Source organism: Thunnus thynnus, chromosome 13, assembly GCF_963924715.1.
Source record: "Thunnus thynnus chromosome 13, fThuThy2.1, whole genome shotgun sequence".
In the NCBI taxonomy this organism is placed as follows: Eukaryota; Metazoa; Chordata; class Actinopteri; order Scombriformes; family Scombridae; genus Thunnus; species Thunnus thynnus.
In genome coordinates, this window is record NC_089529.1 from 9,117,044 (window position 1) to 9,405,401 (window position 288,358).

General features: G+C 39.2%; 8 protein-coding genes across 27 annotated transcripts in view; 5 read left to right on the top strand and 3 right to left on the bottom strand.

Annotated features, from left to right (window-relative positions):
- Positions 1-23,156: 23,156 nt before the first annotated feature.
- LOC137195367 (seizure protein 6 homolog) lies at positions 23,157-114,331 on the bottom strand. Its single transcript, XM_067607655.1, has 17 exons — positions 113,923-114,331; positions 67,338-68,090; positions 66,765-66,886; positions 48,212-48,404; positions 40,212-40,397; positions 39,162-39,330; positions 38,524-38,690; positions 38,232-38,426; positions 37,240-37,378; positions 29,163-29,359; positions 28,141-28,335; positions 27,164-27,355; positions 26,518-26,712; positions 26,333-26,371; positions 26,123-26,231; positions 25,628-26,033; positions 23,157-25,352 (listed from the first exon to the last, which is right to left on the bottom strand). Exons 1-16 carry the CDS (start codon positions 114,005-114,007, stop codon positions 25,874-25,876), a joined length of 3,096 nt encoding a protein of 1,031 aa, XP_067463756.1. The 5' UTR covers positions 114,008-114,331; the 3' UTR covers positions 23,157-25,352; positions 25,628-25,873.
- Positions 114,332-138,888: 24,557 nt separating this feature from the next.
- On the bottom strand, positions 138,889-204,944 carry myo18aa (myosin XVIIIAa). Of its 4 annotated transcripts, none has more exons than XM_067607659.1 (46): positions 193,200-193,314; positions 190,133-190,156; positions 188,738-189,538; positions 186,711-186,824; positions 186,482-186,553; positions 184,599-184,652; positions 183,668-183,755; positions 183,170-183,276; positions 182,914-183,090; positions 182,541-182,751; positions 182,290-182,432; positions 181,954-182,054; positions 181,703-181,766; positions 181,160-181,304; positions 178,173-178,343; positions 177,246-177,336; positions 176,672-176,864; positions 174,122-174,208; positions 172,136-172,274; positions 171,481-171,640; positions 171,202-171,388; positions 169,987-170,212; positions 169,713-169,822; positions 168,455-168,520; positions 166,882-167,010; positions 162,597-162,740; positions 162,301-162,390; positions 162,006-162,125; positions 161,781-161,898; positions 160,467-160,594; positions 160,131-160,285; positions 159,156-159,279; positions 158,844-159,044; positions 158,504-158,614; positions 157,921-158,025; positions 157,586-157,732; positions 157,250-157,363; positions 156,153-156,269; positions 155,503-155,586; positions 152,755-152,892; positions 150,431-150,616; positions 150,191-150,330; positions 149,475-149,519; positions 143,753-143,875; positions 141,747-143,175; positions 138,889-139,117 (listed from the first exon to the last, which is right to left on the bottom strand). In XM_067607659.1, exons 3-45 carry the CDS (start codon positions 189,425-189,427, stop codon positions 141,762-141,764), a joined length of 7,329 nt encoding a protein of 2,442 aa, XP_067463760.1. In that variant the 5' UTR covers positions 189,428-189,538; positions 190,133-190,156; positions 193,200-193,314; the 3' UTR covers positions 138,889-139,117; positions 141,747-141,761. The 4 variants fall into 4 exon arrangements, with proteins under 4 accessions (XP_067463760.1, XP_067463758.1, XP_067463757.1 ...); XM_067607657.1 differs by lacking the exon at positions 193,200-193,314 and adding an exon at positions 190,309-190,557 and having other exon boundaries at positions 186,735-186,824; positions 190,133-190,155; XM_067607656.1 differs by lacking the exon at positions 193,200-193,314 and adding an exon at positions 190,309-190,557 and having other exon boundaries at positions 190,133-190,155.
- Positions 204,945-205,849: 905 nt separating this feature from the next.
- On the bottom strand, positions 205,850-207,572 carry LOC137195000 (gap junction delta-2 protein-like). The gene has a single exon (XM_067607081.1). It carries the CDS (start codon positions 207,515-207,517, stop codon positions 206,279-206,281), a length of 1,239 nt encoding a protein of 412 aa, XP_067463182.1. The 5' UTR covers positions 207,518-207,572; the 3' UTR covers positions 205,850-206,278.
- Positions 207,573-210,436: 2,864 nt separating this feature from the next.
- On the top strand, positions 210,437-225,483 carry vezf1a (vascular endothelial zinc finger 1a). Of its 2 annotated transcripts, none has more exons than XM_067607660.1 (5): positions 210,437-210,547; positions 217,488-218,233; positions 222,317-222,386; positions 222,508-222,670; positions 222,976-225,483. In XM_067607660.1, exons 1-5 carry the CDS (start codon positions 210,515-210,517, stop codon positions 223,335-223,337), a joined length of 1,374 nt encoding a protein of 457 aa, XP_067463761.1. In that variant the 5' UTR covers positions 210,437-210,514; the 3' UTR covers positions 223,338-225,483. The 2 variants fall into 2 exon arrangements, with proteins under 2 accessions (XP_067463761.1, XP_067463762.1); XM_067607661.1 differs by having other exon boundaries at positions 222,979-225,483.
- A 13,552-nt stretch (positions 225,484-239,035) lies between these two features.
- ksr1a (kinase suppressor of ras 1a) lies at positions 239,036-266,294 on the top strand. 4 transcript variants are annotated; one of them, XM_067607662.1, is made up of 21 exons: positions 239,036-239,576; positions 250,737-250,877; positions 254,776-254,923; positions 255,018-255,507; positions 256,810-256,991; positions 257,393-257,462; positions 257,623-257,706; positions 257,914-257,975; positions 258,061-258,170; positions 258,665-258,833; positions 259,203-259,244; positions 259,583-259,631; positions 259,758-259,821; positions 260,785-261,078; positions 261,158-261,354; positions 261,464-261,560; positions 261,950-262,083; positions 262,468-262,599; positions 262,732-262,867; positions 263,085-263,218; positions 264,552-266,294. In XM_067607662.1, the coding sequence occupies exons 1-21, from the start codon at positions 239,367-239,369 to the stop codon at positions 264,556-264,558; spliced, it is 2,952 nt and encodes a 983-aa protein (XP_067463763.1). In that variant the 5' UTR covers positions 239,036-239,366; the 3' UTR covers positions 264,559-266,294. The 4 variants fall into 4 exon arrangements, with proteins under 4 accessions (XP_067463763.1, XP_067463764.1, XP_067463765.1 ...); XM_067607663.1 differs by having other exon boundaries at positions 259,761-259,821; XM_067607664.1 differs by lacking the exon at positions 259,203-259,244.
- A 4,442-nt stretch (positions 266,295-270,736) lies between these two features.
- LOC137195372 (uncharacterized) lies at positions 270,737-273,312 on the top strand. Its single transcript, XM_067607666.1, has 2 exons — positions 270,737-270,895; positions 272,183-273,312. The coding sequence occupies exon 2, from the start codon at positions 272,190-272,192 to the stop codon at positions 273,018-273,020; it is 831 nt and encodes a 276-aa protein (XP_067463767.1). The 5' UTR covers positions 270,737-270,895; positions 272,183-272,189; the 3' UTR covers positions 273,021-273,312.
- Positions 273,313-275,071: 1,759 nt separating this feature from the next.
- Positions 275,072-278,468, top strand: LOC137196275 (oligodendrocyte-myelin glycoprotein-like). Its single transcript, XM_067609145.1, has 2 exons — positions 275,072-275,079; positions 275,871-278,468. The coding sequence occupies exons 1-2, from the start codon at positions 275,072-275,074 to the stop codon at positions 277,339-277,341; spliced, it is 1,479 nt and encodes a 492-aa protein (XP_067465246.1). The 3' UTR covers positions 277,342-278,468.
- An 8,523-nt stretch (positions 278,469-286,991) lies between these two features.
- Positions 286,992-288,358, top strand: part of LOC137195373 (RNA-binding protein Musashi homolog 2) — a 260,294-nt gene continuing 258,927 nt past the window's right edge. For 4 of the 13 annotated variants that reach the window (XM_067607668.1, XM_067607671.1, XM_067607678.1 and 1 more), the window contains exons 1-3: positions 286,994-287,214; positions 287,540-287,580; positions 287,873-287,954. In XM_067607668.1, coding sequence (XP_067463769.1) covers positions 287,153-287,214; positions 287,540-287,580; positions 287,873-287,954 — 185 coding nt within the window. In that variant the 5' untranslated portion in view covers positions 286,994-287,152. Of the gene's footprint in view, positions 287,215-287,539; positions 287,581-287,872; positions 287,955-288,358 lie in introns of all 13 variants that reach the window. The other 9 variants (XM_067607670.1, XM_067607669.1, XM_067607676.1 and 6 more) reach the window with 5 other exon arrangements.

Sequence of the window (288,358 nt, forward strand, 5' to 3'; positions counted from 1 at the left end):
ACTTTATGTCTCTTCGTAGTCTTAGGAGACCTGACAACTGCTGTATTCTCCTTCTTTTGAAAAAAATTCTCTGCCCAGAGCTTAAGAATGTTCCAAAACAAGTATACACTCATTTTCCATGGGTTTCCCCATTTTGAAGAGCTGAGGAATCTGAAAGGACTTTAAATTCAATACTCCTCATCAGTTCAGGAAAATAGTATCCACTTAATTTTGATTAATGTCACATCATCAGTTGAATCAGTACAAATTTGAAAACCCCAAATTTTCATCTTATGTCTAATTATTAAAAAACAAAACAAAATAAATATATAAATATATGAGTTTCCACCTCAAAACGACACAATATTTCATGATTAGTTGGTATGTCGTGAATGGTGTAGTACAGTAATGGAGTATAATTACAGAATCTATCATAGATGATGACTTTTTTAGAATGAATATGCTTTTATTTCTTCTAATTTAGATTATTGGAAAGCCCTTTTTACCTTTTTAAATCAAACTTCTCTGAATCATCTCTAAACTGTCCAAAATGCAGCTGCTCGGCTTTTAACTAGAAATAACAAGAGATCACATATCAAGAGATCACACCAATTTTATCCTCTCTGCACTAGCTCCTAATTAAGTTTTGCAATATTTAAAATATTGGTACTAACCTATAGAGCCTTGTCAAACACCACAGTATATTTTTGATCTGCTCCTCCCTTATACGCCCAATCGGGCTCTTAGATTTTCTCAACAAAAATGACTAGTTGTCCCTCAAACCTGCTATAAAACCCGAGGTGACCATGCTTTTCAAGCTGTTGCACCCAATCTATGGAATGCTCTCCCCTTATCGCTGCGATCCCTAGACTCCTGTGACATCTTCATGAAAGAGCTGAAAATGTTTTTATTCAGACAGGCTTTTGATTAGCCTGTGTGAATAGTTACTCCACTTTATTTATTGCTTTGTTTTTGGAACTTTTGTACTTGCTTATGTGTCTCTGTCTCTTATGTGTCATTTGTTTGTTGTTGCTGTGATTTCAACTTGTCAGCCCTGCGCTGTTTGTTGTCAATGTAACTTTTTAATATTGCCTTTAATAGTGTATTTTTCATTAATGTAAAACACTTTGTGATTTAGTATCTGTGAAAAGTACTATACAAATAAACTTCACTTACTTGCTTACTGCAGCAGATGTATAGCACACAAACACATGAAAATATCATCCAGACAGGACCAATCAGTACTTACAGTTTGCTTTTGCATTAAGAAAATGCTAATAAATAAATTAGGTAAAGATTAATAAAAACAATATAATATAATATAATATAGTATAATATAATATAATATAAACACATGACCGTCATGATTATCACAAACTATAAACCAATGCAGAATATTCACCTGGCAGAGTTTGTCTGATATAAGATTTCCATTTTTATTTTCTATTAATCCCCTAAAATAATTCTTAATTCTATTTCTCATTCAGAGGATTAGGTTGCCTTTTTCCCACTGCATCTGTTGTTTACCTCTGCCTGCCTACTAGTTTTTACCAACATTCAAAGTCTTTTGGAACCTCAGATAATCCATGATTGGCATGGTATGATCCTCTGAAGCGTTAACATCATGTGAACAGAGCTTCAAAATGATTGTCTTTGAATAGATTAGTCTTATTCTTCATGTAAATCGCATCTTTGTTGCAATGCATTCAATAATACAATTGGTGTGACTCCTTTGATGTCACCACCACGCTACAGTTAAATTTGGTGAGGTGATGCAAATGCATTGACAGGTGATATCACACAGAGCTTTGCAGTAGACAGGTTGCTGTCTGATTACCACCACCTCCACATTAGAAACCACTGGCTACTCTGAGATATGGACAGTATGTGAATACTGGACCAGGATCAGATACGGCTAATGTGTGCACCACAGCTGAAAAGTATTTTGAAGGGAAAATCAATTGTCTACCTGTGGCAGACGATCATTTCAAGATCTCTTAAATAGTGGCCATGTATGGACAGAAATCAGCAACGTATCATTTTCATTAATCTAAATTTAAAACATTTTATATGATGATGATTACAAGTCAACACAATTTAATTTGGTCAAACCAGCAGACATCAGAAGTGAAGCAACTAGCTCAGCCTGACCTTCAGTAGTCATCACTGTGCATTTTATTTGGCCAGTATCTTAGTTTTTAACTCCAGGATGGGAAATGAAGCACAGTCCAATCATTGTTATAAAGAAACTCAACCCTTGCATGTTATTTAACAAGAGGTCTCAATATTAAGTGCAGTAAAAAGGGCTTATGTACTTGTTTGCACATTCATTGTTTACGTCATATCATGTTCCTGCTCTAATCACTCATTTTATGATTGGTGCAATACTTTCAAATGCACAGGTTGTTTTTTTTCGAGCAGTGGTGAGCACCAACTTGAAGTGGAAAATAAATCAACCTGTAGAGGATATAAAGCATTAATGAGCTGAGGGACATAGTATAGAGAGAAGGAAAATGAGAACTGGGACCATCTGTCAGTTCTTGTGATTAATGGAAATGGACCTCTCTTCTCCAACCATAGCACTCCAGTATTCTCCACCACCTTAGATGACATTTCTTTGATCAGTCATGTTTTGTACATTTGTGGCAAATGACTCCATCAGACATTGCTAGCACCTGTCTGTCAAGCAAAAGGAAAACCTGATGTCTCACAGACAGGTGAGTGACAAGGACAAACTTGGGGAGAAAACCGACCAGAAGCAGTGGTGCAAAGGAAAAGAGCAGAGAAAAAAGAGTGAAGGACTATAAAAAAAAACAGTGACTTCACTGAACATGAATTCCCTGGGGTGAGGCAGTATCAGTCACTCTGGGGCTAATTCATGTCAGATGGTGTATGCTATCACTTCGAGAGGCCAGCAGAAGGTTGATAAAATTCAAGTGGAAATGAAGTTGGTTGCACAAGTGGACAGATATAACACCTGTGAAGAGAATAGGAAAGAGATGCTGCTACACTTTTCATTGACATTTCTCTGTTCTTAGACCAGACCTGGCCTCTTTCTAACTTCCTATATATTTGTAAGAGCCCCCTTACTGTAAAAAGATAAAATGGATGGACATTTTTTAATGGTGATTCTAATTATAAACTCAGTTCCTTTTTTAAAATGCAAAAGCATTCTGTTCCATATCTATTCAATTCTGCTCATAAAAAGAATATTGAACAAGTTCACAATAAGTTTGCATATTTGCAGTGTATGAAAGTTAAGGGATTTAAAAAAGGAAATACTATAAATGTAGCTACACAGTGAGGAGGAGTTGAAAATGTTAACTGAATTGCATCATATGCCCAAGAAGGGAACGAAACCTGAGTCATAAATCCATCAGCAGCTGAAAGAAATGAGCGACTGCTCAGAGATAAACCTGTTCCACATTGAGAATAAGAATGATTTTGTCCTTGTGAAGGTGATTAATACAGCTGACACATGCAGGAAAGTATTTGCTGTCATTGATGTCATTCTTAAATAACAAGATAAATCTATGAGATAATAAAAGTAGTCATCTGCATAAAAACACACATATGTTGTATTTTATTTGTTGGGGCTTTAAAATACTGGAAAACATCTAATACTGGTCCAATGATGTATGGTCTCTTCATTAATGAATGCAATGCAACTGTCTGGGATGTAGAATTAAGTTCTATATAACACAGATTATATATTTTTCTAATCTGGTTTTAAACCATTGAAATCCTTCCCTACTGCCTCTGACAAAATCATCCACATGTCTTTTAATAGATATTACCAACATAAATAAATAAATACACAATTTGCTATCTTGTTATATTAAATTATTGCAGCAACTAGTAAAATGTAGACATTCATGTGAAGAATCAATGATTAATATGGTTTTCTTAACCATATATAGGAAATGTCTCTATTTTCTCTATTTTCCATCTTTCCATGAGAAATATTAAAAACAACAAACAAAGAGAAAGCAAATTAGAAATAGTGATAAAAAAAAAGAGTTTAGTGGAGTTGCATTGGGGTGTCAGTCAGAGGCAGGTGAGAAAGTAGAGCAGATGGTGACATTTGTGGCTCTGTGTTGAGTGCATAATGTGCCCTCGAGCCTGAGGAAGCAATGTCTAAATTAATATGATTTGTCCACCTTTGATATATAAGAGGATTATACCTTATGTTCAAACACAGTGTTGTGAATAGCCACGGATGAAAAGTGACACAGAGTGGAATAGCATTAGCGGCTTCTGAAGGACTTCTTCATTCATTGTTAACTTCTTGCCTAATCCTTATTAGGATGTACAGGTCTGAGGGAGCTGGTCGTGGCTATGGGGACATGTGCCCCTATTGTGTGGCTGATGGTTAATCATGCTGTCATGGCAGGAGGAGGGGAAAGCAAATGGGAAGAGAATGAGGGATCAAGAAAACTCATAAAGGCCCCCTGCTCTTTATGGGTGTTACCCAGGCTGTGCTCTGATCCTCCTCCATGGCGTTAAGTATGAAGTGCAGAGCACAGTCACTGGCACACATAAGGTGTCTGTGCACATACGTGTTCAGACACACAAACATATGATTGAAAAAAGTTAATTATATGTAGGCCTATTAAGGAAAAAAAGAAAGTTCTATTGGAACATATGCAAAATTGGCATCATGAAACACTGATTTCATTCATCAAAACCTTTTCGACCATTAATTTCAGGCACTATCTATCTAAATCTATCAGGCTTTTTATTTGATTTAGTTGCAAAACTTTAAAGAGAAGTGAACAGACTTCTGTTCCACATACTTGCTTTATGTTGGATGAATGTTTTCTCAGTGTCTCTGTCAGTATAATTTTATAATTTTTTCTGTCTCACAGTTACAAATTTCCAAATCTTTTGTAATTGCTGTGAGAGTTTTTCTTCTTTGTTGTCCTCGGAAAAGCCTCTCCCTCCCCTGCTGTTTTCTGTGACCTCTTCTTTGGCCTCTCAGCAGGATTCAACGCCATGGAAACACAGTGTGGCAGTCAACTCCATTCAAATGTTCAGACTACAAGAGACTTATATCAGCTGATAAAGCTAATTTAGTCTTTGTTGGTTTGTTTCTTTGCTGTCACAGTTCCATACCAGACAATTATCACAGCTAATATGCATCAGTATGTTGTGGATGCTTGGAGTGTTTTGACAGACATGCTTTTGTGAATAACCTATTATTTAAGATTCTGTCTGTCCACCCTCTGCCCAGCCTGGAGCCTCTGGCAGGCCATCAGATTCTCTGTTGAAAGTCAGCTTTATTCCACTTAAACAGACCTTTATCACATTAATCATGATGAAAAACATAGATGAGAGAATTCTTTCAGGAGCAGATTTTGCTCCAGACAGTTAACCCTCAGTGGGAAGTGGGAGAGAACTTTGACTCACTGCAGTGTTGGCTTTTGTATAATTTATATTGGAATCTTTAATTTTTTCCATCATCACAATTGTGATGGTAGGTGAAAGGGATTAATGTTTCCCCAAGAATACCAACTGCCCTCAAGTAAATGACCTAATGCATGACTTTAAAGGCGGGAATAGATTGAGCATCAAAAGGAGTATTTTTGCAGTTGTGTCAGTGGGGTATAAATACAAATTATGTTTTTTGTCCATTGATAGTGTTGGAGAAAGTGCAAGTTTCTGCTACCTTATCTGTGACTATGTCTTGAATGGAGTCATCACAAGGCTAGACATAATGCATTGTTTCCTTTCCCAAGATCCAGTGACACTGATTAACTTGGAATTTAGCAATATTCATTTAGTTGGTTTATGTGAATCTTTCCATACACACTGTCAAAAATTTTCAGAAACCTACCAGCAAAAGACAGACATTTCATTAACTCTTTTTTCATTACACCTGCAAAGTTGGCTTTTATGAGTCCCAATATTAGGAACTAATCAAAAAAATATCTAATCATGAGTGAAATTTTGAGGAGATAAAAGATTGGAGTTGAATGTCTTGTGACAAAGCTTATTTCCAAATTTGCAGATGCTAAAAAGGTACACTTTAATGCAGAGCTTCTGTCCATGGTCCTGAGACACTGACTGTTTCATCATCAGATGGGTAAATAGGCAAATATACAGTCATATTTCCTGTTACAGTGTCAAAAGTATCTGTGTAAACAGTGTATAAATATCTCACATTTCTCTATGTTATCATTCGTGCAGAGTAAGTAAAATAGCTAAATGTACAGTTCCATCTACAGAAATATGTCAGAACAATTTGTTGCATTCTTTGAGAATCAGAAATTAATCTAGGATTTGATCTAACCAGCAGTAACCAACGGTATTTTAGTGTGCCTATGCAACAGTTATTAGACATATTCATATATATATATATACACACACACATTTGTGTGTCAGTGTCATAATACAGCATTGTCCAAAGACTACCTTGTCATTGTACAGCACTGTACACGTGTTCTCTCCTCAGATAAGGAAGGAATAGCAATGTTAAATATTATTTGTATTCTTCAGGGTGTGCACCTTCTCCTGACCCCCACTCCCCCAAACACCACCGCCACAACAACGTGCTTCCATCTAATGCCACAGCACACTGGTGTGACCCCAGCATGCTCACAGAGACATTGTGGCAATACTATCATGCAAATGAAGTCAGGCTCATTTGAAGTGCCTTTGGGAGATCACTGGTTTATCAGAAACATGCCTGCCAGAGCAGCTCAGTATTGTCCATTCACACCAGTGCAAAGAGAGCATTGTGGGAGTCATATTCACAGCCCAAAGGTCAACATCAATACTAATGCAAATGCCGGAGCTGCATACATAAAAAGCAATTCAGACTGTCGCTACAAATTGTTGCCATCATATTTAGAGGGTCTACTTTCTAATTCTTAATAATGACAAGAGGCTGTAAATTACATATCAAATCCTGTATATGTTTATTCTGTTTCAAAAAACAATCAAGAACTCCCTTCTCACATCCTCTCGCTCACATTTGGCATTTTTCAACAACAAAACTAAAAATGTCTCTAGTGTTGGAGGATAATGTACAGGGACTATAGGTAGAATTACAATTGAAACAAATTTTAAATCATCCAAAATAGATTAGATTGTTGGTGAAATCAAACCCAGTTCAGTCTGCACTGTCCTAATGTACATATCAGTGCATGACATTGACAGCAACATACCCTCTTGTCTTGGTTATTCTTACGCCTGCAGAGCTTACCATCAAAATGTAATTAAATTACAAACTGATACATATCGGGCTCGTCACGCTTGTTTGTTTATCCATAATTAGAAGCAGAGAGCTTCCATCTTGTGAATAAGAGGCAATGCTGACTCAAGTGCCTCCCCCGCCACACTTCTGCACAGTAAATAAGGGTAGACAATAGATTTTAACCACTGTTTTAAGAACTGGTCTGGATGAAAATACCAAAAAATTCAATGGGTAAACAAATAAGTAAAATCCATTGTTTGCAGAGAGCAGTTTGTGTATCAGTGTATTTTTAGCCAGCCAGCAGTGTCAAATTGTTAACATCCAAGTTATTTGTAAAGGAATTTTACAACATTATAAACCAATTTCCATTCAAACATTGTAGCGGCTGTGATGTTTGACTTCAGTTTATGACATTTCCTCAAGTTAAAATACATGAAAATAACAGACTCTGACCCTTTTCAAACAAGCAAGTGGTTGCTTCAAAAATGCCCCTTTTCAAATTTGTTGACATCACTCCAGCAACAATCCATTTTCCCGTTGCTGGCTTTTGTTCACCTGGTTGTATACCCTTTTTGTTAGGAGAAGCGAAACAGCACTTGCCCTGCTTTTTGTTTACACACATAAAATTGGCGACACATTGCACTTTAAGGGTGAAATTCAGAGCCAAGTCAAGCAACAATTCAGCCACATCCTTTCTTCAGCAGTAATAATGAGATATATTATTGTCCCCATTAAATATGCTGTACTGTGTGTCTAAAAAAAGGCATAATTGTAGTTGTTAGTGCAAATTATGACACTTGTGGGTAAACGTTCTGTAAACTGCCATTAGAGGTAAGGAGGCTTTCTGCGCACTGTAACACAGCACAGAGAGCAGGTGGAGAGGCAGCAGGCTTTAGCTGCCACAATCTGACATAATAACCCTTCCATTTAGTAATACCTCCCAACCCCCATTCTTCTGCGTGATTGAAGTACTTTGACAATTTCTGAAGTTAGATGGTCCACTTATCTTCTTATCTATACCAGGTAAATTATTTGTGTTTAAACTGTACTGTACAGTATTAGAAATGCTTTTTTAAATTACTTTTATTCTGAAATAATAACAAGTCATCATGTTTTGCTGCATCTTTCTTGCACCCCATAAGGTGAGTATTTAATATAACATTTTGCTCAGCGCTTTGTATTTTTGTTAGGTTTTCTTAAATTGCCAACTGCTAAAGTAGTTAGTTAGTTATAGTTCATATCTTTTGAATTTCAGTAAACTAAGTGGATATGTTACATGCACATTTACTGGACAAAATCATAGGGTATATCTCATGCCATTGCATTTTTCCTTAATTAACAGTAAGAGCTCTTGATTTAAAGAGTCTCCCATTTCTGTGGTCACTCCTCTCGGATATGGTACAATTAGAACAATTACACAAGCAAAGTGGCACTCTGTCCTCAACAAGAAAAAGAGTGTAATATGACCCTCTGTCTGATTACTGTCTCCTCTTCACACTATAGCCATAATGATAGTGGAGTACATAGCTCGCTCAGATTATGAACTTTAGCTGGACTTCTGATGCACTGGTATTCATTATTGGGTTGATTCTCTCAGGTGTGATAATGATCCACTCTAACATGCACAGCCTTGTTATGCCTGCCATTGAAAACCCTCTTATTAATTGTCGCATAAAATGAACGCACATGTAAATATTGGAGATTTGTTGCACCTTCTGTTTTCACTGCTAGAATGATAATATCATAAGGATAACTATCAGATATGTTACATGCAGGAAAACATTAATATAATGAAGCCTCATAGCTTATCTGCTGGTTTTATTTGTGTTCACAAGCACTTTTAATTATGTGTGACCACAAACTTGACAGATGTGGTGTCTAATTTTTGCAAAGTGGCATTTAATGCATCAAACAATTCTCTAGTCAATTTGTAGCTTGCCAGTTTCAGCATCCCATCATCATTCATCTCTGGCCTTGACCTCAAATCTTCAGTGGCCTCTGTCTCAGACACAGACTTGGTGATTCACAAGCAGTGCATGCCTGGTTTGTAACATCTCTTTTTCCAGTATTTTGTGATGGAGGCACTCTGTGTGTGTGGGTGTGTTTGTATGTGTATTTTCCCCACACAAAACATTTCTCAGAAAAAAATAATAAATTAGTTATGTGAGTCAAACATAAATAATTATGAGTAGTTCTGAGTGCTATATTTCTGTCCTTATGCTGGCCAATCTTAATTTCATCTTAATGTATCTTATCTTTTTCATTACACGTCTTACAAGAATTCCCTCACTGGTAATCAAAATGTGTACCCTGACTTTTCATTAACCAGTTAATCTTTTCTAAACATGTTACAGTATCTCTGTCAACCTCATGCATCGTGCATTTCAGGCAATGAGATGAAAGCATTTATTTTTATTTAATTTCTTCTCCATTCAGTGACTTCCATTCATAATCACTCAAATATGAGACAAAAGGCTGCTGACAAATGTGTGCCCAAGCACTTAAGCAGCATCCTTCTGAGCTGTTTAGCAGCTTAGCTGGAATGTGTGCCAGCTGGCAGTGAAACATTATCCTGCTCTGATTATAACAGAAGTATTGTAACACTTTTTATCAAGCCAATATCAATCCATTACTATATACGTACCTAGCACATTATAAAGCATGCATTATGAGAGTTTTTATTGGCCTTCATAATGCTCTATACTATCTCAATAACCTTAACAGGGCTGCTTTACTTGATAAAGACGATTCAGCTTGTAATAAATATGCAAACCTTCAGGGATTACCATAGCATGTAAAAGACTAAACATATATTTTAGTTTTTTGTTATCCCTTCACTGATTGAAATACACTTAAAGAGCCATAACTCTTGAATGCATCATCCAATTGCAATCCAAATTTGGGGTTGCTGTACAGAAGGGAAAGCTGAAGAAGTCTGTACAATCGGATGCAGTTTCACCCATAGGTGGCACTACAGTAAAAATAAATCAGTTTGCAGCAATTACAGGCATTTACTTCAGGAAATGTACATTCTAATTTGTTGTTTGTTTAAGGAAAATATATCATGCTAGTCTCCTTTTTCCTTTTCATGTTTTTGCTATCAGCAACATCGAAATAGTCTCATAACAGGGATCCAATTGCCCAGAGGACATCCACTTTCAACCCCTCTCCCCGTATGATAATATTCATAGCAAAATAGCTAATAACTCTGCTAATGATTGAGCGGGGAGAGCTCTTTTCTCCTCATGTTATCTTGGAAAGACATATGACAGCTAGAGGAATGTGGAGATCTGGGCCGTTAAACCAAAAGGCCAAGGAGGCACTTTGAGTGAAGGATCTTAGGAGATGCTCATGTTTTATCATTAGTGCAATACAGTCCATTACCAAAATCCTAGAACACTGCAATTACCCCTCAAATCATTTATCTAGGCTCTATATGTATGGCCCTCATATTTAATCTCAACCCTTAATCTCCACATATGTAGTTAAGCCTGGGCATCATTAACTAGGCCTGTCAGAAATCTAGTCTGGCTCATCTGCTAGACCTCCACTTCTTTACAGTCCTTTCTCCCGGCCAGCTATGGTTTATCACAAGTTAAATTATGTTTGATTCGAATAGTAATACCAGTGTGATCATGAACCAACAATCCATTCATCTTCATCACGGGGGCTCACATTAAGCTGGAGCCATTCACCCAATAATTGGAGCAATTGTAGAAGATTTAGTTCAAGTTAAAAAGGAGATATTACTGAAAACAATATTTGTTAAGTGTTGTTAAATGTAGCCACACTGCCTTTTAGTGTGATATCATGTGGTTGCTTCACATTGCCATACCCATTCAATTAAATGGACAAAAACTAGCTGCCATGCAGAACAGTAAGTGCCCACCATACTACTTGTCATTAGACATAAACATTATTAATTGGCATTATGTTAGTATCAGTAATAATACAATTTTTGAAAAGTGTACTGTAAAGGGGCCGACAATAGCAGTTAGGCAGAAAAAAAGAACTTGGAAAGGATATTACTTTACCAGCTAACATAAAAATAACAGACATCATTAAGGAAGTAAAGGACAATCAATAACCAAAGTTAATTAATATCTAGACATTTCTTTCAAAATGGATGACGCAAGCTTTTTGCCTAATAGGCTGACACACTTACATTACATTGCTGTTGTACAAATGACTTTAGAATTGCATATACACAGTGTGAAAGCTGGCATAAGGGATAAATGAGTACTCACAAATCAGTCCACTATTAAAGGTACAATAAGCAAGATTTTCCTAAAAAAAACAAAACAAAAAAACAATGTATACACTGTTACAAAAGTATTCCTCTCAGTCATCATTTATGACCCACTAGAAATGTGGTGGTGTATTTATCTACAGAGACCCTGCCCTCTGCCTGTATTTTCTTATTTTCTTATTATTTTGCTGTATTGCTGCTTTGGGCAGTGGGTGTGTAGCCCCCAACCAATAACAGCACACAGGGTGTGAGGTCAGGACTTGTAATGTAGCAACTAGGGGTGTGCCTGACTACAAATTATTCGGCAAAGCACAAATAGTGGGTTTTTTATGAAAATTTATTTTGTACAAATATTTTAAAAATGATTTGTTTTTCGAGAAGAAAAAAGAAAACATGTTAAATACTAGTGTACAGGTCAGTTACATTGCTATCTCAGTCTGTCTCCTCTGCTCCATTGTTACATCTACCAGCAGGTCTCAACCAGGTGAATCACATCCACCTGCTACATGTTACACATTTCCTTATTTGGACATCACTCCAAAGAGATAAAGCTGAGCTACTGACACAAGCAAAATGCTCCCAAGGGGCTCTCCATAACCTATTGTTCCCCTTCTCCTCTACACAAAGTTAGGTTGTAAAAAAATAGGCAATAAATGAAAAGTGCACAGCAAGAATCGCCTTTAAAGTTCTTCTCTACACATTACATGCTGTGTTGTCTCTATGTTAAGGGTGTATAAAGTAGAGGTCTGTCTGCACATTTGTGATGCACTTAGTTTTAGCTCAGTAGTCAGCACATGTCTATGATCTGGGAGACTCGAGTTCAAGACCCAGTATGGGGACCTCCTTCATAAGATATTATGAAGTGTTATATTTTAACACTTTAATATCCTAAAATTAAAAGCGTAATAAAAATAAAAACTGTATTTTTACACCTATTTCCTTTTTTTTTTCAAATATAAATACAAATATAAATAATTTTGCTACCTCAACAAATACAGATACAAATACAAACACTGGGCTCTCCACACATCCCTAGTAGCGACCAGGTTACATCGCTGTCCATGTCTCTCTCCTCTGCTCCACTCTGCTCTCTGTGTCTGTGTCATGGATGTATAAAAAGCTGCAGGTCTGTGTGTCTTCTAAACTGAGGACAGGATGAAGCTCTGTATTCACACAAAATCCAGTAATGCAGCACCTTCCTACAGGGTTCCACGGAGGTGTGGGCATGTTTATTTGTGCTTTAGAATGTAACCACCATGAAACAATCAGAAAATAACATTTTGTTTTTTTTAATATTTGTCTGATATTTGTCTGATTTTATTTGTTCTCGCCAGCGCGGCTTGCTCTCTTCATCCACTCTCTCTCTCTCTCTCTCTTGCTAGTTGAGCCGGGGAGGAGGGACCAACTTTGAATGCTGTGTGTTTACAAATACCAACCAAGAAATCCTGCATAGTATACCTTTAAGCTCCTCATCAGGCATTATGAATGTTCCATTAACATAGAATATAATACTTTGAAGCATCATTCCAAAATGAGATATTGTGTTGCTTCTGTAAAATAGAGACAAAATAGTTCAGTCATCCTAATTTAAAACAGTAAAGGAAATATCAAATAATACTGTATTTTGCAGTGCACTGTAGATTAGTGAAAAATTAATCTATTTTTAATGAAACCTTTTTATTGTTAAAAAAAAAAAGAATCAAATTCTTTCTGTGGACAGTTCATTCAGCTTTTCACATATATCTTCAGCCACAACTGAAACACAAAATGACTAATTATACTATAAATTGCATAAAATGCATTTGCTGCTAAGTGATTAATCAAGACACTTGTAAAATATAGTCCTGTAGTGCCTCCTGGTTAACATATTAAAGAATCTATTAAATTTTAATGTTTAATTATAAAAAAGACCTCAAATGAAATATTTATTACTTTTAATGATTCAGAAGCAGATTATGATTCTTATTTGTAGTGTGTACGCTGCTCACACCGCTGCCTTTGAAAAACAAAGATTTCAGATGACAAATACAGCTTTATAATATTTGTGAGAAGAAAAGAAGACTTTCTTGGTCCTGAATGGGACAGCTAAATAAACTTGAAATAAATGAAATGGGTTAATATAAGGTAAACATTAAGCTTACTAATTTTTTTACAATTCAAATACATTTATTCCTGGTTACTTGTAGATGATCCTCTCCTCCAAAAACGTGCTAATGGTTTAAATGTGGAGCACTTGACAAATTAATTTGAACTTCAAACCAACAATGAAGTTATTAATGTGTAAATACCTGCTCAACTCAGTCAAAGTTAAAGTAAGTTCTCCTCTTTGTCTACTGTAAGGCATCTCCTCTCCTCTGGCCCACTAGATCCCTACTCTGAGGTTTATGAGATGTTTTTCTTTATATTTTTAATCTATATGAAGAATTTACCTCCCTTATAAAATAAGTCGTGTTTACATACCCTTGTTTTTTTTAAATAAACAACAAAAAAGAGTGAAAACATCAGCATTGCATCAGCATTTTGTGTCTGGGTGTTTGCACCTGAGGCAAACATTTCTTTGGTTTCGGAGGCTGTGAGCCAAAAACTGTTAAAGTGCTTGCTCAGGTTAATCATTGTTTTCTCTTTATTTTCTGATGGCTATGATTCTCTCCATTTCCTCCAACAGTAATGATCAGGAAAACGAGCTCTGCGAACAATAGTTTACTCCTCTCTGCCCGTCATGCATCCAAATTTAGCCATGTACAAACAAACTTTACCTCTCATCCCACAAATTCCAAATCAGCAATGTTTGATAATGATTATGCATCACTGTGCTGAACTGAAATGTGGGAGGGTGGAGTGATGAGAGACTGAAATCGATATGAACAGTGCATTCTTCCCCTCCGTGGCAGAGAGGGGGACCTATTATGGAGAAATCATGATTTATGTCAATGGTAGGAGGGATGTCAGGTTGAGCAAGGGATGGAGGTGCGAGCCAATAATGATAAATGCTCCCCATTCACATGCCCACCCAGCCCCCAGTACACTCCTCTGTGACCAGAGGAGAAGCCCTACAGCACTTCTCTGTGTTCGTCTTCTCTTCATCCCACAACTCTGTGATTCTCTTCAACATTCTCACCACCACACCCTCATCCAGTCTTTTGTGTCCCATACTCTTTTTTTATTTATGTCTTTTTTCTTTCTTATCAGATATAGTCCCCTCTTCTTCTCTGTTGTGCTGCCCATCTGTTGTTGTCTTTTCCATGTGATCTGTCTATGTGGAGACCGGCGCTACTGCCCATGATGGATTCCAATGATCCAGCGCTTTAGGGAAGAAGGAGCGAGGCAGTCACCTTTAAGCTGTGGCTGTGCAATCTGTCTCTGTCAGACATCCCCCATACATGCAACATGGGCCAGACAGTGAACAAGAGCAAGAGGAGGGGATGAAGAAGAAAAATGGCCAAGATAGTGCGTGGGAGAAGATGAAATATCTACAAAACCTTTCATCTGGTACGACCACAAATAACATAATCTCTTGGTTTATTAGCCTAAAATAGACAGTATATACAGTAGTAATGTTCTATATGACCTGATTGTATTAAAACAAAAAAAAATCATACATTTTAGTGTTATAGCTAGTTGATTATCAGTGTACAATCTAAACATTTTGTGCAGTAGCAATTCAAGGGTGTGGATATCAGATTTTGATTGTATAAAGCTGTGGGCTTTACATGTTTGCAGTTGGTAATGATTTCATTTTAGTTTAATTAGTATTGAGTTTTGCATCAATACAATCTACTACAAATGACAGCTTCATTCAATACAGAAGTATTTGATTGGTCATCAATTAGAATTAGTATTAAACTGAGCATGATATCATTTATTAATCTTAAAATTATGGAATGATTTTCTTTTATCAGAGCTATTGAATATGTATTAAAAATGATGCTCAGTGATCACTGTGGCCACGCTGACCTGTGTTTGTATGTTCTTTCAATTTGTGTTTCCTCCCACAGTCCAAAGCAAGTCAGGTGAGCCGATAACTGACTGTAAGTGTGAGTGAGTGATTGTCTATATGTGTTAGGCCTGTGATCAACTGGCCCGTTTCTACTGAGATAGACCCCCCCCTACACCGGCCCCAACAATACCACTCAAGAAGTGGTATTGTAAGTCAATTAATTAACGAATATAAGCATTGTTGTATTTAAAATCCAACACTGTGCTTCAACAAAATAACTTCTCTGCACATGTTCAGCAGGTGTCTGTTGTGAATGTGTGGTAGGATCTTTTTCACTATGCTGTGGCAGGGGGGCATGAGGCACATAGTGTGTAATTGATGGAGACAGATAGCAGTCAGATGTGATTAGTTCCAGCTTGGTAAGCAGTCCGTTGGTGGCATAGCTGACAGAAGAGTATGGAGAAGTGCAAGGGCAGCACTGGAAAAAAAACAAAACAACAGAGGACAAACAGTCTAAATATCACATAGTCTACCTACCCCAAATTTACTCTCTCAGTATTCAACTGTATTCATTCATTGAGCAGTAGTCACTCAGTTAATTTTCTTTATACTCCGCCTTTCATTGTCCTTAATTCTGTAATTCGGACATAATGTAATATTGCTATAGTGGCGACAGCCAAAACCTTTACAATTTTATCTTGCACCTGCCACATATTATATATAAGTAAGTACCAGCTATATGCTTTGTTATTATTATTGACTTTGGCTGTTTGACCCACTGTACATCACTCTTGAATATGCAAATAGTCTAATTTCTATATTTAGATAACCATGATTTTATTTCTCACAACCATGAATTTACATTTAAAAATGCCCCAGTTGAATAACTGAAATAAAATCTACTTAATATGCTGAGGTGCATGAGTAAATAAGTTCATATTTGCTATGTGGCACACAGATACCTCCCAGCTCTTAAGCTTCTAGCAAACAGGATTGTGTGCTGCAAATTTACATATAGGATAGAAAAGGTATAATACCCTAGCGCACCTGCGCACTGTGCTGGAAAATCTCAGTCTATAGGTGAATTAGCAGAGACTACTTTCATAATAGAAAAAACAATCGCTAGGAAAAAATTACTCATTTAATTTTGGATTACTTATACACTACAAGAAATTTTATAAAATGTTCTGACTCACATTTTATCATATTTTACTGCTTTTCAAAAACATTTTTAATTCACTCAGTAGCAGAAGTCTGTAATTAACAACTCAAGAGATATCTCAAATTATAAATCTCGAATCAGAATGAACAGAATGAATTGCAAATGCAACAAAAGCTTTCTTTTAATTATTATATTCCATTGAAAACACAATCTCTCTAAAAAGGCATTTAAGTGGTGCCTTGCAGAAACATCCAAGGTCTTGTCAAGTGTATTGCCAAGTTCTGATATTCATGAATGCATACTGTAAGATGTTTTCTACAGTTTCAGAACAAAGCTGAATATTTAATCTTTATTGATTAAAGTTAGTAATTACACTTAATACACTGTAAAGATTAGAGTTGTGAGTTTCACTGGGGTAGACTGAACAATAGCAGAAGTACTGATGCACAAACAGCTGACAAAATGTCTCTGCTGAGCCGGAACATGATCTAAATACTAATCAAACATCATTTACAGCTGGCTTTATTTGAGGCTCCTAAGAGACTGTCCCACCCTGCTTCTTCTCCATGGTAACCAGGGATTCATTTCAGAGGTGTCATGCTGCATTATCATCTCACCAGCTCATCCACTCCCCTCCGCCCTCTGGCTCACTCGCTTTCGTCCCCCCTCTGTTCAGACCCCTCTGTCTCAAACCTGCCCAGCATCCTGGAAGGAAAACATCTCCTATCTTGCTCTGGCTCAGATAATATACCGGAGTGATCTCTTTGCCTCACATACATACACATACATACACACTTGTAGGCACACACATGCTGCATACAGAGCAGGCACACTTTTAGGCTATTTTCACATTCATAAACATGCTTTCTACACATGCATAACCATCATGGTGCCTTTTCAAACATGTAACAGCACATTTAAGTAACAAGGTGCTTATCTAGATTGTTCTGGCCTTCTCAACAGCATTCTAGTCCTGTCTGTAGAAGAGCATGTATGTATTATTGTATGTATTATTATTTTTACAACAAGTCTGACTTATGGTGAATTTAATTTTAAGTACACTGTATTTACTTTGAACTGCATTAGTTAAGCATTTGCGTTGAATGTGAATGTTTTTCTCTCAGGCTCCCACTCATCTGTCCAACATGGTGACCCCAGTGCAATGACTTCCTGCCTTATTCATCTTCACAGTCATTTATCCTCCTTCTGCTTCCATTCATCCTCAACACCTAAATCTTAATCATCAAGTGGCCAGTAAACAAATCATCTTTATTTCATATGTAAAAGTGCAAAAATGACCTTCTCTTTACTCCATTTTCAGCAAAAGTAGAGGTATATATAGATGTGTCACATGCTCAATTATCAATGGGTAGAAACAGCCAGAGTGGTCTTCAATACTTTTTCACCATGGCTGACAGTGAATAGTATTTTCAAAGGAAATAAGGGGTGAAATATATTAATGCACAAATAACGTGTGCACACAGTTGTTGTTCAAGACCATGATAATTATCTGATGACAAGAAGCAAGAAAATACACTGTACTGTCCTTTTATTCTTCCATTTAGACAAAACACAGTACTCTTTTTTTTTTATCATGATCAGAAAAATTCTCAGAACCCACTGTGCATTCTAAATTGAAGTACTTTGAAAGTGACAAGAGATTAAAATGTATTTCCCTCTTTGTTTGAAATCAGCTATGCCAGTGGTGGGTCTGAAGATTGAAGGTGGAAGCTAATTCAAGCAGTTCTTTGTTTACATGAGTCTCAGTGATCTGAGGGCATTAGGGAAGCCCTGACCCCCTACATCTGCTGGAGAGTGAGATTTGGCAACTTGCCACATCAAGCAGCACCAGAGGCGTGAGGGTTTACCCTTTGTTTTGTGCAGAATGGCTTCCTGAGGCTTCAGTTTGTAATAACAAAGACAGTGAGCCCTGTCTGCGCTCGATGACATGGCTTCCTGCCTCATCAGCCATTGCTCCCCAAGGACCGTTACACAGTACAGCAGCAAATTGGAGAATTTTCTTACATGAGAACAAAGGGATAAAGAAGAAGAACTATATTATTTCATACTGAAAGACTGAAGATCTTGTCTTGTCATTTTACAAAATATTATGCTTAATTTCAATGTTGAAGCAGTAATAATTCCCCACTGAATTGCCACAAACTCAACAAAGACTTCCTAAAAAATTAAAGAAACTATCAGTACTACCTGATTTCAAATAGTTTTGGTATTCAAATTATGTTATGTTGTATTTCTCTACCCCCTCATCAGTCCACAGGCAGTGTGAGAACAAGATATAAGTGATTGTCATGCCTCTTGATTGAAATTTCAAATGTCCTTGACACCTAAATCTGATGTGGTTGATGTGGTTACAAATATGTATTCAGTGAAAAAATTTAAATGAAAAACTAATTCACGATAGCTGGTGATTAATTCTTGCAAATTGTTCCATTATCTGTCATGAAAAAGCTAAACATAATTTGTAAGTGTAAAAACAAGACAATAGCACAGTAAAATATATTGCACACATACTTTATTTCTTCTGGGAGTTATGATGCACAGACAAGCCTATAAAAAAAAAAAACGTGGTGGACCATACACTGCAGGTCAATGTTAACAAAGGTCAGGCTTGCGAGGGTCACAACCTCGACAGAGCAACTCTGGTACCAACCTCTGAAGTGGTGTCACTGACAAGACTGCATGTTCATTTCTCCTGCAGCTGGTGCTGCTGTCTGAAAGGTGAGGCAGCTTTTAGTTGCTCTCTCCTGCTATACTGTCTTAATGGCATATTAATCAGATTAATAGAACTGTGCTTCAGGGAAGGGAGAGCTGTCTGTCAATCTCTGCTAAAAACACAGAAGTACAAAATTAAAGAAGCCTCAGGGTGAACCATCAAAGCCCTAATAAACCTGATTAAACTTCAAATGTATGACAGAAACAGACAGAATGGAAATATTTTCATTTTTTCCCCCAAACTGAAAGCATCCATCTGTCAGTGATTGTGCTATTGCATCTAGATCCTCACAAAACATTTTTTCTAACTTTTAAAATACAAACCAATGTGTCCTGTCTCTATAAATATAATCACCAAGGTTTGCAATGAATTTAGGCAACAGTGATTATATTATCTGTACACACATGCTGTACAATGCTGCAAAATTTTCCTAACTGCTACAAATCCATGCATACACTAAAGCTCATTGAATGGGTCATTACATTAAACTATCTTTCATAATATGTATCCAACAGCCCCATGGTAAGCGCACTGTATGCCCTGGGGCTGCCGACACAGAGAGGGAGGTCTAATGGTCTGCTGTATTAGTGGGTTAATTGCCATGTCCTGGTCTCCACATGTCCTGGTCTCCATACTGGTCTCCACAATGCAAGCAGGAGGTTTTAGGATGTTAATTGTGAACCATTCTGTCCTGAGACCCCCACATCAAGCAGCCAGCCACTAGTGCATGGTGGGAGTATGAAGTGTTGGTGATGGTAGTAGACTGCCACCTGCTGGCAACCTAATATAACAGATCCCTCTTTCAAGACAACAGAGACAACACAAAGGACAGTCATTCTGTTCAGTGACACACAGATGAACTTGTACAAAATGACTTGCCCAGTATCTTCATTTGAACTCTTCTTGGTCTTATTCCATCTGTACTTAGGGCAGTGTTGCATACGTTTGACTAAATTTGGCTGCATTGATGAGCTTCAAGATGCATGAGGCATGTGAAATGTAAATTTAACTAAACAATTTAAACAAAAATCCAAGCAACATAACACAGTAAAAGTTATTTCATATACTTGTCAGTTGTTTATTTTTGCAAACAGAAATCACATTTTCCACTATGGTCTGTGACCCCACAATTATCAATAAATCATATGCCAACTAACATCCTGGTAAATAAAGAAATACAGAACTCAGAATATAGCAAATCATATGATGTTAATCCAAAAACCTTGAAACTATCCACAGTGATGGTGTTTACTTTTTCTTATCAGAAGTTTGTTGACCATTGTTATTTATGCTATCATATGATTTTAATAATTATCAGCCGGTCCTCGTTGTACCTTACTGAAAGTAAAGTGATGAGATATCTGTATTTTGATTGGATATTGCATGAATGTAAACATTTCAAACTGTTTTCACCTAATGCAATTAAATTACATGCAGCCTTTCAGTTCATTACAGAGGATGGCATTGATCCCTACTTGAATCACACACAGTGTAGTTTATTATATATATTTTTTAATACCCTCCACATTTTTCAAAACAGCAGATATCGGGTCAGTCTGTCTGTGATTAACTATGAACTAAAGAGAACAAGCTGACACACGAGTAGATCCTTTGTTGTTGTCATCTTCTTCCTCAACCTCAAGACTGACTGCACAGCAAATTTACATTTTAATGGCTCAAGCTGCTTGGTGGCCCCTGCATCGGCATCAGAGTGAAAGCTCAGCTGAAATAGTGGGTGACTGCCCCCAAACGACACACTAAGACAAACCAGCTCCCAAATAGACAAAAACTCAAGCCTTGACCTGTTTATAAAACCATGAGGTTGTACTTTATATATAATTATTCATTGGATATAACCCAGTATAATATAAACCAAACTAGTATACCAGATGACAAGAGTCTCTAGGAAAGAATAATCTGGCAGGATGGATTAAAGTCCTCCAGGTTATTTTAGTGATTGAGACTTTTACCTACTGCAACTGTTTATGTGAACAGAAATAAGGTGATATTAGATTGTAACTTTTGTAACTTCTGAATACTAAATATTTTTATTAGTGACAAAATATACACGATAAATGCACAGACATGTCAATTGATTCCCTTTTCATTTATCTGACACTTTACTATCTCAAAAAATCTTATTCCCTTTGATCACACTCCCAGAGATCTAACAAAAAACATGTGAGATCTGGAAATTTGAAACTAATGTTCAGATTTAACCTCCTGCTGCTACCTCCTCTCTCACCAAATTATTGAACATGTATGAATGCTAATGAGCGGGAGCACTTGATCTAAACTGATGGGCCTCATTGAGTGGCTCAGGGAAAATCAGTGACTTTTGATCCTCAACATGAGTGATTGTACTTAAAGTACATATACACAAAACAATATAGACTCTGTAACATAACCCAATGAAACACTGGGAAGCTTGGCAGCCTCTGGTGGCAGACAAAATAGACCTATTGTATACAGACACACCTGTTCACTGATTTCAGGGATAGTTGAAGTCTTTATTTGTTAAAGGCCAAGAGAAACTTTTCATACAGTTTATGTGTTTTTATAATACAGAGATGTCTGACAGTTTACTCTGATGTCTAAGCTGCTATGGTCATTGGCTATAGATCTCACTCTGCCAATTACAGTTATCATGCTGCCATCTCTCGGTAAACTTCTGTATGACAAACTGTATCCCAATATTGGTCACACCATTTTCACTATGGGTTTCATCTAAATACTAACATGTATGCTCCAGTTAAGCAGCTGTAACTGATTTTAGCAACTTATAGAAGATATTGATTATATTCAGTGATATTGCTGTTTTCTCGGTTCTGGTGGTCCGTCAAAACAAAGGTTCTCCTGAGTGTTTTAAATCTCATCAGCTGCTGCAACTAAACCAGGGATGTAAATCTGTGTTGTGAAGAGTAACACTTTACTTTAAATTTCCCCCATAAAGCATTTATTAACAATATACAAACATTTAATAAATGGTTATTATAACATGCTATAATGTATTATAAGCAGATATAAGGACATCTTTAAATGCATTGTATTTATCAACAATTATGACTTATATTAAGAAAAATATTATTACATCTGTGTTTTACTATGTTGTTATTCATTATCTGTTTATACACCATATACTAACTATTTATATACTGTTATAAATGCTAAATATGGGGACTTAAAGTAAATCTTTCTTCATTTGATTTTTGTAACCAATAAAGAACACTATGTCATTGATTAATTTACTCATTAATGAGTCAATGGTTACTAATCAGAAGACTATATTTATTAGAAGGTGATTTGGCTTCCTGGGTGTTAGTTGCATTAGCTGTGATGCTGAAAGAAAGCTTTGTTAGAGTATAAAGGATACACACAAAGGATATGAGGTCTATCTACAAGTCTAACACAAACAGATGCACCGCAACAATGTCACCCTAAGTAATAACCCTTGTGTCAAGAAAAGATCTGTTTTATTTAAACCACTGCACAATTTTAGCATGTGGTTTTTGTATGTGATCACTGGGTTTCACTGGGCTTTATCTCAGGGTCTACTAATGTTGAGGTGCAATCACATTTTGGAACATACACAAATTACCTAGTTGCTTCTTATTCTTTGAGGCAGACTTTACAGTGTGACATAAGAACAAAGTTATGCATAGCCGATGGATCCAAATCTGCATGAAAACATTTATGTGAGAAATCCTCTGAGGCTGTATGCAGAGCCACACATCAGCTAGTAGCCGAAACTTTATAGTGGAGCAGACTGAACACTGAAAGAGTGGAGGGCCAAGAATGTCAGACGCACAGCCATAAAATAACAGTTAAATCAAGATTCAGTTTTACAAACATTTTCATAAGTGATCTCTCAGGTTATAGTCAGTCATGAGGCACTCATATTGGACAGGCATTTTATTTACAAATAGCAGACCCATACACACAAAGAAAAGGAAGAAATGAAAATTTCAAAGAATGTTGGGTGATGGTGAATTTGTATCTAACAGATCTCAACAATAAAAGCACCATTTCCCTCAATCTTTAATTGCTACTGGCTTACCGCAATCAAAAAGTACTCAAAAATCGATGCAGTCACCAACGGTCATCAGCAATTTCCTTTATAAAAATATCACCATGGTGATCCACAGGTTCACAGGTTTGACCATGGAAATGAAGACATATTTACAGTAATTCACAAAGAGGGAAATGGAACAAAATCATTTGGGAACAACAACAACACCAAAAAAAAGGTTGGAGGAAAAGATGAGCAGTGCAGAAGAGGGTCCAAAAGGCAAAGCTTGAGCAAATCTTGCTTTAAGGTCTCTAAATGGACACCTCTTAATCTTTTTCATTTGTCCTGTAAAGACCAGACACACAAATCAGTTAAAAAGGGAATCATAATGGTAAAGGAGGGTAACATTTGTGAAGTACAAATAAACTTTAAAATGTGGACCTTACAAACTCCTCCTTTACAATACAATAAAAAGAACTCTTCAATATCAAACCAAATATATATTATCTATCTTCAGTTGTGTCTTTATGATTTAACATACAAGCAAAATGAACTTCGTGAGTTTAGATGGAAAAAATACTCTAGTGTTGGTGTATCTGCAGTTGTTAGATGATTATGGTGATTTTTTTTTTATTAGTCTTGGGCATTTTAATAAACCCTAAATGAGAAAATACAACACCCACAATTTAGTGTGAACGTGACAAAACAGAAACAATCATTAGAGGTAATGTTGGATATGTTGTTCTTTACGTTAGGAGGGCCAACTATTAATTCCAATTACCATGTTTTTATCAAAAGCCCCATCTCTAAAATGTTTACAATTAACTCCATTTGAATGAATGACTAGTTTGGAACAAAAGCTCAGTGAATATTAGCATTATCTGTACCTTTGGTTGGGTAATTTGGTACATTAACTGCAGTTTCAGTTTTATATCAGAATACATTTTTTTATTCCAATTATTCCTTAACTTTTCTAAATTAATTCATCTGCCATCAGTATTTTTGGATGAAACATGCAAATAAACAAATGACAAAATTATATATTAGTTATATACCCTAAAGTAAGGTGCTGCTAGTGTGTAATGTAATGTTAGTGCTGTGACTCAGGAGGTAGAGCGGGTCGTCCATCAATCAGAAGGTCGATGGTTCGATCCCGACTCCTCCTGTCCGCATGTCGAAGTGTCCTTGGGCAAGATACTTAACCCCAAATTGCTCCAAATGGTTGCGCCAGCACCCTTTGTGGTAGCTTGCCACCATCGGTGTGTGAGTGTATGTGTGTGTGTGAATGGGTGAGTGAGTAGCAGAAACATTTTAAAGCGCTTTGGATAAAAGTGCTATATAAGCAGCCATTTACTCTTTTAGCAGCCATTTAAAACACCATAAACAAAATATGAGCAGTATATATATGTATGTGACTTACAGTAGATATTACAAAGCCACTGTTCCCACACATATACAGTCGTTACTGTAGCATGATAGCACATTATCAAGTTTACTGATGTTTTTAGGATGACAGAGATACAGGGAGAGATAGTAGGTTTAAAAAGAAAAAACAATTAAACAGTTTTTGTCTTTAGACTTTCAGAACACTGTACATTGGTTTTTACACATGATTATACATGATACGTGAGGATTATTTAACTCTGAAATGTGTTTTGAAGCACTTTTTCAAAGCTAATATCCATTATATTGGGTGTAAAACAAACATGATTTGTATTTCTGTGGGTCACATGTCTCACCACCAACACTGTGTTTCAAATGCTCACCAACCCATGATTCTGTATAATGTAAATAACAGAAATGTGGTTTCCGACATCAAGTGGAAGAAGAAGACAGAGCAGAATGATTGGGTAATTTGCAGAAAAATATGTCTACAAAGCGCCGACTGAAGTTCTGCAGTGAAACCAGATCAGAATGTGTGGCAGGTTGGGAGAGGTAGTCAAAAATATACGTCCGAAGGCTCAGGTGACATGTGAGTGACATGCTCTCGGCATCAGAAGGAGATCTCACCTCATAGTTGTTCTGCAGTACAGCCAATGTGGACAGACTGACAGGGTTTAGTATCTAGAATGAGTCTGCCAGTGCTGAAGGAGCAGGGGGGGAAAAAGGGAAGAGGATGCTCCGGTCACAATTGAGACAAGTCCATGAAAAGAATACTTAAAGAAAATACTCACATTCATATACAGTACACACCATTCACACAGCAGCCTATGGCGATATGGTAAATATTTCTGTAATTTACCCACAAATTTAATTTATCCAGAGCAGTGTAGACTAGTAAATGTGCATTTACACACCCGTTGTGATTGCAGCATGCAACATGATACAATTAATATAACATATGTAAGTGATGACATACCACAATGTGAATGATGTACTAGTCTAACACGTCACTCTCTCTCCTCCAGGTGGATGAAGTATGGAAATCCGGAATGAAAAATGAGCTCTGACATCAGAGGACCTCAGATGTTGCTTATGAGCAACATCATTAGCTAAGACCACTTTGCTTACTGATGGGTGATATGGTGATGAAAGATGAGGTGGAGGGTGCCCTCTGCTGGTGAAACATGAGATGACGACAGGATGACGGCCAGATGGGAAAGGATCAGGACAGCACACTGGTGTTCTGTGAATCCACATCTTGCATGCTCATGACATCTGTACTTACTCCGCTCTCGTATACAGGGTTGTCGAAAGCTGACTCTTCTGTCATGTTGTCATATGGTGGTGAGGATGTTGGCATTCTGATAGACTTCCCTTGGAGTCTGGTCAAAGAGTAGAGAAACAGGGAACATCATGTACAGGCTCATTTGATTGTTAAAGTAATTTGTAAAGTTTTAATTTAACAGCTTACTTTGCAAAGTAGACATAAATCCCAATGACAACCACCAAGATGATTGCAGTTGGAATAAAAACAGCAAGGGCGATATTGGTTCCCTCCATGCTGTAATCCATATTAACAACTAGAAGGAGAGCACACACAAAAAAATATGAGAAAATATGAAATATGCACACAAAATAAATATTGATTTATTGATACTGCAGTCTTTTTAATACAACTCACCATCCAGCCTGCGTTCATTCACATATTGAGTTGAGGATGCTACAAAGAGACAAAGTACAAAGTGCAGTTCAGTCAGTGTTTGGCTCTGCATTCATTACACTTAAGTAAAAAATAAAAATAGTATTTCCAAATGTTGTGACAATTGTAAAATGTAAAGTTTACTTCAGTGTGTAGAGATGATTTACCTCGACAGGCAGGGGGAGTACTGTTCCACTGTGACGGGTGTCCAGGGATGCAGTAGATGGTGGCCTCACCCTGCAGCTCGTAGCCTGAGTGGCAGGAGAAGGTCAGCATCTCTCCTGCTTGGTAAAAGGCCTTTTCAGAGCTCTGTACACTGGTGGAGGCAGCACCAGGGTTCCTGCATGGCTCGTACTTTTCAGCTGAGGGGACGCACAGTCAGGACAATATCTCATGTTACAAAAATAATCATATGTGTCTTTTTTTAACAGTAGAAAAACACTGACAACACATAAAGACATACGCATAAAACACTCCATGTCAGTGAGAATTAGGGGCCAATTCATTTGTATGTTGAAATTATGGGGGCATGAAGTGGCAAAAATCAACCAAAATTATAACTGACACCTTAAAAATGGTTTTACATTTACTATATATAATAAAATCTAAATAATTCAATTGTGTGTATTAATTAAAGTTTGTCACCAAATAAATAAAATAGCAGAAAATGAACAGATGTTTAAATCATACAATAATAATAACCTTTATTTATATTGCACTTTTAAAAAACAAGTTTATGAGTTTATATAGGTACATGCATACAATATGTGTGTGTTTCTGACTTGTGTGACTTGTGTGACTTGTGTGACTTACGGACACACTTGGGCAGCCTCTCGCTCCACTTAGGTGTGGCTGAATCTCGGTTGTAGCAGGTGAGGAGGCTGTTGCCCGATAAGATGTAGCCTTTATTACAGATAAACTGCACCGTCGATCCAACAGCGAAGCGGCTGCCCATGATCACCTTACGACTGTGCTCCACATTGCCAGGGTCCTGACATGTCATAACTAGTGCAGCACAAAAACAAATGATGATAATCATATATGTCTTATTTATATATCTTTTGCAGTAAAAGTGGTAGAGTAATAAATAATATATATATATATTAACAGACAAAAATATTACTAGAGGAAGTAAACAAAACAACAAAAAAGGTTGTAATGGTTGTTGTAAGCACACTTACTGAGAAAGATTTTAAGTTAACAAAATTACAAGCACTACTACTAAGTCATAAGTCAGTGCTATGTCAAACGCTACCAAGTGCATTTGACAGCTAGAATGAGGTCACAAGATGATGGACACTACAGTTTTTAAGGGCCTGATGCCTGATGCTTTACAATTGAAAAGTATTTTTTCCTCTCCCTGTATATCATCAACCTCCATCCCATACCAGTGAGTTTTAATACATTATTATTATTTGAGTAACTGATCAGACATTTCAATCTCTCCTCTATGTAAAAATCTCTCATCATTAATTATTATCGTATGTGTTTCCTTGTAATATACTGTATATAGAAACTGCAAAGTGGGCTGTCATTCTAAGAGTTCACAAGGTTACCAGGTGATTTTGCTTACATCGTACACAGCTTATCTGAAAACTGGTGACTCACATAACATGTGCAGATTATATTCACTTATCCAATCAGATTTTCATTATATGATCTAGTCTGTTCACTGTGACATGTGTTGCACTTACCTGTGAGACAAATGATTTTGAAAACACAGTATATATGAGGTCTCATTCGCTATCCCTGTGTGATCAAACAGAGAAAATACTAATGCTTCCTCTCACCTTCCTCGCATCTCGGCACATCACCGCTCCAAGAGAGATCCCACTGGCACATGAGGATCTCGGAGCCTACCAGCTCATATCCAGGGTAGCACTGATAGGTGATGACGGTGCCGTGGATGAGATCAGGGTGGGATGTGCTCTTCCAGCCGTTGGTGATCTCCGGCAGCTCAGAGCAGGTGTCGTTCCTCGGCACCTCTGTTAGTGTTGGAGCATTTGGTGTTGTGTTGGTAGGAGAGAGGAGGGAGGAGAGACAGAGTGGGAAATGGAAAATGAATAATTACAGATATGAAGAAATGGATACGGCGAGTACAGATATACTTAAATGTTAAATTCCCTTGTATGATGCATATTTGATTTTCATTTTTTGTACAGGACCTAGATTGTAAAGGGAGATATGATGAGAAAACCCCATGTAACAGCTTCCTCTGTAGAGAATACAACTGTAAAACGTTCTGTTCTGTGTACTAAACAGCAGTGGTTTGGGAAGATAAATGTAAATAGAGGCTTGTGATGTTTGCTGGGAGGAACACAGCATGTGGTTTGGCACCAGTCAATCTGTGCCTCACTAACTGCAGCATACATGGCCAAGAACACAAAGCAGTGGGAAAAACCAGCTGATGTTGAAGTGTACCCTATTATTGTGTTTCTGTGTTTGTTGTTATCGAATCCGGTGCACCTGGGATAAGCCAGAAGACAGATAGACAGAGGCACAGCAAGAGAAAGAGAGAAAGAGGCAAAGAGACAGATAGACTTTTTTTTCTAATTGGTTACCTGCTGGCATCTAGGTATGAGTAACATTTTATATTCCATGGTTGTTACCATTTCTGATGTTCCTAACTTCTAGCTTGGTTTCTTGCCAGTCTTGCACAGGGAATTTCACACTAAAACCGCAGCATACATAGATTTCTAGAAAACTATGGATTGCAATTTACCAGAGATGAAAATTAGGTCGTTTTATTATTATTGTTATTTTTTAAATCATTTTATCAATTAAAAAAAAAAACAATAAACCACAGTCTTACCAAAGAAGTGGACCACAAAGCCATTATTATAGCCATAGATGTTAGTGGCGGGATCTGACTGAAACTGAATGGTGACATCAGCCATGGATGTATAGAGCTTGAAGTGTGGCCGTGTGCCGCTGTATTGACCCAGGATGTTGGCTGTCAGGTCATCACCATCATAGAAGGTCAGGAGGTCGTTTTTACCCACATGGAGCCTGGGAGGAACATAAAAACTGGCTTAATTTCTACAATACTAATGATATGAATGAAGATTACTGCTATACAGATTACCATGTAGCTGTGGTTATGCGATGTGTTAGCTGTGTGTTATGCTCAGAGCCTAAACAGTTAAGTGACCGGCATCTTCTGATGAAAGCAAAAGCTGATGACATAAGGGAATGTCAGCAGTACGTGGAAAATTTAAATTCTGTTTATATCAGATGGATCGAATGTGAAGTAAACACTAAATAATTCAGGATTTATGTCTCTTCGCCCCACACATTGATCTCATGAATATGTAGTAAAGTGTATCTGCAAATATGAGCAAAATATATGGAGGAATAATGTAAAGGAACCCTCAGTTTTTACAAATAATGCTTTAAGGTACTTAGACCTGCATAAAAAAAGAAGCAATACAGTACATGTCACCCAGGATTATAGAAAAATAATATAATAATAATAATAATAATAATAAGGATGAAAGGCCTCAGAAAGGGAGTAAATATCCAATAAAATAATCTAAATGTTGCCTAGTACATTGTAATTTAGTTTATTTGGTTTGACAGAACCTCTGCTGTCATTGATTAACGTAAGAATACATTGACCTTTTCCATTTGGAAATTCATATGTCCTTGCTCTTTTTACAGAGCATCAGTAAAGCTTGACATTTATTCAAAGACAGGGGATGGAGAATTATGGAAAAAAATAATAAGCCACTGAAGTTGTAGTTCCTGCTGATTTAATAAGCAGGCGAAACTAGTTCTTATGGGGCTTAAGGCAGGTGTCAAAATAGTTGTGCAGACTGGCTGTATGATTGTTTTGAATTAATACTAACAAGCTGTGTACAGTAATAGTAATAGTAACAATAATAATAGCACCACACCATTCTTCAAACACATCATAGGAGCAATGCTTTTGTAGCTATGAATTACCCGTCCACCAGTGCATAAGCTCCTCATCACCATTTACTGTGCATGATCAAGCAACCTATCAAGGTCAAAAACTATTTTAGGGAAACCAGTGTTTTTCCAAAGTGTAACAGATAACGATCCTCGTAGCTTTCCTCCCATTGTTTTGCACAATTTGCATTAATGCAAATTGCAAGTTGCAATGCCTGAAAATCATATTTCCGGCTTATCTCAGCTGTAGTTGTGATCAAACCCCCCTGGTCTCAAATAATCTGCCATTTTTTCTATATTTGTCTTTCTTTGTCATTGATTTACTTTAGCAAAAACATCCATGTTGTCATCACTCTAGTATTGAGCTAGGATCTTTTTAATGATAAATGTTTAAATTGCTGATAGTTTAGGTCAAACTTAAGAACAAGTCAAAATATTTAACAAACACATTTTTGATCAGAGACAATTTGTCATTTCCAGATGAAAGAACAGCATGCAAATGCACTCCCAGCAGGGTCACAGGTAGACATCAGAAAGATGCGGTCTTTGTATTAATCATAAAAGTCAAAATATGAGCACATATTGTCTTGTTCAGGACAGGAAAAAAACACATATCACCTGAGAGATATATATATAGAATGAAGGGCAGGTGATTCAAATAAATGAGGTCACAAGGCAATCAACATGAACACAGAAACAGACTTTGTAGAGAGGTCATATTTTCAAGAAAGCTCAAACATCCATAATACTGTATGTCCTAATTCTAGGAACCAACTAACACAAAATAGAAAATCAGAGTAAAAATGACCAAGTAGAAAGTTTGCATACATTTAAATTAAGCTAAAAATCTGCACCCAATGCAATATTTAAAGTTAAATAACATTTGTGAAAAGATTTGTTTAAAATATCCTTTGACATATTTGGATGTCAGTATAGTATAAATAGAAATGTACACAGCAAGTTGAAAAAAGACAAGAATGTTTGTTATTGTCTTCAGAGTTAATGTACAGAGAGACAGCAACCCATCAGTTGGCTGTGAACTCATAAAGACATTATGGAGTCTGATGTCAAATTCTACTTTCTATACAAATACATTTCCAGCATTCTCAGATTACCCATCAGAGCCCATTAGATTAGACCACTAAACCTTAGATTTGAATATGCAGAGAACAAATAAACGTATTTAATTCAATTGTAACTTTGTTGGAACAAACATAGGAATCTGTGATGGGGCCACATTATCAGGGATTGACAGAGTTTTATGATGATAGAAAGAAACAAATGACCTGTGTCTGTTTCCCGCTCCTCAATCTCTTATCAACAACTTCCCCCCCAGAATTTCTCACCTCCTTCCACATGACCTCTGAGTAGAAACAAGAAGAAGTTAAACTCATCAGGATGCACCCACTGTTTGTCCTCTATCATTAAATAAAAACATAGTATGCCTGCTGACCATTTAGCAAAAACATGCGCAAGCATAACTTAAAATGCTTAAAATATATTTGCAGTGCTGTTTTGTGGTGAACTCCAATGATTAAAATAATGTAAAAAACTGATTATTAGTTTTTTTTTTTAATAATAATCCTATATTATGTTAACAATCAGCATTAACCAATAACTTATGGATCCACAAGATGTATATTCATGGAGCACTATTCAAGAAGTAACAATTGTCAAACAAAACATGACTAAAATGAATGGATTCTACTCTCTGCTTGTGCAGTGTGCCAGTGGTGGAACAAAACTAAATTCCAGCCTCTCCTGAAAAACACAAATAATAGATGCCAGCTGCATGAATGAGAGTGAAATGAGGTGCTGAGTGACAAGGTACTCCCTCCCTGTTAGTTGGACAGCTATAGGGACAATTTATATGTCCATATTCTCTAACAATCAGGCACTGTGAATAGAAGTGACAGGAATAACAACGCCAGTTTTCCATTTCCAAACCGCCATGAGAACACTCTTGCATATATAGAAGTAACAACTCTTAAAATCACATTTGTTAAAAAATGTTTAAAAAATAGTTTCCACATAGCGCTTACATTCTATAGGCTACTATATATGTATTTGTGTAACCCCTTATTTGACACATACTCCATGGATAAGATTCACTCTGATACACACTTTGTGGTTGTATGGAATGACGGACAAAGGACTTGGTGTTATTAGTAGTAGGACTTGTAATATCTGGACTGCAGGTTCACATCCTCCTGCAGAGCTAGACAGACAGAGACTCATCTTATTCAGTCTTGTCACAATAAAACAGTGTCCATCAGTGGAGTCTACAGAGGGGCACTGCAGCCAAATTGTTTGCATCTTTTTCTATCTCCACATCTCACGCCTCACCTCTATTCAAGCTCCATCCTCCACCTGCTGCCCATGTCAACAAGACTTTCCACCTTATCATTGCACTGTATTTCATTTTATCAGCTCCCAAAGGTGTTGCTGCATTCAGACTACCCTAGAAGGAGTGATATGGATCTGTCAGCCAGCAATCTCGCCGTGTGATTACCTCCAGTCTCTGCATTTCATCAAATTCAACACAAAAATGCAGCACTGCTCCATTTTGTTACATACTTTACAGGATTTCTCTAAAGGGCCACGTTGGGGCCAAGTACCTGCTCATAATTGCTTGCTTATCTCTTCTACCCCAACATCTTTTTGTTCTTTCACATGGATCTAGTTCTTAATTTCACTACTTTTATTGTAATCTGTACATTGCTGTATGTTAACACCAAAACCTGTATTCTTTTAGCTCGTTTCACTCACCTGGTATGGTGATAGAGCTCAATAGCATTGGTGTGGGTCTTCATTCTCCCCTGATAACCATATACCACAGATTTTTTTGCACTCAATAGCAAAATCTGCTCTCAGTTTTTTTATTATCTTTTCATAAATCAAAGCAGCTCTCAACACTCTGTCTGATGTCCACCTTAAAATTGATATTACAAGGCAGATTCTCTTGGCAAAAACGTACATCTGCAATAGCTATTTCACAAGTGACAACACCACATTGGCTCCTGGTCAAGAATTTTAGTCTGATGTTAGACGAGATGCAAGGCCAACACTGCAGCCACATCCGAAAACATCAGATTTATAGTTGACAGTGTTAGCAAATCATACGCTTCCCCACTTGACACACTGTAACCTTTCCTTCTGTCTGGGTTCCTGAATAGTCTCCCAAGTCACTCTAACTCATCAAAAATGCTGCAGTCAACCTTGATTTTAAATTTTCCCACTGAGCCCCATCTATTCGCTCTACTGCCTACTTGAAGTGTATTCAAAACCTTAGTGACAACACAGAAGAATGCCAAATGAACAGTGCCTTCAGTCCAGACTTGCATAGGACTCTGTAGTGAGTCACAACAGGCCATTCAGCTGCCCTCTCTGCAGCAAACTGGCAATCACTCCACCCAAATGTCATCCCACCTGGCTCCTTTTTTAATGGTTTCCCCTCCAGTCATTTCCTTTCGTGTGTTGCAAACTGATAACTAACGTTCTAAAGAATACGTTGACTGCTGCAATACTTGTTTTATTCTTGAAAACAAATGCATTTAAATTAAACTTGCTGTGACAGCCACTCCATGTTGCTAAGTGTCTAAAATAAGTATGTTTTGGCAGGCAGTCAGACAATCAAACAAGCAGCTCAACAGTTATGGTTAATGGTTCAAATCAGTCTTGAACATGGTTTACTGGAAAGGATGCAAATGCACAAAACCTTTCAGTCAGTGTTTAAATGAAAGGCTATACTTGTTTAGAGATGTCTTATTTGATTAAATATCTCATTCAACCGACATGGCTTGGGTGGGTGTGCTAAGTTCCAAGGGATTGTTTGAAAAAGGAAAACTCTTCTGCATATTAATGGCACCAGCTCAATTCTGTAGATGAGGGAATGACAGCAGTGCTTTGTACTAGCCTCTAGGCACTTTGTCACCTTACGGTTGTGCCATGCTGACCTGTCAAGTCTAAAAAACATAGCAAATCTCCAGTAACTCAACAGAATGGAAATTGCTTTCAACGGAATGTCAAACTTTCAAACGCCAACCTTCTACATCTTCTCATACACATATTGTCATATGAATTTTTCCGTTCAGTGAAAAAAATGTTATCTGTTCAAATAAAAATAACCATTTAGTGTCCAGGCAGCTACGTACTCCAGCATAACTGAGCTTGCTGATAGTATGTAATGCCCAGAGTCTCCACAAGAGGACTCTATAAACCCAGTGTGTCTACTCAAAAAAGTCTCAACAGTTTACAGTGTTCAACAGATTTTCTCACCATGTTATATTGTGAAACGTATTTCTAGATACAGTATACTCTGAATGCTAAGGTACACATGTATGCTGTGTACAACAGGTGGGGATATCAGCTGTAACCTTGTGTCTCCATCTCTTGCTCGAGCCATGCTCCACGCTAATTAGCAAAGAGCCAGCCCTCCTGTTTGGCCTAAATTAATTAATCAGTCCTCATTATGCACACTGCTCCTCTGTAATTGCCAGCACAGGCACAGTGATGAATGATAATACAGAAAACATTCTCATTAATGTGGAAAAGTGTGTGCCCACCCTTATAATGAGACAGCACTCATCCACAAGAGCTGTTGTCGCTTCAACATGCAGAACAGGTACACACAAATAAACACACTTTCACACAAATTACATGTTGACCGAGCCTTTAGGAATGCTACTCTCAAGATGAGCAGACCAGACATGAGGGTAATGGGGGCCTCTGCAGGGATCAGACGAGGTGTGTGTTTCTACTGCCATGAAGGCCATGCATGATCAACCTTGAGATAAACTAGAGCCAGCCAAAGCACCATTCATTTACAGTGAGCGGCCTCATGTGGCTCAGATTAAAACAAATTTAAGGCTGGCACAATTTAAAAAGAGGTCTCTGAATGAAAATCAATTTACCTCAAATCAAACTTGTTTACTTCTGCATGTAGAAAAAAAATCCCCTCTGATCTCTTTTACCCTAGGTGCACTGGTTGACTTTCAACATCAGACATTTATCAGTGAGTCTTAATCTTCAACTAAAGAACAGGGAGGCAAGCAGGGTCACACAAACCCCCATGTGTGGCTCTCAGACATTGCGTATTATTGGTATCGTCTGATGCCATTATTCCCTTTGATCTGTGACTCATATTTGAGTGATGGCTCATATCTCAGTGCCTGTAAGCCGCAGAGATAAAAGTTTGGAGCATTATGTGCATCATGGCCATGCAGCAGCATACAAAACTGAGCCAGAACAGAAACTATCCGCCCATCCACCAAACCCTCTGTTGACTCTATGCCACAGCCAAGCCTACTGAGTTGGGAGAGAGTCCTTGGTTCTATTTTATTCTTGATCAGTATACTTTGGATTTAATTCAGCAACATTTAAAGATCTCCTCCAGACATGTTTTTGAGATATATAAAATTACCGTACTCTGCTTTTAAAAATAAAACAAAAAACAAATTATCCTTAAAATCCCTAAAATTTCATATCCACCTTCTCCCTCACTGAAAAATCCAGAATCTATGAATATGCAAATCTTTTTTTCATTTGAAAGTTTAACTGCTGGACACAAAATGTATCCTACTTTACCGAAAAGTCCATTCTCAGTGCAGGAGGCTTCAAGTTTCCACATCATACTTGTGTAAATTGCATACTGGACCACGATTAGCTTCCAAACTAGCTGTGATCACACAAATCCTACACATTGGTACACTCAGATTTAAGGTGAGCTCAGACAAACTTTCAGCAGATGAATGTGAGAACAGTCTTCTAGTGTCAAACTCTGCACATACATCGTTCTGCACAGTGAAGCTCAAACGTCCAACTGAGGTACACACATTTTTGAGCAGAGGGGGTGACTTAAAATAACAAAAACAAAAGAGAATCTCACCATATGCCAAAACATTCTGTGCTCATTGGTGGTGTTAAGAAGAATATGTTTTCTCACTCTGTTGTTTGGTCACACCAACATGTGAAGTTGAGAAGACGGTGCAGCTGAGATATGCATGGTTAAACCTTGTAATTTCACCAAACTTCTCTGAAATATATGAATGAATAATGTATTTAGAAAATCAAACCTAGCATTGAAGGGTGAAAATACATGCATGCATAAATGACCACTATGACCAATAGCTTACAATAGCCTCTCTTTGAGATTGTCAGTGACTATTTTTCTACCACCTCTGGCTGTATTCCCACTGGTTTAATTTTAACCTCCCTGCTCCCTATTGTGTGCAAGTGCTTCAGGCGGTAACACCAATCACTTATGCTGTATTTTTTTGTGCTCTCTATAGGATGAATGTTCATGAAAATAAATCTGTATAAGAAAAGCAGAAAAATATGCGGATTCTAATGCATACACTTTAAAAAAAATGCAGTGTAACATGAAGGAAACAAGGATGATGTGATTCACACTTAAGAGCAATAACTCAGATGAGAGAGCAGGTGTGTGTGGTGGAGATGACGTTCATATAGTATGGTGAGTGGTGAGTATCGGTGAAGGAGAAACAGAATGTGCCTGTATTTGTGTGTGCATGTGTCTCTTCTGACATCCGTGTGCATGTGTGTTGAATGTGTGTTGAATTACAGTTGGGAAGGCTGGATAAGTGGCTCAGAGTAGTTCACTGCCAGAGCATATTCATTTCAAAGCCAACTCTGAGACACACACCAGGGAAGTGGGAGCAGGGAGGCTTACTGGCTAATCTGGTCAGAGAGCGAGCTGGAAGCAACACAGAATTCTTAATGTAGAGGATGAAAAAAAATCTAATTAGTGACTGAAACCAGAGAAACACTTCCCCGTGTCCATGTCGTAGTGTGTCTATGTGAGTAAGAGGAAAAAATAAGAAAGGGAGAGAAAGAAACCAAGAGTGCATGTGCTGTGTGTCTGGAGATGCAGTGTTTTACATCTCGAAGTCAATCTGACCTCCTCTCTGACCTCCCTGTGTGATTTTCTAGTCTTACACCTGGGTGCAGTCACTTACACTTGGATATCAAGCATGATCCTCTTGTCCTCTTCCACATGGATGCCCCAGATGCAGTCCTGCCCCTTGTCATAGGCCTCAGGCCAATTAGGAGACAACACCACACCGGCGGAATCTGTGATCTCCCCACTGCACACAGCTGCAATATACACAGACACCCCAGGTTGAGAAACATGTATTGTAACTGATCTCAAAACAGACAAATTTAAATCAAAATCAATGTAACATGTAAATTTAAAAAAAAGATGTTCAAATATTAATCGTGCAATTTACACAATGTGTATGTATATGTTGATATATGAGCTACTATGTGACTTGATAGGATGGAGCCGTGGTAAAGCTTAGTGCTTAAAAAAACTGAAATTGAGTGAGCAGGCTCCTTGACATGAACCTTGTAAAACTGCCTACTACCACTGAACCAAATGGTGACCATGACCCAGAGGAGCAGAAGTTAAATTTTCTCATATCTAGCTTTACTAGAGAGCTTTTCAATTTCACTGTGTGGCAAAATGACCATGCAGCCAACAAAGTCAGAAAGAGCAAGGTCAGCGTGTCATGTGTGGGAAGACTGTTAGAGAATGAGAGGAAAGGTTCAGGGGTAAACTGTTACTTAGTATGGTGTGTCGTCTATGTAATGTGGCAGTGTTCAGCTAAGGCTAGCTATTGTATGCCTCTAATCCTAGGCACTTCTAAAAATCTTCCCTTCAAGTGGGTTATATTAACACATATTAAAATAAGCAATTGTTATAATTTTAAGAGAAAATTTATCAAGGATCAGAGTAAGGCAGCTTAAGAGGATATAGTTAACTGCTAGTGGTCCTTGATGTTTGAATAAAAATACTTCACAAGCTCCTGCAATGAATAAGCATACAATGAAAGTCTTGGGTCCTCAGGTCAGTCATATTTGCTCTTTTTTCTCCAGTGGAGTATACATTTTTAAAAAAGATTTAATGTCTCAGAATTACTCGAGCAAATGAAATAAGTTGACTCACCCCTACAGGCTGGCTCGGTCTCATTCCACTGTGGGTTTTGCACGTCCACGCACTCAATCACTACGGAGCCTTGCTCCAGCGTGTAGCCTGGGTCACATGAGAATTCAACTACTGCACCCACACTGTAGGTGGAGTCACTGCTGCTGAAGTTGCCATACTTCACAAATGGCTCGTAGCACATCCCTTTTGCAAAAGCTGAGGACACAAAAAGAAATGGCATCATGCATAAGTGATGAGATATAGTATATTCCTTTATATTAGCACACTCTTGCAATCTGCATAATAAACCTGCCTTCGTATCTAATGGCTGCACCAGTGGAGGTCATTGTCCCGTCTGTGGTGAATTCTACAAACAGGTAACGTCCAGTGCTGACCACACCCTCATTGGGCAAATACTCCACCTCATAGGAGTCGTACACAGGGGGAGAGTCTATGTTGTTGCCGTTCTTAATCAGCAGCCTAAAAACACATACACAGAAAGAAGAAAGATAGATTAAAAAGAGATGTGAGTGAGAAGTAAGAGAAGCATAAAAGCTGCTCACTGTTCCAGTGGTGGCTGTAATAACATGTGATAACATTCTCCGCCACTCCGTAATGAGGTGAATGGCCATGTGTGACGATAGCCATGTGGATCAGTAGTTACTGAAGAAGAATGTAATGCAATTGCTGTTTCCTACCACTCACCTCCATAGTCAATTCATTCGCATGATAGAGCACTGTTAAAGTATTAAAATGATAAAAAGGTCCTTTCAAATTCATCTGTCACTCCCTAAAGATTTGGATTATTTATAGCTCTATCTACAGTCATAATGTAATTCAGAAGATGAGTTTAAAGCTTGGTGCCGTCTATTAGCTGAATACGCACAAAAATTCACACACTGTCTCTTACTTTACATTCTAAATGTGTTTGATTTTGTGTGAGATTGCCACCTGTCATCATCCTCTGCCAGAGCCACCTTCTCAAAGTGAATATGAAGCCGGTGGCCTTCAGGCGCCTCCAGGACCCAGTGGCACGTCAGATTGTTGCTGTAGTTGCCAGGAAATCCAGGAGAGACGATCCGGCCATAGGTGGCATTTTTTATCATTCCTCCACAGGATGCTATATGAATGTGAGAGAAAGGCGAGAAAGGAGACAGAGTTAGAAGGTAGGACTAAATGAGAAAAGTAACGGCACCAAAAGTCCCTGTCTGAGCATAGATTGCATCAGGATCCAGTGGACTGTGGCTGGGCAACACTGGGCAGCTCACCTAGGTCTAAAAGTGTGTGACTGTGTGTGATGGACTTGTAAAAGGAACAGCAAAACAGCAGCAGTAACACTATCAGTTCAGAGCAGCTGCAGGCAGGAATGGAGAAAGGCTGGGACTGGCAGATGAGCGTTTACCAGCAGGAGAAGGATAGTCATGCGGCCCAATTCTAATTAAGGCAGCCAGGTCCAATGGCCTTGTTTTGCCCTGTCTCCAAAGAATAGCTCCCTGTGCTGCTAATCACATGCAAACACACTCATTTGGCCTCGGCGTGTAACTAATCAACTCAATGGGAGACAACCCATTGAAAGCTTTCGTTAATCAAAATCACCTGTATTGTAATGGAAAATAGGCAAAAGGGGCTTACAATATACCTCTAATATACTTCTAATTTGTCAGATTCTAAATAATTTGAAAACTATTTAAAACATGTATTTGTAAAACACTTGAACAAATTTAATTAAAAAAACAAGTTTGCTTTAGTAGTTTGTCCCCAGTCACAGTTACAACAAGGTAATTGAGTACAAAAACAGAAATTAAATCATAAACAAACAGGTAGCCAACATCCAAATTAACCTGAAGATATAAGGAGACCTACAGTATAAGTGCGATTTGGTTTGTGTAATTTTTTTTACACAAACGTTTGAGCTGTTTTGTTGTTGCAGTTCAAGAAGGGGCTACCTCATTGCCCTGAACTGCCCTTAGTGTTAATGGCAAAGAACCAGATTCATCTTACCCACACATCGGGGCTCCTTTCCACTCCAGTAAGGTGTAGTTGCATTGCGACAGGTGAGCATTTTGGGACCCTGCAACCTGTAGCCGGTGAAACAGTGGAAGTAGGCTTCTCCGCCAGCATGGAGGTGCGTCACAGAAACCTCTCCACCAGCAGGCTCTTTGGGGAATGTACAGCTTAGCACAAAGGCTAGAAAGAAGGCAAAGGCGTTAGTTTAATTTATTACAGTATAATGTGGTATTTTTGGCATCTCTGTGGCTGGTAACTAGCCAACATATCTACTGAAATGCATTATAATAATGTTCAGTGACTTGCCTTGAGGAAGACTAATGTGCTAATTAGGCTGTGTAAATGTAATGTCAGAAAATTATATTTAAATGTATTATAGCTGCTGTGGTATGTCCAATGAATAATCTTTGATGCCCAAGATGTTACATAGTACTGATCATTTAAAAAGTGACGGCATGTTAATGCTATAATGCAAATGCAATTACATCCAAATGCAGTTAATTAATTTGCTAATGATCAGCTCTGTAATGAAAGTGCAAATACTTCTATACATATTTGAATACATATATGACCTTATGATGAAACACTTAAACAGAACAGAACAACACAATTTTAAATATTCGTTAACCAGTCTGAGGCCTGAGGGAGATTTTCAGTGTAAAAACAAACTTAAGTTTCTAGATGAATAATATCCCTGGACTTGACGTTTCATTTGAATATGCATAATCAAATCCTGGGAAAAAAAAGTCAATTTCTGGCCAAAACAAAGAGTCAACAATGTTAACTGGCTCCACAACATAAGCCTCTGTGTCCTGCATTGTGTATAACCCCTGCTGCTTTGTTGCATTGTTGACCATATTGTCTCCCCTCCAAACCAGTGCTGAGCAAGTGGTAGACATTTAGATATAAATGGGGAAACAAAAATACACATTTCACCAATATTTGTGCAAAGAAATCGGGTACAACGTTTTAACTCTGTCTCTGCCGTCTTGTTTTTCACATACACACATTCATTTCCTGGAGACTTATCCTAACCACTACTTGCCTAACCCTTACTCTATCCTTAACATAACCCTTAACTGACCTTAATTTTAAACCAAGTCTTCACCCTAAAATCAATGATTTACATTGAGGGGACTTGCTTTTTGTCCCCATAAGGAAGACGAATCCCTGCAACATTACTGTGTAAACAGATTTACATCCCCACAACATATCTGGTCCACACATTCAGGGATGCTTTTTAATCCACCTTCAACTTTGTTTCTAAACACTTCAGCTCTTAATTAATTGCAGTTTACCAGTTACATACAGTATGCAAATGTACAGAGATATGCAGCAGAACAGTAATTAACATCACTACGTGGTCCAGTGCAAATACTTTGACAAATGGAAATGTTGCTGATCAGTTGAATATCGTAGTGGGCCCATAGTGTGATAGCTTGAAGAGGAATTGCCAATGTAGTGGTTGCTAAAGAGTCGTGATTCCAGCAGGGTAAGATCAATGTCCCTGGACTTGCTTTGCATTGTTGTCCTGTCCCTGTTTTTAAATAAATGCTGTAGGACGGGATGAAGTTCACATGGATAATGGAGGGAGCAAACCAAGTCTGTAATGGAAGCTATTAAACAACCTTCTCTTCCCGTCTAATAACCACACTGTTCTACCTCATTAGTGTAGGCACTTTAATGACCAGACTAAAACTTTTTTTAAACTTCTGGCAATGTGTGAACAACAGAACAAGCAACATAATTGGACCCACTATGGGTTGTGATACAATGACGGCATGTTGTGCAGCCACAAAATACAAAAACCTTTTAAAAGCTACAGACTTACTCAAACTTTGCAAGTTGCACATCATGTTTCAGCTTAATGGACTGTACGCAAAGCTTAAATAAGAGCTAATAGAAGGAGAAAACAACAAAGCGAAGGGCATATTGGAGGACCTGTAAGCGTAAAAATTATATTTGCAGTCTTAAAAGCAATTATGATAATAATCAGGCATGGTCCATGTAGTGTAAACACCTTAATCTACTTATGTTAATATGATTAAGGTTATTTGGTGTTTACAGAATTACAACATGGACTACTGCATTTTCAGCTACATAGCTGAAGGGCTGTTTGGCTTGAGCCTTGCTTAGTTGTTACTGCTTTCTATTTTTGCTTACACCCAGATTTTGTTGCTTGATTCCCATCATATTGAACATTACAGAACTGTATCATAAATCACTGCCATGTGCATTTCTATATGCATGAATAAAGGAGGGAAAATGGCAACATCTGATCCACATATACTGTTAATATTTGCTAAGGATATTGACAGTAACTTCACTATATTGTTATTTTTCAGGTGTTGATTACATGCCTGACCCAATCTAAATTGTCCTGATAAAGTAAACATCAACTAAAACATTTGTTAATATATTTTGGAACAGGTTCCATAGTAAAAGGGTTAAGAGCCCGGCCTCTTAACATCATATATTTAGAGCTGGTGCATTTGCCACATGTAGAAAGGGAAAGCTAACAGGTTAGTAGATAGGCAGACTTGTTGGTTCACACACGGATACTTCAGTAAATTTGGGTTTAGAAGTCTTTGCCTGCACAGATGCTGAGTAAGTGGAGGTTAAACAGCACAAAAAAAGATGAGACATTCTATAGCAAGCTGGATTTGAAGTGCTTTCATTACAGCCAGACATTTGTAGATGTACAACAAAACTTTAGTGATGTGTCTAGCATTACCTTGAAGCTAAATTGGATATTCAATCTTTGAACTTGAACTCGAGGGAAAAATCCTAAACACATGATGGCCATAAAAGCTTGTGAAACTGCCCCCTATCTACAATGTTTTAATCTACTGACTTGGGTTTTTCTTTTATACAAGCCACTGGTTACCACCATAATGAAACAGGCCTTTCTCCTGCAGTAAATCAGTGAGCCACAGGGACGAGGTACACTGCCCCTGGGTCATCCATTCAATTCATAGTTTATCACTAGCTCCAATGAACCTAGTTATTGCCATTATCATAGCGGCATTTACATCCCCATTGAGCATGCAGTGGGAGAGCCAGAGGCAAAAATTGTGGAGCCAATTCCTGAAGTATTAAATTACGTGCTGCCTCCATTCCGGTAGATGTGGTGCTGGGCCATAAAGTCTGATTGTTTTGCTATTATAAATAATAGATCCACTGCACAGGCACCCAGGAAGATTAGCTGATGGTACTGTGGAGCCACAGGAAACAGCTGTGGCGCTTATGTCTTTAGTTATCGTTTCCTTGTAGAGGAGAAGAAAACTGTCACACTGGCGATACTCAGGTAAAATCTTCAGTTCTACAACAAGACTAGTATGATCCAGCATTGCATGTCTAATTTCAGCTTTATTAGAGACACTGAAATTGGAAAAGATCATCCACGACATATGTGTATTACCAAAAACATTTTTTGTACATCTAAGGAAGTTACAGTTACAGTACTTGTGAAACTACTATGCGAAATTTCTCTGAAATCTGAATTATAGTTTATAATAGTATTATAATGAATCCCTATGTAAAAGGGGCAAAATATTTTGTATAAAACACTATGAGACACTGCATTTCAGTTATCACCCCACTGTGATCACAGGTCAAATCAAGGAAACATTACTGCCATATGTGCTACAGTATCTCACACTGATTACCTGTGAGTGACACATATTGTTTGTATTAAAATCAGTGTCCTTAAAAAGATAAGAAAGAGGAAAAGAAAGCAGAAAGCCTTTGCGATTTAAATAGCATAGTTTCAAGTTAGACAGTTGTTTTATATGTAGCTTGTCATAGCCAGTATATAATCACAAGGCATCTGAACATGGGTCATTTTTTTTTAACTTTATTTTGTCATTTTACACTTGTTCTCAGGGGTTCAAAAGGCGCATGTCTTGTCTTATTTTCTTTATTTCTCTCTGTTGCTCACCTGTGCAACAGCTATTGATTTGTAGCCTAATAGCTCTTTTGAAATATAAAATATTTCTGTTTATCCTGCTTCCTCAGCTATCTGACATTCAAGTGGTTTGTGTCCTTGTTTAAGGTAATGAACCACGAATCTGTATTTTGGATCCATAATGAGTTATGATTTCTTCAGCCTTCTGTTTAAAGATGCTTAAGATCAACTTCTGGAAATCATTTAAAGAGAGAAAACATTTCCTTTTATTCTGTATGCACATTTTTCATTCATCTGAGTACTTCAAATTGAGAATTCTGGTCTCCAACCAATATTGGACAAATATTGTTGACTAGGGCACAATAGATGAACTGAGGAAGCCAGAAAGTTAACTATCAAATAAAATGTTTTTCCATTCAAGCCTAATAAACTTGTATTTAAAGTGGTGTATCACTTCAGGTAGACAGCTGGAATGTGATCAAACTTGGCAAGGTGAGGGCAGGAGATAATGAAATATTGTGACAGAACATAGCACAAACAATGATTGCAGTGTCAATTGTTGTTACTATATTTAATGACAGTGCTATTGGCAGAATATTATCCACCATGAGTTACATCTACATTTAGACGGTAAAATGTGTTTCCAGGGAGAACAATTCCTGTGCTGATGACTAGTCATCTCTCATCAGTTGTTATTGTTTTGATATAAAAGCAGTTGTAAAGCGGTTAGCAGGTGACTTGTGATAGTGTGACTGTCACTGTATCCAAGCCTCATGTCCTGGCTGTGCACCAAAGGATTACCTTTCACAGAAAGATCAATAGTGTTGTCTCTGGGAAAGTGATTCAGTTGTAAAAAGCCAGACCATAGTTCTGCCATGATGTGCCCTATTGATATTTATGTGGTTGGGTTAAAAACTCGATTTTAATGGTCATTTACTCAATAAAGCCTATTAAAGAGAAATAACTTTGGACTAGAGACAGCATCTCATTAATGCTACTGAGAGTTGTGGCACACGGTGGATTATACTGCCAGTGGCAGAGGTCCTCTGGCCACCTCACTTGTCAACACAGCTTATTAGTAACAGCCGATCAATAATCTCTGTAGAACATCAGTGCCATTGGCAATGCCACTGATTTATGCTCTATGTACTTCATAAAATCTTGAAATGACAATTTTTAGCTCACCTCTTTGTTAAGAGGTCAGATATGATGGCAACAATATATCCATCAACTGAATAACGAGAGGTAGTTATTCAATTCATCACAACTTAAGTTCAATAAAGCAACTTTTTAATTGTAGGGATCTAGGCCTAGGGTTGTCCACATTTGCATGTGCAGTGTTAAATTCAATTATCAGCACTTACAATGCTCATGCATACAAATGATATTCCTTTTTAAATAAATGACAATATTCCTTGACCTCCCTGTTAAAGGTCAGAATATCACTTCAGTAATATTTTCTGCCAACTAACTTAACTCTTTTGCATGCAAGCTCTCTAATTAACCCAATACTATGCTTCAGAATGGCAGAAATCTCACTTCTGTGTTTAGTTTGCTAGTCTGGCTGCCGCTAGCAGGATAAAGTATCCTCGCAAAATGCTGTCAGGCACTGTCGCACATGAATTAGGCTTTGGGAGTTAAAATTGCAGCATATCCTTTTATTACAGAAAAGCAAGTTGATCCATTTTTATATTGCATTCTGTATAAAACCAAGAATATCTGTGCCATGTCACATGAAAGTGCTGTCATTATAATATACTAGATAAAATAGTCAGGCCTGGATTTGTCCCAGAATTTCAAAAAAGTCAAATTTTTATTACCTCTTTATGGCTCTCCAGGGTGATGGCTTGGACTTGGACAACAGCTCATGCATAACTGTCTATGTCACTAATAAACCTGCCACTTAAGTATTTTGTAATTGTCTATATCATTGCAATAACAATAAGTATTAATAAGTATTAGTATTTTGGATTTATAGAGCCTAATAAGTCATAACTTCTAAATTGCGATTTTAATTATTTTCATAGCAAAATGAGTTAATTTTGTGGAAACCTGAATACTAAAAAGATAAATGTTATTTCACCAGCAAATAACACTGATTATGTGCATATAGAGTTATTTATTCTTAGGATTATTTAATTCATGTTATATGTTGTGCATTGTTAGTTGCATGTATGGATGTCATTTTTTTCTGTATACTGTACTGCAGCTGCAGTAGTTGTCTCTGCATATTATTGTTGAATGGACAATGAAGACATTAATACCCTCTGTTCTATGTAGATGCAGATATGTGCATGTGTGTTTATTGGGGAACATCTTAGGAGAAGGATATACAAGGGAAGTGGTGCATCACCCCCCCCCCCCCCCCCCCCCCCCCCCGTGCCCCACACTCCAGCTCCCTGTTGTCTACATATAAACAGTAAAACACACTGCTAATGTTATAGAGACATCCATCAGTCTGCCATCGCAGGCAGAGCCAACACTGTAGCAGATATTAATTACCCTGAGCTTGGATCCATCTCTCCACAGTTCTGTCTCCTTCTCCACGCTTGTCCAATCACATTTCTCTCAGCCCATTATAAAAGGACAAGGTGATACTCTGGCTTACCGAGGAGAGGAACACAAATTGAAATATTTTCTGTCTCCAATACGTGTAGTCTTCTAGAAGTCTGCTCAATGCATTTTTTTTCTCATTAGTGTAAATGTTTTGAAATTTGATATCAGTTGTTGTTGTAAGGGCACAGGAATACCTACTGTAGCACTGTCAGACACAACAGGATCTAGCAGTAAATTTAGCCGTGATCTGTATTTGGGTTGAGGCCAAACTGAGCAAACCCGCAATAGGTACAATACTTAGATGGATAGATTGATATAGTGTTTATTTTAACAGCACAAAATAGTCAAAGAAATGGTACAGGGTGTCTATCTACACTCATCAATAAACCTGGAAAAACATACATTTTCCACAAAATTATGCTGGGTAGGATTTATTATTTTCTCCTCTACTGAAATGCAAAGAAGAGAAGTGAAGGAGAAAAGTACACATACTGACAGTATAATACATTTAAACTATTTGTCACCATCTGCTCCATCTATGCATCACCCTGTATGATCTGCACTGACCCCACGCTGTCATCATTCAGCCTGACCACACAGCGATATTCACACATCCAACAGCGATGGGCTGATTTATCTCACGTCAGCGGCACTGTTTTGATGGTTGCTTTCATTTTAGAGCTGATGAAAGTGCCACAGTAATGTGGTGGAATGAATGTTTTGTCCACCAGCTTCCACCATCAACTCAAATCGATGGGGCATGTAATTGGTGGCCACTTTGTGAGATTGCTAAGATAAACAGACAGTGTTGTGGACATGGAAGATCGATGTCACGCATATAACAAGCAAGAGAGGAATTTATGGGCCATCATATTCACCAACAGCATACGGTAACTATTTCTCCTGATTTTTCTGCTGCCACACTCTCTTGTTGTTACTATTTGAACACATTTACTGTAATTATTAATTCTGCTTATGTTTAATCTATGCAGAGGACAACTGCATTCAGTGCTCACAAAAATAGCTTGAATATGTAAATTCCCCTAGCAAGCTATCCTCCTGCACTTCTGACCTACTCACTAATTGCTTGAGTGCTTGACTGCTTGATTGCTTGATTCATTGATTGATTGATTGATTGACTGACAACTTCACAATGGATGCCACACACAGTGCATGACAGTGAGGTCTCCTTTGAGAACATCAGCAGTTTTAGAAATGCTCCTTCACACAATTTCCTTTTGGGGAAGAGTGGAAACATACATACCCAAAAAAAGAGAGAAAAATGTTATGAACAGTGTGGGGAAATAGTTAGTAGGGGGGGAAAGCCTGTACACTTCACGGGGCTTATGAATGTGTTATTTTGTATCTGTAAATTATGGTAAGCTCGACAGTCAATATTTAAGAATAGAGCATTGTGTAAGAATGAGACCTTGTTACTACTTTTTTGTTGTAACATGGTCAAACCCTAAGCTGAGCAATTGTTGGATTAATTTATGGTGAACATACTATAGTTAGCATAGTAATGGCTCACCTTGGTAATGCAGCAGGAGGAATCCGGAGTTGTGCTGTTGGTCACTACGAAAACGGATGGAGATCTGGTTGCTCCAGCTGCGTAGTACAAGGCCCCGCATCAAGACTGACTCATTGGCAAGGATGAAGGATTCTCGGCCACCCGTATCCTCTACTGTCACCTGTTCTCCCTCCAACACACTCACATTTAGCACCTAAAAAAAAGAGAAGAGGCAATATGATTACACATACAGTAGGTTTTATTGCCCTACCTTAGTGCATCATGTACAGTATGAAGTCATGCTAGCAAATGGTTCACTGACTGACTTACCCTTTGCAAAGAATCTCTATAGACCAACACATTGCACATAGAATAACAGTCAGTGAATTGTGCTTTTAGCACTGTGAGGATGGACACTTTTCTTTCTATTTACCCTCATCATTTCATTTTAACATAAAATAAAAAATCACATTGCACACAGGCCTGTTGACTTCTGACGTCTCAGTTCACACCAGATGAGGTCTTAATTCAGCCCCATCACTGCTGCATTTCCATTTAAAGCCAAGTTTACTCGAATTACGTTGCTCTGAAAAAAATGGGTCACTTCAGTGGCGGACTCAGGCTGTCTGAGGAGCAGGGGCAAAAAAATATAAAGGGCACCTGAAACATTCAACAGCCATCAACAGAAAACAACAATGCATGTTTGGTAAAAAGGCTACATCGCCTATTGAGATTAACATGTTATATGTTGACTCTGAATGTAAGGAAAACAACACCTCTGTTTTAAAAAGGATTTACTTTTTAAACATTTACTTTGCAAACTTCTCTGTAATAAAATACAGGGAATGGGTAATGTTTTAAATGTTTATTTCTCAAACACAAGTAGAAACATGGAACCGGTCTTGTCAGGGAAGCGAGAGGCAAGATTGGTGAGATAAAAGGAGGCCATGAGTTTGTGAATATTAATGACCTTGTTATGGTCAGTTGGGATGTCCCTCTGAATGAACAGCAGAAGATCTGAGATCCTTCCTCTCCACATCTGTTTCTAAGCTGATCAGCTTCAATTTGGAGAATGATCGCTCAACTGATGCAGTTGTCACTGGCAATGTCAATGTGGCATTTATTCTGAGGAGTTTTGTCAGCTTTGGAAAAACTGTGTCCACATAATTTTCTTTAAGACACTTAAGCATAGCTTGGATGTTGCTGGTATGGAGAGCATAGGAAGAGTGGAACACCCTCAGTTCAGTGACAGTACTGTCTCCCTACATGTCATAGAAGTGGAAAATATCCTTGAAAGATTAGGCAGCTTCATCATGCCTTTCCAGTTACTTGGGGCATTAAAGGACTGACATACAGCACTAGAACTGCACTAGCCCTCTTGCCTCTCATGTCATGTATGATTTTACCCCTGCCAAGGCAGATGTTTTCACTCCGCTCTGTTTGTTTGCCTGTTAGCAGTTACTCATAAGGTTCCCTTGCAGATTTCATTAGTTTCATGACAGGATACATTTTTTAAAACTTTTTAACATGCCAAGACAGAGGTTTAAATTCTAATGGGCATCCCATCTAATTGCTAATGGCTAATGCAAATCTACCTCTATATCTGTCATCTCCTCCCTTGCTGCCTCTAGCTGCATTTTGCAGATTCCTTTATATTGTGTTCAATTTTCTGTCTTTTCATGACATTCTGTAATCATAGGGTAACCCATTGCTAATCTCACTCTCTACAAGTACAAGTTAATCCAAGCTAAAGGGCTGTAAACGCATTTTGAATAAATAATACTCTAATGATTTCCTATGTGATTTTATTACACCACAAGGCTGATTTCCAGTTCGTACCAAATATTTAGTATAGAAATGGTCAAGTACATATCTAGCTAGTTAGCTACTATCAGTCTAACATATTGTTTGGCATGTTTTACAGCTTTGAACAGGCCTACATATAAAACCAACTTGGAAAATACAGTCTACACACATTAGTAATGCATAGTTAATACAATTTAATGTATACCCTTATTTCAACTACAAAAAGCCTTGCTATGTTACCTACCTCACAAATTGCCGTAGGATCAAGGTTACAGCTTAGACTGCACTCCTAATGCACTTTCCTTATGGTCAGCCTACATAAAGCATACATTATTTCTAACATAATGGGCAGTCTACTCCATCATAAGGGCATCTTATAGGGCATAGTATCTCATAATCTTCACTGGAGGGGCACTTCACCATTTTTTCCTCCCATACAGTGCACCATTAAGGGCACTTTTTTTCATTGAAAGGGCACCCAATTCTGCTCTTCAGTATGTTAGACTTAAGGGAACCCTAAATTGCACTTTTTCCCCTTTTCCCCCCCTTTTTATTCACTAGAAGGACTCCTATATAGAACCTCCAGCTCACCCCATCACTATGGCAACTCATAGAGCACTGCATTGCATCCTCTTCATTTAAAGTGCACATCATGTTTTCTTGCTTTTGGGGTACCATATTTTATACTGTGGGGGCACCTGTGAGGGGACTTCAGGGGGCACCTGTGAGGGGACTTTATCATATTGTGGGGGCACCTTAGAAGGCATTTTATCAGCTTGTGGGGACACCTTAGAGGGCACTTTATCCTACTGTGGGTGTGATTTTTGGACATGTTCTTACAGAACTCTGTGTGGAATGTTCTATGATGGTTTTGTCCCATTTGCTAAATTTATTATTTAATTTTGGTCCCCAAATTTCACTGCCATAGAGAATTATCAGTTCTAATAAGAATTGGAATTTTTTTAGCCAGATTTTAATTGAAATTTAATATTTCTTCTAATTGCATAGAAAGCTCTCCTTGCTTTGTCTCTCAGATCTTTCAAAGCCAAGTTGAAGCTTCCTGTGGAGCTTATGTTGAGGCCAAGGTATGTGTAGTTCTTTGTATAGTGTAATTTAGTGATATCCAAATAGAAATTGTGTGTGTTTTCCTTACATATGGACTGCTTCTGAAAGATCATATATTTTGTTTTTGTTTGTTTTTTTTTTTGGTTCACTGTCAGGGCCCAGGTCTGATAGAATTCATGCAGGAGGTTAAGGTGCTGCTGTAGACCTTCTTTTGTTGGTGTCAGCAACACCAAGAAATCTGCATTTGGGAGATGCTTAATTTCTGTGTCATTCAGGGTGAGACCAAATGCAGTGGATTGATCTAATTGATATACAAATTCATTAATGTATAAATTGAAGAGGGTTGGACTTAGATTGTACCCCTGCCTCACCCCACAACCCTGGGAAAACAGGGCTGTTTGTTTGTCTCCTATTTTAACTGCACATTTACTATTTGTGTACATAGATTGTTTACATCATATGTTTTCCCTCAGTGCTACTGTTAAGTAGTCAATAGAAAAAGCCTCATGCCAGATGGAATTGAAGGCTTTCTTGAAATCAATAAAACATGCATGGGCCTTTTTCTTTCTTTTTGTCTAATTCTTGTTAAATTAGGGTGTGGAGGGTATAGATGTGGTCTGTTGTACGAAACCTTGGTAAGAATCCAATTTGGCATTTATTCAATACATTTTGGTTATTGATAAAACTGTCTTTTATTCATAATATTGCAAAAGGTTTTTCCCAGGTTACTATTCACACAGATTCCACAGTAATTGTTTGGGTCATATTTATTTCCATTTTTATAAAATTGATGTTACTAGATCTTTATTCCATATGTCAGGAAAGGTGCCAACTGCTAGAATTCTATTAAAAAGTTTGAGTATAGCAAATTTATGGTCAGAGTATTCAATCATTTCATTTAAAATGCTGTTGACTCCACAGGCTTTTTAGCTTTCAGGGATTGGATGCTGTCCATCTTGCTCTGTTATTGAAGCATCTAGAGGGTTTTGGTTGTCTTTAATTACTAATTCTAAAGTTTTCCACTTAGTGTGTATTTTGTTTTGGTCAATGTTCTCAATAATATTGCTGTATAATTCAGTAAAATAATTAATCCAAATGCTGACATTTTGTATTGCCAGTTGATTTTGTTTTGTTTTGTTTTGTTTTGTTCATATTTTTGCAATCATTGTAAAACCATTTGTTATTGTTTATTTGTTTTTGTTTTTGATTAGAGATTTTCAAATTTCAAAACAATGCAAATTTATCAGAAATTGCATTAATTTTGCCCATAGCACAGTTTACACCCTCATTATTATGGGGAAACATTTTAGAAAGAAAGAAATCAATTGAATATTGGATTTTGGGATTTTCAAATGCCTTTTGGTAGCTCTCCATGCTGTCTGATTTCTATCTATATAAATGTGTGGTGTTGTACAGTTTACTGGGTTTAGAGGCCTCATGGTTGGTGTGTGCTCTCTTCAAAATAACAGTGATCTTACTGTGATCTGATAGTGGTGTGAATGCGTTGACTGTGAAAGCTCTGAGAGACATTGGGTCCAAATCTGTTATGTCATAGTCTACCGTGCTACTGCCAAGAGCTGAACTAAATGTGTAACAGCCCAGAGAGTCTCCTTGTAACCTACCATTGACTATCTACAGACCCAGCATGTGGCAGAGCTGTAGAAGCTGGATACCACTTGTGTTTGTAATTTTATCAAAATTCTGTCTAGGGGGTAATTCAGGGAGAGAAAAGAGGGTTCCACCAGGTGTTTCTCTCCCTGGATGGGATGTTTCAGCCAGCAATGAAATTCATATCATGTTCTGAAAGCTAATGCTGTCATAGGTAGTGGGCTCAGGTCTCAGGTATGCCATGAGGCAGAAAAAGTGTTGCCCTCCATAGGCTGATGTCCCTGAAGTAATACGTGTGCAGGAGTGTTAGTGCAACCGCTTGGAAAAGCCAAGACAGTGGGCAGGATGAGCACATAGCACAACAGCAGCAGCAAAATGAATGTGGTCACGTTGACTAACTGTCACTCAGTCGAAGGGGAGCTGACAATGAGCACGGAGAGGTTAATGGACACTCTGAGACTGAGCTTAGAGGTGACTTCTTCTGGAATGATCCATGAGGTCAGCCACTTTGATTAATTTGATTTTTATCACAACCAGAATTAAACAACACTCGAGAGGTTTTCAGACAAGCAACTGAGAACACAGCAGACAGTCAAACAGTACATCAAAAATGTCAAACAGCAGATATTCCTTTGCTTTTTGTGTTACAAAATCACAAAATCTTTATGTTGTTAACAAATATAAAAACTGTGCATATTGCCATTGTAGCTTAGGTGGTTACAAACAACAGCCAAACGGCAGCCTCAAACCAGTGTCACAGTGAGTAATAAAGAAATGTCACATTATTTTAGATCCCATGTTTTCTCAGTTTCTCAAGGGCAACAGCAATGACAAAGCCTTAGGCACAGTTCTTTTTTTGATTTTTTCCTTTTTTGTCTCAGTTAATATGGAGGGCTTGAATGCTTTGGAAATTGGGTTACTTCGGGTGAGCATACTTGCTCTTATTACAACCTCATATTTTACCCCACAGTGCAGCACAATAACTCCTCCAATTTGATATTCATATTCAAATATTCAAGAAATAAGACTGACAATGTGGAATTGCAATTTCAGTGACCATGGGTTTAATTTGATAGTCTGATAAATTTAGAAAATGCAAACCTTGGAGAATCTACTCTAAATTACATCTATAATTGACTGTATTGTGATTTATTGTTTGTATTGTAGTCTTGTATTTTCAAGGAACAGGGAATTTAGAAAATGTGTAATTTGCTATTTCATCCTGGCATTTCTAACCATACAGTGACATAGGCACGTTAAATATTTAATTTAAAACTATAAGTTCCTTTATCTCTCAGTTTCCATCAGGAATTATTTCCCTGTTATGTGTTTCTGTTATTAAGCTGATGGATGAGAGATGGCTGATATTTTAGTCAACCATTGCTTCAAAAAACACCTGATGAAAAGTATCTGTAGTATCCTTGCTCAGTTCACCAATTCCTGTAGCCAGTTGCTGCAAGGTTGGCAGTCTTTCATAATTCAAAAATATGTGCTCTGCAATGGTTGCAATGTAGTACTGAAGAACTTCAACAAAAGCTATTGAACATCACACTTTAAAAGAACAGTCTACTGTCCTGACACCCATCTGACAAGACATCTTTCTTTTGTAACAAAGCAGTAACAAATGACTAAACACATTGCAAGTGTAAACTGGTTGAGAATTTCTTCTGTTTTCATTCATCCAAAATGAAATCATGGCAAGTTAAAAATTATTTGTACACATATCCACATCTGCACATGTTTCTGTCACTATCAAAGTAAGGGTCATCTACTTTCAACATAAATATTAATCAATGACAATATTTTTCTACCCTCATTTAATCCATCAATACTAAATAATATCCACAAAGCCATGATGTCTTCTTCATATATAGGTGACACACGGTTAAATGTTCCATAGCAATCCAATACCTTTCAGTCCAATAACAGTCTTTTTTTTAATTCAAGAAAATCTTTAAATGTAGGTAATTTTTATGTCCTAATTTACATTTAGTTGTACATGCTTTTGTTTTTCTCACCTGGACTACTATAATGCACTTTGATTCAGTTCACCAGTTCCAATTGGTACAGAATGCTGCTGCTTGAATTATAACTGGCATCAAGAGATAAGAACATATTGTGCAAGCTAACTGCCTTGCTTCAAAATATATTACTGATTTGCTGACTCCTTACATGCCTGTGAGCTCCCTTAGATCAATGGATGGAGCTCTGCTTGTTATTCCTAGGACTCAGCTCGTAACCAAGGGTGACCAGGTCTGTGCAGTAGACCTTTTTCACCTCAGACATTTTGACATACTAAAGCAGGAAACGAACAGGTGCAATTAATACCATTAATGATGGCTGAATCCAATTTAGTATTTCCAAATCCATGGCCCTGGTATAGTGTATGATGGTTCACCAGTACAGTGTGGCTTCCTCAGACACTGAGCCATCATTGATGTTATCAGTTCCACCTGTGCTTGGGTGCTTTTCCTGCTATGACAAGTCAAAAACTCTGCTCTTAAAATGGTCTGTTAAAACCCACAGACTTTTGAACACTGCCTATTGACATGAGACAGACTACATCTATCACTACTTCTAAATCACTTATGAAAACCTTCTTTCATAAGAAAGCCTTTGTGAATATTTAATGTTTAATCTGGTTGCGTTTGAGTCCTTTTGATTATTAATATGACTATATGATGACGATGATGATAATATGACTATATTTAATTTTGTCTTTTTTTTGTCTGTTACATGTTTTTATTCTTTGTAACTTTGTTACTACTTATTATTTATTTGTCAAATCAGACTGTTTTCTTGACTGTTTTACTGCAACATCTTGGGAGAAAGTTGCACTATTACTGTAGGTGATGGAAAAACACATTTTTGATAATTTTCCATCAATCATATTCTTACAGTCATATTCAGTGAGGTTTTGATTATTATATTCATAATCAATGCAGATTGCAGACAAAACTAGTGTAATTACACCAACGTTGAACAGTAGTAGTGTTTATAGTTTATTTATTATAGGCATAACACCTGACTGCACAGATGTTATGTCTCATGTATGGTACACACTGTGATACTGCAACAATTTCATTAACTTCAATCATTTTCAGTGAGGTAAAACAGGTTGTGAGTCTGTGACCACTTGGTTTACATATACCTGGGAGGCTTATGAAGGACAGGGTAAGCAGATAGTGGACAGTGAACATTTGGACTGATAGATAGTTTGGCCCCAGAGGGCCCTATCATCTGTCATCCACCCTGGGACCTGTCACTGCAGCCAGCAACAGCTGTCCTGCCTCAATTATGAATCATTGGCCATGTCAGGAGACATCATTACCTTATCTTCACTAGTACTGCAGCCAAATGCCTAGAGGGACTGCTTTCACGCTGTCTCTCTCACTCACTCACTCACACACACATGTACGTGCATATGTGTGTGTGTGTGTGTGTGTGTGTGTGTGTGTGTGTGTGTGTGTGTGTGTGTGTGTGTGTGCGTGTGTGCGTGTGTGTGTGTGTGTGTGTGTGTGTGTGTGTGGTCCAGGTATTCCTCATGTTGCGGGGACGTAAATCTGTTTACACAGCAATGTTGTGGGGACTCGCCGCTCTTATGGGGACAAAAAGTAAGACCCCTTAACATAAATCATTAATTTTATGGTGAAGACTTGGTTTAAAGTGATGGAAACACAACTATGTGTGTATGTGTATGTGTTTTTGTCTGTGTGTGCATGTGTGTGCACATGTATACACATGTATGTTCAAGAAATGTAAGACTTTCCTGTGAGTAGGTGCTCTTTCACTTCAAGTGTGTTCCAATAAAATATTTCCTATGCCCAGTCAAAATGAGAAGAGAGGACAGAGGGTCATCTCTCTCCTCTAGCCACTGTCTTTTCAATCAAACCACTACAACAAACAGACCATCCTGCAAGGCCAAAGTACAATTGACAGGCCTGGCACTGCACTCGGAATATAAAACATGGAGGAAAATCTCTAAAATAAACGTTTCAAAGCAAGACAATATTTGCAGGATTGAATGCCTTGATCTTGCTGTGTTTGCCATGACCTTTGTAGAACCGGGAGCTAGCAGTGTGCTGCAGTGTTAAACTGTGAGAGTGAACAGTAAGCAGAGGTGAAGATCCATATTATCACATCCAAACAGAAAGCAGCCTGCCATTGCTTTTAATCTGTGACTAGTCACATTTCAGAGGGAAACATGGTACTTTTTACGCCACTGTATTTACCTGACAGCTACTAACTAGTGACTTTGCAGATTAAGATTTTATACACAAAACATATATAAAATACGATGTTTTATTATAGATTTAAACTACCCAATATTTTAGTAAATTGTTAAAACTATAGCTCCACCTTCATCAGCTATGACAGTAAATGCTGTTTACACATTAATGCATCAGTAATGATATCCCACAATATATAAAATATAACACTGACAGTGGCCTTTCTGTAGTAGAGTACTTGTAATTTTAATACTTTTTAGTACATTTTGCTGATATACTTTTGTAGTTTTAGTTAAGAGAGCTTTTCAAGGTAGGACTAGTAATTTGACATTGTAGTAGTGTTACTTTTACTTCCAGTAAGTAAAGGATCTGAGTTGTTCTTCCACCACTGCACATAATAGATCAACTAAATAGGCTCATCTGTATCATGCAATTAGGGGATTGCTGTCTGCTTTAAAAACTAAAGAAATACTATATATCTGAAAATGCTACTTGGACAAGAAAAACTATTTCTCCTGGTGCTTTAAAATAAACAATTTGTCAAACAAATTAGACTTTTACGCATGGCGTGTAATCTTTACTTACTCATTTATTAATTTATCTGTGAGCATGCAGTATGAGTTAACTGTCCAGAGAGGCTGGCTCTCACTGATAACTCACTGTTGAAAACATCTGGTGGTGCTCTGCAATGAACATTTACACTGACTCACAGGAGCCATTGCTGATGCTGAAATGAGTAGTTTGTAATCAAAATGATCCCACTATACATGGAAATCAAATGACCCTGCTGCTGGGGGCAATAAATCAACAGCCATTGGACTTGCCAGCTGCAGTGCCATTACTATGATAAAAGCCACTGGCCTATATGGTGGAGCACACTGTTAGTGCACCTACCTCATCTCCCCCTATCTAAGGCTCATGTTTCTAAATCATAGTGTGAATAAGCTTGGTTCACCCAGTTGGTGTTTTTGTGTATCTCCTGATAAATTCATACAAAAACAGACTTATTCCAGTGCTCATTATATGAAAAACGTTATCTTAATTGAACATTCACCTCTATATAAAAACAGCCAAGGCCATTTCCTGTTTGCCCTGCTGTCTAAAACAATGGATCCTTACCAATCAGCAAAAGCTGAATCTTAATGAGAATGTGCTGGAGCCAGTGGCTGAATACAATACTAACTTGCTCATTGTCACTAATTTCACATTTAAGCTTGCCCATTTTATGCTCCTGGGATCACCAAATGCAACCACCATATAGTGACCATTGTCTCAAATATTATATTTTTTTTTAGCTTTCAGAAGCTTCTCTGTGGACAAGGAAGCAGCCATTAAGACCGCCTGCATTTGAAACACTTTCATGAGATGAGATTCTTGCTTCCTGATAAATCTGCTTCACTTTTCGATGTGCCTCTCGGCCCTTGACATCTCAGTTTATTTGCAGCAGTGTGCAGTTTTGCATAGATTTAAATTCATGCATTGCTGATTATTCTTCGGATTTTCTTGCATGCATCTTAACTCTCCTGTCTTCATCATGACACTGAAAGAGTTGGAGAGAACATAGCCCACTGCCAGACAGAGTCTTCTCCCCTTATGACAGCTAGCTGGGTGGAGGAGCAATTAGTGTCACCTGAAAGCATTCCTCTTGGGATGGCTGGGCCCCATGAAAACTCATCTCAGCAAAGCCCTGACACCCTTTAAAAAGCTCATCAAGATCAAACTGGCCTTCTTTATGTCCTGCCTTGCTCCCCCAAGGCACAACATGATGAAGGCTTCCTTCTGCCTCATCTCAAGTTGATTAAAGGCAGCAATCCTGTCTTGGCCTCCATTACTCAGTCAGGCTCATTTTCTCTGCAACATATCTGCCACGTGTTTTCGCGCTGCTGGGGACCAGAGTTACAGAATGGACAAAACATGTGCATTGCCTTGTTAAAGCACCAATTTTATTATGTCAGCGGTGAGGAGGAAGGCGTGACTGTATTCTAAAGAGACACTCTTAGTGTTACAAAAATGTCAGAAGTGGAAACTTTGTAGCAGTTCTTTGTGGCCCTTTCATCAGATGAGAGCACTAGTGTTCACTGAACACCAACAAAACAAATCTAATTCCCTCCCTCATCAGCCACACTCAGCCAGGGTCAATGCCGTGTGCATTTTGCTTCTTTTGTAAGAAATACTGGAATTAAAATGATAGTACAAAGATCAATACAGCAATTCACCCGGCACTGAGAGGACACTGTGTGTCAAGTATTCGTGCTGCTTATTAACATGACTATTGATTGGAGTTAGAAGAGCATGGTCGCTGAGGCAGCATCAAGTACCAATTGCTAACCCTCGAGCCGAGGTTAGATATAAACACTTGGCATGCTCTGTAACATCTCAATCCTTTAACAGGCATTTCACTGATGATACACCTCAGCAGTACTTTGTGCTCATTTTAGGAGTAATTAACTACAACATACAGGCTTGAGCTCATTAGATGTTTTGGATGTTCTTAAGATTTATTTTTGCTTTGTTTGGAATTGTCCAAAACAATATTCACTCATTTGAGCATGAAAAACTTGGAAACTATAATTTTCCCCACTGAGACTTGAGGCCTTTGTTGGATATTTATAAGCTAATTAACTAAAACAACAAAAAGCTTTGTGTATTCTTTCACTTTTACATTTTATAACTCACCATAAAGCAAAGCTAAAAGACTACTTCAGATGCAGTATTCTACCGTCTCTGTTACTATATTATGTTTCCTTATTATTGAAATCCTGCTTGAACATTTAACTGTCACCCACTGTTTTAACCAGCACTATCAGAAGAATAAAATACAATATTGATTAGAAAAAGAAATCACATAACAAGTGTTAATTTGTTCCTGTGTTTTGTTAATTAAAGGTTCACCACAGGAACTGAAGCTGATTGAGACAGGGTAGAGGAGCTAGACAAATAGAAAAACTGATAAATGACATAAGGATGAAAATAGAAAAAAAGGAAAAAAGAGAGGGTGAAAGAGTTGGGAAAGGGATGGAGAAGAGAAAAAAAATGAGATATACAGTGTTGACCTCAAAATCCTTCTCCACCATCTTTTTGAATGATGCTGCTTTAAACCTGTCAGAAAATGGAAACACTCTCCCAATCAGCCTTTGTGGCAGAGGGAGAAATTGGCCACGTCTGGGCTCCTAACCCCTGAAATGTATCAAACGCTCTCAGTCCTTCCCACACAATGCATTCTCTTTTTGCAAGAGTGCAGGATGTGGCCCCCATGAAACAGAGCTGGGACAACCTGTGCAGATCCTCAGATGGTAACTCCTTCAGACCCAGGCAGGTAGATCAGTGAGCGGAGGAGACAGAGAAATCAGAGTGGGACAGATGGCCTGGAAAGAGCTGATAGCTAGCTAACCCACCGGATTTATTTGATCAAATAAAAAAAGCTCCAAAACCTCCATCTGTCCTCTAAAACAGTATTACAAAAGTGACTGTGCAGAGAGGGAGAGACAGATATGGAGAACATAAATAAGATGTGCTTAAGATATCAAAAATTAACTGGTGAAAATTTCATTTCCACATGTATTTATACAGCAGAAAGTGGAGCTAACTTAGTAGACCCACATGTGAAAATAAGATCCACATCCCATCAAGGCTAATTCATAGATAGATATGAGTCTCTGAAATTATGGATGAGAAATTGAGCGACATAGCTGTTTTGACATGCTCATGAAATAAAAAAATTAGTTCTGGATATGAGTAATAATTAATCACATCCATCTTAAGTATATAGTGATATTGATTTGTTATATAAACCTACCTACAGTATGTCAAGGACAAGAAAACTGAAGATACTGAACCCTGAAATAAAGCCCTCCTCCATATAACACTGACATGCTCAATCTTTAAAGCTATACATCATTGCAGATCTTAATGTAATAGCAAGCAATGTCATACAAAAATCAATATTTTGTATCTTAACTGATAACTCATAGTTTGCACTTTGCCTGTTAAATAGTTGAGTTACTATTACATGAAATTCCTCTATTTTTTAAATTGTATTCAAAAGCACAGAACATTTTTGAAAAAATTATAGTATTATAGTATTAACTACAAACCATATACTATAATGTTTATTACACTATTGTTTTTTCTTGGCCCTGAACGTTGGTGTTACATCAGCCTCCTAATATTTGTGCAGTTATTCTGCAAATAAATCGTAATGTGGCCAGAATCACCAGATGGGGCAATGCATTATATGCTGTTAGCTTTGGCCGAGGGGTTGAACAGTCAGGCTGAGGGCAATAAATTCTCCTGATACGTTTTTCATCCTCCCTCTCCTGCAAGCTGCCAGACTGCTGAAAGGAGTATCGACTAAGCACAGAAAAGGTCTGATCTTCCTTATTTATTCCCCACCAATCTCAGTGATATTTGTGAATGCTTGCGGTGGAGATCAGAGGGCTCTTGGGGAATCACAGACACTGCCTTCCTATATATATTATTTTTTACAGAACCACAGGTAGAGTACACCAATGTTAATATTTATTATAAAGTCACCGCATCTGTCCTTCAGATTTTTACTTACCTAATTTCCCTCTTTCACTGTTGCAAACTGCTGTTCTGTCTGCTATAACGATCACTCCCTTCCATACGATTAGACAGCTGCCAAAACAAGTACATGCACTTCAACCATGATGTCCCTCCTATGACTCCTCTGCTCTGAAGTGTGGAGCATAATTCCACCATTCCACCGCAGGCTGACATGCAGGAGGCACGGTGTATGCTTGCTGACCAGATACTGTGTGTGGAGCGGACAAACCTGGACTCTTTCGTTATTGTCCTTGGCGACTTTATCAAAAGGAATCTCAGCCATGAACTCCCTCAATACCGTGGACTGATTAAATTCCCGACCAGAGAGGAGAACACTTTAGATCACTGTTTTACTACAATCAACAGTGCATATCATGCCTTCACCCGTGCTGCACTGGGACACTGACCACATCATAGTGTACCTGATTCCTGCAGAAATTAAACTTCTCTAAACCTGTTATGAGGACATCTAAGAAGTGGACCTGTGAAATTATGGAGGATCTTCACAAGTGCTTGGACTGTACTGACTGGGATATTTGCAGGACTGCCACCACCAGTCTGGGTGAGTACTCAGAGGTTGAAGTCATACATCAGCTTCTGTGAGGACAGCTGTGTATCATCACGCTGTGTATCACACCAGGGTTAGTTGCAACAATGACAAACCCTGGTTTACAGCTAAACTTAGACAGCCAAGGTGGGAAAAGGAGGAAGTGCTTAGGAGAGGGGAGTCAACCAGAGTCAACTTTTGGAGAAACGCAACCCAACATCACTGCAGCTGAAGGCTGCGGTGGCCAATCACAGCTGGAGATCACCAACCTCAGATCATAGATCATCAACTTCAAACTGAAAGTCCCCCACTCTCCTAACAACTCACACCTGTCCAACAACCTGAATCAGTTCTACTCTCAATTTGAAAGACAAAAGGACAGTCCTAACACATCCCTCCTGACTCCAGCAATCATCTCCAGTTCCCCCTCCTCACCACCTCAGATCCATCACAGACCCACTCCTGGACCCCCTGCAACAGGCCCCTGCCAACAGGTCAGTGGACAATACACTAAATATGGCCCTCCACTTCATTCTCCAGCACCTGGACTCTGCAGAAACCTACGCCAGGATCCTGTTTGTGTATTTCAGCTCTGCCTTTAACACAATCATCCCAGCTCTGCTGTAGGACAAGCTATCCCAGCTGCACATTCCTGACTCCACCTGCAGGTGGATCACCAACTTCCTGTCTGACAGGAAGCAGCACGTGATGTTAGGAAAACATGTCTTCAACTCCCGGACCATCAGCACTGGTTCCCCTCAAGGCTGCATCCTTTCCCCTCTACTCTTCTCCCTGTATACAAACAGCTGCACCTCCAGTCACCAGTTAGTCAAGCTCCTTAAATTTGCAGACGACACCACTCTCATTGGGTTTATTTCTGGTGGTGAGTCCACCTACAGGTGGGAGGTTGACCATCTGGTGTCCTGGTGTGGCCAAAACAATTTGGAGCTCAATGCTCTAAAGACAGTGGAGATGATTGTGGACTTCAGAAAGAACCCAGCCCCTCCTGCCCCCATCATCCCGTGTGACTCCCCAGTCGACACAAGTGGGAGCTGAACATTAGCTCCCTCACCAAGAAGGCAGAGCAGAGGATGTACTTCATGTTTTATTATTATTATTATTATTATTATTTATTTCAGTTCAAGCTGCCAAAGCCAATGGTGGTGCACTTCTACACTGCCATCAATGAATCCGTCCTCACTTCCTCCATCACCATCTGGTACGCTGCTGCCACTGCCAAGGACAAGGGCAGACTGCAGTGTGTCATTTGCTCTGCTGAGAGGGTGATAGGGCTGCAACCAATGTCTGCACATCATATCACATCTAACACGGCATGCCACATTAATGCAATTATTTGTATTCTTTGTATTATTAGACTTGCACATTACACATACTGTTTATACTGTGAACATTTGCACATTCCCAGTCAATATCTTGTACATTATATTTTTTAAAGTCTACAGCTTTCTTCACATAGAACATATTTTGTATTCATCCTTTATCATAAAATTGTATTCATATATTAATACACCTGTCTTTTGTGGCAATTGTATTTTTCTCACTTTGTATAGATACTTGTTTTTTCTCGTACCTTCTATTTTTTTATTGTTATGCACCACAACACCAAGACAAATTCCTTGTATGTGAAAACTTATTTGGCAATAAATCTGATTCTGATAAGCATTTTCCCACATGATAATGTTTGGCACAGTTAAGGGTATCAAAACCCAGCTGATCAAAGTGAATATTTGAAATATTTGCGTATACATCAAGATATATATTTTTGTTTTTATAACAAATAACAGAAAAAAACAATCTGCAAAACTGTGCATAATCTGTCCAGAGAAATGAGTGGGGGAAGGTCTGTGATCCCACCAGAGATCATTGAGTGAAGATGGCAAATAAGCTAATCAGAAAATGGAAGCAATTAATTTACTCACTACAACAACCATTCATGTCATCTCTCTTTTATTATTGGATATTGTGATTAAAAGGAGATTAGTATTGTCAAGACAACATACGTGAAACATCTCAATATGGAAGGACAGAGCATTGATCTGAGCTGTTTAATAGATCTATTTGGATTGTTTTCTGCTGTTTATGCGTCTAAATCCACTGCAATTCAAAGAAATTAGTTGGTCATTAAAGGATCTCTTGCTATTGTTAACTAAGGGCTGTTTTATAATATACCCATTTAGCAAGTACAATGTTCATAATGTGAATTCTGATCATATTATCTTTAAAATACCCCGCAAACAAGTCTCTGTATGTACACAGGGTGGCCTGCAGAAAATTTTTAAAAAGACAAGGAAGAAAAAAGTCGTTATAAAATGTATGTTAGAATGTGCCTTGTAGATTAGTTCATTACCAGCTGTCCAATGGCACGTTGAGTCCCTGGACTGGAGTACCATATGTGCAGAAAAATTACAATTTGACATATCAGAGTTGTCATCTGTTCTTGTGTTCCATCTCCAATACAGTACGGTACTTGTTTCCATGCTGGTGAAAGAATCAATCTAACAATTCAAAAAAATTAAAAAATAGAATAAAAAACACTACAAAGGGTAGAGGCTTCCAGGGTCAGTGCCTGGTGGTGTCAATATAACCACAATGTGCCTGCAGTTCAAATCCTGCTGGGGATCTTTGTTGCATTTTCTTATCTTCTATTCATGTTTCCTGTCACTCTCTGCTGTGAACTGAGGAAAAATGCCAAAAAAAAGGATTATAAAGTGTGGCTGTCCAACACACCACATAGTGTGTGTAGATACAGGACAGAGAATGTTAACCAGGTTGGAGGAAAGACAAGGTGCAGCAGCTCATTGTCTAGACCATTAGTACTGAATCTTAGAGAAGTGTTTGAATTTTATTGCTGCTGCATTGCTTCATCTTTCAGACTTCAATTCCTGGTTTGGCTTCGTATTCCTGCATGCTTGTGTGTGAGTGTGTGTGTCCCAACACACATTTACATGAGTTAGATAAGTCTTGTCAAATGGGCAAATTCTATTTAGCAGCAGCTAAATGTCTGCCCTTCTTGTCCTTTGTGCTTCAAGAATTAAACACGGGTGAGTGAAGAGGTTTAAATTGTAAATAGTTGAGAACTAAAAATCATCTAGGTGTAAAAACGAAATGTAAGGTAAAAATTGTCCAACTTGCATAACAATTTCTGAGCACACTGCTACTCCCTCCACAAGTCTACTTTGTGATCTCTTCCATTCCTTTAAAACCTTGAGACCTGGATAGCCTCCAGGCAGAAGAGCTTCACACATTGCCGATCAGAAGGTGTGACACATGCTTGACTTCATTTTCTATCTTTCCATCTTCAGTTTACGTCTTTGCCAGAAACAGAGACCACAGCTTCATTCTCTTCAGCCGTGCCAAGCACTTGTCTGTATAGTTTGCCATCAGATCACTATCAGTTTAGCAGTAGGAGGTTGGGAGACAGTGGCCCCATTTGTTCACATGGAGGTGCTGAAGCGCATGGCTTGCCTCAGTATTTTTTTTTATCAGACATGGTAGATGTAAGAGGATAAAATGTCAGTATGTTCTGGCTTTCTACCCTTGCAGTCTTTAAAGTATGCTATGAAATGTTCTGCCAAATGCACTGGAGAACCTGTAAAAGTAGAGATCTAATACTTCAAATGTGCTCAAATGCATGCACTTTTGTGTGTGTGTGTGTGTGTGTGTGTGTGTGTGTGTGTGTGTGTGTGTGTGTGTGTGTGTGTGTGCATGTGCACATGTGCAGGTAAGTGTGCCTGTGTTTGTAAGTGGTTGAAGATTTACTTAAGTTACCCGGAGGAAGCTTTCAGAGAAAAACACACTCTCAAACATATACTCTGTCAAGACTTATCTTAGCCCTCCAGAGGCAACAAGACAAAGCTCACACATTTTAAAGTCTCCAGTGGTAAATGAGGCGTTTGAGGAATTGCAAATGCCAAGGAACGCACACACACTGACAGTTAATTTTTATAACCTTTTGTGAAAAGACTTACCGAGCAAACATTCAACCTGAGACAGACCCCGTCCCTTGTGCCCCCATCCACCCACTCACCCCAGCAATTTCCTGCCTGTCTATCTCCATCAACCCACACAAGAGCAGTGAATACTCTTAGCAGCTATGACTAAGACCAAAATATGTCAGTGCTCTTCATTGTTTGAATGAAACCTTTTTTTTGCATTATTTAACTTTAATTTTAAAAAATCAAACATCACAGTTCATAGTACAACATAATTTGTATATATTATAATGGCTATAGTCAATATTTTATAATAACAATGCTTGACATTACTTGTAAAGTAAGCTGTTGGTAGCTTCGTAGCGTCTTTCAGCTTATTGTTTTGGTTTTATGGCCCATTACTTCAATGTTTTGGTTGACTCTCACTACTATCATCAGCATAGTTTCCCACTGAACACTACCTGCACAGCACCAACCTACAGACAGAAAAAGTCAACAATCCACTGGTGAACATAGTGGAGCATTTAGCAGCTAAAGAGCCTGATTATCCCTCATGGGCTGGTGGAGACCAACACAGAGCTACGAGGAGAGTGAACATATGTATTGTATGTGTATTATGTACATCGGAAAGCCAGAAACATCCATATTAAGGCTAAATGTTGCTCTATATTTGCTGGATGTGTAAATATGTAAGCAACTTTTTTGTTGTGGGGGCATTTGACAGTGCAATTTTGAACTTTATCACACATTGCATTCTGTAGTTTCAAATGACTTATAACAACATCATTGTGAGCACTGACCTGAACCTCAATGCCATATCCCAGGTAGACAGTAATCAAGTAGTTACACTCCGCCCCAGAGTCAGGTTGCTGCAGGATTTCGACGTTACCCTCAGGGTCAGTGAAATTCAGACTGCATGGCTCTGTAGGAGACAGTAAAAAGACAAGTGATTCCCTTTTTCCCGGACCACTGATCTATCTGACAGCCCACCTGTGTCTCCATGGCCTTGTAACCCTCTAACTATCTCTGCAGATTTCCTCTCCATACTGCTCATCTGGGCCTTTAGCCCTCCGTGGCCAGTGGAAAGGACGGGCAGGACACATCAGGGAAAATCAGATTGTTTTTGACACATGAGCAACTCTGTTATCCCTGGTGGAGAGATGAATAGCTGTGTGCAGCATGCAAAATGAACAGCAGTGATGCTGATGACCTGATGCTTAATTTTCTTGCCCTCTGGGATCCACATATTAAAACTTAGGGGGGAGATATTCTCAATTTTGAATTCCCAGTGGGGGGAAAAAGTTATTATGTTGCTGCTTTTTATTTCACAAAATCATTTGAACATTCATCTTTGAAAGTCAGAGAAAACATACCTGATGTTTGCATGGTGGTGATGGTGGTAGTTGTGATAACGGTTGATGTTGTAGTGGTACCTTTTACTTGGGAAACTGAGGTTTGATTGGGGAGAAGATGATCAGGGCTGGTTTTGTTTTTCAGTGTTGTTTCCCTTGCTTCCCCTTTCTCCATCCTCATCGCGGAGGGTGCAAGGGTGGCCTCTACGGGAAAAGCACTCCAACTCCGAGACTGACTTCTCTGCAAGGATGAGGAGGCCACTGGGATATTTTCAGTGAATGAACCTCTATTATTTGGTGTCACTTGAGTTGTGAGGGAGTCTGTGGTTGCCTCTACCTTGTCTAACGCCACGGTCTTTCGGGGGAAAGATGTGGACGGCCTTGGTGTTGTGGGAGAGAATGTGGTCAGTGGGGAGGTTGCAGCTGCAGTGGCAGTAGTGGCAATGTCTGAGAAGGCTGGGGCATCCTCATGGGGCACTAGCTGAGTGACTGGGTCCCCTGCATCTGAAGCAGACACAGAGCCTGGCATGGTGGGATATGCAGCCACAGAGCCATCCCTTCTGAAAAAGTGCTGGTCCCCCTGGAAGTCCCTTGTAAGAAGGTGCTCATGAAACGGCAGGCCCTTGAGGACAGGCCGGTGGTTGGGGCTGTTCATAGGTGAGGCAGTGGTGACCGAGTGGACTTCGCTCTCTGTGTCCTGTGTTGAAGAGTGTGTGAAGAGATCCCTGTCTGGGTCCAGTGTCCTCTTATTGATGCCGTTACTTTCCTGTGGACCTGAGAGTGAAGGAATAAAGATAATATGGTTATGTTAAGCAAAATATTACGGGCCAGTAAGCTACAAAAGCAAAGTACAATACACAAGAGCAGTATGTCTTTTTGACAGATTCATTATTGAATCATCAAGGCTGCCAGACGATAATCTACCAAAATTACGCCTAATGAGGTGAGGCGCTGTCCTCTTGTATAATTCTTCCCCACATATTTTGTTGCTATTTTAATCAGTTCATTATGTGTGTGTGTGTGTGTGTGTGTGTGTGTGTGTGTGTGTGTGTGTATGTGGCTTTAGGGGTAGGGATAGTGGCATAGTAAGTATAATCCTTTATACTTTCCCTTATAGAAGCTTTAGTGATAGCACAAAAATCTAATGGGTTGGCATATGTAGGTCACCACAAATAAAGCACAGTATGATATGATAGTAGTAAGAACACATATATGTATATCATATCTTCTAGTGCATCTTCGGTGGTTAAAATCAGAATATGAGGTTTTCTTTCTGTACTTGACAAGCTATATTCTACATTTAAGTTAAATTAGATTAGTACATGGTGAGTAGCAGCTTGCAGAAAGCCAGTTTATTATCAAAGACGAATTCCACAATCACACCCCGCAGGCAGTGGAATCTCAGAGCGGAGAAACACTGAGCAGAAATAGTCTAGTTACTTGTAGGATAAAAAGGTTTAAAGGCACATATTTTTCTAAGGCCTCCTTCTGTGGGCTACTATTCTTATTCCCTGGATTTTGCAACCTCACCAAGACACACAGACACCACTCAAACACAGTGCAGGCATTGTTAAAAGTTGCACAGGAAAAGCACTCAACCAGTGAATAGTCAGTAAACCACAATAAGACTGAAATGAGTAAAACGCTAATATATACAGATTTAGAATGTTTAATAACTCAAGCAAACAAATGGATATATCCTGATGCTCTGGAAAGATGCTTAATGACACAAGTTTGAACATGAAGCTTTTACATGATATCCATTAGAGAGTAAAAGCAAAGTGAAAGATATTCTCTGCAGGTACTTTGCCATTTTAACATGGCCCCAACAATGACACTCCTAATCCATTTAAATGACATACTGAGCACCAATTTTGAAACAGTCATCTAAAGACAGAGTCTAATAACAAAATAACCAATAACCAACTTCAGACAGATGCACATACTTAATCTTTAATTGAACAACTTTCAAAAATAAAAAAAGGTAATACCACAAGTAGGAAGTAAACAATACAGACCTGATTATTAAATTAAAGACTGAAAAGATTAAAGCTGCACATGTTAGCTAAGCTTGTCTTTGTGACACCTGTCAGCCTAAATCACTGCACAATAAAATCAGTTAAAGGAGCCACGCACTTCCCTTTAAGTGAGACAGTAAAGATTTGCTTTTAGTTTTAGCTACAGAAGGTTCTTCACCTATAAGTGACTAAAAGTACAGCGCAATATAAAACTCTGTCATTATCTATCACCTCTATATCAGTTTAAACACCAGTGTATCTTTTAACAGCTTGAGAAGGACAGTGTAAATGTTTTTAGTAGCCAAATGATTTCACTGTGAGTCCAAAAGTGCCATATTTACCCCATTATCTGCTACATTTTCCCCACATCAGTTGCTTTGGGTGATGAATGGATGGCTCCAACCACTGCAAATCCTTAAATGCTCTGTAGTCAGTGTAAACATCAGCAAAGATTAACTTCTTTGCATGTCCTTACTGGCTTTGATGGGACAGTTATCCTGAAATGATCAAATATCTTCCAGCTGGCTGCTAGTTATGCATACTCAGACGTCAACAAAGAGTTTTGCCTCATTTATGAACCTTAACGTGGAATGGGTTTTCATCAGGTTTTGAAATTCCAGTGCTGACTTGCCGTTTTACAGCATGTGTTAGCAGGCTTTAATTCTACCTTGTTAGGATAGAGAGGTGAAAATACAGTGCACTTCTTTGGGTGCATAAAAATAAAACATCTATGGAAATCAGCATTCTTCTAAAATACTGTGGTGAGATGAGCTGACTAAAAATACAGCTGACTGAAATGAGAGTTCTTGCTTTCATGTTGGCATCAATGCAATCTCCATCTTTCTCTTTTTCCATCTAATTTTCTGAACTTACCTCCCACCTTTGAATCTGTATAAACTGTAGCTAATTTGCAAATATAGAAAAACACAGAACATAAATGTTTACATAAATCTAGCAATATGAACATGAAACAATTATATGTGTTTTGAGGTATGACATGAATAAGTGGCTAAGATAAATTGTAAACACAGAGAACTTGTATAATCCTCTTATGCGCCTATGTGCATGTGTCTACATGAAACAATACCGTCTGTTTTGACACCTTAATTAGCTTGCATTCTGGGTGACAGTTTGTCCTAATGAGGTAGAAAAGCTGCCAGCACACGTTTCATGGTTATAGATGAAAGGATGCTGTTGACATAGAAAGCAAATGAGTGAGATATCCTCATGTTTCCTCAAGAGCTTAAAGGAACCTTAACTAAAAGGCAAAACAGATATAAGGTTTGTTAAATAATGTTCCTTAGAGGTCAGTTTAATGGCAGTACAATGTTTGTGTACATGTGAAATGACTAATCATGTACAGTAACATGTCACATCTGAAACAGTAAGTCAGGTTTGTGGAGAATATAATCTCGACTTTGTTTGTAATTTAAATGTTAAAAATAGTAGATTTCTAGATAACTGTGTCTGATTAACATCATACATCTATTTTCAACTTCTATTTGATTGTTTATGCCTGTTAATTCCAATGTGATCAGTTCTTGAAATGCTCAAGCTTGCACACTGTATTCTACAATTGACTGGATCATTTTGGGTGTATTGATTGAAAGCACAGTTGCTTTTATTGCATATAAAATAGATGCTTAAATCTGCTTGCCAGGAGGCAAATGTTCATCCTGGAAAACTGACTTTGTCTTTATCGATTCTATAAGAAATCCCATAGCAGGAAATATATATTCAGGTTTTAATGGGAAATGTTCTCTGAATAAATGTGAAAATAAACCGTGGCACAGGAGAAGCTCTGCTTTGCTCATAAAACTTCGAAAGTAGTTGCAAGCCATTGTAACATTTGCTGATGCAGAGTAGTTTTACCACCAGCCAGCACACTAATAAAAGTTTGATCAGGCTATTCAAGAGGAAGAGTAAACAGTTTTGTTACAAAGCCCCTGCACGACTGACAGAATTGACACATGGTTTTACGTTTTACTGGCAGATGCGACAACACCCCATTTATCTTTCTTGGCGACAGAAGCAATTCAAAGACCTTTTGATGTTCTAAGATGGAGGAGGAACATTTCCTTGTAGCCTTATTCTGTCACAACAAGAGCAGCCAAAGCTGCACTTTAAAGGCAAACTAAGCATAGTTGACACGTCTCACTACCAGAGAAAATAAAGAGTGTAAAGGGAGGTCTTCATGAATGATTGAAGTGTATAAGGCTGCCCCCTCCACATAATTGCAAAAAGTATAGAGGATTCTCAAACACACACATACTGTATAGTAAAGCTAGGGAACAGTCATTTTGCCAAGATTACTGTTATTCCTGCATCAAATTGGTTTCTAGTGGAAGTGATAGTGAAGTCCTGTCTCTTATTTTCTTATCTTTGTCTCCCTCTCTGTCTCTATCTGTGTTGGTCATGTTTTGACCATCCAGTTGCTGCCCTTTAGTCAGAATATTGAGTGAAAGTAGAGAGTGAGAATGTAGAACTGGGTTAAACCAGAGTTTCTCATACACAGATCAATACAGGATCAATGTGTACAGGTTGGAGACCTCACTGTGGTGATTACAGAGAAAGAGTACTGCTACAACACTGTTCTCATCTCTGAGCCTTAATTGGATATTTACACTGGACGTTTCAGGGAATGGAGCTGAAAACTGAATTTTGAATGAAATTTCTTGCATATTAGTGTAATGTAAATCAATAAATACAAAGCAGGAGATTACCAATTTACACAATCTTTTTTTCATCAGTCTCATCAGGTTGCAACTGTTAGTTGCAAATATGTCAGCCAAATATGACAATTGTAAATTTCCAGTCACTGATTACTAATCGTCTCTGTAAATTATGTAAATTGCCTTACATTTCAGTGGCTGAAACTCCTGACAGATGAAATTTCCAGAAGTCATGAGACAATGGCAGAGCTTGCCAAGCAAATTAGATGATGTATGAATGTAAATGTGCAGAATGTGTGAAGGCTAATACCAAAATTTTGAAAATAATTTATAGCTTCTTTCCAGGGGCTGCACCAAGGGTGGCAACAATCACCAGGGGAATCTGATTGGCCAACCTTGGTGCCTCCTTCTACTGGATTCTGAGCATGGCAGGCAATTACCTTGTCATTGTTCATGTGTGAAGAACATGTAGCTTTAACAATTGACAATAGCAAACCAAACAAGTAAAATAACAGACTGTTCATTGACGGATGGCACAAATGTATTCACCAAGAATGCTCTGCTTTGCCAACAACCAGCAATACTGGCTCAAAAGCAACTGCCAGTATGTCTGGTCTGGTTTGTAGATTGTTTTACAGTAAAGTAAATGTGTACTTTGACACACAATCTCAGCTACCCATTTATTTCCTTTTGCTTTGGTTCAAAAAACAATTCCTTCTATCAAACATAAGCTGCTGTATACTGTTTTTGTACGGTGCCAATTCTAACAAGTTTAGCTGAAAGATCAGATCCAGCCTCTGTTAAAAGTGTTTGACAGCCAACAATTCTCATACATTTCACTTGGGAGCCAACTAGCCCACATACAGCAGCAAGAGAAACAAAAATGGGCTTTTTGTAGAACAGCTATTTTTATGTTGTTCTCAAAAATGAAATCAAATATTTGTGCAGTGACAGGCTGTAAATGAAATGCAAATGCTGTAATTATTGTTCATTTGTTCATTTGATGTGTTTATCCAACCTATTAATGTCAAGCTGACAAAAATTACAACCTTTGTCAAACCCCGATTCTCTGTACAGAAACACAGACAGGCCCTGTTCTCACCTGTTTCCATCCACTGTTAGAAGATCACACCCTATTGCCAGCCAATTTAAATTGATTGTGCTTGAAGGACTTCAATCAGGTATATATATATACAGTAATATGCTGGCTTAACCGATGTACTGTCAGAACAATCTTGTTGTGCTCTGTCAGGTTCACATGATGGGTGTCATGCTTTGATATCTAACCCCTACACACAATAAAATCACAAAGAGATGCTGTGCTGAGTATTGTACTAGTGGTCAGAAAGGTTTTGCTATAAGCTTGATGCAAGTGCAGCAGACATAGGAGATGATGGGAAATTTTATATAGTTCTCTTACCTCAATTGAACATTTAATTTAATGCAGTAAAGCCAGCAGCTAAAAGTAGATACCATGCTTCACACTCAAGAGGTTATGTGTGTAACTGCATTACATCACGCAACATTGAAGCTGGCTAATTAGAGCTAATTCATAAATTAAAGGTAGTAATTACCATGACAGAATGAGATTGCTGTTATCTTATTCTGAGCAGTGGCACAAATACAATAAAATACCATTTATTGTCCTTGGGGAAATTTAGTTAGTGAAATGTTTCTTCTGTGAGCACACTCAGTAGAACACATTTAGGATATGTTAATGTCTCAGAGGAAGCCTAGGGTCTTGTGAGTGTGGAAAATATTCACGTTCTTAAAGACACCAAAGACCTCTTGGTGATGTTAAATGCTGTCTTAAAACTGAGGCTAAATATTCATCCATCATTACTAGATATCTAGTTACTGATGCAGACAAATCTAACTTGGCAGTATAAAAATTATCAAAGCAAACCTAATAAAACTACTAAAATTTGTCTGGCTGTCATGAAGTCAAGCATGTTTGTAATGGTGATTAAAAATACACAATACTTTCTGTTTTCTTATGGCAGGACATATTCTTATCCCTTAAATTTGTATAGACCACCCTGCCACATTAACAAATGCTAAAAAAGGTATAGTTCTACTCTAAATCTTAAAAAGATATCTTGCAGGATAAGGTATGACAATGAACAGGATGTCATGCCACATCTCAACTGTGCTACTCCTTTGTTTTTCTCCACATAATGAAAGCAGTAAGAAAGGTAAACAGGATTTGCTGTAGACTTCTAAAATTATAAAGCATGTTTGCAGACCTATAGCTCATCTCTACTGACCTGATTATAATTAAAGGCTGCCCAGCCATTCTGATTATGTGCGACACTTAGAATAGAGGCACAAGCTCTGACTTTGCCTTAAAATTCCATGACAATCTGTCATTCTACACCGACTAAGATGACAGAGTGAGCAATCATAGGGGAACCCTCCTCAAGATGGCAACAGACAGCCTCCTCTCTTCAGTTGCATATCAATGGAGTCATCAGTGAACACTCACTGCATGGAGAGAACGCTAATAAGATGGGACAAGCCACACTCGAGGCAGGCTGCTGATTGACATCAATCTCCTTATATCCAGGGCTTTATTTCCTTATTATTACAGAGAGTCACTAGACAAGCAAATCAATAGACAGTTTCCGCTGGGCTCAGATACGAGGGCTTCAGATCTCTCTACGTGACTCCTTCTAGGGCCCTTAGTGGAGGTTTAGCTCATGAATTCTTTGTAAGGTGAAAAATTTCTAGTAGTGACATTTGCTACAGTTCCTGCAGTATTTGTAGATTCTTCACTTGTTTGCATAAAGCGATGAGGAAAGACTATAGGAAATAATGGGCTAAAAGTGATAAATGATTCCATTAGTCAACTTAATGAATTGATAATTTAATTTGGTTTGTGGGGTGTGACAGGTGCATGGGAGGGGAAATGAATAAACAAAAAGGTAGCAGGAAAGAAATGTAGAAAATTAAATTAAGCGAGCACTGGCTGGAAGAACAAGCCTCTCAAGAAAGGAAACAAACAAAAAACAAACAAACAAAAAGGTCACAGTTTCATCCCTCACACAGTAATTTACAGTCTGAAATCAGGATGCATGGGATAGTGCATCCATGACTGTGCAGAGATTCCAATTTCAAAGCATCAAATTTTCCTTTTACTGTCTGTCTGGTTTTCGAGTCGTGAGGATAACAGCATATTGAAATGAGGCAGACTCTTATCCTCCATCTGCCCTTTGACTTCATTGAGCGGAACCATAACTTTTCCCTTTCATTTATTACGGCCTGTCTGTGTTCTGGTTCATTGAGCATCGTCCTTCACACAGACTTTAAACAAACTGTGTCTTAATAGTGCTAGGAAGCTCATAAGACCTGACCTTTAGCTGGAGCAGAACAAAAACAGATCTACCCAGCATCACTATTTGCATGAGCTACTGTATAGCTGCAGGGGGTAAATGGGCAAACCTTAAACAAATCTGAACTCCATGGCAAAAGGTTGAATGTAGTTTAATGAATGTAGTTTCATTGACAATAAATTGCTATATACTGTATGTTCACATAAACCATTTTCATTTCCTTATTTAGATTTCTTCTGTGCATCTTTTGCTTTTATGCTGTTTTTTGTCTGCCAAAAAAAGGAATGAATGAATGCATGTCTTGTTGTACAAATGCCTGGTATTAAAATTACATCATTTTCTGTAATCACGGCTAAATCTGTCTCACATAGAAGCCAGATTCTTGTTGTATTTCAATTTACCAATGCTCTGCATCCTAGAAAATACTGGGAGGAATGTCTCTTTTCACACTTCATTTCCTTCCATTAGAGTAATTTATCTTTTCATTTTCTTCTCATTTACTCCATGGTGAAGTCAATTAAGAATGGAGCTGTGGGTGAAACAAGAGCTACAACTTTAAATATGTAGTGGATTACTGTAATGTGGGAGATCTGCTAAATCTGTAACAACAACAGTTATGAAGTCATAGAAGTTCTGGATTAATAAAAGAAACATTTAATAATGGTTTTTTTATTTTATGTAGTGTATTATTTATTATTATCAAATCCTATATGCATAGCTTTAGTATTGTAATGTAATACAGTTGTTGAGACAAAAATATATAATATACACCCAAGTACAGTCATGTTATACTTTAAAGAGCATTCTCTGAGAGTGCAGGTTGAACATCTGACTCTCTTCCTGACAGCAGAGACATTAGTGGTGAATTTAAAAGCTGCTTGATTGATGTCACACTTTATGCCCTTCTCCCAATGATTTTCCAGCCCCATAACAGTTCATGGGGCTCATGGAAAACACTGCTAAAGGACCATGCTGGCGATTTTGTACCTTATCTATGTACATATCAAAGATTGACATGCTTATGTATGCCATTACAATTGTCAATACTCTGCATCTCGTAAGGAGGCTCTAGCTATAACGCTGAATCTGTCAGTGGCAATGAGGAGGCAACAAAGAGTCATTTCAGCCTCTAGAACTCCCTCATTTTCTTTATCAGACAGCTGCGACCATTTGAAACTAAGAAAATTGAAGTGCCAGCAGGATACATCAAGGACCGTTGTCTTTGTTTTTTCCATGTTTTGAATTTGGCAACAAATACACTGCTCTGTTTGAAATAAAATGAGTGTTTGTATGGTGTGTACAAGCATGGCAATAATTGGCAAGGCTATTTAGATAAGGTTTGGCATAAGTCTGGTGTCTTGTGGGCATGCTTGGTAACCTTCTATTTTCACTGCTGTTTTAGTTGGCTTTTATTGCAGCAGGATGGAAAAAGAGAGAAAGTAAGAATTACTTCAGGTTAATATCTACAATGGTATATTTTTTTAGGCCTGAGGCTAATTTCATGCTGGCTGTGTCGACTTCACAATTATCCAAATTGTTTTAAATTCACTCGCCCCAACACACTCAGGAAGACTAGAAACCTGTTACTCAGTCTTACACTCTGTGGGAGTCTTCTCCTGCAGAGTCACCTTCCTTTGAAATAAGCTTCCTGGCATTCTCAAAGAAACAGACGCTGTCTGTTTGTCTATTTGCGTCCAGGCTTAAGACCCAGTACAGTTTACCTTCTACCTTACTTCTCACCTGACCAGCTGTTCCATTTGTCTACTCCTTTATAGTCTGACACACTGTACAATGCTACTGCTGTGATCTGTGCTGCCTGATGCATTCATACACACACATACAGAGACAAACACTCCAATCCCCATTTTAGCATGACGCACATTAGACAATATAATGTATTATATCAGTTATTCTACACCATAAGTGGACAAAGCAAGCTATTAAAATAGTAAATCTGAATAATGTGTCATGATGATATAAAGGACAGTGCCTTGTGCTACTTTTCTTAGACTGAACATTCGGTCTGAAATGTCACATTTAAGTTTTCTGATTTCTTACTTCAGGCTAGCTCATTTTTCACATGCTGCCGTGAGGATCTTGTATGATAATCATGGCACAAATATTACATTTCATCTATGATTTCTATGATTTCTGATATGACTAGGCTATCAGACACTGGGTAAATCTGTGGTTTGCAGGGACTCACCTGTGAACTTCACCAGCAAAGTAATATTTTTCTCTATGTGTTGCAACACTTTTCCTTCGATGTTCAAATATGTGGATGTCAATTTCTATGGGTAAGAGGGAAAAGGTGAGTTTGGAGAGTCTAAAGGACTGCAGAAGTAATCGTATTCAAGTGTGAACCTTGAACTTCATGTATTTACAGGATTCGCTGAAAGAGTTGGGAGGACTGGGAGGTGGAGGAGCAGACTTTCAGACAAAAATCACTTCAGCTCTTACATCTGCCAGAATCAGGACAACATGAACAGCACAATTGTTTCCTGTGTGCACTCTGCTGAAGCAAGCAAGCATAATGAAGTATAATTGGTCGAAGGGACAAGAGAAGAACGGAAAAGTCTGAAGGATCTGAGAGACAATGCGTTTGAAATTGTATGTTTTTGACACTTGATGGCTGAATCTCTTAAGGAAAGACAGCTGCGCAGCCAGATAGAAAGACTCGACATTATCATTCTCCAAGGAAGATGTTATTTTCTTCCCTCTAAACATAGCAGACACACAGTGGAAAATTGCATCTAAGTGGAGTGACGACATTCACTTAAACATAGAGAAGAGGCTAGAGTCTGTCGTTCTTGCTTTGATCAGAACTACAGGCTTATTTCTTACACTAGAGCTTTCTATTTTAGTGTGTTCAACTCTGTTGTTGATAGTCACTAATCTTTTTGCAGTGAGTGCCAGCGGGATATCTGTAGAGAACTTTCTCACTGTATACTTTTTTTTTTTTTTACTGTTCCACCAAGCATTGTGGTGGGGTGTTATATTGAGACAGTAGTGATAACTGTAGTAGCTTACCATAACTTATCAATCCTTTTCAAACAATGAAAAATATTTTCAAGCCTTTGAAATTGTAATCGATTACAGCACAACACATCTTGACTGAATCAAAGCTCAGCAATTTTATAAGAATATTTTCCAAAGCAATCTTGAAACATAAAGCAAAATATAAAACACTAACAATACAACCCTGAATCTTGGAGGGAGTGATGAGAGAGAGAGTGCGAGAGAGAGACAGAATGTCTTCGAGCAGAAGCATTTTAATATGCTGGCTGCATGTTATGTTGAAATTAGTTTTATGCGTTTTGGCAGGGGGTTGCCAGAGAGCAAAGCCAGGTAAGGGCCTGTGAGTACACAAGTCTGAAAACATAAATGCTGTAAACCAAAACACGAGCTGCCTATTGGGAGGTGAGGGGAAACAATATTAACACTGACAGTGATGGATGATGCTGCTTCTTGTAGAGGTCTGATAGATACAGGGCCTTTTAGAGCCGAGAAGCACCATGTTGCAGACTAAAAGATGCATTCCATGTGTTTCATATACAAAAGCAAAACCTGCATTCATCAGGAAAAAATGTCCTAGTGTTCTTTTTTGCATAAAGATAGATGGGTTTTTCTTTGCTTTCTTCATTTTCCAGCTCGACTGATAAAGTAAATGTTAGATGCGCAGCACATTCATACTGTGGCATACAGGACCACTTGCATTGCCTCTGAACAGTTTGCCAGTGACTGAAATGTACTGGCCACTGCCACTATATTGTAAATGGTGCCTACTTTAACACAATAGAATGGACTTTGACTGGAGCTATGGGAACTCAAAAGTACATTTGGAGCTTCAGTCCAGTAGGCCTATTGGCACTTTTTTTTTAGTTTTGTGTTTTTCCTCCAGTTGTGATGCATTCTTTGGTTCAGTGTTGGTTTTGAGACTGTATGCATTAGCTATATATCAGAATTTATTGTAGCACTTACAACATTACGTGGACCACATTGATTCTTCTTCAGATTTTGTGACAACATCTGGTAAATGTTGAGATATTTCACTTGATACGTGAAAACTTTGACCTGCTGGTGATGCTACAAAAGTCCGGGGTCACCAAAGACATAAGATTCATCCACTAGGAATAATGAATGTCTGTCCCAAATTTCATGGCTGTTCCTCAACCCAATCCATTCAATAGTTGTTGAAATATTATATCTGGACCAAAGTGGTGGATTGGCTGACTGACATCCCCCGAGCAATGCCTCTAATGTGGCTAAGAACTGAAGCTGTGCATACGGTACCAGTCAAAAGTTTGGACACACTTTCTCATTCAAGGGAATAGAAAGGTGTGTCCAAACTTTTGACTGGTATTGTATGTTGAAGGCTATCTATTGTGATGTTGAGTCTCACAAACATATGGATAACCACTGTTTAGACCTGCAATATCATCAGCCTAAATTCCACAAAGCAATTGGCTTGCACATCTGTATTAACTGCTGCCAGCTCTTCTACCTTCTCCTGATGTTGGTTTCAAAGTAAAACCAAAAGCTTGAAACAGCAAATGCCTCTCTACTCTCATTTCACCTCTGAATGTTAGTGGGGAAAATGGTGATTTACAACATAATTTATCAATATTTTGCTAGAAACAGTGAAACAGTGAAACAGTATCACTATACTGGTACCCATGTCAAAAATCTATCAAAAGACTACAAAACATATCAAAATATATGACTTGATGATTAGGTGATTAGTGCCAACCCCTGTGTGTTTAGTTGTGTGTGTCTCTCCAGTGCTCACCACCGCCGTCAATCATGCCACAGCAAACATCTAAAGTTCAAATCCCACAGTCCAGATCATTGTACTGAGGAAATATGTTGGCCGAAGGAAAACAGTTACAAGGGAGATAAAATGTTATATTATCTTCTTTTTTCAGCTGCAGCTCAAATTGATGTTAATCTACCCTCCACAACAGCTCTATTCAACATACAATATCAACCAGCCACATGTGATATCTAAGTTTTGAGTAAGTCCCTTCAAATTCTCCCCACATATGGTGAAACTGTTTTTTTTTGTTTGTTTTTTATAGCATGGGAAAAGGTTAAGGGGAGATAAGGTGAAATAAAACATGGAATTGTCATTGATAATAAGAAGAGATAAGATGACTCCGCTAAGCTGTGAGGCAGATGTGAAGATTGAAAAAAAACCTCATATAACAAGGGTCATACTGTGATACTTAAGTTAGTTGGAGCACTTTTGTCATGTTTTTCAAAATGTATATCTGAAGTGACTGTAGCATTCTTTTACGTCATTTGTAAGATGTGCAATCCATGTTTCAATGCCATAGCTTAGTAGTTCTACATCCTATGCTCCATGGTAAGTACAGACATAATTATTTATATCAAGAAGGACAAGTGGACTGAAAAATGTATACTATACTTGGAAAGGAAATTGCTTCATATTTGAAGCCATTTTAAGAGTTAAAATATCCAGTAAACAAGCCTGCACACATAACGAACATGTCACTGTGGTACAACTAGGGAAAAAAATAAATAGAAAAAGATTTATTGTTCATATTCATATTCATTCATAATACTGTGTTTAGTTATTCCTGTTTTATTAAAGCAATAATCCACTTTACAGTAGGAGGGTTTTGACACTTTGTGTTTTACCTCAGAGTAACTTTTGCAGAAGATGCTTTAAATAACTGCAAACAACCTCTTGTAGCTTATTGCTTTAATAGTCTGCTACTGATGGAGCGATGTACTCGCTGCTCTGATCTCATTTAAACTTCTCACAGAAAAGGACGGCCCTGCCTCATGGTGAAAGAGCATGTTATTATGAAGTGCTGTAAATTACCACACCAGGTAATTGGAGAACATCAGTAGAACTAATAAAGTTGAAGCACTGGCAGATGGTGAAAACAAAACCCAGATGATAAAAAAATCTCTTGGCAAGCAGCTGTTATTCTTTAAAAACAAACTTTACATAAGCAGTGCCAATTCCATCAAAAAAAACCCACCTTTCACCGCACTAAAATTGCGAAGTTGTTTTCCATTGACTTCTGTGTAATGAAAAGAATCATGACAGTTTATAAACTTTTTTTATTTATATCTTTATTTTTCTTTTTCTGTGCTTTAAAGCTTCACCAAAATTGGATTTCAAGCCTGGCTACCCTAAGAGGATCTACAAACACATGTGGTGCAAGAGCAAATCTGTGTGGAGAAGCACCGAGTGAAAAAAAATAAAAGAGTGAAAATTTAAGTGGTTTAGCCTGAATGGATTTAAGGGGCTGGAAAATAAATTTTAGTACCCAGTCATTCAACCTTCTCATTTCACTGTTAATTTATATTTTCAGTGGTTTGTCTATTTCTGCTCAGTAGAAATCTTGACACATTCATCAGGAGATGTTTCACTCTCACTCTGTTTCATGCAGCTAGCTGTTGTATGGGTGGCATTAAACTGTTGCATCATTAATCCAGTTCTATTAATTATAGATCCATGCAAGCGACAGTACTGTTTAGCTAATGAATGACTTACCACTCAAAAACAATACTGTACTAAGACACTAACATTGGCCAGATAATTCAGTTCCGTCAAACATTAGAGAAGACAGTTAAAAGTGTTGTCTGATACAGTAAAATTGAACTCAAAGTGAGATCAAATGTTATGTTCCTAATTGTGTAAAATACATGTCTTGTACATCACATCCAGTGCATGGATGCATTCCTGTGATATTATGTGTTATGCAATTTGAATCTCATGCAGGAGAGGCAGACTTTGTCAGCAGAAATGAAAAGTCCTAATAGAAAGTAAAGACAGAAAATTCTATTGCTGAAAAATGCTCAGAAATAAGGGTTGATAGAATAAAAATATTAGGGATAATGACTTTAAATGACTTTAAATGTCTTTTTTTCACAGTTTTTAAAATACAAAACAGTAAGTGGGAGTCATGGGCAGCATAAATCACTGACATAATCATCACTTCATAGAGAAAATAAGTGCTTCCCAAACCAAATATAGCATTGTGTTAGTGTCCTTTGTGTGAACAACTGACTTCATCAGCTGCAGCTCTGGAGAACTACATACTGTATGTACAATTTCATCACAATTAAAAGAACAGCTAGCAAATGTTATTTTATATGCACTAAAGAATCAGAAATCATTAAAGCCTGTTATACAGAATAAGTTTTGTCAATCTATGTAAATTTAACATTTTCCATTTTCTACAGGACTGGCTGCAGAATCTTGAAAGTATCATACGCAAAAGTAAATGACTTCCATGTGATGCACTATGCTAGATCAGATGCCATCTGGACAAACTTAAGGAACTCCAGGAGAAGCTATAATTGGTAGGTGAGCAACGGCAGGTTTGTGGCTGAAATTGTTCTAACAATGAAAGAAATCTTCTCTTTCATGCCTATTTCATTTGTCTGCTCCTCTTGAGAATTTAGCAAAGCTCCTTAAGGTCTTTAAAGACAGCAGGTGGTCACATCACCCACGCCAGTACTAACACATGTGCCATCCCACATGCTGGATACATACATCAAAGCTGATACTCACATCTGCAACTGTTTGTTTATTCCGCAGTGAGATATGAGATCAACAGCTCTTTATTTCAACATGCAGGAGACATTAACTCTCTTCAGCATAAACACACGTACACAAGTCCTACTAAACCCTGCACCGTGATCATCATCAATGTTGTGTTATTGTTATGTTGCAAAATCAAGCTTGTCAACTACAAACTGCACTAAAACAAAAAGGGCTGATTTGCCAAAAAAAGACACTGCTCTTCTGTATAGTAAGTTGCCCAAGTTCAAGGCCATATGACAAGAATATGCAATGCTTTTTAAAGCTTACTTTTCACCAAAGATCTGTTCACTTTTGAAGTTTAACAGCCAGCCGTATGCGCTGAAAGTCTTGATATGACTTAATGTCCATATTTAACAATAAAAAAACTTATCAGTGCTGATCACTATCCTCTGGCAGGTTTCATAAACATGACCCAAAAACTTCTCTCTTATCTGTTTTCAAAGTGATGTGGACTGACAGTAGCAGTATCATGCATGAAGCAGGGTGAATAATTCAGAGTATTTTTTAAACGGACAAAAGACTAGGGGAGAGTGACAACTTGTCAGCGGGAGATAAACTGGGCGAATGAATAAGAGATGAAGAAAATAAAAGTAGTCTAGTAGATGTAGGTAACCCAGTGCCATCCACTTTTCTGCAGCTTCCTTTTATATGTGTGCAATGATTTACCCTTCCTCTTCTTCTTTTTTGTTGACGTGCATCTTAAAAAGAAACAGATTTCTGTAAATTCTTCATTTGCTATGTGTCGGAGCACGTAGAAGCCGAGGCCAAGGCAGGGATTTCTAATTCAAAAGGGGTCATGGGGAGAGACGTGAGGTGAGGAGATGTTTAATGGTGACTAACATTGGCTGCTAATGCCGTTGGCCACTATGTGACTCATTTTAGCTCCCGTCAAAGTGAACTCTGACCAAGTGTGTCCAACACGGCAGCCATGCTGAAGGGGAGTTACACGGACAAGACAGGAGTGAAAGGGTGCAGAGCGTAACTAAGGGAGAGGCCAGGAGGCAGGTTCTGCTATGATTTGACAGTTTATGGTCAGTGCATTTATCACAAATGTCATCCTTCATCACCGCTGAGCTCTACCACATAGCCTGTATATATGGAATATGCAGTAAGGGTCTGGATAAAGGCATCCGTCAAATGGAAAGTACCAGGGATGGAGTGAGTACTTGATGATATTTAGTTGTAGACAACATACAGGTACAGTCCAAAAGCAAGCATTAAAATCCCTTATATATGACAGTTATGGAACTATTATAACATGAACTGTATTCCTTACTGTATATTTCTTTGCAATCCATGTAGAAGAAAACCTCATTCAAAAACCCACTTTTGAAATTAAAAAAAAAAAAATCGCCCTTGTTGTTCAAGTGTTCAGTGGTGCGTCATTTGGCAATGCGTCATGGTGTGACAAGAGGGAAATACACAATAAGTATGTATGAGTGTTTTGGAAGTAATTTCTGCAACTATCATCAAACATAAACTGCTTTTTCTTTGCTTCAAAAACCTGTAAAGCAACTTTTCTACCTCTTTTATCATAAACTCATCAAAAAACCCTTTTTTTCAAACAAGGACATATAAGAAACGCAAACAAAGCCAGTACTAGTGCAGTGTGATATACCATATGTGATTTTCTATTAGTTAAAGCCCCAAGACAACACACCAAATCTTTTCAAACATCACAATACTGATTGTTTTCTTCTAGTCATTCAGGGCTAATGGTGTTTTTCAGTGCATATTCACTGACTCCTCAACTCCAGCCATATATCTGAGCTCAGGATTTAAAAGTGAAAAATAAATCATAATTTTTCCATATTGGGCTTAGATACTTTTTATTAATGCATAAACAGATTATGTTGGATATTTGTGTAATCAGAAATTCTGTGTCACAAATCCTCTGCTTGCCTATAGATTGTGTTGTGAATGGGTTTGAAGTGTAGCCACCGCTACTCATCAGTACCCTCCACAATCACAGTACACTAGAGTCTAGCAGGCAACAATACACTACTTTTATTAACTTTAAAATGCCCAAGTTAGAAATTAAAATTTTAATTTAAAATTAAGACATCAACAGTCTGCATGGAACACTCTCTGTTATGAAATGATCTCTGGCATGAAATGAAGCACATTAGTACATGAGGTACTAATTAAGTAAGGAGTCGTCTCAAGAGCTTGCATTATGAAACAGCTATTATCTTGAGGATCAAATCATTTCTGTCTTTGAATTTCTGATTGAATTCCACGGTGGCAGCACTTTTCATAATAGATATGTAACATTTTGTAACTACACCCTTCAATTAGCAATGATACCACTTTGTACTTTGTTGTATCCATTTGAAGTTCAAGACAATTAGTCTGAAGTTTGTTGCTGCACTTGGCTTTTCATGCTGTTTTTAAACTTGATCATACAGTATGTGTTTAAGGTCTCCCCTGTACAAGCAATTTTTTCAGCACACCTTATTTCTGTGGAATATAATGTATGTTAACTTCAGAGGCTGTATCTCTGAGTGCAAGTTTGTGATATGGACATTTGTTCAGAAAATTCCTGTAGATATGATTCACATTTATCAGTACTGTGAGCACATACAGTATATTAACCAAGGAGTGGGGCAGTAACCGTCTACTCTGTTCCAGAGTAAATCTGGTAAATGTGTACATTTTCTGGTTAATCTGAGTGGAAAATGTTTGTCACAGTAGGGCAGGGTTAAGCGGTCTGTAGCACCGTGGAAAATACAACCCAAGTCTAATCCCTTAAATCTTGGCATATACCGGCACAGGAAAAAAAAAACATTCAAGCCAGCATTACCGGAAACAGATACTATGTGATACACATTGTCTCACTGTGAAATTTTTCATTAGCACAGCCTCCTGTGAAAAGAGCTTTTCAATTTGGTCACTTGATATTAGTTTGGCAGGAAAAAATATAATAGACAGATAATTGCAACCACTGTTTAAATCATCCTGTTGCCATTACTTATTAAACTGATATGAGGCAACATTTTGAGAGTATTAAAGATTTTCTTTTCAATTATTTTTGATTCGATTGCAAAATTGAGTGCTCAGTGTTGATAATTTTGGACAACCGACTTTGCAGTCAAGTACCAATCCAGTCTTAAAAAAGGCCTGAGGTCTTAGTGGCACCAGCAGTCTGTGACTTAAATACTTAAATAGGAGAGTGTGACTGAGAGCTTGTTACAGCATCTGTCCTCATCACTACAAACTCAGCCAACAACCTCACACAGTTCCAGCTACCTGTCTGCTCCATCCCACAGGGAGATGAAGAAGTGAGCGGTCCGACACATCAGTGTGTCAGTGCTGCGAGCCGTGCCAACCACAAGGTTAGAAGGATAGCAACCTTTACGCATGGCTGAGGTCATGCATATTCTGATTTTAACTGAGCTTGAAAGAGTTGTTGTTCATTTTGTAGCAACGTATCATCATAGTCTCACAGCTTCTCCTGGAAAAAAAAAAAACATAAAATCAAAACTAAAGTAGAGATTGGCTGATTTGGAGCCTGAGAGCATCAGACCTATCACCCTTTTTAATATTCTGAACTCAAAACACACACACACACACACATTTTTCTGCCCCTAAGGCGATGTTTGAGGTAGATGTTTTCAACAACAAAAAAAAAAATCATTTAAAAATGAGAATGCAAATGTGCCAAATTGACTGGAAGGTTGATGGATCTGAATGAAATATTAATAAGCAAAGGTCTGTAAGACAAAAAAAGAAGGCTAGAGTCTGCCAGGTTCCCATAACTATTATAAAGTCTAAAATATAATTTGCTGTATCTGCACCTAAATTTGATATATATTTTCTCTTATAAAACTCTTACTTATTAAAGGTTGTTTTTTCCTACTCGAATTGATTAGCCTAAGGTGGAATACCTGAAATAATTTCTTTAGGATTTTAAGAATTTTCCTGGTTCTTTCCTGAGCCAGACAACCAACCATTCTCTCCACTACTCTGTAGTTTCTTCAGTCAATGCTCTTTGCTATCCCATATCCATCAGGCTTAGCATCAGTAGTGCTGATGGTTGACTTCATGGATCGAAGTATGTGGATTGGAGACATGTCGCACAGTGTCAGGATCAACTACTTGTGAGAAGGTTCATCCGAGGAGCAGGAGCTGTGATTGGAATATTTAAACATATAATACAATACATATAATATCCTTCTGTTGCTCAATATTATTTTTTATTTGTGGTTATTTTTTACAGCAACAGGTATTATTGTTGTGCTGCAGCACATTGTTCTACACCATGAATGACTGTTCACATATATAACTGCAATGAAATGGAATTTTAATAAATGAGCTGTTGTTCAGTGAGCTCACAGCGGTTAATAAATATTTTAGTAATTATTAATATTTGCTGGGAAGCAAAGCAGTCTCATGTCTGCTCTTTTATATGCTGCACAAGGGGCTACAGCAGCAGCCATGACCTGCCGACTGTCCTGTAAAGTGCTCCTCTTATCAGCCGGGAATTTATGTCAGCATGTGTAGTGCAATAGCCACATTTACAGATAAAACTATCCATCTTTGTCTGTCTGATGGCTGAGGACAGAGAGCTGAGGTCATGTTGCTGTTATAGTGGAGCGATAACTGATGAAGCGATGACCCTACAACGTTGCAAAGATTGGCAAAGACAGAGTTTTATGGCCCAGAAAAGGTCACTGGAGCCATAAACAAAATCGGATACTGACTGAACAGGCAAGGTTGTTGATTAAAACTCCAGAATTTTGCTCATAACTCCATGGCGAACTTAAAAATGAGACACACACTCATCGACCAGTCTGTGCCGTCCATATAACTCAAAGACAGAGGGTAGTTCAATAAGGTGATAAAGCAGATGAACAGCTGACATTTGAGGCAACAAATGGCAAAAATAGAGAAAGAATAAATAAAACTGACAGGAACAACGAGGCTATCTTATACAGTCTGAAAAACAGTCCGTTACACAGCTTGCAAAACAAGACTGATTATTGTCATCAAAGATATTTCAAAATGCAAAGCGCTGAGCTTCACAGAGTTGGCAGCATTGCCTTCTGACAGATTTAGATAAAAACTGATTGCTTTACAGTATTTTATGCCTGTCATTTCTTCAACTGTTGTCATTCAAGGCATGTAGAATACCAGTCGGGATCAGATCTGTAATGAAACATCTTGAGTGTGTAACTAAGGAATGAAACAAGAGTGTCTGTCCATAGAGGTTGTGTTTGCCATGAAGAAGTGTACAGCGGGGCAGCAAATGGATTTTTTTTTTTAATGTAGCAAACTTAGAGATGAGAAACAGCAGAGGATAAACTTCTATCTAACAAAGCCTCCCCATGCTGCTGATCCATAGTCTGTTTGTATGTGTATGTTGCAATATAATACTAAAGACACAGTACATAGTAGTAAATGAATACAATCCTGTGAACCTAAGCATTGTCATAAATATTATTTTGTTCACAGATAGTGTTGCACTGTACAGTTTCAATGAAATTCAAGATCTCACTACAATTCTTTGCTAAATATCCATCATTAGTCTAGTTAAGTGCCTTTATCAGATGAAGGTACACTTTTTCCCTGAGATGTACATAATGATGATGAATTGAGGGAGACCATCCATAGCTCATACAAGTGCCTCTAACACTCGAGCGCTCTGAAGAGGCAGGAAGGAATCACAAGTTTGGTTGCAAAAAATTGTAAATTATCAAGCTGTTTGTCAGACGTTTGCACAGACTCTGCATACTGCTGATGCTGCAACAAGATGCACAATAGTATTTCATTCTGTTTGTGATTGAGTGCAATTGTCAAGCCATGAGCTGTAGTGTCATAAAATACATGTTTATTGAGCGAGACAGCCAGTCTCAGACGGGCGCGACAAATCAATTCTAGACAGCATCGGCAGACTCAATCAAATAAAAAAGAACAACTTTTAACAAATCTGGATTTGATTAAGAAAGTAATAACTAGATAAACAGATCATACTCTTCCAGACATCTCACTCGCAACACTCGTCGACATCGTAACTTGTAAAGCTTGCAGAAGCAGATTCAGGCTGCTATGACAGAGCTGGTAATGAACTGAATTTCATACACAATCACTATGAGTCAGTGGACTGTCAGGTTGTGAATTTAAATATATCTTACATGACCCTTATTACACATAAGTCACTCTCTTTCACCTTTTGTGCTTTGAATAGCCACAAAAAACAATAGAAATCTGATGAGCACGTCTTTTTTTCCTTTTCAGATAATACCGTACACCGGCGTAAACATGATCCACGAGATAAGATTTAAAGCCTGAGAAGTAGATGACTGTCATTGGAAATCTGTGGTTATATTTCTTGAAAAAATACGCTTTGTTCTTCCATCCTATCATCCGCTTAAGTGTGAAAGAATACTGTTATCAGGCCTGAAATGTACTGTAATTGATTAAAACTATTAAGAGGGACAAAAGGACAAAGGGAGTGAGTAAGACAGACAGGGAGTGATGTTTGGAGGAGATGATGGCAGGAGAAACCCTGGCCATCCAGCAGAATTTTAATTACTGCAGGCAGCAGCACTTCTTGCAGACTAATCTCCTCCACAGTAGGATTTATAGGCATTACTGATGCTGACAAAGTGATCGCTCAGGGAGAGATAAAACATTATAAAATAAAGCATGAAAACGGATATGAATAACACTTCCTCTTCAAGGCAAGGTTGTTTTAATGTTTGTTTCGCTAAACTGAATTTCTTATTAACAGATTGCTATGGATTATTACAATTTGTAAGAACAAGTGTGTTTTTGTGTGTTTGTGTGTGGCATATGAAAAAGATTGGACAGTATTCTACTGATCACTAATTATCAAGCAGCTTTGTTCCAAACAAACTTGTGTAAAAGTCTTTCCCCAGAATGTCTGCATCACAAGTGTGTATTTCCTCAACAGCAAAGGTTAATGTCATATTAAAGCCGATGTGAGTGGGAAGCAGAAATGATGAATTCTACACTAGTTGTGATTTCTAAGGCTGTTGCAGTAAGGACATCCCCCTCACCCCTCCTTCGCTTCCTGACATTTCTATTATTGAAAAACAGCAACTCTCGGATAGCATGCTACTGCAGCCGCACTATATCCGCTCCAACTTAATCCTCCTGGCATTTCACTAGCCTGCTCTTCTTCCTCACACACGCCAAACTATTTAATATTTAATCCACTTTGGATGGGATTACCACGCTACGGGTTTGTTGAAAATTTTGGCAGGGGACAGCCTTATCAATGGTTATGATGCATGGCGATTTTTCACTTATTTCCCTTTGGCTATGAAATGGAAAGTCAGTTGATTGTGCTTGTTGAGTGTGAACGGGGATTGATGAGAGGTTGGAGTCTGCAGTGAGAGTTCCTAATGAACAAATAAATCAAGCATCTCTCTGAGAGTGAGCCGATGTCTCACCGCCTGGATCGCAAAGTCACACCGCATCAGACTTGCTAAAGAAGATGATCAAGGGCGCTAATTGAATTGCAGTGTACACACGTACTGTGCACTGCGCCCCACCCCCGTACAACCAGAGCTTTCACCTCAGTGGATATTGCCTTTACTTTCTCAGCCTGGAGTCAATTTCACAGCCTGCAATCTCCATATGTTTAGCTAAAGAAATTTAATTTCTGTTATTAGTGACAGTCCTTCGGCCACATGCTCAAATGCTCACACACACGTGCCATGAACGAGACAGACGCAGACACATTCCCAGATGCAGACATACCTTGAGTGAAAACACATACACCCACAGCATTTAAGTGTGAGAGTAAACATCTTGCATGAATTCAGTGCAAATTATATAGCTAATTCATTATAGTCGATCTCAGAAATGACTGGCTGATATTACAAAGAATAGTCTGAAAGAAGATGGTTATTTCAAAAAGAGAACACTAATGACTTTGGATTGACTTTCAGTTTCAAAAAGGATCTGCAGTATGAGCAGCAAAGGAATGTTATGACTTTGTTTTGAGCAGTTTTGTGGGTTGGTATAAGATACTGCAGAATTGATGGAGCTGAGCATACAGCTTTAAGTATTTTTTTCCTTTAAAGGAGAGCTGATGGGCTGAAGCAGAACTCTCAAGGTATGATTAATGCTTTAAGTAAAGATTTCCATATATCTACATTGTTGGAATGTTCCCATTTAATTTCCTACATAACGACTAGCTGTTTGTCTGCAGGGAGTCTTGCTGCCAATCTTGCAGATGGGGAGAATGGGGATCATTACTGGGAAAATCAGGATATATTCTCTTGTGATCAAAATAAAAGCAAGGGCCCCTCTGGAGGCTTGTCTGCCTAAGAATAGAAACAAAAACATCAACTCACAAATCTTGTGAACTAAACACAGCGATAGAAATCCAATAGAACTAGTTTCAAAGCACTCCACGGTTAACCATCCTACTGTATCTACCACCTGCAGCAAGCCTAAAACTTCCCAGTAATACAGATAAAGGCAAAGAAATGTTTTGCAAACACAAAGCCCTGGGTTATTTTCTCTAACATGTATTTAATATATATCACATGTCACAGCAGGTTGTTCATTGTGCATCTAACTTAGTAGCATTCTCCAAATGAAGTGGAATGATAAAAACTAGAAAAACACAATGATGTACTGATTTATAACACTAGTGACCAGATATGGAATGAATCCTGACCTTATATGATTTATTTTCACACCCTAAATCCAGATTACAGCTCCAATTTATTATCAGAAGGGACACAGGTGTGTGCATGTTTATGCAGGGACTGCTGGCACAAGAGGTTTGTTTTGCTGTTTACTTTGCCTCCCACTCCCCCTTACCCCAAAGTTATCAAGTAAGATAAATTGAAGAATTTGTGCAAAGTAAGCCCATGCCACTCACCTGCATGCTTTAACATTTCTTTCACAGTACCAGGCTTGACTCATTCCCCCAATCTCACATTGCAAATCAGTTTCCTTGGTAGAAGCTCACGAGTGGCTAAAGTAATGTGTAACTTGGATGGACTGATCGTGGGCACAGAAAGAGATAATTAGATATTATGCCTGTCTAGCTATGCCTACAGCATACAGAATGTAAACTCCTCTTCAGGTTATTTGCTGCTTGGCTGTTTTGTATGTGGTTCAGAAAATATCACAAGAAGTCTCACGTGGAATGGGGAACTTGTAGGAGAGGGATTTAGATGTGTCGCCAACAAGCCTGCGTGATTATTGAGAAACTGCGTGAGAGCTCAGCACACCAGCATGAAGAATGAGATTTGTAGTGTAGAGATGTGGACTCAATGTGACAACACATAATGTGGGAATGCCCACTGGCCTCGTTCCCCGGACTTACATATGATAAGCTGCAACTATCGTGTCTTGAGCCGCCAAGTTGGTGTGTAACACAGCCTCATCTGGCCAGGGCAGTGGGCTATGACATTTCACCCCCCTGCCAAGAGGATCCTTCTTCTATCTTCTCTCTCCAAAGCACCCGTGGCCCCTAAGAGCACCGTCAGCATGCAACAGTCAGCTGAGCCTGATTGAATTAACTGACACAAAATGGATTCTACTTGCTCAACCTGCTGGACAGATGAATGCATCACTGCCAGACTTTGAATGCAGGCATGTGTCTGATACCAGCTTTCACCAGGTTATAAGGATGCAGTGGCTCAGACAGCCATTAGGAAATACATCCACAGCGCTACATCAAATACAACTAGGACGACTGTAAAAGATAACAACCCTCAACCCTGGAATGGAGTTCTCAGATGATCTGCGAAAGGTTTCTTGTTTCTGCGCTGCATCAAAGGCAGAGTTGGCTGTTTGACATAAATGTATGTGTTTAATGGGGCAGTGGTGGCCTAAGGTTAAAGAAGCAAGCATGTGACGGGAGGTTGCTTGGAAAGTCTGGGTTGTGGAAATTAATGAGAAGCACTTTCCTGTGGTTGCACTAGGCAGCCCTCGAGCGTGAGTGAATGCAATTTCATGAATTGCTCATAATCCCGCTCTCCCTTCAACCATTGCCCCAAGGGTGTAAATGAATGTGAGCTCCAAGGCAACATACCTGGTAAAATAAAATATAAACTTCCTGTTAAATCCACAACAACAACAACAACAAAAACAACATCAGCATCAACTATTAGTGCCGTGAATATGGTGCATTGAAGAGAGCTACACTATCAAAATACTCAAGAGCACTAATGGATGTTAAGACCAGTGTTGTTCCATTTGGTGTACTCAAGGCCACAGCACAAAACATACATTCAGTTTTAGAGTTACCTAAGGCAGGAGTTCCTGAAACCTTTCACCTTCCTGGTTGTACGTGGCTTATATGCCTACATATATAAAATGTCATTTTGATAAAAGAAAACAATTTTGGAGCATTTACCATGACAAGTTTCATTTGTATGTGTATAGAAAATAAACACATGAATAAATCCACTGAATGGAGGAGCAGTGAAATTTATCTTCCTCTTGCAGAGGTCCACTGAACCTTTTAAAAGAACCCTGTAGTGTTCCCTGTTTGAGAATCATTGACCCAGAAGCCTCAGCTGTATGTTACTGGACACATGAATCACTTTTTCTTCTCTCAATTTAGTGTTGCTGCCTCCACAATGAAACATTTAGAGAAGAAACACACATTTTGAACAACCCTAGAGGATGGGTGTGGGTTCATCCTCAGGGATTGACTCATTGATTCCCTTCAGCCCTTGAGGCTGGCTTTGAGAGCCACTAGGCCGATTTCAAGGGCTCTCATTACTAACACATACATGTAAAGATGTTCATTGCTGCCTGAAGCTGTCTACAGAAGAACCCCAAATTGAGCGCTGCAGCGAGGATGATGGATAGCCTTGTCCGAGATACAGATGGCTCCTGCAGGGGGTCCGTTTCCCCGTGGGATGAGTCAGCTGGGCTGAGGACCACATGTTGACAGCCAGAACCTCTTTGCGGTGTAACATAAGGCACCACAGAGCCATATATAACAGCTTGGAGACCATGCATGTCTCTGAGATGTTGCATTAGTACCACATGATCAATAAAGCAGCCAAGTGTAACACTAACAGCTCCAACATGTATTTTATTCATTCTTGACTGTGAATAGTCATGTATGCTGTGACATTCCCCTTCTCTGGAAACTATTACCCTGACAAAACCTTCTCTGTTGTGCCTCATCTACTCAATACTCAAAAATAAATATCTTATTACTTGTGAAAAAAAGAGAAATAACACCCACTGGCACAATAAGAGAGACATGGTGATAACGCATAATGTTGAGAATCGTATGAAATGAGTCTGTCCCATAACTGTTTTGAAAAGGTCAGAGTACTTAACATTAAACAAATAAAAAAAATAAAAAATGAAAAAACACTCAATGTGCTACCTATTACAAAATGATAAATAGGTTTTTAGTAAAAGTCTTTTTAGAATATTTTAGCTGTAGGAAATCAAGAAAATAAAAATATGATCTTTGTCAATATAAATAATATTGGAAATAACAGAAAAGCAACACCCTATTATAATGCTTATATCCATTTCAATTATTAACAAATAATTTATTTGTAAATTATTGACAAATACTTTTTTGATATATGAACCATTTATAAGCCATCAAATTAAACTGTAAAACATTAATTATTAATTATCATTTTCATTATATGCATTTGTAGATTATTATAACTTGTTGGCCTATTACTGTACATGTCATTCATAAACCCTTAGAGGCTAAAACAGCTTAACCCTTACTTTATAAGCAGACACATATGCCTTTGCTAACAGAAAATTTAAAAGGCTTTTTGTAGGATTATTTTTGGATGCTCTATGTCAAGGTATTGGCAGAGCAAAATAAGGAAAAGCAGATATGGGCATGCACAGGACTGTGTGAGAGAGAGCGAGACAACAAATCACACAGAGCGTGCAAATAATAGAATCAAAACACTGAAAATAATTTGGTTTAGATAGCCAAAATCCTTGCCCCAGCTTCCTAAAAAGAACCAACCCTAGAGTAGGAGTATTATTTGTGCTGCCACATCCTCACAGCGCAGGGCAGCAATAAATAAAACTAAGCAAGTGCGGGTTATAGTGGTGCTATGAGAGGATCTGCGCTGTATTTCACTTTGATTGAGGGGACAGGAGGGTAGTGGGTGATGGAGTGCACTTGTGTGAGTGCAGGCTGCAGGGTCACATGTCTTTGTCTCCTGCCCTTTGAATAAGTCTTGCCCTCCTGGTCCTGCTGGCCCTGGCTCTCCTGTTGCTACAGGTATGGCTAATCAGAGACTGTGCCATTGGGTCCATGCAGTCAGCTCTGAATAAAACATAGAGCAAAAAATTTAATCAAGAGAGGGCATCTGCGGCTGTCTGAGACTGCTGGTACCAACACTCCAGCTATTCACCACATGTGTCCTCATACTAATGACAAGCCTAAAAGGAGGCAGAGGGCAACCTCTTTTCATAATCAAAGTGCTTTTATTCATGACATGTCTATTAATTAGTTTGGAATAGTCAGCACCATGTGCTCAGGAGAATTTAAATTGGCTGAAGAGGATTTGCCCTTTCTCTGTTGAGCCAATGATTTCTTGGCAAGCCTTTATAACCAGGGAGGGACAAAGAGGGGGAGAGGAAGAGACAAGGAGATAGAAAGGGTGTATGTGTGTGTCTCTGTCTACCTCTCGCTCGCTCTCTCTTTCTCTCTGAGTGACTCATAGAGCCTATAAATCACTGCAGCAAAATTGAAACTGTCAGTGATATTTGTACTGTTACAGTGTACTGTACCTAAGCTTGGTGTGTATATTAGTAAGAACACACGGGCACATTTGAATCCTATAAAAAGACTAATCCTCCCTCCACAAGTCATATCTGTTTTGTGCTTAATGTGCCACATAATGCTAGAAAAAGAAAATGTAACTTAGAAATCAAATGCATTATAAAAGCATTAGATCACCTTGACAGTCTGTGTTACATTTTGCCAATGAAAGGCAGAGTAAAGTATTCTCTTGTATGAAATACTTCAACAGGATACGAGAGAAAAAAATTCTCCAATAAAGGTCTTATATATAAATAGGACTGCTTGAAGAATGACAACACCTACTACACCTACCTGCTCTTGAGAAACAACTATATTACAAACCTTATTCTTATAGCATTGTGTGATATATCTTTAAAATCCTATATTATTCTAGTGTAACAACTAGCAACGACTTGGATAATTAAATGTCTTCTTTCATGGCTTGCTCTCTATCCTCTGCGTCTCACGTCCACAGAAAAGAAGCTATTAATGTCTGTTTACATCTCTTGTCATAAAGGCTGCACTTCAACTTTTTTTTTTTTTTTTTTTTTTGGACGCCTGTGACAATAAAACCTAACACAATGGCATTGTTATCTGCTTTCATTAAAACTGTGAATCAATGACAGTATCCAATTCAAAACTGAAATAATAGAAGCTCATAAACAACCTGTCTTTGGTACAGTTAATAAACAAGCATGCAGTATTGACACTTGTCAAGACATAATCAGCAGTGATGTTTTAGTCATGGTGAAGGATGGAACAGGAGGCAAATTGTTTGCTAATTCTCATTTCACACTCCCAATGTGAAATCAGCCAGGCACACAGCGCACCGGTTCCTCTACATGCACAATGGTTTGGCTCACTGCGTAACACCAAATTATCTTTCCCTTGGCTTAATTATTCATTAGGCAAACATAATTAATTTAAGAAGCTTCTCTCACAGGAAGTGTTTCAAATAAAGGCCAGAAGGACAGCTTTCTGCTTAATCATTAACTGAGCGCAGAACACAGCCAAGAACCTGCAAGGGTCTGGATGCTTTATTGAATATAATCTCAATGTGTGCCAACATTTTCTCACAGAGCTATAAAAAAAAAAAAAAGTTGGGGCCTTGTGCAAAAATGCAACTTTTTTTATTGGTTCAGCTGATACCAGCTGATAGGCATACCTTCAAATATAAGCTCTTGAACATTTTTTTTTTTTTAAATGTGTGTAATTTAACTCCCACACTAATATGAGCAAGGAATAAAAGCACTGCACAAACTCCACGGATAACATGACACACAGAAATCTCAGATGATTAGGAGGCATCTGATACATTTTCCAGTCCTTGCTTGCACACATGGTTTAACAGGCCCTCTCTGCTGTGTCTGATGGGGTCATGTTGCTTGTGTGACCAAGGGGAGAAGGATTTTCTTTGCAGCTCTTCTTAGCCATTCCATCTTCCAGCCTACACATTTACCAGAAAACCACCCTAATTATACACACTGAGTACACAGAGACACACACGCTCAAACTTTGCCCTCTCTTCTCCTCCTTTATCTCCCCCGTCCTTCCCTCAATCTTCCAGACTCGGAACAGAAGCATCTTAGAGAGAAAGCGCAGGCTTTGATCTATCTTCTCCGTGATTCAGAGCTTTCAGATCAAGGGCTGGTTTGTCTTCACCACCAAATCCACAGACAGCCCGAGACAAAGAGCAAACATACTAAAGTGCCTTTCGAGATCCATTTGCGTAATGGCAGAGCTGTTTGTTAGTGTGTGTGTGTGTGTGTGTGTGTGTGTGTGTGTGTGTGTGTGTGTGTTCATGCATTGACCCTTTTCTGTTTTACCCCTTTGTGCCACTCCATTCCAGCAATCATTACAGACTTCTTTTGTGGTAGATTATTATTGTTTTTATGCTCAGTGTTTCAGCCATGATGAGATGTCTAAACTGAAGGACCGTGACTTCCCTACAGCTTTTGCCATTGTCTGTATTCACCTTATTTCAAGTAAAGTTTCTTTGCAGGATTACTCTCTGCAAGCGAACAATCCTCATTTGTATTACCATGGAAACAAGATATTTTTTCCCTGAGGATCTATTAAAACACTTCTATTCTGAGGATCTATTCATGAGTCAATGAAAGGGGTGAATGTGACACCTCTCTGCTTCTTTTGTAAGTGTGTCTCTTGGTCATTTTTGTTTTAAAGGCTCCAAAACAAGTAGTAATCAGGGAAGGATTGATTGTTTTTATCATATTACTGAAAAAAAACAATTCCATAGCCACAAAAAATGATTTAGTTTTCTAGAGTTCATAAATTGTACAGTTATAACCTCTGAGGTTTTTGTCAGCCACATTTTAGTCTTGATACCAGACAATTGGAGATCTCTGCCTACCAATCGTCTGGGGACTTCTGGATGCATGGTAGCTACTTGAATGGCAAGAACAGCCACTAACAAACCTACACCCCTGTCTTTTTGTCAAGGACATGCCTACTGGAAACGATGCTTTCCCGCCATTCTCCTCCATAGTGAACTGCATTTCACAGCCCCAATCTGATGGGCCGCCCTAATAACTTTGGATTGGTTCTGCAATGCAGGGATTTTTAAAAAAACTTTCTAATCGTTTCCACCCAGTTTTAACAACAAACCTGGGATATGTCACTGTACTCTGATTTTATGAAATGATTGTTGGCCTTCTGCTTTATTTTCTCCCCCTTTAATTGAGACAGATCACAACATTTAGGTGCAATGACTGCAGAGGACAGGAGCCAGAATTTTTTTTTTTCCCCCTATTTTTTTTTCCCCCTATGCATGTAGCTTCATGTCATTTCATGTAAAGGTCGCACCCTTGGCCACCTGATAAACCCCAATAATTTATTTTCTTTATTTTATAGAATTTTACATGCTTCCCTTTATGTGCTATGCAGTTATAGATTTTTTATTATTGATGTTTATTTGACTATTGATCAAATAAGCCAACTAGATTATTATGCATGTTCAGCGTTATGGCAAAACATAACTATTTTGAGACTTCAGTTCCAAATAAATATGCACAAATATCTTAAACATAAGGTTTATATCTCAGATCTCACATACTTATTTCATTAATTATTTCTTTCTAGCCACACATACACTAAAACAATCATTTTGAGTTGTTTTAGTAACCAAAGTGACCATCTAATCCTTGTATAGCCAACCCCTTTTGCAAGCAGTGGCATGTAAAGACAAATGAGTAGAAAAAAAGCATTTGCAAACCTTTAGGATCTGTTTGAACTCATGCCTTCAAATTTGTTCTCATATTTGCCTTCATAATCAGTTTGGACAGACTGGATTGTACAGTGAAATGAAATGTGAGCTCACAAATCCCATTGGCTTATGGGGTGACAAATCCAGTTGGCTTGGGAACTTGGTGTAATTTTTTTTTTTTTTTTTTAATGAAACCTTCCTCTTATCTCTACTTTTATTTTAAGTTGGGTGATATAAATATGAAAAAGTCCATAGCTAACTTTGTTGGTGTTTAAAAGAGTAAAACCAGGGGTGAAACCCTAGAACATAGCAAGGGATACAGAGACAGAGAGCACACATACCGACAATAAAAAGATAGGCTGCAGAATAAAATGCCTCCAGAATCACAGCAGACGTTTAATCCAATTTCCTTGGCAGTTCGAGTTGTGTAAAAATCCCATGGTGGTTTGTCCCCTATAAAAGCCATGAGAATGGCTATATGACATCCAAATAGGCAATCCCAAAACACTAAAAGCAGAATTGATCAACAATATAACAAGAGAGAGACAGATTCAAAGAGAATCTACTGAAGGCGAAGGAGAGAAGTAGAAATCAACATGCCCATGTAAAAACCAGGTGGACTGTTAGAAATGACTCAGTCATCTTCAGGTTTTATGTGTTAAATACCGTGTGGAAGATCATGCATGGTATCATTATCTATCTATTTATTAATTTCTTTCTTCATTTTTTTCATTTCTTGATGTATTCTTTATTAATTAGACTTACAATTACAAATAGTTTTTTTTCCTTATAATGTTCATGTAGTATTTCAAAATGAAATTTCTCAATATTTTATTGTCTAAAATTATACTTCTGGTTTAGACAGAATTGTAGATACAGACAATAGCACACTGTACATGGATGTCCGTTTGGGACCTTAAAATCAAACATCTGATAAAGCTCCCTGGGTTTTTGTTTTCTCCTCATGCTACTAAAACATTCACTTCACAATAGGCTGACTTACACCACTAAAACTATGTTACTGGGAGCTGCCTCCCCTCTCCTGTCTCTACATTACCTTTCATCACTGCCTCACATGTGCATCCACACGCGGAGCTGGGGCTCCTGGAGCAGGGCCAGGGTGCGTCCCTGCAGCCTCTCAGAAGAAACAGCTTTGTCAAACTCAGTTAGCTGCCTCCAAGGGGAAACACCTCTTTCCACAGTAATACTCCAACTATTCACCATCATGCCCCTGCCTCAGCCACCTCATCAATCCACACAGCAACAAAGGTAAACAGCCTCACACCTTCCAAACAGAGGCCTGTGCTGCTTTGTTGACACAGTGTATGTGCAAACCGCCTGCACTGAGGGTAAGCGACTCACAGGACAGACTGTGCTTCATTTACCGAAGGTAATTGCACTGGAGCCAAGTGGTGCACTTTTGTGATGAGATTTTTTCCAGCTTTGCTAAAACCTTGTCTAGATTTGTTTACTTGCCAGATGAAACTACTTTGACAGAGACACATAATAAGTTCAGCTAAACACAAACATGTCACCTTCAAGCGAGAATGGTCACTGACATTGACAGGCTATTTACTGACTGTCCTCCTTACGGTGTACACCTAGGCATGAAATAACATGGCACTTGTCTGGTTGGGAATCACTTAAGATGCTCTGAATGAAAACACTGAAATGATGTATTAGCAATTTTTCAGGATTAGGATTTTGAGCCCTGTTGGGTTCTGTATGCCCTCCTGGTTTTGTTCAGGCACTCTAGATTAAAACAATTGACAGGATGTGTATCTGATGTTTTCATTAATATAAATAGAAAGTGAGAAGATTCCCACTTTGCTTTCATTCTCTCCACATCTCTGTAACGCTGCTCTCACTTCTGTAGACTCCTTGTCAAATTGCTTTTAACCTGCTACCTTAGTCGAGCTGATACACAAGTCTTGCCATGAAAACACAGGATATACCCTCATAACCCCCACCTAATTGAAGATGTTCTACTCCTCTCAATGCGAAATCTGAAACTATACTATAATATACTACACTATGCAAATGTTCATCAGTCTTACTCCGAATTCAGTGTGGAAAATTTAAAAAAGAGAAACAAATTTTTGAAAAGAAAGAATGCCAAAAAAAAAAAAAAAAAATCAATGCCACCCTATGTGCAGCAATAATAAGAGACAGACACTGTATACTGGAGAGTCTAACCCTGTCATTATTTCAACAGCTGTCCTCACACATTGCAAATTCAGTTTTACTCCTTTTGTCCTGATGAAAAACACAGGATGTAGCAGAACATTTTATGCACAATACAGCAACAGAAATGGAGAAAACCCAAGAAGCGTGAGAGTGGTTGCTAACAGCATGGACACACATCTTTCACAGAATATTTTCTCTCCTTTTCCCAAGGCTGTTTGCTGATAAAAAAAATTTGGGGGTCTTTTTTTGTTCCTGCAGAACAGCCTCCATTAAAAGAAGCCAGAGATGTGTTTATGATGCTGCTCATGTTGATAGTGAAAGAAAAAAAAAAAGAATAAAGAAGACTGGAGGCCAGCGTAGAGCTCATCTGCTAAAATGGATAAATCAGAGGTGTTTTCTGTGTTTCTGTTCAGACTGCTACTTAAATCAGTAATGATTGCAATATAAAACCATTAAGGGCAGACATGTTGAGTTTCTCAGGGCAAGGAAATTGTGCTATTTGAATGTCTATTATTCCAAATACAAAGAAATGTATATATTCTTTGAAATTGGCGCATTTGGCAGCAGGCCATGGCACAATGGATAGCATTGTTGCCTCACAGGAGGTTTGTTTTCCAGCATAGCTCTTTCTACGTGGAGTCATGTATGCTGGGATATGCTCTTGTTATAGAATTTGTAAGGTAAACTATCATCAGTTTACCTTACTTATATGAATCAGTGGTGTGATTAGCCATTATCCATTCAATTTAACACAATATCATTAAGTTTGCTGATGCATGTTTAAATTTATTGGCACAGAGGAGAATAATTGATGTTTATAGTTCAGCTCGCAGACCTGTCCAACAGAGGTTAAACTGGTGACATGGTGACGTCTGTACCTACTCGCTCTCCTTCTCCCTCTGCTTATGTCTCCTGCTGCGTTTGTGTGCCTGTATTAATTATGTTACCGGAAACACAAATCTGTTCAAACAGTCACATTATGGGGACTCATCTCCCCATTTGGAAGCTAAAAGCCGCCTGGTCCCCAACAGTTAAACCATTAAATCTTAAGTTTAAGACTTGATTTTTGGTTAAATGAATAATTTGATAAGACTCTTATTTGTTCTCTTACCGAGAGTTTGAGGAGAAGATCAAAGCCTCTCATGTCTGTGCTAAATATGAGGCTGGAGCCAACAGGGATAGCTTAGCATAGCATAGGCAGCAAGTAACTCTCTTTTTCGTTTCTGTTTCAATACAGATTTAATAAACAAGATATAACATGTTGATAAGTAAGCTTTAGAGGTGCTGTTAGTTGGATTTTATTTTTTCCATTGGACAGAGTCAGGCTAGCTGTTTACCCTTGCTTCCAGTTTTTGTGCTAAGCTAGGCTAACCACCTTAGAGCTCTTCATATTTAGCGTACAGACATGAGAGTGGTATAAATCTTATCTAACTCTTAGCAAGATGGCAAATATTTACCAAAATGTCAAACTATTCCTTTAAGGTTAGGGACAAGTTATTGTGAGGTTTAGGTAAAGTGAACGAGCACAGGTGTTACTAATAATATTAACAATGGCTCCATTTTATTTAAGTGTCTCAGTAAGCCGTGACAGTGAGCCAGAATAAACAATACCAGGACCTTGAAACTGAAGCAGCCAAATGGAATTAAGCCAGCATTCATTTTATTATTTACACCTGTGCTTGTCCTTTTGTCCTTTTTATTCTGTGAAAAAAGGCCTATTCCTCACCTGTCCGCAGGCGTCCTCAGTATGTTCACTTTCCCTGCACACCTGTGGCTCATCCCCTCATCAGCGTTTGTGACCAGCTGCCTGCCTCACCAGCTGCACCTCATTATAGCCCGTTACTGTCTGTTCTCTGCATGTTTTGTCAGATCACCATAGTTTTCCCATTGTCCGTTTTTGTCTCCCTTTCTGCCTACTTGTTTGTTTCCTGTTGTGAACTGTTGACTGCCTGTGAATTTCAATGGGCTTTTTTTATGTTGTCTCCTTTCAAGTTTACAGTAAAGTTTCTGTCAAGTTCTCCACCTCAGTCTCCTGCTTGGTGTCAACTGCTTTTTCACTTTTGTGAAGAGTTTTTGGGGGGATTTTTTTGCATATGGATGATGCAAGATGCTGTTGTAATTCCATAAAGCAGCCGAGTGATTTCACCCTCTAGGCCTGATTTCACATCATTACTTACATCATTTAAACTGAATCATGTATGAAGAGGAATGTAATAACACGATATATAATTGGTTGAATGTGTCCACCCAGAACTGCTACACTGTGAAAATCTGACTTTACACAAGTGGTATTCACGTACTTGTTTCCATATCTATTTTACGCTTTAGCCTACTTTTAATGTGTGGAAATGTGTTTCTACATCTTCTTATTTTGTTGTATGATTACAGGCTGTTGTTTACATTTCACTTTGTTGAATATGACTTTATGCTGTCGCTAAAGCAGAAGCTTTCCACAGATACTTGGTATCACGGTTTCATCTCACATCATATGAAGTATGGTTCTGATGATGTCGCTCGTAATTAACAACCCTGCCTCTTTCACATGAACACACTTGTAGCTGGATTGGAAAACATAGAGTTGACTGAGCTAGTTGATAGAATGCTTCGTAGTGCTGGTTATCCAGGATGGCCAATGTTAGGCTCAATCAAGCCAGCTAACGCAGAGATATCCCGTGTATATTGAACTTGCTTTTTATTACAGGCCTTAGGGAACAACTGCCTGGTTCAAACAAACTAATTTTATTTGCTGACCCATCCATCCACCCCAATCTCCTCTGTGGACTTTCTGGCTCTGTCACAACTTCTCACTACTTCCTCTATTGCTCCCAATGGACAAAAGTCATAATTACTTCATCCGCTAGAGGGTTTTGTCACTTGAACGTAAACAAATATCATTTTTGGAAATTCGCTGAAATGACTAGCGCTATTTTTTTCTTGGGAGAACAGTCTCTGTGTTTACTTGGCTAAAACACACTTAAAGATTGAACATATCTCACTGCAATAACGTTAAGTTTATTAACTATTTTGAACATTATCACATTAACGTAAGAGTAGGGAATTGAGGTTAGTCGAGCTTAGTGTTATTTGGATTAACGCTTCCATGACATTATGATTAGATTATTGAGTAACACTCATGAGTAAACATATGTTGTTGAGAGCCCAGTAAATTTACCGCAAATTTATCATTGATGGTTGAATGTTCTCATATTTCCACCAAAGGAATAATCTTAACACTTTAATGTTTTATTCTAAAGAGAATCATAGGATTATTATAGGAGTAAAATAAACCCAGTCTCCTCCTCAGTACTCTGTAAAAGCCCTTGTCCGGTCTTTGGCGAAGATCATCCCTTATACCATCAGAATTCCTTTTCTCTGTTTGCCTTTATAATTCAGATTTAATCCTAGTACACACAGCTGGGCTTCATGGACTGAATACATGCTCCTCCCCCAACCTGCTGAGCCACATTTAAGAACTGATCTCTGGGTTAAATGAGAAGTCACATAAGGATTTCAGATGTTATGCAACAACAATGGCACATTCACCTTTACACCCAGAAAAAAAACTACACAACTGTAGACTATAAAAGAAAGTACTGCTATAACAGCATAAAAATGTTAAAGTACAGTAAGTATGCCTAAGTAAGCATTTGTGGTTTAATCATTCAGTGATGTTTTGGATTCAGAGGCAATGATAAAACACTTAAATATATCATGTAAATATAAAAGATATCAGTAATGTGGGTATTAATCTAGTTATATAATTTAAATATATCATGCTCAATTAATTTGTGGGCCCCTGGGCTCCAGCAAATCACTCAAAAATAACCATAAGTCAACCAGGAAGTGAGCTTAAAGACAATACACACAAACACACGTGTGCCCCTAAATGAACACTGCAGACATAAATTTCCGGGCAAAAATATTGGACTCATATTTAAATGAAAATGACAAACAAAAACTAGTTAAAATTTAAAAACAAAAAACCCCCACATAGTTAAATAAAGATTCAGATCTCAATGTCAGCCAGACCTTTTCAATAAAGTGACATTCCCATAATACGAATGAGATGAGGATGGTAACTAGACAAATTCTAATTTTTTGTTGACAATAATATGTTTGTAATGTTATTCAGAAACCTACCAAAGGTTGTATGTGTGGGACTCGGTCAAGACAGGATGTCTGAATCACTCCTAACACTGAAAATACAATTTTTCAGACAATGGTGATGCCTTAGAGCATCATTTGCTCCTCTAAACTAATAAGCTAAAGGACTTTAATAAAAATGAGAGAGTCTTCAAACTAATATCTCAAAGTTTCTGTTTTCCTCTTTGGTTCTGATGAGTCATCCAACAGCAGAAAAACACATTTAAGTGCAGGAGTTTCCACTCTCAACCATGTCCTCAAAGAACAAACATATATACATACAACTTCAGAGACGAGGACACAGAGATTATAACAAGACTAAGAGTCTACAGCCACACTAGCATTTATGTGAGCATGGCAACATGTCCACAATGACAACGTTAACAAGCTGATGTTTACAATGTGCAAAATCTTGGTTTATCATATTAACATACTAACATTTGCTAATTAAATCAAACACAGGGCACAGCTGAGCTGTACAAATTTTTGGAGAAATGATGATGGCAATAGATGTTGATAAAGTTAATAATGTCTATACCAAATTTAATAGTAATACATCCAATAGTTGTCATAATGTCAATCTCTTGGTGACGCTATACAAGAAAAGTCAGAGAGAGTAAGAATTCATCCTCTGAGGACCACAAATGTCCGCTGAGCTTAAAAAAAGAAAAGGGGTGTTTGGGTTAGGGGTAACCCTAACCCCAACGCAAGAGTGTGAGGAAGAATACTATTTAGCATGAGGTCAGCCATTCTTTATATTTCAAGCTGAAATGTAAAAAGAGATGGAACACAAAGATTTGTTAAGTTTACATTACATCACTGTCAGATGTATTGTTTGGTTTACAAAGCATTTCCTCCGTCAATACAAGGCTGCTGAACATCACTTCACCATTTATTTCACACAGCATCTTCAAGAAGTGTCAAAAATGCAAGGACCAGCTTTTACCACTAAAAGCTATAACCCAGCAACTCCAGCTGTTCCCCGCTAAGTAATCCATTCTTAAGAGCAAGTATTCTTTTTAAAGGCTGCTCACTGCTCTGACAGATGGAAACAGTCACAATGAGCCGGCTCTCCATCACCAGGAGCGAAGCAGAGGCAGAGGACTGCTCTATAACTGACAGACAATTGCCTGACCACCCAGCAGAGGCCTGGACTGCCAATGTTCAATATTTTGAAGACGGCGGTCGATGTTAGAACCTCTAAATTATACGCAAGGTCCTCGGGGACCTCGCTTCAATACATCTCACTACACAGAACGAGGCTCACGGCCACATCGTGGCTTCTCTGTCTCTGTATTGTCTGGACTAAAAACATAAGCTGGACAAAATGCTTGAAATGGATGTACAGTACATTATGTCTGTGAATCTTTGCTGCATTTTAGCCAGGGACTCAGTTCAGTGGGATGTTCCAGTATTTCCATGGTCAGCTGGGGACAGGCAGTAGGCCAGTTTTACTTAAAATCACACACAATCATTGGTGGAAATAAAATCAAAACAGATGTGAAGTGAAGTCCAAAGTGGAGTGAAAAGCTGCGACTATAAACGCAATGACTTTCCCGCATCCTGCATACTTTCTTTGCTTGTTTGTCTTTGACTATTTTCAATTACTCGTGGTGCTACTATCCCCTTCCTTGATCTATCCACAACATTGTTATCTTTCTCTGCTACTTATAATATGTTTACTCATCCTGATGAATTCAATTACATCTTTTCAGAGGAAATTACTGTGGGGGTGGCTCAACCTGCCAGAGGTCAGCACTAACTGTGAATACTAAAACTACTCCCCCAAACACATTACACAGCCTATTACCTGCTGCTTTCCACACAGCACTCTCCGACCCTACATAAGCCTTTCCACTGCCACAGATGAAATGCTTTCTAGATGGGATCTGGCATGGAGAAGAGGGGAAGAGAGCTGGAGCTGTCCCCAGGCCTAATCGTTTCAGAGAGCCGTCCCCACTGCAGCCACAAAACACGCCAGTCCTGATTAGGGAGGTATGTACATGGCCAGGCCGAGCGTGAAAGTAGGCTACCCAAGCTGACTCTTTTTCTTTGACTGACTGGTGAGATCAATAAGGCGCAAGGCCAAAGGCAAAGCAGGTAGAAAGTAAGCCAGTGACGTACTGCCTTGACAAAGTGGTAGACATTGCTTCATTTAGGGTTTTTGCTATACTCTTCACTTGGAATATATTAAATGTGTATGCCCTCCCAATTTGGCCAGGCACAGTTTCTGAGTTCATTGCCCTCCCAGCAGGAAGTCCTTCCCCAGTCCTCTGCTCTGGGAGTGAGATTTCATAAATGGAGCATCTCCGACTGCCTGCACAAGATCCAGAGGAAATTTCTCTTCTTTGTTGGGGATCCATCTTGACAATTTCATTGTCAACCTGTTACTTTAAATGTCTGAAGAGATGCTTGTGTTGGGACAAAATACAGGCAGAAAACTCTCACATAATTATCTAAAGGCAAGAACCCATTTCAGGTCTATCCAAACTGTCAAATTGATTAAACAAACAGGACAGGAAATGCTATCAGGAAAAACTACAGTTTCTTCTCTCTACATTGTATTGTTTTAAATGATCTGCCATCCTGTGTAAGGGTTTATGATAAAACCCAATATATTATTTATTAGGTAAAAGAATACACTCCAATTTACCAGGAATAAGAGTGCAGGTTGAATGCTCAAAAAGCAAATGTTCAAAGAGAAAATGATGGTGCTTTAAACTCTCTGAAATCATTAAGTATTATTGCAGTGAGCAAACAGTAATTTCCTTTTACAAGAATTAGAAAGTTAAGCTTTGCTGGGTGCTTATTATGTTCTGGTTCAAGTTCTGTTGCTCTTTGCTTAATTCTTGAATAGCCAATACTGCAGTTACCTTCTGAATACATATTTGGAGTGTTGATGTTATTTTATTTAAAGGTCTAAAAGATATATATAGTAATGATTAATACATATAAATATATGCTGACAGGGTATGCTATTAGGAAGAAAAAAGCATATTTATCTATTCTCTATGCTGGACAACCGAAAAAGTGTAGTTTATTAGTTTGGTATTAGCACACCAAAATGCTAAATTATTTTGTGATGAATAAATGCCAACCACATTCATTTCAAGTCTGCCTTAGAGATAAACTGAAATGCTAAATCTTTACAAAAACGTGGAAGCACAAAAAAACCTGACAAGGAAACTGACATGGCATTAAAACATACTCATATTATTAATTGAGTCACTGACATACAGTTTAGTGTTACTTAACACAGGAAACATGTAAAGTATAAGTAAATATTGTAGCCTAGCTATTTGACTATTCATACATGATGTTTGAACGCCCACAATTTCAAAGTTGATGCTGCATTGTAACTACAGAGTAAGAAAATTGAAAAATGTGTCCAATAACTTCCACTACCACCCTTATCTGAATTCCAAGATTTAACTGTAGTCTCCTTCAAGATTTAGCTGAAGTATCGCCTGATTTAGTGAGAACACCAGGGTTTATTTTCTATAGGGTAAAACCAGCTGTTGGTGAACCAATCCCAGCACAACAGCGATGAAATCCATAAAAGATCCTTGCAAAAACACTCTTTTCCCTTTGACAAATAAAGCTCCGCACTTTTGAGGAAGAAATATATGAGGCAAGGACTCAAATTAGGATGCGCAGAACATTCTCATGGAGCGAGAGAGGCATTTGCACATGAAGAGCTGAAAATGAGTCGCATTCAGCCAAGCTGTGAGCTCCACCTAGGAGGCAGTGAAAGAGACCGACACAGGCACAGAGAGGGGCTGAGGCAGGCAGGCGCCAAGCCTTGAAGAGGGGCATTCTGGCATAATGACGCTCATTTACCATTGACAGGCCTTGGGAAAGTTAAACTAATTATGACAGCACACAGATGCTGAATAGCCCTTGATGAAGTTAATCACTGGCAATCCAACAAACAGGTGTTGAATGATTTCTGTTACCTCCCCTGGAATTATAGGATGCTCAGATTCTTCCATTGCACCGCTCAAAGCAACAATCTACCCTAAAGCAGAATTATGCTGTCTTATTCCCATGATCTTGGCAGATTTAATGAACGCTTGTGAACATGAACAACTCCTCCATTGCTGGAAAACAGAAAACTAGTCTTTTAACCTGTAATGTTAGAGAGACAAACAAGGACATTCACTATTGAGTTGAACGAGCACGCACAAGATGCCTGTTTTAAACATAAGATGACCTTCATTCCTCTGTAGTGGTAACAGGTGTCAATACAAAAGAAAGTCCAGAGAGATACTACTTCAGCCTCTCAGTGGTGCAGTTTTAATACATGCTTCTTCCAATATTAAGCTTAAATCAAGACCATTACAAAAATGTGTTTTAGTGTGTTTTGTTTTTATTATGTCAACTGACTGAACTGGATGCTAAATTGTTGTTTTATACCATCTAAACTGGAATATCTAAAAGTAATACATAATTTGTCAGATATTGTCAATCTACCGATGCCTTATCCATCATGAGCTATGACAGATAATCGTCTGTTCTTAACCAACAAAGACATGCAGAAAGACTCATTATTATTGTCCGAATCACAGTCTTCCATCTATAACACATTCTTAAAACCGACAGTGGTCTGTCAAGGAGAGCTCTGTCAACCAGGAGGAGATCGTAACTCATTTAATGAGCTTTAGGATACATAAAACATCTCTTTCTGCAACTCCCAGATCACTAAAAAATCATTGTTAACAGGCGGAGATAATGTGTAAGCATAAAGATAATAGACTCAGCTGAATGCCATTAAATTGTGCAAAACTTCAAGTGCCACACCAAGGCCAATGAAAACTCTCCACACTAAATGGATGCATGAATAGCTATTAAATATGTCAGTATTTTATAAAACATAATAACTTGAATACATTTACAAAATCATATTATTATTGAGCTGCTTTGTGAAGAGTAAGTTGCAAAAATCAGAGAGATTTCTAAGCAAATGTAAATTCAGTACACTGAGTTTTTAATGTGGTGAGGAATGCTTCTACACATGGGTTTCATGTAGGAGATGGGAGGATATTGCACATAGTGTTTTGTTCACAGTACTTTAAAAGTCAAAATAGATAGTTTTGATAACATGCTTTATATAAGCATGTAAATTTGATTGATATCTCCTATGACAAGTTCAAGCTGTTGCCTCAGCTGTCTAGTCATGTTAAAGTTGAATGTACACCATTTCACATAGGTTAACCACGATTTTAATTCTCACAAAGGGAGCACTGTCTTTATTTTAATTTGATATTAATGAATGTATATACAGTATATTTTTTATGATATGAGACAAACTCTATCCCATGATACAGATGGTACACACAGCCAGACAAGTTGCCATTCTAACAATGTACAAACCAAGTTTTAATATATGATTTCTATGTAGTCACAAACCACTTGACTTGTTCGTCTTTAGGATGTCGCCAAAAATCAAAATGTAAGGAAACCATACAAATTCCACAGAGAAGGACTGAGTCACCAAGTCATTTCCGCAACACATAAGCAAAAGCTGGAGGACAAACTAAATGAGAGTGCCTCATGAAAAGCATAAGACAGGTTTACTGCAGGGACTGTCCATTTTATTTTCTTGGTGTTTTTGCAGTTAAAAGGTGTACATAAAAAACTAAGCCTTTCTGATCAATTTTAATGATCGTCCTTTAAAAATCTTTTTAGTCTCTTCCTCCCCAAATGGCCTCCTGTTATTGATGTGAAAAAAATAAAGCAATAGAAGGCTTGACCAATTCATTTGCAAAGCAACATCATTTATCAAAACTCCATGCCTACATTCATATTATTATTGTATATTTTAACTTACCTTTGATCAGTGGTTTGTTATTTCTTCCATATCCTTTTGTCTTTTAAATGTATGATTATTTGATGATAATATTTCCATTACCTTAATCCTAGATTACCTTATACATATGAAAGAAACAGCTGATGCTAATAATGTAATCTAAGGCTGGGACACAGTTTGAAATGTTCTCTGTAATATGTACAAAGCCTTGAATTTACATCCATGTACATTTTTTTATTACTTTGAAAAGACGTGAAAAGTGAGTAGCCAACATAACCCAGTTTTACCTCACAAATTAAGAGAGAAACAGTTTAATCGGTTTTATGTTTTTGCTCTGATTATCCACATTCATTATGACTAAAATGTTTACATGCACAGCATGAAACAATCCTGGCCTCTGCAGTGGCAGCACTACATGTACAGCCAACCAGGTATTGTTTCCAAGAAAAATCTTCACAATGCCTGAGCACTTTATGACAATTGCACTGCATATAGAAAAATACATAACCGGCTATTAGAAATCAGTGTTTTCTGAGTCATATTGTAAGTGTGAAATAAATACTGAACAACAAAAGCAGCCTGATGCAAAGTGCAACTTGGATGGAAAACAAAAACATGCAAATCACCCAGCAGTTAAGGAACAATCAGTTGCTTGTCATTTTGATTACCCTGACAACAATTATTAAGCTATATTTATTAATGAAAAGATTAACTGAAACAGCACTGCCAATGTGCACAATGCACAGGGAAAATAATGGCACAGTTCCCGAAATTTAGAAAAACATGTATCTGTTCGTGTGCTTGTGACAGCGAAATAGATGGATGGGTGTTTGTAATCCCTGCGAGGTAAAAGACTGAAGCAAGTTCACAACAACAGGCAGTGCCACAAATGAGAGATTAAGACCTCTTCTAAACAAAAAACCTCACTCGTTCCTGTACCTACTGACACATTCAAAACTTCTGACAAAGAAAAACATCAGAACCTCAAGAAATAAAAAGTGAAATGACCCACCTTGGAGAATTCTCTACAATGTGAACATCTGCTGGCTAAGCAACAGCAGAGAACTCACTAATGGAAGCTGTTAAATTTTATTTTGCTCTAAAAATAGTGCACTATGCATTTTTCCTCTCCCTAGAGTTTTGAGCAGTGAGCGAACAGCGCAAGTGTGTTCCTAGGCTATGTGCAATTGTGATTCTGAAAGCACTCAAAAATTCACATATTTTCTACTAGGAAGCACTAATGTGCACCTCTGTGTGTGTTTACTCAAAACTGATTAAATTTAAAGATTTAAACAATATAAAATGTCTTCTGAGTGTGTTAGGCAATACCACGAATTACTGGATTTGCACTTTGCTTACGTAAGGTTCTGGAACTCTGTGCAGGAGCGGCTACCGCACATTTCCTCCACTAGATATTCAATCAGTTGATGTTTTGTTGATGGTGTAAGATATTGTTTTCGGGCACTGCTCTGTAGTTGCTCCTCAGGTTTGGATGGGCTGAGATGCAGTGATTGAAACAGCCCAGGTAATATCATCTTCACAGTTATTACTGTAAATTGTTTAGTAATCACTTGTTCCTCATAAATGTGTTCATTTTCAACATGTACTGACGGCATTCATAAAATGCAGAAAAGTGGATGTAGAAAGACATTCCTGACACTGTTACTTGCATAGACTGATGATGTGATGTGTGTTCTTTGTCTTATTCACAGAAAAAACTAAGCAAAATCTAATATGTTCAACATTTAATCCTGCTTGGACAAGTAAGTACGGCTGTAAATATTTATTTATCAAGCTGTACAGTGGCTGCACTTTGCATGATATTTTGTTAACCTTATTTTACAAGTCATTACTCATACCCTGCATACTGGACACATTGCATCTGAATGCCCTACTTTGGGGGTGGCTCATGTCTAGCTGCTTGATAAAGAAGAGTTCACCACAAAAGAGGGGCGATACAGTAGTAAAATGTGTGGACAAGTTGAGAGAGAGAGATAGTCTAAAAGGAAAGCTAGTTATGATGATGATGAAGAGAGGGCAGAGAGCACAATAGAAAAATAATTAGGACAAGGCAACTGTGCATGAATCCATCACCGCTTCCCACAAGCACTCAGCTGTGTCAAACAGCTTGGTCAATAATCTTCAGCAATTCCTGAGGATTAGAGTCTTATTACTGAGCACCGTCTGTCACACAGACCTCAGTGCCCAAACCAGTCACTTCCTGACTGTTTACTCCGGGTTCCCACAAATAAATAATCATCTAAACATCTCACTGTGGAATTTTTTAGAATATTTTTTAGAATAATGTTTAATTTGTGGATGGCATATTAAGTTTTATTTGTGGACAAACGTGTGTGTGTGTGTGTGTGTGTGTGTGTGTGTGTGTGTGTGTGTGTATTTAAGTTGTGATCGACAGTAAACCGCTATGTAGCTGACTGTTAAACGCATTTTACCCCGTGGCAAAATGTGAGGATCTATAACTTCTAATTAGCCATACTCTGTGTGCAGTATGGAGCCACTTGGAAACCGATTTTCGTTTATTTGCTGCGTGCCTCTAATTTCATATTTCAGTTACGTCTGTAGTAAAAGGGGAAAGGTATCAGTTTTGAATGATCAGTATCTTTGTAATCTACAACTTTTTTTAACCAGAATTATTGTCGTTTCTCTTTAAAGCTTGATTGTGACGCTTTTTACCAACATATTGTAAACTTAATATCAAATAAATCCCTTCGTGAGCACTCCAGTGGGTTAATACCGCCACATACACACTTGTAGATCAGAGAGTCGTGAACCTGGTGTCATTGCCCAACACTCAGCTTTACCTTCGCCTTGTATAGTTTGACAAAATGAAGTACACGGAGCAATCTCCACAAAGTACACGCGTTAAGTTCTTACCTTGTCCATGTATTCTGGCCACGGCGGCAGCGAGAACCAAAACCGCGAAGAGGGTCTTAAATTGACAGTCCTGTCTCATACACATGTCTACTAAAGTCGAGGTCGCTCTTCGCGGACCTACAGGATACGTCCTTGTGTTGAAAAAAGAATACTTCCAGGGCGGAAAAACAAAACCAAAAACAAGCAAAGCGAGATTTAGACGTCTGAGGAATACAAACAGAGCAGCGCGTTGTTGCTGATGCACTTCCTTGTGAATTCGCAGAGTGAAGACAGTCGAGAATAATCAAGTGAAATGCGGAGGTCCCTGTTTTTTAATTTGAACGCTCAGTAAGCGGATTCCTGGCTGTGTGGAGCTGTCGGCACAAAGAGAAGAGGCTGCCGAAGCTTCAGCACCGCGGACAGCTCCTAGCGTCAGCTGATGGAACAGCCTCCACAAAGTTTAGTTGGAGGAGTTCGAGTACTGTTGTCTGCATTTTCTGCTTTCATCTTAGTCTTATTACAATAATACCATCATATTTATCTATTATATATATATATTTATTTACTGGGCATTTCCTACTTCATATTCACATCAACAATAACAGTCATGATCAGGTTCAAATATGGACATTTGATTTTTTTTCCAGTGCTGTTATGGCTCATTTTATGATCAGCACCAGCAAACTGTGTGGTCTTATTCTTATCACCATAACATTGCTTGGCTTTTAATTTTGGATTCTAATTTAAGCATTCTGACCAGTATTTCTGCCCACAGCAGTCACGACTGCAGCTGTATGGATTTTCTGTTTTTTTAGTCTCATTCCCAGTAAAGCTCAGACCCTGCTGTGCATGATGAGCCCCACTATGAGACATTCCTCAGGTGCTGGAAATAATCATGACATGAGTCTCTGAGTCCTTTTTGTAGGTTCAGTACTTTGTGTCTGTATTTATTTGCCAGTAATGTATGTCCCCCCAGTGCTTGCAGGCGAATTCTACATTGATGGATAAGGTGGTTGCTTTAACCAGTAAAATAAAGTGTTTAGTCAGTATATCAGCAAGAGCTAAAACCACGACAAGTAGTGCACATTGAAACAAATCCTTCAGGATGTCCTGGGTTCAATTAGACATTGAAGTCCTACAAGCTCTAAAGGCTGCTGTCGTTTGACCTCTGACCTCCCTGCAGAGTCTAAGCAAGTGAAAAGGCTGTTTCTCCTAAGAGATCAATAGGGGCATTACATCATTGTTCTTGTAACAGCAGTTAAGCAGATAAAGGTAAGCCATCATCAGCCTTATATTCTAACATTAGACTCTCTTAGTCAGCATGAAGGTTGCTGCATACTTTTGTTTATTAACACAACTCATCATCCAGTCTTAGAATGGCATATGCAAAAGATCATAACTGACTAATTACTGTAGATAAGGTGGTTGAGATATGCTCTCCTTTCACCATGCTTAATAATCAACAAGTATTAGATAGTATCAGCTATGCTATCAAACCCCTGTAGTTATCTGGGTCATATTAGCTAGTTATATCAAAAGAGGCTTAATATATCCAGTAATATAATTGCTTTGTCCCCTTACCTACATTATCATCATTCAGTCACTGACTTCTCCATATGTGACGCATGAACAGTAATGGATAAAATTCAGGAATGAATTTTAACCACTCTACTCTACAGAGAGAAACAAGCAGCAAAACATACATTTCAGGCAGGATGTTTTTGTGAACTCTGTTGTCACCTGAACAGTAGATGATACAGCAGGTTGACGTGCATTTGCAGGCAGTCTGTTGTGCAAGACAGAGCAAAACAGTATCAGAATAAAAGCAATTAGAAGTCAAGAATACAGATGGGAATGCAGTTGGAAGAGAACCAGAGTTAGATTTTATTGAAGACACTAAAATAGTCTGTGTAAGCAGGTACTATTTTGAAACCAGACCACTCTCTTAAAATAAAATGTGTACAGTGTAGCAGTAAAGTGTACACCTGCTCTTTGAGTATCTACTGTACATGTGCTGCATTCTGCCATAAGCCAAGTGTGATGTGTTATTATCAGTCCATGGATGAATCTCTCACATCCTGTAACACCTCTGGCTCCTAAGATTTAACTGTGTTGGATGAACAGCAGTATTATGTATGTCATTGTCATCTCACAGACACGTTTTTTACTCCCAGTTCTCCTTTATTCTCCTTGTCTCCTTTATTTTCCCTATTTTTTTATGTTGACTTGTTCTTTCAGGTTCTGTTTAACTTTGTCTCACTTTGCCTCTCTCTGTCTCCTCTATCCCTGCACCAATGTCTCTCTTTTTCTTCTAAATTTATCTCTCTGTTTTCCCCCCACATCCCCGAGCATGGGACACTCCTTGCATCACTCCCTTACTCCCTCTGGCCTGACTCAGAAAAAAAAAAGCTCTAATAGTGCAACTTTCCCTTTAGTGAAGCTCGGTGGAGCCATAAAGCAGCCCTGAGGTCTAGTTGGCAGCCAGATGGTTGCAGCCGAGCTTTCATTCTGCTAATGGGTAGGGGGGCTGAGCAGTTAATGAAAATCAGACCCTTGAAATGAAATGACCAATGTCCCAAGGTAATGAGGCACACATCGCCAGCAAGCCTTTACAAGCATTAAGGTAATCTTAGATGGCAGGATTATGTAAAAACATCTTATGATGACTGTTCATTAAATAGCTAAGGACTGACTGATTATTACACAGCATGTTTCAGCTAACAAATACACTGCCACTGACTCAGAACAGTGTCTGTGATATTTAGATTGACTACTGGCTAAGTGCTTCATCCAAGCACGGCTTTGTGCCAAATGCTATCAATGAGTCTCTACCCACGCAGCATTACAACCTACAAATTACAGCCTATATTACAGTCGCAGATAGCAACAATATCACAGTCACAGGACTCACAAATGCATGCAGGGCTAATCATCGTGCATCACATTCACAGTGCACAACCGTGACCCCTTTCAGCCAACAATCGCAATTAGAGTACTGTCTCGAAATCTGTTCACTGTTGCCTGTTATTTACTGCTATTTGTCTTGCATTAGGCAACGCCAATCAGACTTCAGCTGTTAGAGGGGAGGTAACTGTGAGAGATTCAGGGTTTGAAACTGATGGATAATATCAGAGGCTGTACTAGAAAATAATATATATCTGAATCAGTACAGTTAGAAACAGTATATTTCCCTATTTGATGCAACCTAAGAAAGCATTAGTTTAGTCCTTGGTTGAGCATTCCTGTTTGTTATTTTGGACCGCTATTAATTTATGTTTTTAAAGTTTTAGGTGGTTTTGAACATCTTTCAGGGAGTTTTTTCGAAAAATATGTATCATTAGTATTGAGGTGCTACAGTCTTAATTATTTAACTAAATATCTGGGGATGTCTGGTCATATAGAACAGAACAACTAGTGTTAGTGCACATTTTGTTTGCACCAGATTGTCAAGGACATGAATCTCTTAATAGTATTGATTTCCTCTAAGAGAAACATGCTTTTCTTTCTATGATTGCAGAAATGTGTATTTTAGAATGGAACGCTATTCAAAGAAACAGATTACATGGTTGTCATAATAATAATAGTAAAAATAACTGTTTTTATATATTTTCACATACACACACACTGATATTGATTTTTCTTAGTCAATGGTGCTATTATTTAATCACAGCAGCGATTGTTTTGAAGTTCATGTCAGCATCGTCACTATTTGTGTCTTCTCTTTTAGCCACACACATGAGGATTCAAATCTATAATGTTACCAGTAAATAATAGATGATTCCATGTTTACTGATGTGCAGTAAAGAGCTGTAAATATGTTGTATTTGTGTGTTACCTTTAATTGATTGTTTTCCTTGTGCATGTATACCCTGGTTGTTACCGCAATGACCCAAATTCCCCATAAATATCATGTTTCTTCTTAACTTGCCCATGTCTGCCTATGAATCATAAATAGTTCAGTGTAGTTTGTAGCATTGTACCATCTTCCTTCTTCTCCCCCTCCCCCCTTTGTTGTATGCCTCCTCCTGGTAGAGCCCAGTTAATTGCACATTCCTCATTACCATGTATTGGAAAAAAGCTCCCTCTGAGCAAGTCAACTGTGCAGTAGACAGTTTTTCAAAGCTTTCTTCTTTTTTTTTACACATCCATTTTCTGCAGGAGAAAAGAAAGACGGGGGTATATCAAGCTCTACCTGACCTTTGACATCTGCTTCATGGATTTGTAACTGTTGGGTACAAGAGCGCTGGGAGATATTCTGTAGGAAGAAGCATTTCTCTAAGCTGCCCATTTTCCTGTTTCCACAGCAAACTGTGCACAGGCTGTGTGGATAGCTGTTGTGCTCAGTCTTCTCAGTCTGAGTCCCAACAGTGGGAATAGAGTGGATGTGACCCTAAAGACTGAGCAGCATCTGTTAACCCCCTGATCATTGCTTCTATCTGACGGCTAGGCTGGAGCAGCGTCTGCCCAGTCATGCGGGGCCCCGCCAATAGATTCAGCAGACTATGGTAATGAGCCCGAAAGGATTCCCAAAGCACGGCGCTGTCACTTTGATGACTCCAAAATTAACACTGCGCTAGAAATTCTCAACACCTGCTGTAATAACATTCAAGATAGAAGGAATATGTCGTCGGTAATACAGGTACAAGAAAATTAATGTAACCTCTCTTGTCAAATGTAATTAGAACTATAGTGGCACAGATATGGCGCAATGAATATTTTGAAAGGGTGAAGCGAGAAATTATTGCTGCAGTGAGAAACTCTATTTTGCCCTGATACCAGTCTTCTGTGTGCCTTTGCAGAAGTGCATGTTAAGATGTAGTTTTCTGTACATATGCATAATAAGGTGCTGAGCTTGAAGAGCTTGTGCACTATGTAACCCTCAACTATTCATTTAGCAACACACACACACACACACACACACACACAGTGTCAGGATGCAAGATGCCATGACAGACACACACACACACACAAAAGCATTCATACACAGCTAGAAAAAAAATTGACATGTTGTCCCATACTTTTACATCCACATCTCTGTTCGCCGTTTTCTCCTCTTCCCCTCACTGTGCACCCCTCCTTCTCCTTGACCTTCTCTTTTCATTAGTCAGAGCGTGTCTCATGCCTCTGAGCATGCTGATAGTGCACTGCTCCAAGGCTGCATTTATCAAGATGATAAAGCACTCTCAGACAACAGCCAAGTATCTCAAGGCTAGTGGCTGCAGTACCTGACATGACAACAAGTCACACAAACAGATCCACCTCCATCCTCCCAATCTCCCTCCCTCCTGCCAGCGTCAGCCATATACCATGCCTGGTTGGTCACAGGTTGTTGCCTTATGTCACATGAGCCCCTAATGAGAAGTTAAGTGCAGATGAAGGCGGGTGACTGCGCAAGACAGGAGATCTGCCCCCTCCTATGAGCGCTTTCCCTCCACGCACAAACTGTTCACAGCACACAGATGTCCATTGTGCCGTGTGTCTGGGTTCAACAGCATCCTGTTAAACCATGCAGGCCCCGTGTCACAGAAATGCAAGTCTTGCCACTTCAGCTTCAGCTTTCATCTTTGCCCGCCGCTCACCTCCTTTTCCTCCATTCAACGGCTGTTTTCCACTCTCAGCCATAAATGTGTCTGTCTTTAAAGAACAGGGGCTCCAGACAGAAATCACCGCTCAGCTCTCACACTTAAACTGACAACCAAGATGACAGGAAAGTTATATTGTTCTCCTCAAAAGGTATTAGCAACTGCTCTAATGGGAGACAGTGGGCGAATTTGACAATTGTTTTGGGGGTCTTTTTCTTCTTTTATTCTCACTGCTATTCTCTAGTCACCACTTAATTTCATTTGCATGGCATTATTATATTAAAACACATGTTCAATTAGAATTAAAAAGTATATTGTTCGTGGAAAGTCATTTTTAATGAAAAGGCTCAAAAGGCAATTTTACTTTATTGCAGCAGAGTTTGATTTATTTTGTACCTTCCAGCAAAAGTGTGCTTCTCCGTCTGCCTTTCTCTCTCTTGTGCTCGCTCTCTCTCTCTCACACACACACACACACACACATCATTGAAGTGACAGAGTGACAGTCAGACTGAACTCTGCTAATATGCAAAGGAAATTTATATAAGCTTTTCAGCTTATCAACCTCAAACCATACATTCCCATTCTGTGCATCTTGTGCCTTTATCCACCTAATCATACTTCTCACCTGTAAAACACTGCAAACTAACTGTGACATTACTGCTACACTGGAGTATTTATTTGTCTTTGAACAGATTTTGTTCAGTTTTGTGTGAAAGTCACACATAGATCTTAGATAGATACATTTTGGAATTTTAATTACATTATGTGTGCATTTTCCCACCAGTAAATACATTTAAAAATGGTTGTAAGTTTGGGAGATCATTATAAAAAAGGTGGATGTAGCATAGTTTATATTTTCAAATTAATAGAAAGTAAACTTTACATAACTTTGGCTAGAAAGAGCACACATGTTGCTTGAAGAAGAACTCTCAAATGCTGTAATGATGGTTGTCTACAGTAATTGCTCTAAAAGGCAACTGCTTGAGATTGGGCTCCTTGACGAGTTTTAAGATGACTCAGTCTTCCATATATCTTGTTGTAGAAGCACAGGAGTGCACACCGCTGAGAGGTGTGATGATGGCTACATAGAGGTAATAGAGGGCCTCTTTCAAGTGTTTCTGAAATGCCAAATGTCAAGGAGGATGGATGGTCATTCCATTCCATTTTTTTCATCTTCTCCAGAAGCTGCCAGGTTAACAAACCAGTTTAGAAAGGCTGTGTTTAGACACATTATTTGATGTATATTTCTTTTTTAAAGCATGACTGTAGATAATTTAAAACAGAGAATCCATTTGTAAGGTAGATTGGCCCTTGACACCTGAAGCCTTTTTGTCTTGATGACTTCACTTCACCAAAGGGCTGTTAAAGCAATCAAAAATCCTTGTAGTGTGAAGATTGTCCACTGTGCAATTGCAGAGTGTTTTCAATCTCCCTGAAAACACTCTATTTCTATATTGTTGCCACATTTCTATATGAATAGGTCTACTGGATCAGTCCCAGCAAAAGAGACTAGAGCATGACTAATGGATATCTATGGTCACTTTGAGGTGAAAAAATACCCCAGTTAAAGCCAAATATTACATAACTTAACCAGAAATCCTTTATCTACTTGTATAATTACAAATTTAGTGTTGTCTAAATTCACTACATCACCTCCACCGCACTTCCTTTATACACACAGACGCTGCTCTCCTGTCCCCTCTGTCATAGCTTTTTTCTCACAAGGTTGTTTCTGTATTCTGGATCATATCTCTCTATAGATGCTAAACTCTCACCTTTGTCAGTCCAGCTGCATGTTGACTGTTTGTTGAATCGAAGACTACAAAACCTCTCAGCAACAGCTCCACAGCAGTATCTCAGGGCTGGTGACCATTGCAGTGTTTTTCTTTATCGTTTCACTTTTATCATTGGTTATGCCGTATACTTCACATTGTGAACTCCCTGATGAGTTCACTCCATGATATCTCAGCAGAAAATATCACATTCTGTGCAGTGGTGTTGTGTAGTTGGCATTGCCAGCTGCATTCATTTGTTTCATGCTTTCATGCTATTTCCTTTAATGTTCCTTCACTGTGAGAGTACTTGGATTCTTAATGGCTTCCTTGTGTTAGGCTCCATGTAACAGTCAACAGGGGCATGATCTGGGTCCCCTTTTCTGTATTTTCTTTTCCTCATTCAAAACTAATCATTTGGCTTCCATGATGGTATGACGGAAACAGCCGTTCCTCCAATTGCAGCAGCCAGTTTTAAAAGCTAAGACAAAAACAAAGAAAAGAAAAATGCAAAGATGTTTTGGCTGATTAAATATTAAGTGTTTTCTCTAACTGGTCGTAAAGCCTCTTTCTCCTGTTACATTGCAAGTGACCCTACTGTCTTGAATATAATTTACATAAAACAATTGCAATGAGTGTCAGATATCAACACAGGAGATTAGATTCCAAATGCAGCATACAAGGATGAATGTATCACATTTTATTTGATGTATCTCATACTATCTTACTGTTTGCTCTTCACCCTAAACGACAAAAAGTAAACATGATTTTTCCATTCTAGGGTCTTGTGCTTTCATCCTGTTGTTTCTGCAGCAGAAGTTACTTGTTATAAACAATATTTACAATAATTTCAAAGATAAAATACTGTACACGAGTCCACCATTGTGAACGGGAGGCATGACATTTCCAATGATTGATTTATTTTTAGTTCTACCTTGTTGATTTTCTCAGAGGTCTGTGTCTCATCTCCGGATATATGATATTCCACAGAGCACTTGTAAGTGATTACTGTCTGTAAATGATAGCAGCCCTGCGCTGTATTCATAGGAGGCACCTTGGTTTGGGTTTGAACCCACACTCCTCCCTCAACAGCCAATATCTACATGCCCTTGAGCAAGCCACTTCACACTCAGCCCCTCCAGCAAAGCAGTGGAAAGTGGGATTGTTGTAAGAAGCTCCCAGGTGCGACTGTGTATGAACTTTAGTGTTGTTAAAAAAAAACATCAGGGCTCACATCTTCCCTGAAAAAAATAAGGCTTTAAAAAAAACGCTGTAAAAATAAAATAAAAAATGCTGCTTTTCTATTCCAAGTTATGCCTGTATCTAACTGATGGTGCATGGCTGAGGCCGTGACCTCCTGGTGCAGGTTGACTTTGACCTCACTGTATGGCCTGTGGCGAGGGCTGTTTGGCCAGGAAAATCCGCTTACGAGCAACTGCTCTGCTCTTCCCTGGCCTTGCTTCTGCTGAAAGTGTTGGCGCTTATGTGGCCTTGACCTTACTAGACTCTTGCAAGGTTTCTTCATGAAGATTTTATCGATATTGGCCCATACCTCTTCTCAAATAAGTCCAAAAAAGTACCATGATTGTTGTCTCTCAAATATTCACTCTTGCTCTCATTGCTTCTTCTGACTTCTAAGCTAGTTGAGAGATATCAGGAGGAATTTGCTGGTATTGTTCAAGGATACTTTACTATAGGTGCAGCATGGGTCGTCCTAACTGGATTATTTCATAGTATTAAGTGAAATGCTTTTATGTCGCCACTGAGCACTGAGTTTTCTGATGAACCTCCTTTTCCTTCACAGTTCTGTATCTATTCCACCATCAGCTTCACGCACAAATTATAAAAACTTACATATATATAAACTTCTTAACAAGGATGATCAATTCACACACATCTGTACACACATACACATATTCACTAAAAATGGTATTATAGTTTTCAGAACTGAATAAGATTGGCAGGAAGCAAATTTTGCTTTAAAAAATGAATGAATCTGAATACATACATGGTATTGTGTTCATTGTAAATACATTGAATAAAGAGCATTCAACATTTTACACTTGTAGCATTGAGTCCAATGCTTATTTACGTGACGCTGTGTTAGTGAATAGCACAGCAATAGTGAGTCAAACTGTAAAAAGTGTATGAAATCTTTCATTTTTGCTCATGTAAAAAATATTGCGATTGCTTGGTATTTCTGGATTAAAACCCTGAATGTAATCTTTTCAGACACCAAGAATGCTCAGCAACAACGGCACATTAAATACAATGAGGTTATCTCAGATTTCCATCGTAATGATGAAAAAAAATACTGATTAAATACAAAAATGAATCCTGAAGAATCCTGCTAACCCTGTCTGAAAGACAATAGAAAAAAAGAGAAACAATAAAGAGTGGAACAGTGGCATTTCAAGCTCAAGGCTCAACACCAGGCGGCTATGCGAGGTGCAACCAAAGGCTCAGAGGTGAGTGGGATGCAGCAAAAGGCAGGTGGAAAAAAGTGACCTGGGGGCGAGAGCAGAGGGGGGTGATAATAAGGAATCCATGTGACTGACTCGGAGTGATGGGCTTACCTGGCTATGAATATTTCAGACAGCAGCGAGGTGTGTTATTACAGCTCAGTGGGGGCACTCACAACATGGGGCAGGACATGTGCCATCACGAGATAGGACCGAGCACAAACACACACACAAACAATGCAATTTTTTTTCCTGGCATTCAGAAAGAACACATTTCAAATTGCTCATTCATGCTGAATAGCTGAATAGCAAAATGTTTTCATCAACAAACTAACAACAGCATCTTCCACTGACATGCTCCCTTAAATCGATATACCAACTAAGATAAGCAGAGAAAGGTTTACACAATATTGGAGGCCTGGCTCTGCGAGTGAGGAGAGTAAAATAAATCCATGTGCAGCATTTTACTTGAGTTGGAACAGTCCCACATGCCAAGCAGACGATTAAATAAATATTCTGTTTACATGGACTGCCTGCCCAGGGGTCTGCAAACTAGTTCAGCAAAGCAGCTTCACTCAGCTAGCTAACAATCCAGAGCCTCTGGCTATCCTGATATATTCCCTCCATGATTTCACCAGTGACTGTTTCTCAAACTGCCATCTCTTTTACAAAATAGTGTCTGGAGAGGAGACCATTGTAGTTTTCTATGATAGGGAGGCATGTGCTGGTTTACGTACCCTGAAAAACAGTTTGAGAAATGCACTCTAAAAATATCAGGAATAGTGGGAGTATTATTGTATATGTAGTAGGCTTCACTTCAAATGCCTACAGCATATATTCTATACAACACATAGACATGGATGGAAATTATGGGCAATGCTATACACAATTTATAGCACTAGATTCTGGCTTTGGTTTTCTGTATCATGCCCATAATCTCAGAAGCAGTTGATTTACTATAATTCAAAGCAGTGAACTTAGAAATAAATATTAAAATGCTAAAGCATTACTTTGAAAACACGATCAATTGTCTGAACTGTCATCTGAGTCTTTCCTTATTCTGTGGCATTCATTTAGAAACCATTTTGTGAGCTCTCCAGCCAGTACAGTGTATTAGACATTCAGAAACAATTCCTCCTGATGGTGACTTCAAGCATCTTCCAACATGGACACCCGAGACAAACACAAAGCCCCGAGCAGGGAACAGCCAGTCTTATGCATTATACATTAGCCCTTAGTTATTCATCAGAAAGGACGCATATTAACCTGTGTGTAACCTGGAGAGCAGCATTAATATTCAGCAGCTGTTTGAACTGCTCCAGAAATAAACACTGTGACTTGTATGTATAAGTATGTAGTTGAATAATTTGGAAAACTTTTTAGATGCTTCTTGTCATATCATCAATATTTACAAATTACAAATTTTTACTTAACTATTAAATTATATGTAAAATCAATTTCCTCAAAAGAGGCCATCTAATAAGAGTTAAATTTTCATCTATTTATGTTTTATATGTGTAAAAGATGTTTATTGCAGGCTGTTAAAATTACTTTTTTGTGATTAACTTGAAAAATGATGGCATGTTTAAGAAATCCCTGCTTTGCAGCCTAATTTGGATTAACTGCTGGAGCTGATGCAGTGGGGGGTTAACTGCTGTTTGACGGCACCTGAATAGTATTTGTTGAGGGATGAAAGATGGAGAAAGTGTGTGTTCCCATTCATTCCAGGGATTCAAATTAATTATCTTCTGTCTGAAACCCACTGTTTTTAAGCCTGTGATGCAGTTCTGTGGTCAGCTCTGTCACACAGATACAGTACACAAAGCAAAACTACTGAGATCATAAATCAGCAAATAAGTTCAAGCTGATATTGCTGCAGCAGCTATTTGTGTTTTCATAGATGTTACAGAAATATTTATGTGCCTCTTGAAAACGCAAACTCAATATTTCACCCAGCCAATTTAATTATTCACTGCATTTCAGGGAGAGCAAAACGATAGTGAGAAGGACGCCAGCGCAACAGAACTGGAAAAGTTAATGAAGCTCACCTGTCTGGTCGAAATACAATTCTATGGCTGAGTCAGTTAGCTTTTGAATTAACATGATGAGCTTTCTATCATGCTGGCAGGCAGAGAGCTTGTTCGTTTGAGGCTGGGGAGAGATCCTCGGAGGAAGCCGTCGTCTTTGCAAGCATGAATAGCACCTGTAAAATAGCCAAGCAGGTGTACAATCAACCTGTGTGAAGTGCTCTCGCAGAGCAAATTTTTACACCTGCCAGAATGTAATTTTGGAGGAGCAGCAGGATATCTTCCACTTTATACTCAAATCACACTGGCTTTGTGTGTGTGTGTGTGTGTGTGTGTGTGTGTGTGTGTGTGAGTGAGAGAGAGAGAGAGAGAGAGAGAGCTCTTCAAAGCACACATCCTGAAACCACATCATACAGTAGTCTGGACTCAGACTTTTGGACCTAAAAGTACTTGTACTGTGTAAGAATAATATACATCATCAAAGTAAATTTTCTTATATTTAGGATCAACATAATCAAGAAATGGCTGCATCAAATGCAGATTCACTATATAGAAGCTTGCAAAACTGCACCAGATTTCATTCGACACGGAGAAAAGAGGAAGGGGTTTGAATACGAGAGGCTCATAACCCTCACCTCCATCCACTCTCAACTTCTTATTATTAAATGTTGTCATGGACACAACCCTGACACTGAATATCTGCTGAGGGTTTCACTTGGTGGAGTTAAATAAAATATTACCATCTATATGTTGTGTGGATCTTGAATGTCTTACATAGAAGACTTTTCTCATTACCCAGAAAAGAAGCAGAGGGCCATCTCTCAGTCAGGTTCATATGTATTAATGGAAACCTTTGGATACTGAGGGAGAGTGGAGGCATCCAGCATCATCACAGATAAACAGGATCCAAACTGAATGTTAAAAGAAAAAAAATATTTGGTTGTACTGCTGGAGGACTTTTACAGTAACTGCAAGCACTGCTATTGCTATCATTCACATACAAATGATCCACATCATTATGAAATCTTATTAGATGAATTAAACTGCTGAGCTGTGATGGTGGTGGTGATGAAGATGATAATCCTGTCACTTTATTAATCATGACAATCGTAGGAATGATTTGTAAGTAATTGTGTCGATAGATGATGAGTTTATCCACGGTGTACATCCATGTGTTGTGCTTACATTTTCAGGTTCAGAGGGTTTTTCATCTGTCAGGGCAAATCTGATTTATCAGGTTTGCCCCAGATTTAAAAAGGGCCGCTAGAATGTCAACCCTCGCATCGAGTTTATCTGTCAACTAAAAATAGGAAGTCAGCGTAATAATAGAGGAATTCAATGTCTTAATTAATAGCTAAATATTATAATGTGTATGTAATGAGCGCAAAAATTGAAATGCTTATTTCATAGCATTTAATCAAGCACAGAATCCATTTGCTGCCATCATGTCAGCCGTATTGATGCCTGATGCTACACAGAATAAACAAACCATGTGGGTGGGATTGTGGAAACAGCAAATGTCAGATGACAAAACTTGTCTCTGCGCTTTGTCTTGACAGCAGTTCATGTCTCACAGTGGTAATAAATCAGAGCATTGATTCACGGTGAATTACTTCATGAATGGAACCGACTAAAATGAGCAGACACGGTAACATCTTTATATTTTAAATGGAGTGATGTCTTACTCTCTCATTGTGCATGTTGTTCAGAGAGCACCACCTCAGCATTAAGAGTAGCGTGTGTTGAATGACTGGGTCCTTCCCTTCACTGTTGCCAAGGGAGCTGCAGCGGACATACATGAATAATCTGGGAGAGCTGTGAGCAGGACTTTATCCTCCAGCAGTGCCACCAGCAGCTCTGGGCAAAGTTGGAGGTGAGGCTAATGCCACTGAAATGTACTTGAGCAGTGGAGCAAAAGAAGCAGCAGCTCCTCCATCATTAAATTAGAGGAAGCAAACTTCAGCTTTAACACCTTCACTTGCCTTCTTCTTCTTCTTCTTTTTTCCCCCATTGCAGCTGTGATGTGATAAAAATCAGATAAAAAAATTATCCTCATGATTCAAAACTCATCTTACATGATGCAGCTATTTAATCCTTCAAGAATTTTTGAGTATTTGGCAAGCCAATAAATTCTTTCTGTTTACTTGCAGTAAAAGTGTAGGCTTTCAGAACGGTAGCAAGTCAAGGATGAAATTGTAATGCTACCCTCACATGCTTTTTGATTAGTGGGTGAGATTTTTTTTCGCATTTTTTTTTTTTCGGTTCCTGTCATTGCCTTAAAAGATTCGAGGAGGTTAAAGGAAATGGTCAAATTTGCAAAACACTCAGAGCATTTGAGGTGAACTGTTTATTTTGAGCGAAAAAAAAATAAAAACATTGCAGCTACAAAGTTGCAGATCCCCAGGGGGAGTGTTGAATGACCTGCCAAATCTAATTTCTCAGTGTGTGTATTTACCAGAGTAGCTATAGCGGGGGGAAATGTATTGTGTCAGCGTCTGGCAGTTCTCTCTGTTATGGAAGTTCAGTGACCCATTATTTAGTGGTGTGATGTGCACAGTAGTGCACAGCAGCAAAAAGTAAGAATCATAAAATTACTTGATGGCATACTGAGAAATTACATATTTGACTCCAGTATTGCACAGGCTGCCTGATTAAAGGTTTGTACACGATAAAAGGTCATACTATATGAATTGGTTGGTTGATTCGAGGTGGACTGTAAAGGCGAATGCCTCACAGTTTATAATTTGGAGAGCTGAACATTCTCGTCACTCCTTGTGCAAAAAAACAGCATTAATTTGAGCCACAGTTAGAAATATTAATCCCTGACTCAAGCATGTGAATTCATAATGCCAAATAGAGTTAAATGCTCTATTTTTAAAGAATCGGAGAGTATCAGCATTTGTATAAACATTTAAATAGCTAATAATATTGTATCAAGCATGCATCCAAAAAGTGTACCACATTAATCAAGATTTACAAAAAATAAAAAGGCATAATGAAGCATAGGTATATTTTATTGTTTACAATTCAGCTGCATTGCCATTTATCGCTTTTTCCTTTAAAGGCCTGATTGCATGCATTCTGCATACCACTTCTCAGTGAAAGAGCAAATGTAAATAGAGCAAATCCCAGATCTAATGAGTGCAAAGGCTGGGACAAACCTAGGAGAATCTGATTTCCTTTCCGGACAATGAGGTCCATCACTCAGAGTCTGCCATGTAATCCCATGGATCATATTTACACCCAGACAGCAGATTGGGCCTCCAGGGACATGCAGGGATGCACAGGAAGTGGAGGTCACTCGGCCAAACACAACCTATACAGGCCTGTAGGAAGAAAGCAGCAGCCATACATCATGCTAGAGGCCATCCATCACCCAGACCGCTCGATTTGAGGCAGTCGCCTTGAGATTTGCCTCAGCCACCAGCCCTTGAGGGACAAGCTGGTGACAGAGCATCTTACATATACACTATATACCTCTCACAAGCTGGACACTCTATCCACAGGTCAGAAACATCAGGAGATATGATGTCATTACACACATTTAACTGAAATGATTTTCATTCTCGTTATTTAATATATTATTCAATGGGCATGGCCGGTCAGAGAAGAGATTATATAAACTGTAAAATGTTTCGAGTGCTAACATAATCCAGTACCAGTCAAAAGTTTGGACACACTTTCTTATTCAAGGGAATGGGAAAGTGTGTCCCAACTTTTGACTGGTACTGTACATTTACACACATACAAAGAGTTTATTTATTTCTTCCTCTGGCAGATGGAAAGATATTGGCATTTTTGCTTTTTGGTTGAGCTAAAACCACATCTAAATAGTGTCTGTAGCAATGATCCAGTGGTGCTGTATGCAGACTGAGCCCAGCATAGAAAATCATCTTTTTATGGTGCAATCAAGAAGGATCTGGCAGCAGCTACACAAGTGTAGCCTAGTTGTACAATAAGTGGAGTATTTTTGGATGAATGGAAATGAATCCATGAGTGAAAGCGATTTCTGATGTTCCCAAAAAAGTGTTATGCTGAAAGCCAAATGACATTCTCAAACATGCCCATATTTAAAGTGCAAGTGTATTTTAATCATCAGTCAATCATTCTTTAATTTCTATTGATAATTTAGTGCTCGTTTCTAGCTTCCATTTTGTGGCAATCATATTGTTACTGTTTCATTTTCTACCACAAAGAGGATTTTGCCAAAGCCAGAAACTCTGAATGCTTTGCTGGTTCAACAGCAGCCATTTTTCTAGCTTGTATTGTAAAATAAGGCAGCAGATTTCCTGCAAAATCCAATGGACGGCACACAATGTAAAATCCTGCCAACTGTTTGTTAGTGTAATTATATCAGTGAGTCCAAATGTATGTGATAATGACTTATTGCAAATGCAACCTATAAAGCAAGTTTGAACAACTAAAAATGCAATGTGAAATTTACTTATTTTACAGGATTAGTGTAGATGGATGATAAACAGTATAGCAGAATATCTGCACCAAGGAAATTATGTTTACAATTAAAACTAATCAGAAGCAAAATCTTTTCACTGATTTTCCCAGGAGAGGACTTACAGTTGAAAGGTAATGTCTGTCTATCAGTAAGTCAGTCCACCACTTTGATTCAGACAGAAATATCTCAAAAACTATCAGATGGATTGCTGTTACATTTTGTACAGACCTTCATGTTGCCAAGAAACTACTGACTTTGGTGAAACTGAGTTTTCCTTTAACACTGCAAGGATGACATTTGTGGTTCAGAGTGAACTACTGAATGAGTTACCATGGGGTTTGCTACAGATATTCAAAGTCCCTAGTAGATACATTTTAATGACTTTGGTTATCTTCTCACTTTTCCTGCAGGTCAAAAGTTTCACTTTTTCCGTGAAATATCTCAACATCTACTTGATAATCCACCTACAGTAGCATTGCTGTAGTCTCCTGGTTACCCAGCACTGATGTTAATTACTTACAATGATAACTGTTTCAATTGCAAAGCCCACTACTTAGATAGTGAGAAGAAAAGGAAGACTTAAGTTAAATTAAAAACAGAGAGAGGCAATCAAGTGTTGTTAGCTGTATTAATAGCATGTCATAGTGAAGCTGAACTATATGCCTCCACCTCTCTAACAAATACACTGTACTTTCACCTTCAACTCTTATTCATCTGTAAATACTGTGTATACTGACTTAAAGTCCTGACTTTTCCAAACCACAAAGAAGCCCTTAAGCTGTATTTTTCAGCATGTCTGCACTCTGTTATTTTCCTGAAAATGTTACAAGCAATTTTCTTTTAGTTCCTAGTTATATAAACAGCAGCAAGTGCTGCCTTGCAACCAGTACAACAGTTAGTTCTAAAGAAGTCAGAATTACAGAATCACAGACTAAAGCATATATATAGAGAGAGAGAGAGAGAGAGAGAGAGAGAGAGAGAGAGAGTGAGAGAGAGAGAGAGAGAGAGAGAGAGAGAGAGAGAGTACCTGCCACAGACGGCAGGAGCAGGAATAAATAATCCTAATAATTATCATTTAAAATAATCATTTCTACCATTGAAGATTTGTAGTCACATCTATCATGTCTTTGGGAAACCAGCCTTTTCATCCTGGTGAGGCATTAACTGCAGGGCGAGCTCACCTCTCACTGACATGCTGTATTGTTTAGCCAGAAAAACAGCAGATAGCAAGAGACGGCAGCTCTAAATTATATGTCTCTGTATATTTGGCCCCTACAGCAAGAAGTGAAATAAATGCATGTGGCCTTGTACTGTATGAGGTCTGTTGCAGGTGGACAGGCGGCGTAGATTAATTTGTGCCACTGGAATGGGAATACAACACAGTATAGCCTGAGCAGAGGTCTGGAAAAGAAAAGAGAGTAGAGAAAACACGCAAGCACTCCTGACTGCGTGCCCTTCAATGAGCACCGCAAAGGGTGAGCGTTAGGAAATATTATGCTATACATAAATAGATCCACCTGAACTTTCAGTGATACAGCCCGCTTTTATAGTTACAGAGGTCTCGGGAAGAAAATTGTCTTCCATGCTGATATAACTTTTCTTAACAGCACCACCTCCAGTACTGACACTGAATAATTCAATGCCTATTAGTCTAACATTTGGCTGGACATAAAATCTCCTAGCAACATTGCTAGGTTTCACATTGCTAGACTTGCTAGGACTTGAACCTGGGTGGGTATTGTGTCACAGAGAACAAAGCTTTCGCAAGGATGTTGAGGTGGAGTTTCACAGTAAACATTACATTATATAGTCCTAAAGTCTGATCTGTCATCAGTGTATCTCAAAAGTTTTAAAATAGATTTCTATGAAGTTCAATAGACACGTAGCCTAAGAATAACTCAGACTTAATGCCGACATGGATTTCATATTTCCACCAGTAGAACATTATTAAATAGAACATCATTAAGGTTTCATTCACGGTCAAATACTCAAAATAACTTAAAATATGAGACAGGAATGATGACATTCAATGTAAAAATATTCAGCTTCATCTCATAACACATTGTAAATTAAAATCAAACATGGTTTTCTGTGACAACATTGTAGATTTAATGAAACTGGATGCTGAAAGCAGATGGGACAACAGGCCAAATATAGCACACAGAGTATCATCAGAGAGTAGTGAACAAGCAGAAATATAGTGATGCATGAGCATATGAAATTCCAGAAATTCACTAATGATGACTCAGAACATCCACTGTGGTCACATTTTGATACAGGCTTGCTTGCCCACACTTTGAGGCTGAGAGATTGTAAATGTCAGTGGCTTGTCACTCAGACTCAGTCCCACATGGGCAGTGAGATGGAGCCTGCTAAAAGGGAAGACCGAATGACAGGACAGACATTAGTATCCTGTCTGACTCACTCAGTGTCCGTCTGTCAATCTCTGGATATGTTTGAGGCACTACTTTACCACTTTATGCATTTCTGAATTTCTATTCAGAGCCTGATTATCTCTATTCAATACCTCACTGCTGGAAGCTGATTGGTGGTCCTCTTTGAATAACTGTTTAAGGTCTTCCAAATGGCTGCGGCTTCAAATCGCTCTCCCCAATTTCAATGGGGTTAAGTTGAAATGGAAAAGAAATGACATCTTGAATTCAGGGATCAGATGTGAGTGAAAATGTCTTTCTTCCAATCACTACAGAAATGAAAACTTAAACTTTTGAAAAACATCATTATAAAATATCAGTCATATCCTGAGCTATAGTAGGCTGTATTTGAAAACAAGCAAATATACAGTTGATGTAGAAACTGATCTTATTTTTTTACTCTCACACTTTTTTTTCCCACACACTGTTTCCATGACTTTCTTTTCAATCCTGTGGATACTTATTACATTGGTATAATTCCACTGATATTATTACCTTCATTTAATGCTTTACTGAATTAAAAATAATTGTCACATTTAATGCTGTTGTGCAGAACTTATTTCAATCATCTGAAAAGCATGGACATATTTAAGGATCCTTTTCCCAAATACAAACATTTCAAACACCAAAGGTTGCTTTTTATGTTAACTTCCAGTTGTACATGAGTTAAGTCTCCACCACCTGACAACAGTGATATGCATATGCCCTATGACAGCTGTCCAGATCGGTTATAGAGTCCAGTAGAGCTGTGCACAGTTGTTTTCACTCTGCACATGCCAAGACTCAATGACACAATACCAATCTGAAGCCAAATGGCCACTAGGCTTTTGTATTAGTTTAGATAAATCCCACACTGGAGAGGAAAATGTTCCTCTGGACATGGATGAAGTACAATATCCTGGGATTTGAATAAAGTGACTCCAAACACACCAATGACTCCCATCTGCTCAGTGAGTTATGCTTATAAATTCTGCAATTAAATGCATTGTTAATTCCTGCTATCTATCAGTTTATGGCTGAGGCACTCGTGAGTTTGGTAAAGACCACCAAGCTGTCAAGTGTTGGCACCAAGTCGAGAACATTTTATCTCTCAGTGACTCGTGCAGCAGCAGAGCTGAAGAGTGTCTGGTGAAGTCACCATGATGTATTTTCTCATGCTCACAGTACCAGTGAAAAGTTTGGACACGCTTTCTCATTCAAGTGAATGGGAAAGTATGTCCAAACTTTTGACTGGTACTTTTCACACATTTATTTGCAATTAAAGACCTCAGACTTCTAACGGATGAATTAGTGTTTAGTTTCAGTAAGAAAAATATTCTTGCAGTGCACAACATTGCCGAAAGATTGTCTAGAATAATTCGTAACAGCCTACTTGAGGCAGCTTTGTGAGCAGCAGAATGTGGACGAACATGAAGCGGAACTAGGAGGCTTGGCAGCAGCTTTCAGGAAACAACATGGCCTCCTGGTTGGAGGTGGGATCTGGAGCTTCTAGGATTATTAGAAATGGATCTTAATGTAGCTGTGACTATCACTTCTAGAGAGCTAAAGGGCTATTTTAGCAATCTATCATTCTACTGATGACTGCAAGAGGGAAGTGCAACTACAGCAGTATCCTCCTACAGCCTCAGTCTCTGCCACCACCCCCACCCATGGCAACCCTCCCGTCTGTTTGAGCTACAGTGGCTGCTAATTAATATGGACAATGAAGCTGTATTTTCACAACAGAGATGAGCTAATGAGAACACAGGTCCAAGAGATGCAAAATACTGTTGTGATAACACTGCTTTGTCACGGGCTGTTTGGGTTTTGAAATGAAGATTTCTAGGTTTTGCAACAGAAATGTGACACTGTTCACTCTCCTGTTCTCTACCACTGATCAGCTACAATACAGCAGGAGGATTTTGAAATTCTAGTACCATTGAAAGGTGGTTAGGTGTCGTTCCAAATCTGAGAATAATCTGTGGTATACTGTATCAAGAAGTGGAAGTGTCATGATGGGAACATGCTCCAAATTTGTGTTTGACCTGTGAGATAGAGATTTGGATTGCAGGATGAGTACTTCTCTAGCTTACTTGATTCTTTTGTTTGCTTTTGAGATCATCATCATGATTTTTCACCTTCACTGGATAGTTAACAGTAGAGACTGACAATGAACTTCCAGAGCGCCCCTGCATCTCTTGTCAAGATTGAAACAGGTTTCTGACTTTGCTGAACTAAAAACACAACAGCAAGGGAAGGTGAAAGACAACAGAAATGACATCTGTCACAGTGCTGAAGCGAGCGCTTGAGGCGTTTGGAGAAACAGGGAAATGATTTTTAAAACACTTTCCCACTGAGAGGGTAGGAGGGAGGACAATTTACGCCCCTTCCAAATCCCTCAGATGTAGTGGACTGCTGTAGAGTACATCCTAAGTCTTCATTTCCCCCTTGCCCACACACACACACACACACACACACCCACACACCAGCGATAGGGGCAGCAACTCTCCTTTGGCAGGGACACTAAGCAGCAAACAGCTCTGAGCACAGCAGGAGGCTTTGGCCACCTGCATACTGTGGAGTGGAAACAGAGATACAAATCCAACATTGAAGTTGGTGATAGACACTCCAGTATTTCCTTTTCCCACTCCGAGGATTCCAGCAATTTGTTTTCAAGGTTTATACTGTGCTTAGGTACGAGGAACGGCATAAAACAAAGCTGTGGATGCTAAAACTGATTCACTTTTATGGTAGGTCCCACACAGGAGGAGGAAATGATTTTTTTTTTGTTCCCCAGGCCCTGCAAAGACCTATGCAAAATGTAAACAATGTTTGAGCCTACCTTTGAGCCTTGTTACAAGGGCCCACTACTGTGCAGTGTTCATTAGAGTGGAAATGATATGTGCAAACAAAGAGAGGCGCCCAAGCAGCACACTCTGCTGCCTCTTTTCATCTTAGAATTGCAAATGAGTGCAGCCTCCTCACCTGGTCCCTGCAGGCGGTGTCCCAGTGCCTCCAATCAGTGCTTTATTGACAGCAGGCATCCGGCAGAAAACTGGGAGCCTTAATAGTTGAGGATGATGGCTGATAAACACGTTCTCCTGTCTCACTGTACCCCGACATATTTTACTTGCTGACAGGGAGGCCTGCACCCAAGGTTAAAATGTGGAGATGCTTTGCAAATAGTGCTGCTTATGCAAAAACTGGCACACGGTTTCTTTAAAGAGCCAGTTCCGACTCAGTTTAACTGTTCTTCATCTCTTTTGTAATTTTAAAAGGTGCATCGTTTTACATATAGGGTCTTGTTTGAGGAGACAAGCGACAAGAAAAGTACACAATTTCATACAAATTCCAAATGAAATGTAAATGATATAAGGAAACAACAAACTCAAATGTTCTACTTTGAAGGCAAACTAATCATATGCACAGTAATGTTAAGACTACTGGCATTCTACATTATTGTGCAAGGTAACACTACCCATGGAAGAGCAGCATAAAACTTCCAGAGTAGAAAATGGCTGTGGCCAAACCATTCCGTCTAAATAAACAGGGAGGGCGGAACTGTAAACACAGACTTGCTTGGCTTTGTTGAGCTAATGACTTCCTGCTCCAGTGGTTTGTGAAACAGTGTTAGAGCCAAAATAAGTAAAATCGGGTGCAGAATTTAATCTGTCACTCAATGGAAAGCCTTTAAGCAGAAACATGCAGCCACCCAGAGGGAGCACACTAGTGAAGTGAAATTACAGAAAAAGCCACCCTGGCACAAAGTGAAGCGACACAACAGGTTGTGTACAGGAATGAGGATTACAGATTGGTTGGATAAATAGGGGATTCTTGAAAGCAAAACACACTGAGTGTGAATGTCAGCCAATGTGGTAACCTAAAACCATCAATCTCTTTGAATCTAGGTAAGCTTCACCTATGTAGAATAGAGATTGATGTGGGAAGGAAGACTGCGCTTGCACTTGGTTTTTTGATCTTTCTGAATGTGCCCCAAGCTTGGTTTTGAACTGCGTAGCTATGCAGCAGTCATATTAACAACCGAAGTGTGGAAAGGTACTGTGAGCAATGTTCAGTCTGCCTTTCCAACTGCTCAGAATTAATCATTTCTATGAATTGTTTGTTTCCTCTGTAGTCTCCTGGGAAAAACTGGATGGGTATGATGAAAAGCTAGTCTGGGATAGATGAGCTAAAATGAATCAAACTCCTTCTGACCTCCTTTTCTCCAACTGTTTTCTGACGGCGCTGAATTCAAAAACTAAATAGCATCTAAATTATATACAGCAAGCCAACATTGATTCTGTAAACAAACAGCTGAATTTATTTACTAAAAAACTCCAAACACACTCGTATTACAAATGGTGATCTGTTCAATAATGAAAATAGACAAGCCTTCTCAAAAGATATGAAGTGCACAAACTTTTCAAGCAACGTGTAAAGCCAGCAACTCCAACTTAGAGGTAATGAAACTTACAATATTTCTTTTCCATTTAACAAGTCTGTTCTGAAGCACTGACATCAAAGTTTTCTGTGTTCCACATTAATATTCATGTCTGAAGCGAAGAAAAAAAACAGAGAAAATAAGACATGAAATGCAGATTAGGCTCTTCAGAGAAGATATGCAAATAGCAAGCCAAGCTTTTCTTTGCACATGAGCAGACAGTCCGCATGCACACATATACAGTGTGCTTCCTTATTCAAATTTACCTATACATAATTTAAATAGAGTTTAAAAAGGTCATAATCATCTAAGGATATCATTATCATTCTGTAAGGCCAAATATAGAAATAGCCAGCGAGTCTGGACAACAACACGCTGATAGTCTACTTGTTTTTGTCACTTTGGGTCTGAAATCACATAAATGTATTGAATTATTCGAGCAGATTGAGTATTTTTGGCAGAATTCTATGAGGTAATACAGAATACACGGGTGGCTAAATGAGTAAAAATAAACAAGAAAACACTTCCAAAACTAACAACATACAGTTATGGAGCTAAAATTAGGTTTGAATCTTTTTGACATTTCCCCATATTCCCTAATAAGTTCAGTCTAAAAAAAGCGTATTTTCCATAATGCCTCGGAGTAAAAAAGTCAATCATTGTCAGCATGGGAATCCTCTTAGATATTAAAATGCATTCAGGCTGAGAATAACTCTGTTACATCAGAAAATGATTTTGAGGGCTGCTCATTGGTGGTCATGGACAAAAAAATCAGTTTTACTGAACAAATTCTACATACATTATGCCAACTTTTTTGGCACCTTGAGACAGGAAGACCATAATGTACTGAAATTATGTAATTACTTTACTGCTTAAAGAAACATGGCCAAAGCATCAATGTCCAAATTGGACTTCAATATACTGTATATCCAAAATTGCCAATACTATTCTACATGATTCAGCATAAGGAGTTTTCAGTTATTATATATTGTGAAGTAGAAATCCAGTGTGTGTGCATCTAACAAACCACCATAAATCTCTGCATCTGCAAGGTGTAAAAAGCTCTACAGAAACGTACTTTACACAGGCAAACAAATATATTCCCTTTGAAGTTCAAGACATATGACATAAACCTTATCTTAATAAAATAATTCTCTTACTAGCTTTAGAAAATTTGAATATGGTCTTCATGTGAAGGCTTTGATTCCACATCTTATATATCTATGTATACTATATATACACTTTTAGATCAGATTTTGCTTTAAATCCATTTCTGAGTGTTTCAGTTATATGAAACTTTTAACATCTTAATTTTTAGAATGGTAATTCATTCTTCAAAATGATTTTGTTTCATGAGAGCAATCATGACCTTGCATCGCTTTGTTCATATGGTGGATATCTCAACTTGGAAAAAGCATCACAAGTAAACCTACAGTAAGATAATTCATTGAAAATGGGTTAATTCCTCCCAACACGCTAGTCCACATTAATGTGGAAGAGATAAGAACAGTCTTAATAGTTGGTCAGACTTTCTTGGAGGAGTCCTGCCAGAGTGGGCTTATCTAAATCCTCTTGGCAGAGCTTTCTGAATAGTCAGAGGAGAGTGCAAGAGGAGTGCTTAAATTTGCCTGAAAAGCAGCTCTTTTTAAATAAAGCAGCAGTATGGAGTTCTTCAGATAGTGCTCAACTTTCACTGTTCTGTATTGACTAACTTATTCAATATGTTGTATTAAATAAAATGGAAAAAGAAGAAGCACACTTAAGATGATAAAACGCCCAAACTAAACTAGAAAGAAAACACTGTTCTCTCTGTTCCTATTCTCTGTCTTTGCCTCTGGAAGCAGCTGGCCTCACTTGCTGGCAGTGAAGTGGTGGTTAAGTTAGGGTGGAAATAATGGTGTCCCTCCTGTGTGCTTGGTGTCAATGAAAAAGTCCGGGTTACGATGTGCTCTCTGCCAATGTGCCTTCGCTGTCACTCTGCTTCAGTGACTGCCTGCTGGAGTCTCTGTCCGCTTCATCCTCTTCATCAGATCTGCCAAGACTCAGGTGTCTCCGCTGCACAGGAGGGCTATAGGGGTCAACACACATACAGACACACCATTATATCATTACTCTGATACATACAGTGGAAACAAAACTGAAAGGTGTAGAGAAGAAGGTCGTTGTTAAAGTATTTATACTTTGCATGCATGAAACATTGCTAACACACCATGTTGACATACTTTATATTAGTATGGTAAATGACAAGTGACTGGTCATTCGAGAGATTCATTCAGCATTGATTGACTCAGTTACTCATAGTCTGTGTTCTGTGCTGTACCTTAATGCTACCTACTTCACTCGTTAAAGGTCATTTAAAACCGGGGCTTTACATCCTTAGATTATGTTGTCATGACAACTTATGGTATGACACTCACTCAATGCATTATTTGATTGACACCTTAATTCACTCTAGAGATTTTATACACCCAGACTACTGTGAGTCATCACTTCTCTCTGATAGACACCCCGTTGACAACAGGCAAAGAACCCCACATACACTGTAGCAACCGTGACTGCCTTGATGTGGTTTATAATAATCCACAACCTGAAACTTATGCATTTTGAGGTATCAGATATTTGTGTAAGGTTTAAGTGCTCCATGTTCAAGCCTTGTCATACATGATTTTGGAAGGCTGTTATAGCTCCCATTTGATGTCACAAGATGTGTAATTATCAAACATTGCAGGGGACCCATAGCTGAAAATCTAAATTCACAATCAACTGCATTTATGAAACGTGAGAACATGGTTAATTCAATTACTTAGACTAGAAGTGATGTGAATGCAGAATGAGCAAGTTAGCACATGAGCAACATATGTAATTCTACTTACTTTAATAACTGTATTACCCTAATTATTACTTACAGAGCATGACACTGTGTTTAAAGGAAGTGTTTTCATCAAATTTTGGGTTTAGCTGTTGTTGCCAGAGAATAGTGCTTTTGGCAAACTGGTAGCATGGAAGCTCTGTGGTGATGTTTTAGATGAATGTTTGAATGGAGGCAGACCACTCTTAAGAAACTCCCCACTAAAACATGTTTTTTAATTGTAAACTGTCATCCTGTATAATTATGAAAACTATATTGTTGACATACATGTCAGTACCATATTCAGTCCATTAAACCTGCCTTAATTCAAGCAATGAACCTATGAGCAAGTGCTCCACTGAAGAGGCAAACATATTCAAGGACACTTGTCCTATCCATCATAAAAAACAAACAAAAAACCCCTCAAACCCGCTGTCTTGCATATTTTAAAATCACACAGGAGGCAGAGATGCTCCAACTGTCAAGTAAAATTACTCTTAAAATAGATAGGCTTTTGAAGCTTAGAGCTAAATTTATCATTTTAATTATGATGCAAAGTATCCACATCCAGTAATATCAAGTCATGTCACACCTCTTTAAACTCTTCCCAGTTAACACGCTAAAGCTTAAATTGGTGTCATTTTGTTTTTGCTTCATTGCCAACATCTGCTTGTGCTTTAAGAACAGCCAAATCCAGACACACCTTTCTCTCATACCAACGGCTCATACTTATAATAGAATCAATTCAGAGAAACATTCACATATGCAGAGATTACATCTCTGCATATATGAAAATGAAAATGAAAATAGGAGAGTAACAAATTGTGTGAGGACTAGTATTTCAGTGTACTGTTCTTGATGGCTGGGAGTGGGATGAATAAACTTAAAGCGAAAAACAGAAAGGTAACCTGTGATGAATTGCAATGATGGATTAGTGTATACCTCTCGAGCTATGTATCAGAATTTGTTTTATTAGGCATTATAATGTATTAGAAATAAAATGAAAGTGACTGGAGTGTGTCAGAAATGCAAACTAGAAGCAAACTATACGGCATACTAAACGAGACTAGGTCTACTAGGTAAAAACCTAGCATATGGCTGGACCATGTATGGTCAATGTGTGAAATTGTGGCCAATTTGTTACAGGGATAGTCAGTGATAGTGTCTATAATGTTAATTCCTGGGTATTAAATGTTCATCTGCAATTTTCTGTAGTGGTCCCAGTAATATTTGCTGGTAAAGTACTGAAGTAGCATATCACATGACATGGTTAAGCTATGTTTGTTTATAAAATCAGTTATAAAATCAAAATGCACTGCGGAGCGTCTCTCCTGCCAGCTGCTGACAGCTGTCAGCCGGAGAGTCAATCACACTGGACGATAGAGGAGGAGACAGTAGAGACAATGGTACGTGCATCGCACTGCCGTCCTCCGCTTCAATCATCTCGTGCCGAATCATTTTGAAAGAGCAACGGCCAATGGGGAAACTCCAACACTCGGCCAGCTGACCAACGGTGTAACTTCATCACTCACTCACTCACTCACTCACTCACTCACTCATTCACGGACAACCGCGGTTATGAAGTCTGGCCAAAAAATGAAGACAAATGGAGAAAAGGAAAAAAATGATGGTGGCACACACTAATAATTAGCATGAGACTTTTGAAAAATTTACCGAGGGCTTATCTAGTACAAAACAAGTCAACTTTAGTGTATTATAAGGATTATTCACAGAGTCAGAATACACACCAAACATTTACACAGCAAACTTAGTTAGTATGTTAAGTGAACGATCCTGAATCAGTTTCAGTTATGCCAGGCTCCTGGATTATTAGCACACCAAGCATCACCTTTGTCTTTTGGTATCAGTCACTGTCAGGCCTGTAGAGGTACTTCATCATCATGTTATCCATCTTCTTCTGCTTCTTCTTGGTTTCCTTCCTGCCAGATGCACCGTGACCTGCAGGCTCCATCTCATCATCAGATGGTTGTTTCGGGGCCCTTTTAACACTGCTGGAGCTGCGGTATGAGATGGTGGAGCCAGAGGAGGAGGAGGAGGAGTAGGAGGAGGAGGACGACGACTCTGAGGAGGAAGAGGAATCCTCTGACTCACTTTGCTTCTTCTTAGATCTCTTCTTGGACTTTTTTCCCTTCTTCCGCTTTGAGCTCTTTCTGCTGTGGTGATCATCTGAGGAAGAGCTGTCTGACAGAGAGATTTTACTTTTTTTATCTTTACGACTGCGGGAGCTGCTAGTACTCAGGATGCTGGACGGACGATTTCCGTAGTCCAGAGCAGAGCCTGATGCAGAGCGGCGCAGGCTAGATGTGCTGCAACCCTCATCTTCTCCTTTCTTCCTACTGTCCTCACTCCCTGGTCCCTTCATCTCATCATCTTCTTCACCACTGGACTCGTCAAGTTTGCTGCGCTTGAACTTAATGGGTTTGAAGCTCAGCACCTCATTGATGGCAGCCTCTAAATCAGGGTCCAAGTAGTTGCGGTGGGAGACAGACTTGACGTCAGATGTATCTGGCAGATTGCTGTCTGAGGAGCGTGGTTGGCCTGGGTTAGAAAAGCTGCGACTGAGAGAGCGGGGACTGTAAGATGAAAGTCCTGCTTCACTAAAGGCCGCACTCCTGGCATCATCATCGTCATCATCATCTAGATGCACGCCAAATTCACTGAGGCCACAGCTGCGGGCAAGAGACAAGCGAGAGCTACTGCGTCTCTCATCTTTCCAAGAGGCGCTGCGATGCAGTGATCGGGGGCTAGAGCGGCTCACGCTGCTGATAGTAGACTTATTGTCATCATCCATGTCCAACATGCCCCTCCTTGTGGACATCCTGCTAGGAGCCACAGAGGACACCATGGAGTCCTTATCAAATTCAGGGCTGCCACGGGAGGTCCAGCGGGACTCCAGACCCTTCCTGGCTCTGTTGGTGGCCTCAGAATAGGCCTGGGAGATGACGGAGCCTTTGTCGTCTAAGTCCTCCTGTGTCTGGCTCTTCTTCCAATCCTCCTGGAGCTCTCCAGACTTAGACTTGGCTTTGCGAATGGAGGCGTGGTCTGGTGTGTCATGCTGTTCTTTGAGAGTGCTAAACAGGGAGCTCTCATCGCCTGTACCCCCTATGGAGTCTTTCAGGTTTGAACGCTTCCTGTAGCTCAGGGAACTCATGACAGACACTGATCTGTTCTGCTCTACCTCTTTCCCATCTTTACCTCCGTCACTCATCTTCTCCTTACCTTCTTTCACCTCTTTGACATCTGCATTTGCTGCATATCTAAAGGGTTACATAATAAAATTGATACCAGAGACAACCAACAGAAGACAAAAAAAAACAGAGCTCCACATACTTAAAGGAGAAATTCTTAATTATTGTAATATTCAATATCAAACTCATAAATTGCAACTGAGAGTTCAGATATTGATGTTGATTCTGATGTTTTATTGTTATTTTCATTTTGTCCTTGGGACCAGTCAAGAGTCAGGGAACATACACAATATCTCTGGCTATTGCTGTTATGTACAGTGTGCACTGTAGAAAGTGAGGCAATCAACCAGTGAGAAGATCTATCTAACTGAGGCAGAGGCGTCATTTAGCAGGCGTGCCAACTGGCCACGGGCCACTTCAATAAATTTGACAGCAGCCACTTCCCCATTCCGCCTCCTGTCATTAGACATATTACTGGGAGAGAGAGATGACACCTAATCACATGAAATACCCACCCTTCTGTTGCAAACTGCCCCAGGTAATCCTGAGCCTTTTTAAGGCTGGGAATGTGGGCAGTTTTATCACTGCGTTACCACAGGGATGTACATGGTTATCTGTCATGATGCAGAAGGATGGGGGCACTAACCTGGTGCTCTTCAGACTCCCCTCATCTGTCAGGGTCTTGGTGGAGCCTTTGTTCTTCGAGAGCCAAGACTTAACTTCATCCACACGGTCCTCCACCTCTGAATCTGTTTCTGTCTCATCCCCACTGTGAGGGAAAGAAAAAACAGGGTTGTATGTGAGAAACATCTGAGACTACAGCACAAATATTCATCTTAACAAGTCAGTTTCGCATCTTCAAGTACATAAATCTTCGAATCGGATGAGATAATTCCTCTTGTTTTTAATATAAACCAACTTCTTTCAACAATTTTCCTAATAAAATAAATCTCTTAATCAGCTTACTGACAATTTAGAATCAATTTCAACAGATTTTAATAATAAAAATGTGACTAAATGGCTTGTTGTGTGAATATGTTATGCCGTGTAGCATCAGAGGAATCACACAGGAAAAATAATGGTTAGTTTTCACATATTAGAGGCTTTCTGTTAGGAATTTCACAGTTGTATTCATTCTCTCATAACAAAAGTTGTTAGGATGATGCAAGGCAATCCAGACAGGCTGTGAGTAAACAACAGTTATATGACAGAGTAATATCAACATATTCAAGATGTTTTTCAACAGAATGTTCAACAGACACATTATCTAGGCAGAATGAAGATGAGCTCTTGGAGGGATAATCAACTTGTTTGGCTGCTTCTGGGCTGCTAGCATCTGTGTGGCATGTCACCTGCTCCTGGTGATTGTTATTGGAGTGGAGCCACGAGACAGCCCCGTGGCCCTACGCTTGACATAACAATCAATATACAGAGACCTGTGGATCCTGATGAAAAAGCATGGTAGATCCCACCTGGATAAGGTCAATCCTCATTCATTTGTATCAAATCCACGACGAATTTTCTGAATTATGCATCCCATTGTCTGGGAAGGTTAATGTGACAGGAAATAGTTAGCTTAAAGAAGGCTGAGTGGCATAACCTCAATACTGCCATTGTGGTCCCAAATGTGTTTGTGGAATGCATTATGTGAAAAATCCTCCATTTGTTTGAGCACATGCTGCTTCCAACATTGGTGCTTGATACACTGTGTTTTTTGGCTACATGACGTGTGAAAATGAATATTTACATTTCACATATACAACGGTTTTAAAATTGCACAGAGCTGCATACAGTATGTTCTGAGGGCCCCGGACTGCTTTTGACTGGTGTTGCTGTTGTAAGCTCTGTCAGAGGAAATGACATTCTCCATGGCATAGCAAGAAAATATATTGTAAATTTAAAACACTGGAGCAGGCCGAACAGTGGCGATGATGACAGGGTTGTTGTAACAGAGCTGCAAATTTCCATCCTTCTTGATTAATAGCAGACGTTCATCTTTACAATAGTCTTACCTACAGTAACTTTCAAAGAGCGCTCACTTCATCAATATAAAATATTTGCCTTGTTTATCGCTGAGTGTAGATATATTTCATCCAGTGTCTACAGACAACTGACGATCATTAAAAATGAGTAACAGCTATGCTGGTAACAAATCTTTCTTCTTGGACAAGCTTATCTGTCTGAGCCTTGGAACATGTTGCGAAAGGCTTATGAGGATGAAGAGCAAACACAATATTCAAAGAGACGTGAGATGACAGCCATACAGCTAAACTCCATCATGTGTCCATGTATCCATCTATGTAGAGGTCTCCCACTGAACAGTGTTTCCTTTGTCACCGAGCACACGTTGTCACACGTTATGTTTCCTCACAGAACAAAGTGTCCTCTCTCCTTCATTCTTTTTTTTTTTTTCTTTTTTTGGTGGTCTGCCCAAAAGCTTTTGCGTGTGGTGAGAGAATGAGCACAGACAAGACAAGAGAAGCCTCAGAGTCTTGGACTGAATGGTATTCAGGCTTTTAAGCTTTCTAAGAGCATTAACATATTTAACTTTCTCATCATCAACCTTACAGCCAGGCTTTCTAAGGGGAAGGTAATGATTATCCCAGAGACTTAATGGCCTGATTGTACTATTTTCTACAGAAAGACATTTCAGAGTTTGAGAGGCCCTACATGAGGCAGCGAGCTAAATTGTGAGTCCAAATTCAGCTATTATACCTCCACACACTCTCTTCTCTACTGCATGATAAATACATAAAAGCCCCACAAAAAAAAAGATAACAGGTTCCTTAATAGTAGCATGTTGATTACACATGCTGCCCATTTGTCAGCTCTTTGATGCTGTGACTTTTTAACATGATATATTGTACAATAAAATAATGAAACTAGCCCACAGCAAAATCCACTCCCGCTCCCCCCTTGCTCTAACACACAAACACGTGCGAAATAAAAGGTGGCTTGCAATTGAGTGCTGTGCAAATGGTGTCACAAACGATTTGTCATTGGCCCCGCACTACTTGCTAACCAGTCCTGAGGCTCGTAGATACAAACAAGCCCCAAGAATTTAGAAGTGAACATTAATCGCTTCTGACAATTGGCCTGCACTGGTTGTAAATCTTTGTCACAAATACTTACACTCAGCATCAAATCTCGTATGGCTTGGTTCTAGCAGTTTAGCACTTGTGGTACCGACACCATATTTTTATGGTATCAGTTTAACGTGAGTTAATTACTGCACATATTGACAAAAAAGAGCACATAGCATCAGTTTATGTTATTAAAACAGTGTGCAATACTTCAAGGATAATTAACACCTTTTTCTTAGAGAATAGTTAGGCTACCACAAAACCAGTGTTTAAAAAATGCAGCCTTTCCAGTCACTTTATACTGTTAGTATTTACATAGTTTGCACTACATACATTATGTTACATTATGTTCTTTCATTGTAGTCTGCTGCAGTCTGTGAAGGGAAGATCAGTGTAGATTGTTCTTTACATTATCTCCCACTACAACAATAATAATCCTGCTATCGTAACCTTTGTTTTGAAGCATTTACTACCAAAATTTTGAATAGTAATGTAAATCATCTGGAAAATCCACTTCATAATCTGAAGAAAAATCCCCTCCTCTATTATTGTTCATCCATGCTGCTAACGCAATGATGTCAAAGGAGGGAAAAATGCAATTAAGTAAACATGGCAAATCGATGCTTTTTTCTTTGAGTTGCACAAAAAGAAAAGCAGAGCACTGATACACATGGGTTGTCTGATGAAAAATGGATAACAAAAAAATAAAGTGATAAAGAGCGTGATGCCATGTCTTTTTGAAGAAGCAATCAGAGGTTAAAGCGGGAAGTTATGGACGGGTATGTCTGCTACAAACTGAAGACTACATTTATTAAATTCACTCTGATGAAGGTTTAAATTATTTAACATGCCGGAAAATTGCTTTCACCATATACAAACTGAAAGAAAATGGGGTTTAGTTAGTCAAAAGAACATATTTAACATTCACAATCAATGACACACAATTATTTCTCAAGCAAGACAAGGTGAACATTTGTGTTAAAGTTAAATGTTTCACAACACTATGAAATAGATTGGATTAGTGGAGTAGTTGCATGCATGTACATCAACAGCTGAAAACTTTTCAGTGCACTGTGCCATCACTGTCTTGCACCACTTGCTGACTGTACAGTCACAGTATGCTGCATTCATTTCACAGACTCAAGCATTTGAATTTGTGCTCAAGTTCTTCCAGAGCACATGTAAGCTACTCCCACCATGCTAAGTTTGTGTAAGAGGCACACTACAAACCATCTCTTCATGCCATAATTTACCAATGTAAGAAGCTACACATTTAACATGAAAAACATTTACATTAGACAGATTTTGAAATTTGCTTGGCTAATAGTTGTTGATAATTAGAATCCTTATGGCAATGAGCAAAGACTCCTTGTGTTTCCATTGCACTTCACTTGTCTTTAAAAACAGCTTTTTGATTAAACTGTAAATACGGATATTTTTTACACTTTCAGTTATCCTGTAGCACATCTATGTTAAATTGTTGATGGCCAATTTTATTGCCATTGGAATGTATTTCTATTCATTTCTATTTTTGCAAAAGCATACTGCATGTCCAAGTGCAACATTTTCATTTTAGTTTGTTATCAGGCTATAGTGTACTCTAAGCCTGTATCTCTAAGTTCTTATCAGTCTATGAACCAAAACAGTGCAGAAGTAGAAAAATGATTATAACATGGAGGCAATTTCAAGACAAAAAGATGAAAACAATCAGTGGACATTGAAATCAATTTGTACTAATTTAAGAGATTTCTTCCAAACTTTCAAACAGCTAATATAGGAAATTTGCTGACATATTTCTGATTTATATTCACATGGACGTATAATATCCTGAGAAAATCTGTAGTGCGTTCCCCATACTGACTCAGTGAGATATGGACTTGTTGCATGTGCTTTGGAAAAAAACACACAGGGGATGAGTAAAAACAATGGAGTTCAGTGCAAAACATCTTTAACCCTAGATCCAAACAAATGCAAGATGGTGCATGATAATGCTGCAAATGTACTAAAGGATAGTGTTTCATGCAAAATATTCATGGAGACAATGATGCAGTATTACCGCAGGTCTGTAACACTTAGCTGTTTTTCAATTGGGTCATATTTCCCAAAGTAGTGAGACTGGCCTAAAGGAGAATGATGATGCCATTTAGAGTTAGAGTACTCTATTTACCATTTTAGTTTACATATCTTCTGCTATTGTGCAAAGTAACCTGTATGCAAACACATTTTTCAGATGAATTCTGCCTACTACAAAACTATGGAATTTTTTTGGCCTCTTTATTCAAATGGAAATACCTAGACTAAGTTCACACCAATGTTTTAGCATTCAGCATTCAGCATTCAAAAGCCTTCAAGTTTTATTATTGTAAAGCATCTACTAATGTTAATGGCACAGTTAGCACTGAGACTCGCAGTTTCAGGTCTCCTGCTTCCTTGAGGACTCCATGGTACACTTTTTTGGTACAGTCAGTGGTAATACATTATAACATTCAGCGGTCTATAGACTTCCAGAGAGTCCGCTTGAGGTGCAGACTTCGACTTCGGTCGGAAAATTACCCATAGTCCTGCAGCAATAGGCTATTAATAAATAAATATAGTGACATTGTAAAAGAAAATAATAATACTAATTATTGTTATCAATAATAAAAAACAATACTTATTATAAAAATATTAATAATAGGCTATGTAAAAAATGTTGGATTTGCAAACAAGTCTTTGGGATTCGCAAACAAAAGTTTTTGATTTGCATTTTAATCACAAATTTATCTTGCATTTTTCTTGCAATAAAACATTTTTGCAGTGTCGATAGTTTTACTCTCAAATCTATTTTTTGATTGCAAACCTATTCTGTTTGATTGCATAATAAAGATACAAAAGAACCTCCATACACTGCCACTTTGCATATTGCATTTCCAATTGCAAAATGCATTTTCAGATTGCATGACCAAATTGCACATTGAATTGCCAATTGCAAAATGCATTGTCATTTCAATAAAGAGGCCAAAAAACGTCCATAGAAAAATAAGCCCTGAAATCACCTGCAGTCACTTGGTACAAAATAACATAAAACAAAATGAAACAGTGTGGCCATGCTTTAAGAATAACATTTATCAGGCATGGTTTTCCATTCTTTTTAAAATCTCTTCTCTTCACAGTTTTTTTGTGAACAATACAAACTGAAAGAATAAGGCATACTGCATTATTGTCTCGTGTGGATGAAATGGGTGAGAAAACAACTTGAAAACAACCATAATGACAGACACAAAAGGATGCATTTTCCAGTCTCACGTTTTGTTCTTTCTTTTTTGATATTTTGTCACCATGTCTTGCAAACTGCCAGAAGTGTGGAAGAGAAAAAAGAGAAACAGAGAAGGTGAGATACGTAAACAACAGCGCAAAAGAGGACAAAATGAGATAACAGCAAATAAATTGTTTTACACTCACACGCACACATAGAATAACTATCCGTTGTAAAGCAGTGATTCAGTAAATCAACTCATGCTGTTGCTGGCCTCCCTCTCAAACAGAGTCAGAGTGTGTAATGTCTTCCTTTAAGAGGTCTGTATTATTGCAGTCAGTGTTTACCTCAGTGGGCTCAGAGCTAGTATAACCTTCAACCCTTCTGCAAAGAGGGAAGGAGTAACTAAACAGGGAAAAGTAGCACCAAGACAAAAGATCAGAAGCAGGGAACCAAATTAAACCATGTGAGAGGTATTTGGGAAACAGATACTGTAGAGACTGCACAAAAGGCTCAAGAGAAATTGATGTAGGAAGATGTGGAAGATAAAGAATGAGAAGATACAAGTTGTGATTGACAGGCTACAAAAAAATATAGCTGCTCTCATTTGGTAACTTTTCTTGCAACTTGCGAAGAGAATGTGCTCCAGTACTCCAAGCCTCTAGCTACAGTACAGTATCCCCTGATGTACCAAGCACACATTACAGATTTACAGAAGCAAAAGTTGTTCTGCCTTCCTTTGCAGGCAATTAAAGCTGTGCTGTACCTGTTGATTAAGTCATCATTGTCATCACTCTCCATCTCGTCCTCAATGGCAGCCTGCAGGTCACCTATCCTCTTGAAAGCCAGCTTAAGGTCCACTTGTAAACTCTGATTTGCTGCCTCTAAGCTCTCTATGTCCATTTCCTGGTGAGTGGATCACAGCATAGAAGAAGTGTGGTTACTACTTTCCTCAAGTGTTAACTCCAGTGGATCGTATCAAGTCTCCCAGTACCCAAAGCCTTACCAACTCATGCTTCTTCCGGCTTGCCTCGGACTCCTTTTTGGACAGCTCACCCATTTCTTCCTTGATGTCTCTTATCTGCCTCTGCATTCGCTTATTCTGGTCCTTCTCCCTGTTTTCTGCAGCAATGCGTTGGTTTCTCTCCTCTGTCATCTTTTCAAGGTTCTCCTTCAGACGACCCACCAGGCTCTGGGGAGAAGTTTAGGTGAGCTGGGAAAACTTGTTCTCACAAAGATCATGTATGGACAATTTTCAGCATTTCGAGAGTATCTAACTTCTGCATCATGACATATTTTTGAGTGAAACAGGATAGACAGGCAGGACATAACGTTGGGAGGAATTTGATTTGAACGTTGAAAAGTGGACATGTCATAATGAATCTTAGCTCTGTGCTGCTAAAAGCTGAAGATCAAGCCTACGTGACCACACGTCATATTCACATACATAAATTAGATGGAAGAATTGCTATTTGTATTGAATTGCTATGGGTGCTATGAAAACCAAGAATTATTGAAGAATGGCTATTTCATATTTGAAATTATATTTATAAAAACATTATAAAATGGTAGTGGGTTGCAGGCTACTAGGCAATCTTCAAGGTCAAACAAAGACAACAATTTATAGAAATGAAATAGTCACACAACACATAATATGATTTGGATAATTAAACCTGGTTAAACAAAGCTAAACCTGAGGGTTGCTATTCTCAATACTCACAAGGACACACTCAAAGTCTACCAATTGCAAAAAGTAGAAACAACTTGGATGAATGAAATGGCCTCACATCTAACCTAAAAACCTATTTTTGGGAATCGCAAGAAAGTTTCAGGGCAACAGAAGCAGAGTGTCTCATAACCATAGTAACTCACTCTCACTCCTGCCTCAAGAGGAGAGGGAGAGATTCTGTGCTGCTGCCAGAAGAGCCGCTGACGGAGATTACTCTAAACAGCATGCACGGGAATACATTACAATATAATAGATTTGTGTATATTTCTCGCTTTTCCCCTGATGGTCTGAATAACTCACTGCTGCACAGTGCTGCTGTTGTGCTGTGCTGCTCTGTCTTATCTGTCTGTGCGCTGTCAGTGTCTTCTTTCCGCGCCACAACATTATGAGTTATGAATTTGTTTTTCACTGCATGAGAAAATGGACATGTGGCATGACAGCATGTGAGAAGTGTCAATTGCATGAGTGTCATGGTCAATGCATGAGAATCCACAGCCCTGGATACATCTGCGGCCAACACTTCATCACAGATTAGTTGATGATGTTAAAGTCAACAGTTATAATGTTAGAAGTTAAAGAAGTGAATGTTGATGCTGCACTGAAAGGGCATACGGAACAAACATACTGAAAAGCCAATGAAATCCCAATTTAATGTTTTCCTGTAACAGCTAGCTCGCTATCACTGGCTGCATCAAGATGTCTTTTCCCCTGATTTATTGAAACATAGGTACCAAGTAAAACGGCTTCACCTGCCTGTTCCCTGAAGTGATTTTATATCATGATTATCATCTAATAATCCAAATTCAAAGTGTGTCTAAATGTTGCATTAACCTCTGCTCAGATGAAGTTGTGACCTAATGTGCCGTGGTAAGCATATTGTCTCATTTCCAGTTGCCAACGTTTCTGTGTTACTGATAGCGTATTCTTCATTACAGCAGCTAATTACCCACTGTACATTTAAACTTATACTAACTCTGCTCAAGCACTCATAGCGCTCTCCTTTTAGCAACTTTCTCACTAATCCCACAGTTGTTTAAATGCTATTCAGATCTACTAGTTACTTTAGCTTAGCAGTTAGCTATGACACTCATCAACCCCTATACAATGACGCCGATCGTTGATCGGCAACAACATAACATAATTATTAGCCTGCCTGGCCATAGGATTTGGGCTCCTAATAGCTAAAAAGCAATACAGTTTTCTTATTTTATGCTATTAAATTGGTGAAGACCTTTGCATTCACCACCATTCAAATTAGAGGGACTGTTTTAGAGGGGTGGGGGCATGACACAAGGGCATAGTACCTGGATGTGCTGTTCTCATCTATGTGGTCAAAAATTACTTCTTGGACCTTTAACACATCTAAAAACATATAATTTTTACATGGTACTCTTGTCAGTTATTCATCAAAATATATGTATTCCTTGGTGGATGCTTTTCTTGACCAGCAACTTAAAAATATGGACTTATGCAAGGGACAACACACCCTCACTTTATATTGGCTTTGCCTCTTGATAAATTGAAAATTAAATGTCAAATTTGCATTTGTAGGTTCACAAAACATGTCTTTTACATTTTTTAGACACAGAGGATTATCTCACCTCCAAGCGTTTTATCTGTGTCCTCTCATACTCCAGCTTGGTCTCCAGTTCACGGATCTTGGCTTCCTGACGGCTCACAAGAGACTTTTCCACCATGGACTGCTCCTGAAACTCTAGCTGGTTCTGCAGCGAATGTACCTAGAGGAATACACATAAACACACACATACATATACATAAACATACACAATCACTCCCTGCACAGCACTAATTGCAGACCTCCTTCTTGACCTCTGTTTTTCAACTTCCTCTTAAGCGAGGAATACAGAATACTTTGTGCTGATGTTATGTGTACGCAAACTAAATTAATGTTCACTTTTCACCCTATTTGTGTGAATTTAATCCATCTTGGTACAGATAAATATTGTGCATCCAGTCTGAATAATGAGCTCTAGATAAGCCCCAAATCTACCACAAATGGTCAATAGAAGAGCTTGTGGTTCAGGCTGAGTAGCACCGAGTCGCAGTAATTTCACAGGCTTTGGGAAAGGGCTGAGCTTCATGCAAAGCACGTTTGTTCCATCTGAATCGTTTTTTCATGACTGATAAAAGGAGGAAAGATACGTCACAACAAAAACGACCCAAAAGGCAGCATGGCACCTAATGAGGGACTTTGCATCTGAGACAAGGAGGATTTGGAGTTTTCCTTTGATACTACTAAAGAAGCCAGATTTCCCTCCTACTGGGGATGAGATAACCACTTCAAGGTCAGACGCTTCAGATGGTTATCACTGCCTTCTCTGGCAAGTTTTAACAATGCCTTACAGCCTGCTGTGTGTCTCTTGTGTAGCCAAAAATACATACAAATTCTAATGGGTGGACCTTGCATATAACAGAGTAGAGCAAAGCTTTGGTATACATATAGCTTAATCTAATAGAAACAGGGACTGCTGTTAGGGAGTGGCAAGAACTCAATTCTGTCCCTGAGTGAAATTATATCTGAAATACATTCTGTTCAAGGCAGATGGTTTTATTTGTTTAGTGTACCGCATATCAACACTTAGAGGAAAACAACCTCTACTAGAACATGTACAGTATAATGTGCACACAAACACCCACTAAAGTTTAACATACTTAGGCTAAATTTAGCTTCAATAGTAATCATCAAAATGATTTAACAAAAAAACAAAATGGGCATGCATTAATACATGACACACAACAAGTTAGAGGTTATCCTCTGAATAAAGAGAGCACCATCAGAAAAACACCATAAAAGCACTATTATCAGCATAGGCATAAATCAGGTGCATTAACCTTTTTACCACATGAACCCATATTAATGCCGAGCCTCGAACAGCACACTATACAGTAACTAAACCAATCAGCCCAGAAATAGGCTAAATCAACACACAACCACTTTATGTGGCCATGCATGAGTTTCCTACATGCTAATATCAATTATTTAACTGTATGCAGAAACACTCAACTGAACAATCCGTCCAATCACTTGACTGTTCATACATATTAAAAGCACATAGCTGTAGCCATTCTTACTGTAAACCAGAGCTTAGGTGCCTCAAAATCTTAAGACATAGACTTGCAACAAACTCTGCGTGAACACAGTACAAACTCTGTACAGGCACAGTACAGAGCTCCCGGCAGAGTTCAGAGTTTGTGGTACAATATTTATGTTGTGAGAAATATTGATAGTGATCAATGTGGGAAAATGATAATATTTTTTGGCCATGTTGTCCAGACATATTTTATAGAAAAAGCTCCAAAAGCCTTGGGCAACATTCACCTGAGAATCATGATTACATGTTATTTTGTGCATATGCAGCCAATATTCTAAGTGGTGAAATACCACTTACTACTGGAGGTTTTCAGACTATATATTTCAGATCTGTGTGTAATAATGGATTATTCCTCAAAGTAAATATTTAAATGTGGGCTACAATCTGTCATCTGTGATTAACTGTTAAATTAATTGTATAAATGTGTATTAAATGCTTATGAATAATGGGGCTCACACACAAAAGGCACACAAATGAATGCCATAGTTCCACTCATCTCTACATTATAAGTATTTGTGTGAGTGAACAAGGCAACTAGCAAATACAAAAGTCGCACAGAACAGGAGTTTGACATTTTAAATATGAGTCCTTGGTGAGCATCTGCTGTGAGGGTCTTCTTCATGTGTGAGAGCAAAAAAATTTTTTAATGATTTGAATATGAATCACACATAAAACAGGGTAACAAGGTTTTGCTGCTATGTCCAATTATCACATTTATCACGTTGATAGTTGAGTCATCGATGAATAAACAAACCATCTGACAGTGTTTTCATTTCTCTGAAAACGTTCTGATATTTTTAAATAAAATGATGCATTGGCATTAGAATGACAAACAAAACCACAAATGAGATAAATCACTGAGACAGAAGCTGCTGCATTAAATTCAGAAATAAACACTGAAAGGACCAGAATGAGTGCTTCAATTTGATCTACTGGTTAAACCATAGAAACGAGCCTCTGAGTTTATGTACATGACCCCTCCTTTAAATATGAGTACTGAGAAGCAAAAGCTCAATTTTTCTCCTTGACTCTAAGTCTTCACTGATTTCTACTATTTAAATGCAAATTGCATTGCAATTTTGAGAGGAAAACCGCCACAGAAACGAAGCATTTTTTGGTCACAATAATCAGAGAAACGCCTGAAAAGCCTAGGTCTAATCAGAGAGAAGTGCTGAGGAAGCAGACAGGTTCCTGGCAGGCAGCTATAGTGCTTTTGAATCCTTCCTTGTACTGTACCTTTTCTTGGATCTCCTGCTTCTCCTTTGTGGCCTCTTCTAGCTGGGCCTGCAGGTCACTGATCTGGCTCAAGTCCCTGGCAGACTAGTATACACACACACACATACACACACACACACACAAACATACAGGCACACAAAGTCAATAGAGTATGAGAGAGACAAAGAGAAAGTGTGAGTGTCTATGTATGCTTCAACTGTCTGCAGAAAAGATATATAACTTTTAATCTAAACGATTAATGAAAATAATGAGACTGTGCCAAACGATGTGTCATGTGATCTTTTGTAGAACAGATTGCATCTCCCTGATTGCAGAGCACACACTGTGTTTGGAGGGGAATATGTCCTCCAAATCTCAAAGCCATTCCACTTACACACACAGAACAGAACATAATGTTAATGCTACTGTCAGTGATTTTATCCCTCAATCTTTCAAACTAAATACAATTAAACAATTACAAATTAATAACAGAGTTACAATTTTTGTAGACTGTGTCATAATCCATTTCACTTCTGCTATTGTGCCCCTCTCATGTTTCCTGTTTCCTGTCCTGAGGAGCAGGTCTGGGCACTGATGAGGGGGATTCATAATATAACAGTATTTTCAAGGCTTTCTAACAGCTCGCTGAGGTGTTGAGCAGGTTGTGTTACCTGGGCGACCGCTGCCTTGTGTTTCTTCATCAGCTCATTCATGTCTTCCTGATCTTCCTCCATACGAGACTGCAGGTCATTCTTCTCTCTCTGCAGACGGCTGACATGCTCCTCCAACTGAGGGACAAAGGGAGAAGGAAACACATTTTAGTACAGAACGACAGGATTTATTCATGAGCTATTGAATATGATAAATGGTCATTAGCTGGCCGGGCCGTGGCAGTCCTGGAATCTCATCTAATGGCAATGAAACACAGACTGGACGGGGTTCTGGCTGGAGGATGAGACCAATTGGAGATAATCAATTGGCTCATTTAGGCAGGGAAAAGTGCAGCCAGTAGAGCATACTGGTGATGTCCTATTTAGAGTTCATCCTCTGTGTTCAGGGGGGAGACTCAGGCCCTCAATATGCATTCTCTAATCTGAGACATTTACAAGACCTTCCCTTGCCATAAATGCAGCAATTAACAAGCAAAGCACAGGTGCACAGCACTCTGTATGTCATCCCCAGAGACACAAACATCCTCAGTCTATGATTCTGAAATGCAGGCAGTACTCTCATGAGACAGCCATTAATGAGCAGATGGAAAAAAAAAAAACATTCGACAAAGCTTATTTATCCATTAGAGCAAAATGTTGAAATCAGACATATGCCAAAGGGCATTTATTATTTTAATATCCCACCACAGCTTGATGATGTACGCATATTAATGTTAGAGCCCTGCTGCATTTTGAGGAGTGAAAATTTGACACAGGCCCTACATTAATTAAACACTGTTTGTTGTTTGTTGTTTTTGGTTTAATATGCTCATCAAAAGAAGGGTATAGAAATATTTACAGAAACCATATCTCTTTCATCAGAAAATCTGTTTGTACATCAAGAGATGAAAAAAAAGGGGTAGGTATATTAGATTATCTATAAATGTATGATATTATAAGCTATTGATTATAGCACAGACAAACTCTCTGTGTTGGAAACATATGCAGAACTGATTCAAGCAAGATCAAGTGAGTAATTGGAACACAATTAGTGCGGTTTTACTCTGCGTCATAGGTTACACCCTCCGGACACAAAGCCTAACAGATGTCAAACTCACCGATATCTTAGTTTTGACCACGTCCTCCATTTGGATATGCAAGTCCTCTATTTCAATCTCCATGCTCTTTCGAGCCTTCACTGCTGCAGCGCAAGTGAACTCTGATTCCTCCAGCTGTGAGAAACAGGAGGAAGGAGAAAGTGACAAGTAGAAAGGTGAGGGACAAACATTAGTAGACCAAGAGCAAGGATCTCTACCTTGGATATGCAGGGGACTGAGGGTTTATCAATCTGTGGATACTTTTATACTATAACTTACTATATAACTATACTATAATTGTTTTTTTTTTTGGTTACATATTCAAACTATCATCTGTTAATAGAGCGGCATGCGTACTTGATTTTTGAGTTGAGCGATCTCCCTCTTGCTCGGGGCGTTACTCTTCAGGTGGTCCAACATAATCTGTGCATCAGCCAGAAGGACTTTGGTTCTCTTCAGGTCTTTCTTCAGCCTCTTCTCTGTTTCCACATCCCTCTGGCTTACCTGGATGACAAAAAACTCCTCTCTAGCAGGTATCGTTACACATACTCTATTTTTCTATCCTCCTTCTAAAGCCATAGCACCTCTAGAGACTCAACAGCAGTTTCTTTCCAATCAAAAGAAGTGGCACACTCTAAATCGCACGCACTTAACTGCACTGACAGAGACCAGAGACAGAGTGATGGAAGTACCTGGTCCTGTGCATTCAGCAGTTTGGACTCCAGTTCTCTTCTCTCACGCAACACTTTCTGCTTGTCTTCATACTCCTCCTCCAGCTGCACCTCCATCTGTTTCAGCTGCAGGACACATGGACAGAATGTCAGGATGCAGAAACAGATGATCAGAGATAAACAAAGTCAGCAAATATAACACCATTAACCATCCTGGTAGACTTTTTTTCACATTTAATATAGATACAAATGCAAACACAATTTGTATTCTAAATTGTTTTTATTTTGTTATCAGTGTATGTAAAGAATATTATCTAATTTTGTGCATGCTATTCTTAATACATGATAAGTAATAATAATAAGTAACAGACACTTTCTGCTGTGTATAAATCATAATATAAAATTCTGAAAATCAACATGCACTTGAAAAACAAATTCAACAACTTAATGCAAGAAAGTACTATGTACTTAGAGCACACAAGTATGTTTCTCAGTGCTGTCTTGACCAGGCCTGATTAATTGCTCTTTCAAGATAGAGAGGCTATGTATAGGAAAAATCACAAAGTGGCTCATGAATGTAAGAGTGAGAAGGAGCAGTACCTACCTTCTTACTGCAGGATCGCCTGATCTCGTCTACCTCTTCATCCTTGGTGTCAATTTCTTTAGAGTGGGTCTGTCTCTGCCTCTCCATCTCCATCTCCAGCCGCAGCTTAGCCTGGGTACATGACAGGATACACACATAAAATAACATCAAAAATAAAATTCACAAACACAGAATTAAGAATACACAGAAATGAAAAAGTAAGAACAAGAATATTTGTTTTTCTCCTAAAATGAGATACGTATCTGTTGAGGTTGAAACCATGATATAAAAAGCTTACAGCAGCAAAATCTTTCTCCATACTGGGACTATTTATCATACCTGCACCACCCCCACCCCGTACCTGCTCCAGCATCTGGATGGTTCCAGCCTGTTCATCCAGCTCCTCCTCCTGATCTTTCACCTTGGCCTCCAGGTCACGAAGCTGCTTCTTGATCTTGGCCAGTGAGGCTTCATCCTTCGACTCCTGGGAGGACAGATCTTGTAGCTCTGCCTCCAGCTGCTGCACCTTCGCATTCGCGGCGCACAATTCAGTGTCCTTGTCCTGCAGGAGGAAGAGGCACAGTAAAGAGCACATCTGGACCAGCCCAGTTATGTCATATAAAGAGCAGGGAGACCAGACATGTCCCTCTTTACCCTCTGTAAAGTAGCTTACCTGCAGCTGCTGGCGGAGGTTAAACATCTCACCAGTCATTGCATCTCTCTCTCGAGCCAGTTTCTCCCTCTGGGTCCTTTCTCTTTGTACCTCAGCTTGAGCCTGGTTCTGCTCCAGGTCAAATCTGGAATACACACACACACATATGTATACACAGCTCAGCAAAATGTTGATTCCACATAAGACTAGGATACCATAGAGGGCATCAATTGGGCATCATAGCATCTCCCTTTAGGGATCTGTAAGTGTAGAAAAAGTGCCAATATGTTTGTGCCAATTGTGCAGAAGGCTGAAACTATATAATACAGAAGATGTAGTAAATAAAACTGGAACCTTTTGTGAAGTGATGCAAAGTGGCCTTGTGTATGAACATTATAAATTCATTCATCATAACTTCATCAATAACTCCTTATGAGAAGCCACCAGGCCCAACATCACTTCAGTGCTACCTCTATTTTAGCCCCAATCGTTATCTCCTTCCATTAGCCATCAATTTACAATTGGGTTGTAATAATGTGCAAAATGTTTTCTTCAGCTGTCTAGGGCAGAAACACTTATGGTTAGTGAACTTAACAGCTAAGTGTTTCATGCTGTCAGCTCGTTGTAATTCCCTGTTTTTCTCTGTGAAGCGCAGCTGAAAATAATTTCACCCACAGAGCATCTTCAATTAGCCACAGGGGAGAGATCACATTCTGCCACAGCGATAGCTTCTCAAGTGCTTTAAGTCTGAGTCATTTTCTCAGCTAATGCAATTCTGCAGATTACAGAACATCTCAGTCACTATTCAAATTAAAGAAAACTTTAGTGTTCTGCAGGGTGGGTCAGAGTGTCTGTGCCAGGCCAATCAAAGAGAAAAGAGCAATGTGTTCTCTGTATCTACGTATCTATGAAAGAAAGAAGGAAGGATAGATAGATAGATAGATAGATAGATAGATAGATAGATAGATAGATAGATAGATAGATAGATAGACTGACTTCCTCTGTTTCTTCTCCAGATCGTGGTTACGGCTCTGTAGGCCCTCCAGGTGAAGCTTGGTGTCCTGCAGCTCTGCCGTGAGTTTCTGGCACTTCTTCTTCAGCTGCTGCACAGAGCGCTGCACATCCTCATTATCTGTCTGCAAATCAGCCAGCTGCAGCGTGCATACACATGCACATACACAAACATGCAAACAAACACACATATTTTCATTATTCTTCTATGACAGTTCAATGCATGTCATTATTATAACATTTAAACAACTAGCATACTAGTGTGTGATAACCATATATTCAATTTAGAAAAATGATTTAATATTACAAAAAGTGTCTTGCCCTTCTCTCAAGATGTCTTTTGCTCTGCTGCTCTGTCTCCAGTTTCTCATCAAACTCCTGCTGGAGTTTCTTTTTGGTGAACTCCATTTCACGAATGGCTCGGTTGTACTTTATCCGCCACTCACCTCCTGGAGGAAAGACATACAGTTCAGGAAATGTCTGCACGATATTTGGGTGTCTTCTGCCTTTAATGCAGGCCAAGCAGGATATATAGAGGAAGAGACTCAAAAGCTCAGAAAATATGGATGCTGTGGATTACAGGATGCACTGTACTAGCTGTGATGGCCATCACATTCAAGGATCAAAATAATATAATCTTTCAGGGAATAAAAGTTCTTTCATCAAATCCCGACCTTATAAGGTCATAGAATTCGACAGGAAACTATAAAGCAGCCTTTGCGTTTCAACTCTAATCTTGGATAAACCTGAGGGAAGAATTCAGAGCACACAACAATAGTAGTTAGAGAAGGACATGTCTAAGTGGCACTTTCCACAGTTCTTAGCCGACCCTAATTCTGGAGCTGTCAGAGGCTATCAGAACTATAACAGCGGCCAGGCAGACATTCAGGTTCAGGTTCATTTCCAAGCCTTATCATTTTAGAGGCTGTCCATTTCTCCTTCACATACCAACACCGGCTCCTCCATCAGTGCTGCTCATTAGCATATATATAGCATAATGACAACTTGCAGGGCCACCGGCTCTGATCCCAACGATTATTTTCTCATTCATCTAAGAATTCTGATATGCTCTGTAATGGCTTGTCTGCTGAGGTGGGTTGAAGGGGGGTGAGAGCGCATGGCGAAAAAAAGGACAATACGCTCTCAGCAGGAGCTCTCTTTCCCAGCAGGTGGAGACTAATCAGCAATAGGCATTAGTTGTATGCCTGGGAGCGAACATCTTAATCCCCTAGCGGTAAATCCCAAACTTGGAAAATATAGTTAATAGCATGTGACCAAGTCTTAGTGCCGTGTCTCCCGCTGAAACAGTCGAACAAAGCTACTCATTCCCGCAGCTACAATTAGTATAAGGGAGATTTTTCAAACTGTGCAAATAATGCTGGTATGAGCCGTTCAGTAAATTATGCCTCTAACCTGAGCTGACATGCCCATTAGGGAGGCTCAGGCAGCCTGCTGCACGTGTCACAAGGTGCAATTAATTAGGGAATATAAAACAAATGTTTGAAAACACTGATGACCAAGATTGTGATTCAAAAGGGAGAGAAAAGTCACTGCAAGTCACATAAGTCTGTTCTTCCCTTAAATTCTGGGCTTAGAATTAAACACATGGATGCAAGTGTTTCTAGCTCAACTAACCGGAATCATCATCATCATCGTCCATCTCCCCGTTGAGCTCTGATGTTTTCATGAGCCGAGCTTCCATCACCTCCATTTCCTGTGATTCTAATTGCTTCTTCATGGCATCAAACTTAGCCTGGAAAGTACAGATTCACGCACCATTCAAAAGTCATGTTAAAGTTGGATTTTATGGAAATATTATGATGTTACACTGTGTGTTTATATCAGTGTGTGTATATGTACCTGTAGATCTTTCATGTCTCTCTCCAGGCGCAGTCTCTCTGATGTCTCAGCCTCCAGCAACTGGGATGCTGACTCACTAGTGCTTCTCTCATCAGCCAGCTCTGCCAGCAAGTCTGCAATCTGGACACAAATACACACAGAGACATACACAGGGTGTAATGCAAAACTACAAAATACTCGCCACGGTTCTTGTACGAGTAAGTGATCAAATCTTGAAAAATGAAATTGTGTAACTCCACCATCAATCTCAAACACCATGCTCCTAGAATGCACTGCCACAGGCAAAAGGACCCACCCTGGTCTCCAATCGATCCGTGTTCAGTCTCAACTCATTTCGCTCTTTCTCCACCTTCTCGAGCTTTGATTTGTGCTGCTGTATCTCCTCCTGTAGCACAGAATATAGCTACATAGGTTACATGTAATGTTACATGTAAAACAGTGAAATATCAAGTATTACAAGAGAGGTCAAAAACGAATAACAGGAAGTGCCACATTGAGGTGGCAGTTAGTGCATTTGGAAAGTGGATTAGAGGCTGTCTAACTGAGAGGAGTCTATAAGGTGGGGTGTATCAGACAGAGAGGCCTACTCACATCTTTGCCTCGCATCTGCTCCTCAGTGAGCTGGACCTTAATGAGGGGCTGGACTGTGGTGAAGACCTTCCACCATGGCCAGTCCTTCACGCCACGGTTCTTCTTGATGTTTTTCTGGATGCAACGGATTGCTAAATCCTGAATCTATGCACACAGAAAGAGAAGTAGTCAAACTCCGTCGATGGTGGTTTAATATGAATGTAATTGCTTGTAACTGTACGTGTATGTATTATTGATTTTTTTTTGTGTTTTGTAATCAAGACAACACAGATAATAATAGTTTTACTGCAGTTATATGTCCAGTACATGGTGTTAAATGCAATATATGGAAACAGATGCATAAAGAGTGTAATGCACAGGTATCACAAGGCGGTAATGTTCAGCGATCCATAGAACAATTCCAGAAAATGTGAAAAATCTGAATTACTCACTGGAATAAATGCTTTACAGAACCCATCTACTGCCACCATATCAGCCTCAAAATATTTGAAAAAAACATATCATTCCTCATTCTTGTGTTATTATTGCCCATGTATGGGCGAACTGCTATCCCAGGACTTGCCAGCCTCCTCTGGAGAGTTTCAGCAGAGTATGTTCCAAGGCTGGAAGCTAATTTTTGATTAATTAAATCAAACATGTTGGCAGCTAATTCCAAGTATTACACGATTTCCATGCTGCTTATGCATGAGGCTCTCTAGCAGCAGCAGATTATGGGCAAACCCAATTAGAGCAACACAATTCTCATCATCAGGTACATTTTGCCCCGAAGTTACAGTACTCTCTATGACCAATTAGGATTCGTCACATAGTGAAAGCCTTAACATGGAGCAAAACGCAGCAAATCTCTGACAGAAGATTTAAACAGGTCTCACTTGTCATATTTAGTCTAAAATGAATGGAAAACAAACAAAAGATTATAGTGTATGAACACCGTGGAGAAACATTTTAGTATTCATATCACATTAAGAGGGTGTGACAACTGTAAGAAAGTGTGATGTGACTGTGAGCCAAGATTATGACAAAAGCATGTTTTCCATTCTCTTCAGTAATATTCTACATATACATTGTAGTTACAGATGTATTTCAAGTGTGTGATATATATGTATATTTATACAGGCATGTTTGTATACGTGTAAGACATCTGAGCGCTCATATATGTCACTGTAGCACCGCCTGATGCCACCTTTATCCCACTTCTGAAGCGAACACTCAGTTCCTGAGGATAATGCCTTGCTAAAGGACAGTGGCTCTGATTACATGTATAGCCTTATCAGGAACATATTGGTTTGTCATGCCCAGCTAATATCATTATCGTAGTACTATCAAATGACAGTTCAATCCTGAAATACAAATGCATTTCAAAGAGCTATAATCTTAGCTGTTGGAGTTAGCATGGCTTTATAAAAATGGAAAAAGGCACACAATATACAAAGAAATATATCTCATACCAATGCAGAGCCCCACTGTGCTTTTACAGCTGCAGGAATTTAGGTTTCTTTGATATGGAGCTATGGGAATGAATGTTTCAAATGAATGACATATCCTGAAGAATCCCCTGTCTGATGAAGGTATATCTTAACATTCAGCGAGCACTGTTGCAACATAGGGAAAAGGTTCAAACAAATAGGACTGTTATTACTAGGCTAAAGCTAGCTTACGCTCGCTGATTCCAATGCAAATAGCTGGAAAAAATGTATTTGTAGGGTACCTGAAGGACAAAACTCCCAATGCAGTAAGTGCCTGCTGGGGCAAAATAACAGACTTTTAAAATGTCAGGGTGTCCCCTTGAGGAGACAGTTGAGAGAGAAAAAAAAAAAACAAGAAAAATTGCGGTTTTGTCATTTAATGTCACATGGGCTCGGCACAGCTTCACAAGGTTAACATGCCAGGAAATATCAATCAACGGAACTTTCTGTCACATCCATATACATCAACGAGCCAGCGTCCGAGAGGCTTCACTAGAACTCATCTGGAGTGTTCCAGAGGCAAAATACCATTTACTGTACCTGCTAAGACTGGATACAGTGCAAGAGACAATGGAGCCCTATCAATTTTCACACAGGGATAACAGGGTAACAGCAAGGGCACAAGTGGATGTTATTATATGATGATTACTCTAAGATTGAACAGCAACACACTCTGTAAATCCGTCCACATGGAGAGAAGGAGAGATGGAAATCACTCAATAATCCACCACAGCCCTGCTTCTGTTCCATTACTCTGGTGGCGACTAATTAAATCAGGACTAATATAAGCAGAAATAAGACTCAGCTGAGGAAAAAATGCCCTTCAGGTAGTCATTGCAAGTACAGACTGTATACCACACATGTAACAGTTGAGTAGCAATAAATCCAGCATACTGTGGTTGTTTGAGCAGTAGATGAAAAAAAGGTGAAAGCAAGGGGAGGCAAGGGGAAAACTGCAAATACTGACCTAATAATGTTAAAAGCTTTAATGTATATATTTATTTCAGAATGTTAAGATGAAGTAATTTTTGAAGTTGAGTCCAAAAAATCAAAATTTATATGGCTTCATATGACTTCATTCCATTATTGGAAAGAGTAGAGTTTACCAATGCATGAAAGGGACTATTCCAGTACCTACACGACGCTGCACCCGACACTGAATCGGAATGGGCCATGTACTGCATGTGTAGCCCAGCCCGAATGACTTTTTTATCTGAGTATCTTATCAGTGATCTATGCCTCCTATCATCATGAGTTGCTTCAGCAACACTGTGGGAATGAGTAGAATGCCTGATTTATAATTCCTTCAGGGAACATTTTTGCTCAGACAGAATTATTTTATTGAATAAACAAGATTTCATTTAGCAAAGCTGTTAAAAAAAAATGTTTAGCAAGTTTGTATTGTCAGCTGTTAAACTTACATTTAAAGTATAGTCAACTGGTCCTAGGAATGTGAGTTTTATAGATTTTTGAGAGAAACGGTGACCATGAAAGTAATGTGCATTAGCATGTACACAGTTTAAATAAAATATATACACTAGATCATCCTATAACCCTGCCTTTATAGAATCTGTGGTAGCTCTCATCACATTCATAATTGCATGTTACATCTTACCTTGCCAACTTAAATTGAGTTTAAGAGTAATAAATTACAAGATAAAATAAAAATAAAGTCTTATCTTTCTATTACTGATACATTTGCAGGAGATAGGAGGCATATGGGGGCAGAGGGAAAAAAATTGCCTCTTTGCTAATGGATTTTGTAATTGCACAGTTGCCTAGCAATTTTGGATGGTTCCTCGCTGTTGATTTTCTTTAACTTCTACCAGATTATGAAGCACCAGGCTCTTAGCCTGCTTCACTGTGTAGATAATGACCTTTGAACTTGATAAAGAAAATACATTGGCCTTTCTTGGATCCCCATTTTCGACCAACACTCATTACTCAGAGTCATATGGTAAAACAGTAATAACAGAGAGAGAGAGCTATAAGTCCAGTAATAAATGAGGTGATATAGATTTACCTTATTGCAAAGATGACAATTTAATAGTTTTATTGGCCTTTTATACAAGTGTGCAAGATATCTACGCACTAACAGCATGCCATACTAGATGGAGAGCAGTAATGTTGATTCTGTTTCTGCTGGTTCATCACTAGCCAGCTGAAGCGGCACATTCACTTAAATAGTAATCACAGAGAGGAAAAGGACTGCAGGGCTCCATACATCACAAGAGGACATGTATGAGGTCCAGAGAGTTGGACCCATCACATGCTGAGAGAAAAATGGAAGATGGGTGGAGCAGATGGGTGTGAGTCAGCAGCATGCCTGATAAGGCTGTATTTAAGGGGAGCACTTTGATCAAATGCAACGGAAGAGGACATGTCACTATTAAATAACCACTTGGGAAAGCTGATTGGATGGATTGCAGTATAGAAGGGAGGATGTAAGGGCGATAGATTTAGAGAACACATTTGTAATTAGTTGAAGGAGCCCAGGAGCAGAGCCCAGCAGCAGAGCAAACAGGCACTAAAATTAGCTGTGAACAAGGAACTCTCAACTCCTGGTGGACTCCTAGGCAACAAGGCCTCTGGAGCTCACATTCTTCACCTACTTTAGTAAGAAAAAAGAAAAAAAGACAGCTAAGCAGCCAAATGGACTTTGATACTAAATTTGTTCTCTTTTGTTACATTTATTTTTGCACTATTCTCTCATTTGTGTGATTGATCGATATACCTTTATTCAGTTTAGATAAATATATTGTTGGTGTTTTGAGCTTAGACTAACTTTAAGCTCTTCCTCTCAATGTGATGTTGCCTACCTTTCTCTTCTTGAAGGCTTGCCGTGCCAGGTAGCCTCTACAGGCAGCTTGGAATAGAGTTAGATTACGCTTGGTCTGCTCATCCCTCTGCTCCTCCAGCTTAGCTAAGGTGCCAGCTCTGAAGAACAACTAGAGCAATAAAACACACACACACACACACACACACATAAGATCACTTATTAGCAGAGGATAATATTAGTAAGAGATCATGTAATGCTTATTTTAGCCAGGAGAAAATTCGATTTAGAGGCCCTGTTTTAGCGTGAAGCATAACAGCAAAAACAAAAAGACAACTGAGTTAAAAAGTAAATAAGTGCACTGAAGCAGTAAATCAATAAGAAACAGTGTAATCCATGGACAAGTGAGTCTTATCTAAGTGAGACGGCTGTGATTAAGTTATTATCTTGGACAATCAGCCTGGTCTGTTTCTAATCTGGGCCAAAGGTAAAACACAGGTAAACAGCCAGAAGAAAGCAGCTCACGTCACGGCCTGTCTATACCTCAGAGGGATTAGGTAGTGGGAATGCATTTCAGATAGGATGGCAGCTAGCTATTAAAATGGATGGATGATGACGGCAGCTAGCTATTAAAATGGATGGATGATGACGGCAAAACTGTCTCTCTACAGTACACAATTCCCAGTGCTTTATGAATTACCAAATCCATATGTGATTTGTAAACAAAGCAGAGGATGTAAATGATGGAGCAGCTTTAGTAGGGAAATCTGCAAACCAGTAGGGAGGAGTGATGCTATTTGTCTTTCATCATCATCACATGCCCGTAGCACTTTCTAAAATGTACATGGATGTGCTATTTGTAGACATGTGGCAGATTTCATCCCTTCAAGAGCCGTGATTCCGCTGCTATAAGGTTATTTGAGGCTGGTGTAATTGGCATGCAAGTGAGACAGGTTGCTAAGACGACACTAGAATGGCCAACTGTGCTTGTCTACTTCTGAGCCCATTTCACACTCCAGTGTGGCACCACATGAAGCTGCCTCCAAACCATTCTTGTGTCATGTGTTTTAAAAGGGCCCTGTGCACTGCACATGTCTGGGAGCATAAGTTCCACTGTTTTGTACATTATTGTTTCCTTTGATTTCCTTCTTGGCTGATGGCCACTTTCCGGTTGATAGGATTAGACCTCAGTGTGCCAAGCAGTGTTTACTGTGATTACTTTACAACAGTCATGGTGAAAAACAAAGAGGGCCATCAGTTTGGAGAATTTGCTCTAATGACCTGAAAAGAAAGAGGGAATTACGGTCACGTAGTCGGGCAGCGTATAGACATGCCTCGCGGGTAGCGACTGCTTAAATGACTGGAAGAAGAGGCAAGGCTTGGCATCTTTCCAAAAGAAAAGAAAATCAAACAGTCCTCTAAAAGGGACAGGTGTAATGAAAGACACACTCCTCCAAACAGTGCCCTTTCAAAAAAAAACAAGGATATAAAGAGCCATGTACTGCAGCCAGTGTGTAGAGCTTTAATAGGAGTGAAACTGGCAGGGTTTCACAGCAATGCTTTATTCAATAATTTTAAAGCAGTTTATTTGTTTGTGATGTGGTGGTATTACTCACCCTACTCAGCCCCATGTGGTAGCTGCTCTTCTCCAAATCCAAGGACTCCAGTAGCTCCTCCACAGCCTGGGTAAAGGCACACATATACATAAACATACACACACTTTTAGTCTTTCAACTGCTGGATCCAGTGGGAACTTCTACTGTCACGGCAACAGTTCAGTAGTCCACAGTTCCTTTAAGTTGCCATGCTGAACTAATGGCACAGTGCTGGTTTCCCTCTTCTCTGACATCCATTCCCGACTGTATTATGTTGTGAAAGTAAAACAGGAAGCACAGGAAAAAGTTTAGCTCTCCCGAACCTCCCGACCCCAACCACAAACCAATTACAACTTTTCCCAGAGAATCCACCTGTGCCTGGTTTATTCCTCAAGACCCCCCCTTGTGGTATTGGCCCTACTGCAGCTTTGAACACACACAGACGTACACCATCAGCCAGCCTGGAGCCTCTCCATGTCCTTCTACCAGCCTGTGTATACTGTAGGTGTATTGTTGTCTCAGCCTCTTCTCCCTACTTGAGCCTCCAGCCTGAAAGACCACATCTAGATTACACCAGGAGGGGTCTGCCACGAGCACTGAAGGGCTTTTGTTTGCTAGTGTTTCCACAGAAACCCAGCTCCAGTACATTGGCACAGGGGAAAAGAGCTTTCCTCTCCCTCAACCCCATTCTTTCACTCTCTCTCTCATTTCTCTCTAGAAACAAACTTTTGTATTTTCTTTTTCTCTCTCCACTGCACTTCAACGGGGGGTTTCTCTTGCAGAGCACCAAGGCACAAATGCACACTGCTCCCTCATTGATAGTTAACCTCTGAGAATAAAATTCACACCAGGCTTCATCTAAAGGTTTTTTTTTTCCACAGTCATTTGTTCATACATTTAAAGCAAAAGCACTAAAAAGGTAAAGCACCTCACTGTCAAAGCAATGGGGAAAAACCTTGGCTGCTACTTTCCAATTCCCAGATTACAAAAAATGATAACTAGACCTGCTTGAATGGTATTTCGAAAGCTCTGAATTCAGCAAAGCACTTTCTAAGTCACAATACTGATCTACCTCTTTAACAGGCATGATACGGATAAGGTTAAGTTGATTAGATCATTACAATAGCTCTGATGAATGAAGGTTTATTTCTCTGTCAGTTGGCTGCTGACAAATCAGGGGCAGATGCAATGAAGCTGTCTCCTCACACCATTAATCTTCACCGTGCTTGGCCACTGGCAGAGCTGTACATTTTACTCCCTCTCTCGCTGATTGACTTACTCTCTTCTCGTCCTTCACTATGTAATTCCTGCCATGCTTCTTGGTGAGGTGCGGTGCCAGCACATCGAAGCGCCGTCGAAACTCTGAGAACACCATGTGATCAGGGTAACCTGTAAAGGTCAGTAGTGAATAACAAAATTATATTCTGGAAATGTTTGTAGAGTATAATAGACATTTTGGAGGGGACCTTTTGAATCATTTTTTTTTAAACTTGGTTAAGGAGGTTTGTATTTCTATACCAGTCCTTAGTATGTGATTTAAGCAGCTATCTCACCTTGCCTGTGGATCCGGAGAGCGTCGAGCAGCTTGGAGCCACGCAGCTGAGCACGGAGCAAAGCTACATCTAGCTGCATTAAGCCAGGATCTCCACTCTCCCCTTGAGCCTCACATTCCCCACCTTTGAACAGTGATCCACTCAGAGCCTTGAGGGCATCTGCCTTGGGCAATATGCAGTGAACAAAGTGAATCCTGGACCTCCGCACCATGTCAAGGAGAGCATCCTAGAAAAAACAAAGGCAGGGCTAGGGACTATGCTGGAAACAGGCCAACAACCAATGCAATATCTTCCACTGACACATCTACATATACTCTGATATGCACACCCTACAGTATTACGTTGTATATTTGTGCTTTAATACCCACACAGGGGTTAAATCTACTATCTACCATCTATTTTTTGTTCAAGGTTAGTCCGTAACACTACAACAACACTGAAAGACAGATAATAAAAATTCTATTTTTTTTTTCAATCAATTTTTGCTGAGAAATACACACACTTTCATGTTGATTTTTTGTGTCATAGAGTAGTATTGTATCTTGATGTTTCCAAAAGTTGTGTTTCCTGCTGCAAGAGGACACTGTTCACCACGGTTTACAGTGAAAAAGGTCTGGAAATTCCTGGTTTTATTGTTATGGTGTTGGGAATAATGTTCCATATGTACATGTTAACCTGCTTATCTGAATACTATACAATGGGTTATTCTGATATTGTTTGGTAAATGAATTACTGCTAAAAAGTTGTTGAACCTTTGTTTCCCTCGTGGTTTTTGCTAACTTTCATTTTAAGCACCTTTTTTGAAGAACAAAACTCATAGCATGCCAACACCAGTGACGCCTAATATAATTTTCCAATTTAGCTCTGGCTGCAGCCCAAGTTCTGGCCTTGTTCCCATCCATTTTATTTAAAGCTGGATTAAGCAATTTGTGACTGCTATAAGGTCCAAAGTACACTACAATACAAATTCACAACCATGAGCCCTGAGCCAGCCTGTCAAGTTCCTATTGCTAACCTGTTAGCAAAGAAGAGGGGAGCCAATAAATGAAAAAAGCTGCTCAGATTCAAAGATTCTGTATCTTTGGAAGTACGAGCACATCCCAGGGAGTCAAGCTGATTCATTGCCTGTGTCAATTATGTTTTTAAATTGAGATGTTATATTTAAAGGTCTTAGTTTTTCCTTTAGTTGTTCCTTCCCCTCCTCTCCTCTCTCACCACTTGAAGCTTTATCTGGATGCACAAGGACTTCTTCTTGATAGCAGCCACCCCTGAGGTGAAGGTCTTCCTCATGCTAGTGGCCCGTCGCAAGGACAGCTGGGAAACACCTTCAAGACCTGCTATGGAACCGGACAGAACGGTGGCCCCGCCCGCTCGGCCCATGAACAATGAGCTGATGATCTTCCTGCAAGATATACATTACCTCAGCCTGAAGTATTGTAAAAATCATGTAATAACCCACCAATGACAGAGTCCTCCCGTATGTGTGATGCTTACTTCTGGGAGTCCTGCAGGAGGCTGGTAGCATTATTAAAGGCAGGATTTTGCTTGGCGTAGTTCAGCCACCCGCGGGCATCATACTCCACCCAGTCAGTCCCGTGACTGTGACCCAGCAGGAAATGATTATTCTTTTCACTCTTCAAGAGGAAAGTGTGACCTGATGTAAATGCAGAAGACAGTGTGAGATTCCCTGGCTCTTGTTCATATGCAGATAGATGACAATAATTAAAAGTCTCATTTGGGAGTTTATTGAAAATGTTTATCCAGACTGCAGGAATGTTTTTATCAAAGCATGCTGATTCATCATATCTTGATTACTCTGAAGTCACATATTTACATACACTTTACTGATAGCGTAACAATTAAAGACAACCTGTTTCTGTTTCTAACCTAGTTAGTTATGGGCCCTGTGAGCCTGTCCATGCAGTTTTAATGTAAAATGTTTAAATCTACAGTACTGTACTGTCATAAATAATAATAATAATAATAATAACAAATAAATTATACTTAATAAATTATACTTGCAATAAATATTCCTATTCAATTTTAATTTCTGTCAATATCTTTAAAGACTGCTATCATATGGTCAAGTAGAATGCTTGCCATGCTTTATATTCGCTGTGTTTATTGTGTGTGTTTGTGTTCCCCTCGCCTTTGCTCTCGCCCTCTGCAGGTCCATAGTAGCTAAAGAGACGTCCCAACAGTGTTTCCTCTGATCCCCCAGGCTGTAGCGCCTCCTCCTCCATCAGCCACAACATGCCCCGTGCCTCATCCGTTCGCACTGTGCGCACCTGTCAAATAAACACATGTGCACAGACAAACATGCGCAAAGGTCATAGGTCATTAGTGTAACCCCACTGTGGACACAAAATGTTCTGTTTGACCTTCAAGTGTTCAGAAGGATGATATACGAGTAGAAGTGACTGTTGAACTGAAAACTGCCCTGTACCTTTGGCTTACTTTCCATTTTGCCAATTTGACTCTCTAGCCTGTACACTTATTTTTTACTAATAGGTCTGCCTCAAAAGAGATTGTGTTTTACTCGCAGTCTCCCGTACATGAGTAACAAATGACCTTGCCACAAGGATGTTTAGCTTGCTTTAGCTATTTAATGAGAACGCATTGATGAATCAGAGGAAATTTCAGCTTTTACTGTTTATCCCCCTCCTGGGTACAGAAAAAAAACAATATGTTGCTACTTATGAAAGAACCTGAAATTTATCCTTCGAATGCTGGATGGTGGCCCCCTTTTGCCAGTGTTTCCTTAAAATATTAAATATTAAACTATTAAGTGTTCTCTGAAATGTCAGTAAAAGTAGGGTGCTGTGTGCTTTTTTTTGCAGTTTCAAAAGCAATGTGGTCCTTGCGCCCTTCAGCAGTTGCCGTGATAATAGCATCATCAATTTAGCTTTTCCTTATAATTGAAATGGAAACAAAAAGCTGTTCATGAATGCGGAGAGTGGCAGGAGAGAAGGGATTAAAAAGTAATAGAATTAGTGTGAACACAGAGACAAAAATAAAACCTAATTCAGCGTCAATTATCATGGAATAAGTGCATGAGAAACAATTTTGTTGTGTGTTTATATGATACCAAACAGGTAAATGGGACTTTATTATGGGCAGTGCAGCGCAAATTTATACTTTCAGCATTAAAATGCATACTTTGTTTCAACTCTTCACAGTTTGAATGGTGCCCCTTTTAGCCAAAGACATTGTGAATAAGTCACCATTGCTGCAGCAAGAATTATTTCCGCACTGCTCGGCCAGCTTGCTAACATTGCTCAGGCCTGAATTCACACAGGGAGCTTGGGAACCAAAACCACAAAACCAAAAACTGTTTTAGCAGCTATCAGGAAGTGACACTGGAGACATCCTTATCAGCAGTGCACACTACACTGGCTGCAAATACAACACAGAGTATCAGTTTGGAGGAAACATATGACAACTATGAGGCTTGCAATGAAATAAGCGTTGAGGCTGTTTGTGATAACGGACATCTGAAAAAAATATTTGAGTGAAAAAAAAAATCTTTGATCAAAATGTCTTTTCATTCTAAGCAGCAGATCTTTACAGTTTACTTTGGTTTTTAGTGTGATGTACTACAGTTCACTGCCTCACATGACATTCCCATTAGAGTGGGAACCCTTTAAAAAAGTAAAGCATTCAAACCAAACACATTGGAATTATACCAAAGTGATCTATGACTCTCTAAACTCTGCCATTTCTGTTTCCATGGTGCAGATCACAGGCTGCAAAGGTCAGACATTGATTTTCTTTCTTCTAGTCAATTCCCTAACCTTTCTTTTCCTCCTCCTACCCTCTCTTTCAAGTCTCTGCCAAACAACACTTTTCAATATTTGAAAACTCATATAAAGAAAACTTCTGAAGCTTAAAGATGATGATATTCATTACTGAATTTAATAACGGTGTCAGGAGATCACCATGTGAAAATAGATCATGAAAGGCACGCAAGTCCCCTCGGTGTTCTGAGAGGCAATCAGAGGAAAAATATTATACCAATACCAGATTTATGCATTAAAATATCAACAAAAATAAGTGACTTTGCAAGTGGGAAATCCAGTATAATATTAACACAAAAGTGAAGACAACAGACACATACAGTCAACACTGAACTTACCAGTGCTTGGCTTGAGGCTTGGTCTACCACTGCTACAGACAGAGATGTGCTGGGCTCTGTGTCATCTAAAACAAGCTCTATGTTCTCCTGGAGGAAGACAGATAGGCAGATTGACAGACTCTGTAATGACTTATGATGATGCTAAATAAAAAAAAGAAACACAATTTCCTCCACAAAATGTAAAAACTGTTGTTGTGTGAGAGTGAAACTAAAAGAAACTGAAAAAATAAATGGTCCAGATTTTTTTTCTTGAATCACATTTTAAAAGTCCTTCAGTGCACTTGCAATACAATAAAATATACAGCATATATAGATTACAGCATGCTAGGCAGCTTGGAGCCCCTTGTTATATTTTACACACATGCACACAAAATCCAAATGAACTACCTTAACAAAGTATGGTCAATTTACAATGACTGGATCATCTGATCCTCTTGCACTACTGAGCTCTGTATATTCTATTAGCCATGTCCATGAACACTGCTTTAGTTTCAACTGCCTGTACTATCTCAGCCTTGCACGCTATATTCTTTATATTCCTTAGTTTTTATTTATTTTATTTGACTTATATTTTTTAAACCTTAATTTTAATTTATTCTAAAGTTTAAATGTCTCTCTTGCATTTACACTCACTAATCACCAAAGCCCTGGGAATTTCATGTTATATGTAGTATTTGAATTGAAAAGTACAAATGTAACTGTGGTGAGATGACAATAAATGTCCTTGTATCCTTGTATCCTTGTGATACTTTGCAGTGACCATATATTAAATTTATGTTTAATCAAGAGGAACCTGATATTCACCAAATGGTAATGTAGATGACAAGGAATGAAACTATACTCAATGTGAGGTTGGATGTGAGGGTATCTCTGACTGAAGAGTCTACTGACCCTATTCAAACACAGGAGCTTTTCCAGGACTATGGACCTATGGAACCACATTTTGACCACAGGAACCTAGTTCTTATTTTGGCTGTAGTTCCCCAATGCTGCCATGAGCCCTTGGAGACCACATACATATGACCCCGGCTCCCAACCTGAATTGTGGGTGGCACTTTTTAAGTAAATGTCAACATCACAATTTGGGTGTCCATCACAAGTTCTCCAGACGAAACAGAAGAGTCTCGCACTGGTCCTGCTAACTATGCACACTGGTGCCAGTCATCAGTAATTAAAAATCTAAGTATCCATGCAGCTAGTGAGGGTGCAGGGAGCCGTGATAATTCTGGAGCAGGGTCTGGAATTTGTGAGTCTTCCCTGTGGAGGAAAGTCAGAGTGCCCTTTTCAGATATGAAGGGCACTGGGGGTTGTCACCGTCTGGCGTAATATCCATTAAAAGATGTTTATGGATATTGAACTGAAAAAACAATGGCATATTATATGGAAGGAAACTAAAAGTCACAACAAATCTATTAGAATAACAAGAACATTTGGCATTTACCAATACTATTTTTCTAATAGGTAAATGGAAAATGGAAAAGATTTCATTACTGTGGCAGACGATAACACTCCTGGGATAAAGTGGAATGAAATATACTAAATTACTTTCACCAGACCAAAACAGGAATGTAGCAGCTCACAGTGACAAAGTGCAGGCTGCACTAGAAATGTGGTGAAATGATGGCAGTGCTAATAGTGTGGCTGTGACGGATGCCAGTGTTGGAATTGACTGTGTATTTGAAGTAGCCTAAATGATTTTCAGTTCTCTGCTGTGGGGAGTCAATATGCAGAGGACATACAAAAACTATCCACACGGTTGCAGCACTCGACAGCATTTAATTCAAAAACATAAGGCACAGTTTAACCTGCCTGTCACTCCCATTGTTGATACTGAGTGCTGTTTTAAATGAGTTTGACCCACTTTTCAATGACAATTTCACAGCTATATTTTGAAATATACAGACAAGAAAGAATTACACTACACAGATGTATGCGATACTTTGCTCAAATTCTCTTTCTCCCAGGCAGTGAATGTGGGTGGTAATGTGGGTGGGAAATCCCAGGATCCATGTTCACAGTATTAAAAGTAACATGATTAAGACTTCTGGTTAACTTTAGTGTACTATCAACTGAGTTTTGAATTAGGATATTTTTGAGATTAGAGTTGGAACAGCAGTAATGGATGAATATATTTATGTTTGTAATGGCTGGTATTTTATCATTAAATATCTTCAATTCTCAGGGATGATTGTGCACATTTGTTGTGGTCCAGCACTGCCAGACAGGTTCCTTCATCAGGGAGCAACACCACTGCTGTGCAGCTGGGCGTGTCTCCCAGGCAGTTGTGAGTGACTTTACTTTGATCTTGGCAGAAGAGGTGAAGACTGGCATCGCTAATGAGAAGGTCTAACACATGAACTACTTTGGCTTGTCACAGCTTGTGACAGGTGGGAGGGATAGTGTATCTGATGTGTGAACACATACACAATTGGAGTTGATATATCTGAGAGAAAGCAGCAGACAAAGGGAGACAGAAGGAGAAGTAGGAGGAAGAAAGAGAAAATGAGAATGAGGCTATGTGCACAGTACAAATACTTCAAATGCCCTTACTTCCTTGTATCTCTCCAGCTCCTGAACGAAAGTACGCTGGTAGAAGAGGGTCTGCAGACGTTCTTGAGTATAGTTGTGGCATAGGTCCTCAAAAGTTGCGCCGCACTCACGCTTAGCCAGCCTTGGGTTTTGAAAGCCTGGAGTGTCCACAATGAGCAGAGAGCACAAGGAGTGCTGGCTGGATTTCAAGGCCCTGAAGCATACAGGGCAAAATCACACACACACACACACACACATGTTCACAAACATTAGCATTGCAGTACGTTGGACAATATTTTATTGATTACATTCACTGCATCACCCCTAGCCTTAACCTTAGTCTCTCCAATACATCCCAACTTTAACCCTCACTAAACTGAATCCTCATTCTATCCTAAAACCTAAGCCCACTGGTAAAAGCCAAAGAAATTGCAGAAATGTATTTTTTTTCAAGGTGCCAAGATTTAGAAAGATATCCACCGTGTCAAGCTAAATTAAAAGGAATGTGTATAAAATAATGCATAAGCCAAAAACATGACATCTTCAATTTGAGTATGATACAGCTTCAGTAAGGTACTGGAGCAGAAATACTAACCGGTTTATTAAAGAAATGAGGGAAGTGAAGAGTTCAGAGTAAAGCCCAGATGCCATGGCCTCTAAACACTCCATAGCTGTAGCCTTGGATCCTGGTATGAAAAGCAACCACAGACACAGACGGAATCAGAAACAGCCAGTTAACAACAATATCTCCATCAACACGGCAACCAGTTGAATTACATGAAAAAACACTTTGTAAGCTGTAGATGCTAGACTAAAACTAAGCTCACTAAATTTTCTTCTAAAGGATGTGCATATTTGAGCATATTACGCCCAAAGGCATTAAGTATTCAAATTGGGTCTGAAATTGTCTCTGTAAAGCAGTGTTATTGAGGACTCAGGTGTTTCTGAATTGGTCAGATCAAACAACACATACTCATGTCTGTGCCTCGCGGCAATGGCCACCTGTTAAGCTCTCCTAATTCATTCCACTATCTCACAAAATAGTGAGTTCATGACACCTGGGGGATATTTTCAAGTGTGCACACATCTGTGACCGTGCATTCATATTTGAGGGGAGTGAAAGATGAAACAGAGGTCAATCCTATCCATCCCTACTGTGATAGACTTTTAACTGTATCCTCATGTCCTTCAAAGTGCGTTGTGGTCTTGATGGAAGTGAGAGGACCTGCACATGTGAAAAATCAATGTGAGGCAATTATGATTTCAAGGGCAATGAATGAAGAGTGGATCCCAAATTGCTTGTCCTGACATAGTGTGTGTACTTATCTGTCAATAGCCATTGTAAAGCTGTGGTATTCATTACTAAGATAAGCTTTACTTTCTCCAGAGCATGCAATTTCCCTCAGGTGATGAGCAGAGGCATGTATGTGCACGTGTGTGTGGAAATAGTGAGAGAGTGACAAAGAGGAATGGGGGGCAGGGGAGAGACAGAGACTGTTGGTAAATGTGGTCTGTAGAGTACCTGCGTCTGCTGTGCCATTTTCGTCAGAAGCCTGGCGGATGGTGCTGGCTCTGGGCAGGGTGCCCTTGGCCTGGTGCTTGAAGATGGAGGAGGAGAGCTCCTCCAGGGTGCAGCCCAGCAGGTAGGCTGCCTTCTGGGCCCACTCATGACGTGCAAATTGTTTCCTGCCAGCTGAGACACGTGCATGAAAACCTCCATTAGCCCTTCTGCCAACTACCCCAGGCACAGGGCTAGCCTGGTAGCTTTTTGACAATCCTGTCTATGACAGGGTATGATTATGACTCTGGTCAAGCTGACACTGACACAGCTGGTGAGACCATGCACTAAAAGCATGCTCAAAATGTTGGTGGCTTGAATACATTTAATTATAGTTAAGGAAAAAAGACTTATCCACTAGCGTCTACAGCTAAAAGCCTCAATTGTTTTACATTTAAATAATGTGTATGAAGTTAAGTTAAGTTATAAATGCCCTTTTTATCATCTTGAGAACAAGAGCAAAAACTTATCATTAAGGAACACAATTCATTTATTTATACGAAGACTCTCTGTTGGAAAATACAAGTTTCTCTTTAATCTAGTGGCTGAGTGATAGAAACATGCAGATATGAGTGAAAACTTCAGTTTTAATCCACCATGAAGTGGTATCTTCTAAGACTTAAAAAATGAACTGGAGGATTCACACAGAGAGTAGTGGGCTCTATCTGTTCCATCAGCCCTGCAGAAGCCCTGTGTACTATTCATGATGATAAGCAGCATGGTTGTAAAGACAAGCAAAGACATTCAAATATTTGCTTTGATAGATATTTCCCACCACAGTCATTTAAATCCCAGTTAAACATCAAAAAGAGGAAATGGGGTTAGCCAATGTTACTGAATCAAACATTAATGAGTGTGTGACTCTTAAAGATAAATAAAAAAAACTACATATATACAATATCTGCACTTAAAAAGCATCCAGATTAACTGTGTAGTCAGCTTTTTTTCTATCTACACTTACTAGACATTAGTGTTGTCAGTACAGTATACAAAGCAAGTTCATCTCAGGTAGTGGTCCCTTTAATTAGTTTTAGTGGATTAGAGATCATTGCTGCCCTCTTGTGTTACACTATGAAGCTGAAAAATCAACATATTTTCTATAATATATTTTTTAATATAGATTTGTATGAGATAGTGAAAACATAAACTAAGTCCTTGCAGCAAAGACATTTTTTAATGGCACAGAGTATTTTCATGAATAAATTCAATATTCCCTCAGACGTGGAAACAGAATCTAATTGCCACCAATGTGTCAACTCTTGGTCATTACTTTTACCCTGTCATGCGTAGTTTCCTCATGAAAACCACTGTGTGTTAAAGAAGAGGACAGCAGTCCTATCAGCACAAGACATAAGTCACACAGTAATTTGCAGATCAGAACAAAGTTGTTTAGGGTCTGTATTCCCAAAAGCAGATGCTAAGCGGGACAATATTCGTTGCTGAAAATTTTAAAACTGTTCCTGGATGGTGTTATATTGCCATCAAAGAGATTAGCAGCCAGCTGGAGAAGATCACTGAAAATAATTTGGCAAGCAATTCTGCATAAGTGACTGGCAGTGACAGTGTGGACAGAAAGTGAAGAATGAACAAAATACAGAGCTACTGTCACTGCTAATATATGTTCCTTGTCATTTGTATATTCTATTATTCTATAGATATTCTGTATTTATTAACAGGTTATAAAACAGAGAAAGTCAGACATCATATTAATTGATTTGCAGTTCAATGCTACTCAGACAAAAACATTTGTTGTAAGATAGTACAGTATCCTTCAAGTGACTTTGCTAAATGTGCACATCAGATGTGCACCAAAGAGAGCCAAGTTAAAATATACTATATATACAGAGAATTCAAAGCTTAGGACTTGTGAGAAGTCAACATTAGATGTAGATATGGTGAATACCTTTTAAAACCTTTAACTGAAAAAATGTAGATAATTCCATTCTTGAAAAAGCCCAACTATTTTTAAGCAAGGGCCTTTCAAAAGTATGACTAATACTCACCTCAACAATAATAAAAATCTTTTTGACACATTCAGCCTTTTCAAATGACAGATATCTAATTTTAAAATGAAAGTCAAATACAGAGAGAGGCAGTTCTATTACTTCAGAGCAAAAAAACAATCAAATTCTCTCATGTTAGGTTTCATCACACAAATAGCTTCAAAGACAGAAACAAATCCTTGTGTTTAAGAGAACTGCCGTTCCTTTTAGTCCTAGATAAGATGTTGTCAAGACTTAAGGCCAAAATTAGATGAGTGGTTTTTTTCTGCCCTAGAACTGCAACAGTTTCCTAATTGAAGAGAGGTAGTTTGCCAGAGATTTCAGATGCTGTGGCTGTAGCACAAACACTGCTTTTGTTTATTTAATATGGTGATTCAATAAGGTTTAATAAAGGGAATCTGACACAAGCACAGATCTAATGAATGATCATACACATCATCTGCTGTATATGATCATTAACTGCTGTCCAAACTACTAGACCAAAGCCTGCAGGCAAATGAACTTTAATGATATGTCTATATGAATTTTACCGTTTTCAGAGTTCTCATATGGAAATGCTGTCAGTTCTGAAACCACAATGGTACTGTAATGACTGCTGCTATAGTAACTCAAACTGTTCCTTCCTTAAATGTTGATTTTTAACAATAGATCAGTGCAGTAGAGCAGTCTAACAACCTGTGCACACCTCTTAAAGTGCAAATGCATAATTCAGTTATCTGGATTACAGCTGTCTTGCATCATGCAGAAGATATTACCTACAGTGAGATAATGCAGGCTCAGGATTTGTGGCTAACAAATTCTAGCTTTTTAATAATGTACTGTAGTGTGCAATAATAGCCCTTAGCCTCTTTGTTACTGGTATGTGGTATTTTATAAATGACATTATCCTCACAAATAAGTGATGCAGCTATAGAATGGTAAATCATTTGGTTAGTTCAGCAATCTTACCCTTAGTAGCTCCTGCAGCGCCAAGATGGTAGATGGCCCCAAGGACAAGCCAGAAGGCCCTCTGCTCATCAGCACTGATCCCCAGAACCTTCATGGCTGCTTGCAGCTTGGAAAACTGCTGGCAGGCCCGCTGCTTATCCTCCGCCTGGCAGCACATGCAGTATATTCAAGAAAAATGCAAAAGTCACCTAATGCTCCTTTAAGTAATTACAACAGAGATTAAAAATCAACAACCTGTCTTAGTAGTTTGTTCATTCATGACACTCTGCTGTGTGACAGTTGGTTTCTAGCATTATGCACAGATAGAAGACCAACAACTTAGTTATAAATTGTTAGTAGGTTTATTACATGGCTGATGAATTTGAAAAGATAATAAATGTAATATCAATAATCTGAGTTTAAGCATTGGTGAGCTGGTGCATATCAGTTGCACAAAGATTTTTTTAGCTATTTAAGTCTGCTACATGACAACCAGACAATCTGCATTCATATAAAAGTAACATTAAACATTCAGCTTTATAACTGGTAAAAATAATAATTTACCTTATTATGAGGCATGATTCCAAAAGCATTGTTTTCAGCAAAGTGGTTGAGGTGCAGCTCAGTTCTGATGAAGAAAGTCTCAGTGAGAACACAGAAGATGTCTTCATCTCTCATGTCCACTAACATTACATCAGTAAGACTTTGGGAAAAATTGGCAGCATTCTCCAAAAGCAGTAATATATCATTGCAATATATCAATATAATAAATTCAGTATTGTGTGTGTAATTGGCATTATAGTACTAATCTTTACCTAAGAGACGTATCTACTCCAGCCATTAGGTAGTAAAAGACATTAAAAGCGGACTCTCCTTCTGGTCTTCTTGTCACTCTCATCTTTTCCATAAGCATGGTCTGCAAGGCCGCACCAGAACAGGATATTAGCAAGACATAAAATAACATTTATTATAGGCAGTGCAAGTACGCATAATAACAAAGGCTGCTGAAGTTTGTTGAATTTCTATACTATTTTATGATATGTTGTCTGAGATCAGAGCAGATGTGCATGAATGGAGTGATAGATTCAGCAGTTGAGCATCAGCGACTTAAATGAATAAATAAATAAATACATAAATGTGTTTATTTGTACCTGGATAGAGGCTGAGGTCACCAGGCCCGCCTGGTCAAAATCCAAGGAAACAATATGGGAGAAGCGACTAGCATTGCCATTCATGCAGGTAGATGCATTCCCAAATGCCTCCAAAACTGTGTAGACTGCCTGCCATTTCTCTGCTACAGAAAACAAAGAGAAATCCATACAGTCATTTTGGGGAACTAAATAACACAACAATCTATTTACTTTTTGTTTTTAGTTTGGAGATTGGATCCTTTCCAACTTACCAGAAAATGTTTTGTTGGTGCTCCCAGCAATGCTGATCAGGTATTGGATGATGTGTTGACAGTTTGTAGTCTTGCCGCTACCACTCTTTCCCAGCAAGACAACGGACTGATCCTGACGAGTGGTCAGGAGGTTCCTATAAGCAGACTGGGCCATGCTGTAAATGTGAGGGGCAGTGTCCTCCCTTCTGCAGCCCTTAAACATTTGCATCACCTGGCAAAGACAAAAAGTAGAGGTAGAAAGAGGAGGACAAAATCAAAGAGAGGTGGTTATATATATCAGATAATATCTCTTTATGTTAATTTCATTCTGATTGCACCCTTGTACTCTACTATTCCATAAGAGATATCATTATATGCACAGACTGCAGCCTACCTTCTCAGAGTACATGGAGGGGGCGCTAATGGGGTTAATGACCACCATGCTGGGCCCAGCGTGGGTGTGCACCAGGTTACCACCGTACCGCTGCCGCAGGGAGTGCATCACGCTCGACTCATTCAAATACTGAAGAGAGGCCAGGTCCTCCACTCGCTCAAACATCGGAGGGTTTGCCTAGAGTTCAAAGTCAGAGGCAGTCACACAGTGTCATCCGTAATTGATGAGGTTCAGAGTTGATTTGATGATTAAATACCTTCTCTACATCATCTTCATCCACATCCAATAAAGATCCATCACTCTCCAGACGGATTTTCACCTTCCCCTCTGGCAGACTGCCTGCCTCTGTCTTCAGGAGAGTTGCTGCACAAAATGTGGAGTTAATTTATCATGACATATGATCTCGACTTGGGTGCAAAAGCTTCATCCTATCTTACATGTCTGATGTGTGGCAGTCGTATCTCTTTTAATAACGTCTAAGCTTCATTAAAACTAAACATGCATTCAATGTTGAAAATGTGGTAGTGGTAGTGGAATAGTTTAATTTTATACAGCCTGAGGTAAAACGGAGTAGTCTAGTCAGTTGCCCTCTTTTAACATGAAAATTCCATAAGCATGTTCTATGCCTCAACAATCCACCTCTATGGTACTACAGTAAAATGTCACAATGTCATGACAATTTTCTTTAAAATACTAATGTACAGAAGATACAAAATATACATACAGATACGTAAATGCAGAAGTTTTTACTAACCCAATGAAAATCCATCCTTGTGAACCAGCCATACTTTTTCAGTGTTGTACCAGGCTTTCTCTGCTGCTATCTGCTCTTCAGTCTTCCCCTGTTGGAACAGGTTAACAATCAGGATGAGGAAAAGATTTTCTTATTTAAAGAACTACGGAACATTACGAATTGAAGAAGTACATTAGCAATGACAACTGTTGAATAATAAATTATTAAATTAGATAATTGCATAATGGATTGATTTGCATGCAGCACACATTCATATAAAAGAACTGAATTCATTGGGTGGAGGGCTTCTTTCAGAGTAAAAACCTGTATGAATTTGTGTGAGTTGGTTTCTTTTCATATTTCACCCCCAACATTTACATCCATTACACACCAGCCCTCCACAGATGAACTAGAGTTCCCATGGCTTCCCTTTTAAAGCCCCTTCCAGAGCTCACAAAGTGTGCATTGAACTCATTGAGAGTCCATTTGATGTGTTCACTAAAAAGATGTCACAGATGACACATTGCAAGCAAGTACATCACATTGAGAGAAATACATGGGTTTAGAGGGATTGCACAGGGATACACCTAAATAATTTTAAAAACAGAAAACAACCAACAACTAAAGTCAAGTGTTTGGAGTGAGTCATGCATAGAAACACTTTGGGTACACAGTACTGAGACATGCAATCAAGCTATCAAAATAAAGATTGGATAGCTGTACCGAGACAGCATATTTTTGTCTTTTCTCCCACTGGTTAAGAAGTGGGAACAGTTAAGGGTACAGGCAGGGCCACAGGGAAGATGAAACCTGGGATTGCCTCAATAACTACAAGGCCATCCTCCCACACCACTTTACTAGTTCATCACACACAAAAACCACAAAACACACATCATTCTGAAACACAGAGGGATGCACCCAGAACTACAGTCAGACGTAGCCATAGTCAAACCTTAGCTGCAGAGTGTGATGCCTGAAGGATGGCCACAGGGTCCACAACTTTGGACTGGAGAAGGGAAGGAGCAGAAATCAACTGAGAAGTCAGTACTTTTAATGATTTGATTCAACAGTCACACATAACATTCATTTGTCATTTCAGAGTGCACAACAGAACGCAAAAATAGGCATAGTGCAAAAACATAACGGTTGGTCACAAACAATTCAGAGTAAAAAATATAATACAAACACCGCACAAGACCTGCAGCAATCCAACGATGCAACAGTAAGTCAAGCAATGCTAGTAAAATAATTCGAGTAATTTGCCATAAAAAATTACAGTATTACTGCGTTAATGAGCAGGGATTATAAGGTGCATTGAAGTAGTGTGTAGATCTAGAGGGACAGAATTCATATACTGCCATTTTATTGTCACAATTTACATGATCAGTTGTACACTGTAAGGGATAAATGCAGGGCACCATGCAGCCAGTTGTAAAATGTAATGTAGTCGATGCTAATGAACTGAGATATATAGACGGTACTATAATAACACCAAGATATAATGTAATATATGTATCTCTGCATGGGAAGTCAGGGATTCCTGCAGTTTTTCAATTCACAGAAACACATGTGGAACCCTATCTGAAAGATATCTTAAATAACATATTTGAGAAACTGTTTACTGTTGCATATGACTACATATAACATATATATATGTGAGAGGGAAGAGCAAAAGCAACAAAACTGAAACATGCAGTATTATTTAAAATAGTCATTATTACATAGCTGCACACTACAACCTGAATGCAGCATTGTTAAAGTTAAGCTATTATTTATCTTCTTGAGACCTCTAAAACCTGTTCCAGAACCCCTGACCCAAATCTGGTGCTGGTTTATGTCAAATTACTACATTCCAGACCCCAGCATGAACCCAGAATGAACCTCAGACAGCCATGTGGGGACAAAGACAGCAGGCAGGCAAAGTAGGACAGAGAGGGGTCAGTAGAGGAGAACAAGCTTAGACTCCAGTACTCTACAGCTGAGTGAGTGCGGCGAGCCTACGGTCGGGCAGGCTGTACCTGAGAGGATTTGTGGCCTCGGGCACGCTGGCCATGCAAACAGCAAAGAGTACAGCAGCAAGTCAAGATCCAATGATCCACAGAGAAGCAAAGAGCAGAGACATAAGACACGATTTGAGACAATAGGAGATCAGAGCAAGAGGGAATAAGAAAAAGTGCTTTTCAGTGCTGCAGACTTTGAGAGAACAAATTACCAGACACATATACTCAAGCACTGCCACAATAATTGCACATAATGCCAATGGGCAAAGTACAGTAGGTGCTCCTCTGCACCTGATAACAAAACTATTAATACTACAGAATGAATAAGAGGAGGGTAATAAGCAGGACAGACACTGAGCTAAAGCTGTTCAGAGGTTATCAGAGGTGTACAAGTCAGCTGCAAAAGTAAAAGGTTTCATGCTGTTGTCTTTTCTGAAACAAAAGCCTCTTACCAATCAATCACATAGCATACAATTCAAGATATCAGATTATATCATAAACATGAACATTCAGGCAACACAAGATATGCTTACACGAGTCCAAGAAAGCTTTTATTTTCTCCCGAACTAACTCTGATGAAATCTCCATAATCTATGAGCTATAGAAATATCTCTTTGGTCTCAAAGTTTCAGATTTCACACCATGTGGCCAACAACCCAGGGGAACCCTGTAATTGTACCCCTATTAGGACAACCCGGTGTGGACCTGGGTAATTCTGGGACACATTTCCCTCTAGCTGGGGAAGCAAGCAGTTGACTCAGGCTAGTCACATGGTAAGTCTTGGTACAGCATGGCAGATGCAAACCAAACAAATTGAAGGGGAGAGAGAAGTTACATTTCCGCAATTTATGGTGAAGATCCTCTTCACACGCTTATGATCTTCCTCAGTGGGAATCAGCTCTGGGGCCTACAGTTGCAAAGCAGGACCAGCAATTGCAAATATGTAGCCAGAAAGTAAAACCAATGATCCAGAGATAATTGATAATGAAATCTGAATGAGCACATACAAGCATTCCATGAAAAAAATCTAATAGTTTTGAATGTGAGAAACACACACTGTGTACCTTTGCAGCAGGACGAACACACACCTTTTCATTCGATGTAGAATGAGCCTGGAGCAGTGCAACGGGGGACGGCTTACCATTGGGGGCCACGGGGGGACAAGGTGTCTCCATTACCTTTACACAATGTATCCACATATTCACAAACACACATTTTGACAAACAAAGATGTGCACACATGGAAGGAATTATGGGAAGATGACAATGAGGATGAAAGTTATGTTTTAGCTTGGTGTATTTTCTTTTTGACTTTGGATTTAATTTAACACACCCAAAACTACAACCAACTTAAAGGGATGTTTGGTCCTACTAATTTTCCAGTTAATTCAATCAGGAAATGAGTAAGAGAAAATGACTATTAAAGAAAATTGGATCATTAAGTGCTGTAGCAAAAGAGTAATGGTTCAAATAAGAAATTTGGGCTGTCTCATCTGATTCTCATACAACTGCACCAGCATCCAAGGAATCTGAGAGTAGCACCTTAAAAATAATAAATCAAAAGTTCTGTGACATTTATGCTCTGTAATTTTATTCAGCTGTGGTGTCTGGATCAATAATTTTAGTTATGTCCCATAACTACTGTTTGCATTATATATAAAGTTGGGGTTGTGCTGCTAAAAACTCTTTTAATCAAGATTAAATGATTATTGATTCATTTTATAGTTAGGTGAAACTAAGGCTAAGGAAGGCCATTACAATGCTAGTTTTTTGTTTCACTTTTTTTCCGTATCCTAATATACTACAAGTTAGAATTCCACAAACCTCCATACACTGCCTAAGATGAAAATTAATTACTCTACATGTCACACTGATATTTTTCCAGGAATTGTAGCTGTAATTAGTAATGTTACTATTTAACTATTAGTGATAGTACTATGTAACTATAGTAATGACTGATGACTGCAATTGTCAACAACAGAAATTAGTTATTTTGATGCACAGTCATGATATGTGATTGTGTGTAGTTACATTGAGAGCAGAAAAGTAAATGCACTAGACTTAATCCCTTACGGTCCAAAACCTAAATCTCTCCCTAAAACAGTGAAAAACAAAATATCCCTCTGTGAGAATATCGGATGCATATGTCCAAAATCAAATCCCTGGCTCCATGGCCAAATGCCCAGCTGTTCACCACATTTCATGGACATCTGTTGATAAAATGTTCATATGGCCTGCTGATAGACAAAAAGCCAAAAAACTAAATAACACAACAAAAACATAACCTTGTCTGGGGTACAAATTGAAACTGGGACTATGGAAGCATGTACAACTTTGAAACTGAAAGGAGAACTATAATTCCTATTCTTATCATAAGTCAAAATATAAATATTAAAAATTTAGCTGAAGCTGAATTGAATTATTCAAGTACCAGCTAAAAGCTGAACATGGTGATACATGATTTACTGGGATCCTGGTTCTCTTGTCAGTTGTTTAATTGATATGAACTACAAATTTGTCAATACAAATATCATTTGAATTCTTATTGTTATTCCTGTTTCTTTAAACAGCATCCTAAAAGACTGTTAAAGCCTCAGTGGTCTACTAGCAGTCAGAGCACAACTTCAATGCTCTGCTTGCAGAAAGTGACAGTAATGAGTCACAGCTCAGTGCTCATAGACAACTCCAACTGACCAGACAGAGTGTAGGCCATGAGCACACCCTTATACCCACTGATGAAGTCTGATCATGAGCTGGTTCATGCACCCTGCTTCCCTTCACTTATCCAGGGTGACTTCATTATATCAAGGCTCATTTTTTGTCAGAAAGAAAGAGCAACTTGTGCTTTGGAGAAAAAGTAAAAGGTGTCACATTCAGTTGTTAATGATAAAGATGAGATGGAGTCTAATTATAATACTAGCTGTAAGAAAAAGTCACAATGATCCATAACCAAAAACAAGTCTGCTAAAGTTGAAGATGTCTTTCAGGCTTAACAATATGAGCATGTATATGGGCTGTAATGTCTGTTATTATCACACAGCATGCTCCACCCAGTGGTTAAGTAGCAAACATGCACTTCTTTCACTCTGTACCTCTGGTTTCTTTACAGCAAATGTGCGAGGCTTTGGGATGAACCCTGCAGGAGGAGCCAGAGGGTCTGTTTTTGGAACAGGGATGAAACCTGGTGGTCTTGCCAGGGGATTCTGTTTTGGGGGAACCGGACTGGATTTTCTGGTAGGGATGAAGCCAGGTGGAGGAGTCAACAGATTTTGTTTGGGGGCAGGGATGAAACCAGCAGGCGGGGCAAAAGGGTCAGGTTTGGGAGCAGGGATGAATCCAGCTGGTGGGGTGAGGGGGTTGGACTTTGGTGGTGCAGGGCTTGGTTGTGTAGCAGTGGGCACAGATGTGGGTATGGTATCCTCTGTTTTTTCCACAGTAGGTTTCTCCTCCTCTTTCTCTACTTCTCCTTTCTCTTCCTCCTGCTTCACCTCTTCTTTCATGTCCTCTTTGCGGTCCTGGGTGCGGGTGCGAGGCCGGTGCTCCTTGGTTCTACTTCTGCCCATTAGGCTGGTCAGGCCCATGGAGATATCATCCTTCTCCATACTAGCAGCCTTAGTCGTTTTGAGCACAGGTTCTGCTGCAGCGGTAGCCTTGGCAGCCTCAGAAACAGCCGGCTGGTTCTGCTCTTCCGTCCCAGCAGGAACCACACGTCTGACAACTCTCCTCACAACCCTCACCACCTTTTTACCACTAGAGCTTTTGTCCTCTTCTGGACCACCCATGGCAATGTGACTATTGGACTCTTCAGCTGATGATACAGTTGACTTTGGACCACTTCCTGTGTCTAGCTCAGGTTTAGTGACTGCCTGAGGCTGAATACTATCTACATCAGACTGGATACAAACAGAGCAAGGCAGATGACAATAGTGTAGATTATTTCCATGGCTGACGCAGATAAACTGTCAAAGATTTCAACAGGAGGTTCTGTGCTCAGAATCTCAGTATGGAGGATTATTCTGATATATTATATCAGCGAGTGTATTTCCATTTGTCTATATTAAAAACCTCACTCATGCTGGAATATGCAATCAGGCCATTTAATTAAGCATTCTCATTCAATTCTAACTTTGGAGTTTATGGGCAAACTGTTAGCTTTGTTTAATTCAGAAATGACAATAGAAAATAAAGAATCTATATTGTAAAAGTGACAAGTATATATATTCTCTGAACAGTAGTTGCCCTGAGAATAAAGAACATCAAGCCCTATCAGCAAACGGTTAATTAATCTTTAAGAACTGTATTTGTAATCACCTACTCCCAAATTCACCACATTGCTATCTACCTTCCTAAGACCACGGTAAGGTAAATTGGCTTTAGCTTGCAGTAGGTTGTGATAATGATTAGTAGCCTAATTTGTTTCCGTGCAAAAAACAGTTTGCATCATGTGAACTACTATCCAAAAGCATGCAGGGTGAAAAAACACTTACATCTGGCTTGTTTTCAACTTTAACCTACACAAAGAGAAGCAACACAAAAAAAGATCAAACCACAGATTGGGACCAAAGCTTTTCTCTATCAACATAAAGGAACATTTCACAAATTCAGCAAGAAACAACATGCAGATATGAACTAAAAGGCAAAAAACACAGAAAAGCAAGACTTCCCTTTTGCTCCCAGAATGAAAAGCGTGATTTGTACGCCATGGTAACAGGCCAGAAGTCATGGAACAAGCTCGGCGATGTGGAGAATAAATGTATGGAATGATGAGAAACAGAAAAAGAGACAGCCGGGAGGAGGAGGATGTACTGTGCGGAGTGATGAAGAATAGGAATTTAGGGGTGAGCGCAGGGGTACTGCGAACTGGCTTTCTGCACACAACAGCCCATACACCAACAGGGCAGTGGGACCATGCAGCACTGAGGACAGAAGACATGAACAACATGATGAAACAGACAGCTTGCTTTCTTCATACAAGAGCCATGAAAACACACTCACAAGACCTGTAAAGTATATATTGGATCTTTTCAACATGGAAAGTTTCCCACAGAATGAACACATGCAGAAATTTGCCCCACATCTAAAGATGCTAGAATAGCTTTTACTGCACCCAACACTCACCCAATTAGCTTACTTTTGGAGAGAGAAGTACATTCAGAAATATATGGAAACTAGTAACCTTCTAACCCATGCTCAACATGCACTGATACATATGACGGATGAGTGGCTAATAGGGGGTGGACGATATGACCCTAAAATAATATCACAATATTTCAGGGTATTTCTGCGATAATGATATTCTTGACGATATGACAAAATACTCCTTGCGGGATATTTGGCTCTCCTCATACTGAACCAGTGGTGAAATAACTTTGTTGCATTGCCTCCTTTTGTTGTTATAGTCTTCTTGTACTTCTTACATATTACCTTGGTTTGTTGTACATCTGATCTTTTGTAACCAAACCACTCCCACATTACTGAAAGTGCTCCCCTTTTTGGAACTAATTCCTCCACTGAGGAGCCGGAAGCAATGTTAATTTTACTTTCAGCCATGCTTGTTGTTGCTGTGTGTAATGGTATGATGTCATCAGATCAACAAGTTGGAATATTGCCATTGTCATTATATGATTTTTTTATCATATTAAAAAATATACCTACATTATCGTGAACGATACAATATATACACCCCTCATGGCTAAAGGCCCTTGATCAAGATAAACTTGTGTCCCTACTTCTTCTTGACTTCACTGCAGCATTCAATTTGATAGATCATACAATTCTACTTAAAAAATGAATTCATTATGGCTTCAGTAAGAATGCTATCAACTGGATGAAATCCTATTTAAACAGTATGTTAATGGCTCCTTTTCTTCTGCACGTATGATTACCTGTGTCATCCCACAAGGGAGTTGCCTCGGACCATTGTTGTTTATTATATACACAAATGATCTTCCCTTAGTGTTCACCAACTCACATGCACACATGTTTGCAGATGATACCACCATCACTGCAGTAGCAGAATCACAAACTCAGTTGCATGAATATTTATCAAATGATTTTAAATGTGTCATCAAATGGGTGGAAAATAATAAATTGGTATTAAATAAAACAAAAAATATGATTAAATGTACTACAAGAAAGAGGAAGAAATTGAAGCCATAGTACTTAATGTATGGCAGTGTTCAAATTAAAGAGATTACACAAGACAAATTATTGGGAGTATAATACAAAACAATTTCTCATGGACGGCTCATATTACAGATCTTTCTAAAAGAGTGATGAAAATGGCAGGAATGGTTGGACAAATTGCAAAGTTTTTCTCTAAAGACATTCTTCAGGTAATATTTCATAGTCTAATCTATAGTCACATCAATTATTGCTGTGCTCTGTGGGGCAGTGCAGCTCGAGAGATATGAGGAGACTACAGGATCACACTAAACAAGACAGCAAGAATAGTCTTAATGTGTGGGTTTGAAAAGGGTGTGAGTGAACTACATATTATAGTGGGATGGTCTGCAGTAGTAGAGCATGTGAGACATTCTATTGCACTAATTTCAAAATTTCAAAGGTTTAAAATGCCAGTTAGTATTAAGGACAAACTGTTGTTAGAACATGATCAAGTTAACATAAGAATAAGAGATAAAAATCACCAATTACCAAAAATAAAAACTGAAATGGGAAGACAGACTTTCATTTTCTGAACCATTAAATTATGGAATTCATTACAATAACTCACTCAAGAACAGTACAACAGTTGGATTGTTGATTTTAAGATTTAAATGTAGTTATCATCACACTATTGTATTGTATCTCCAGTGGGTTTGAAGTCTATTGGTATTATATGTGAACATATGTAGATGAATATGTGTATATGTAGGTACATACACTATATGTGCCAATGGATATAGATTATATGTGTGTATTTATGCATGTATTTCTATGATAGGTGTGGTCAACAATTATGTGTTAAATCATTTATGAATTATTGTATGCTTAAATGTTTTTAACATGGACTCTTTGAAGATTAGCTAATGGTTCTCCTTTACCTCAGTCAACACACTAAAATGGTTACATACAATGCTGGTCATTTTTTCATTTGTAGTGATGACACAAAATCAATCATTATTATGTAACTATGTACACAACTGAAGTAAGTGTTGCCAACATTAAACACAGCAATATAATTGGTTAGTTGACAAAGGAAACAACAAGCATACTTGGGATTCTTGGGACACATCACTACACTTACTTTCCAAGCAACATGCAACTTCCTCACATTTATAAAATGCCTATCACAACTTTTCGTAAACAGTTTAATCTAGAAACTGGCCTTTTACTCATTGAAGAGTCAAAACAAAATGAGTTGCGCAGAGAAATGTTTCACCATCCCTTGCCCAGCTTTCATCAGTCTACTCCTATAAATAGTTTCAGCTGCAAAGGAGGCCATTCTGAGACGCCATCAGAGCCCAAATGGAACTGCTAAGCAGAGCATGTACACCCTGAGCAGATCACACTGCTCACCACACACACAGTCCACCAGAGGCCTGAGCCCATTACCTTCTCTCTAGGCCTGGTTAACCTTCCAATCTTCACTCCGTCACTGGAGCAGTGCAGTCAGGGCCAAGGGGGGTTAAGACCTGGGTCCGCAAAGAGCACACACTCACTAGTCCAGTGTGAGTGGGAGGGCAGCCTCGAGGGCGGGGTCACAGTCAGCACAGTAAAGATGTGGTGTGGGCAGAGGAGGGGGGTAATGTGAGAGGAGCTGAGCAGGGAGATAGAAGAGGGACAGCTGCTGAAATACAGGAGGGTTATAAATAGAAGTTGCAAAACCACACCGATTACCACTGCCACTTTTCCCTGCCACTCTCTTCTCCTGTTGACGGAATCACGGAGGGAGTATACCGCATCAGGTGCTATACAAACTTTTATATACCCCTGAGGTAAACACAACTACAATAATGCAATTAAGAGATTGTCTGGTGATAAAAAAAGGTATATGGCTCAGTAGTAAGTGCAAGGATTGCCTACTCCACACAGACATAAAATGGAATGAAAGCTTATTTAATCTTCCATTGCCCTCCAAGACGCCAAGTTAAGTAATTTGTTTCAATGTGAGGATGACACATTATTATTTGCACAGTGTAAGGTCAGCCTGTGAAGCCATTCTCTGCAGTCAAAGCTCCATTTAATTTATTTTTCTTTATTACACTTAGAAAAAGAACATTTCATGCCCGAATTGGCTCCTCAGCAGCTACAGAGGGATTAGTCATGTTCATCAGTATGCCTTTTAAACCACAAGAGGGAGCTATGAACCAATGTATTGGTTTCTCTGTTTCACAGAAGGTTTTGCTTAGGCACACGACTGACCTAAATTTAAGATGTTGCACAATGCAGAATGTAGCTCAAAGCAGTGGTTGCAGGACCTAAGCCGAGATATACCACAAATCCAACTAATTTCATGTTTATCTGTACTAAAGTGTAAATCAAGATTTTAAGCATTTTAAAATGAGTCACAGACCAGTCAGATAGGATTTTGCAAATTATACTGCTTGCCCAATCAAAACAAAATGCTTCAAGAGATGGCTTAAAGTGAAAGATCTGTCAAAACTGCATTGCTGTAAAACCAGTTGAGTTTTTTATGTTATTGGGAGGTAAGCATTCAGTTCATTGGTGACGATGAATGTAGCTACACAGGGAAAACACGGAAATGCAGCAACAGGCTTGGCTGGGCATGAGCTAATCCAATCTTGGCACATTCTCTTCCCCTTCAAACTCATTAACAGTTTCATTTATCAAATAAGGAGTTCCTATGAACAAAGTACAAAGTGATAGTAATTGGCTGTTGGATGGTAATTGGATGAACTACCTCTTTCAGAATCATCAGAAGCAAAGTCCAACCAACTTCCAACATTTTTTGTTAGGTTTTTTTCTATTTTAATTGCAATCGAATGTGCTAAAATAGAGCCTTCTTGCAAAAATCTATAATCTGCTATAAGGCATTTCTTCCACACGGTAAGCTTAGAAGTTCACATAATAGCTCTCAGCAGGACCCAGCAAAACCAACAGCCTAGCTGGTCTATCTAGTACAGTTTGCTAATCCCCAGAGTCAGTTACTGGGACACAGCATCGTGTCGGCTGTTTGTCTACACATGGTTAGAGCAGACCAAAGATTAAGAACTCTATACACCATAAACACTGCTGATTCTGACCCAGTTAATTCTTCCCTAATCTCTGCATATGAATGGAGATATCTACTCAGATGATAGCCAATAGTTCCGAGACTGAATCTTCCCATACAATAAAGTCTGTTCAACTCTTGTGTAAACTCTCGTGTAGTGTCAACTGGAGTTTCACACATTCTTATAAATATGTTGTAATAAAATATATTTAAAATAATATAAGTACATGAATATGACATGCATGATGTATACAAATACAGCATATATTATTCTTGGTTTGTCCACGATATCTGCCATTTCTCATTTATCTAAGCTTTTTTTTTTTATCTGAGTTGTAGTTCCCATTTATAAGGGGAGAACCAAAAGAACAAGGTGAAGATACAACTGAAAAATCCTACATTAATCTTGAAATAAAAGTATTATATTTATTGAGGGAATGATTAAAATCTCCATACTCTGCATTCCAAGAATATAAGTCAGAAATCACATGAGACATTTGACCAGTGTCCGTGCTTTGTGAACTAAGAGCAGAAATGAATCATGGCACATCAGACTCTGCAGTCCAGCCTTATAAAACTTCAGGATGTGACCCAGATTTTACTCAGTAATAATAAATAGGCCTGAAAATCAGAACTTCTGACTGAAAGTGGGCCACATAGACATCATTTAGAAGCATCAAATTTAAACAGGTGTGATCCCATGAGATTTAAAAGTACTAACACCAAACACTGATAAGGCACACATTCATTGTCTCAATAAAACAGCAATGCAGTGTATCTGTTAGTAGTGACTCTACTAAAAGTATCATAAAACAAACAATGATGCTCTAGCGTATGCTTATGGCTGACAAGTGTCTATGTCTATGTTAACTGGCAGACATGCAATTAGTCACAAAACCCAAGAATGTTGAGCATGTCTGCCTTATTATGACAACCCACAGTCAAATTAGTCACTTCAGCTGACAAACTTAAAGGACCAGTGTGTAGGATTTAGTGGTATCTAGTGGTGAGGTTGCAGATTGCAACAAACTCAATACCCCTCCACCTCCCCTCCCCTTCCAAGCATGTAGGAGAATGTGTGATATCTGCAAAACTCTTGAAAAACGCAAAGGCCCACTCTAGAGCCGGTGTTTAGTTTGTCCTTTCTGGTCTACTGTAGACACATGGTGGAGCAACATGGCAGGCTCCGTGGAAGAGGACCTGCTCCCTATGTGGATGTAAAGTCTCATTCTAAGGTAACAAAAACACAACAATTCTTATTGTTAGGTGATTATACACTAATTAAAACATATAAATATTATATTCTATTTGTTCCAATAGATCCCCCTAAATCTTACACACTGGTCCTTAAAAGCCTACATAAGAGGTCACAGTTTGAAACTGGTGTCACTCCATGTGCGAGGGGAAACTTATTTAGTATTAAATATTAAATATATTTTAAGAATAGAGGGGAGGAAAAATAACATCTGAAGCCTCTATCATGAACCAAACAGCTTTATCCTTGGAAGCCCCCCTCTTTCTAATCCACGCCCATGTTACTCTCTACTGACATCCCCCCACTGGAAACGGGGATGATGTAATTCAAATGGGCAGCTTGGGGAGGAGATTACACCATTTGCTAATTTCCTAATGATAAAACTGTGTCTGGTCTGCAGAAAGACAGGAAATGTATGGGATGCGAGATAAGCAATGCAGGGATATTAGATGAAATATTTGCCAACATCATGCTGTTATTAAATGTAAAAAGGTAAAATTAGCTCCTGAAGGGTATGATCTGGGATATTATTGAGATACTAACAGGATCTGCTTTTTTGTTTGTTGATGTGCTTCCTTACAGTATTTAAACAATGTTTTCAAAATGAAAAGTGGTACTGCCAGCTTGGGTTACAACAATGTGTGATGTTCATAATGAAACTATCCAGTTTGAGGGACAACAGTACCAAATTTGGCACCACTGACTTGTTGAGAGTGCCCCGCAAAATAGCATCTCAGCTTGGTTTCATAATGCCTCTGACTAATTGATTTACCTCAACCAGCTGGAAAATAGTATGTCTAGCAGTGCCCCTCCCTTCAGAGTGTCTGTGAGACAACAATAAGCAGACACAGAGGACCAAAGCCCCACTTACACACTGCACACCTGCTCATACACAGTACAGTAGGATTCCCTTATAAACTGTAAAAGTTTATAGTATGAGCCCTCATTTTGCACCTTGTTTAGAGTGGACTTAACACACAGGATTTATTGATCCTCCTCTAGTTTTCAACCAATCTGGTTTTGGTTGTTTTGAGTCTTTTTTTTTGAACAGACACTGAAATCATGGCAAAAAAATAAAAATATAACATTGTTCAAATGTATTCAAAACATTTTAAATCTTAGTTTCTGTTGTATGAACTTATGATCCTTATGATCTTTATCCAGTGGTGTCATCATGACATGTCAACTGTTCTGAGACTCACTCACAACACCAGTCATGATCTAAAACCTACGTTAAAGAGCTTGCAGTGAATCAGAGATGACGCTTAAAGCTTTGGAAATGGAACAGAAGGGACAAAACAGAAGAATAGTTGTTCTGGCCTGGTGTAGTGTGGACAGTGGCTGCCACCCAATGGACAAAAGGTTCATGTGCTCAGCTGTGCATATCTGGCCTAGCCACGAAATAATTACATTTTGAACCAGAATAAATGTAAGGCTACATCTAATAGTTATTTCTTTCATAAGAGGAGATCTACTACTACTGACACTTTAAATAGCAAACAAGCAAATGTTTGGGATCATATTCATTTAGTGCCAGAGGCAGTTACGATTGTGGGGAGATTTCTTTTGTTCTGACAGGCAGACAGACTCATGTGTAAAGATGAGGGGTGTATTATGCAGCCTAAAGCAAACCATCTGACGGTACTGTAATCAGAAACCATGTAATAATAAAACAGAAAGTGAAAGAGACAGCAGTCAGAGGGAGAGCAGGTGTTCAACTGATACCAAACCTGAACAGTTACTTTTTGTTCAACAAATGGCTCCTTATTATTGTATTCTCATTGCAGTCCTGCAGTTAGGCAGATTACTGCTGGTCGCCTGGCAACCTCATGGTGATGACAAAACTCCAGGAAGTCACTGTGCCAAGCCAAAAAATAGTCAGGCACGCAAACCCCTGTTAAACCATGACTTCTTGTTTTTACACTTCAGTTACATAAAGCTATAGAGCTTTAGAGGTGCTGGTAGGTGGATTTTTTTACCTTTGGAAAGAGCCAAGCTAGCTGTTTCCCTCTGCTTCCACACTTGCTAAGCTAAGCTAACCGTCTCCTGGCTGTAGCGTCATACTTAACAGATAGATAGGATGGTGGTATTGATCTTCTCATCTAACTTGCTACCAACTTGATACCATATGTGATGCTAAGGCATCACATATGGTATCTAACTGTGTTGCAGAGCTCTAGATCTAGAATCCAGATCTTATTATAACCACCTATTAATAGTGCTGTTGGTTCTAGGTCAGCCTCACATGCACAATGCTTTTGCTTTTTGAAATGGCCTGTCTAATGACGATCATCACGCTAAGTTGAATGTAGGACATCACACTATTTCAGTTTCTTTGGCCCTGTTCACACCTGGCATTAACATGCGTCTTGGGTGACTCAATCACAAGTGGACAGCTCTAAGTACGTCAGCTCACACCAGGCATTAGAATGCATCTCCACATGCGTCTCGAGTGACCACTTGTGATCGGATCTCACTTCTTCACTCTATATGCAAATAAACACGTACATCATTTCTGTTTGCAATGCATTAGACACTCTCACACTGAGCTGAAATGAAATGAGTGCACATAAATTAGGTAAATAACATAAATAAACATAGTCTCTACTGCATTTTGCTGTCATTTATGGTTTATAACAACAATAAGTCGAGTTTGCCCTGTTCTGCTTGAGGTTTCTTCCCGTTAAAGGGGAGTTTTTTCTTGCTGCTGTCGCCAAGTGCTTGCTCATGGGGGAATTGTCGGGTATCTGTAAATTAAAGAGTACGGTCTAGACCTGCTTTATGTGAAAAGTGCCTTGAGATAACTTTTGTTTTGATTTGGTGCTATATAAATAAAATTGAATTGAATTGAATTATGCTTGCACTAGGTTTCTCTCCTCTCCTCTGCTCTCTGTGTTCCACCAAGGGCGGGGATCAGCCCCTCTGGAGCCACACACACGGAGCAGAGCAAAGGAGAGACAGACAGCGACAACTACACTACGACTACTACACAGTTGAGTAGGCAATCCTTCAATGTGGCCCATGACACATTGTGTACACGCTGCTAAAACAATGTGGCCACCTCCAAATGTGGTCTGAGCAATCGGATCTCATTGCATCCTTAATGCATCTTGGGCTCATTCACACCTGTACTTAAAGCTGTAGACTTATGATCAGATCACCCAAGACACATTCTAATGGCGGCTGTGAACAGGGCCTTTAACCTAATCTTTTGATCACTAATCAAAAGGGACGACACCTGTCATTAAAATCAGATGTTAATTTTCTGATAACTAAGGTAGCCCACTAAGATGCACATATTTCTCAAAACAAGTGAGCTTCACAAAATGACACCAGTGCTGTAATGACCCAAGTTTCTAAACACCAGCCTTGCACAGTGCACCTATTATATCACATTCACAGGCAAAAATAACAAGCCAAGTATGGCCTCACAAAATGGGTTAAGAATTCAACTTTACCACCAAGCCAGGCAAATCTGGCCCAGGTCTGGATATGATCAGCACACAAAAACTGTACATTAATTAGTCAGTCAGTTTATAATTCCTATAGAAATCCATCACCTAGGGTACCATCCTGTGATATCCATGCTCTTCTCATTCTTCATCATTCTTGTACGTTATCATTCTGAATAAATATGTATCTTATAACTGTGCGGTGCTGCCCAAATACACCCATATATAAATAATTTATCTAAGATAGAGCTGTTCAACAGGCAAAATACCATATTATAATATTGTTTTGATTGGCGAGGTTTAATCATATCTAATAATATTTTGCTTTCAGTTTTACACTGAATTTACACTAGTGTGAGCTCCTTTTTACATGTAAGTCTATCTTTATAGTGTAACTAATATACTTGAGCATATTACTACGGCGTCTCTATTCTAGTCTAATCTAGTCTCAATTTGGGTATCACTAAAATTGTCTAAATGTCTAATTTGAAGACTATGGAATAAAACCTAAGTCTACACACTGAATGCATTTTTATAAAAAGCAAAAACATGCCTAGCCCTAAAGCCCTTGACTAAACTTTGGCAAACATACAGTATGGGCCACTTCATGATCACCCACTCATTAAATTCAGGTGTTTGTTGTGCTGGCTAATAAAGAGTTTAACTTGACGCTCCTCTACTTGTTGCACATGATTATCCGAGCAAAAAGAATTGAATGGGCTGCCAGCCAAGTCTTACAAGACCATATGGCCATGGGCTGTGGTGGCGTTTGGGCCGTTGTCTCCTTCAGCGTCCCATTGTTTGGTGTCAAAGGACTGGGGGAGGGAGAGGGGATTATATATACACCAGAACACATTCTCTCTTTCAAAACACACACACACACACACACCCCAATACATACAAGCACAAAAGCACATTGCCAGTGTCATTACAGCTCCACCCAGGGTCCAGACATCTTTAACCCGAAACCCTTCTTAGAAAGAAATACCAAAATAAGACAAAAGGCTTCCATATACAGCAACTGGAGTTGGGAACAACTTTTACACCAGGTATACATGTATTTAAAACCCAAACAATAGACATCCATAGGACCCAGAACGACACAAACTCGGTTTCTCACTGCAAATATGGAGATTAATTTTCAAAAGTTATATATCGATTTCTTGAAATTACCCTATAAGCATTTCAAAACACAGATGATTCAAAATGTGTCTAAAAATAATGTATATACATATACATATATATACATAGACAGATAATGTATTAACTTTCTCACACCATTGTCACAAGATCCAAAGCAAAATTATAGCCTACAAAAAAGCAGCTCTGTGGGTATCAAATTACACTGAAGAAACAGAATCAAAAAAATGTGGACTTTGTGTTTGCATGTTATAATTTATTTGCTTAGTGGACTGAAAATAATTCAACAGTACTACTTACATCAAAGACTTCTTTGTGCAGGCCTTGCATGGTCCTCAGCCAGCTGCGGTTCAACTCACTCAGTTCCAAAATCGGCTGCACTTTTAACCGGACTGAATCTCCAGATTGACGGATCATCTCCACTATCTCATCCCTGCTCTTGTTCTCCACATTGTTCCCATTGATTTCCACCAGCCTGTCTCCTGGGACCAGGCCCAGAGCCCAATCTTTGGTCCCAGCACCTGGTTCAGCAAAGTGTACCACGCGCCGACACACTCCTCCATCAGGCTGCCTGTCAAGCATGGTGGTCCTCCGCAAAGAGAAGCCAAAATCCCCTGTGTTGCGCCGCTGTAGCTCCAGCTCTCTTGGATCTGGTATTGGTGGAGCAGCAAGCATAGGCAACTGTAGGTCTGCACCAGGGAAGGTCTTTTCCACCATCTCAGGAATGTGAACCATGTTGACGCTTTGTGAGTTGGTTCCTTGAGGAAGCTTTTGCGGCCTTAAAGACAATTTTTCCAAATTCTGCCCAGAGAGACTAGAAGTATCAAAAGTATTTTCCTCTTTGCTCTTCAGGGAAAAAGAGACATGCCTTTGGCCTATCATAGAATTTGATTTGGCCAATTCTCCAAACTTAGCTGCTCTCTCTTTTACAGAGCTGTGACGATGTTCCAGGTCATTTCCCTTCACGTCCTCACCAGAGGTACTTGCACTTATTTGCGCCACATCCTGCCCCTGCGTGTTGCAGTTTTGGAGGCGCTCAGCCTCCACATTTGTCAGGCTGAGCTCCATGTTGCTAGCGACCTTAATTGGGATAGGGCTAGAGATCTCCAACTTGCTCCTAGAGTCTCTCTTAGAGCTCCCTCGATTGAGGTGGAAGAAGCCTCTTCGTATGCTCATCTCTTCCAGACTCTTTAACTCTGCCTGGGACATCCGCTCTTTCTTCTCTTTCTTGTCTTTCTTCTGAATCTTGCCCAAATCCTTCTCCTTCTCCTTGTCTTTCTTAATTAGGTGAAACATGCTTGACTTTTTCTGGAGTCTTTTACCAGTTTGAATTGTTTACAGCGAAAAAAGATCAGTTTCATATAAATTATTAAGAGGTGGTCTCATAAAAGCACCTGAAAGGTTCTACTGTACGTCCAAACCCCTTATAATGTAGTCTGTAGGAAAGAGAAAAAAGGACAAAATTAAGAAAATCCTCTGAGATCATAATACAACCATCTAATTTAGTGGTCCAAAACATCAACACAATCAAAGTCATTCACAATCAGGAGAAAAGTATACTGTGACAGATCTGTGTAAAGGAATTGAAATCATCAACTGATGCATCATGGTTTCTAAAAAGGAAATGACCAAGAAAAATGGACACACTATTTAATCTTTTTCTATTCTCACAGTATGACAGTGATACATAGGCCCATGTCCCTATACATTTGAAGCTGCCCTATATACAAGCACTGTTTGGAAGAGCTTTGACCTTCTCTGTCTTGCTCTCTTTCTCATTAAATGCTGGCGATTTTAGACTTAGATTTTCAGGGGTTGTCAAGCGCACCTAAATTTAATCTAAACACCCCTATAAAAATAATAATAATTATTATTATTATTATCTTCTGAAATCATTTTAGCCCTCTAATGTTAGATTTTGCAAACTTGTCTGAGGGCTTAAATGCTTGTAAATTGAAAATCAGCACCGTTCTACACTTCCTACTCACCCATAGTTTCAAACTGAGCACATGAAATGTAGCTAGGTAGTGAATTTAGGATTTCATGGTGCAGAAAAACACAAGTTGAAACATTAGCAAATAAAATTGATGAATGTTCTTCAGAGAATGTTGGGTCAAACAGGTCATTATTACTGTGCAGCTGATTCAATGTATTTGGTGATGTATCAGCATAATTTTAACGTAAGGCTTAGAGGTGAGGAAGTTATCAGTCACTGATGTTTCAGAACAAGCCATGATGATAACTGCTTGGTAGTTTCAGACATCAACTTTATTAACCAGCTCATAAGCTAGCTAGCTAGTTAGCTAACGTCAGATCATCTCTGAGCTAGCTTGCTTGTAAATTTTCTCATTTCAGACTTTAAACATGGCAGTGCATGAATGTCATTTGTGTTGGTACCGTTAAAGTTAGTTAACGTTGTTATAGCAAAGTCGATTTAAGATTTAGAAAGTCTCTGGTTATAGATCCATGGTGTGAATAATGTCAAAGAACATCAACTGACGTTAGCCAGCTAGATCAGAGATTATCAGCTAATGTTGGCTGTCTGAGCTATTCTCATGGATGTATTATAAGAGCTGGATACAGGACTAAAAATGGTGCCCATTCAGTCCTATAGGAATTGCTTGCCTGGCGCATACACCAAAAAAAGTTTCTAGCTTCCGGGTTTGCTTCCACGTTGTGCGGCCCACTGAATATGCGCAGTAGTGTTTCCTCCGCTGGCCCCACCCGCGAGTTCCCGCTCAGCCCCGCTCAGCACTTTACATTGTGATGACGTCACAGATTTTTAAATCGCTTTTCTTGGCTTGAGGAAAGTTTTACAAATATAAAACCTCCATGAATCAAAAGTTCATAATAGAAAGAGTCATAATTGACATTGTTTGCAGTTCGAGGTGTCCTGTAAACAGTTTTACAGATGTCTGTTTTACAATGGTGGTCTATGGGGAAAATCCTTTTTGGGCCGCAGGGGAATTTTTCGCTGCGCCCTATCCAGCTCTTATTATACATCCATGGCTATTCTGTTTGCACACCTGCCAGCTTATCAGCCAACTGATGCATTTTATTATTTTAGTTAATGTAGTCACAATGTTTCTTATTCTGACAGAATTGGGCCTTATGGTATAATTACAGAACATTTATGGACAGTGAATTGAAGCATTGGAACAGAAAATATGACTCATGCACTCTTTCTCTTATTGCAGCCACTGAACTTTTTCAAAGTTGTTTTTGGTTTCAGATTGTCTCTTACTAGTTTGCTTCTTGCCCAGGTGCACAGCTTGGAGGGATGTCTGTATTGTATGATGCTTCTTTCATTGCTTGATGATATGGTGGAGGAGAGATTTATAATGTTTTGTTCATTTCTAGTCATATCTGCCTTTTTTTTAGTTAGACAGTTCTGGTCATTATGACTGAGTCCTTGCCTCAGATTTCATTAACCGATGGTCCTCTCTAATAAGGTTGTTTCTAAAGGTAACATTGTTTACCTCATTGAACTGAGGTTTGCTAGAGTGAAAGGGGTTGAATACTATTGCAAACAGCATATTCCATTTTTAATTTTCTTAAAAAAATATTTTGTGGTGTAAAACTCGTTATTTGGCAGGGCTGGTGAACACTTTTAGAAGGCACAGTATGCATGTCAAATTCTCATTAGGGGCTCAGCCCCCCTAAAGGTGTGATCCTAGAATCGGCCCTGCCATTAAAGTGATGCAGGACATGAGACATTTGAGCATGAGATTCTCTATTGAAGTTGCATACCCTGCAGGCGCACAGCCAAGCAACCATGCTTTGTTTTAGTGAATCCATAAACAGTAAATTCGCACTTAATCCACACTTAATCACATCTCCTGAGGTCATGTAAAAACCGAACAGATATTACAATCACTTTACAGCACTTGACAGTTATATGAATATTGTCGTGGTGACTTTTAACAGGCAGTGAGGAACATTACAATTTCTTTTTAGCTTTACTGAACTTACTATACATACAGTAGCTATAACTAGGTTGACGCTGCGACTAGACCACAGCTTGGCCGTAATGCTCTCCCTTTAAGCTGCTTTGCCCTCATTCTCTACCACCGGTGCCCTTAGGGAACACTTTCAGTAGAGAGTGTAAAAATGCAATTAATGTAAAATTACAGACTGTAAACGCTGGTAGCAGACATGATAGTCACTTACCTGTAATTGCAGACTCATGACATTGTGTTGAGTTTCTTGAAATTTTCAGCATTTTCTTCCCTGGAATTGACAGTAGGTGCGAGGAAACTGTACTGTGATGTACTTGTGACGCCTTCAAATGCTTGATGTAAGCTCCGACTTCCGATAAGTGTGGTCAGAAATAAACGAGCTAGGGATACAACTAATCTCGTATTTGTGCTTTTAATCAAAACAACATGAAGTTAGCAGTACATTTCGCACAACAATGAAAGCATGAATAAATTAATTCGTTTTACAAGCAAAACAAAGTTGTAGGTGTAAATTAAAAATAATTTGTAGAAACTGAAATAAGATCCTTAATGCCAATAAGCTATCACTCAAATGCTATGATTACGAATTTAAAAATAAGAAAAAAAAATGCGTGACAACTAACCACAACAAGTGAAAACAGAACTTGGTATTTTGTAAAAATGCTCTAAATTTTAGTCATTCCAACAGCACATGAAGGCAACATTAGTGTAAACCGGACAGCAGTGACCCCTCCTGGTCTCCTCACTTACTGGAACAGGTACAGGTAAATACTGCCAGGATTTTACATTTGATAATATAAAAAAAATATTTTAAATGTTTGTGTGATACCAGTTTATATTGTTGATTACATTAATTAAATTTCAGCTCAAATCATGATTCTAAAATGTGAGCATCTCTAGAAGATTTCACATATTATCAGAGACAAAATTGCCATGTAGCACAGCAAGAAGGTTTTTCAGGCCACAGTAGGCAATATAAAGCCTTTTGTCCCACTCTATGGCACAGGTATTGTACAGGTTACAATACAAGTTACCTTCCATTGTTTTGGGTGTTTCAATTTGGCTTTTTGCTGCAAAATTTGGATGGATAAAACAATGAGAATAGCTAAACCAAATCAGAATCTTTGTGCATTGCTGTTTAACAGACCAGTATGAAGCTGTTGATCTTTAGACAATAATATAATATAATATAATCCTTGTTTCTTTAACAATGGTAGTGGAAGTGTAGACATAAGGTATGCATAAAGCACAGCAAATACATTAATTTGACTTTATTTACAGAAACATTTTCATAAATGCTGCACTACATTTTTATATCAGTGGTTCCCTCTACAGTTATTTTCCACCAGATAAACCAAGAATGGCAAACAAATTGCATCATCTCCAAATCATTCCAAAGTTTCAGCTTATTAATGCTGAGTACACTTACAGAGTTGAAAATTTCTGAGGCTAGAAACACTGAATCGCTCACAGTCTGCCCGTGACATTGTATGTGTTATCACGGAACTCTTAATAATTGCTAAATTCATAGCTTACTTAAACTGATCCGTCCCGAAAAGATTTCAATATAAATCAATTTTAAGATACACAAGTGCATTCAAAGGTGAAAAGAAATATATATAAAGCAAAAGAAAAATATAGTTTGAAAGAATTTATAGCCATGACTTTTTGCCTCTTCCTATTTTGGGCATACTGAACGGTCTGGTCTTGGTGCGTTCCTTTTCATCTGTGTTTCTCTTCGAAGTGCACTCCAGTGTAGAGTCTGTCTCAAAGGAGATGGTCGGGGCCTGGGTTGGGACACCACTGCTCTTGTCCCGGGACATGGTAGAGGTGGTCTGCAGGACGACCCTGCCACGTAAAGAGTGTTTGAGCTCAAGCAGCAGTGGGTTGCTGTCAGAATATAATTCCACCTCCTGCACAGGGTTACTATCTGCATCACAGCATGTGAAGCATGCAGAGAACAGTACTCTGAGAATATAAATCCAGCCTAGATAATGCAGCTCCACAATGTTCAAGATGATGCAACCTAGACTGACACTGAACATGAAGTTGAGAAAGATGGTCTTTTCTGTTGCTCGAGACACAAAGCAGTCAGTTCGGTGTGGACAGGGGTAGGTTTCACAGCGGAAAAGATGTGGGACTTCAAATCCAAACAGGTAATACTGCCCAATAAGGAAGATTATCTCCATGATGGAGCGCAGCAAAACATGTATGATGTAGATAAGTAGTACTTGGCTGGAAAGCTGGGTGGGGTCTTTTCCTACTTCTCTCTTTTCTTCTTCTAGCTGACTCTTCTCCTCACACTCATCCTCCTGTGAGCTCCAGTCCTCAGTGTTACAGGTGGTGTTATAAAGACTGCCAACTTCCAGTGTTGTCTCCTTATCTCCTTCTATATATTTGTCCCTCTTGAGTGCAGGCGAGGAGCTGGTTACAACTTCAACCTTCTTAATGTCTGTCTTTTCATTCTTGGTGATTTTTTGCAATACATAGACAACGTAGAAAATAGAAGGTGTGGAGACAAGAACAATCTGAAAGACCCAAAATCGCAAGTGTGAGACAGGAGCAAAAGTGTCATAGCAGACATTATTGCATCCAGGCTGAAGGGTGTTGCAGGTAAACTTGGACTGCTCATCACTGTAGACAGCATCCCCAACCAGGGCCACAAGCAAGATGCGGAAGATGAGCAGCATTGTCAGCCATATCTTTCCAATGACCGTGGAATGGTTTTGAACCTCCGTTAGGAAGCGGCCAAGAATGGACCAGTCTCCCATTTCTGTGGAAAGACATACTAACAATAAATAGTCAGGAAGAATGTTTTCATTGGTGACTAATAACTGATTGTATTGGTCTCTCTCCCTTTCTCCCTTGCCTCCCATTCCTGCCATGAACATTACTCACTAGTCTTATCAAGGAAGCAGGCGGATGAAATCAGAAGTGTTTGCACATGTAAGACTTTCAAATAATATTTTGTTTTGAAATATTGACTTAGAAATACCCTTTAAATATACTAAAAATGCATAAAGTAGCTTTCCAAGTGCGTATCACAATCTGGCATAACCTTCTCTGTAATTTTTCACTATGGATTTTTCAGAAGGAAAACTGCTATAGTTATTAACCAGTATTCTTTCATCATGTGTATTTTACATACAGTATATAAGGGCAGATAGTACATTAAAATGTAACTGACCAGCAGTTTCTCATATTATACATAAGTTTATTCGTTCAAGACTTCCATAATAATTTTTCAAGTAATACATAAACTCGACTCCTAATTCAAGAGCGATTTGTGAAATTCGTCATATTACAAAGGAAAACAAGCTAAAAACATGATCAACTTCTATGTTGTTGACTCAGTCTTCCTATCATGGAGGAGCTTACCTTTGGAGAATCGGAGTCGTCCTTATCCAAAGCTGGAAATAAATCAGAGGAAGCAATCTGCATAACTGTATTTTCAAGTGGAACCTGTTGCTGGACGTTATCGTGTTTGGGTGAGGGGAGAACGGGCTGACCACACATATTCCATACCTCTAACTGAAACATTCATTGCACTGTATGTGAAAAAAGGCTTTCAATGTACAGTGGGACAAAGATTTAAATGTACAATGGGGGGCACCTTCACTAAACAGCCATTCACTGACGAGCAGAGAGTTCAAAGAACGTACTGGAAAAAGTGTGCACAATACTGGTTCATGCATGGATCTGTGTCCACTTTAATTTTAGAGTTGAAATACAAGTCTCGATTTCTCAGAAGACTTTTATACTTTGGTCTAAGTGACTTTACTGATCCTCAAAACATAATGCAAAGAATCCACACAGCACTGTAATCAATTTTCATATAGATGATCCCTGATGATAAAAGATAAGATTTAACTATTCCATATGTCAAGAATTACATGAATGAACTGAGTGAATGCAGAATGCAACTGAAAGGTCTTAAGTGTGTAACTTTAAAATGGCATTTAGTCATAATTAATCACTATCATATTAACACATTATGTCTGTGTCATGGGTCTGAAACTACTTATTGTCTGACTAATTTCTGAGTCAGAATTTTTAAGAATTGCCGCCACCTTTTCACTTTTCTGAAATCTTACTCATAACATTTAACACTTTCACCATTGCTTTTCTCACTTTCTGAAAAAGTGTTTCTCATTCACCTAAGAGTGTTACTTACTGTAAGTCTTAAGTGTGGTGCTCAGACTGAATTTCATTCATACTTAGTTTTTTCCCTGACTGCACGTGCTTTAGAGGAAACTTGTCACTCGATTTAAAGACTTCATCTGAGACACCGTAATAACTGTGCTGGATTAGCTAACTCATATGATATTATTATTATGATTCTATAACTTACAACACTTGAATATTGTCACTGGAATATTATTTTGCTTTTATTTACCTATACAGTGGTCCTCTTCTAGTGATGTAAATTTAACAATGTTTGGCCTGCTAGTTGCCTCAGTGTGTTTTGTGTACATTGTCTGGTGCTGACAAGCAATCTGAGGCCTGTTGCTTTGGTGACACCCAGGTAACTTGCTTTAAACATCACTCTTTTGCTGCCTTGAAACTGCTTGCTCTATCCACATCGGCTGATCATTAGCTGAATTGGAAGGATTATTTTGTAGTTTATTAAGATATTTTACAGCAAAGATAGAAAAAGGAAAAGGATAAGGGGAGTGTATTGTAATATATATCACCAAGTGACTAAATTTAAGTCCAGTGTGTGAAATATATTTGAGACAGGTGGGAAAACAACAGAATAATCCCAAGGCAGCTATGATTCATTTCCATTGTGATCATATCAGTTATTACTGTAAGAGTCCCCTACATGTCAGTTAATCATTAGTATGAAGTCAACAGTTGGATAATGAATGATATACACACAGTAAAAGACAAAACTGCATTTGGTCCTGAGATGAATTCACTTAAAGTCTACATTAACTCATGTTTTGTATATGGTTGAGATACTCAAAAAAGTGTCAATTCCCATTTTTAAGTGATTGAATTGAACATTTCTTACATGTTTTGTTACAATAATCTTAATAAAAAAGCTCATTAACAACATTAGAAAATGTATTCTTCCTTAGATCTTAAATGTCACCTGACAAAAAATGCTTATTCGTCATCTCAGTAAAATCAAATGTGGTAAATGCACAAATATCCTTTCATATCCTGCGAGAATTAGAGTTGCAGTAGCCGGACATGACGAGAAAATAGATACATTTTATTATCTTAGGTTACTGAATATATGTGTTGTATTCGCCGTCAAAGATGAGATTGAATGTATGTTATTTCAGTTCACTGTAGGCAATGCGTGCAATTTATAGGCTCTGTCGTTTTCATTCATCCCCATATCCCATGAATGAAATAAATTGTTATGCACGTTGGTTACTTCCAGCACCTTTTAAAATGAAACACGTCTCGAAGGGGAAAAGAAAAGAGGGCAAAACGTTTTTATGCACAATTAACCGCTTTCAAATTTCAAATTTTCTTCTAAAAACAAATGGAGTGTAATTGCACACAATCACATCGCAGCCACATGCGACAGTAGTCGACTATACCAAATGCCCCTCACAGAACGAGCGGAAACTCATACATGGGGGTGTTTAGAAATCCAGCTACATAACTTTAGTTGTGTGTTTAGGAATTGAACAATTCAGAGGACCTCTCGCAAAACTGATTCAGAAAATATTTTCAAGTTGGCCGTCTTTATTCATCCATATATTTTTATAAGCCACATAAACAATTACACGAATTAATGTTTAACACACTATCTGTAACCCCACCTGTATAATGTGTAAAGTGGTACAACCCTTGAGGTTACCGGAAGTTGTTTCAGCCATGTTTGGTTGCTTTGTTGTAGGTTTCCTACAGAATTACTAAGTGTGGAAATGGAGCCGAGCTGGAGTACGTTTCTTTTTCAAGTAAGTTGACTGTTTAGGAGGGAAACTGGGGTAGCTCGTGAAACAGCCCTTAAACAATGGAAGCACTTAATATCTTTGCGGTAAAACCAGTTTTTAAACGAGTAATGCCAAGATCAAGTAACCAAGCAAAAACAATGGTATATATCAATCCAGGCTTCCAGCTGTGAGGCTTTGGGAATGACGCTAGAACAAAAAAATCAATTCTCCTCAACGAGTGTTTGAAAAATGTGGCTTGTTTTTTCGTGTGGCACGACTACTTAGATGAACTGTGTTGAATAAATCGGAAGCGTTTGTGATATTCCTAAGTTTTATTTGCCAGGTCGAAGCCAGCAAAACATGCGGGATGATTTGAAGTAAAGCCTGGAGACGCCGCTGCACCGTTACAATCGAGACAGACCTGTTTTTTTCCCTTTGATCAGACGCCGTCGGATAATGAGATGTAACGCCGGCGACGATTATCACTGTAACGGGGATAATACGACATATAATTGGGGTTTTAAAGTGGGTAATTTTGGTAAACGTTGGATAAGTGTGTGTTTGGTAAATCTCAGTAGCTGATAACCTAACGGCGGTGAACTTTCCGCTTGCCTCAGCCGGTTCGACAGTTACTAGCCAAGTTAGCTAACGGTGTTTAGTCTGCCTTCATCGCACCCGCCGACTAATTTAGCTTCATTTGGGCGAGGCTGTCGTGATGACCTTGCAAAACTAACGTTACATGACTTGATAACGAGCGCTGTAGCTCTCTTGTTTATTAACTGGCTATTTAATTCTGGTGACCGCCGTGGAAAGGAATTCAAACTATGCACACAACATCAGCTAACACTAGCAACGAAGAAAGGCAGATTTGAAATTAGCAACGACATGACGCAATTAACAAATTCATTTTCAGCCTGAAAGTGAGTGCTGCTGTTGAGAGTGATATCCGCCACGGTTTAATGGTTTTCACTGGGTGCTAACATGGAAGGCTATTGTTCAATGAAATGAATGAAATGTTTTCTCCTCCTGGCCTTACTTAGCCTAAAAGAATCAAGCCTGGTGTGCACATGAAAAATGTAAAAAAAAAAAAAAAAAAAAAAAAACGAGTCTTCATGGGGAGGCGATATTTCTGATGATTAAATGTGTTGCTGCGGATTTTTATTTTTTATTTTAACGCAATCACTTTGTGAGTTTTAATCAAAACATAACTCGTCAATAGAATTATATTACCAATTTGCTGTCTCAAATGTAATCCCAAATCTTGAAAAGGATTATGTGTGTATTATCCTTGAATTATGCCCAAGTATCGTTTAGTGGGTGTGATGAACTCTTCATTGAAGAACTTCTTCAATGAACTTTGCAGCAATTCAGTACCATTCACAAAATAGACGTTCTTATCTTTAGAAAAACAGCATCAAATGTTTGACAGAGTTGCTGGCTGTAAAGCAAGTTTATTATTTTCATGCAACCTGATATGAGTGACTATATGATCTTTGACTTCATTGCCATTATCAGCAAATAATAAGACAAACATGACATGTTTACTTTTATCACTTGCCATCTACTGTATTGATAAACTAATCAAGTAAACACGTTAATGAGAATGTGTAAAACTGGTGCGTAGAGGAAGCACTGTGATGGAGTAAGGCAGTGATGAGGCATGGAGGAAAGTTAAATAACCTGAAGGTGTGTGCCATCATTACCAGTTTACTGGAGAAGCAGTCTGAAGGAGGATGAGTTGGTAGAATTGCTACAGAGAAGCTTAAACCAACAAACATGTTAGAGGACTTTTAATGTTTCTCATTTAAGAAGCTTCCAAAAATAAGTGGTTATGGGTCTTGAAAAGCTAACATTAATTATCAGGCATTGCTATCACTAGCCCTGCTTAGTTTTAGGCAAGTAAAAGCTGGGAAGAATATAAATAGTGCAGTGTTTTTAAAAAAAAAAAAAAAAAAAGTTACGTTATGTATCACATCCTTTGATGTACGTCATCTTGTTTGTGGCATTTGTAACATTTTGCTCTGCTGTTAGAGACCAACCACTTAGTCACATCTTTGAGCACTACGTCTCCCTGATGAAAAAGGCAGATGGGCGGTGTGGTTGTTTTGCAGTATCTGGCATCTAGCCAGAAGCCCTGCATGTATTATGTACCTCACGCTGTTACTTTGTCAATCTTGTGTAAACCTGTGTGCTGTTATGAAGGCACCTGATGTAAGAAGAGCATTACTGCCACATGCCTCGCACCATTTTTAGATTTAAAGCTCTTTGCCATGTTACCTATTACCTATAGGTATTGCATTGACACACAATCTCACTATACTGTTATATATTATTCAGGTGTTTTGAATTATCCATATTGTGTAACTTAGCTTGGGTATTGCCATCAATACAGCTGTATCTCCCTCCTTTTTTTTTTTTTTTTTTTTTTACAAATTTGCAGTATATCAAATGTCCTAGTATTAGTAGTAGTATTTTCTTGCAATAAGATATATACGATGTCAGTTTGACTTGTACAGTGATACACCACTAATGTAAAGTAACAGGAAGGACCATGGTTAAGAGGGCCCAAAAGTGAGAGCCACAGAAAGTCATATCATAACCCTTCTGTGCCTGAAACTCCATTCTGGCTTTATCTCGAAACTGTGGTAGCTACTCAAGAAAAACACTACATTATAACAACAAAAAAAATATATGAAAAGTGTTAGGCATCCATTCATTCTAAATACTTTGGTAAATCTACAAGTTCTTTAAGAAAATGACGTTCAACAGGTGGCCACACTGTGCGGAAAATGTTCAATGTCTGAAAGATTGACTCATCTATTGGCTTCAGTGGAAACATCCACTGCAAGACGTGGTTTAAAAACAGCTATTTGTGATGTACCTTGAATTTGGAAGCCAAATTTGATTTGTTGATGTTAATCCTCTTACACACAATTACATTTGGATATTCACACTCACATTGCAGTGACATTTAATTTGATTTTTTTTTTTTTTTTTTTGCAATGAGAGGCAGAAACACATTAAGTCAAGCTGAAAGATGCATTGCCAACACAACATAGGCTTATAAAGTTGTTATGGCTAACATGTTAGCAAACAGTTACCTACTAAAACATTATTCATTCATAGTCGTGTCTCTAGCCACATGACAAATGTAAGTCCAGTATTCACTCTCATTGCATCTCTGGTTTGTTCTCTAATAACTCCTAAAAACAAGCCTTAGTCTTTGCTTGCAAGGTGTACAGTGGGGTTTTATTACAGCTTGTTTTGCATGAAACAGGTTTGGTCACAACAGGCAACCTTTTTTGTTTTACACATAGTAATTGGATTCACTGTGTAAATAAATATATAAATGAATGTAGCTTCAAACATCAGCAGTAAACGTAGTGCCATAATAGAAAAGCACAGGCTTCTTTCAAGACTCAACATCAACACGCCTGTCAGTAGCCTTAGTAGACAGCAAAACAAGGCAGTCTAATAAGAGTTGAGCAGAGGTAATTCAATTAAACTATATGATAAATCGATGGCACAAAAGTAAGAACACACCTTGTGAAATAGTAAATAGCGTCAGTAAGAAATATTTAATGTGTCATATCTTGTACTGCTCCATAAGTTTTTAGGTACATGTTTCTAACAATCACCTTTTTGAAAATATTAGTAAACTAACTTTGAGCAAACAAAAGATGATAACAGTGGACTATCAGTGAATATTACTGCATAGCACAGATTCAAATTATGTTTCAGATTCAAACAGTGTTTTGCATCACTGTTACAAAGACCACTCACCAGGTGTTCTTATCACTACGTGCGTTTTTAACTGCAGTGGTAATACAGGCAAAAGGGGAACATTTTAGTTAACAGTTAAAAAGTTCTTTGCTTGCTCAACATGACTGATTTTAAGTTTGAGTATCCAGTTTTTCATTATTGCCCTGTCACTCTGATTATTGCAGGGTGGAAAGTGAGTTTTATTGCTTTCTGTCCAGGCTCTAAACCAACAAACAATATTCCTGAATGAATAGAACAAGCAAGTAATTTAAGAAGTGTTTGCTATTTCCTTGCATCAAGAGAGCTCTTTGTGCTCCCAAGTAAAATATGTTTCACAGATTTTAAACAGCAGTACATCTCAGCTGTTTGTATCTATTCCCTGTTCCTGACAAGAATGTTTGCTATGGGATGTTGTATTAAATTCCTTTCACTTTTTTTGAGGTTTTGGCTCATTGATTTCAGTGTTTCTGGGAAAAGGGTGACATGGTGAGAAGCCTAGAAATGGCTATCATCCTCCACATATGATGCAGTCCAAGACCAGGTGAAGGAATTCATATTTAAAACATCCCTTAAAAAACATTTTGCGCACTCCTAGCAAAACTGAAATGTTCCTGTTTGCAACTTATAGCATCAACAAACAAGGCATCAAATCCCTGCAGAATTTGCATAGCTTTACAGGCTATGAAAAAAAATCCAGAAGGATTGCAAACATTACAAAAGTAATGTTCTGTGCTATGTCAACTCAGCAAACTGACCAGCAGCCAAGAATTTCGGAACTTGTAAACAATTTGTAGAACAGCTTAGAACAAACTGATAAACTTAGTGAAAACATGTATGAGAAAAACAAAATAATATGTTTTGAGTTTTGTTTCCCGCAGTATGATCTCCCCATGTTCCTTCAGTTGTTATGTTATCAATTAATATTTTTTTGTTTGTTCAGTAAAAACTGGGATGACGGCAAGCAGCTGTAGAGTGTGACACAAAAGATTGAGGAAAGACAGTGCATAATCTGACTCAAACCATGAGATCAATTCAAGTCTAACAGTAGCCCGTGGAGCCATCAGGACACTCCCTCCATTTTGATGTTATTTATGAGGGAGCAGCCCCAGTTGTCAGAGCGCATTTGTGTCAAAATGGTCAGAGCTGCATGAAGGCACAGCAGCTTACAGACCCTGCACCTCTGTATAGGGGCCAGGCTGTCTGCAGTGGCTATGTCTGCTGTTCACAAGCTTCACAAAGAGGGTTCCCGGCTGGTATCCCCCCCCCACACAACCCCCCTCCCCACCCTCCCCTGGTGTGCCAGTGGACGAGTTAGCATTGGCATGATGATGACTAATCCTGGAAGGTGGCAAGTGTGAGCAGGTGCTTAGACAAATGGATGGGTGGGCTTGGTGGCATTCTCTATGAGTTCCCAGGTCCCATTGCGTATGAGGGAATGACGGCTAGTTTAGCTGAGTGGGGTGTGGATAAACAATGTCCCTGTCTCATGAATAGATGAGCCAAATCAATGAAGATGAGCATACAAAGCTCCCCTGCTGAGGCCCGAGTGCATCACTGCTCAGATTTGTGTCTTTCACAATAGGCTAGATGACATAAGGAGGACATTGTGTGGTTCATTTTTCTTTTCTATCCCCTGCCTCGTCTTTTGCAACTCCTTTCTTGGCTGGCCTTCTTCGATGGATGATTGAACCTCAAAGGGAAAGGTCAAGCATTTCACCTTGGCCTTTCTTGCTGGTAGTTGACAACACAGTCGTCTTGACTGTGTCCGTTTACCGAGAGAACAGCATTAACCGTGATACAATTTTTATGTTTAGGTATGATATGAAAAAAATGCTGGCTTTATCAGAGAGATGACAGCAGAGTTATCTCTAGCAGCTTTAACAGAAGTAGTAAAGTAAATTGTTTTTCTTATAACAAGTATAGCCTGTATCATAGAGGAATCTAAGTGAAAAGAAATGAATGAATTACTGTTAACATCTGTCCCTGCTGATGGTTGGTTTGCAACACTGTGTCTACTTCTGTTAATTTTTGATGGATGTAGGCAGGATAGTCCCTAGGTCAACATTGCAGAAACTATTGTCTGCTACGTGATTTTCAGCAGCATTTCATTCCTGTGACTCAGCTTTAAAATAAAACTATTTGACGACTGCTTTAGACTTGTTTGGAAGGGACAAACCTTTTCCAATTGCTCAACTGTCATTAACCTTCCTCGTCAGTGCAAGACATTCCCAAGCAAAATGCACTGAATCACTTTTAGCTGTAGCTGCCTGATTATTTTAGCAGAGTCTCTTGGAAAAATTGATCTTGTTTTGTGTCATGTCTGTAGCAAGGGATGCAAATTGTGTCTGACCACCTCAGCTGGGAGGTTCGATTACTTAAATGAGGGAAACCCTACTTAACAACTGGTTGCTGCTATTGCTAGTAGCACCCAGCCACTTCACCTTATTTGTGTTGGGGCAGTAGTCAGGAGTGGTTTGCAGTTACAAAACTCCAAGACTACAGTGTGGGAGAGGCCACATACCCAGTAAGCCGCTGTGCCACTTTAATCCATGCTGTTTTGTCTAGTTTGGTGACCTGTATTTTTCTGTAGTGCACTTCACTCCTTTTTACTGACCCACAATTCCACTTCACCGTATCTCCTGAGCTCTGCAGCTACAGAGCTCAGGAACAGGCTCAGCTGTTCAGAGCCTTCTTGGCAGTTAAACCAGACTCTGCTATGCCTCTAATTTGGTATGCTTGCTTTGCAGTCACATGATGAATCAGCACCAAAATGATGGGATCATTTTTCATCTAGTATATTTGGATTCTTTAGCATTAATGTCATGCTGTGTCAACCTCATTAATAACAGATCCAATTTGTTTTTGTCCATTTCGTATTCTGTAACGTCTTAGTAACCCTTGTTGCTCTCATGCACTTGTCAAACGGGGTACGAAGTTGACTCCAAACAAAATTCCAGTGGTTGTACAGCTGTCATTAACACTTACTGTGGTAATCCTTATGTAGAGTTTTCAAACTGCAATCCCCAACATTGATGTGTATATTTTATATACAGTGTAGAATAGACATTAATGTGCACAATTTTGTTTCATCATCTTTCGCTGTTGTAGTCAACTAAACAGTAAGTCAATTAGTGTTTACATGTCTGGAATTCATCTCGTCTCAGCCAAACATTAATCTCTGTGTTTATGTTTGATTCATCAGCAGGCCAATGAAGCCCTCCACCACCAGCACCAGGTGGCCCAGAACAGCCTGCTGCCTCTTCTTAACGCAGGAGCTGAACAAATTGACCAGAAGCCTATCCTTCCCATCCAAATAGATCAGAAACCCCCATCCAGCGCTTTGGATCTCCTCAAAGACAATGTGGCCAGTGGAGGAGGCGCACGGCCACCGATGCCTGTGATAAAGAAGGAACACAAAGGCAAAACACCTTTCGTCTGTGGCTACTGCAACAAGGCTTTCCGCGACAGCTACCACCTGCGACGCCATGAGTCCAGCCACACCGGTATCAAGATGGTGTCACGGCCAAAGAAGACTGCCCAGACGGCCCCCACCATGGTTCCCATGATTTCTACCATGCCACGAGACAACAACGGCAACCCTTCCTACATTTCCACAGTAGCAGGCATCCTCTCCACCGCAACCACCTCCGTTTCCTCAAGTATCATGACATCATCCGCAATGGGCAGTATACCGCAACAAAATGTCACCAAGAAACCCGCCAAACCTGTCAAGAAAAACCACGGGTGCGAGATGTGTGGCAAGGCCTTTCGTGATGTCTACCATCTGAATCGCCACAAGCTCTCCCATTCAGATGAAAAGCCTTTTGAGTGCCCCATCTGCCAGCAACGCTTTAAACGGAAGGACCGAATGACCTACCATGTTCGCTCTCATGACGGAGGAGTCCACAAGCCCTATGTGTGTTCCGTGTGTGGGAAAGGCTTTTCCAGGTAAGGTTCACGTTTTTGGAAAGAATATCCCAATTACGGTTAAACAGCTTTATAATATTGTAAGTGATGATCAAGTGAAATAAGTGGTATTTCTTTTAAATATATAAACTTTTTTCCACCATAATGTAAACTTACTTATTCAGTAGCTGTCTTAACTATCAGTATATGTGGGGAAAAGGTGAAATGATTCCCTTAAGTATCTGTCATGTACAGTTATTATTTCTTTATGCTGCCAGAAAGACCTGCCATACAGAGCCAGACTGTCAGACCCTGAGCAGTGGATGGTTGTTAAGTGCTGGCAACAGATTTCAGGGGGAGATAACATTACCCGTTTCAAATGTCTTTGTATATTCCTGTTATAGCTCTTGAGGTGGTGGAATTTGTTGTTGTGTTCCCTCTTAGACCCAAAGGCACAATGGTAAAAAAGCTGTTGGTACACAATTTTGATACATACTTTTAGGGCTAAAACTAACAATTATTTTCATTTTGATTAATCAGCTGATTATTTTCTCGATTCATAATTTGGTTTATAAATTATTTTTAAAAATGGCCATCACAAGTTCCCAGAGTCCAAGATGACATATTCAAATGTCTTGTTTTGTCCAGCCAACAGTCCAACCTGTGAATTTTTGCCATTTTTTTCTTGGAAAAATTACTGAAATTGTTTATCAATTATCAGAATTGTGGCCGATTAATTCTCTGCCAATCAACTGATCGACTAATCGACACTTTTGCAAGTCCTAGCAAGTCTTAGCAACGATTAAAGCCATTTGAAGTGGACTGAAGTCTCCTAAATTTCCACTTTCATGACAGTAAATAGTTCTTAAAACTATCCAACCCCTCAAATATGTAGAATTAAAGTGAAGTAGCTGTTTAAGGTTTTACTCACTGCAATTATCCAGCTAATTTTGCAAACCTGCTTCAGGCTTACCAATGGGAGTACAGCTAGCTTTCATGGCCACGTCACTGCACTAGCCACAGGTTTGCTGTGTCTTAAATGAGGATGTCTAGGCCTTTACTAACCCAGTGAAACTTGTCTGAAACCCGTCTGTATGAGTGTCTGAGGAAGTGTTTGGTGACTAATAGGATCAGCAGCAACAGGGACTGCTCACAGTGGCAATAGCAAATGCTAAATTGGTGAGAAAATTGGGGCAAATGCAAAAAAGGTTGCTTTTACAACTGTGCTAGATTATTCATATGCTTTCAATCAACAAGCAACAACATGTAACGAGGCTATTGTAAACAGGAAGTATGCTTCTGAGATCTAATTTATTCTTATGGGAGTGGAGACAGAAAGTAATTTCACCCTCTGATGGTTGCATTCCAGGGTCAAAGAAAAGTCTTGACTTGTCTGCATGGAATTTCCAAATAATATGATCAACAAATTCTTAAGAATCATACCAACAAACATGTATTTTGACTACTTGCTTGTTTGTCCAAAAAAAATTGTCCTATCTGTGTTTCAAGTAAAAAGAAAGGACTTGCTTGTTAGAGTGTAGTGTAACCTTATGTGCTTTAAAATGACCATCTTTTATGCATTCCATCATTCATTACATCATTTTTTTGGCGTTGAATACAAAGAATGCAATTCCCAGGTGGTACATTTTTTCACTTTACCAAAAGTACACTGAACTGCTACCATACTGCTTGTATAGCAGCCCATGATTTGTGTGTGTGAATGATTCAGCCTGTGGTGTTTGAGTTATTCATGGCCATCTTCTGTCCATGTAGCAACCCAGTGGCTGTGTTTTCTTATTTATAGTTGTGCTAAGCAGTTTAGATTCATACTTGTATTGACCCCCCCACCTCACCTCAACCCCACCCCACCCCCCCACACCATTTCAACCACATGTTAAAACAGTCGCACATGGGAGAGCACCAGTGGTAGTAGAGTATCAAAGGAGGGGGAGGCGTCACTTGTCACTTCGCGGTTCCCGCCAGCTTGTCACAGCGTCTCTTTCCCCTGGGAATTCAGTGAACCATGGGGTAATGTTCAGGTCAACACATTTACTATGTAGTGAATAAATATTTTAGTTCAAGAAGGTCTCATGATGGCCTCATATGTAGATTTATCAACACAAAAAACTATTTCACTATATTTTAATGAGCTGGATTTATGAAACATGCTGTGTATGTAAATCAGCATGGAGTGAGCAGAGAATATTGATAACACCTGAAGAGTTTTTGTGCTGCAACACAACTTACACAAAAACATCAGCAATATACCCTGGCCAAGCTGTAACATTAGCACTGTGCTGTGTTGGGCAGTTTCAGGCATGCCTCCAACACAGTGACGTGGGGTAGGGATTCATCAGCATACTGGAAAGTGAGAATGGGGACTGAATAACAGGGCACTGAGTCACTGCCACTCAGCCAGATCTGTAGGCAGGCACTGTCTGGAGTCTGCTCTCCTCGTCAGTCGGACAAAAAAAGAAAAAGAAAAAACCAGATTCCGGTTCATGGCACCACTGAGAAGATTCCACTTGACTCCCTCATTTGTATTAAAAAAAAAAAAATCCAGCAGCATGAAACTTTCCGGTTTGGGAGCAGCTGCCAACGCTTTAGCCCTTACTCACTCCATTATGGCACTTCTAACATGATTCAGCTCACAGCTTCACTAGAACTAACAAGCTGACAGAGGAGGATCAGTGCCAAGTAGAATTTGTTAATGTTGGAGTTTCACTGTAAAGGTCAAGAGGCAAAGAGCAGTTTTCTCGCAATGATATGCAGTATACTCTGTAAATCATACAGTAGATAAACACTGTTGAATATGTAGCCATCCATGTTTGTTAGTTTTACTTTTTAGTTTTAATAGCTTAACAGAAAAATGCACTACAAAGATTTTGTACACACAACATATAAGGATCCCACAAGTGTTTGAACTGGGGTTTTTTTTTTTCAGATTTATGTAAAAATATTAATTCGTACAAGAAGTAGCCAAGTGCTTTAGTTCAGTGAGAACTAATTAATATAGAAAACATTGTTTGTTTTTTATAGTCTATAGTCTTGAAGCTTATTCAGGACCATGGTTGGTCAAAGACTGATCCACATATTTTTTTTAAACATGTATTTAATACTTTCTCACAGTTTGTTGACTGTATTCAGAAATACAATAATTCAGTCCCTCTATGGCATTAATGAAGTTGAATTAATTTTATGGCCTACATATTCTCTTAATCCTCCAAGAGAGATTCAGTATAGTATTTTAGCGGGAAACTGGAAATTCTCTTAACATTCTCTTCATATTTCTGTCAGCAATGTCAAGGATGAAGGAAAATAATTAGTTTTGTAGTTGTAAAGCTAAACTGTTGATTCACTCGGAGAAAACAAGTGTAAAATGTAAAAAAAAATTGACCATCTCAGTGTGGTGCGTTTTTGAAACTAGGTCAAACTAATTCACGCACGATTGATCATGGAGAATTAACCGCCGTTGACTGAAGTTTAAGGGATTTTTTTTTAGTGCCCATCCCCTCATTATCAAAGCTAATAGACCACATCAGTATGCTTACACAAACACCGCACAAGTAATGTTTAGTCCTACATTAGGCTTTACGTATAGACTTTATTCACTTCTATGTCAGTATGTAATTCTTTTATTTTAATTCTATGTATATTTTACAATTATTTTTAGCAAAATATTTTACCATTGTCCTACTATCATTAAATCACAAGTAAAGTAAATGTAAAACTAATGTAAATACCCTAAGAAACAGATTATTTAACTTGTTATCACAATAATTAGACATCTGTATCAGACAACATACTATTTGTCTTACAGTAGCACTGTCTGTGTTTATGTGTATATGTAGTGCTTTTCTGTTAGATCAAATCACTTTTTAAAATTCAAATCACTTAATTTAATATAATTTAATTAGCAAAATTGGCATATCACTCTTTACTAGCTCTTTTCTTGTAAGTTTGCTACAAGTGAAACGCAGTCAAATGGACAGTCTGGGCTTCACGTGTGAATAATGAGAGTACAGAATCAAAACAACATACTGTGTAACTCACTTAAAACTCATAGAGCTCACTGCATCACTGTACAAAGATTAAATGTTGTGGGGGTTTTTTTCTTTCCTCTAGGCCAGACCACTTGAGCTGTCATGTGAAGCATGTGCATTCCTCAGAAAGGCCGTTCAAATGTCAAGTAACGGTAAGCCTCATTGTCAGTCTCCATCTAATTATTGTGATTATCATCAGGATTGTTAAGACCGTTGTTGTTGTTGTTGTTGTACTCCACTGACCTTTGACCCTGTCTGCTTGTGCGGCTGCAGGCCTGTACCTCTGCTTTTGCCACCAAAGACAGACTCCGTTCCCACATGATCAGGCATGAAGGCAAGGTCACCTGTAGCATCTGTGGGAAGATGCTCAGTGCGGCCTACATCACCAGCCATTTGAAGACTCATGGACAGACCAACTTTAACTCCTGTAACAAAGGTAATTCACATCTGTCAGCCAAACACATACTGCTATCATCACAAGTGTGCAGTTAGAATTTATCATATCATGCCAATACCCCTAACCAAGATCTTGTCTGAAGTTTCCTGCTCCTTGATCTTAGTTTTACAGCCTTCTCCAACATTTTTGAATTCTTCTATCTCTCTCTTTATTTACATATTTATTTTTTTTAACAAAATACCAGTTTCTTGACTTGAAAACATCTTTCCATCTCCTACCAAAGAACAACTAATTTGAGTTGCTGCAGAACAAAAACTGAAAACTCTTCCTTGTGTTTTTCCCAGAAGGTAACGAAGTCTGCAATTCTGCCTCGGCTACACCTGTGACCATTTCAGCCCCCATCACCACGGCGATGAACCGGGTCAACTCCAACAATGCCGTCACCATAGCCGCACAAATGAACATTAGCACCAACACGGTCAACATCACATCCCCAGTCAGCCTCCAGCACCCAGTCACCATCACCGGGCCCATCAACATCGCCTCTGTCAACATCCCCGCCACGGCGCCCATGAATATCGCCCACCCAGTCGCAATAACGACCCCCATGTCAATGAATATAGCCGGTCCGCTCAACATCGCCATGAGGCCAGTGGATAGCATGCCTTTCCTGTCCCAAGTCTTGCCTTCTTCCCCACCCTGGTAAAGAGGAGAGAGAGCGTTGAACTGGCCAGAAAGAAAGGGAAAATGAAGTGAAACAAGAGACTCCGGTCCTCATTATTTGCACCTCGAGCCCAGCTCTTTCTATCCCTGAACTCTTTACTTCATCAAACCTCGAAGTGAATACTGTATTTACACGAGCTGTGCGGCTGGTAGGAGCTCCCCCAAGTCACAGCTGCGTCCCAACTAATGTTAAGTGACTGACATGAGATGCAGGACACTTGAGTAGAAATCGAGTAGGACTTAAGTTGAAATCAGGACAACCGTAAGACTTAGTGTAGTCAATTAGAATGATGAAACTGTGATTTGTATCATGACAAATGAGAGGAGACGATTCCTCAAGCACCCTTGAGGACTCCCTAGGAAAAACCCACATGTGCTTTTGTAAACGGGAGACAAGAAATAGACTGAAGCAATAACTATAAATTGCTCTTTTTGACGTTTTACACGTTTTCTCCCAAAGCCTCTGGGTGTTACTTTGTATGTTGTTTTTTTTTTTGTTTTGTTTTTTTTTAACTATAGCCTGCTAATCACTATTTAATGTTATAGGAAATGAGTCTAGTAAAAGGGACAGCAGCTTCCATTTGCATTGAAGAATATTTTTTCACAGTGCTATAGCTTTTCTTTATCTTCTCAGATAGTAGGTATGCTCTTGAGGTACAGTGACTAACTTGTACAGTTGACATAGTAATGTATTTTCATGTCAGCATTTTAATTTTTTGCTTTTGTCATTCAAGTCGACACTGTCCTCTCGACTATGAAATATTTGTACTTTGTTTTCTATTTGTATGGAATCTCAAAGGTTTGTTATTATTTGCCTATTGGTAGTGTTCATTTTTTTTCCATGAAGGCAGAATGGAACGAGTCTTGCACTGAAAGCATATCCTACATACAGGTGAACAGCAGTATTATCAAAGATCAAATTGGAGTCTCGAGTGTTTCGGTTAGCCAGCCTACACTTGAGGCCATCTAGTGGCTGAACACGGAAAAGGCCTGGCCTTGTAGTGAAGCTTTTTCAGGCTGTTCATGTCATCATCATGGTGACTGATTTGTTTTGTCTGACTCTTCTGTACACTGTTTTTTTTTTTTTTTTAATCATTTATCTGTGATTGCCCCAAGACGATACTAAGGACCCTTCACTCAGGAAACACACACAAAAGCCCATTACTCACGAACTTGGCTCCTTTTTAAATTGAGTATATCTACCATGTATCTTAATGCTTGACTTCTCCATCTTCCTTTTTAGATTTCCTGAATGATTTGGCATTGTGGTTTTAAGAGTTGACAAGACTCCCATCAGGGACAAGAAGTCCAAGAATTGATTTTAAACGTAGCCGTCCATTTAAATAATAATTTACTGTACAATGGCATACATACTATACGTTTTTACATTTCCTTTTAAGTCCAGTTCAGTCTCAGGCTGCTAACTGATGTGGCTGAGAACTGGACAAGTTTGCTAAAATGCAAGTTTGTAACCATTAAATAATGGGACGAGATTGACGTTGCATGATCCCAAACACTGTAGCTGTTGAACAGAGCTTTTTTTTAATGAATGCCATGTTATCTCAACCGTGTTGCAGCTCTTTGAGTTGATTCAGTTTATACTGAACAATGCAATATGCATGTTTGTCATTTTCCCAATTTTTGTTTTAAACAAAATATTAGTGTAGCTTTTTTTTTTTTTTTTTTTTTGTTCTTATGCATTTACGTAGATACACTATGATAGCCTGTTTGCCAAATTTGATACGATAATAATAATGTGATGAACTGAACATTTCTCGTGGAATTGAACATCTCTTTATTTTTAAGGAAAAAAAATATGAATTGGAAATTCCAGGACCCTTGTGAAAGCAGTTGAATGTATATCTTTGTACAAAACTATTTTAGTTCCAAGGATATGGTAGTTACAATAGATGTGAAAGATAAAATAACCTTTTTTATAAATCTTTTGTATTAGAACATTAACAATGGTAATTTTGTATATATGAGAGGCTAGGCTTTCTGATTAGCAGAAAGGTCAAACATTCCTACATTTTTTTAAAATGTATGTTTGTCAAATTATTACTTAAACATGCGCAATGTTATGTGCCTTTTATTTGGGTTGTCTAAATAAAAGAAAACTATCAAATGTGTTTATGTATCAAGTAATATTCAGTGTTAAGAAAGCACCGCAAACTGCGAAAACATAGGATCATGTGTTACTGCTATTTACAGTATCTTTTTGGTAGAGCATTTCCAGTGTGTAGAGTAGAAACTTTTTCTTCTGTTTATGAACAGTTGCCATCAAATACCAGCCTCGGCAGGTGTTCACACAATACCTTAAAGTCTCCCTCCACTCAAAAATGTGTTTTTCTTCTTGTTCCTAGTTGGATGTTTTGAGCGTCACTGTGCAGAGTTTAACACTAGAAGGCTGTTTTCACATTCATCTGCTGAAAGTGGAAAGATTCTGTTCAAAGTCTGATTTTAAGGTGCAGACCTACAAGCATGATTTGTGACATCACATCACAACTTGGAGCCAATCCTGGTCCAATATTGAACTTAGACAAGTGTGATGTGGAAACATGAAGCCTCAAACACATTTCACATTGTACATGATGGTCACAATGAACGCAAACCATGCGCACTTTCTCCGCTTCAAGCAGCTTACTGGAGCTAGTGGTGAGCGAATGGGAATTGGTGTCATTGCTGCAGCCTCTCCTCTGCTCCCTGTGTAGGTGTTGGACCAAGGGCAAGGCTCCGCTCATTACACTGACTTACATTCATTTCCTGGAAAACTTTAACCTAACCACAACCACCATGTGCCTAAACCGAACCCTGACCTTAACCACTCACCCAAAAATCAGCATTTTACCAATGGGGACACGGCTTTTGTCCCTAGTTGCACAAGTTGTCCCCATCAACTGGTCTTTAGTCTGGTGTTTGTCACTGAAAGTGACTTAAGTCATACCCACACACACACATTGAGCAGAGAGGCCGCAGATTAATTCAGATTAATTCTTTATTGTCCTCTATAGAGAAAATTTGCTTTCACAGTCTGTACACAATCAAACACTCAAAACAGTATATAAGCAAACAAGAGCATCACAACAACAACAACACAAGTCTGTTACAATGTGCCCAGGCTATTTAAGGCAGTGATTGTTGAGGGCACAAAATTCCTCCCAAAGCGTGTTTTTTTTGCAGAGTGGTTGTTTGTATCTGCGGCCAGAGGGGAGGAGGGTGGAGCTTGGGTGAGGGGGTGGCAGGGTCGGGTGCTAAGGTCAGTGCTCTGCGAGTGGTGGCAGTGTCAATAAAGGCTGGCTGGTTGCGAGTCGGGAGGTCAATTATTTTAGAAGGTATGTTAGTGATTTTCAGGAGCTTGTTTCTACTGGTGAGGGTAAGTGTGGTGAAATAAACAGGTGATGCAGTACAAAAGGATGGGTTCAATAATACTTTGGTACAGAAGGAGCAGATGGTCAGGTTTGTATCGAAACCCATTTCTACCAGTAAAAGAAAAAAATAAGATGAAAACTTAGCCTTTACAATAAAAATATCCTCATAGTAAGTCATTATGAAATCATTCACACACAACACCATCTGATCTCTGGTAATCCGGAGGTGTTTAGAAAAATATCTTGGTGCCTCATTAAAATATACAATGTGACTGAAATACTTGGTTACACAGACAGTAATTTATTTAGCAGTGGCTCAAATTAAATATAACACAAAAATTACACATAATAGTTAATTGTTGCCATTTCATTCTCGTTTTATTGCTTATATCACCATGTTAGTATCAAGGTAGCAATAAAACAAAATACTATACTGAAGAATTAAATGCTCTGTTTCCATCACTGAGTGTTTGTCTCAGTTACCAGGTTCAGTTTTTACTCACAACAAAAGTAAAGCTAATAGGTCACTTATGTGCATGAAAGAGGGAAAAGCCTAATGGGAATGTTATAACAACCCAAAATATCTGAAGTAAAAATAGTCAACTGTAAGTTGTTTGCATGTAATAACATGTTTAGTGTTGAGATGAATCAACATACAATGAAGTCAGTATAATAGCTAAATGTACCATAAAATATTAATACAAGCTACGTCAAATAATAACCCTTATGTACAAATGTCATTTTGCTACATAGTTCTGAAATAAATCCAGAGCATTAAGTATATAAATGTGCTCATGACATATTTAACCATTGGTTTTCTTTCTTTTCTTTTCTTTTTTCTTTTTTTTTTTTTTTTTACAAAAAATAGCATTGTGGTTATTCTAGGCTTCTGTATTTTATTGATAATTGATTCAACATCCAGCCAAACATGTTGTTATAGACTATAATCACTACAGGTACTAGATCATCCAATGTTGTCATAAGCTGCCTCACAATAAGATCAAACGGAGTGATTATGCCCCCTTACCCACTTTAAAGTTTTGAATTTGTGATAATATCAATGAGCAGCTTTAGAAAATCAGAAAACGAAGAAACTTATTTTAAATTTTAAATGAAAAATAAAATATAATAAAATTAGTATTTAAAGCATAGTAAAAAGAGAAAAGTTTGAACATGCTTGAATACCATCAGATTTTGTAAAAATCAATTGTACAGATTTTATTTATTTAAGGTCACATTTAAGCTTTGATTTTATTCAACAGAGGTGCAGATGTTTATGGTTGGACCAGCCACGGACCAGCCTTAAAACCATGGTTGTCCGTGAGTGAGTGAGTGAGTGAGTGAGTGAGGAAGTTACACCATTGGTCAGCCGGCTGAGTGTTGGAGTTTCCCCACTGGCCGTTGCTCGAATCAGCGCAAGATGATGGAAGCAGAGGACAGCAGAGCAACACAGAGTGACCACGTTTCCGGCTCCGAGCTCTGATGCTCTCAGCTCTGGAGTTAAATGCACTGCAGTAAGCTAAACTCCTGTTTAAACAGACACATAAGAGAATCTCTCCTGTCTCCTCTTCTACCGTCCAGTGTGATCGACTCTCCGGCTGGCAGCGAATTCAGCAACAGGCAGGAGAGACACTCTGCTTTGCATTTGGATTTTTTAACTGAACTAATACCATGATGCAAGCTTTTTATTTATTTCTTTGACGTTTTCACATCACAAACGATGAACAACAGCATTAAAACACGAGTCTTGCGGGTAAAACATGACTCAGAAGCTGTTATATCAGTTTAGTGTGGGGCAGCTGCTCTGCAGGTGTGTTTGATTTGACTGTAACTGTGGTGACCAGGCAGAGATAAGCCTCCTGAATTTGCACCCAAAATGCTATCATAACTTTCATTTACAATTTCCACCGCAGCCTCCATGATCATCAACTGGGAAAGAGGCAGAAAAAAGGTGCATAGAGGCATGAGGGAGAATGCACAGTTAAAGCACCTCAAATAACAGTCACTCTGACAAAACACTCAATGCAGAGTGAAACAGATGAAAGATGAGGGAGAGTTAACGATAATTAGAATAGTTATAATTAGAGGTAAAATAAGTTCTCTTCCAAAACAAACATCCCAAGATATGAGAGGAAATTATTGTTCTTGCAACTGCATTTAACTTTTTTTTTTACTCAAAAGTGACTGCAATTTCAAGCATTGACCCAGCCATATACTAGGTTTTGACCTAGTCTTGTTTGAACTGTTACAAGACGGTTGAGCTAAGTGACTAGTTAGGGTCACAGTGTGTGTCTGAGGAAGACAGCGAGTGGAACAGGAGAAGGTAGTTAATGTAAGAAATGCTTAGTTTTGACAAATCACACATAAACATTAAAAAATCCAAAGTTACGAGGAGCTTTGTAAATAATATCTGGTGCTGTATATGCAGGTTGTTCATTGTTATAATTTAATGCACTTGACCAAAGAATTCATGAAATATTTTAGATTGATTCCAGTGTCATACACCTCATGACAGATGACCGGCTAAGAGAGCACCTGCCATCTTATGGTGATTGACTGGCTGTTTTTGGATACCGCAGACAGAAAGAGAAAGAACCCAGCACTCGCAAGTCAAAGACCTTTGAGCAACTTAGAGGAAAGTTCTCAAGAAACGAAGTTGATCATGTGTTTGAGAGAAAGCATCAACCCCCTCCAAAGAATGCTCAGAAGAATCAGAGAAAAACTGAGTTCGGATGGACGCATTTCAGAGAAGGGGAATTTGTGCAGGTGCGCACTAAAAAGGGTGGGAGAGCTAGAAAAGAGAGTGTCCCGAAGGACGGTGAAAAATAGAACTTCATTGAAAAGTCTGCATTTTCCAGTCTGCACTTTTTCCACCTGGAAAAAATGCAGAGAGGAAAATGCTAAGAGGAAAAGGATAGTATAACAGTAAGGGAACTGTATGAAAAGACAAAGTTATCTCTCTTACATTTCTGTTTAACAACCAAAAAGAGAGACATGGCCAGCGACATAAATCCGGAGGAGGAGAAAAGTGATGCAACTGCATGAGAAGGTGAAAAGACACATGATAAACCTGATATCTATCGACACTCTCCAGACACTTCTCTGCAACAGATGCTGTGGAAATATATACTTCAAATGTCATCAATGTTGGAAGCAGGACAGTATTTGCAAATGCAAGCAGTAAGAGTATTTCCCTTCTTTATGCCACAAGCTACTCAACTGGTGCCTCTAGTTTGCCAGAACATGAAACATTACCTTGTGGATGCTTTAGAGGATAGTGGCATTGTAACTTTCCACACAGAAAGCATCTCTGGGATGGAGTACTGCGGTCTTGATGACACCTTCCCTCTCTTTCAGGAACAGTCTCATGAATCACCCTTGCCTCCTTCCATGGATATGTGGCAGCAACAAGCCAATCAGAGAGAAAGAGTGGAGAAAATGGCCTTCTTCTTCATCATCATGGACAGATCTTATTCAAGTGTTTACTGAGGAAAGTATCATGGAGGATGACATTTACTTTGAAATTATTCATCCAGATGGAAAGCTTGAAAAGGATGTGGATGATGGATGTGTTTTGGGGGATGCACTGTCAGAATTTTGGAGTGACTTTTTGAGCAGTGTACTATGGGAAATGGCTTCAAAGTGCCATACCTACATCACGATTTTGGTAAACAAGAGTGGAAAAGTGTAGGCTGAATAATCGCATTTGGCTGGCAAAAAGAGAAATACCTTCCTTAAAACTTGCACCTGTATTTCTGGAGCAAATATGTGTCAGAGTCTGAGCGAGTGATTTTTGAATCTTGTCGTTCAGATTTTGAAGGTGTTGACCAAGAAAAATTGTTGGAAATCATGGATATTCACAACTGCTGGAGGCTTTCAATACCAGATAACACTGAGCAAATCTTGAGGGAGCTTGCTCACCAAAACTGAACTGAACTGAGCAACACGCTCGCACCTGTTAGATCAGAGCTGAAAGGGATTGCAGCAGTCTATCAAGAGCTACAACCAACATCACACGAAAGATCATGAGATCAATTGCTAAAGTTGTAAGTGCATACCATAGAGAGTCAGCACCTCTTCTTTTTCCTCAGATTTTGCACTGGATCAGACTTGTTCATAGGAAAGAGCAACACTGTCAGCTTCACACAAGTTCAGGGATTTCAGAGAAGACCTTTTGCTCACACATGTGGTTGTTACTTGGAGTTGCCAGTCAGGGTACCATTGCACATAAGGGTACCATTGCATTTCACTGCATATATACTAAGAATGCTTACTTATTACTTATTGTTTATATTTGTAATAACAGGGGTATTTCATTACTGTATTTTCATAACTGCTGTTGTTCCAAATGAACTCTATTTGTTTACTCTATTGCGTTGTTATTGTTATTTACCAAAAGACAGCTTGGCATTGTCAACTATTCCATAAGCCTATAGATGTGTAAATATTAAAGGCTTCCTGCTGTAGAAAGTTAGATTAAATTGCAGTTGAAATGAAAATATAAGCAGTTTTGTATGCTGTGATTGTTTAAATATTTGAATGAATAATTCAGTTAATATGTGTGGATTTTGTATTTTTACTCAGTTCTTACAAATAGTCAACGTATGGACAACAAATTACTTTGTGTGTGCATATATTTTGTTAGAAGGAACTAAAAATATTTGGTACATCTTTGATGTGTCTAAAATAGTATTATATTATATTAATAGTATTATATAAAAATACAATTATATTTGCACTCATCACAGGTTAAAACATATATTATAATTTTGACAATTACAATCAGTATGTAAGTTTCAATTTGTTCTGGAATGAAAGAGAAAACAAAAACAAAATGTGACATAGGCCCAGTAAAGTTAATGATCTAGATCTAGTTCACTGTTAAGCAGCTTTCTGAGTTTGATATACAGGTTAACTGTTTCAAACACATCATTTGTTAATTTAAGAGTATACTCTGACATTAGGTCCACGCAGATATGGAACACATCTTCATCACATGGGAAGTCATTGAACACACACTCTTCAAAGCAGACTTGAATCAGCCCCAGGTCCACATGGTGCAAACAATCTCTGCCTCCATACAGGTGAGGGACTGCATGCAATATGGAGGGATATTCATGAGGTGATCGATCATGAGTTGTGGACTTGACGGACTATGTGGTTGTTCCAAGTCAATGCATCCTGACTAAGTTCTTCCTAGAAGGCAAATAACATTCAGTCAGATAGAGTGTACAAAAATATTGGGCATTAGTGATGACTGCCTTAGTCAAGTAGTCCTGACCCATAGTTTGTTTCATTTGGGAGATTTGTCTTCTGGTCGTAACATGGCACAGTAATATCAATACCTGCAAAATGTAATTTGCTGCAGTGCAACTAATGTTGCAATACATTTTCACAGCTATCAAAATATGGTGGAAGAAAAGGGCTTTAACAACATTATGTGATGCAATTTATTACACAGGACAATTCTTAAATGAAGCCTACTTACTTACTTTGATACAGAGCTACTCTCTATACCTCAAACCACATTTTTGTTTTTGCCACCCAGAAACAATTCTCTGCACAGAACACAGACAATAGCTTTTTTACACATGGTCATTTGTGGCTCTTAAAATGTTATTGAGCAATCCTTTATCTCATAATATGTCAATTACCTTTATTATTTGAAGGAAGCAAAACTGGATCAAGGAGTCCAAGAAGTTGTCTGGAAGTAGCCATCTTGTCTCAGTTTGTCAGATAGGTCTAAAACTGGGCACACTCACTTTGCAAGATCAATCATCATCATTCAATCAGCTGGTTTCCAGTACTTGCACCAAAGGTCTTTTTTGGTGCATCCATCTGTAACCATGACACTGACCAGATGTTTCCAGTTGCTGTCCAGTGAAGGTTAACACCTCAGCCACATCGGTTATATTCTTTCTGCACCAGAGCTGCTCCTTGCTTAAAATCTTTTCAATGCCTTTGCATGGTACAATCCCATGTGAATCAGCAAGCAAATTAAGTATTTCATCTGTTGTAAAATCATGTTTAAAGTAGTCCTCCATGTACTCACAATCCATTTCTGTGTCAAATTGAATAGGAGAACTCACACCAATGAGCTGCTACTTTGACTGTGAAAGCATCTTATAATTTAGACTTTTTAACTCAAAATTTTGATTTAACATGAGAATTTTTCATCGTTTTTTTTTTCCTTTACTGGTGGGAATGGGTTTCCATAATTTTGATTAAGAGAGCTTGCGGAGTGTGCAGATGGCAGAGTCTTTGCTGACAGTGAACCAGGTGAAGTGTAGGATAACGTTTTACTGGAGATGAAGACAACTACACTCATTACTGTAAGTGCAGGGAAATCTTTGCGAGTGAAAAGCGAATATGTATTTTATCAAACCACCTGTTCAACAAGCATAAACATGTAGAAAATCGATACTTACTCCTGCTTTGTCACCTGGTGTCAAAAGCTCCTGTAAATGATCACACACACGGCTCCATGAACATGAATAAACCTATCTGGAACAATTCTAAAGTATTTTTATGTTATTTCACTGCCCTTTGTATCTACAGAGGGGGTGGGTGCTCTTCCACAGAGCCTGCACCGCCATGTTTCTACCATAATCCAGGATGGACAAACCAAAGACTATCGTTTTTTACACAAGTTTCATGGCCACCATGGGTTCTCCTACATGCTTGGAAGGGGAGGGGTAGGGGGATTCAGTTGGTTGCAATCTGCAACCTCACTGCTAGAGGCCACTAAATCCTACACACTGGTCCTTTAATTCAAAGTCAACTTGAGTGTTGTACCTCTTTAAGGTTTTCAGCCTGCATGTTGGTTTCAGTCAAATTTGTGAATTTGCCTCTTATTTGCAACACAACTCAGATGTCAAAGCGTCCTTGAATGCAACAATTCAAATTCAAATTAGGCTAAGGTTTCGATTTTGACCAAACTGACTTTCATATCACAGTTGAGTGAATGAACACCAGTGACTAATTAAGGAATAAGAAACCACTCTCAAAGCTTAAAGCTCCAATAATTCATATTTTATATAAACACCGATTTAAATTCCCCTAATATGAAACTGGCTGGCTGCTAGTAATGGGAATCCATAATGAATATTCACCCAATCCTGCAACATTACTGACCTTTTTATCCTCTTTTAGCTCATTGGTTTTTGATTTACAGCCACATATTCACTGTTAATTTGAGTGTCACCGACGTTCTCATCAACCTTCATTTCTAGCAGCAGCAGGTGGCTGAAAAAAGCTCAAATAATCCAATGTACGCTAACTGCCCAGCACCAAACGGCAGATAGGCAAAGTAAGCAACTGGTTAGCTGGTGAAGAAAGTCAAACTAGTCAAATCTAATAAACTAAGGAATTAGATATTTTCAAACTAGAGTTAAAATTAGGTCCTATTTGCCTGGTGAACATGACACCAAGTGGGGCGATAATGTTGCGCCATGGCTGCTGGATATGTAAGTACGCAACTGTTGGCTAACATGTTAGCCATTAAAGCTAACGTTACACGATATAATGTCCAAGTTGTCTGTTGTCTTGGAGTTCTTCTGCCCCCTAGTGGTCAGAATTATATTGATATAGCTAGCATTAAAATATGCTGTGTGAAATGGTTGTCATAATGTAGACCACTAGTTTGTTTTTATCTTAAATAAAGATGATTTTGTATGTTGGCTGGATCATACTACTAGCATTTGAATGCTATACCATTACATCCATTTTTTCCAGGTTGTGAGTGATTTGTATGTAGGTCAGTAATATTAGACATCCAAGTGCCTTGTAAATGGGTGTAGGGTACCAGAGTATCTCTAGGCAAGCGGCCATAATCCATTAATAGTTTTAAATACAATTAGAAAGACATTAAACCACCTCAGTGCTGTTTAGCTCAAAGCAAAAACAGTGCAGGGTCAGAATGGGAAGAGTTCAGGCCGAGAAACTAACTGCAACACAGGCTGAACATTGACACTATAACAGCTGTTGCACTGTGCTCATGCTTACTTTTAGCTTGAATAAGTCTGCTCATTCTTCTCTGATCACTCTCAAGTGACAATTTGTTTTCACCCGTAGAATTTCCTCTGACTGTTAATCATACTATTCTTTGTCAATTTTAAACATATGGTGTGTGAAAATCCCCCCAGGGCAGCTGTTCCCGTCACATCTGGCACAAACAGTCATACCACATTCCAAGTTGCTTGCAGGTTGCTCACTGGTCAAACCACTGAACCTGTTGAGCTGTGTGCATGCTCACTGAGTTGGAACTGGACAGAGAAGCTGGCTGGGGCTGATGTTCATGATCTGTTTTATGTTTTGTTTCCAGATAACGGCAGACAGATCTAGGAAATTCCTGAATTTCCACTGATAAAAAATGGAAACCATCTCAGTAAAGAAGGTCTTGAAGACTGAATATGTGACTGAATGACTTGATAGTTTATTTTAGGGTACAAATTTGTCCAGCAGATGGTGCTGTCTGTACACATTTCTCTGTTTGTGCCATTTGAGTTTTCTCTAGTTTTATCTACACTCAGGCTCCCCTCATAAAGATTATAATGCCAATGGTTCCTAATGTCTGCTGTGGACAAGGTTCTGTTTTTTCCACCGTTAGATAGGTTGATTTACAGTCTCTAGTGCATCCTACTTCATATTACATCCACATGGAAGTATTGCACTGTTGCATTTTTGTCTTTGACATTCCCAAAGGTCAGAAAAAGCAGACAAGGGCCTGAACAATCATTCACTTGAAGATCTCCAGCGATGTCTGTGTTTCTTTTTTTACCTCAAAACGTGACTTTAAAATATAATCTCATGTAGTCAAACAGTTAAGGCTGCAGCTGGCGAAGAACTGAGACCAACCAGTACTTTCCTCTATGTCCCCTCTGTTTCCCAGCTGTATGTATTCAGTAAAAATAGTAAAGGTTAGAAGACTGCCCTGTCCCTTAAAAGCAAAAAAAAGAGGGGAAAAACTCACTTGGCTACTCTGTGGGGTGGGGAGTTCAACTGGAGTTCATTCGAGGCCTGCTCTGTCTTACTTCCTGTTTTCATTTTAATGTGATAATATCAAATAGGCAATGGACTCTATATAGCTCTATATTCTATTTTTCAGAAGGTCTTAAAAATAACATAGAATGAAAAAAATTAAATATGAGAGCTATGGAGCTCGCCATTGCGTTTTATAAACTTTGACACAATGAGTTTCTGTATCTGTTCATGCCTATAGGCAAGGAGTTCATTAACTGGGGATGTGAGATGAATCAGAAAATATTTACTGAACAAGACCTGAAGGGTTGGCTCGTTGAAAATCCTTGTCACCAAAGAAGATGGAGCCAGATTGTCCACAATCTAATTTAATCTGAAGCCATGAGCTCGATGCTATGTGTGGCGTCTTGGCTGTCCAATAGTAAAACAGTTTAAACGGCTTAAGAGACCGTCAGGCTGGGAAAGGATCATGTTATCCTCAGCTCAGTGAGTCGTGTCAGCAAGCTGTCAAGTGCCTGTCTGAACATTGCTCATGTAAATTTTCCTTACATATTGTATTTTATTTTTATTTTATTGCCTGCATGATGCACATCATTTGTGACTGAGCAATAATCCTCAAGTATAATTTAAGAGCAAAATGAACTCTTGGAGAGAACTGCAGCACAAACGGGAGGAATTGACATTTTTTTCATCAGAGATCCTGGAGGTCTTTCATGAAACATACTGCACATGAGGTAAAAAGATAGCATTTGCTTTGCTTCTCATAAAGAGTAGTGGAGACTTCTGTGGTGCTCACATTAGCTCATTTGCTACATTTCACCTTTTTCTCATCAGCCAACTGAATGGTTAAGCAATCACAACAAAAGACATTCACTTGCCCACTGCAAAAGACAATGAGACAGATATATAGTATTGAAGATGTTTACATTAATATGTCTCTTCTCATATGTCTGTTTTTTAACATGTCAAAAAAGCATACACACTCTTTTTCTATAGGAAGTGTTTAGCAACGTTCTCTTTCTTAATACCCACATTTCACTTATGACTTATGACAGTATACTAACAATATTAAATGTCTCTTTTTAAGGCCTCCTTGTACTCTGACACTGTTGCCAGTGGACTCACTTAGTAATTTGATTTTGAAGACAGAGAAGAGCTGAAATTGGCATGGTGTGCTGCTGGCATGTCACCATCAAATCTGTGCTGTTAATACAGCCGGACTGAATTTACTCTAAGAACTGGACCAACAAGACGAATGCTCTATGATTGAAACTTGGCTTTGTGTCTGTTTCACTCCATTGCTGCAACAGTGTCAGATGATTTTGCAATTTAACGTTAAAGCAATGTCCAATTTCAGAGTTAATTCAGCGGAATATACTGTATATTGCTTGTTTCAGTTGATCATAGGTTGACTCTGTGGTGTACCAAAACACTCTGAATGAGGTTTCCAATTCCTTTGTTTGTTGTTTCACTTCAGCACTATCTGAACTATACAGGCTACCATGCCAGGCTGTTATTTGGACTGGTGCATGTCTAAGCAGTGTAAAACACAGTATGGTCTCCCCTGCAATCAGAAGAGAAGAAGAGACGGAGAGGAGGAACACAAGGCTCCAAGAGAAGTGACTCACGTTCCATTGTATAATCAGGGTATATTAAAGGAAGGAACATCACACCCTCATTGCAGCAATGAGCCATGTGTACTGTTGCTTAATGGTTGTGGAAACCTGCACACTCCTCCCACCCCCATACATATGACATGCACTGTCCTCATATGAGGACAAACCGTACTTTAAGATCTTGAAGTTGCAGTAAGTGGAGGTTTGTAACTTACCGTCATTTCCTAAATTTGGGCCTTTTGCTTCGATTGTGGAAATAAGTCAGTGAGTAGGAGGATTAAGTGATCATTTTTAATCTGACCATCTCATTTGTGGTAACTCTTGAGATTTCTGAGGAGTTAGATTACATGCAACATACAACAAACTAAAAATATGTACTATAAAGGCCCAGTACTCAGCAGCCTTTCTCAAACATCACATCACAGTGGAAAGTGCACAGTCTGCGTTTGCAGACCATGAACACTCAACTACATGCAAACAGAATGTCAGCTATGTGGATTCTGATTGGTGGGATGGGAAGGGGGCTTTACTCTAATCACAGATTGTGCTTTTTATAAAGTACATAAAGAAACTATCTTTTCATTGGATAAATATTAAATGGTTCCACATTAAAATATCACAGTACAAACTGTTATGTAGCTCACTCTGTACCAACTGCCTGTGGCCTATTAGTCATGTGGCTTAAATCCTTATAGCATTACTATAGGCCTTATGGTGCAGCTCTTTTGCTCAACACAGAGTATGTACTAACAGTGCATGGTGTTATGAGTGAGGTGAATGGTGCTGAATATTCTTGGGGTCCAAAGCTACTCTGGAATTGCCAGCCTTACCTCTCCACATTATTGAACAATTGTGCTGCACAAGAAAAGGAAAAAGAAGACTATTTTGGGGGCCTACAATTCCTCACAGCACCCCTGCACTGCATATCCTATCACATTACTTCATAGTACTTTTTTATGCAGTACCAGTCGGAAGTTTAACACACTTACTCATTCAAGTGAATAGGAAGGTGTGTCCAAACTGGTACTATATGCTATTGTATTTGTCACTACATGGGCCTTTTTCAGAACATTTTGACTTGTTACAACAGGAAAAGGTGGAAATAATTCATTAATGATGGCTCTGTTCCATTTAAGCAGTTCCCAGTAAGCCACACCAGTTCAGCATACAAAATAGGCCTTTTTTCACAAGAGTCATTTTGACTCGTCATTGTAGGAAAAGCACAGGTGTTACTTATGACATTATATTCAAGAGTCCTAGAAAGCCTGCATGCACAATACCATGACCCTGAAACTGAAGCAGCTAAACAGAATTCATTCATTTTATTATTTACACCTGTGTTTTTCCTGCGGTGATATGTTAAAATGCCTGTGAAAAAGGCTAATATGGCTCTAACTGGAGCACATAAATGGAATGTAGCTACTAATGTTATTAATTACACCTGTGCTTTTCCTGCTAATTCTTTGTATATACTGGTGGTATAGTTTTTCCTGTGATAATTTGAATTGCGCACTATCTATTGAAATGTAATTAAGTTACTGTAACAATCGTATAAAACAATGACTAGCTCCTTTTTCTTCCAGTCATGAGTATATACGTGTGCGCGCGCGCATAAGGGTTGGGGGGGGGGGGGGACTGAGGGGATGTAGCGTGGAGTGCAGTTTCTGTAACCTATATGACTTCATTTCCCAGATTGCACCGCGCCCCATGATGTTCCCAACAGCTGACAGACGGTGAAAGCCTCTGCCAGAGCTGTCGGTGGAAGAGAGTAGCCTCTCGTCGGTAGCCTACGGACTCCAAATACAAGTCGCGCATTACTGGACTTTGGGCCGCTTTCACAACCTGGGTTACCGTCGAGCTGCTTGTTTTGATAAAAGAAAAAAATATTTAGTTTGCATCCTGACTTTTTTTTTCCCAGATTGGGAGCAGGGGACATTTGCTGTCAGCTAACTTCCACAATAGGTCGCTGCGTCGCTGGACTGCTGCATATGTTTTATTTGAGCTTAACAGTTTGACTCTAGCCCTTCCAGCCGTGCCCAATGCTGAGGAATGGATAGTGTGTCTGCTAAAGGTGGGAAGATGGTCGAGAGTGATGAGCAGCCGGAGAGGGATAGTGGCGGTGGCGCAGCGATGGCCGCACTACATCAATGCGAACTCATCCAGAATATGATTGATATCTCCATCTCCAGTTTACAGGGGCTACGGACCAAATGCGCCGCGTCTAACGACCTCACACAGCAAGAAATACGCACTTTAGAGGTAATGTGCATTTCAGATATGTCAGAATCCCTTCCTGCAATAGAAAGCAGTCTAGTCAAATTGCGGAGTCATGAAGCCCTAACGCTATGTCCGCCTCATATAGGCTTAATATTGGCTGCAAGCGAGGCGCCCTATCACATCAGTGAGCTGAGCACATTTTGTCGCTTAGAACATACTACTGGGTCGATAAATTGAGGTGAAGATGACTCAGTAACGATGTTGTTTGAGTGCTTTATTGTTTCTCTAGAAGATTCCTAAATTATCGAAATATTAGTGATGCTTTCTCCTGTTATTTGTGTGACCTCTTTCTCTATAGGTGGCAAGATTTTGTCAGGAGCCCCCTCGGATAGTTCACAGCACCCGTGGTGTGCAGCTGAATTCAGCCTGGCCTAATGGCACACATTTAATAATCTGCTTTTCATTTATGTTGCTGGATCCTGCTCTGTCTGCAAAGGATTTTCGTGTTTGTACAGTTTGTCGAGAGGCCTGCAAGAGAAAATCCAAAACGAAATGTACGACGTGTTCCATGTGTTTATTCAGTTTTCCCCCAACGTAAGCAGACAGGGGGTTGATGTGCGCGCTGCTTTTCCTGCATCTGGATGCAGATTCAGTTCAGTCGCGTTGGGATGACTTGACATTGCTTTGCGCAAGAGCCATTGGGCCTCAGCATATCCTACTACAGTAGGCAGCACCGTAGAGAAGTCATGCCTGGTCGCATGCAAGCATCGGCCAAGGATGCACACATCATGCCTATATAAAAAAAATGCTCTTACAAAAATTCAAATGCAGATTGGAAATGCTCAGTAGTACCTTTTTATGTAAAGTGGCGCTCATTAATCTTTTAAAATAATCATTCCTACTATGTGAATTTTATAGTAATGTTGATAATCCTTTTCATAAGAGTCAGTTTTATCTCAGGCTTTGCATGTTTCCACCCGTTGGATATTTACAGTCACATATTGTTTTTGTAATGTCCTCAGCTGCGAGATGACTGAAGAAATCATATCATGGAAAATACAGCTTCATGTTGTTAGTAACAATGCCATGAGGGGACAACAGGCCCTGTACTGCTGAGGAGGGTGATGGGAAGAGGGGGCTGGTGTGTGGGGTATAAAAGGCTGATACAGTGCATTTTGATGAGACATGGAGTTGTGAAAAGCAATAGAAGACAGCCTGCACATTAGATGAACAAATCTTCAGTATATGGCTCCAGACATACTGACATCCTGGAGACATGATAGATGGTAAATGGGTTTTCTGGCTCATGGTTTATTTAAGCCTTATACCTTGGATAAAAGGAATACACACTCCTGATTGGCTAGAGGCTATCAATTATCCATGTCTGTTTTATTTCTGTATAACTGAGCACCCCGTGAACAATTGTGCTGTTGCCCCTAAAAACTAATGTTCCAGAGAGCTCCGGGCATTCAGTTTCAGCCACACAGCGACAGCAATAGCCTGGCTGAACTGGTTTTCAAGTGACCTTCAAAATGGTCCAGAATCACGGCTGATGAAGAAAGTAGCCCTTTTAAGCAACATTATTCAGTCACGAAGTTACAATGTGATCTCATTACTGTCCGATTGTGGGTTGCTGCAGTAGGCCAGGTGGCAATAAAGCATGGCCTGCTCAAAAGATCCATTTGTATTTGTGATGGGAGTATCCAAGTGTGTGATGACAAAGCAGTCCTATGTTTATAGGTGCAGCTTTTCCAGTTTGGTAATATGAATGTCTACAAAATAATTTGGGTAACAGCAGCTTCCTAGCTGGCAAGCATCAGGTGCAGGTTGGCTACGGTGCTGGAGCAAAATTTTCACAGGCTGAAGTAAACAGCGTTCAATGAAAAATTCAAAGTCTCTCAGTAGAAACCAGCCAGCTAATAGATCAGTTTGCGTTTTTATTTTTGCCCATTTCAGCACTGATTTTGTACAATAAGTGTGAATGAACCCCACTTGTTGAACTGATCATTTTGTCATATATTTGTTCTCATCTTAAAGATAGTTGATCAAATACTAACCTTGTCTGTCTGACGTTGTTAATACTAAACAAAAATCTCCTCTTTGCTTTTTGGAGGGTCAGTGGTAGAATTTTAATTTCTTCACACAAATGTTTTGAACTTGTTAGAAATTAGTTTTTTTTAAATATCTGCTCTCAGTCTTTTCAAGCAAACTCAATCTATGAGGTGGGGAGTAGACTGCTATACTATAAAAATAAGACTATTCCCTAGTTTGTGAAACATTCTAGTAAGGTTCATAAGTTGTATATAACTGGGAGCTAGTCCTTGATCACAGATACTGTTTCTACTGTATGAGGCCAGTAGCCATCAGTTTTGGCCTGATTGTATTTGAATGGAGCAGAACAACTCTTTTTCCATCTGGGTAGAAACCACGTGTCAGTGGTCCTGTGTGACATAGTTTGTATAGAGAAATGTAAAGTGAAGTTCATTGCCTGCCTGCCTCTACATGCTTCAAGTCTTCTTCATCCATTGTCATGCGTACCTCGTCACTATGTGGAACAGGACGTGATCTGGCAGAGTACTTCCTGAGGTACGCTGTCTTGTAGATGCATTTTGCACCGACATTGTTCTACATGACAATGGGCAGGCCGTGCTGGTCTCATATATTTCTTGAAGACTATGAAAACAGCTCTGAGGGCTCTTTCCTGTGGTTAGCCTGGCCTGTTGTGAGGGGTTATCCCTGAAAGTCAGAAGTGCAAACAGTGGCTCTGGTTACCTGAAGGTGGTTTTTTGCTAGTTTGTAATCTTAGCAAAGTTCAGTTCTTTCTTATTGTACGTTTAGGATCAGAACAACCAGAAACCTTTGGTTTTGAACCCACACAAATCTACTTCCAGCTTCAGCAGCAGAGTGATGACAGCCTCCAACTGGTAACTGGCTTTTGGTTGCTGCTTTGGAAACTGGTGTAGTAGATACTTTCTGGTTTACAGCACAGCTAAACATAGACTGCTAAACAGTAGACATTACCTGTTAGCTTGGTTAGCAACGTGCATCCGTAATTCACGTTAACTCTGATATTCATTGGGATGCTAATTTTGGCTTAAAACAAAATGTTCTTACCGGAAAAACTGAACAGCCAACTCTTTAGAGAGTCTTTTAGTAAAACCGAACGCTGAACAAGAATTTTTTAGACAACCAAAATGTTACAAGTAACTTACATGAACTGAAAGCACACTGTGAAAGAGCGACAGCCCTTAGAGGGATACACCTACACTCAGAATCTGGGGTTATGATACATAACTGACGTTGCTATGCCTCTGTCACCGTGGTAGCAACTTCTCAATTACAAGGTAGCCACACGCTAAAGCATACCCTGCTTTATTGTCTATCGTTTGAAACTAGCAATTGAGACCATAAACTCGTTAGGAAAATATTTACTGAGGTAATAAATCAAGTGAGAAGTACGGCCATTTTCTCAAAGGCTTCCATACAATCAGACTTCTTTTTAGAGCTAGTGGAGTCGCCCCCTGCTGGTCATTAGAAAGAATGCAGGTGTAACGCACTTCCGCATTAGCTTCACTTTTTAGACCTGGTCCTAAGCCCTCAGTTTAAACCCAAACAATACCTTGCCTCCCCTTTCACTACTACTGTATTTGCTGGCTTTTTTACTTTCAGTTCTGGTGGTGATGTGCTGATAATATCAATGTTTGTTATTCTTGTGGTATCTCTACTCAGTTGCGTGAGATCCGGTGGCACAAAATCTTCCTTTTGTTGTAGCTGCAGGTGTTAGGTGAAATGATTTTCTGTTCCCTTTTTTAAACTTTTTATCGTCTAACACATTTTCCAGTGCTTACTTTGTACTGTTTTACTGTCATTTTATTCTTTCTCATTTTCTTTATTTTCTACTTCTTGTATGCATTAGTTATGGGTTGAGTGGAGCATGTATGAATAGTTCTTTTTGTTCTTGATTTATTCAGAATGACTTAATGATCAAACCAAGTAGAGTCTTGCTTGGAACCTACTTTCCTGTCAATTAAACAAGGAGATAAGTCACAACTATATAAACAGAGAATTGGTTGTGAAGAAAGCAATGGGGAAGACTGTTGAGAAAGTGACAGGTGAATTTTTAAATGAGGCAATACATTTATTCACTTTCTAAGATTAAGTGAAGTAAAGTTGCTGTCTATTTACATAAAATGCGTTCTCTTCTTAAAATCTATATGACATTTTAAATTTAAGGAGGTACTGGGCACTTAAACGTGTTTTTTGAGCTGTGAACTAAATTATATGACTGTACTGTGATGAAACACGTCAATGCTGGTATTAATATTGACATTGACACCAAATTTATAAAAATTGGCATTTCATGGGTTGAAAATGGCTCCACCTGTCATCTGCTGTTTATAATCAGTCCTGAAAAGGCAAGGCCATGTCAACCGTTCGGGAGTTCTCTACGTCATGAAATTTATATAGATAGTAGAATGTTAATGCCCGCCTCCCCCAGCCCCTATTTTTGAGTGTGAGAGTCTGTGAAACCGCCCGCGCTCATTTTCAAATACATGCTGATCAAGACATTTTTAGCTTCAGGAGCTAACAGCAGCTAACAGCAGAACTGACCTGCTGGAGGAAATCTCTGTCTGTGACTGACCGCAGGAGGAAATGCTTCTGGCAGCCAAAAAACCAACAGAAATCCTCTTCACATTTTGTAGCTCTTAAACTCTCCGGCTGTCTGTTCCTGCAGTTATCAGCTGGTAAAATCTTGTTTCAAAACATTAAATCAAGGTATAACCAGCATTCCACCATTACTGAACCTGTCTGCTGCGGAGCAGAGCTGCGGTCCACTGCTACTCTGTAACCAAGTTAAACACAGATGGGTTTATTTAAAAATGACTTCTGGCTTGTTTAAATGTCATACTCGTCTTCCTCTCATTATTATTATTATTATTATTATTATTATTATTATTGTTATTATTATTATTATTATTATTATCATTTTTCTCTGGCCAGGGATGTCACTGAGCAACTCCTGCCTCACACATCCTTGCTCACTTTTTAGCATTTTTCAAAATTATGCAGTGGGTGGAGTTAGGCTCAGCCCTGGGGGTGAAGTTACACTTTAAGTTTTAGAGCTGTGTTCAAGTCTCCCTGTCATCAAATTAACATTGCTTCTAGCTTCATAGTTGCTGTTCTTTAGGTCTCCACGACCTTTGAGCACCCTGTAATGGAACAAGAGAAAAGAAAAGAGAACAGTAAACATTTATTAATAAGGCAATGCACCAGTTTATTTGTCAAGCACTTAACCTTCATTCAAGCAATACATCGAATCTCTTTGTAGTAGTTCTCCCAGTTTGTCATTATGTTGTTTAAGCTAGTACAAAGGATTTAGAACTGACAAAACATGCAGTTCAAATCAGCTGGTGATTTGTGATCAGGCTCTTCGTAACATTCAAATATCCGTCATCGCTAAGAAGCCTGCAGAGTGGTCTAGATGTCTTTTAGCAGTCCTTCAAGTGCAGCTGGCCGGGCATGGGTTGCTGTCTTTATCAGCAGTCTTACTTCCTATGTCTTTACTGGCATAACGTTTTGAAACCACATCTTGCCATAAGTGTGCACTTTCACTTCTTGCTTGAGCCTTCCTTGAGATTTCACTTGCCACATGCCTAAAATATTTGAAGTCAGCAGATTGGGGAGTTAATCACAGATTTAGGAGGATGCTACATATCCTGGTAACATTATAATTCCACATTCAAGCCAATATGTCAAGTGCTCTATTCCAGACGTGCATAAGACATCCCTAAAACCCATCTCAAATTCTAGCAAACACACTGGCTCGCAACTCCCACATCAGTGTACAGGTGATCACATGTAAACCATTCCATAGCAGAGATAACTAGACATGATAGATGTCATTGCAACTAAAGATTTAAAGCCACTGAGCGAACTGTGCGAGGTCAAAGTCGTTGTCGCACTCGTGGTGCAAAGGGGTATCGCTCCCATATTGCACTGGAGTGCAATCAAGAGAGGCTTGAACTCACTTTATACTCTCATTGAGAGAGCTTTATTATTCCACTTGAACTGTGTGTTTTTCCTGCCTTGCCAGTGAGAGGATAATGATACTGGCCTCTCAAATGGAGTGCTAACTGGTACTTCACTTTTCACATGTTAATCCCACTCATCCTGGTCTCTGTCTGCCTCTCATGCTGCCTCCGTGTTACTTTTACTGTAGCTCTTTATATATTCCTGACTCTCACTTTATCATATCCACTGCCGATGTAGCTTGTGTGTTTGGTTTAACCAAATCAGTCTTCATGATCTAGACACTTAGCAACATGAACTTGAAAACATCTTAATAACAGGAGAGCTCAGTGTTTTGCTTATGTACTGTGTTTTACATAACCATAAACCAATTGTTGCTAGATGTGTATTCATTGTTGTAAACCTTAACATAAAAGCAATTCACCATCTTATCTTTTTAATGACTGCTCTCCATGTTGATCAGCAAACAGCAAAGCGTCACTCTGTTTTGTCTCCTCATGGTGTTGGAGAGAGTTTGCTGTGCGCTCTTGGTGTGAGCTGTTGTGGCTGCATCTATATTTAGACATCTTTCTTCCTACGCATTTTCAGGGTTGGTTGTTAAATAAGAAAATCAAATGACGCGCAAAGAGCCTGTGCAAGAGGGGAAAGCAGAGAGGAAAAGGGGAGGGGAGAATCAAAGCCAATCCGCTGGGCTGCTTCTTATGACATGACAACCGCTGCTTGTGTGTGTGTGTGTGTGTGTGTGTGTGTGTGTCGGAGGCCTAGGAGAAGACAATGGAGAATGTCGCTTACATGAGAGTATAGAGGAAGCACAACTCCATGATTGTAGCAACACTGACCCTGTCTCTGTTTCCGTTTTTTTTTTTTTTCTTTTTTCTTACATTAAGGGTAGCGTAGCCAATAAGAATGGACTGCATGATGTGGAAATCAGGATGGTTGAACAGTGTAGGCAGGCCTTGATCTATTCTTAAACTGACTCAGGATGAGTTGCATTATATCCTGTAATTTTGAGGTCTGGTGTACTTCTTTTGTGGAAAGGGGGGGGTGGGGGATTCTTGCCCAAGCACCAAATCATAAGGGAGTGATCATGGTATGTCTGGTTGTAAATGGTTAAAATTAGCGACATATATTTACTATCAGTGTACTTTAATTATTGCTGTCCTGATGCAGAAAATGTGTTAACAGTGTGACAAAAATTGTGTGTATGTTTTAAAATGGCACCCTTGACATGTTTTTCTGTCAGATATGTAAGCCTAAACAAGGCCAAGGATATGTCTGTATACCCCCCCGCACAGGAGATAACAATGATGGAGGAGGGGCAGCAGGCCATTGTCAGGGACTGTCAACCATGTGTGTTCACCCCCCCCACCCCACCCCCCCCCAAAGTCCATGTGACCTGGCCTCTGCATAACTTGGCCTCGCTGGCCCCACTCTGTTTTATGTCTATTGACATCTTCATCATTTTTTACGCATAGATAAAACAGTGCATATCGGCCATTGTTTACTTGCCTGACCCTGCAGAAAATGCGTCCTTGAAGGCAATATTAAAATTAGCATTGAATTTGCATTATCTCCCAGCTCCAAGTGCTACTGTTGCTACTGTCACATCCAATGTTGACTGTGACACTGACTGGAGCTGCCACATCTAAAGACAGAAGAGTCTACAGGCAGCAACCATGTAGAAACAAAATGATCCCTGTCCTTGTGTCCCTTTGTGGCTGACAGTGACAATATTGTGTACAGATGTGGGTTTTTTTTTTCCTCAGATTGCATTTGTATCATAAATTATTGTTTTAAGCAAGCGTGTGTGATCTATCATCTGAGAACAATTACATTTTCAACTCATAATGTTCAGTTTATACATTTTATTTGATCCCCACCAAACGTAGAGTTAGTTTTTAGAATGACTGTGGACCAAAGGGGACATATAGCTAATATGACACAAGGTGTGTTCCTATACAGTGAGCCTGAGAACAAGAAACCTTTGCCTTTTTAGTCTGAGAGAAGTGAACTGACCTTCCTGTGCAAATATCATTTTCTGGGATAGAGCATTTGTTGCTCAGTTCTCAGACAGGCCATGCTATCCTTGGCAGGTGCACCAAAGTGGCTGTGTCAGCAAGAGCCTTGAGAAAACAATGGGAGCAGTGGGATCTGCTCCCCATGTCTGCTGTGTCAGGCAGGCCTCTGCTGGGACTCCACTCTCCTCTGTGGCGGCTGACACACTGGCTGTCACTCATCCCCCTCACAGCATTAGGCCGTTGCCATGGTGTTGTTTAGCTCTGCTGACAGGTGGGCTCTGACGCCATCATCCCCCCCCCCCCCCCCCCCCCCCCCCCCCTTCCTCCCCCCCTTCCTCCCACCTCCAGGCCACACGTCAAATGCTGCTTTCTCCACTCTGCACCAAAAATAATATGCAAGGGCCCTGTCATTATCTCTTCGGTTTGTCGCTCCCAACACAAATACACACATCACTGATATCAATGAGGGATCTGGGGACTTCTGTGCTTGCGTAATCCTATCCACCTTATTTATTTAGGATGATAATAGCAGAAGTCAGTGCTCTGCGTGTGACTGAAGATAAAATTGTTAGTCATGGTTTGTAGTCACCACAGTTATTATCCTGCTGAGACACATGATGACCGTCATATGTTGAGATGTATTGTGTCAGAGCTTTGTGTTTCACATGTATGGGAAAATCCCACTGAAATGTTGCTGACGACTCAGAAGAGGGGTTGCTAGGTAACCTGACGTCACAGGACTGCACTAGTGTATAGGGAGGTAAAGCAGGAGGCTAGCTCATTAGCCACATCTAGTAAAGGTCTCTTATTGTTGGCCATTCTTGTCCAGACCCTGAGAAACACTTAATTCAGACACTTGATGAGAGCACAGTGATAAATCAAGGAGGCTCTGTAATACTGATGATGTAATACTGACTATGTGTCTCCCATCTACTTTTTATACATGCTTGTCTACCAGTTAGTTTGCATATGTTCTGAAAACATGGGGTTCCAATCCAACTTTGATTAAGAGAATGAGAAAATCAAATGCATGCACCTAAAATAAGGTTCAAACTCTACAGATATTGTGAAAACACCAGGGCACCACATCACTCCACTTGTATGTAAGGTCTGAACGTTTGCATTTAAGCAAAATATGTGACATTTTATCAGTTTACATTGCTATAATGCACATGGTTTGACTATTTTATAATGATAAGTAATTGCGGAGCCAAATAGCAGCCGTCAAAGTCAATACGAAGAGCATTTAACTCCTTTTCCATCCTCTTTCTCTGCTTTCATCTCTCTGGACTACAGTGGAGGTGCTTTTGTTAGCAGCCTTTTTACATCCCAAGGCCACACTTTCCCAGAGTAGCGTGGCTGTATGAGTCTCTGTCTTGTTGGCGAGCGTACGTGTCACGGAGAGAGTTGAATGAGCGGAGAAAAGACGCGCGCCGCTCATTGTTGCTCAGGCACTCGAGAGGTGTCTGGTGGGTCGAGAGCTAGCTGGTGTTGCGCGGCTCATCTGAAGGTGCTGCCTGCTGTAATGGACTCTTACAGATAGACTGTGAGATAAGGAGACACACTATACGGCAGCGCTGAGCGGCACAACGCAGGCCGCTGCAAACCAATACCATGGTGTTCATTGTTATACTTACTCACAGGAGCACTGCACTTAACATTGGCTTGGAAAGCAATGAGGTAGTAGTTTAAGTGTCAGAGCTTCATAAGTCGTTATTTTATCTTCTTATAAGTGTTTTGAGACAAAAAGTAAAAGAATCCAGTGTTATCATTTACATAGATTGGCAAGAAGCTTGGGACACTACAGCAAAGGTCTTAATCAGGCCTGTTGTCATTCATGTGCTGATTAGTAGATGCAAGCGTCAAGAGGAAGATCAGAGGGGGGGTTGCTGTGCGTCAGAAAGCTACTACCCTGAGCTATGTTTAAAGGATAGCATGCCAGCTTTTGTTTTTCTTCTTCTTCTTCTCTCCTTTCACTCCCCTGCTTCATCAGCAGAGCCCCCAGATGGTGGAGACGTTGGGGATACTTTCTGCAGAGGAGGAAAGACACAAGGGGAAGGAGGGTGATGCTTCCTTGTAGCGGTGACCCTTAACTGTTTTTGCCTGTGTCCAACCATGTGACCACAACTACAGGCTTTTGTTGTTTAGATTGCCTAACACAGGAATATCTTTTTATATAATCGTGTGAAATGCATAAAGCAGAAATGTCAAGCTGTCTCTTGTTCTAGCTTCTCAAATGTGAGGATTTGCCAATTTGTTTGTGTCTTTCATTGTACTAGATTGAATATATTTCAGTTGTAAACTGGATTTCTCACTGTTGTCTGGTGTTTATAGACCAAATGATTAATGTGACAATTATTTTATTTTAATGATCATAATAATCATTAATTGCAGTCCTAACGTAATTTTTATGTCATAGATATAAGGTTGATTGTGACAAAGGATGACCTTCTTTATAATCTTGTGTCAGAGTTGGTTATGAAAAGACAATACCCCTGTAACTAACTGGAAAATTGACTGGTCATATGGCACTTTTCTTTGGTCACTGAGAACTTTGATGTCACTAAGCTTCTTGATTGTTCCACATGAACTTGTTTGCTCTGGCAGCACAGCAGATGCACTCATTAGACGACCAGCTCATTGTTCCTCTGTATAATAATTGCTGTTTATATTTAATTAACTGTCTGTTGCACTGGGGGAACTGGGAAATCGGGTTAAACAAACACTGGAATGTTTGCAGGTACATTGAGTTCAAGATGGAAAAACTGCAATTATGGAGTAATTCATGCATCAGGTTAATCTTTATCATATTGAAGAGGCATCTGTCGATGGAAATATATAGTAGTTTGCGTCAGGTGAGGTGATGAATCTAAGATGGATCTGTTTAAAGGCCTGTTTATGTCACTCTTGTAGAAGACTCAGTAGTCAGTAGTAATTGTGCTACTGCTCCAAATAATTGTGTCGGTATTACAGTAGTAATAAAATACATATTCTGCAGAATTTCTGTCATCTCGCTAAGGGCTCTGTGCCAACACAGAGGTGTGAGATCTCCTCCACACCGAAGGCCTGCTCTTTTGGCTGTAGCTCCTAGCTCACTGTGAGCCTCCCCTCTAACCCCTCCCATCTGCGCTGTGTTCTCTATTGCTCCCTGCAGGTGAAGCTGATGAAATACATCTGTAAACAGCTGCAGTGCAAGCAGAAAGTGCCAGAGACAGAAAGGCCTGAGGCCCTGGACAGCTACCCACACTTGCGAGACTGGCTACGCACCATCAACCTGCGACCAGAGCTCATTGAGGTCGGTCATGTTGTTTTGTGTGAATATCAGTATCCCTCTCTTTCTCTCTCTATCTCTTGCTCTCTGGCCTTGGTGACTGTGTTTGTGTCACATTTATGTGTATTCAATATGTATAGCCTGAACTAACTCACATGTGAATGAGGAATACTTGACCAGTGTGTGACCATTGAAATGTCATTCTAAAAGATCATTTTTATGATCATGATATTAAAGCCTCAAACAGATGCACTTGAACTGAAATGGAATGGTTAGTGAGTTAGAAAAGACAGACTTCTTTACAATAACCCCTCTTGGTTGCATGCAGATCTAGTTCCAAGCAAACTGCCATTTATATCTTTTGTCCTGTTAATGAGTGGGCCACTACTGGGTAGCCCAGTGGTGGCCTACCTACAGATTGAAGGCTTGAGTTCAGTAATGTTTAATATGTGTTGGTCAACATTGCTGAGGTGTCCCTGAGCAGGACCCTGACTCCCCTCCAGCTATTGTGTCTTTTGTGGAGTAGCGTAGATCTTAAAAGAGATATTTCCTACTGGAAAGTTCCTTTACCAATATAATTGTTCGTGATTGTTAACGCATTAAAAATCAAGCATTGCTGCTAAAAAGAGGTCATGTTGGTAGTTCGTAAAGAAACTGCTCCCATTACTTTGTTTTGCTATGACTAGGTCTTCCGGGCTCACCATCAGACTGATCACTGCTCCTTACACCAGCACCCTGCAACTAGCTGCTTATGCACACCTGACAAAAATCCATTAACATAACTGCATTCATTTCCTTATTTCACAAGTTTAGTGTAATTGCCATTCCTCAGCATGATTTGTTGTCATTTTTTCCTCCTTCCGCTGGCTCCCCTTCCTGTGCTGCTGTAAACTCTTTTAATCCCTCTCGGCTACTGTATGTTTGTATTGTTCTTGTCTGTTTGTCTTTGTGTTGTGACCCGACCGTAACCTGCTTATTTTAAATGTTTCTGCTCTTGTTATTCTTTAATATGTACCGAGCTTGTACATGCTTTTTGTTGCGTTTCACTGCCTTGTTCCATATCTGATTATTTGTCCTCTGTTTACGGCTTAGTCATATCTGTCATGCTCAGTGCGCTGTTTAAACCTCAACCTTAACCCTCAAAGAATTTAGCCTTTTGCTAGAAAACGGAGTTTTTTTCGGTAGCATAGTGAAAGTGCTCATTTGTTTATCTTGTATGCCAATGGGGATTTCCTAAAAGATGTAGCATCGTCATGGCATGTTGATGACCCATTTAGATCAAACATTATTAGATTGAGATTTCTACAGTGCATCTCCTCGCTCTATACTATGAGGTCTATTAGATGGGCCATTACATTACAATGGTCATATGTTTTGTTTTGTTTTTTCTTTTACATAGAGTCCAACCTGTCTGCTCTCATGCTATGACTGTCAGTGAGGTATTGCATAATGTGATACAAGCATGTGGATTTTGGCAGCTTCTTAAATGAGCATGTGTGTCTTTCTGTGAACTAATTAATTTTCACTGTGGCTCTTCTAAGCAGCCCTATTTTGATTAACCCTGTGCTCGCCACAAGAAAAAGGTTGCCAGTGCATTTAGATTTGACCCCTCACAGGCCAAGCCCATAGGATGAATATTTTTGCAGGAATACATTTCTCAGATTTTCTAAATAAATTTTATAATAATTAATTTTAGGTGCAATGAAAACCCATCTGTGATGTTAAATGCTGTGTACACATAAAGAGCAATTCTGAACACAGCAATCATTTATACCAGTTATGTTGTTCATGTTGCTAAGAATGTAATGTTGTTATGAGTGAGAAGGTGGGAGTGGAGGGCCCACAGCCACTTTTGAATATCACATCTCACACCCTTGCTTGTATCCTTGTGTGTCTGCATGCATGTGTGTGTGTGTGTGTGTGTGTGTGTGTGTGTGTGTGTGTATGTGTGTGTGTGTGTATGCGCTTCCTTTTGCTTACAGTATACACATCAGTGTGGGAGGTTGCCCTAGTTTTTTGATCAGTGTTTGCCCTCTCAGAGCAAGAGTTTAACCTGACTGATAAGCAATTGCGCACTTCCCATGACAAAAAACATCCTAAACTCACTGGACTATCTCCCGTTTCCTTCTGTGATTCATAAATTGTTATATGTACTGACATCTTGCCTACTGTCTCAGTAACTGAACACGAAATAAACAGTACATAGCTCAGTCTTGTAGGTCTGTATCCATACAGCTTCAGTTCTTGTTCAGTCTTTGACCCCTGGTCCTCAGCTATTCTATCCTTTATAAAAGGCTGGTAGTGATGTATACTGTATAACAGATGGAAATAAGAGGAAACAGAGAAAGGCTTTGAACAAAGAAACACATATTTTACTAAGCAAGAGTTGGGAGTATATGGATGGAACTAGTGTAAGGATTATTCTCTCAAGAAAGAGCCTTGCTTGATGTTCAAACTACAATTTAACTAAATGGTGATTTAACAGTGTAAAGTCAAAGATACACATTTTGTATTCTCTCTCATGTTGTGTTCTCTCTTAGTCATGTTGCATTTGGCTGAATTCATTCATGATCCTAGTTTTCTGATCAGTGTTCTCTCGGAGCAAGGTTTTAATCTGCCCTGACTAGTCGATCAACAGAAAATTAATCAACTATCAAGTGACATAAACAATCAACTATTTTGATAACCAAATAGTCATTTTAGTCTCTTTTTTTTTTTTTTTAAAGAAAAATGACAAACACTTGCTGGTTTCAGCTTTAGCTAATGTGAGCATTTGAGGCTTTTCTTAGTCATACATGATAGTAAACTGAATATCTTTGGGTTTTAGACTGTTGTTCAGACAAAACAAGACATTTGAAGATGTCACCTTGGGTTGTGGGGAATTTCACTATTACCTGACATTTAATAAACAAAATGATTCATCGATTAATTGAGAAAATAATCATCAGAATAATAAATAACGAAAACTGTTGCAGTTGCGGCCCCAATTCAAATTATTATTCTAATTTGACAACAATAGTTGTCAGTTCTAAGTAGTTGATTGCAGGTTGTCACATAATGTGGAGCGGTAACCTCACAATATGGGGAGAAACACATGTTATAATGTCCTTTTTTCTTTCTTTTATTTTAATATATTTACATATGCACCTATTATGAACCTGAGGCAAAGCAGGTTGCAGTGTTTTCAGGCCCAGAATTAGTGAGACATTGAACACCTCTCTTCATGAGGAAGAAAATCAATGTCACTTCAATTGTTTTATGTCCATACGAAAGGTGTACTTTTTTCTAACTATATATTCTTAATTTTAAAGTGTGCTTATTGTAGTCTGTTCTGTTATCCACCAGTGGTACCTACTCTTGTGATGTTTGCCTTACCAATGGAATCCTCTACTAGCACAATGTCGTGTTGTGTGTATTCACTCTACATAATACATGTCTGTTTACTTCCTGTTATCTCTTATCAAAGTTACCTTCACCTCTGTACATCAAGCTCTCTCTCAATGCTTTACTTCATCTACTGCATTAGTTTGAATGCTCTGAGTGAATGTGAATGAACATGGCTGACTCTCAAACACTAGAATGTAGAATATAATATTGAAAATATTGAATGGACACAGACTAAATCTGAGTACAGGCCTTCCGAGAGGTTTGGTCTTGAACTTTTGTTCAGCTGAACGAAGGTGATCTTGACTACAGCAGAGTGTTTATGTATGTATATGTGTGTATATATATATATATATATATATATATATACACTGATCTAGGCATAAATCATGTCTGTAGTAATGTATAATCTCTCAGAGGTTGTATGACCTATTTAGTGCCAGACCATGCTGACCTTTTTAATGCGGAGCTTCAGCCTACTACACCATGCAGACTTACAATAAAAGGCTTTTTATTGATGTCATTTCCTCCTCTGCAGGCAGTGGAAGCGAAGTTGTCCCTGGATGCCTTACTGCAGATGACAGGTGCTCAGGTTAGGGATACAATGCGAAGGCTAGGGTCCAGTTCAGAAGAATGTGCCAGGCTCAGTGCTGCCCTCTCCTGTCTGAATAGTGCCACTGAATCAGGTAAGTGTTCGCTCCAAGCTCCCATGATCAAATGCATCACACTGTATTCTCGTTGGGTGTACTAGTGCCTTTTTTGTTGTTGTCGCCTGATCAGGAGGTGAACTTAGAGAAGATGGCAGTCCCTGGCTGTCTGAGCCCACCAGGAGGGACAGCGGCTCTCTACTGACTGCAGACCAGCTAACCAACCTGGGGACACCTCTCCGCCCTCACAGTCCCTCACCTCTAGCCCGCCCATCCGCCGTCCAGTCCACACCATCCACCCCCTGCGCTGCCTTCCCTCATCCCCGCTCAGGCTCGGTGTCAGCGGTGCCCACACCTGAGGCGCAGATGTCATACATCCACAGCGAAAGCCCCCTTACAGATCCATTCCCCATGTCCGTAGCTCGTGCAGCTCGGCTCCACGGACACACTTCCACCCCACCTATAACTCCGCCCTCAAAGAGGCGTCACCGACTGAAGCCCCCCTGCACCCCTCCACCTCCGTCCCGCAAAGTGCTGCATCTACTTCCCAACATCACCCTGACACGCAGCAAAAGCCACGAGTCCCAGCTGGGCAACCGCATCGAAGACCCACCCACCAACAAGTAGGTGCTCAGCTCAAGATGGTGGGACTAACACACTGTTACAGAATTCACCTTTTCCAGAACTTTTCATAAGTAGGTCGTAGTAGAACTAGTAGAACTGAAATGGGAATCCTCAGCCACTCTTGGCTTTTATGGCACAGGTTTATGGGTGTTGTGGGGGTCCTGTGAGAGGAGAGCCAATTTATTATTATTAGTAATAGTATTATTATTATGTTTCTAACAAGGCCTGTTGATGGCAACACAAATGTCCTGTTCTGATGATCTTTTTCATTTGGAGTCTACTGAAATTATTTTACCATTCCATTACTTAGCCAGAGCTGTAAACATGACAAATTGTATCTGCTTTTATTCTGGCTATGATACAGTGAGGTGAATATTCATATATATGTGAGGGCAAACTGTCCTTTACCACTGTAAAATTTGACAGTTAACCTGTAAAACTACCACATATAGTGAAGAGAAATAGCAGTTAAAGGGTGCTGCAGCCTAGTCATGGCGGTATTAAAGTAACTAGGTTGCTGTTGCAGTCACATATTTCTTATCATCGTCTATAGAGTGTTCATAACAGTTGCTGGTGAAAGCACCTGTCTAGTGTCTCACTTCAGTCTTACGCTGTGTCAGGCTTTCGTTAGATACATTGACATTTTCTCTCTCTGTCTCTTTCTCCCTTTTTCACATCCTGCCTGTTGCTCCTTTGCTCTGACTGTATGACTGCAGCTAATCCCCATACAGATTCCCAGAGATTATGAGTCATGTCAAAACAGGAAGTATTTCCTAGGACTAATGCTCAGAGGTGGCAAGACACACACAATCCCTCTCTGTCTCTCTGTCTCTCTCTCTCTCTCTATTGTGATTGGACGCACATACACAAACAAGCCACATGTTTATCCATAATATCCTGTCTGTTTATGGAAAGCTTAACTGAAAAAAAAAAGCTGGCAAAGGCAGAAGTAAACATGGCTGACATAAATCCAATGCATCTAACGCATGCTCGGACAATCTTACTAGTTTGTCCCTGCGTACGTGCATGTGTGTATAAACCGTCACAGCACTGGCACTACTAGGTGCTCATGGATCAGTCCTCCTTGTGACTTCAATCTGGGTGTTAGGGATGTCACCCTGGTTATCCCATGCCAATGCTATTTAGGTGCTACAACGTGCCTCTCTCTAGCCCTTACATAATCTGTCTCACACAGTATAGTGCGCAAGCGGTTCTGTTGACATTCTGAGGTATCCAGTCTGGTTTTTGCCCATATACTGTATACCTTCTAATTCTCCTTTTTTTGTTTTCTCTTCCTCCAGATGTATTAAAAAGAATAAGTTGTTCCTGAATATGCAAGTCAATGGGAATGGATGTGAGGACTCACCTTCTCGCTACCCTGTCATGCCTGCGCGCACCCCTGGAGTCACCCCGGCTGCCACCACAGCACCTTACACCCTTCCTGGCACGCCCACCCTCCTGGAAGAGCACAGCACCATTAAGAGTGAGTCATGCACGTGTGTTGATTTCTATTTTGCACATTTGGTGAACGCATGTTTGACATTTCAAAAGTAGTGGTTTATCCCAGATGACCTATTCAAAATGATTGACATTTCTGCATTTAATTGCATAGTTTGGTTGTATAATGGGTTCTAGGAAAATTCAATTCCTCATCTTTATTTTCTATGCATTCTTGTGCTTGCATGTGTGTGTTTGGGCTTGCATGTGAATGAAAAGTTTGGGTCTGCAACATCTCCACAATCCCTTCTGTGTGTGGAAATCACGTCCGAAATTTAGTTTGACCCTGTTTCAATGACAAAATCTAAATTGTTAAATTCTCAGTATGTGATTAACCACTGGGGTCACTTCATTAAATCTTTCTCCCTTTCTTTTCCTTCCTTCTAGATAACGTAGCACTGCATCGCAACTCCCCACAAGCAGTGAGGAGGGACATAGGCCTAGCAGTCACACACAGGTAGATCTTTCCTGCTCTCACACAGAATATTTTATCCTAAGCATGTATCATAATAAACCAAATAAACTAGAGTTGTTCTTAATGAAGTAATCAATTAACCATATTAATAACTGTGCAGTACTTTAACGCTGTAGGTCTAACAGCATTTCTATTTGTTCAGGTTTTCAACCAAGTCCTGGTTGTCCCAGACATGTCAGGTGTGCCAGAAGAACATGATGTTTGGGGTGAAGTGCAAACACTGTCGGTGAGTTGAGCGCTTTCTTTTTAATGCACAGTTCACTCAACATTTTTATTATTGACCGAGATAGTAAAACAGTAGCACATCAGACACAAGACACAGTAGAGAGGGCTCTGACACAATTTGATCCTTGGCCGTGGTATACATGTGATTTCTAGGTGCCATGTGCTGATAGCTACTGCATCTCTAATATACTGCCTACTTTTTGCGCAGGTTAAAGTGCCACAACAAATGCACAAAAGAAGCTCCATCCTGCAGAATCTCCTTTCTACCAAGTAAGCTTTGTTGTATCCTCAATCTGCAACATATTGACGCAATGAGTGTGCGTATACATTGTGACCTTACGTAATTCTCTTCTAGTTGCCAAAATTCGAAGGACTGAGTCTGTTCCGTCTGATATAAACAACCCTGTGGACCGGCCGCCAGAAGCACCACAGTTTGGCACACTACCAAAGGCCATTACCAAAAAGGTAAAAAAAGGCTTATGGGTTCTGCACTGTCCGACTGTTGTAATTTGAAACAGCACTGCGTCATTGTCAACTTAACTATGACAGCTTGATATCAACATGTAAATCAATACAGCCATAATGTAGTGGCACTGAAGTGCCAGACTAGAGTCTTGTCTATGGCACTTAGTGTTTATATGTATGGGAATTAAGACTTTATTTGCAATAATCCCCATTGGTTCTTGTCACACAGATAACTTGTATCTCTGCCTGATCCTATTCTACCATCTGCCCTTACAAAACATTGTAAAAATTAATGACACTTGTGCCATTTTTGCCATCAAGCATTCTTCTTTCTGCCATAAAGAAATCTGTCAGATTCACCTGAAAACCTCACCTGACTGCTGCAATGTAAAATGAAATGCAGAAGTTGTAGATGTCATTTTAAATATAATATCATATGACCATCATCCATCAATCCTGATTAGTGTTGTTTGCATTCATCCCCGTCCCACCAGGATCATCCTCCAGTGCTGAACCAGCTGGACTCCAGCAGCAATCCGTCCTCCACCACCTCGTCCACACCCTCCTCCCCAGCACCCTTCCAGCAGAGCAACCCACCCAGCGCCACTCCACCACCCAACCCCTCGCCCAAAGGCCATCGGGATAGCCGCTTTAACTTCCCAGGTAAGCGTCACAGACGCCTGTATACAGAGACACACAGATATACACAAGTATAGACAGCCAGATAGCCTGATAAACATAAACAAAAATATTGTACGTACTGAAATGTGCATGCTAGAATTGTAGTCTTCATTTCCCTTATGATACAGATTGTTTTCCCTAGATCACTTTTCCAGTTTAACAGTATTGGCCTCAAACATACTTCTCTCCCTTTCGCTCATATATGGCATTAACACTGAAAGACAATTGTAGATATGCTTTTTTTTTTACAAAGTCTGTTAATTCAAAGCTTCTCTAACCAACAGTCTCTCTCCCTGAAATGCTTGTCGGTCTTTCCCTCTCTTTTTTTTTTTTTTTTTTTTTTTACAAAAGCCGCCTGTTACTTTCAGCATAGACAGCAGTTTATCTTCCCTGGTGAGTCCCAAAATGTCATGATGCATTGTTACTATCCCATCTTTGCACTCTCCAAACCTTAGATTCCCTGCAGTTCTCCCTGTCCTCTGCATGTTTGCTGTCAGGTTTGTGGCAGTTAGCTGTCTGTCACTGTGTGCCAGTACTAGGTTTGCATGTTGACACTAGGAGCCATTTTGACCCCATCTGCTGGTGGTAGTGGGAAATTGCATGGTCAGTCATGTTCTGTTCTGTATGTGGTCGGCCAAGAGGCTAATGCACCAAGCCCTTTGGAAAAGGGAGAATAATTTTTCTCATTCTTCTCATTCTTTCCTAAACCACCTTTAATTCTCTCTCCACAGATGTCTCCAGTCCTGCTACTTTGCACTCGGATGTCCTCCAAGACACTGTGTAAGACTGTCATTATAATTTATTTAGAATAAATCAAGTTCAATCAGATTCACTGATGACACAATAGTTAAAATATTTAGTTTTTCCCGGAATCCAACCCTCTAATACCAAATCTCTGTATCACAGCAGTGAAATAGAGCAATCAGCGGATGACATACATGCTGAGCTGGTAGAAGATGAAGATGAAGAGGTAATTTCGCAACATGTTGTGTTTGCAGTCTAGAAAATACACTTAAGTTCCAGATTTTACTGTCAGCTTATGAGGCTATTAAGACTCATATTTATGAAATTTATCTTGCATCATATTTTGTTCTGTTTTTTTACTAATATACTGATAGAGACTGATAATGTTATCCATCAAAGCTACTGTAGCACATATATGTCTAAACTGAAAGAGCCAGATTCATTGTAGAGCTCATGGAGTAACCTTTGGAAGTACTGGACTGGTGCCACAGAACACACAAATGTCTCTTAACCTCACACAGAGGAGAAAATGGTGACGTACATTTAAATAGATGTTTGTTATGGCACCAAGAGGAGTTTTTTTTTTTTTTTTTTTTGAAAGTCAGCTGTCAAAGCAGAGTGACATGGGTCAAACTAATTTCTCTCAAACTGTGTTGAAGCAGTTATAAGGGCAACAGATCTCATTATAGTTACTCAGTCAGATACATTAGGTCATTTCCTAGTGAACATGACAATGATGGCAATTTTTCATGCCATTACAATACCCAAATGGCAGGTTTCTTGTAAAAGATTTCAGCATAAATGGCCTGGCATTAACCTTAAACAGCAGCTCCCCTGACAACTGTTTATTGAAACCAGGTTGACCTGTTTGGCTGTGATGATGTCAGGGGTTGTGATGTTATTCATTTAACCAGGAGAGTGTTGCTGACATGGAAATATCACTATTTTACTATAGAGGCAGCAACACAAAGTAAAGAAAAAACAAAAGTAAGTTAATGTTGGCTCATGATTTACAGAATACATTTAAGAGCGACAGCACATTTTTGAAAAGAAAAATTTGCCAGTACTTAAGTCATTTTCACATGTCTACACTGCGTAGTGCACACTTACATGGGTACCTTGCTTTAGGTAGATAGCGTTATCCCTTTATACACAGGAGAATAACAAAGCCATCACCACACTCTTGCAGGAAGGGGAGGAGGAAATTGAGGTTGAAGATGAAGACCCTGAAGCAGAGGAGGAGAACGAGGACAATGAGGAGGAGAATGAGGACGAAGGGGAGGATGAGGATGACGGAGAGGATATGAGGATGAACATGGGCTCCGACGGCGAGTGTGACGGCGACGAGCTGGACGATCTGCCCAGCTCTCGGGGAAACCAGTGGAAGGGCCCCATCTCCCGCAAGGCGAGCCAGACCAGTGTCTACCTGCAGGAGTGGGACATCCCGTTTGAGCAGCTAGACCTCGGAGAACTCATAGGAAAGGTGAGGAATCCTCACTGAGACTAGTATATGTATCATATTCTAAAAAGGGCGCTCAAGCTTAAGTTGTTTTCTCATCCAGGGCCGCTGGGGCAAGGTGCACAAGGGTCGGTGGCATGGCGAGGTGGCCATCCGACTTCTTGAGATCGATGGGAACAACCAGGACCATCTGAAGCTCTTTAAAAAGGAGGTGATGAACTACAGACAGACCAGACATGAGAACGTGGTCCTCTTCATGGGGGCCTGCATGGCTCCACCACACCTAGCCATCATCACCAGGTAAGAGCAGAAATATCAAATATACTGCACCTCTAAAGTGATTCTAACCTGTCCTGAATACATGTTTTCATCGTCAGTGTATTCTTATTTTCTTCACCTCTCTCCACAGTTTCTGTAAAGGGAGGACGCTGTATTCAGTTGTTAGAGACACTAAAAACACTTTGGATATTAATAAGACCAGACAAATCGCTCAGGAGATTGTAAAGGTAATGTTTTTTTATGTCTAGTCAGAGCTCTCATTGATGCATTTGATTTTAAAACTTCTGCAATTTGGAAAACATGTAATTTTGCCATGTTGCTCTTTAGTTTTCACTTTTGGCTTTCATGTCCCAAGATCATGTGGCCAGTTCAGTCTTAATATGTGCATGAAAAGAAAATGCCACAGTGAAAAAACATTAATTGTCCAACAATGCAAGGAAACTATGTCTTGAATTCAAAAATACATAACCAGAATCCACATTATGTACCTTCAAATTGATATAAATGTTAAGTAGAGCAGTTTAGACATCCTGCTTTGTCCAAGACTTGTCTGAATTATAATCAGAGCCTGTGTGCCAGCGCCTCATGAACTGTCAATGTTTGTCTTCCATTACAGGGAATGGGCTATCTGCACGCTAAAGGCATTGTTCACAAAGACTTGAAGTCAAAGAACGTTTTTCATGATACCAATAAAGTTGTGATCACAGACTTCGGGCTGTTTGGGATCTCTGGAGTTGTTCAGGAGGGGAGGTAAGAAAACTCCACTTGAGAGGCTTAAAAACACAACCTCAGCGAAAGTGCTGTTCACACTGCACTACTATTACCTGGGGAGGTCCAGTGATTTGTAATAATTGCTGAGGTCCACAGTGGCTCCAGTCCTGCAGACATCCATCTCCCTTGTCAGCCAGTATTTTTTTTTTTTGCAAAGACTGAGTTCTCCTGATTGTACATTGTAACTTCCAGCACACTCTTGTTTTTGAAGTACATTTTGAACACACAGCTTGTACTCTGTATGTGTTTGGCTTTATGAATAGCTGTTTTGCAGTAGTAGATAATGTATTTTCCACTCTAGTTAATGCATCTTTCCACTTCATTTGCTTTGTTACTGAAAAGTGTGCTTTTTTTTTCTTCCAGGCGTGAGAATAAACTAAAACTTCCACATGGCTGGATTTGTTATCTCGCACCAGAGATTGTGCGCAGGATGAGCCCAGGTAACAATGAGGACCGCCTTCCTTTCTCCACCTCGGCAGATGTGTACGCCTTTGGGTAAGCTATGCACACACAAGCTTTGGAGACCTACTGTCCTGTCACACCTGTTTTTGACTGAGAAGAGCTTACTTTTACTTAGAGACTTTACCATTTGACAGAATAATCATACTTCTGCTTTCCCCTTTTAAGCACCATTTGGTATGAGCTCCAAGCTAGGGACTGGCCAATCACCAACCAGCCTGTGGAAGCTACCATCTGGCAGGTGGGGAGCGGAGAGGGCATAAAGAAGGTCCTGGCAGAGATCAGCCTGGGCAAGGAGGTCACTGTGAGTTGAAACGGAAGCAAAATTGTCAGTCATTCAACAAAGTGCATATTTATTTTGCTTTTGTAAGAGTGGCAAATAATGATGCAAATATTTAGGCAGAGATATCAAGATGTTGCAAAACATGTTAGATCGTTCATCATTCATAGTCCACAGTCCAGCGAGCACATGGCTCAGCGTTTTGCCATACGTATTGACACAAAGTGGTTTGTTGTCTCAGGAGATCCTCTCTGCCTGCTGGTCGTACGACCTGAGAGAGAGGCCAACGTTCACCCAGCTGGCTGACATGCTGGAGAAGCTGCCCAAACTCAACCGCAGGCTGTCCCACCCAGGACACTTCTGGAAGTCTGCAGAGTAGGTATCCCAGAAACAAAGGACGATTTAACGACACTGGACATGTGAAAACAAAAGAAGATCTCTTATTATGTATCTACTATTTCCTCGTGGTACAATGGCTTCTTAATAATGATCAGTGACTCCAAACTCAACTAACAATATGAGACTGAAGCAGAGTTTTCAGCCTCAGGGTTAGAGTTGGGGTTGCATAGTCTTATGTAGAAATAAGATTCAAAAATTTGTTAAATTTTTTTAATATCAAAAAAAAAAAGGTTTGAAGTATTTCTGTTGAGCATCACACATGACCCTCATGCACTCTGTCACTGCACCATGGCATAGTTCTCTTTAGCTGCGGATGCTTGTTCTCAAATGGAATGTGAACGTTATGGTTTATATATGTAAATGTGAATTGTTTAATTTATTCATCATACAACACTCTTGACAGTTGTCTCTCGACCGAAACAACACATTTTTTGACAGAAAAAAAAGTGTCACAGGGCATGACTGTCGCTGTCTCTTACATGTACAGTTTTGTAATGTCACGACTGTCTCACAGTGAGATTGGATGGTCATGGCAATTTCCAGTTTCAGAGGTAGGAGGAAGATGTACTTACTGTCACCTAGGTATAAATAAAGGGCATTGTGTGACATTTCATCTTTAGGTGAGAGTAGCTTTCTAAAGCGGGAAACAACTGACTAAAAATTCAGTTTAGTACATACGGAAACAAATAGGGTCTAAAAAAAAAAAATACAGTCATGGCCATAAAAGCTTGTTGTCATCTCTTTTGGTAATCATGCTCATGTGGTAACACTGAACATTTCTCCATTTTGTACCCGAACCAGTTTTTCTTACCCACATCCTGCAGCAACACACCCATCCACACCTTTATTCACATGATATGATTACAGTTTCACTTTCATGTCGTGATTCCTACTTTTATCTGCTTTCTGCCTATGATTTGCTTCTTCACACACCTCTTGTCATGTTTGCTCAAATACTACATGCAACTATTTTATCTTTAATGGGGCTTCACTATCAATCCTGTGTGGTCAAATGCTATTTTTTTCAGCTGGATGATGGGAGATTAAAAGAAAACAACACAAATGACTTAAGGTCTGCTTGGACCTGAAATGATGAAATTAATATTCAAGCAATCTCTTTGTGGATTGAACTCACACAGCCTGACCTGTTTTTAGTGAATATCTTTTAACTAATCTATGTGTATGTAATATCTTTCTGCTTTTCAAATTGTGCTTTCTTTCTTCAACTTTCACTAACCGTCTAACGTTTGTGTTTTCCTTTTGCTCTTTTCTCTCTTTTCTTCTTTTTTTTTTCTCTTCTCTAATCTAGGTTGTAGCAGTCACTCTGAAACATAAGCAATGCAAAACAAAGCCTGGGTCTGCCTTGCATGCTCCTGAATCCTTAACTCTTACAGGATTGATCAAAGCATTGCCTCTGCCTGAAACAGACACTGCTTCCACTAATCCACAGTCTGATCTTCCATGTCTAACCGTTGCGTTTTCTTGTTCGGAAGAGAGGATCGGTGGACCGAGGTGTGGCGGGAGGGAGGGGACGACCGTCCTCCGCGCTTTCCCTCCTTTCGTCTAATATCTCTTTGCCTTCCTTTTTGGGTTTTTTTTCTGTAACGTTGTTCGGGACTCTGAGGCTTGTGAATTAACTGGCTTGTGGTGTCTTTGCTGAGACTGACTGGCGTGCTGTGGTCTGTGCCTGCTGATGGCTGCCCTGTCCTCGGCCCGCTCACCTTCTCTGTGCTGCTGTGATGTGGTTGTTCTTGCCGGGGCCCTGACCACATGGCTCTTTTTCCTCTCTGAAACACAAACACAAACACACACACACACACACATACACACACACTGCTGGACATAAAATGGACCCTACTACTAAATGGACCACTTCATTTATCAATGTTTTCCTTGAGGGTTTGACACACGTTTGACAGGCTGCTTGAGTGATGTTCTCAAACCAACTGCCTCTCAGCTCCTCTCACCCAGTTTTTTAATGGTTGTGTGATGGCATGTGCTGAGACGTTCACCAGCCCATGTCTAGACACAATATGCACTTTGTCAACAGGAAAAAAATAATCATGAACTCTTTTTTTTTTTTTTTTTTTTTTTGTTGCTGTTGTTGTTTTTTTTTTAGTTTGGTTTTGAATAGTCATATTTGCAGTGTTTTCTTTCTCCAGGAGGGTCTCAGAGGCTTGGACAGTGTGATATGCTCACTTGTATGTTGTCTTTTTTTGGAATATAATCTGGTAAACTCACCGTTGATTGGATGCATTTGAAAAATGAAAAGAAACTGGTGAAATATTCCCTTCATCGTTCACAATCCACTCGGGAATAGAATAATGCTGGCTATTTATGATTAAAGACTTTTTAATAATGTCCATGCATTGAAGTGTAAAGTGCACCTTATGAGAAAATGAGTTATTTAGAAAGATCTTTCTCTCAAGAAGTTGAGTGATTTCATTCTCTGCGCAAAAAAAAAAAAGATAAATCAGGAACCTGGCGCAAAAGTGTCCTATATCTTCCTAAAACATTACCTCTTGTGCACGCTTGTGTATACTGTTTGTAATTGCTGGCTTCAGTTGGCGTGCTTGTATTTATGTGTTGTGTGTGTGCGCGTGTGTGTGTGTGTGTGTGTGTGTGTGTGTGTGTGTGTGTGCACGTGCGACTGAGTGAGCGTACTGTGTTGGAATACATAGGGTTGGTTTCGTGAAAGACTGCAGTTAAATGTGTTGCAAATCCAATGGTATGTAATGTACATACATTATTTAATGTATAGCAAATTAACATGATTCTTCTAATATTTGTATAAACATTTTATATGTAAAATACATCACAACATTTTTGAATAGGTACTGCTATGGCTATTACAGATGTATATATATTTATATTTTTTTCATGTATAAAATACTGTATAAAAGCTGTACAATTTTTTAGAATGGGCCAATACATGTTTTTTTATGTTGTTGTAAAAATTCATATTTTTGTATTGCATGTGATTACCATTCTGTACACGCAGTTTCTGTTTTCATCCATGGAAGACAATAAAATGAGGCTTGTCATGTAACAATAGAGTGGACACTTATTTTACTGTTGCAGTGCTGTAATTGCCCCCCTGACAGTATGAGGTTACAGTCTAATTGATGTACCTTACAATAACTTAGCTTTCTAATGTCACTTCAAACAAGACATTAATAGCAGCTAAATTACACATTCCAGCTCCAGTCGCTGCAGTGCAAGTATGTAACGTGCAAATATAGAACAACAACTGAAGCAAGTAAATCAGGTGAAATTTAAAAGAATCATAAGAGCTTGAACTGAAATTCTAGTTATATAGAAATACAGAGAAAATGTGCAAATTTAATCAAGTTATGATTTTGGTGTCATTCAAGGAAAGGAAAAAGGATTTTTTTAATTTCAGTTAGTCGGAGTTGTTAGGCTGGGACAAAGATGGGAGGTGCATGGATATGTGTCTACATATTCATGCAATTATTTAAGCGTGCATTTATTTATAACATTTTTTCTGCATTTCTGCAAACCAATCAATGGGGCATGTCAGCAGGATCCTCAGTGTAATGGTTAAATTAGTGAAAATAAGCTGGTCGTCACTACTTGAGTGTGTAGGAAGTAGTGCTCTCTCCCAAGTGTACATCAGATGGGTTCATGTCACTAATGCTTCTGCAACAGAAGTTTAGCCACTGCAAATAGAAACTGAATACAGGATGCAATCAGGGCAGGGCAACTGTCACACACATTCATGTTTATTCAAGTCTATCTTAATGCAGTACTTGTGTAGTATTGTAGTTGTTCCTCCTCGCTTAACTGGCAAAAGATTCCCTTGCTAACATGATTTCAGTGTAGGTGATGGGAGACAAAATCCACAGTCCTCGTTCTGTTTAAAGTTCAGCTGAAGGTAATATGAGGCTTCAACAGTCTCAATACACAGAGGTAATTTTATACTAAAAAGACTTTGGAAGATATTTGATTAACTCACCTCTGACATTTCTATATAAATATGGTGATGTGAGCACACAGACTTTTAGAAATGTAAAACTGTCCTTTAATACATCGAAATGTGGGATATTAGAGTGACAAAACATTTGAGTAGAAGGTAATATGTGAATTTTGTAACAGCTGCATTTTGCCTCAAACTCTATAATTTTCAACAGTTTGCCTCTAGGTGGCATAAAGACCCAACAGAAGGTAATAACAGTCATCTTCAATCTTTATATTGTGAACCACACTGCCAGGCAGCTCTGCTTCTCTACACTTGAGCACATTTTCACCTTTAGTTTGCTCAGATCTTTTTTTGCAGCTTGTCATGCTTTTCTCATTTGTGTGCCGTGTTATATTCAGGAATGAAAGAGTCATCTTTTTATAACCCAGAACTGAATCAGCTTATTTAAGAATGATATCATCTCCTAAATCTGGAAACCACTTGAACATGTGAGTGTTGTGAGATATGTAAAAACTCAGAGTGCTTTTAAAAGGACTCAAAACTGATGCAGTGTCTAAATCAGGTTGGACATTTTGTTAATCTAATAAGAACAGTATGAACTGCTTGGACATAGACAATGCTTTATAAGCTTCTGAGTTTTTCACCATTCTGCTTATGCAGCTTTTTTCAGTGATGAATCCATCAAAAGTTTACAGTGCTAGGCCTTGTGAGCTGTCAGTAAAATGAGAAATACTGCTAGCATTCAGTCCTTGAAACCTGTTTTCACTAAGGTTGCATCTGAAGTGAAGCTTTGACTAATAAGAATGATGGATTGGTGTCTGTATACTGCTATCAATCTAGCAGAAAAGAAAGGGCCTTGTATCCTGACTGGTGATGTACTGCAACCAAAAGCTCTTTGACTCCAACTGGTACTGGATCACATGACCAGAATTTGATGAGGGGAAACATTCCTTCACTGGGAGGCCTGAAACAGAATGGCCTTTCTTTCCTGCATGGCAATCAAAGCATATGATAATTAGTCTACAACTAATTTGTTTTAGTTGCCGAATTTTGCACCTCGTGATTTAACAGTCACTAGCACATATGCTTCTAATCAAATCACACATCAAATATGTTTAAAATTGGACTACGATAAGTGCAGCAAACCTCAAACGCACAGAAACACCATCTCACATGCATCACCACTTTTTTTTTGTGAAACCTTGGAAACAGAGAGAGAGAGTAAGAGAGAGAGAGAGCTTAGTGGAGGCCATTTTGACATTTGCTGAGCGCACCGCTGCAACTGTCAGCCATCAGTTGAGCCCTGGGATTCTCCTTAATGAAGCTGTCCACCACCACATCCACCAAGTTATTTATAGGAGTGAAGGTACAGAATGGACAAAAACGGGGTCATACGTACACATATACACACAATCACATACATGCACATCCATCATAACGCTAAACACAGTATACTGACATCGTTAATACAGACAAATGGGACTTTCCATCACTCAAGGGAGGGTTTGGGGCTTTTGAGATTCATCCTCCATCCTTCTGTTCTCACTTCCTCTCTCACACTTTCAGCCTCATTGTGCTTTCCTCCCTCATCAAATAATATCAGCATCAAGGATAGATGCTGAATGGACACTCAGTATTATCTAAATGTGAGATGATGTTGAATTTGTAAGTGCGCTGCAAGTTTTTCTCTTCAATTTGTGTATAAAACACACGTAAGACAGGTGAGGTGGTTTAAATATTCTTCAGCTACGATGATGATTGGATGATAGGAGAGCCTGTGCACAGAGCCCAGTGAAATAACTGGATAATAGTTCATTTAGTGTGATGATAAAATAGGCTGACATTTGTCTTCCTGCTTGAACTGGTGCTAAAAGCTTAATTTGAGGTAGACTCTTTTTTTTTTGTTGTTGTTGTTGTTGTTGTTGTTGTTGTTGTTGTTGTTGTTGTCAGTTTTACTATCAGTTATTTTTGATGGTCATTTTGATGAGATTATCTGAACTCATATTTGGTGTCACATCTCTGATGACAAAAGGATAGGTCCATGGTCTTTGCTTCCATACTTGCAAAACAAATGCTATTAGAACATGTAGTGTGTTGACTCATGAACACAGAGTTGGGTGGGTCCTGTTTGCAAGTTGTCTGTGTTGTCTGCAAGCAAATCAAGCATATCACTCTCAAAGTGTAAGTTAACGGTGCAGGTGCAGACTCAATGCAGAAATGACGACAGTACAAAGTCACATGAGAGACACACTGATAAACATCAACAGAGAAAACTAAAAGGGGAACTGAACTATATAAAATAAATCAATTTCTGCTAAATCAATGCAAATTACTGATGTTGCACAGGGCTCCTTTTACATATTTGGATCTAAAACCTGAGCTGCGAGCTGTGCTGCAACACTTTTTGCTTGTGTGGTATTAACTGACAAACAGTCAGAAGGCTCTGCATTATGGTTACATGACATTAGACGTGGTCTATAATTACAGGCGCGTGTAAGTAATTGTGGCTTTGACATTGAAGATGATGTATGCAAGTAAGATCCAGTCATCTCACCTAAAAGAGTCTGTGGGCCCCAACCACAAGATAAAGTTAATATCCTCATGCGTAAGAGCTGAAATGAGAATGCCTCTTCAGCTTCTCAGCTTCCAAAAACAGACCTGCGAGAGGCTTCAAAGACAGAGCTCTGTCCAAAATAAAAAGCACAGAGTACACAATAGTGAATAGAATAGAATAGAATAGAATAGAATAGAACGGTCTGTGTTTTTTTATTTATAGTTATAATAAAAAAAACACAGAACAAAGAAAACATGTACATAGATATTAAACTTGAATTACGAAAAAGGATCAAATATACATAAAATGCCTGTATAACTTTTAAAAAATTATATATATATATATATATATATATATATATATATATATATATATATATATATATATGGGGGGGGATGGGGGGGGGGGGGTAGGAGGGGAGAGGCCTCTGCAGAGCAGAGTTCAATTCTTTGATGGCTCTGTGGTAGAAAATGTTTTGATGTGTTGAGTGTCAGGTTGTTGCTGGAGGAGCACCATTCTGCCAGTTTGTGGCAGACTCATCTGCAATTTAGACAATAATGCAAATTGCAGCTTTACTGCTTTTGTTAAAATCCCTCAATTTCAAGAATCCTAAAACCTACATAACACCAAGGTGGTATGTAGGTTTTAACATTCTTGTGTTTTGGACTGAGGTACTTCATGGTAGATAGTTTGACTCTTGGTGGTTGATGCAGATGGTTCATATACAGTAAAGCCCAAATTGCACTGATTCAAATCTCACTGAACTGAAGCCAAAAGTGGCTAATAGCCTGATAGAATAATGTATGAACTTTTACGATGAGTTCAATCAATGAAGTAGAACTATCTGACTGTAAGTGAGCTTCTCAGTAATCATTTACGTGCATGCAACTTTTTTACCACCTACCACAGATGTCTGCGTGACCAGCTTCAGCATTGAACCGAACACCAAAACCACTTCCCTTTCTTATTATAGTCCAAATGGAGAAGTAAAAACAAGACATGCAGATGAGTGTGCCATTGATTTGGATTACTGTCATTGTGTCTGAGTTCCTTTACACATCATACATCTCTCTCTTTACTTGCAGCACACTGTGTACATCTTTATCTATAAAAAACCTATACAAAAACATCTTGGAACTATATCAAGATCACCAACAATGTAAGTGACAGATTTTATCTTTTAATGACTACCTTTATTTGAAAACATATACATAGCACAAATGTACTTCATTTTTATAACACATTTGGTGCAAACTCTTAGAAAATGAAATGAGCACCAACATCTGAATTTACATTTAGTGACATTGAATGGTTCTGTCTTGAATCCTGAAGATAGAAATGTGATATTTTTGGCTGCGCATGCCACCTGACTATTTTAAAGACGGCCTTGTGCATCACAAAAGATGCAGTATTTGTTGTACATGATCCTGTATCACTTTATATCAGTTTCAGGGACGTACATGTATTCACAAATATATCCTCAAACAATGCAAGAAATATGGTGATGGATACTGCAAACCTATGTAAATGTGTAAATGATGAATGAAGTATCACTTATGGGACAATCCCCTCTTTTTTCTAACTGACGTGCTGGTCAGTAGCTGACTCACAGTTTTTCAAGTCTGTCTTAAAACAACAGTCAGGTACCTAAATGAACATTGACATATGTTTTTCTTGCTGTTATCACCTGTTCATACTGATCATTAGATGATCCCTTCGCAATGCACTTACAATGAGAGTGAAGGGGGCCAAAATTCACAGTCCTCCTCCTGTGCAAAAATGTATTTAAGAGTTTATTTTAAGCTAATATGAAGCTTCAGCAGTCCAAATGAGTCAAATCAAGTCAAGGTCTCTCAAGGTCTTTTTACTGCCAAGATCTCTTTTTGTTACTGTACATCCACTGCAGCTGAACAGGAAAACACTGTACATTTCTACTAATAAGACTGTAACTATGGAAGATATCCACTTTATTTGACTAAGTCAGACGGCTGAAGCTTCATATTATCTTCAGATAAACTTTTAAATTTTTTTTTTTCCTCTAAAACAAAGACTGGATTTTTGCCCCCATCACTTACATTCTAAGCGCATTTGTCAGTATGAACAGGAGGAATTATTACAGCAAGCAAAACATGTTTCGATGTTCATTTGAGCACCCGAGTGTTGTTTTAAGAAAGACTTGAAAAATTGTGAACCTATCCTTACAGGATCAGTCCATAGGTCTTTTCAAACTAATGCAACTTTCTAATAGTGACAAAATATCAGCAAAGAGCCTGCTGTGGTTGGTTAACTTTTAAATCTTTTTTTTTATTTTTTTTTTTTTTTAGTGTACCCTCATATATTATATTGTAAGGTTCTATCCTGTCTAGATTTCACATTACTGAGATGAGAAATTTAGCAGCAGGTCATAATAAACATTAAACTAAACTGCCATTCCATTTAATTTCAGACACAACATGAAAGTCCCCAACATCCTTCACCTGTTGTACTGCATAGAAATTCTGGGAGTGCTATTGTGTGGAGTTGAAAGTGATGTTACTCCTACCGACCTATCGAGCAATTCTGATGAATCCCCAAACATCACCTTAACTCATAACGAAACTACACAAGACAAGTCAACATCCCCAGCTAGTCTCACCTCTACTGCCAGCAGCACAACTGAAGCCACCAAGTCAACAGTGGCCCCAAATAGTCAATCAGCCCCAAAATATAGCGTTTCACCTCCACCTGGCCCAAATCCCACCACCAACACACATTCCAGTATATTTTACAAGAGAGAATGTCTCGAAGTGTTAATGGTGGCTGGAGGACTGATGATAGCCTGTGTTATTCTGCTGTTTTCCACTTTGACATTGACGTTGAAGGTGTGCCAGTTGAGCAGACGCATCAAGGTGCTGAGCAGCAATGCTGACCTGATCAGCAACTCTGAAAACTGGATGGGAACTGCCGAGAAAAACAAAAGCAAGTCAGAGACAGAAGCCAAAGAGACCAGTATGTTGATGGCTGACGTCAGTCAAACACAGGAGGAGGTGGGTAACAGTACCACCAAAGAAGAAGAAGAGACGGTAATCGAGGATGGACAAACGGGAGAAGAGGACAAGAAGAAGTCTGGAGGCACTGCCAACAGTGAGGAGGTGTCAGCAAGTGAGAATAAGGAGACACTTGTGATCGGAGATGAAAATCCCTCCTCCCCGAAGCTGCAAGAGGAGGCAGCAGATTCCCAGTCCGCCAAAGCTGTGGCAGCCTCCTCCTCTGAGGGCACAGAGGAACCAAAGGATGTGGTGTAGAGTGAGAGTGAGAGCGAGTGTGTGTGTGTGTCTGTGTGAAGCCAGAGTTTCCTTAGTAACTGCCTTCAGTTCTCTATAGTTTTACAACCTCTTTAAATAAATGGTACTCTTTCTTCAGCAGCTTTTGCTTTTCAGTCAATAGAACAACTGCATGTGCTGCAAAATCTGTCATACTCTGAGTCATACTCTGTCATATGTACTCACCTCTGAGGATTTCTGGTTGAAAATAATTGGTTGATACTGTATTTTTCTGTCATTTGTGTGTAATATTAAAATTTACTAATATAATACAGGTTTGTACAATTGTGTCAGTTTGTATCTTACACACTTTACTTTTTGAGATATACAAATAGATGTACATTTATGACATTTACGACATACTGCATGACCACCAGAGAAATTAAACAAAGATTGTGACCTCAATTTTGAATGAATTAGAAGCCATTTCACATTTAGTTGTGATTGTGTATAAAGTGTGTGCATGTTAATGTGTGTGTGTGTGTGTGTGTGTGTGTGTGTGTGTGTGTGTGATAGATAGACAGAGATAGAGGAAGAGAAAGAGAAAGAGAGAGATCTGCTTGATTAGCAAGCAGAGAATGTGCCTCTCCCGGGCAGTGCCACTCAACTCAGAAAGAACGCTCTCTTTCACCTCAGCCAGAGCTGACAAAGCAACACAAAAAAGCTTTTCAAAAATCCAACACGGGGTTGTTTCCGCCGTCTTGTGCAGATATTTGTCCATCTACTTACTTGTGGCGTCATGAAGGGTGTGCACCTTTCATTTAAAGTCTGAATAGTTTGTCCCTTCTCAATGCGGCCTCTGCTTTAACTTTGCGTGCAATAGCAGGGAGATGGAAACGCCTTGAGACGGGTTGGCTCTGGGTGACGTGCCAGTTTAGAACTGGGATGGGGTTGAAACCATCTGATTCATCAGTTTAAAGTAAATGTCAAATATTTTCAGTGGAAGTGAGAATTTGGCTTTTGGGAAGGGGCAGTTACAGGATACATTTGGAACAGTTTCAATCTCAGATAGTAAGAAAGTACAGAAATAGGTGAGTGAGGAAGTAACAAATGCATTTCGAAACAATTCTTTGTTTAATTTACATGACAAGTGAGAAAAGACAAGTCTCAAACTGATACAAAAGAACACTCAGCTGCTGTGGTTGCATAAATCAGGAATCTACAGTGTGGGATTTGTTGCATTTTACATGATTAAACCCTGATTAGAAAATAAATGGAGGTAAGAATTATCTGTATCACTGTTGACCTGTTCCTTGTGGAGTGTGGTAGGAGTACAGCAATGCAGTGCAGAATGGAGAGTTGCCTGTATTGCTGATGACAGGTAGGAAGCTGCAGTGGAGGAGAGTCCTCTGCCATAAATCCTGAAGCTTTTTGTGGCAGCCTCTAAATTTAGACAGGGAAAATAACAGCCAATTACAGCACAATTTCTTCAGTGCTACTTTGTAAAGGGGTGCTTTAGAGAAGGATAATATTGATTTAGGTGACAACAGTCTAATTTATTTTGAATATAACCACCTGCAATCAGTCAATTAATCTAACCACAACAATAGTTGTTAGTCTAAATGCAGAAGTAAATCCTGGAAGCTGCCAGATTTATGGGGGATTGATGAGGAGTTTCCTCTGTAGCAGCCTTATGCGCTCCATTTCTCCTCACCCCCCCCCACCACCACCCACCCCCCACCCCCACATACACAACACCCCATCCCTCCCCGCTCACTTCCACTGCACAGTAAATCCAGAGCCTGCAGTGCCTGATCGCGCCAACCCAAAAGATCCATAAAAGAGGCAATATCAACTCTCAGTTCTTCAAAGAGGACAAAAGGACCAGGCAGCAAACTGGTCAGGGCTACCTCAGACACCTGCACTGGACAAGTGAGCAAGGGTCAAATTCTATGAGGGGAATTCAAGCGTAAAAAAAAAAAAAAATCACCTTCAGCAGAGCAGCAGCTGGTCCCGAGCGTGAAAGCAGGAGAGGAAAGGGAAGAGGGTCTGGACAGCAAAAAGGAGCAGAGAAAAGTGACTGGAATGATAAGATGAGAAGGTGAGTTATGGACAAATTTCAAGACTCTTTTTTTTTTTTTTTTAAACACATTCTGCCACACCCTGCCTCCACATAATACTGCAGATTCAGCTGTATGGAGCTCCTGGCTGTGTCTTTGCCTGCCTTTGGACCGGCTGATGCCTTAGTTCTCTGTGGAGTCATTAATAAAACCCATCTATTGAGCTAGTTCTCCTCCTCTGAGGGCATGGGACCGACTGCACTGACAACCACTGATGACTGAACACGCAAACTGATGCTGGGGAAAATGACTACAGGGATTCTCATCCTGTGTGATGAATGATATTCTTGAATAGACTAGAAATATCCTCTTACAAATTGGGTCAAATGTTTATCAAGTTAAAGAAAAAGAATAAATTACAACCTTGTCCTTAAATTACCCCTTACTGATGGTACATTTACAGTATGACCATTTTCTAGAGAGGACACTGCCACACAGCATCCCTAAAAACATGCCTGCACGATCAGGGGAGTCAGTTTAGCATGTAATGTGAATGTATGTACCTGCAAGCTATGCAGTGATGTGCAGCTGTGTGTGCACTTATATACAAAATGATTCTGTGCATGTGTGTGTAAGACAATGATAGAGAGAGAGAGAGAGAGATTCTGGCAGAAGGTGGAGCTATAAAGCAACAATGAAATCAGTATTATTCAGCACAGCCCTCTGCAGTTAGCTTCTCCTACAGATAGCAAGTGCACATTCCCTGTGTTCACTATCCAAGCACACTGCAGGCATCACCTCTACTTACACTGTGTGTCCTCTTGAGGTAAAGGGGATGCTGTGTAAGACACAACATAATATTCCAGTCTCCCTGTCTTTCTTTTAGCAGGCATGAGCTGCTGAAGCTTCCCCCTAATGAGGCCCTGCTGGAACTCCTGCTTGTGTTGTTGCTGGGGTTGCGTGTCCTAGCCGTGTGCCCGTCCGTGTGCTCCTGCAGCCGCAGCCACAGGGAGGTGGACTGCTCCTGGAGGGGACTGAGACAGTTGCCCAATGGCCTGCAGCACAACCTGCGCTCCCTTAACTTGTCCCACAATCGGTTCCACAACCTGGACGGCCAGCTCACCCCATACACCCACCTCCGCGTCCTTGATTTGTCTCATAACCGGCTGAGTCACCTGCCCACCGACTTGCCTCGTTCCCTCTGGCAGCTCTACGCCGCCTCCAATCGCATCCAGCTGCTGGACAAGAATGATACGGTCTACCAGTGGAATCTGCGAACGCTTGACCTCTCCAACAACAAGCTGGAGCGGGCTATCTTCATCAACAACACTCTGATCAATCTGTGCACACTCAACCTGAGCTACAATCACTTCTGGACTTTGCCCACCAACATGCCTGCACACCTGGAGACTATCGACCTGTCCCACAACTTGCTTGTGAAGGCACTGCCGGGATCCCTGGACCGGCTTCCCAAATTAACTCACCTCTACCTGCATGCTAACCGCTTTTCCACAGTGCCCTTCGGAGTGTTGGACAAGATGGCATCACTTAGACTCATCACTCTGGGTGACAACCCTTGGGCCTGTCACCTTTATGATGACATCACCTACTTACTGTCCTGGACTCAGCGTACCCCTGCACACGTCCTGGGCTGCCCTTGCCACACCCAGCCTGTCTGTGGAGGGTTGCGCCCTGGCAGGACTGGAGGCTGGCACTTTGCTTCCTACAACCTGCCCCCCCTAGCAGCAAGTGCGCAGGAAATGAGCTCCATGCCCCCGGAGGCTAGGGTAACCGGGTGGTGGTACATGTCTGTTTCTGCTCTGCTAAGCACCACCAAGGAGACCTTAAGCACACAGCACCACCCTTTCACAACCACACCCATCAGCATCTCCTCCCTGCCACTCAGAACCACAGGCACACACCTAACTATTAATCACCTTTCTGCTACTGATAGCCCAGCTGCTGCGGATCACATGCTCCACACTGATTCTCATTTAATCTCTGGCACAGTGAAAGCCTCTCCCAGTGACTCACTCCACACCACTGACACATCCGCAATTTCTGACACAAGCTTCATCACTAAAACACCTATCAGGGCTTACATGACGCTTGCCACGGACCGATTCTTTACAACAGAGAGCCCTTCCATCCTAACAAAGAAGACAACAACTCTTCGCACCAGGAGTGTGAGGAGGCAGAATCAGTCCCTTCCTAGTGGCATCAGCAACAGCAGCCCAGCCTACGCTACCTGCTCCTCTCTCAACCTGGGGCTTCTGTTTCTCATTCTGCAACATGTACTTTGAACGATTGTATTCTGAATATGAATTTACAGCACATGCACAAGACTGTTGACTGTTGTAGTACTGTTATGTTTGTATATTACCAACTCTCTTCAGCAAAAGGCCATTTACAACACTAAGTACAGGCTTTATTCCTGCTATCCTGAGTATAGTATCATGCTACATTTATAATTATAGGTCAAAAAACAATGCTTTAACTTTTCTACAGTAGTAACATTTTTTACAGGCCTCCCCTCAAATGACATTGTCATTGATTTAAAAAAGAACATTGTAATGAATGCAGCGAAGCACATGATGGCACTATACATTCAAGTACCAGTTTTGTCTGAACGTAGCCTGGTGCTCATCTGCAACTACCGTTAGTACCTGTTCGGTACATGTTGTGGCCCACCAATTTTTTGTGCATGTTTTATTTTCATCCTTCCAATTTTTCCAAAACCATCGGATGGATTTAGCTGATGTTGTCATGGTCTTATCATTGTATTTTTCCCCTACTTCCCCTAAGTTCCAAATGACTCATTTTGACTCTTTTAATAGACATCCTTGATGCTTGCCTGCTTGTGTCATGTAACAAACCAGAGGAGCAATCTTTTCTGTAGACAGGATGATGTAAGAAACTGCCCACGACATGCACATAACAGGAAACAACACAGACTCTGTGGAGCAGAGGGGAAAACACATGGACAATGTTGTGTCACTATCTTTAACAAACTCCGAGTGCCGAGTCCTGCTTCTGTATTTTGATCACATCTCAGACTTAAGTGTCCTTCATGATTCAGTGGTGCTCGTGAAAATTATCTGCATGGTGATCGAACGTTCCAGGAATGCTAACGTACTGGTATATTGCTGCAGAGCATTAAAGCACAGACATTTCCATCTTATTTATATGGAATTATTAAGATATTCAAATCTTGGTTGCCATTTAGTGTAAATATCAGTAATGTGCCAGCCTACAGATTTTTACATTTTAGTAATACCTTTGCATATGGTACCAAAAGGACAAAAGGTGCCAAAATAGTAAGAAAAGCATTCAAGCAAGCTGTATTTCATGAATTAAAGAAGGATACAGTGTCTGGGAGTCACTTTATTGTTGGGTGCGTCTCCAGGTATCTTCTGTAAAGTTAAATAAAATGTGCTCAGTTATGTACAACTTTTGGTCATTGTTTGAATTTTTTTTAGTACTCAACAACTACATCTCCCATGAGTCTCTGTCAATCCTCATGGGAACCTTTAGTGTATTTGTTTTTACATTTATATATAATAGGAATGCCCATAAAGCATAAAAGTACTTATTCCAAATTTAATCACACATGGGAACTGCCCAGTACAAACACTTTCTTATCAGTGGGTAATTGAACAACCATTCTGAAATGTGGTGTATTAGTTTTTGTTCAAAAGATAATTGAAAAAAGAATCAGCTATGCATAAATACACTGTGGAGCAGAGACTAGCCTAGGAGTATATGCTCTCTATATGACCTCCAACATCTTGAAGAGAGGTGAGAAAATCTCACTTGCAGCAACATCTGTGACACAGTGGAAACCAGGGCTCCCTCCTGGAATTGTGTGACACGAGGAAGGTGAGAGCCTGGTGAACAGGTGACCCTGGTGGTTCAGCCAGGTACAGCCAAGGAGAGCAATATGGAGTCACTGTCACCACCCACACTGTGAATGATAAACATCTGATGTAATGCCTGTCAGGCCATGAATCATACCTGAATAGCTAAAACAGAGAGGAAAATGAAATGTAAATATACTCCCCTGTATAAAAATTCCAACTTATATTTACAGATAGAGATAGACAGATAGTTATGTGGTTGATGACAATCAGGCACCGCAATGATTTAGCATGGTAACATTTCATTTTAAAAGTTTATTTGATAAAAACAATAAAATGACAGTCAGAGAGAATTAACAAAAATAACAGATCATTTCATCTGCACTCCAGCCTTCATTCATATCATATCTTGAAAAATCTGCATCACAAATTTTGAAACACCTGCAGAATAAATTCTGTGTATTTATAGCTTAGAGGCAGAAGCCAAAACTGAAACAAACCTGTGGTTATTGTGCTGTTTATTTATAAGCAAGTCACACCAAGTTAACCTGGTTTTCATTTCTCCCCTCAGTTCACAGTTTCTCTCTTCAACTTACATCCTCCTGTCACCACCTATTAATTAACAGTTATTTTATTGACTTTATTCTTATGCCACATAAATTTCTGCCAATATGAAGTACTGCTGAACGTATTAACCAGCCAGCCAGCCAGATAGTTCCCACTGTAGACCTAGTTTATGGGACATGAAAAGACAAAGTGAGGACGAAGTACAACTGAAGTTCAAGTTCAAAATTCATGTTGTACTGTTTGTGTTTAATGCGGATCTTTTTATGGTTTGTTATTGGCCACAAACTCATGGTTTGCCACAAAGACAGAAACTTTCTCATTGCCACTTATATTCTAATCCTTAAGGACACACATCTCCATAACAGATATAGTATATATATATATATATTTTCCTGCCTCCCTTTAACTGCAGAACTTTAAAACATCCTTTCAAACTACTGTACTGTAGGTGCTAGTGAGCTGCCCTGCTAGCCAATTATTTTCTCTGTAGACAACAGAAAGTCATGTCAGATTTCTCCTCTGGCTTCTCCTAATAACTGACAAGGTGTAGAAAGCTAGTATCATTTACTGCTGCCATGCCTCCCCCCTTCATCTCTCCTCCCGGGCTTATTTTGAGTGAACTGCCTTCTTTCTTTCAGCCACACTCAATAAGACTCACCCTCAGTGTACTTCGTTGCACCCAGCAACCCTGTTGCCCTCTTGTGTTCTCATATATACATTTAATTCCAGATCAGCTTTAGAGACAGACAGGCAATGGCATTTAGGATTTTTTTTTGATGTTGTTATTTTCAGTTTATACATCTACTACTGCTGAAAAAGCCCTGTATACAGAAATAACAGGGAGTCCAGACAACATCCCAGCATTTTAGCTGCTCCCCTTACAGCAGCCTGTGAAAGTCAGTCTTTCCCTTCAGCTAGAGAGGCTGCAGGTTCACTGTTGGTGGTGAACCTGAGGTGATGCACTATGTTAGACTCACCACGCCTAAAAGGCACACAAGAGACCTGTCATTCTGAACCTCCTCCATGAATACACACGTAGACAATGACACATAAACATAAATGACATCAGTTCCTCTTATGAGTAGATGTGCTCCAAGTGCCCTCTTGTGGTGGTGGGACAGAAATGAATGTTTATCCCAAAACGTTACAGTCAAAGACCAGATAATGAAAGATTGTATTCTTCACCAGTACACAACATGGCCCTGACAGAAACTAATCTGAAGGATCTCCTGAAAAAAAATCACTATTTTTTTTTTTTTTTAGAAATTACAAAAAGCAGCTTTCCTCAGCTCAACCTCCTCATGGAGGAAAATATTTGAGTTTAGTGCAATGACAAGACTTGATAATTCAACACGCCTTACATGCGACTAATGTTCCAATTTTTAATATATGCATCTCAAAAGTGTGGGCAGAAACCTGTGGCTGTTTGTGTCCATATTTGTGGCTTACACTTTGAACTTTTTGAATGATATTCTTCTTCAGGAATGTCATACTCTGTCACTCAAACACAAAATAAGGGAACAAAGAGACAGAGAGCAAAGGATGAAGGATAATACCCCGAGAGAAACCTTTTTCCTCACATGAGAGGGGACAATTACTGTAGATAACCAACAACCGACAGGCCTAATGTACACCTAATGCAACACTATTATTGAGAGACCAACACTCACACACACTGTCATACACAGAGGCTTTCCAAAGACCACTGCAGCCAGCTTATAGATAAAACAATGGCTGCCAATTTGAACCTCCTTTGAGCCTGCATCACAATATCAATTGTAACTCCGAATCAAGCTGGTACCCAACCAAAGGACGCTCAAATGTTGCAGATAAAGTTTATCTGATTAACCTAATCTGTATTGACAGCTTGGGTCTATATGCCAAGGCTCACCATCTTTTTGAGCCAAGAGCAATGTTTTCCAGTCTGGGCACTGATCAGCTAAAAAGTGAATGTGTACGAATCTGGAAGAAATAACAAGGCGTACTCCAGCAGCCGGAAGACTGATGAGACAGGCAAAATTCAACCCTGCAGCATAGTGGGGGGAAGCTGAAGATATGGTATCTCTCGCTCTCGTCTCAATGGCACAGACAAGGCAAGGTCAGTGTTAAGGTCAGTGGTTGCACAATTGGAAGTGGTTGGCAACTGAGAGAATGCATGGTGGCAGCCAGTTAGGGGGAAAAAATAAAGTAAAACGAAAAGGCTGGTAGAAAACAAAGAATGAGCCAGAGGACAGAAAGCACCACTTAGCTGGTGTTGTCCAGAGACGCCTGCTTACCATTATTAGCCTCTAGAAGATGTTAAAAATGTGTCTGAGGCATAGCATGCACTCATATAAACAAACTCAGGGAAAGTGCATAAAATTGGGTATAAGAGTTCTTCAGGCTATTAATACATAGGCAGCTTTTTTTTGAGACTTTGTCCATATAGCAACAACAAATGCAGCTGTGCACATGCATGAGTGTGTCTTAACACCATTTTAGGGAGGAAATCTTGAGAGTGTGCTGTCAATTTGCATGATAAGCCTGCATACTCAGAGAGCATGGTGCACAGCTGTCCTGAGGAGGATTTCAACAAAATGGGTTTCAATGTACTTAGAGGAAAAGGATAGATTTGAGACTTGTGAGCTCAAAATCAAGCCCACTTTAGAAACAATGTTGAATTTAAAATGTTCAGCCAATCCGTGAAATTGATGCAGCTTTCGTGACTGGGACAGTTTCACATTCAGTGTCTAGCATGAGGAAGGGGTACACCATTTCCTCTGTCTTGATGAAGCTCTCCAAAAAGGCCAGCATGCATGTCTCCCCCCGCCCCCCACCGCCTCCCCGCTGCTGCCTGTACAGGTGATAGGATGGCTCCTCACGGTGCTTTAATGCCGCTCGTCATCATCTGTAACACACAGCTCTCTCTGGAGTCGTACAAACAGCAGCCAGAACATTCCAGGGAGCAGCGGGGGCATGAGCTTATCTCCCAGCCCAGTGGAGCAGGTAAATGATGTCGTCATCATCCACTAATGTTGGAGCCTGATTGGTCTAAAGAGCCCCACATTCAAATGGTCCTTTAATATGGAGGTCAAAAATGCAGCTTTGTCAACTTGTTTGAACTGAAAAACAGAAATGTGTGGAGTTTATTGTGGAGAACCTCTGTTGGACCTTGCATGTGGTATTGAGGGATCTTACTTTGCATATTTTGTTATACCCTGAGGAACAATTTGTGAATCTTTGGGGTATTTTGATGTACAACAAGCTATTTCTGCGGTACCCTGAGGTGCGTTTGGGCAGTTAGTCCATGGGATTACTTTATTTTTGGAAATGTGAAAGCAATGAAGAGCCTTATAATTTTTAGATATTTCCAAAGTCAATATTACAGTTTCATTTCTTAATAATGTGGATGTCTGAATATCACAGTAGCCCATCTACCTGGAATGTTAGTGCATAGCCTCTGGCACAGCTTAATTAACTCATCTGCATAGTTACAGAAGGCATAATGGGGGAGAGAAATCACTCATCACCAGAACATCCTTCCTACTGATCTGACTTCAAACAGTTTTTCTGTGTGGCAACAAAGGTACACATTCCCAGTAATCCTCACATATCACGATCAGTCGACAATTTTTTTTTTTACAAAAGCACCTTTGGGGAAACATACAAATCAGCAATGAGAACAGAAATTTTATTAATTAAATTCATCAGTTTACTGTTCAATAATCCTTTATGGCTGAAACAGACTTTTGAAAGTTATTCCAGGCAAGATGAAAGAGCAGGTAGACTGCAGTTTGGTGGATGGCTAATTCCTGAAATAGGACTGTCAATTATGCATGTTTCGGTCTGGCTTTCTCCCTGCAGTCTGAGAGGTGCTTTAGCAAAGTAGAAGCAGAAAGGAGAGGACACTAGAGGGAGACAATTTGTTCACATCTGCAGCCTTCTCCACAGCATTTTTGAATTTGACTGTAATAAGCCCTCCAGAGAAAAGCAGAGACGACTCAATCCACATTGATCAATATAAAATCATTCACAAAATCCAAAGGATAAAATTAAGAACATCTCAAGAGTGTCTGAATAATACCCACAAAATATTCATGCAAGTGATTGAAGGTATTTACTCTGAGCTCTCTTTTAGTGTTGGATTAATATATATTGGATTCTTTCACATGCTCAAAACATGTGGTGAGCCTCTGTGATACTTATGCAAATTCTGTTTGAAAATGTTAAGTCCCCATAGACTTCAAGTTTCACTTTAAAATACATATAAGTACTATGAGTCCTTTTATTATCACCCTCACCAAACATAAAGATTAAAAACTATGGTTTTGTGTTGCATACACATGCTATATGTCAGCATCTGTGTGGAGAAAAAGGAGTGATATAGGATCCAAGAACAATTTCTTCAGGGTCAAGTGAAGATTGTGAGGGTGCAAAATGATTACTACAACAGGAAACAGGATGCCTCTTCTCAAAACAGCATCTCATAACAGTCGGTGAGTCCGTTGCTTCTCTCACTTTCTTTTTCCCCTCAGCTCTTTCACACACTATCAATTTTACTTCTCTCTCAATGCCCAAATCCTCCAGTTTTCATGCAAAGGCTCAATTAGTTACAAGCCTTTTCGCATGCTGAGTCCCCCACCCCCCACCCCCCCCACCCCCCACCCCCCTCCATTGAGAAGTGGTTCATCTTTCAGCGCTGAATGCAGGATACAGTAGCAGTGACACAACTATGCTTTCAGAAAGCCCTGCATTTACCTTCAGTCTGAAGTAAATATTGAATTAGAGATGAGTTCAAAGCATGCAGGATACAAAAAAAACTCTTCATCCACTCATTAATTAAAATGTTTACAACAGCTGTCACCTTTGTAAATGCTTCCAAGTTATGATGATATTACTGTATGATCAGAGTCACTATCAAGGAATGCTGTTCATACAGTAAATACTTTGTAATAGAATATGGTAACCTTCCTCTTTCCTTCTCATTCAGTAGGAATCACTCAACTGCTCCAAAAGCATACTTGTCAGAACACCTAAAGTTGCTTAAAGAGGTATAAACATTTAAGGCATTTTCATGATCACAAGCTCAATTTAAAAATCTAGTTTCTGCTTCAATCAATGTAAAACAGGATGTAGAGACCTAAACCTTGAATGGGCGTCATCCATAAGATATGAAAGATTGTTACTGATATACGATATGCTCAACCGTCTTAGATTTAACATAAAATTGTCTGCTTTGGGTTGTTTTTGCTTCACATCTGGTTCACAACCCTTGATCAGATATCCTAAAATGGCACACATGCTGTTCCATTTCTTTCGCATTTGACTTTTCTCTCTCCATGGTATAACAACAGAGAATAGAAAGGCCATGATAACAGCGTTAAAAAAAGAAAACAACCCAGAATAATTCAGCCACGCCGTGAAACCTGGGACTTCGGTGTTTTTATTTGAGCATAAAACTGAAGTTGCTCTTCATGTGTTAAATCCACTGTGATTCTTCAATACCTTGTGATGGGCTTTAAAGCCTGTTGTTCCTCAGAGCGCATATTCCGCATCAATTTATCACCTCACTCATTCTTCTCTCTCTGCAGCTGCATATGATTTTCTTGCACTAGGCATGTTCGGTAGGACACTACCACACATTTGACAACTTACAGAAAATGTAACAGTAAAGTAATCTTAAATGTATCACCAAATGGCATGGGACAGAACAATAGTGCAAAGACAGTAGAATAAGTAATAGCCTTTCACACAGGTCTTCATATTTCCATTTTCTTTGACAGTCAGTCCTGTGCTACAAGGAATTGCCGCCAATTGCTTCTGTACCTTTGTTTCAAAGATACTGACAGCTGCAATGTGGAGTGTCCCCTAACTAATGACAGAGTTTTAGCTGTTAAAATGCCGTATTTGGGTTTTATCTAAGTCATTGTTTCAAAAACATGCTGCCTGGCTAGATAAGAAATTCCCTCTGGTAGTGCCCTAAACAGTCAGCACAGACAGGCCTATTCACAAAACTTCAGTGAATGTGAATAATAGATCACTAGTCACGTTTCATGCAGAAGCTTGGGAGGTTTTGTTGTATGTATTCTCATGCTAAGATGAATGAAAACTGCATTTATATAGGATTTATTGTCTGAGTTCTGTGAGCAATTACAAGGTTACAATTTTTTTTTACAAGATTTTCAGCATAATACATCATTTAAAACATCATTTGAATTTGAGATTTTTTCTTATGGTCTTTTCATAGCGTACTGTGTAAATAATGGATACCAAAACATATATATTTTTTCCATTGTAACTTTCATACATGTTCGTTTATTCATTAATTTCTTATCCTGTTTCTTCTTCAGGGTCACGAGAGGGCAACACCAGCTTATCTCCACATACATTGTACAGAGGGAGCAGCTGGAAGCTCATTATAGGTCATCTACATGAAAAGATCCATAATTACTCCACTGTACAGATACCATGCTTTATTGATCCCCATAGGAAAATAACTTCATTGGCTTTCATTATGAATATAGCTCTTAAAGGCCAGGCCACAGGGTCAGTTTGAACACAGGTTTGATGGCTCAGGAGACTTTCTCCAATATCAGCTCATCTTGTAACCTAAAATTGTGCAACATTTTGTACATTGCAAAATCTGATCCTCTGCTTATTCTGGGCTGTATTTAAATTGTAATGTTTTATAGTATGGATTTATCAATGGGAATTCTCACTGTAACATATTTTAATTAATAATGTACATTACAACATTGTTAATTAATACAAGCTTGCATCGTTGGTAGTACATGAGGCTCATGTTTAAAGCTGTAAGGCCCATTAAACGTCTACTGTACCTACTAAGACATCAATTCAAATGCACTAACGGCAAAATTTACCATCTATCACTTTCCAACCGTATTGTTAGATTCCAATAAAACTGCATAGTGTCTCAACAACATAATTATTTTTACTAAGTACTTAGTATTCAATTATTGTTCAATTATAAATACATCAGCATGCTTTCTTTCACTGTTTAAAAAAAAAACTAATAAGATGCCAGTTAACTGGTGCTGCACAATATCTATGTTACACTTTGTGCCACATTATATGCATCTTTCAGCTGAATGAAACTCTGCTTATGTTATAATAAACACCTGTGAGCCATAACACCAGTATCATTTTAATATTAACATGCACATAGGAGTTGCCCCACTTTTGTGCTGCTTTCTGAGGGACTATATTGCATGGCGGAAGAATAAGTAATTGTAATTTTAAAAAAAAGATTGCGCAGCTGCTTTTGAAATGATTGCTACTCAGTGGAATAGTAACCACTTCTAATTAAGAACAATTTCCTGGACAAAGATTTTATTATTATTATTATAATAGTAGGCTATGTGTCCACTGATTTAGAAGAGCAATAAGCCACTTTCACCTCTAGTGGCTTATTGCTTAATTAAATGACAAATCGGAGTATTGGTTTGCAGATTGCCTGAATTGACGTCAATTGGATTGGTTAGGTGACAGAGCCAGGCTCCGCCCCCTGTGGGCCAAGGTAGAGCATGCTGAGAGAGAGGGAGGAGGGAGCAGGGGGCTGAGCTGATCCCACGTGTGACGCTTTCATTCCCGGCTCAGTAATATTCTCATAGCGGGGCTTTGCATATCTCCTGCCGTATCTGTGTGTGTCTGTCACTGTTACTGTAGTCCCAGCCTATAGTTTGGAATAGATATGGAAGGAGACGGGAGTCAAGCCACATCCGGAAGCCTAAATGATTCACAACATGACCCGGGGTAAGAATCTTTCTAAATTTAATCCTTAGGTACGATTTTTTTCCATGTTACAACATCTTGGAGAGGACTTCGACTGCCGTGCTGGATTCGTCCCCACAGTACGCACTTAAACGGTGCACGGGTCCGTTTCCAGACGCAGTTTTACAGACCTCAGCTTTGTAGCGAGTGTGTCCTCCCCCTTTAATGTAGATAGACCATAATTACTAAGCGCGAATGTGTTTTCATAGTCTTCCTTCATCCTTTAAGGTCGCTTTTAGAAGTAGTTAGTCGTCAAAATGGCCGAACTGACATCTGGACTCACTTCTGTTGTGTTTTCCCCTTACAGTAAAATGTTTATCGGTGGCCTCAGCTGGCAAACCTCACCAGGTGAGACTGTTATTCTCTTTAACACCGTATCCAGTATTTCTTGTTGTTTTGTCGCTGTGACTGAGTGCTCGTTGTAGCTGCTGGCGGTGTATGTGCGAATGTGCACTGTGCAGTACTGTACTGTATGGGATATCTCACTAGTGTGTGCGCACGATGTTATTTTTGATCTCCGTCCATCTGAAGTCCTCTATTCGACCCCTATGCGCATCGCGGGGTGTTTTTTGAAATACAGTGACAACAGCATGCCCATATGTTTCTGTCAAATGACCCGACATATTTTCTCTATTCACAGACAGCCTTAGAGACTATTTTAGTAAATTCGGAGAAATAAGAGAATGTATGGTGATGAGAGACCCCACGACAAAGCGCTCAAGGTAAATATAGGGCTTTTCTACTTTTCCTTACCAGTGCATGTAGCCATATCGCTTACTTTGTCCGTGTTTAGTATTAATCCAGCGTGTATGTGTGTTTCTGTGTCCGCGCGCGCATGTGTTCGTGTGTGTCCCTGTGTGCGCGCGCCTGCGTGTGGTTTCACAGCAAGCCAGATAAGCTTAAATGCTCACTGCTGTAAAGCTGCGGCCGAATGCAATTTGACATTGACTTTGTGACTGCACCACAATGTTGGTGTAGTGTCGTCTCACACTGTAACATACCAAATAATGATCAGCAGTGTCCTCAGTTTCAGTTTCAAATCTGCTACAGGACGTCCATAATGTGGACTATAAATGCATTTGCAAAGAAATATTGTAACAATAATAAGGTCATAGGAATATTATGC

Coding starts and splice junctions, on each gene's coding strand:
- ksr1a (XM_067607662.1), top strand. CDS start 239,367: ATGGATAGTGTGTCTGCTAAAGGTGGGAAGATGGTCGAGAGTGATGAG. Junction 258,171..258,664: donor CAAAGGCCATTACCAAAAAG/GTAAAAAAAGGC, acceptor CCGTCCCACCAG/GATCATCCTCCAGTGCTGAA. Junction 262,084..262,467: donor GGAGTTGTTCAGGAGGGGAG/GTAAGAAAACTC, acceptor TTTTTCTTCCAG/GCGTGAGAATAAACTAAAAC.
- myo18aa (XM_067607656.1), bottom strand. CDS start 190,348: ATGGCGTACAAATCACGCTTTTCATTCTGGGAGCAAAAGG. Junction 177,337..178,172: donor AAATGGCACAGCAGACGCAG/GTACTCTACAGA, acceptor TTTTCATACCAG/GATCCAAGGCTACAGCTATG. Junction 150,617..152,754: donor CACAGATAAAACGCTTGGAG/GTGAGATAATCC, acceptor ACTTCTCCCCAG/AGCCTGGTGGGTCGTCTGAA.
- LOC137195367 (XM_067607655.1), bottom strand. CDS start 114,007: ATGTGTATGAGACAGGACTGTCAATTTAAGACCCTCTTCGCGGTTTTG. Junction 38,427..38,523: donor TGCAGCCATTAGATACGAAG/GCAGGTTTATTA, acceptor TTGTGTCCTCAG/CTTTTGCAAAAGGGATGTGC. Junction 26,034..26,122: donor ATTTATGTCTACTTTGCAAA/GTAAGCTGTTAA, acceptor CTCTTTGACCAG/ACTCCAAGGGAAGTCTATCA.
- LOC137195000 (XM_067607081.1), bottom strand. CDS start 207,517: ATGTTCATGGCAGGAATGGGAGGCAAGGGAGAAAGGGAGAGAGACCAA.
- vezf1a (XM_067607660.1), top strand. CDS start 210,515: ATGGAGCCGAGCTGGAGTACGTTTCTTTTTCAA. Junction 218,234..222,316: donor TGTGGGAAAGGCTTTTCCAG/GTAAGGTTCACG, acceptor TCTTTCCTCTAG/GCCAGACCACTTGAGCTGTC. Junction 222,671..222,975: donor CTTTAACTCCTGTAACAAAG/GTAATTCACATC, acceptor TGTTTTTCCCAG/AAGGTAACGAAGTCTGCAAT.
- LOC137195372 (XM_067607666.1), top strand. CDS start 272,190: ATGAAAGTCCCCAACATCCTTCACCTGTTGTACTGCATAGAAATTCTG.